Genomic DNA, 288,358 nt, shown 5'->3' with positions numbered 1-288,358 from the left:
AATTGCATGATGACATGGACATACATGGGGCATAGGTACATACATAGGGTGCATGTAGGGGACACACTGGCCATGTAAAATTTCTATTTCCTCATTCCCTCCTTGTTCCCTACTGTGCCCTTCAGGACTCGTCTATAATCATGAGACCATCTATTTGTTCATACAGCATAATTTGTTCGTCTTTTTTCATTCGTGCACGTGAACGTGGACGGGGGATACAAGCAGTGGCACACAAGCCGCAAATCGCTGGGCCACATTGCAGGCAGAGACAGCAACTGAATATGACTAGTAGTATTACTCCTAGGAATGACAGTACTTTCCATCCCCAGGCTGATATTACACTCCAGAGCCAACCGGGCCAAGTCCATGTGCCTGGATTTTGATGTATCTCGTGAGCTATCTTATGGAGTCTTGTTATTGCTGCGTATACAGATGGCGCGTTATTAGGAATAAACACACAACAACTGGAGCCGATCACTCTACAAGCCCCGCCCCTATCTGCCAGGATGACGTCAAGAACAAGGCGGTTCTGAAGAACAACAAGTCTCATAGCAGACTGCTCCTCTGTCAGGTTTCCTAGAGCAGAAGTAGTCTCATTCACTACTGCTTCCAAAGTTCTTGTTAACCTGCGTATTAATTTACTGTTTTGGACGGGACCTATGAAGAAAAAGAATCCTTTATTGAAATCTGTATATTGCTCCAGAGCTGCCTCAGTCTGATCGACAACAGGGGATTCGGTCTCCCTCTTGTGTCTGACATGTACTAATCGTGAATCTCGATGGTAATGGAATGGGGCTAGAAAAACAGGTGGCAGTAGGAACGCTATATAACACGTGAACTTTCTGTCTTGTAATGATGACATTAAAGCAAACCATGCTCCGCATGAACCATTGTGCGAAAATGGATATGGAAAGAGGGGCAGAACTCCTTTCGTTTTCTGATAGGGTGGGAGTCGGCCACATACCCAGCAATTCGTTACATTGCTGGTCTGATGAGAATGATGTAACATGCAAATAAAAGTATTGTTGCGCAGTGCTAGTCGATATGACAATTCATGGGGTGGCAGATCACTGAATGTGTGCTCTACAGTATCATTGAAGGAAGAATGTATATGTGAACCAAGAGGAGGAAAGAAAACATGTAGCGTCAAGCTTATACATATAATCGATATACTTAAAAAAAACATTATGATCAGAGTTACTATGCATCTGCTGCGTAATGATTTGCAATATTTTTCTTGTTTATCTCTCTGTCTATCTCTCTGTCTATTTGGGTCTACGATCTTATACATGTCAGGAACCTGTCTAACCGTTTCACCCGAGGGGGACTTAAACAATTAAACGCTGTCTGACTTACTAGACCGTAGTTTTAATTTGTACTCCTGCTGCGGAGTCCTTTCTAGAAAAGGGAGTTTCGAGTCACTGATATCTGGGCAGTCCTTAATTTCGTTTACTGATCCAAGTCCATGGAATCTTTTGACGTGCTGGGCATGAATCCAGCCCTTTCTTCCCTCGACCTTGACGGCGGTCCTCGTTGTTAGCAGTACCAGCTTCGGTGCGCGCCAGCGGGGCTCGAGAGGACTTGAACGATCAAAATTTCGAACTAAGACGGTTTCCCCAGGGACAATCGAGTGTTCTTTCACCTGGGTGTTGTCGGGGAAGGCAGCTGCAACCTGTGAACGACAAGAAAGGAGTGCAGACATCAAGGAAGCCAGGTAATCTGTCAGCATATTACTGTCGACATCGGTGATCTTTTTCGGCATAGGCGTACCCCACATATTCGGCGGTCTACCAAAAACCACCTCGTACGGGGACAGACCTGTTCTGGAATGAGCTACCATACGCATGTAAAAGAGGGCAACCGGCAAGGCTACCATCCAATCCACGCCTTTTTCTGCACAGACTTTCGCTAACTTTGTTTTGAGTGCCTGATTGTGTCTCTCGACGAGGCCTGCTGCCTCTGGGTGTCGTACGCAATGGAACTTCCACTGGTACCCTAACAGAAGTGATACTTGTTTCATTAATTCAGACGAGAATGGCTGACCGTTATCTGAGTACACGACACGGGGCAAGCCATACCGTGGGAAGAATTCTCGAACCAACTGCCTGGCAGTGGTGACTGCAGTGTAATCTGGGACTGGGTAAGCTTCTGTCCATCTAGATAGTGCACATACAACTACTAGGACATACTTGTATCCTCTACATCTGTCCATCTTGATATAATCCATCTGGAGGACTTCAAAAGGGTGGTCAGGAGGATGAAACCCACCTTGTTCCACGGGAATGCCTTTACCTGTATTGAACTGGCAACAGATCATGCAGGTACGCACTTTCTGTTTGGCTGCTGCACGCAGGTGCTTGTTGAACCAGATATTCTGTAAACTGTCTAACATAGCCTTTTCTCCTAAGTGTGCTGGACTATGTGCTGTATTTATGATAACTTGAACCATGGAGTCAGGAAGAAACCATGTACCTTTGCCTTTTGTCATCCACCCCTGGTCAGTCTTGACCCCTCCTTGTTCAGTCCATTTCTTTATCTCGTCTGGAGTGGCATGTGTCTGTATGTCGAGTACATCTTGCGAGGGATCCCTGACTGTCATGCAATTTGTCAGTGATGGTACTTCTATCTTTGTCGTGTCTGTTAGAACGTTGGTTGGAGTCTGGGCAGTAAGTTTAGCTGTTCGATCTGCCAGGTCGTTACCCTGGGAAATGGTGTCTGTGACTTTCGTATGTGCTTTGCATTTCATGATGGCTATGGCTGTCGGCAGGTGTATAGCTTCTAACAGAGCCTGAATAATGGGACCATGCTGAATTTTGGCCCCATGAGAGGTCAGGAAACCTCTCTCCTGCCACAGAACTCCGAAGTCGTGAATGACTCCGAAGGCATACTGTGAATCTGTGTATATGTTTACTTTCATGTTCTTGGCTCGTATGCATGCTTGCGTCAGAGCAATGAGCTCTGCTGCTTGTGCGGACAGTGTGTCAATTCGTTGTGTCTCTATGACTTCAGTATCAGTGGTCACTGCATATGCGGCCACTAACTCTCCTGTGCTTGTTCTCATGCATGAACCGTCCACATAAAGTGCCAGGTCGGGGTCTGGTAATGCAATGTCTGTCAGGTCTTGTCTTGGTTTCGTCACAGTATTAATTACTTCCACACAGTCATGTGGTGTAGTGTCTGATGTGCTTGAGGGAAAGAGCGTCGCAGGGTTCAGTATATTGCATCGTCTGATCTCTATGTGTGGCTGGAATAATGTCAGTTCATATCCTGTCAGTCTCGCTATAGTCAGATGTTGTGTCTGTGTTCTGTTCAAGAGAACTTCCACTGAATGCGGAACCTGTACTGTCAGTGGATGCCCTAACACTATGGAATCACTCTGTCGTATTGCTAGAGCTGTTGCTGCAACTGATTTCAGGCAGGCAGGCAGAGCCTGGGCCACTGGATCCAATGTACTAGAGAAATAATCACAAGGCTTGTGTTTTCCTGCTTGATCTTGTGTGAGGACAGACAATGCAGTACCTTCTCGTTCAGTGACGAAAAGCGTAAAAGGCTTGCTGTAACAAGGAGTCGCTAAAACTGGTGCTTGACATAGAGCTTTTTTCAATTCTTCAAATGCAAGTGTATGTTCTTGTGTCCAAGGGAGGACAGTCGAAGTCGCTGCCTCCTGTGTTGTTAACTGTATGAGTGGTTTGGCTAGATAAGCATACTGGGGAATCCATTGTCTGCAGTAAGAAGTGAGGCCAATGAAGGCCCGTACTTCCTTTTGTGTCTTGGGCTGTGAAAGATTGACAATTAACTGAATGCGGTCTTGTGTCAGCTGTCTACCCCTCTTGGACAGCAAGTGTCCAAGGTATACCACTTGCTGTGCACAGAATTGTAACTTCGAAGGGGACACTTTGTGCCCCTTGTCTGCCAGAAAGTATAAGACTGTCAGTGATGCACGTTCACAGTCTCGTTCTGTTCTTGCTGTGATCAGGATATCGTCCACATACTGGAGCAATGCGGTGTCGGTAGGCATGTGAATACTGTCTAGTTGTCTTTTCAAGGCCTGACTATAAATACTAGGACTTTCTGTGAATCCTTGAGGAGCTCTCGTAAATTTGAAGCTGCGTCCATTTAAACAGAATCCGAAAAGGTACTGGCTTTCTGGATGTATTGGGACACTAAAGAAGGCGTTCTTGAGATCAATTACAGTAAAGAACGTCGCTTCGGAATCAATTGCAGTCAGTAATGAAGAAATGTCTGGGACTACTGGGTACTGGGGTATTATGCATTTGTTCAGTTCTCGGAGGTCAATCACTAGTCTGTAGACCGGTGGTGCATTTGGGTCAGTTCGTTTAAGAATAGGGATGACAGGTGAATTACATATATTTGAATCACTTTCTACAACCACTCCCTGTGCAATAAGTTCGTCAACAATTTTCAGTAATGCTACTACGGCATCAGGTGGTAACTTGTATTGTCGGATTCGTGGCAGTACTACTCCTGGTTTGAGAGTGACTCTGTGTGGCGTAATGTGCATGTAACCTACATCAGTCGGACCTCGTGCCCATAAATACTGTGGTACATTCTGGAGTCTAGAATCGAAATCTTTCAACACATAATGTCCTTTAAAATCACGTAAAAACAATCGCACTCCTTCCGGAGAACAACAAATCACTGCTCCTAGCTCTTTCAATGTCTTTATACCAAGCAAATTTTCTGGACATGAATTAGTAAGCAATAAGTCTGTGGTACGGGACAATGGACCAACTCCTAGGGAAACTGGCTTTGACACTTCGTTCACAATAGGCTTTCCTGAAAATCCCAGGGAAATATTCTGTGAGCCTGAGAGGGGTGCCCCTGGAACCTCGTCATGACTGATGGTAGTCCTGCTCGCCCCTGTGTCAATCAAAAATGTTCTGTCTTTTCCCAATACACGACTATGTACATAAGGGCCTTCTTGATCTACAGGAACTTCAATAAGAGGCAAGCCAACCTCCCTCTCTAGGCTATTTCATGAGTACTGTTGGTATTCTGGATAGTCTGACTGTGCGTACTGGTACATTTGTTGCGTGACATGTTGTGTGGCAGCTATTGGTTGCGGTACAGCTACTATCTGTTGCGTGTTCTGTGGCATTTGCGTGTCCTGCGGGGTGCTATTCTGTCTGGGAATACGCGGCCTTTCTTTTGTCTTGCCTGTAGCTATATTGTGTTTCAGGACAGCACATTCATTTACATAGTGACCTGGTTGCTTGCAATAATTACAGTTCCCTTTAACAGGTGCTGTGCCCCTTTTATGGCCATCAGCTGGTACTGATTGTGCAACTAGAACTTTCATTTTCGTATCTTTCATGCGTCTCTTTTCATGTTCCTGTTCCTCTCTAATTCTGTTCTGATGGTATTGTAACATTTGTAACATTTGGGAAGGGCTATTTGCTTGCCAGGTACTCTCAACCTTCAGTACTCTATTCTTGATCGGGGTTAAGGAATTCTCCACTAATTTGCTCACAAAAAGGTGTGGGTAAGATTCACTATTTGTCTTAAGGCCACTATTAATAGTAAAACATTTTTCGAATCTAGAATAAAAATCACTAGTGTCTTCATCTGGTTTCTGTTTACATGCTGAAATAGCATCCCAATCTTCCTTTTTAGTAACCAATAATCTCGGCAGAACCTGTATCAATAGTTCAGGTAGTGCTTTAGCTTTGTCCCCAAGACCAACACCAGGGCCTCGTGTCCTATCCTCGTCTTCCAATTCTGTCCAATTTAGCTTTTTCTCTCCCACCTCCCATTCCTTCTCTTTAAGCTTTTCATAAATGCCTGCTGGTAACAGTACCTTTAACAATTTAATGATGTCAGCGTATGTGTAATCTCCTATGCGGAGAATGTCTTTTAATTCACGGTGGAACCCCCCTGGGTCTTTATCATGACAGGGCAGTAATTTCTTCATTTCCAATATTTCTATTTTCGTCAAGGGTGTATAAACATATACTCGTTGAAGCTCATTGTTTGTGTTTTTGACGGGATGTACCTCACGTAGGGGGTTCTGTCTGTCTATGTGGAAACTCTTTCTGTCGTGGTGTGGGGCAGGAATCATGTGTGTGGTCAGAAAGGTCAAGTACTTATGTCGTTGATCTAGAATGACATTAATTAATTCGGTACCTAGGCCTCTCCATCTCTCTAGGAATAAATCGTCCAGTAATTTATATAAGGGACCGGGATCAGAATGTTGACTCTCGTACAACGTGATCAGATGCTGAACCATGTAAATACCAGCTAAGCGCTGTTCTTCCGGAGGAAGACTTAAAAAGGTTTGCGCCACTACGTCATCATTATATATATTAGAATTGCACGCCCATTGAACGGCTGACCGGGCTAGTTCCTGTTCATGTATAGTATGAGGTCTATTGTATTCTACTCGTCCTTTCAGTGCGTTCTCCGTAGCTTGGAATAGGTGTTCGAGAGAATATCTCTCCGGTATGGGTGGTCCATGTTTACTGTAGTCGAGACCCTTGGGCCTGTCAAACTGTCTTGCTCTACCTACGTAATTCATTTTACTCACTTCCTCTGTTTCGGACTCAGGCTCATCTGATACTGAGTCGTCCTCTTTTCCGTCTGACTCTTTCCTGTGTATGTTTAGAATTTCTTTACGTATTTTCCTGTACATGCATTCTATTTTTGACATTTTATCATGTTTACAAGCAGCTATGTTATCGCTCCAATCCATCATACCTTTAGTCACTCCTTTATTTGGCTGGTCTTGTTCCCTGATCAGACAATTAATTAAAAAACGTAAGAGTGCGCGTTGAATCTCCACTTTTCTTTGTGCCATGGCCTCATGTATACTCTCAGGTCCCTCCCCCATTCTAATGAAATGGTATATTCTGTCTAAATAGTCCTTCATGCCTGGTAATATGATCAAATAGTCTACAACGCGTCTTAATCGTAATGAGATCATGGCCATTGGGCCCACACCTGGTACGGGATCATATATACAATGTGTAAGCGTTACATTTTGTTTAAGAGGTGTGGCTGTCTGTTTTGGCGTTCGTTGTAATGCTAATTCATGCAATGCTCGTGATGGAGGTGGTGTTCGCGGTACGTCTATAATGGGCCCCCCTCCCATTGCCCCTTGGCTTGAATCATCTTTTACTGTCCTTGTTACTACTGGTGTGAGTTGATCCTGTGATGCGGGCGGAGGGAGAAAAGGATTATTACCAGGATTATTACCAGGAGGAGGAGGAAAACCTGCATTAGCATAATCTGGAGCGGCCTCTTCTAGATAGGAGGAGAGGAAAATGTCCGCTGCTGTCTGTTTATGACTACCTACTTTAGTCGGGATCAGTGGTGGCGACAAATTACTAGGTACTTCCGGGGTCACTCTAACTGGTCCTTCTGCGAGGACAGGGTACATGCCTTTGATGAGGGCGTTTCTTTCTCTATCTGCTTGTTCTGCCTCGACCTGTTCACCTTCTTCCTTTAGCTCTTTTTCTCTAACCTTTTCTGCTGCTTCTTTACTTCTCTCTGCTTTGTGGAATTCTTTTTCTGTTCTCCTATGCGCTTCCTTACGCCATAATTCGATGGCATCTTTCTGGGACGGTCTAACTTTCCTCTTCCATGATGCTTCCTCTACTCTCATAATGCAGTCAGCGTCCCATGTTCCTGAGGCAGGCCATCTATATTTCTCTTTCAGATCCTTCGTGTAATCTACCCATAAGTCTAAAAACAGTATGGCGTCTAACCCGTGCTTTTGGTACATGAAATGGCCAGGAGTGTCTCTAGGCGGGACATGGACTGCCTCTTCAAGTATCCCTTTCCTGGTCCCTATCTGACGTAACTTCGAAAACAGTGGCATGTTGGAGCTAACTTGAAAAAACATACAATATACACAAGAATAGACTGGAAACAACCATTCACACTACATCCACACTACAACTACAACATTAAAACATTTAAAACAGATACATCCTACTAGTAAGTAGCAAAAAAAACACGATCCTGAAAAACTGTTTATTTTATGCACTGCAAAACAGTACAACCGTACCGGTCTCGTAAAGAGACACGTCTTTACCGCGTCCACCGAAATGGACACGTCTTTACCGTATCTGTGTACCCAGATACGTCTTTACCGGGCTCAAATAAATGAACCCGTCTCTATGCGTTCCCAATACAGTACTCACCGGGAAGCAGAACTGGAAGGCCTAGGAAACTCGATGCTGCGTGACCGCTACTGCTGCTGTTGCTGCTGTGCATGCGCCTCGGAACAGGTGGGCCTCGTGTTACCTCGGACCTTGCTCTCTCGACTTGGGCTCTGGTTGGGATGGTCCGCGATCCTCACCGCCTCGTGTGGATGCCTGGTCGCAGTCTCCGTCTCCTCCGTGGGCCTGAGGGAGTAGGCAGGAAGTCCCGCTGTCGTGTACACTTGAAGTCCGTCACGGCTGTAGAAGGGGGCAGGGGGCTGGACCTACATCGCCGGCGCGTGGGGAAGGGGACTGGTCCCTATTCTGGCGCCAGATTAATGTGGTAAATAATAAATTACCCTATCGGAGTTTCTATACATTAACAAGGATCATGCATATAATGAGAGGCAGAGTCTGTGGTGTCCGATTCAGAAGGGCTTTATTCAATAGCTCGAGCTATAGGAGAATCGGGTTCCATCTCTACTAGGGATCAGGAAGGATCGTCATCTAAATCTTTATTCACAGAGTACAATATATATAGTTAAAACATTAATTGAATTCAATAAAGAAGGCGGCGCACTCCAGATGGAGCACGTGAAAGAGAGAGATAAGAGCACATGGGCGTGAAAGAGGCGTGAAAGGAGGTGTACACATGGGTGTTCACTTGATGAGTCATAGGTGTGTCATAGGTGGGTGGATGCATAGAGGGGGTCTGCATGGTCAGCAGGAACCTTTACCCTACTTGTGCGTGCAAAACTGGTCATGACGTGGAATTGACGTGTAACTGAGGAGAGCTGGGGGGAGCTGACTTTTGTGCTAGTAGAAGAGTCTGGGATGTCAGAGCGACCTGCACCCCTGGCATTATCTGGTATCTTGTGTTTGGAGGATGTCTTGTCTGAAGTAAAGGTCGCTCGAGCAAAGGCTGCTCATCACTGAATGCTAGTGTGTGCATATATTTCTTCGTGCATTTGCGTGGGGGCCATGGGCCCTCTATGGAAATGGGTTCAGTAAATCACTTGGATGGAGACAGAAAGGCTGGGCTCTATCTTCTGCAGGCGGAATATGTTTACCCCTTACGTTAGACAGGAATGTGTTTCTGTGGAGCTGAACAGATAACTGTAGGCAAAATACTGTCTTGGCAGGCCATGCTGGCTGGGCACCTCACGGCTGAGCAGGGAGTATGTGAGAGGTCAGGGGTACATAACTAAACTGCAGCTTTCAGAGTATCAAGAGGCTTGGAGCCTGAATTCGGGTCCTGTCTCTGCTGAGCCATGAAAACGACTTCATCTCGATATTTAAACGTGTACCATGTAAATGCATTGGCAACATAGGCCTCAGTGCAGAATTAACGTTTCTTTCATGGAGGGCCTAATAACTGACATGCTAACATTGGACGGAAATGCAGAGGCATTATTACTACAGGCATGAGAAGGGAATTGCATGATGACATGGACATACATGGGGCATAGGTACATACATAGGGTGCATGTAGGGGACACACTGGCCATGTAAAATTTCTATTTCCTCAAGGTGCTGGTGGAGGAGGTAGTGCAGCATTACAGCCAGCTTTTTGGGAGGCAGTCCCTGCAAGTAGCAGAGTCTGTCAAAAGAAACACCTGGCTGGTGATCCAGAGCAAAGTAAATGCCCTAGGGGTCACACATCGTGAAATTGAAGACATCAAAAAAAGGTGGTATGATCTGAGGATCACCACCAAAAAGAAGATTGCAACCCAGAGGAAAGAATCCTCAGCCGCAGGTGGAGGGAAGAGCCGTGCACCAAGCCTCACTGAACTGGAGCAGCTGGTGGAATCCACTATGGAGCCTGAATACATACACAGGATTGGGGATGCTGACAGCTCAGCCAGAGCGGCACGAAAGAAAGGTAAGATGCATGGACATGAATCCCCACCCATTTTCTGGCCCCTGCCCCAATGTGGGTGACTCAATCACAATCCAGAACACATGTCAGTACTCACCAGCAATGCATCATGGTAGTCGTAGTCATAGGAACATTCATCAAAGCAGCCAACACAGAATACTGCATGCCATGCCACACTCCTCATACACAAGCAGTTGAGGCTTAGGAAATTGTGTGATAGGAATGTGTGTAATGAAGACACACAGGTGATCATTGTCCATGTCTGCCCACAGGAGAGTCATCGCACAGTGCAGCGCAGGGAGGGGAGGCGAGTGCACCAGCAACGGCTGGGAGGGAGAAGCCTTCAGACACATCAGGACCCAGCACTGTCCCTGAGGACACTTCCACAGCTCAGGCACCCACAGCAATGGAGGAAGACAACACAGCACAGCCACTGTCACCCCTGCTATTTGAGACACAGACTCCAGAAGCACCTGAAGGTGCCACAACACCAAGCTCAGGGTCCTCTGTGCATTTGAGCCCTAGGAGGCAGGACGTTCCACCACTCAGGATCCTAGACAGCTCTGATGAAGAAGAGGTGGAGGGTCACACACCTAGCACTCCAGCACTGGCTGGCAACGCAGGGCAACAGGGGTCATCAGGATCTGGGCGGCAAGTGTCCGTGGTCGTAGGGCACGCGAGCGAGACGAGGGGCATGATATGCAGGGGGTCTTTGCTGGTTTGGAAAGGACTATGGTGAGGATCCAGCGCATGCAGGCCAAAGGGATCATGGCAGTGAACAGACAGGTGCACATCCTGAACAGCAGGATGTCAAACATTTATCGGGGATATGCTCCATGGCCCTAGGAATGGAGTCCATGGCAAAAGGAATGGAGTCCATGGCAGAGGGGGTAAGGGAAATGGGTGTGCGCATGGGTTCCCTCTGTGACAGGCTGGAGAGTGACCAGACAGATAGGCGCAGGAATAGGCACAAACTTAAGCAGCTGAATAAGTCCATCAACCATCTGGCAACTGCAACCACCCTGCTATGCCGCCGGTCAGTGAACATGCAGACTGACATTGTGCACTGCTGCAGTGACTTGGCCAGGGGGGTGGGGAGAGTGACCTCTGCTATGGAGGTACTGCTGACACAGCAGACAGCCACTGCTGGTAACACGTGTTTCGGGGACACAGAGGAGTCCACAAGCAGGAGTGGATCTAGCACGCCTGTACAGGACGTTCGTCGGAGCAGCAGGCTCCATGCAGATGACCCTGGCACCTCTACGCAAGTTGACCCCCTGCCCCGTAGCTCCCACAACATAATGCGTAAGCGCAAACATTAACATATAATCCTGAACACAGGACAGGTCACAGTGAAGTGAACTTTGGCCACCCAGTGTGAAAAGTAGATTTTCTTTGGTTCATGTGGTCTGGAATATGTGAAGTGCAGTAGTGCATATTAAACTGAGTGCGTCAAGAACTAAACATGCCTGTGTTTCCTCACTCTATTAGAAATATCTGGTTGTGATTTTTGCGCGTCTCAGTCTCCCATCTGTTGCTGGTGCTGCTCCTGCTGCATTGTGATCGGTTTGTTCTGTCCCATCATCTATGTCCTCATGATATGTGAGTTCTACCTCTGTGCCCTCCTTGGTGGCAAGATTGTGCAGCATGGCGCAGGTCGCAATAATTTTGCAACAGATCATTGGCGCTTACTGCCGTGCACCTCCGCTCTTATGGAGGCACATAAATCTGCTTTTAAACAGTCCAAAAGTGCATTCCACCATGCAACATGTTGTTCTGTGTGCCACGTTGTAACGCCTTTCACTCCTGGTGGATGGATTCAGGTAGGGGGTGAGGACAAATGAACGCAGGGCATATGCACTGTCACCAGGGTGGAAAATGAAATTATGATTAGTCACATACTCATGATTGATCCTTCTGCATTGACTATCAGGGTGCCTCACACTTACTTACCTAGCAGGTATCCATCCCCAAAATCACCAGCCACAAGGCGTCTGTATATCCCACTATCCTGGAAGATATAGGAGCCGTGGCTACTCCCTGGAAATTTGGCAACAATGTCCGTAATTATGTTGGCAGCGTTGCAGATCACTTGCACATTGCTTGAATTCCGGTTTCTATGAATGTGTTCTGTTGCTGCAGGTGGGCATAGTGGGATGTGCGTCCCATTTATACAGCCTATGATGTGCAGGAACTTTGCAAGTTGGTAGAAATCGTTTTGGTCTTTGCTAGTTCAGCAGGTGTGTCAGGGAACTCAATGTAGTGTTCCATCCTCTGCATCATGGCGTCAAGGAATTTTCTGAAGAAACGCGACAGGCAGCTCTGGGACACCCCACCTACCACAGCAATCACATGCTGGTAGCTCCCAGAAGCAAGAAGGTGTAGGCAGCACAGCACCTGCACGTGGGGTGGGATGGCGTGTGCTCTTGGTGTTGGGTGTTCCAGATATGGGTGGAGGTCCCTGATCAAATCCAGAATGGTTCTGGGGTGGAGTCTGTACCTTTGCAGGATCTCAGCTTCAGTCAGTTGGAAGAGGGTGATCCTCTGCCTATACACCTGCTCCTCCCTTAGCCAGACCCTCTGTCCTGCTGCCTGTATCTGTAGCCGCCTTGTCATTATGTAGAAAGCCGCCATTGTGGTTGCACTGTTGCATTCTGGGGCCTTCTTTAATATCCTGTACCTGGCGTCCACCTGCTTTCAATCCATGGTAAATACCGATTCTTAAATACTGATTTTCATGGTATTCGGTATTTTTTGGGTTTCCTACATCTCGATATGCCATTTTTACCATTTCTTATTTACCGATTGAGTAAATAAGAATTCGGTATGTTCCGATTCGGAAAATAACAATTTCTTATTTACCGATTCGGAAAATAAGAATTTGGTATATTCCGATTCGTGAAATACCGAATCGGTATTTTACCGACTGGTTTTTACCGATTCGGACACTTTTTTTACACATACATCTCGATACTCTTATTCCGGTCAGTAAGGTCAGAAATTACCGATTTTCGGCCGTTACCGACCGGTATTTGGCTACCTACATCGGGCCCCAAATGAATTACATGTGGGAGAGGGGCTTTGAAGAGATAACAGTCACTATTGGACAGTGACAGTGAGTAATCTGGGAAAGGAGGCAGTAGAAGGGAGGCACCCAAAACTATTGTCACACTGTGTACCACCAGAGCTAAAGCCATCCCTATTGTGTCACCTCTCAGGGTGGAGAATGCTAACATGCCTCAAAATCGTCTTTCATTATAATCTTAGCTTCTTGACTGTGTTTAACAGTGAATGTGTGCATTTATATTACAGTTAAAATCATGTTTCATGCTTGACATCTTATTTTTTGTGTTTTCCATAAATGGGTTCATCTGTGGGTATGACTGGGTATCCTGGTGCACTGTAAGGTTATCATTTACTATGATATAAAAGCTAATGCAATTGAATATATAATGAAAAAAATATATGTGAAAAAGTTGTAGAATGCACACAATATGCCATTTTCTCCCAAATTTACTTTAGGGAAACCTCTCCAAACCCTCCTTATAAATACAAAAAAATAATATTACCTTGACTGCAATATATTTGTAATTTCTTTTTCATTTTTATTTTTGTTATATTTTTTAAACCATAGATTTATCCTGGGTCTTCTTTTCTTTTCAGTTCTTCAAAGTATAGGACAATAGCAGTAGTGTTTCGCTCCTTTGGACGATGTAAGATTGCTAATATTTTATAATATAATCTCATAGGTTAGGTTGGTGTATTTTAAGATGTTTTAAGTATGCTGGGTTAACCCCTTCGATGCTGATGACGGCTGGGAGCCGTCATGGCACACAGTGCTCGTGTGCTGATGACGGCTCCCAGCATCGGAATGTGCCGCACAGGAGCGGAATTCCGGCCGCGGGCAAGGGGTTAATGGTTAATGTTTAGTGTATCCGGTAAGCATTTTATTACATGCTTTAGTGCCTGTTTGTTAATTTACTGTGGCTTGTGTAAGGGGTGGTTAGTAAGGTATTTATATGGGTATTCTGTTATGTGAAGAAAGATTGTGTGGTATACAAAAAGAATGTTGCATTATACTGTAAAAAGAGTGACCCTAAACATGTTTTTGTTTTTTATTTTTACATTTTTTGGCCATTTTTCTTTTTTGGTAATATTTTAAGGAAAATGTGTTGAAAAGCTGTGTTACAACATAGTTTTACATTTTTCTTTATTTTCTCAGTTTGGAATTTGTTCTTACTCTGACTTTTTGGTTTCTAAGCAAACGGTTGAATTTGACATGGAACATTTACTGAGGTGGATTACTATTTTGAATAGAAATGTATATTTACATTAAAGGTGATTTCTCTGGATAGTCTAAAACAACTGAACTGTGAGTAAATTTTTTAAATCATTTCTATATCGGAGTAGAAATGTAGGTTTATCAATTATGATTACATTTGTATGTGTTTAATTGTGTATGTATAAGCTATTGTTACTGAAATGGCAATAATGTGTTTTAAGTTTAGCTAAAAAAATAGTAATGTTCTGTTTATGTTGATGTGAAAGAGTACTTTTTTGTAATATTTTAACTATGTTATTTTTTAATCATATTATGGTTTAGTTTTTATATTTAATAGCTATAACTTAAAAAATAGGAGTGCCAGACCGACATGAAAAATCATCAATTGGGGAACCCTTTCATTTTTCCTAAGGCAGAGGAGCAGTGATTGTTTAGCATGACTTTTAATTATCCATCATCATAATTAGTTGTGTTTTCCTACTTGTCATTTTACAAGTGATTGTTTTAGTAGTGTAGTTACTTTTAAACAGTTTTTTGCTTCTTATTTAGTAATCACTAGTTTATAATTTGAACATGTTTTAAACTTTGTTTTTGGCTTTTGAAGTATACTGGGGAGTATATCTCTGTACATTTTAGTTAGCATTTTTTAATATATGTTTATTTTGTCAATAGTTTATATTGTCCAATTGTATTTTTTGAAAATGTATAGTTATAATTTCTTTTTTTTTGTACTCCATATTATGAAATGTCCAATATTTTACTGACTATATTTTTGAATAGTTAGTTGACAAGAATGGCTTTCTTTTTGAATCACAATACTTTTCTTGTCACCATTGAACCAAAAATGCAATATGCCAAATGTGAGGGAACTTTTCACCACTGAGAGTAAAACCAAACAAGATTGTGTAATAATGGCGCTGTTAGTTGACAAAAGTGACATCAACAAATTTCTTTAGATATTATTGCTGCATACCTAGTTACACAGGAAAATAGAGAAATGTAAAATATTTGCTTTTTTTTCCTTTCTCCTCTTCATGGATTCTTTTTGTGATGGGTTATATTTCTTTTCCTTTCTAAAATTAATGAATTTTGGTGCACTTTACTCCATTCGACACACCACTTTTACTCTTGGTGCATCTAGGAGTATTGTTTCAAATGTCAAGAATTGTGCAAAAGTGCATAACATCTCACATTTAATGTAGGTGTTGTAGAACAGAAATCTTTACATGTTAATGCATTTTTATATGAAAAATAAGTACATAAAAAAGATGTAACATAATTATAATGTTGATTGTGTTCCTAATTCGAAAAATTTACCCAGATCATGATTTTGCATGGCATAATTGCTAACAATCTCTAACTATGAAACCATACCATCATGCTTACAGATAAGCATGATGGTAAAAAGATTTTGGGTCATATTACAAAACTTTACGCTAAATCAATATTTAAAAAAGAAAAGGTTGATATTTTTCTGGAATAGGATTGATAATTTGAGAGGAAGCTACCCCATGTATCTTTAAAATTCCTCTCTGGTTAGGTCAAAACACAATTCTGAAAGAATCTCTGTTCAAGCCCAGGTATCTACTCCTGATGAAATTTGAATTGTGCTTTCATAATTGGAAGAATTTGGAGAATTTTGCAATATGCTTGTTACTCGAAATGCCTGGAATTCTGCTATTATGCCTCTTCATTCAATTACACACCATAAGCAGTAGAAATTCACACCAACATATGCCATTTGTGGTATAGGTTTACCATGAATGCATGCGAACAACAGCATGGTGGCTGGCTGCTGTTCAACAGGATGTTTTTAAATGCAATATCATGCGAAATACTGATGCAGCAAGAAATGTCATGCTAAAATGTAGCACAAAATTACAGATTCAAATTTTGTGTAATTACTAGTAATTTTGTCAAACTTTTGTGTAATTAAGTGAAAGCATATTATGCGAATATCATACACCTCTTCTAGTAGCAATGGCAACAACAGCTGCCAATCCCCGTAGGAGTTTGTGCTTTGTTAAAGCAGTACCAAGATTCTTAAAGAGCAAAGCTCAAAACAATTCCTTAACCAATCTAGAATAAGGTGAGTAAGCAAAAATATTCCAAAATCATTAAGACAGAATAAGTAGACCTGGAAATGTGAATTGTACATGTTTTAGGGCATACATTGCCAAGAAAAAATTACACCAATCAAAAATCACTGTTACAGATTGGCTGTCACCTAAGTGTGATTTCAAGCTAACTTTGAAGGAACAGAGGTCAGATACACCAAACAGGTAACACTAGTCAAAGTTTCTATCTACCTAGAGGAATATTATGGATCAATCCGTTTTCCCATTTGCGAACAGGAAAAAGTGTTTTGGAATGTATCCTCAAATGCAATGTAGGAAGCACAGAAAACTTGCGATTTGGCCTTAAGGAATCGCAAATTTGCGATTTATTGAAAAATTCGCTTTTGTTCATTTTTTAAAGTACCATTTGGAGCACATACATGCCCTTAGGGCATGTATGTGCGCCACATGCGCAGACATACATATTTCAGGGGTGCAACAGGGTGTCCTTTTGGCACCCTTACAACCTTGAAATTGCATTCTCAAACTGCGATTCTCTAATTGGTCATAACAAATTGAGAATGTCTTCCAATTCATTTCTTTGGGCCTCCTAGCCCATAGGAATGCATGGGAAGGTATTCCTTATTTGCGAATCTCAATTTGCGATGCTCAAATAAGGAATATGTAGGATTTGCAAAATATTTAGCAAATTGTTCATACATTGCATTTTGCGATTCTATAATTGCAATTCTCTAAAAATCACAATTTGAGAATCGTAAAAGTGTTTTTTGATACATATGCCCCCCTAGTCTCTGAAATGGAATCCACATTTTCCTGTGGGGCAAAATCCAAAGCTGCTGTTGGTAAATGTCCCTTGAAGTTAGATACATTGTCTTTGTGCTCCCACTGAAGCCACTAAGTTGGCACCAAAAGCTCCAGGTAGGGCAAATCTGGATTTCCTGAATTCTGAGGTTGCTTTGTAGGCCACGTTAATTTGTCGCCTTGCTCTGGTACAAGAATTGACTTCAAACATAGTCACTTTTCAAGAAGTCAAAGTCCTACAGCAGGGAATGACTGGAAACCATAGCCGGGCAGTGTTCAACAATGCTGGATATCTTCGTTGCAAGGTTCCACTGAATGAGTTTTAATAAAAGGAAGAAGCTCCAAGCAGGGTGAACCTGTCTTTCTTAATACCCTTGAGTAACACCTCCCTGGGCTTGCCTCAGTACCATGTCAAGGTCCTTTGGAGGAGGAATAAAAACTAATTGATACTTTTCTCCAATTGCTGGGAAAGTACCTTCTGGAAATTCATGCAGCTGTTAGATCCTCAGAACAGGTTTCTTGGCACCAGGTGACTCTCCAGCCAGGTCTCCTGTAGTGTCCAGTCCTCCGTGGTCAGATGGTTCCCTACTAACACCAGGACTACTTCTGCTTTTTGTGTCTGAAGCTGGCAAACAGGGGAAAACCACATGACCGTGGGAGAGAAGATACAGTGTCTGTGTGCCAGCAGGACTCCTTAAATGCTTATGTCTCTAATTCGAGTGAGCCCTCTTCTTCCAGCAGGAGCCTGAGTCAGGAGTAGAACACCTTTTTCTATCAAGGCCTGCTTTTCAGATGGAGTTTTCCCAGGACCAGGAATGTTCTGAGAAGATGGTTGTTGAGGTAACATATTTATCCGGTGCAATATCCACTGATTGGAAAAAATCTGCTATCCAATCGTAACTATTTTCTTGCAGTCATTCACCACCCTTTGCAGCACTTCCTCTTTGCCTTATTGTACAATTGTCCAAAGGCCCTTGGTTCAATATGACAGATCCTATCTTTTGCTGCTTGTCTGCTCCCCTATTTAGATGAGCTCTCCTCCCACTACAAAAGATACAACCTGGTTGTCCCACCTAATGCTAATGGTGAGTGGCTATTTGGGAGGATATAAGTAAAAAATAGGAGTATCCCTTCCTGGCAACTGCAGGTCAAAAAAGGGAGTGCTAAGCTATCCTTTGTTGTGACAGCTGTTCTTGTTCACTGCCAGATTTTTACCATTAAATGAGATTTTGAAAATTAAGCAGAAACTAACTTAGATGCATTTTCTAGCATATTCAGAAGTAGACACTGGAAACGTAGATGTTAGTCCCATCTAGGTCTTTTCAGGGAAATGTTTAGCAAAGTCTACACAATGAAATAGCATTTGTTTTATTTATTTCTAATGTAAGAGCAAACATACCCAATATATAGTGTACCCTCATTCTGAATAATAATACCCTGTCCAGTGGGCTTACAAGGCACCTGTTAGTGGTGGCTTATGAATATATAAAAATAGGCTTTTTCTACAAGGCAACAGTGCTTTCTCCTTCACTTTGTCACTGCAGTGCATTAAAACTTCAGCCCAGAAAAGACAGATTGGTTCTTTCACTTTCCCCAATCGTTTGTCTTGGGTACACAGCGCATACCTCGCAGGGGACTCCACTTCCTGAGGTGCAGAGTATGTGGACACGCTTGAAAAGGAGAGGCCGGCCGGCAACGCAGTGTACCTGCTTCCCTGCTGCTTTGACTTCGGCACGCGCTGCATACCTCGCTGGGGGCTCCACTTCCCGAGGTGCACAGCATGCGGACGAGCTTGAAAAGGAGACGGCGGCGCAGTGAAGCCACTTCCCTACTGGTTTGACTCTGGCACATGCCATATACCTCTCCAGGGACTCCACTTCCTGAGTTGCACAGTGCGTGGATGCGCTAGAAAAGGAGACTCCGGTCCACGGCATGAGTCATACATGGGGATGTTCATGGGCTGCTCCTGGGCAAAGCCTGGGCCAACGGGCAGGCCCATCCATGCCAGTCAGAGCCCGGAGGAGGCTGGGCTGGGCCCCCTCCCTAACATCTGGACTTTGGGACTTCTGCACACCCCACCATAAGGTACTCAAGGTACTGTGCCCTTAATACTCATTTACTAATACTCTAACCTGAACTAGCATTAACAATGGGCAAACGCAAGGATATTAGTTAACAACCAGGGAGTGGACTAGCAGGGACTTTGGACGCCTTTTTAATGAGGTCTGAGTCTGTCCTTACACATGAGATAGAACTAACAGAATGGCGCCTTTCCCTGGAGTCTTTGATTTCCAGAAGTGCTCCTCCCTTGGTAGTCACCTCAGGAATGGCATAATCCCAATCCCCCCCCCAAATCTTCCCCATGGCTCCTTTGTAACCTACATCTGATGTCCCGATTTCCCCCCCACTGGAAGTAGGAACGGGGACCAACATGGTCACCAGGGGCCAGGCTGCAAAATCCCAGCATGACAGCAACAGTGAGCCACCAGTTAAAAGCAGAAGAGGTGGTGGACTCCAAAAACAAAACGCCCTGAAAGCCGCTCAAGTTGTCAAGTTAGGAGGTAATGGAGAAACTGGGTCTGCACAAAGCTCTACTTTAAGTGCAAGTCTTACATCGACATTGGCACCTAAGATGACTGATGACAGCGCCTGGAAAAGACTAGAGACCTTGGGCACCGACCTCCTGATCCCCCTGTTACTCAGGCTAACTCAAATTGAAGAGAGACTTAAATTCATTGAGGGCTCGAGTATAAGTAATTCTTCCACTACCCATCTTCATGGGTTGGCCGGGGCTGTATATCGCTGACTGAGACAGGGGTAGGGGCGGGGTTTCTTCTGGAACCTACTATTATGGAGAGCCACCTGTCTCATTTAAATAATAATGCAAGGAAACTGATCTTATCCATTAACAAATCCCTTAGCCTCTAATAAATGTCCATCCTACTAACTTGGGGTCAGGCACATCTACGCAATTACATCTTACAAATATCCCAACTAGGACTGCTACCATCAAACAGATACATTCATTAGGGGCTAAAGGGAAAGCTGACTCCATAAGGAAGCAAAGGTCTAATTTGAGGATTAATATGGGTTTGTCTGCTCCTAATTGCCAGGCGTTGCTTCTCCCTCCGGCATCCTCCCCCCTTGTACTAGTTCTGGATAAAGTTCCAACTTTGTGGGCAGGACAGTATGAAACTACTGTACAACTGATGGACAAATCCCCTCACTGTTTGCCCAGTTACACACTTACTACGGGCAAAAGGAGTCCTTCACTTCCCAGACAAATCATCATGGCCAGAAGGGTAGCTGGCTGGGTTCATCTAGGAAATCTTTGGAGGGTGACTGTGTAGAAATACATATTAATAACTACCTTGCATTTAGATCTATCTTAGTCCAACTACATAGAAACCCTCTGAAGGGCACAGAGACTATAGGACATTGTTTGAACCATTTTATAGACCCCCCAAGCCTCTGCCCCAGGACCCTAGAGCGCACCTAATAGGTGGCCCGTTGAGGTCCACATTTGAAGGTAATTTGGATGCTGTGTGACTGCCCATTGAGAACAGATTTGCACCACTTTCTGAACTAGATCACTGTGACTGACTACATTCTCCTACAATTGAGGGGTTCCTTACAGATAATGTTTCATTCCCTGATATGGCAGTAACCACCAAATCCAATGAAATTACAAAAAGGCAAAATAGCTTATTCAAAATAACATCTTGGAATGTGACAGGCATCACTAGCAAATTGGGCAATGCATATTGGCAAACACTCTGGCAGGACAATGATATCTCCGGTTTCCAGGAGACATGGACTATGGAATCTGTTTTCATCAAAGGTTTCCGTTCATTCCAAACAAAGGCAACCCCGTCAGCTGCAGGGAGAGCCAAGGGGGTCCCTTACGCTAATCCCAAACACATTGGCACTAAAGGTTAAGATGGCAGGAGCCCCTTCTTTCATCTCCTTACCCTTGAGCTCTCCAATGAGGGTATCTGACAACAATTTCAGACCAAGTACACACATAGTTGTAGATGAGGTAAATAATACGGCAATTGATGAGGCACTACATTTTAAAAAGAAAGGTGAGACCCAAACCATAATTTGGATGGGAGATTTTAATATTCACCCTTGTAAATATAATCTGGTTGATTTGGTGGGAAATTCCGTCTTCCACTTTTCCCATCGTAATTATGGAAATAGTCCTAATAAGACCTTATTCACTAGGTATATGGTGATTGTTAGCTTCTGGAATAATCTAGCAGACTCCCCTTTGAAAACTTTTTGCCACTAAGCCCAGGAGTCAACGATTGATTATGATTGTTTTAGACACACTGATGCCCAATTCACGACTTTTAGTGATCACCCTATTTTAACTTGCGAAATAACCCTGACTCCCAGGGAAAAGAGTTTGCACCAGAATATAGGCCTCTCACTATTAGCTAGGAAATATGGATATCAACTGAAATGGGCCCAAATTGACAAGCTCAAGTTGATACCTGCAATAATAATATCCACTCAGACTAGCATACATAGATGCCTTTTTCTAGTTACAACTACAACTGCTCTAGTCTGTTCCTTTATGGATCTGTTAAAACACATAAAGGTGGCACTCACTCGCTAGAAAACAGATAAGAATACTAAGACCAAAGGTTGGTTTGACTCCCCTTGTTCAAAGACCAGGAAGGCCCTTTTCACAGCCCTAAGAGCTCAACCGAGAAACCAAGCTCAGATTGCTCTACTTCATACTCAATAGAAATTGGTCTGAAGGGAAAGGGAGAGGTCTGTGAGGTAAGAGATTTGGAAAAAGCTTAGGCAAGCAACGCCGGGTAACAGTAGAGAGTTTTGGGGAATAATCAACTCACGTTATTTTAAGACTCATAGGGATCCTACGTTAGATACCAATGTAGGGGAGAGGAATGGGTGGATACATTTGTAAACATCTTTTCCCCCAGCTCTTCCCTTGCCCAACCCTCTCTCTTCCCAACCACCTGTACTCGGGACAACTTATCATTCTCACTTGCTGAAGCAAGGAAAGGGCTAGTGGCTTGTAATGCAGGGAAGGCCCCCGGTCCTGATGGGGTCCAGATAGATTTTTTCCAGGACAACTTTGATATGTGGGTTCCTCTACTGACCAATGTATTTAACAACGTATGCCTGCCTCCCTCATGGAAAATTAGCGTAATTGTCCCAATCCACAAAAAAAGAGCTAAGGGAAGTCCTATGAACTAAAGGTCTATTTCATTTTTATACACAACAGTGAAACTTATGGGCCGACTTCTCATAGCCAGGTTGGAGGCCTGTGCACTAGACAAGGAAATATGAATGCAGCCCCAGTATGGGTTCCAATGGGGAAAAGGCACAGTACATCAGTGCCTGAACTTTTCATTGATTATGGACAAATATACCTAAGCTAAGGGTGGGAAAATCTATCTCGCCTTCATGGAGATTTCAGCAGCATTTGATTGCGTTTCCCACTCCAAGCTCTGGTATATAATGGAAGGGATGGTGATTGATCTCCCAATAAGGGTGATTGATCTCCCAATAATCAACTTTATCCGGCAATTATATACAGACGCTTCTGCATCTGTCAGATGAGGGAAAAAAGGGGGAATACACCTGCCCTTTTAAGATCTCAAGGGTTGTAAGGCAGGGCTGTGTTCTTGCACCGTTCCTTTTTTCCATTTGCACAAACGTTGTTGAGAAAGCTCATGTAGGCGCAATCCGGGACCTCCCCGTGTTTTACTCCTTCCAGCTGCCCATTTTGGCCTATGCTGATGATGCAGTCCTGATCGCCAGAACGGGATTAGGGCTCTATCATCTCATCACGGGCTATGTGGCCTTTATGGACTCTCTGGACCTGAAAGTTAATCAGACCAAGTAATTTGTAATTAATGCAAAGAGTGGCATTTGAGGCAAAACCCCATATCTCCATACGGGATCAGGGAAAATTAAGGTGGTTGAGCCCTTTCCCTACCTAGGGGTAGTCTATGACATTAAACAAACCGGGTCACCATTGGATGAGGGAAGGGCTATGGGAATGGAGAGGAGCCTAACAGCGCTAAAAGCATTCATGACTAGGATGGGTACGAAACCACTGATATAAAAAATATCTACCACCGTAAAGCCAAGTCTACCTCTGGGGCCGTTATCTGTGGATGGCTCATGTTGACCAACTCCAATCTATTGAGAATACTTTTTTTCAATCACTGGTCTATCTTCTGCAATCTTCCACAAACTATATACTCCATAGAGAATTGGGCTTATCCTACATTACGGACGTGATCAGACTAGCCCAGATTTGATTTTGGCTTTCAATATGGCAAAGGGACACAGTGATTGTAACCCAAATTCTGATAAGAGACTGCCTAAAACTAGAAAACTACAAAAGGGTCAGATGGTTAAACTACGTTGAACTAGAACTGACTGCGATGGGGCAGAAAGATTTTTTTAAGGACCCAACGGCCTGCAGATTGATGTCAAGGCAAAGGCTGATGGACATATTTATGCTGAAGGCCCAATATACCCGCAGGGAGAAGAACTTCAGTAAAAAGTCGGTCCTCGTTTATCAATTATCTCCACCCTCGCTAGAGGAATATATACTTCTATCTAGAGGACGTCTCACTACCGCAACATAAATGTATATATTATTGAGATTCAGCATAAATTTGATATCTCTAATGCTGGGGTTCCCAATGAAAAGGTTTAACCATTCATAATCATCAAAGAAACTTTATTTGGCATTTGAAAACACCATAAAAGTACAATTCAAAACAATATCATATATACATAAATTTTTCCCTTCAAGGGGATTTCACAGACTGATCTATTTACAATCCATTCGATTCTGATCCCCTCCCCACATTTTGCTCATATATTCCTTAGGGATTCCTTTCAACAGACCTAAAAACTCGTAATAGAGAGTAGAGTTAGGGGGTCTTGTGCCATTTGCAAATATAAAAGGGCCTCCTTAGCCTGTTTGAATGTATTCTTCTTTAGCAAATGTACTAAAAAACGGCGCCTTGGTAATGATTAAAAAGGGCACAATAATACAAAATGAAGGGTATCCTGCGGAGATCGTTTATCGCAGCCGCAGGGACCCTTTGGCTCAGTAAAACTACTAAAGCCTGCCGGATCGGCTAATAAATAATGCAAAAGATTGAGCCTAAAATGTTAGTAAAAATCTATCCTGAGAGTTATATATGAGGGCCAGCTATGGTTCTATTCCTTCACTTGACCTCACCAGCCCATAGGCTTTGACCGACTTTTTGTTCCAGTCTCTCTCTTCTCTAGAAGAGGCTTTGTACATAAAAAACCCCTTCTTTACACTGACTTTATCCCCGCCTGTTATTCCACCCGGGTTTGAGAAGGGATCTTTCGACCGATCGCTTCAAAAGCGGCCTTCAGATAGTTTAGCTATTCAGAACTGACCCTCTGTCCCTGTGATATGAACTCTTCCCAAACTGACCTTCACTTATTATTTTCTTTGGATTTTACCATATGGAGACAAAAGAGTATATCGCACCGATCCAAAAGGGCATAATTTTAAACAATGTAGCGTCACATTGTATTTCTTAAAATTGCTGCCTGACCCCCTAGTTTGCTTTTCAGTAGCATCGTTTTTATGGGCCTGCATTAAAAAAAGGAAGTCACTGGGCTCATAACTGGCCTTGGTATCAACTGTTTTAGCTCCTAAAATGTAATATCATACAGAATGTATTTATCTTATATTTTAACTCAGCATCTGTCTATGCATATAGTGAATCTTATAATGAATTTTGTACTTTTTTGTAAATGTGTCTTTCTGGAACTTATGACCTGTCACTGTATGTTGTTCATGGTAGTAATATACAGCTTATGATGTTTTATGCACTTTTATGATCTTACTCGATAATGATCGAATAAAGTTTCTAAAGTTTCAAAGATTGGTCCTTCTTGCACACATATTTATGTATTTTGCTACACACAAAGAAAGAGAAATATGCCTCTAAGGATTGTTTATATACAGGAACGGTTTCTTTCTGCATAAAACCAATCCTGCACATAATGCAAGGGCCCTTGCATGTGCAAGGGTGCCTCAGTTGGCGTTAGGACGCACACAGTGTGCAGGCGCAGGGAGAGAGCAGAAATGCCCAATAGCTTTCACCTCTCTCTTTCACCCAACGCAGCACAGCAGGTTCCCTTGCTAATCTGTAATGCATGAAATAATAGTAAATCAGCCCCTTTTTTTTCTAAGGGACTTTGTTCTTGCTTTATATGGATTGCTTTCATTTCCACACTTCTTTTTTGTACAAATAACAGGTGTGGCAGCTTGCAGTTACATAGACACAGCTCTGGTGGAAAATGCAAAAATTCGTCCTTACTACAGCTAGAAAATGTGCATAGTGAGTGAATCATTATGAGACGATTTGAGGGGCCCTCTTCTCGACACTTGGGTCACGTATAGTACTTTTTCTCCAATTTTTTTTCTCCAAAAAGTTGTAGGGGCATATTACCAACAAGTAGCGATATTTATCGCTAGATAAGCTTAGGGACCACTTTTTTATCGCTGGATATGTTAGCGGAGAAAACATGCTATTAGTAGGGTTTTTCTCCATTGTGCTAAAATATCCAGTGATAGCGGCGAATTGCATGAATATCGCTGAGAATACAGCGATATTCACGCATTAGCGACAAAATGCTCTTAGCCATGTTATCCACCTCACATTGGATAACATGGCTAAGAACTGGTCAGGGTAGGTGTTAGTATTTGGAGATATTCGCGCTTAGTGCCAATATTTCCAAGGCTACGCCTGCCTTGCTGATAGGCGATAGCAACGTTAGCGACTGCTTTCAGTCGCTAACTGGTTGGGTATGCCCACTTTGCATGTCATTAGTGATAAATATCGCTGACATGCAAAGCGGGCCCCAAACCGCTCGCTATCACCTACAAGCTGTCGCTAACATCAGTTAGCGACAGCTTGCTAATAGGGCAATAGAATTATCGCCGCTTAGCGGCTGAAAACGGCCGCTAAATTGGCGATAATTGCCTATCGCCCACCTTGGTAATATGCCCCATGATGGTTCTTAGAAACCATCCAGAATGAACTCATGGCATGTTCCATCCTCCACGGAACCTATTGTAACCAAAAACATCACATCTCATTTTGTGAGCTTGGAACACCGGAGTCATCAATTTATGCCATAGGGGAAACATTGATTCTTACATTGAGCCTCAGTGGACAAAATGCCACAATAGATCCTGTGCTAACGGATTAAACATCACATTGAAATGATGTGCAGGGAAATATAATGTCCATCCCAATCCCCAGGACAGCGAAGACAGAATGAGCATCCAAATGCCATCGAAATAAATCACGATTTGAACTGCCACCTGCATAAGCCAGGGGTTTGACTGTGTGGAGCGAAGGCATAATGACATATTCCAAAAGGCTGTAGCAGGGAAGAAGAAAGCTGTCGCTGGTCTGCTCAAATATGCTAAAATGTCCTATTGGTGCGTCTTAAATACGCCAATGGACATACGTAACCATACGCGCTTCCCATTTATGGCAGAGGTTTCTCCAAATTATACGATCCCAGTGGTGCTTCTGAATTACGTAAGGGCTGCTGTTCAGTCTGTTTTTTTAGTAATGCTTATTTGTGGCAAGTTAATGCGGATCTACGCAGGTGAGGAAGAGGACTAGCCTATTTTTTTTGGACACCTGGAAGTACAATAAAAGAGACAAACTGATTTTTATGTATTTGTGTCTCAGTAAATATATGCAAACATTTGCAGGATCATCGGTTTGTGGCAGTCCTTGGTGGTCATGGCGCTTCATAATATCATGTGGGGGTGTGAATCGTGAAAAATCTCCGAACGCTGCAATCTTTCTCCCAGCAGAACTTATTCGAAAACCTATGGTTAATATGATCAAGGACAGAAGATTTTCACTTTTGAGCCTTTCGAGTTCCATCTGTAATTGTGCCAGAAGTATGCTGTTGTATTGTTTTAAACTATGCCATTGAGGCTTTTTATGAATCGAAATTTCCTAGAAATGAGGTCTATCTTTGGTGCTTGCTAGTAGAGTTGGTAATTCGTGATGCTCAAGAGTCTGGGTCGTCGCGTTTGAAGTTGTGAGGCTTTTCATTATTAATATGCGTGAACCTTCATTGTGCGAGGGGTTGTACTCAGCTGTATCACTATTGTTGCTTAGTTTTTGATAGCAGCACTGATGAAAAATATATATAAATGTACAATGTAAATATTCCAGAGGTGCATCTCAGCTATACAAGATTTGCAGCGTATCCGGTATTTTGGAATTGCAAAGCTCTAACGCTTCTGCTGTTCATTTGTGCTCGTGGTGGTTAATATTTTTTCAAATGTGTACTTATCAAGTGTTTCTAATGTATTTCAATTGTACCTTCGGTGCCACAGTTAACTGTTTTCATTAAGAATTTCCCTTGTGGTTATTGAGTTTTTGTGACGGTGGTACTACTGGGCTGCAAAAGTGGTGCTTATCAGTTGTGACCGTGTTGGCCAGTTTCCCTGCTCATACTGCAACGGTTAGATTTCTAATGGGTTTTCGTTTCATAAACTTAAGTCATGTCTCATTTGCACATCGAACAGTTGCCTACTGGCCAGCGCTGCCAAATTTGAAACCGGAGATCCAAGTTTGAGTCCTGGCAATAGGCTCAACATTGTTTAATTCGGGGCAAATCGTTTAATCCCCCTGTGCCTTTAAAGAAATCTGACCTTGTGTAATGCAAGGTAATCTCGTGCTCATGTACAAAAATGTGATGCTTCAGGACCATGTTCGCAATTTATAAAACTGTAACAAACAAACAAACTATGGGCCTCATTTACAATTTTTTGGTGCAGGACTGCACAGCCAGCCACTTTGCTGCACTGCCCTGTGTCGAAAGAAAAGGGCAGTAATGTGACATATTTATGATATGTGTCGCATTCCTGTATGGCCGGGATGCCCGCCACCCCCTCCCAACACAATCCCCAAGGATGGGAGAAGTCGGACACAGGTTTGAACTTTTGGAAGGCGGGAGTGAGTCACCCTCCCGGCCGTATTTATTAAAATATGAAACAAAATTTAAAACATTAAATAAAAGTTTCATCATTATGTACAATTTTACATTTATTACATTTCGATGAAGACATGTTCTTTGGCTAACCTTAACAGATCTCTAATACAAAGGTTTCCTAGCCGAGTCTAACATCCTGCAAATGCATCCATTCTAAATTAAAATTGTACATCCTAGCATTAAGGGCCAACGGCAAGGTCTTAACCGGTGTCAGATCCCTACTACCAAAACTCTCGCCCTCACAGTGTGAGTGGCGCATGCGCAGAGGACTCTACCCTCGTTGCCAACTGTAACTTCCCTTGTCGTGGTGGGGGCCCCCTTTCCACTCGACGCCATCTTAAAGGTCGTCCGAGTTCCCGTGTGAGGTATCTGTAGGAAGGACAGCGTGGACTCCCCCCCATCCCCACACTCTCTATCCGCCGTCGCGGATATACGGCCCCCGGGAAATTAGTAGGAGGGGCATCTAGCCGCCTCCCCCCTGGGAGGGGCCTATGGCCGTCTCCCCCTAGGCGACCCATCCTTAGTGGGTGCCGCCTCCCTGTGGGAGGGGCCAATGGCCGCCTCCCCCCGGGCGCTCCCATCCATTCTGGGTGGCGCCCCCCTCTAGGGACCTTGAAATTACTGCTCACCGATCATGACCTTACCGCCCGACCAAAATAAATACGACAGTTGTTTACCTACTAAGGAAGGAAAAAATTCTGACATCGCCTCGATGTGTCATCGACTGCTCACTCCTACCAAGAAAAACGTTATCCTACAGGCAGAAGTCACATCCTTATATTAAACATTCCTTTACTTTTCTACAAAGGAAAAAAGGCCTATCTCAGCAAAACTTTATTCAACACAAACATTGCCATAAGGGGCTGGTGGGTGAGTCAAAATTGCTGCTTGTTCCGTCGAGGGCTCACGAGCAACGAGTGGGTGCAGCCTTCAGAGCACAGGAACAAGAGGACGCTTCTTCGGATTCCCGCTCTATTTATTCTTCTGCGGGAGGGCGTGTACCCTCCTCCGGTACGCCTACTGGGCGTGGTCTTCGGTGTAGGTGTCTAGGACAACCCCTCTTGGGCGGGAAAAGGCGCGCCCGGCTACGCCGCTTCGGGCATACCAGCCGAGCCACGCCCCCCGCCCAAAATGGTTTCCCGGGGGGATCGGGGCACCCAACCATACGTTCGGGGGGACCGAGTGGTCGCCCCTTTCCATATGGCCGGGATGTCCGCCACCCCCTCCCAACACAATCCCCAAGGATGGGAGAAGTCGGACACAGGTTTGAACTTTTGGAAGGCGGGAGGGAGTCACCCTCCCGGCCGTATTTATTAAAATATGAAACAAAATTTAAAACATTAAATAAAAGTTTCATCATTATGTACAATTTTACATTTATTACATTTCGATGAAGACATGTTCTTTGGCTAACCTTAACAGATCTCTAATACAAAGGTTTCCTAGCCGAGTCTAACATTCTGCAAATGCATCCATTTTAAATTAAAATTGTACATCCTAGCATTAAGGGCCAACGGCAAGGTCTTAACCGGTGTAAGATCCCTACTACCAAAACTCTCGCCCTCACGGTGTGAGTGGCGCATGCGCAGAGGACTCTACCCTCGTTGCCAACTGTAACTTCCCTTGTCGTGGTGGGGGCCCCCTTTCCACTCGACGCCATCTTAAAGGTCGTCCGAGTTCCTGTGTGAGGTATCTGTAGGAAGGACAGCGTGGACTCCCCCCCATCCCCACACTCTCTATCCGCCGTCGCGGATATCCGGCCCCCGGGAAATTAGTAGGAGGGGCATCTAGCCGCCTCCCCCCTGGGAGGGGCCTATGGCCGTCTCCCCCTAGGCGACCCATCCTTAGTGGGTGCCGCCTCCCCGTGGGAGGGGCCAATGGCCGCCTCCCCCCGGGCGCTCCCATCCATTCTGGGTGGCGCCCCCCTCTAGGGACCTTGAAATTACTGCTCACCGATCATGACCTTACCGCCACAGGCCCGGATAGTTGACCGACTATCCAGCCCCCCCTACTCCTCCTAAAGGTTGTTCCTCAAACCCCTTAGCCATGCTATGAAGTCTCCTATGATTAAATCATTCCCCTCCCTGGACAGGTGAACCCCATCATTCAGATACATGAGATCACCCCGAATACACCCGTGAGGAATGCTATGCAACTGCGAAGAGCGAAGCAATTTACCAATTTTATTGTTAACCCTTTTCACCGAATGGTTCAGTGCTGACACCGAAAGGCCCCCCCCGCCATACCTTCCTGGGAATCATGTGGGACCAGGCAATCGTGCACCCCGGGATTCTTTTAGCCAACCAGCTAACAGCAGACAAAATTTGTTCAAACAACACTCGTCTACCCAGTGTCACCAAGTCATTGCCCCCCAGGTGTACTATGACTACAGATGGCGGTGACCTTTGCCGCCCTAAGAGACCCTCAAAAAATGATTCGAATTGGTCAAAACAGAGCCTGCCCTTCCCATGGAAGGCCACTCTGTACCCGTAATCCCCAGCTGCGTGAGTCGCGTCACCTGCTTTGAATACGTCCCCGGCGCGCCTCACATATGAGTGGCCCACGACCCATACCACTCTCTCTCCAGACGGTGATCCTTGACCGCTGGTTTCCTGGTGCTGGGTCGACTGCAAATTCCGCCCCGCGTGACAGGCTCGCGAAACTGTAATTCAAACAAAAGACAAGAAGCGTGAGTGCATGTCAATTGATCTTTACAACATGTGCAATCGCACATACCTTTTGAAGCAATTCGAGTGTCGTAATTGGCCTGTTCGGATTAGCGATTAGCTGAACCTACACGTTGTCCTCCTTAACTTGGCTATATACGATAACGCCATTTTGAATGTTGCAGCGGCCATCTTAGACCATGAGCGGCCTCGTGGCCGACGTGCCCTTTAGTCCTTTGTCCGTTCCACTGACCACTCTTGTCTGCCCAGCAACAGTCTATTTTTAGCCCTGGTCAAGCCACACATGCGCAGTTCCCACTGACCCGTAAACCTTCAGGAATGTGCCGCTAACTGACCAGTGGGTTTGAAACCCTCCAAAGAGCTGGCAGTATTCCAAAAGATGACCATATATGTCTCTAAAACTGTGTCTTTACTTGTGCCGCCTATCTTTTATTGCCCCAAAATTGTATATAAACGGGGTCACACCGGTGATCGGTGTGATACCTCTTGCATTACCGAAGGGTGCTGTTTGAGTGTACCACCACCCCATGGGGTCTTAATAAACTTGTTCTTTGCCTTTTACAGTTTCCGTGCCAACAGTTCTTGTGTGTAAGTGGGTAATCTCTGGAGCGTGTAGGCCTTGGGAACCCCGAAATACTTCAATTGGCGACCACGAAGGGACTCATCGGCGACTCGGATGCCCGAAGGAGAGGTCGTGACGAAGGCTTGGAAACTCGCCATGGGCGCGCGCTGCCACGAGTGACCCGAGTCTTGGCTGCCACGGTGTTTTTTCCTTTCCTTCCGATCTGACCTTCCAGGTGGCGCCGGTCTCCGACTGAGTCTTTGAAGTGTCTGCATCGCTGCGAACGTGCCGTTTGGCTGATTTGGCTTATAAGACCTTGGCAGTTGGAACCTGGACATTTGAGAATTTGGTAAGCTTTGTGTTCGGTAAGGTAGTCTTCGGACGCTTACTGAAGTTCTGTGATTTGTGTTCGGTAAGGTAGTCTTCGGACGCTTACTGAAATTTTGTGATTTGTGATCGGTGAGGTAGTCTTTGGACGCTTGCCGAGTTCTAGGAACTTTGATTTGAGTTAGCTAACATTGTGAATTTGTGATCTTTGAACTTATATGTGTAGTGCACTTCACATAGGCAGGCATGTAGAGATGTTTCTCTAACTTTGTTTTTTTCCTTTGAGCGGCACAATCGTGTGGAGAACTGTAAGTGCCATTTTTGTCTGGTGTCACGCTTTCGTGATACTTTTTGAACATGCCTGTTTTCAGCACACTCCGAGGAATGTGTTGTTTTGGAGAAGGTACCTCAATTAGGTTAGCGGAATCACAGCCGGCTCCCCCAGAGGGAACACCAAATAGGGACATGTATATCAAATTCGGCCTTCCACCTATTATGTACAGTAAATTATGGCATAAGTACACCAAGGCCGATCCTGAATTGCAATGGCCCCTACACGGGTCGTACGATTTGAGTAAAATCCAATTTGTAGAGCAATGTATGTTTCAACGCAGGTCTAGACAAAACATGTTTGATTGCGTGCGAATGTGGGAGAAAGCGGCGCGTGAGCGAATGAAGCGTGAGGTTGCCTTGGCGGACAAAGAGCAGCGCAAGGCTGCTCGGGATAAGGCTTTACAGCTTGAGGAAAAGGAGGCTCAGGAGAAGAAAGAAAGGGAGGAGCGGGAACGTAATTTGCAAACGACCGGTCAATTTCCTATTCGCCGACCGCTTTATCCTGTCCTTAATAATGAAATTGATGATTTTTCTTTGTTAGATCGGTCACCGCCTCCGTACGTTACGCCGACGGCTCCAGCTGTGGATTCTGATGATGGCGGACAGGATAAGTCGGGCAAGAAGGGCGTATCTGCTCTCAGGTTTACTGCGGATAGGTCCGCTCATTTACGCAGTTGGGCTCGTAAAGTGAATAAGCGTACTGTTACTCAGGATCAATTGATATCAGAAAAAACAGGGTGGACGGATCTTGAATTGATGTATTTTCTGTCTTCCTTGGCTGACGAGGTTGTGAGCACATATCGCGACCTTTCTGATACGTTAGAGCCCAAAGTGTTGTCAGTATATCGTGAAAACTTGACTAAAGGTGATTTTGATCTTTCAGATGTTGATGACCTGTTTGCGCAATTGATCAAGCTGCGGGATGAGACAACTCGATTGCGGGAGGAGCGGAAAAGGAAACAAAAGGAGTCTGAATTGGAGCATGATGGGCAGGCTAAAGAGTGTTCTCTCCGTGGTTCAGATAAGAGTTCTGCGTTGCATGTTATGCCTATGCGTGAAGCTGCGCCTTTGTATGTTCCACCAAAAGGGGAAGGTACGGATGATGATAAGTTGTCGAAGGATGCGAAAGGGTATTTTGTGTATAATTGGGTATATACGCCATGGAATAGAGCAGATGTCATGGCATTGAAAAATTCTTTACCTGATCTTCGGAAGAATCCAGCGGCATTTTATGAAGGGGTGGAGGGGGCTATATCGTCTTGTGTGATGACTCTTGTAGATATAGATTTGTTTTTTGGGCTAATTCTACCACCCGATATGTGGAGGCAAATTCGTAAAACTAATGATGAAACGATTTTGGGGGGGACATGGAAAGAAATAAATGCTGCAGACTTAGATAGGGAACCAGCATGTAAGCCTTGTCAGCTAATACTAGATCTCCCAGCAGCTATCTTGCATAAATTAAAAACGCTTGTTCCCTCCAAAAAGATTGATTGGACCATGTTAACGTCGTGCAAACAGAAACCCGATGAAACGGTTTCAGATTTCTTTACGCGCTTCGAGGAGGCTTTTCATGATTACAGTGGTCAATCTTTGACAGACGATACGGGTCGGCATTTGTTTGTAGATAAGTATGTGGCTAATCTCCTACCAGAGATTGCAAAGCGATTGAAGTCGAGTGAAAGTTCCTGGGCCACGGCGACCCCTGCGTCCTTGTTAACTATGGCTCAGTATTATGAGCGGCAGGAAGTGGAGGCTAGAGAAAGTGTAGAGAAAAAGACGAAGGAATTGAAAACGAAGGTGATGTTGGCACAGGTTCGGGGAACACAGGGTAGAGGGAATGATAGAGGTAGACGAGGTGGAGGAAACGCATCGTATGGTCGTACGGACATTGCGGAGGATCAGTGTGCTTATTGTAAGGAGTTTGGGCATTGGGCCGAAGATTGTCCGGTACTTCGTGAACAGCGTAGTCAGCGTGGTCGGGGCAGTGGAAGGTCAAGAGGAGGTTATACTGGAACGAGAGGTGGCGGAGGTGATCGTAGACAGGTTGAGGGGAGGGGCCGTGGCCAGGACGAACGAAATACGTTTGATAGACGGAATCAATATCAGATTTTGGAAGGAGAGAATGTGGAACATCAGGATTACGTGCATGCATAGGATTGCGTAGGATGGGGTAAGGAATCAGTTGAATTGCCAGTAGATCAGCAAGGTCCATATGTAACAGCGGGTATTTTGGGTTCTACTGATCAATTTCTAGTCGACACCGGAGCTACTCGTAGCGCGCTGTCGAAAAACTTGGTTCCGAGGGCTCCCCTGTCTGGCGAAATGATTACGTGTGTAGGGTTTGATGGCACACCCTCCCCCAGCCCATTGTCCAAGCCCCTTGCACTATGCATTGACAAATACTTTAGTTTTGGGCAATTTTTGTTATCACCTCATACCCCAGACAATATTCTGGGCATTGATTTGCTTAAATATTTCCGAGCGACGATACGCTGCGCTCCAGAGGGAGTGCGGGTTATCCTGAACGACAACTACCCTGACCCTGATGATTGCCCTGACCCTGACAGATTTTATGCCATTTTCGATATTCCTGCTTTGGCCTCTCTGCCGCACACATTGTGGGCGACATCAGATACGGATGTGGGAGAGATGCACATTCCACCAATACACATTACTGTTAAGGAGGGGGCCCCTCTACCACGAGTACCACAGTATAAGATCTCGAAGGAAGGTGAAATTGCATTGACACATATTGTTCAGGATTTGATTTCTGCAGGGGTGGTGGAGGAGGTCCCTTATAATGTCTGTAACAGCCCTATTCTACCGATTCTTAAGAGAGACTCGGATGGCAAGATCTATCGGTTTATTATTGATTTGCGTGAAATAAATAAAATTGTCATTCCCCAATACCCAGTGGTGTCCGATATCACGACTTTGCTTACTTTGGTTCCACCGACGGCCACCACCTTTAGCGTTATTGACTTAAAGAATGCGTTCTTTTCCATTCCTGTTCACCCAGATAGTAGATATCTGTTTGGTTTTACGCTCAATAATAAATCGTATAGATTTTGTCGTGTTCCCCAAGGATATACTGAAAGCCCTAGCATCTACAGCCAGGCTTTGAAACGACAACTAGATTCCTTTAAATTGCAGTCTGGCGTTGCGCTCATCCAGTACGTGGATGACCTTTTGCTTGCCGCCGACTCCTATGCAGATTGTGAACAGAGTACACTTGCATTACTTTCCTTTTTGGCACAACATAATCACAAGGTTTCCAAGAAAAAGCTTCAATACTGTAGACCCCAGGTGACCTACCTCGGTCATCTGTTGTCTAAGGAGGGGCGGGCATTAACATCTGATCGAATTCAAGCAATTTTAGATACACCAGTCCCCCGCACGCAGAGAGATGTGCGTGCCTTTATAGGGTTGACATCCTTTTGTAGACAATGGATCATGGGTTTTTCACATATCATAAAACCTTTGCTAGCATTACTGTCCAAAGCTACACCGATGCCGCTTGAGTGGACAGACGAATGTCAGAAAGCTTTTGAACAGTTGAGACAGGCCCTTTGTTCCGCACCCGTGTTAGGAACACCAGACTACACGAAACTTTTCACATTATACGTGCACGAGAATGATGGGTGTGCGTTGTCAGTGCTAGTGCAGTTACACGGGGATAAGCAGAGACCATGTGCATACTTCTCTGCCATTTTGGATCCTGTAGCACGAGGGCTGCCTGGGTGTTTTCGAGCAGTAGCGGCAACAGCAGTAGCCATACGACAGAGTGAGGGCATAGTGTTATCACACAAATTGTTGGTGTTAGTTCCTCATGCAGTAGATGCCCTGTTAAACCAAACAAAGACCCAATACCTCACGAGTGCACGACTTACAGGATACGAGCTGACACTCTTAGCGCCACACATAACATTGAAAAGATGCGCTACTTTGAACCCCGCGACTTTATTGCCCTATCCGGCCGAGGAGGGTCAGGAAGAAAAACATCACGACTGTGTTTTCCTGACTGAGGAACAGACAAAGGGTCGTGTTGACTTACAGGATGTGCCACTTCCTGATGTGGATGGGGAACTGTGGGTTGATGGATCGTGTTTGAGGCTGCCAGATGGTACGACTTCCGCAGCATATGCGATCACGACTCTTAAGACGGTGGTCGAAACAGCTAGAATACCACAAAAATCGGCTCAGGCAGCAGAGCTGATAGCTTTAACAAGAGCCTGCGAATTGAGTGCTGGCCTATGTGTGAACATATACACGGACAGCCGGTATGCCTTTGGAGTGGCCCATGACTTCGGGCTTCTCTGGAGGGAACGCGGGTTCCTGACGTCACACGGGGAGCACATTATGCACGGAGAGCTAGTGCGTGATCTCCTGAATGCGTTGCTCAGTCCTAAAAAAGTAGCGATAGTGAAGTGCAGTGCCCATAAGAAGATTACGGATAAAGTGGGCCAAGGAAATGCCTTTGCAGACAGCATAGCAAGGCAGACGGCTATGTCCCGAACTAGCTCCCCTATGTACGTGGTACAATCACAGGCTGAGAGATGGAGTGACGCTAGAGCAGAGATACGGGATATTCAAAAATCAGCTACAGAATCTGAACTTGCGGCTTGGGCAGCAGATGGGGTACTAGATGACGAAGGTTGTTGGAGAAGCAAAGACATGGAGAAGTGGAAATTGCCTGCGGCTTACTTACAGGCGATGGTCCAGATGACTCATGGACTGGCCCATGTCGGAGCCCTTGCAATCACTCGTCTTTTAACACGAGTTTGGGAACATCCGGAGATTGCAAATACTGCAAAGAGAGTAGTGCAGACCTGCCTGGTGTGCTTGCAACACAATCCTGGGAAGGGGACCCATACTCCGAAAGGAGGGTTCGTTCCATTTTCTGCACCGTTTGAAGTGCTTCAAATGGACTACATCCAACTCGAGCGCTGCAATAACCTGAAGTACGTCCTAGTGGTGGTGTGTGCTTTTAGCAAATGGGTTGAGGCCTACCCCACGAAAGACAATACGGCTTTGACAACAGCTAAGGTGTTGCTTAAGGAATTCTTTCCTCGCTTTGGAATTTGCAAGTTTTTGTGGAGCGATAATGGGCCCCATTTTGTTGGAAAGATTGTGGAATATGTACTGAAGGGGTTAGGGATTCAGCAAAAGTTCCACGCTGTATTCCACCCTCAGTCAGCAGGTTTGGTCGAGCGGTACAATGCCACGTTGAAGCTTAAGCTGGCCAAAATTGTGGCGTCTACATCGTTGAAGTGGCCAGATGCGTTGCCGCTAGCACTACTATCTCTCAGATCAGTACCCCACTCACGAACCGGCCTTACGCCCTATGAGGTGGTGTTTGGCCGCCCTATGAATATCTGGGGGGTGCCCAAGCCGCGATTAATACATGATGTGCCTTGTGTTATGATGAATGATTATTTGGCACGATTAACAAATGATTTGCTCTCTATTCATCAACAGGTTCGAGAAGCGCTCCCTGATAACTCCGCTGGAGAGGGCCACGATCTTTGTCCTGGGGACCATGTAATGGTCCGTTCGTTTGAAAGAGCAAGCAGTTTGGAGCCCAGGTGGAAGGGCCCTGAGCAGGTCCTCCTGGCAACCCGCACCGCAGTACGAGTGACGAACCGGAAGCGGTGGGTGCATTCGACACATTGTCGCCGTGTCTCTCCGGATCTGGTGACTCCTGCTGTGTTGACTGATTATAAGGAGATCTTGGAGAAAGAAAAGAGCCCAGCTGTGACGTCGGCCGAAGTGGAGGGAGCCTTCCCGGACCAATCTGCTACCGGAAGAGAGCGCTACGATCTGCGTCCACGATAAGAAGATTTTTGTTCTTTTTGTTAATGACTGGTTGGTTACCGCTCCAGGTTTGTGAAACGGAAACCGGGAATTCCAAGGGGGGGGATCAGTTCTGCCAGAGTAGCGACACCCGTCTTGGCCCGGAGAAGAAAACAACGGCTACCTCGGAGTTCAGCACCGCATTTTTCCTTTTTTTTTTTTAGGTATACACGCACGTGTATCTGAGACAATCTGTGAACAATTTGTGAACAATTTGTGCCACTTGAGACTTTGCACAAACTTTCTTGAACTATGGCATCAACGGCATCCCGTGATAAGAAAATATTGGGTGCCTTTCTCTTTGTTCTAACTATTGTGGTGATAGCTGTTATGGCCTGGGTAGTCGAACTTGTGGTGCCTGTACGTGAACATTTGCTGCCGACTACCCCGGCACCGTCTGAACACTTTCATTTTACATTGCCTTTCCATGAAGAGCGCCATCGCCAAACGTACTTAAATAACAGCTTCATTCAGATTCTTCACCACACGCATAATATGACCAATACCTCTAACTGCTGGGTGTGTGGAATGTTGCCTGGGCACCAAAAGAGAGGGGGCACCCCACTTATTCCACTCCCGTTTTCACACAATGGGTCATGCAATGCCTGGTACACCCTCCTCTTTACTCTGAGATGGCCAACTAAAGGGGGGGTGCTTTTCCGTTTGAATAAAGTATGTTTTCATGACAAGGATGGGTTTCCCCGGGCTGAGGGCACACGTTTCGAATGGGAAGAATACAGGCCTGACAATGTATCTGCTCCACGTGTATATAGCAATCAGCGAAACGTGAATGTATCCAGTGCTCATGTCATAAATGTCATTGCCACAAAAGCCGATTTATGCATTAGAAACAAGGGCACGATTGCGGTGGGGAAAAGCGAATGTAATATTACTCTCACGTTTGATAGCCCGAATGGCATTTCATTTGTTGCATCTCGAAACACCTACTTTATCTGTGGAACGAAGGGGTACCATCAGCTTCCAGTGGGGTGGTTGGGCACGTGCTACGTATCGTTTGTGCTACCTCCTGTATTCATTGCCCCTCCAATGTACCACAACGATTACACGTTGTACCACGATTTCGTTTTGAACAGGGTTAAACGAACTGTTGCCCTAGAGGACATTGATCAAACGGACACTACGTTACAACAGTATGTGGATTTTAATCTGGGACTATTTTCCTTTGTGGGGGCTGCATTGAACAGCCGGAAAATAAGACGGCTGACACGCGTTGTTGAGGCTGTTGCGAATGACACCGCCGTTGCTCTGGGGAATATTACTGAGGAACTACAGATTTCTAGAATTGTTACCCTCCAAAATCGGATGGTTTTGGACGTGGTTTTGGCAGATCGTGGGGGAGCATGTAGAATTATCGGAAGCAGCTGTTGTGTTTATGTCCCGGATAATTCTCCCTCTGTGTATGATGCTATTTCCAAGCTGCATAAAATAGCTGCCGAAATACACCCGGACAATGGAACTTGGACACTTTCTGGATGGTTCTGGTCCATGATCGCAACTTGGGGCTGGAAACTGTTGACAATTCTCTGTATACTTGTGGGAGCAATGTTCTTTATATGCTTGTGTATTCAATGTGGCCCTGCCTTATGTTCAATGTGTCTATCAGCTTGCTTGCCATCGAGGCGGGCTCTTGCCCATGACAAAATAATGCTACACAAAGAGGTGACACAAATTATGTTAATAGACATCGAGGACGAACATCCAGACTATGTTCATTATGAGGTAGATTCAGCTAAACGCTAAAAGGGTTGTCTGTCGTAATTGGCCTGTTCGGATTAGCGATTAGCTGAACCTACACGTTGTCCTCCTTAACTTGGCTATATACGATAACGCCATTTTGAATGTTGCAGCGGCCATCTTAGACCATGAGCGGCCTCGTGGCCGACGTGCCCTTTAGTCCTTTGTCCGTTCCACTGACCACTCTTGTCTGCCCAGCAACAGTCTATTTTTAGCCCTGGTCAAGCCACACATGCGCAGTTCCCACTGACCCGTAAACCTTCAGGAATGTGCCGCTAACTGACCAGTGGGTTTGAAACCCTCCAATGAGCTGGCAGTATTCCAAAAGATGACCATATATGTCTCTAAAACTGTGTCTTTACTTGTGCCGCCTATCTTTTATTGCCCCAAAATTGTATATAAACGGGGTCACACCGGTGTTCGGTGTGATACCTCTTGCATTACCGAAGGGTGCTGTTTGAGTGTACCACCACCCCATGGGGTCTTAATAAACTTGTTCTTTGCCTTTTACAGTTTCCGTGCCAACAGTTCTTGTGTGTAAGTGGGTAATCTCTGGAGCGTGTAGGCCTTGGGAACCCCGAAATACTTCACGAGGACCATCGTCCCAACTGTTTCACTTCCTCCGCACTCTGACCCCTGGCTGTAGCCTCAGTAGCAGTCCCTATCCTAAAGGAGTGGGTCCCAAAATCGCACGGGTCCATGCCCGCAGCAGCGATTGTCAGTGCTAGCACCCTCTGGAACTGAAACCTCGTCAGTGGGGTGCCATCCTTGTGCCTTAGCAAAGTCCCCCCCCATGTAGCCGCCCTTAGTGCCAAGTATTCCTCTATACACTTTATCGGGCACGTGGGGGACCCTCGCGCGCGCTGCACGACAACACTATTTCCCATAGCCCCCTGGTCGGTCTTGGACCTGGCTATTGAGACCACCATCGAATCACCCCTAATTTGGACGTGATCCCTGCACAAGCCTCCCTCAACGTCTTTCTTATTTCTTGTGACCAGTTCGCTCTCTCGCATAGCCCCATGGAATGCTAATGCGAAAGCTGCCCGGAACAGAACTGCTTCAAAATGGGAGGAGCACGTCTCGTCTAGTTTCGATACGAGTAGGGACAACCTGTGTAAGCCAATCGGGCGCCTCGCATCTTGCTTGCGACCCTCGAGGCGCTGCCAGCCGCGAAGGGCCTTCTTAACCAAAAAGGAACCCGTTGGGTCTTCTATGCCATGCACCTGCGCCATGAATGAAATGGCCGCCCTATGCCTACTGGCCGTTGCCGCTGATCGGCCTTCTCTGTGCAGCGCTACCAGGAACCCCAGGAAGGATTCCTCCTGACCCCAGCTCTGACTCCCTGTGGGACCCAAAAATGTGCAATAGGAATGAAACGCTCCTTCGTATGCCTTCCTTGTCCTCGGGGCTAAGCTTGCTGCCACGAGGTCTTGTAATCCGGGGCACCGATTAGCCATAGTGCTTCGGGGAATGGTGCCGCCACTAGGTCCGCTGTAGGTAGATAACCCCTGAACGCCTGCATATGTGAACGAGAGAGTGCATCAGCTGCATGATTCAGTACGCCTGGCACATGTTTCGCCCTGAACTGTACATTCAGTCTCATGCAAAGCAGCACAACTTCTTTCAACAATCTCAGGATCCATTTGCAGCGTGCTGCCTGTTGGTTAATGCATTCGACAACAGTCATATTATCAGACCAAAACACCACTGAGCGGTCCCTGAAGTCGTCAGGCCATGCCATCAGAGCAACCCAAATGGGGAATAACTCCAAGAACCCAATGTTACCTGTGAGACCGCTGGAGTGCCACCACGTCGGCCATTTTTGCGCCGACCATCGATTACCTAAGATGGCGCCAAATCCCACGCTCCCCGCTGAGTCAGTCCACAGACCTAGTTCATCTGAAGACGCTGGTGGCTTGTTCCACATGACTCGACCGTTGAAGTCCGCCAGAAATGCCAACCAAATGCGCATATCCTGGCGAACCTCTGCCGACAGTCTCGTACGGTGGTGCCCCTCTTTGAGAGCAACCATAGCTTGTGCAATAGAGCGTGAGAAGGGGCGGGCCATTGGTATCACCCTCAAAGCAAAGTTAAGCTGACCCACTGTTTGCTGTAACTGGTGCAGGGTCACTTTCTCCTTGCCCAGGCATTGCATCAAGGAAGCCCTAAACTTGGCCACCTTTTCCATCGGTAAACGGAAACATCCCTCCACAGAATCGAGCTCAATTCCCAGAAACTCCAGTGAAGTAGATGGTCCAACCGTCTTACCTGGTGCCAATGGGACTCCAAACTCCCTCATGAGGATGCAGAAGTCGTGCAGCGCCTGCGCACATTTCGTATCGCCGGCTGCTCCCAAGAACAGGAAGTCATCAAGATAGTGCATAACATGCTTATGCCCTGTGGCCTCGGTGAATGCCCACTCTAAAAAACAGCTGAACATTTCAAAATAGGCACAAGAAATAGAGCAACCCATAGGCATGCATTTATCCATGTAATAACTCCCTTGAAATGCAAAACCTAGCAAGCGCTGATCCTGTGGGTGTACCGGGAGCAACCGGAACGCCGATTCGATATCTGATTTCGCCATCAGCGCCCCGGGGCCCAGGTGCTTTAACATGGCCACGGCATCATCGAACGATGCGTACCGCACTGAACAAACCTCTGGGTCAATGGCCTCGTTCACCGAGGAACCCCTTGGAGCAGATAGGTTATGAATAAGTCTAAACTCCCCTGGGTCTTTCTTCAGGACAACCCCCAACGGGGAACAGATGTACTCCGCCACCGGCGGGCGATGAAAAGGCCCTGCCACGCGCCCTAAGCTGACTTCTTTTGCTATTTTCTTCTCTGCCACGCTTGGGTTGTGCTGTACCGATAACTGGTTTCTACAAAAGGAGTCCCCCCGAAAATCCCCCGCCGGGATGTGGAAGCCATGTAAGAATCCCTTCCTCAACACCCCAGCGGATACATGATCAGGGTATTTGTTCAACCAAGGAGTCATAGCCATGAGATCAACGGGTGTAGGCAATCGGTCACAACGTCCTACCTCACTCCTGCTTAGACCCTCCTTTTCCTCCCGTCCCGCTATTTTTTGATCTACATGAACTTTTCGGGTGTGAGGAATTCCCACAGCCCGCACACACATGCTTGAATCTACATGTTCCCTGCGGTCTGTTACAGTTGCCTCGATTGAAGCCCCAACAGACCCCACGCTTGCCGCCATTCCCGCTGGTCTTAGGCTGGTAATCCCCACCAGCGCCCGCTCGAAAGGGCACCGCCGGCTTTTGGCGGACGACTCCTGACCCACACCCGCCTGGCGAGGACGTACCTGCCGCCCCTGGCAGGAGCTGCTTATGCCATGACACCGAGTCCAGGCAGTCCCAAGTCAAAGTAGCATCATATTCTTTCGCTTTCCGGAATTTCATGTCATAACCTTTCCATTCCTCCCCCTCATACATTGAATAAAAATCCATAATACGATTTTGATAGCAAGTCAACTCAGTCATCACCTCGGGTTTACGTTCCCCCGTAACTGCAGTAAATATAGAAAAGGCCTTAACCCAGTTCGTTACTGTCTCATCCACCCTAAATTCCGCCATCTTGGCGCGCCAGACGCTTGGGTGCCACAAATCCTTCTGGGTTTTAGCATATTCCATCTCGCGATGGTCAGTTAATAATGAAAACATGTTAACATATTTGTCTCCCCATATTAACTCTTTCGTGGCCACGGGGATGTGCTGTGCCACCTTTTCCCGCCTCGAGGGTATTGAACCCTCCCCCGCCATTGGCAATGCGAGCTTACCTGGTTCGGCCGTTGTTCCCGCCGTCTTCTCGTGACCAACTGCAGGTCCTACCGGTGCCACCTGTGGGGGAACAAGAGGAACATTCTCCTTTGCGACATCTCTCGACTGCCGCAATTGCTCGATTAGTATTCTGGCCTCTTCGGCCGGGTCTCCAGGGGCCACTGCGCCCCCTGCCTTTTTCTTGAGCCTAGCCGCCAACTGGATGGCCAATTCGGGAGGCATTTCCTCATCGTTAGCGGGAGTAATCACAACCGGGATCGGCTGACCTATATCTGGGTTTGGTACCGGGTTGTCTGCCGGCATGAGGGGGGTGACTGGGGGTACCTCTGGAACCGGGACCTCCCCCGAAACCGCCCTCTTCTTGACCCATTTCCCTCTACCCTCGGGGACGACTCCCGGCAAGGCGGGGCCTATTACCTTCTTAGGATGACCCGGGATGCTCAGTGCAGCCAGCTGTTTCTTGACCTCCGTCAAACCTCTACCGATTGATTGGACTTGTCCGAGTTTTCGGTCCATGCAAGCCATCCGGTTCGACAATAGGCGTAATATCTTATCCGTCTCGGAACCTTTTCCCGCTTTCTTGCCAGCCATGGTTTCGAGTATTCCGCTCTTAGTCGATGACGAGGTCCTGGACTCCTCGAACTCCAAATAACTGAAAGAGAAACAACAAGATTACAAGTTCTCAAAATTGCTGCTTGTTCCGTCGAGGGCTCACGAGCAACGAGTGGGTGCAGCCTTCAGAGCACAGGAACAAGAGGACGCTTCTTCGGATTCCCGCTCTATTTATTCTTCTGCGGGAGGGCGTGTACCCTCCTCCGGTACGCCTACTGGGCATGGTCTTCGGTGTAGGTGTCTAGGACAACCCCTCTTGGGCGGGTAAAGGCGCGCCCCGGCTACGCCGATTCGGGCATACCAGCCGAGCCACGCCCCCCCGCCCAAAATGGTTTCCCGGGGGGATCGGGGCACCCAACCATACGTTCGGGGGGACCGAGTGGTCGCCCCTTTCCATTCTCTCAGTCAGCGTCGGGCACAATTTGGTACCTAGAACGAACACAGGCCCTCTTGCACCGTTGTGCAAGGGTGTCTGTGTTGTTGGCAGGATTGTTTTTGTGCAAGAAGGGACACCTTCCTGCACAAAAACAATCCATGGAGGTGTTTTTCTCGTACTATGTGTGCAGCAGAATATTGGAAAAACAAGGAGAAATTAAACATTTATCCTCATTATGCCTGCTCTAGGGAGGCGGAAGGTTGTGGAGCTGCTCCAGGTTTATGTGATTTTGTAAATTTGGGGCAGCATGAACTCCATACATGTTGCATGGGAACACCCACAGCAACACCCATGGAACGCCTGCTTGAGGCACAGTAAGGCCACACAGCACTGTGTGCTACCTTGCCTTACCGCACATATATGAGGCCATGCAAAGCCACGTAGGGTGATTCTGCCTTGCCTCATTGTTATGATTGAGTGGCCTCCGCCACCAGTGCATCGCAAAGAGTGGCGCTCCACCGGCACGGGCTTCTTGAAAATGACCCCCTCTGTTTCTTTCCTGTCAATTTCAGGGTTTTTGTTAACATATGTCTCGATCTTATTAGTCAGCCCAGCTATCACATAAACGTAGCCTTTTCTGTTTTTTCAGTAAAACAAAATGGTTGATATCTATTTATATGTTTATATAAAGGAGTCAATAAGGTAGGGGTGACCACTTACACATAGGTTAACTCAGAGGACCCTATCACAAGTCTGGCAGTGGACGATCCAGCCCCCACTGCACTGGAGGGCCGACCGTCTCATTAGGAGTTGAGCAGTCGGACCACCCTAGCACTGCTGGCTCTGCCAGGGAACTGCCATTTCCTGGCATTGGAGCACTGGTCAGAGGCTGCAATATGCTTAGTAGGACCTCCCTGGTCCAGTCAAGCATGTAACGAGTTTCCTTTTCTCCATGGTATACATGGAGGTTCGTCCTCCAAGTAAACCTTGGAGTAGAGTAAACAAAAGGGACCCTAATGCGCCCCTCTGAGCCTCAACCGCATCTGGATGCAAACAGTGGGGCATAATATGAGCCCCCCCCTGTGTGCATGCACATGGGTTCCTGCACGCATAGACATTTGAGTCCATGCCTTGCAGGCACCTTGTAGTGTGATCCCAATGGGGTACCTTTTTCAAAGGTACTACCGCCTTTAAAATAGGCATCACCATGGAACCACCACGCCACCCACCTGCCAGACTACAGAAAAGCAGTAATATGGCAGGCAGGCGGTGGCAACCTTCGGTGAAGCGGATGCACATAGGTTTGCACCACCACACCACCTCTCTGCATAAGTTGTAATCGGCCCCTAGTGTTTTCGTATGCATACCTCTAAAGTTATTCTCATCTAAACAAGGTGTGTAGTGTATTTTCCAAAACTACAGAAGGTTGTCCATTGCACCTAGTCAGAGGTGGCTTATCAATGACTAAAGCAATGTTGCCACTGTGCACTCGCTTTTTCTTTGTATTCTCCACTCTTGGGAAAACATAAACTTGTGCGTCCTGTCAATACGCAACATCCATAGGCGTTGATTAGAAATTATCCAAGAGTGCTGGAAGGGAAATCCCTCCAAGCTGACTGGCGCACTTAGGGGCCGATTAGGATGGCGGACGGATCGCCACCGCCATGCAGGCGGTGACAACCCGTCCGCCATCCGTGCCCATCTGCCACCTATTTGCCCCCGCTATTGTAATATGCGGCGGACGGGAAGTCCGCTGCTTTTCCGCCGTGGTCACCTTGCGACCGCGGCGGAAAAGGCCTAATATGGTGGCGGTGTCTATAAGACACCGTCAGCCATATTAGGATGTGCTGTGGGCAATGCCTTTCCGTGGCTGTAGTGCCGCCACGAAAAGGCATACGGTCTTTGCTTCGGGGGCCCGTTGCGGGCCCCCAGGGTGAATGGGGTGTGGGGGTGCACATGGGGGGTACCTATGAAACCCCCCTGCATTTCAAAATACAACAAGGCAGGCATGTTGATATTTGAAACGCGCAACATGCATTTTTAGCATTGCGGCGGGCGGTGCTCGTGATGCACCCGCCACTGTGGCGGGTGCATCCTAATTCGAGGCACGGGACCTCCGCCCCTGTGGTGGACGGTCCCGTCCCCCGACAGGATGGGGGATGGACTTTGTCCGTCCACCATCCCAATTGACCCCATAGTCTGGAATTCCAAGTTTCCTTAACGAAAGTTCAATGATTCGATGAAATTAAAACTTCATACCATATTTTTCTCCAATGTTGGATATTTAATCATAAAAATAAAGGAGGCCCCCTTTCTAGATCAATCTGGGACCAGGGGAAACAGAAAGAATTACAAAAAATATCTCACAATCCAAATCATGGACTATCCTATGTGATCAAGGTTACAGTTCTAATTGGTGACCCGATATCATAGATTTAAGGCATATGAATCTAATATAATTACGTTTGATAGAGGGGAACAGTGCTAATATTGGTACACAGGAAAAAAAAATTGAACAATGCCAACACACTTTTTAAGATGAAATAACAAAGAATCTATTGTCGAGAGTTTGGTTAAAAAGGCATATACAAATATTTTATTATGTATTACAGCTGTATAATCCCTTTATGGGTTTTTAATACATTAATATCATGAATACACAGAAAAACACAATCATTGATAATCAATACACAATGTACAAAGATATAAAACAATATAAAACAAGTGGTAAAACAAGAATCAAGTGAACAAATGTCGACGCGGCGTTTCGGTTTTTAGGAGTACAAGCACCTTCTTCAGGACAGATTCTAAATTTAAAAACATAAAATTACCACACAATAATAGTCACAATACAGCATTATACAGCATTGTTGAAACTTTGTACAAATTTATTCCTCACTATTCATTTCACTATTCATATCACCAACACTCCTTTATCATGAAACAACGTAATTTCTATATTTAATGTAAAGAGTAATACAGCTAAACAATATTGCATCTGGTCGCTTTGTTCTCTCTCACTATCGTTCTAGGTGTCACTTTATTCTTTGGTTCTTATCCATCTACTTATTTCTACTGGGAAATCCACATGAGAAATCCCAATTCCACATTCATATAATCTTAGAGATAATATAACATACCGTGAGCTTTAAAACAAAATATCTTATACTCCGTAGTATTATGGAGTTGTTGATGCCTCTGAATTACTTTGTGGATATGCAGATCAGCAGGCGTCCGACTTATTACTTGTAGGGAAGTTTTTTGGTTGACTGTTAGACAGAAATGATTTCATCTCATTAAATTATTACTTTGATCAAAAACTAGATACTAATGTAATTTATTGATATTCCCACCATACCTTATAGTGACAATTTGTGGATGGTGTACCCACTGTCCAGGGGAGCCACCGATCTTGATAAAATACTTGTCAATTGTATTTCTGAGGGGGGAGTGATTAAATAGATTATTAGATATCTATCCCCTCTATTTTTCGCAAAGAAAACAAAATCATGGGGCTCAAAACTCACCATTGACAAAGCAAGGGAATCGCTGTAGCCATAGACCTTCTTCCACTACGTCTATAGGCATATAAATCTTGGGGGTTGACCTCCCTTATCGATGCGATCTGGGTCCCACTCTTTGAAAAATAATTGTCACTGTTACTCCCAAAACGGGAGATGGTTGGTGTAATGTATCAGTGCTGTCATAATCTCTAGTTATTTGTGTACTTTCTTTTGATAACTCCTTTATAGCTATATCATGGACTATTTACTACTGTTGTGATGTCTATGTGTCACTACAGGATCTTATCCTTATTCATGAGTGTTACATTATGACTTTAAGGTTAGAGGCGCTCTTAAATATGGAATCTTACTTTGCTTTTACCACTGTCATTAGTCTCCCATTAGCGCCAAAAAACAGTAAGGGTGCACTTCCATTTGCTGTGCGCTCCTTAGATGTAGCTGTATTTCAATCATGTCGTAATTCTAGAGCAAACTACGCTTGAGTGTCTGGCGCTTGGCTACAGAATCCTGGGGGCATGATGCATGTTGCCTTTTCTCACACGTCTAATGCTCTGTGGTTAAACAATATTACTAATGCAACCTCCAAGTATAGATAATTACAGTCTACTCCGCATTTTCAGCATGTCGGCATGTATAAGAAAGCAGACACAACTGGAGTGTGGATCAGTCTTTTATACATTCGTCAACATCAAGCAGCATGGTAACTTGCTAGCCTCCCTATTTTGAAAGGGTATCTATCACTCATTAAGACTATGAGTGTCACAAGGGCGAAGATACTGGAGCACAGCTCCCTACCCTATTCACTGGTCAAATAAACTTTAATGATATACAGACATGCTGTTTTAAGTTACATCCCCTACTCCTTTTATCTCCAAATTTTAATTAGGCATTCCTAGTCTGGTTAATATGACTAATTTGTCAGATTTTAATCGCGTTGGTTTAAACAGAAAATGGTATCTCGCATAATGTACTATACCTGACACAATAACGTACGGTGATCATACCATATTATCGCGGTGGCCGGTTTTACTATAAGCCCTGTCTTGTGCTCATTTTCATTGTGGGGGGCTGGCCAGTTTAAACCTACCTTATTTCTACAACCGATTGATCTTGCTAATGGGGGCCGTTTGGTGCTCATCACCTTATTGTGTGGCAGTAAGATTATGTGGATGCATTCCGAGTTACAAGAGTCAAACCACAGTGAACTCACAGTTGTCTATTACTAATTACATTATTTATATATTGCATGATGGATTACCTAGGTCTAATTATAGCGTGATCGATTTCTATCTAGTAGGGCAAGAATGCTATCAACGGACAAAGGGAAATAGTATATGCCCACCAGGAGCTAACTTATTATGACCTGTTATCCTGTTGTGTGCAGTGAGAAAGTTGAGATACGGCCTAAAGGGAACAATTCTTCATGTCACGATTGAACATCGTTAGATGTGGTTTAAATAGCAGAGAGGACTGGGAATGCATCCATACTTATATAATAAAGAGAGAGCCCAAACCTTTGAGGCGGGTAATCTCAGGAACCACAGCACCAATCACAACACCCAATACAGCGTTGGAAAGGGCAGTTGCAGCAGAAGGACATAGGCTATGCAGACGCCCACTATATACATTTAAAAGGTAAAAGAACCGTGACAGCAAAGTAGTCCCTGGTGGGCGTGTCTGCGTTGTGCTGTGGGCGTGACAAATGCTGGGGGCGTGTGGTACGTTCTGCCCTTCATGCCATGTCTCATATCGTGTGCTAATCCCACCCTGCTCCCTTTAAATACCCCTGCACCCCATAATCATAACCCACCCTTACTCCTTAAAAAACCCCAACACCCTTAAACACTAACCCATCTTAACCCTATAAATATACCCTGTATCTCAAAACCCAAAACTACCCCTGAACCCTAAAAATACCCCTGTACCCCAAACCTAGCCCTGAACCCTAAAAATACCACTGTACCCCAAAACCCAAACCTACCCCTGATCCCTAAAAATATCCCTGTACCCCTAAACCCAAACTTAGCCCTGAACCGTAAAAATAGCCCTGTACTCCAAAACCCAAACCTAGCCCTGAACCCTAAAAATACCCCTGCACCCAAAACCAAAACCTAGCCCTATTGGTGGAACCCCAACCAAAACTACCACAAAAGGGGCTGATTGGGGAGGGAGGTCAATATAAGGTAAGGGGGTATCATTGTATACCATAGGCAAAGGAGGCAAGTTTTGCTGTGTAGCTTCCCTACTGCCGCCATCTCCCTGGGTTAACCTATTGGTTCCTGTTGATGTCCCAGCCCCTGTCTTGTTTCGAGCCGGGGGTAAGACATTGGTTACTGTGTTGGCCTTGGAAGTTCTATTAGTCTGTGCTATACTCCCACCCCCTACCGAAACAGGAGGCCGAGGAATAGCAGGGGGCACCCCTTTACCAGACTGGATAACATTGTCCCCCCCCGCTATCACAACACCAATACTAGAATCGGTTGTGCTATGAGCTGATGGTGTTTTCGGCCGACCAGTTGTGGCACTGTGCCTTAGTCCTGCCTGTTTTTGGACTTGTGCAATTGAAAATTCAAGACACACCAGCCTATTTTCTATAGAGTCCAGCCAATCATGTATTGGGTGGCATATCTTCTTAAGAGTGCCCTCCAGTCTTTTCCAGAACAGAGGGCCCAAGTCCAGGTGTGCTTACTCCCCCACCATTTCCGGGTGGCTATCATGGCCATCTTTGTTGTAAATGTATGCGTGGTAAAAGCATATAAAATGTAATGCCATGCATTATAATGGCATTGCGGAGTCATGGTACTTTCGTAACGAAAGTATGCGGAGTGATGGTATGCGGAAAGAAAGTTGTGGAATAATAGGTGTTTACCCTCCCCTGGTAAGTACATTGGTGGCACTGCGGCCCACATCTCCAGCAACATACTCATATTTTTTCACCACCCATTTGAAAAACTGCACGGGTCTCTCTCATTGATGGCCAGCACCGACATACACTTTTAGACACACCTCCCGCCACAAGCTCTAGAATTGCGAACTTTAGAGCTTGGGTGCTACGTTCAAATCTCGGCATCAGCTCAACATCCTGTAATTCCAGGCAAATCGCTTTGTCTCCCCGTGCCTACCACAAATGAATGTGTTCTTCTGTAATGTAAATTGTGCTCATGCCATGTTGTCGAGTTAGCGCTATATAATATTGCAAGGAAAAATAAAGTAGGGAAACTCGAGTTCACACACTACTGAACGGGCACTCTTAAGTGCATCAGCAGTGTACTGTGAATCGGAGCGTTTCACAGGCCTGTCACAGATAAGAAATGCTATCAAAACGAAATCCTACAAAACAATATTCTACTGGCCAGCAGCAATTCCTACCCGGACAACGTCGGGACAGGCTACTAGTTGTACAATAAAACATCAACTAATGGCCACTTGATTTTCCCTTTAGGCCGCCCTCAGAAATACGATTGACAAGTATTTTATCAAGATCGGTGGCTCCCCTGGACAGTGGGTACACCATCCGAAAATTGTCAATGTAAGGTATAGTGGGAATATCAATAAATTACACTAGTATCTAGTTTTTGATCAAAGTAATAATTTAATGAGATGAAATCATTTCTGTCTAACAGTCAACCAAAAAACTTCCCTACAAGTAATACGTATGACGCCTGCTGATCCGCATATCCACAAAGTGATTCAGAGGCATCAACAACTCCATAAAACTACGGAGTATAAGATATTTTGTATTAAAGCTAAAGATATGTTATATTATCTCTAAGATTGTATGAATGTGGAATTGGGATTTGCCATGTAGATTTCCCATTAGAAATAAGTAGATGGATAAGAACCAAAGAATAAAGTGACACCTAGAACGATAGTGAGAGAGAACAAAGCGACCAGATGCAATATTGTTTAGCCGTATTACTCATTAAATATAGAAATGACGTTGTTTCATGATAAAGGAGTGTTGGTGATATAAATAGTAAAATGAATAGTGATGAATAAATTCGTACAAAGTTTCAACTATGCTGTATAATGATGTATTGTGACTATTATTCTGTGGTAATTTTGTGTTTTTTAATTTAGAATCTTTACTGAAGAAGCTGCTTGTATTCCTAAAAACCGAAACGCCGCGTCGACATTTGTTCACTTGATTCTTGTTTTACCACTTGTTTTATATTGTTTTATATCTTTGTACATTGTGTATTGATTATCAATGATTGTGTTTTTCTGTGTATTCATGATTTTAATGTATTAAAAATACATAAAGGGATTATACAGCTGTAATACATAATAAAATATTTGTATATGCCTTTTTAACCAAACCCTTGACAATAGCTTCTTTGTTATTTCATCGTAAAGAGTGTGTTGGCATTGTTCAAACATTTTTTCCTGTGTACCAATATTAGCATCGTTCGTCTCTCTCAAACTTAGATTAATTATATTAGGTTCATATGCCTTAAATCTATGATATCGGGACACCAATTAGAACTGTAACCTTGATCACATAGGATAGTCCATGATTTGGATTGTGGGATATTCTTTTTGGAAATGTAATCATTCCAATAACATTTATGTGTCACTGTTCATATTCACAATTCATATAGAGTGACATATCTTCATTGCGAGTGTGAAAAATGTGCTCCACATATCCTTAATTTAAATGCTATGGGCCTTATTTATCAAGGTTCCACCTTGCTGTGATGCGTGAAAGGGCAGGAATGCACTGTATTTAACTTAAATAAGGCTCATTCCTGTACTTTTCTTGCGCTGGAGCTTGGTGCAAGGGGGCCTGCATTGTAGTCAGCATTTATTTGTGCAGGAAGGAGCACCTTCATGCACAAAAACAATCCTCAGGGGTATTTTCTTCTTTCATTGTATTCTGCAGAATGCAAAACACATAGAAAGAGGAAAAAATAAGGAGAAATAAAGATAGTTCTTCTCGTTATACCTCACCCACGCAGGAATATTATTTTGACATATTCCCAGGTCTATCAGTAATGGCAAACCTGGTAATGCACCAAAATCCACGGAGGGATGTTTGGGAACAGCCATGCTCCACCCATGGAACTACTCCCCGAGGACAAGTAATGCAAAACAGTGCTTTGTACTGCATTCCGATACTCTAGGTTTATCAAGCCATGCACACTTGCCTTGCATGGCTTCATAAATCTAACGAGTAGTTGTGTCACCCTTGCACCCCACTGTCTGGCGCAAGGGCACCACAAGTATTTGATAAATCTGGCCCTACGGAAGTAGAAGAGAGTGCCCAGACATAGATATATTTTTTTAATGAACTTTTCAAACCGTTACTTTCTGTGAACCTTTATTTTTGCTTTCGAAAGGTTTTACACTCTTGTTCTTCAACATTTTTTGATTTTTTTATAATCATAATGTTGTGTGTCTACATTTCTTAATTGTGAACTATGTATTTTCAGTGAAACTATTTGATAGCACAACGTTTTTGAACCAATTTTTTTCTTTCTTAAAGGATTTGTACAAATGCTTATTTTGTTTGAAATGAGCGTCCATGGCTCTTCAAAATATGTTTCTGTTCCCTTCCCCAGAACAAACAACTTGCATACATTTTGTTTAGTATGTGGTGACATAATGCATGCTGCATTACTTCTTTTGGTGTTGTTCCTCCTCTCCTTGAGGTTATCTCTGCCCAAGCAACTTGGTTTGGATGGATTGCAGGCAGGTGTTCCCAAATTCTACTAGTGCTCATCAAATATTGGCCAGGTTGGTCTCTGTGAAGCACCTGATTGTACAAGCTGCAAGTCATATTTGGGGCATTTATTTTTTTTTGAGCTGCTAGAAGTATGAACATTTTTCTCACTATAAATTTCCTTTTGGGACTAGTGAAAAGTGGTGCTGAAGATGTCGATAGCATCAATATAAGATAGACATCTTGAGATCCTGCAACAGGTGAATGCACTGGATGCAACAGTCGATGCAGACCCACTCTGCTTTCTCTTGAAGCCATGATTGAGATGAGTGCAGCAAGAACAATCTACCTCTGGGGAAATGGCAATGGGTAATTGGAGCAGAGGAAATTGCTTTCTGAATTTTTCTGAAGCCTGTGGGGTTATTTTTTGGGTAGTGTACACCGTGTGGCCAATCAGATGGCTGCTTTTTTGTCATATTAGTGCCGCAATTTATCTAGTATCCATCGAGACAAAGGGAGACAATTGCAGGACTCTTGCAAGACATTGACATACTTTTCAGGTTCTGTGGTGCAAACAATAGTACTGCAGTAGTCAAAAGTTGTTCCTGAACATTAGTTTATTATTAAATACGTGTGTGCATAGTTGAAAAACCTGTCAACCTTTAGTTGGTCCTCCAAACGTTTTGCCATCTCCCTGCACTCTGTACACTTTACCACTGCTAAACAGTGCTAAAGTGCTTGCGCTCACTCTCTAAAGCATGGTAAAATTTGGCTTGCACCTGATTGGCATATTTATTTTCTTATAAGTCCATGGCAAAGTGGCAAACCATATACCCAGGGCCTAAAAATTAAATGAATATGATACCAGTGGGCCTGCAGCACCTATTGTGTCACCCACTTAAGTAGCTGCTAAAAAATGGTCCCAGGCCTGCCATTACAGTTTGATTGCAGTTTTAAACTGCCAATTCAATTTGGAAATATAACTCCCTTGTCAATTTTTGAAACTACCCTTTTATTGCATATAATACAAGACTAAGGTAGGCCCTAGATAGTTCATAGGAAAGACTGTACTGTAATTAAAAGGTTGGACATGCGCTTTTAAGTTTTCCATGTCCTGGTATTGAAAAACACCTACATTTGTTTTTCACTACTGTGTGGTGTACCTATCCTATAGGATAATATTGGGGTGCCTTATTATATTTCATAAGTGCTAACATTTGATTGGGAGCAGGTGAGGATTTTGTGTTTGTTCTATGAGAAATTGTACTTTTAAATCTTCTTTATTAGCAAAGTCGGATTTGAAGTTACAATTTTGTAAATGCCACTTTTAGAAAGTTGGAATTTTCCTTAACTTTTTGGTGCCTGCAGCCTGTTCCTAGGTCACAAGATCTGGGTTTAGTTGGCCGTTGCACTTTGTATATTCCTCCCTGACAGCCATACAATAGAAGGATTAGTGTGCCTGGATGGGCCATCACTGGCAGGATGGGGGACGGACCTCGGCACATCCTCACTTGCAAATCAATAGGCTATGCCCTGCCTTCACACAAAGGGCTTCATACCCCTTATTTATTCATGTAGCCGGGCTGAAGCTAGAACATGAGAGACAGAAAACTCCAAGCGCTTGAAAGGGAATTCTCCCGAAACTTCTCATACTTCAAATAAGGCAGCATATATCAAAAAAGGGCCCTAGACCCACTCTTCACTCATATTTCTGGACCTGCTGAAAGAGTCTCTGAGGATTAATTGCTGCTGCGGTCTGCTCGGTACTTCAGAAGACTGCTTTGCTGCATCTGGAAGGACTGCTCTTCTGCCTGAAGCCTGCCTGGAACTCTAGAGTCATGACCTGCTGCTTGAGCCCTGTACCACCTCTTGAACCCAGAACTACCAGAGAACCTTCGGGACAGAAAAGGCTTCTGCCATCTTCAAACTGCACCCAGCCAGAGTGAGTCCTGAGCCTCCAAGAGGTGCAACCCCAGCCCTGAACCCTTGGAAGTGTTGCTAAACGTGCTCAGGTAGCCAAAATCCAAAACCTGGGGCTTTGCAAATTGTTGGCTAAAAACTGCTCCAAGAACCAAGTGGAGACTGAGACCAACCTTTATTCAGCTAAGGTGCATTGCTGGTCAGCCTGAGTTTAAGGCAGCACCAACTACGTTCTTCTCCACAGCAGCAAATCCTTTTCAGCGGTCCTTCACAGAAGGGGTGTCTTGCTTTGTGGAACCCTCATCGGACACTGCTTACAGTCTTAGTCAGCTGAAGCTTTTCGACTTCCATGAAAGGGATTAAGGCTGAACGTGGAAACCTTCACTGTGACTTCATCCAGCAGCTCTTTGATGATGGCACATCCTCCTCGGACACCTCCTATAGCCTTACCTCACTAAACTTCACCTTTTCAGAAAATTTTGGTTGAATTTTCTTCTAAACCAGAATGCAAGCACCGACTAAGCACAGGCCACTCTTTGTAAACAACTCGCACTCCATCGGGATTGTCCATTTTTTTGTAATTTGACCGGCTCGCGAGAAACTTGAAGTCCGTAGTTGGTGCTTTGAGGCACAGGTTTTTACCTTAAACTTTAAAAATTAATTACTCTAGTTCTACTAATTGGATGTTTGTTGTTTTCGTGACAAATACTTTATTAAAATGGACTCTATTTTTCTAAATTGGTGTGGATATTTCTTGTGTTGTGTTTTCACTTTATTACTATTTGTGTGGTGCATAAATACTTTACGCATTGCCTCGAAGTTAAACTTGATTGCTTTTGCGCCAAGCTACTAGAGGGTTAAGCACAGGTTAGTTTTGTGACTTTTGTGGTTTACCTTAACGGGTTAGTGGCTGTTTCTTGGGCAGGGTTTACACTGCACACCCCCTAAAACCCAATTTCTTACAATACGGGTTTGCTAACAAAAAAAAACCTGACTCTTTGTACTAGAAATTGAAATTTCAACATTTTAAGCTTTTGTAGTACAGCAGTAAAATAAATGCTGCAATTCCAATGTCTCCACCTAAAACCACATCTCATTAGGTTCTGTCTCTGAAATAATATATCTCAATTGTTTCAATAGGGGTCTGCATTTTACTTGTGATACACCTTGTACAATGTGTGATAATTGATTTAGGAGAATTATGTTTTTTGTGGGGTTTTTCTCAAAAGTTATATGAACATGGTATCAGATGGAGACCATGTCAATAAAGTAGTTTCCACACTTCTCCAAGGCTAAGTCATGGGGTCCATCTACCATAAAAACACCCACTTTGACATCCCTGGTAGCTAAAGAAGAGATTACGTGCATTTTACAGCAGAAATGAACAAGATCATCTTACACAACAGAATTGAATGTATTTCATTGCACCTCTAAAGGGGGAGATTTACTAAGCTTTTGCGCCATGTTTGTGTCAAAAAAGTGAAGCAAAAAGGTGCAAAATCTTTTTTTTCCTAATGACCTTTCCAGCGCTAAACTTGGTTTGCGCTGGAAATTATGTAAAAGTTATGCAAAACAGCATATAGCGCTGCTTCCCATTACTTTGCGCTATGGGGGAGTACCAAGGGTGGTGTATAGGCGTTCCCAAGCAACCACCCAAGGTTGCCTAGCGCCGCGCCACCATGCACGTTAGTTACTTTCCTTTTCTCTTATTCTCCTATCTTTATCTCCTGCTTGTTTTGATTTACTCAACATAATGGTGCATCTGGCCGTAAAACAATTGGCATTATGTGAACTTTAATCTTGACCTTTCGTATGGTCATGTTTTGGTGTCTGGATGTTCCTAAATTTGCTTTACCGCTATTAATATTGGTTTTAACAATTCCTGATCACTTACTGTAGGATTTGGGTACAGTGATACGACTATATTGTTTCCTTAGGTACTTGTTGATAACTCACTCGATATGAAGTTTCGGGTGCTGATATAGGTTATATTTGTTGTGGTGTAACATCTTACATTTTGGGAGTTCCTATTCCGGCATATTTGTCCACTATGTTGCTTCTCCAATGTGTGATTTTTCCCCCCACTCACGCGCCACGTCACATCTAATTCTTGTTTGTTGGAACAGTACCATTACATTTTTCCTTATCCCACTGGATGTGTTAATTGTACCTCATCATGACTTTTTCTCCTGTCAGTATTGTTTTCATTTTAGAGTCTAGGAATCCGCACTAGGGTTTTATCCTATCCATTGTGTGATGTCACCAATACTGTGTGTTTATTATGTCGCTTTCACTTCTATAGGGTTTCCACTCACAGGAGGTGTTTTTCTGCGCTATTCGCCTCTTGATTAATAATACGTCTTGTGTATATTTTCCATACTGTACCATGTCTTTAATTCTACCCCCAGCCCTGAAGAGTCACGGGCCCAGTGCCCGCTTGACGAAACACGTGTCAACTGATTGTTACCTTTGATGTCACCCTTCCAGAAAGGAAGGGTCAATACACTTTGTTTGAAAGAAACCATTCATATGGGTCTACCTTGTTTCATTTGATTCAAATTTGCTTTTCACTATTGATGACATTTACACACACTCTACATAACGTGTGCACTGTACTTCCGTTGTAACCACCAAAGGTTTCTCATGCTAAACCCAATTTGCTAAATACAGTAGATTGGGCTTAGCATGCGAAAACTGCTCCCTTTTAAACTGCTACTTTCTTTTCTTTTCCATCTTTGCATGTGTACTGCATTGTGCAGCACGCATACAAAGTGGGAAAAGTGTTCTCTTGTGCCTAGGCATAGTATTTTGTACAGGAAGGGTACCCTTCCTGTACAAAACCTATGCTAGACTCAAACACACACCCTAGCGCTATGGCGCTAAGGTGGTGCATTACGCACGGCCAGCTGTAATCATCGCCGGTGCAAGGGAAAGGGGAGGAGAGAGCCATATCTTTGAAGATATGGAGCTCTCCTGCTCACGCCCTGTCGCACAATGCAGAGGAGCCTCACAGGAGGCTGCGCTGCATTGCGTGGAGATTTGATAAATCTCCCCCTCACTGTGCACAGCTCACTATAAAAACAGGGGCTTTTGTCAGGGCCACCCCATACTCACTATTGTGGGTCATATTTCTACAGAAAACTATTTTATTATTATTGTTTGTATCTCAGTACTATCTCAGACCCAATCAAATTTGCTTTTGCCAATAATCTCTGTAGTAGCTCTCTTACTAGATTTCTAAATTGTCCAACAAACCAACATATAGATATATATATATATATATTCAGGTCAGAAGTACTACATAAACACGCTCTCAGTGGCAGCCAAAGATACGCGAAACAAGAACAGTCCAAGGGTGTTTAATCACCTCCTACATGTTTCGCTTTCTCACAAGCCTTGATCACGCAAATGACAAAAGTGTGCACAACATTTAAATGAAGTGAAATAGAAGTGATAGAAATAGGACTGCGGGGAAATAGGGGCAGACATCTTGTATAAATCATACACGTTTAAAACATGTCAAGACCTGAAAACCAATGAACGGAAAACATAAACAAATAATATGTACACATCAACGTTCAAATTGATATTAAATTCATATCAAGATCTCGAGATACATAAATTGATGCAATTTTTCTCGAAAGCGCCAAATGTCCTCAGCAAAGTCTCAATAGACATAACATGAGAAAATACAATAAATCATGGTAAATGTTAGCAAGTGCATTTCCATGAGCAGAGGCATGAGATAAAGGCGCCGGGGACATAATGCAGTCAAAGTCTGTAAACGAGCAGAAACCCCCTGGGAGAGATGGAAAGTTGCTTATGCTGTCTCTGTCATTAAAGGAACAGCACCAAGTAAACGCTGGCAACAAAAACATGCCCAATGGGAAAGTAAAAGGGCATCACTGAACACATCTCGGACTATAATGCGGTCACTGGGCATGACGTGCAGACCTGACCTCCACTCTCTTGTTCACCTGGGACCTCAGCACTGCCCTGCAAGTATTTTACCTTTACTCTACCTCCAGTACTGGGCATTTGATTTGGCTTTCGTTAACCATGACTTTGCCTTCTGTACTTTCCTGTGACATTTGTCCAGTTATTTGCATGCTCACGTCATGCCCTTTTACTTTCCCATTGGGCATGTTTTTGTTGCCAGCATTTACTTGGTGCTGTTCCTTTAATGTCCATTTCAATCATTCTATCCCTACTCTAACCTCTACTAGACACAGAAGAAATGAAGAACATATTTCAAACAGAATTACTACACAAAGAAAGAAAGAACATTAGTAATCTACTGGCAATTAAAAAAAAAAGTTGTGTTCCGGACTAGTGTACTGCTTACCACAAAGCACCTCATTAGGGTTTGGAAGTGCTATGTAAATACCAATTAAAATTACAATTAGAATTTGAAATGCTATTTTTTGAAAAACCACTGAAAGGATGTATTTTTTTAAATTCAAAGGTAAGTTTACTGAGGTAAAGGAATACATTAATGCATAAGATATGATGCCAATGAAAATAAAAGAATTACATACAATATATCAGTTTTGGAATTAATAAACAGAAAGGGCTTGAGGTAAATACAGTCCAACATATCATGCATACGTAGAAGAACAACAGTATATGGAAAATCTATATTGTATATGATATACAAAAATTTACATTACAAAATAGAGTATAAGTTAAGCCACATAATGTCAAAATAAAGGAACTCATGGAGGTTTAGTTACTTTTTGTTGTTGAGGAATAGAAGACAGAGAGCATCTAGCACTTGTGTCAATGACAAGCGTAACAGGTGACCACAAGTCTAAGCGTTTTGTTGCCATGTGCAATAGATATACAAATGTTGTGTCCAGTCTGTGATTATAGCAGACAGCATAACACCATGCTTGATAAGATAATTTGGTGAAGTCTTTCAAGTTCTGGGTTACTTTTTGAAAGGTCACTGCTAGCAGCAAGTCTATTATCTTGACATTGGAATTACAATTTTCCCAAATAGGGAACAAACTACCTAAAAAGGTGTGTGAAGTAGAAAAAAAAGACTGGAGTTAAAGATGGATTCAATTTGAGACCACACGTGATGACGAGCAAGACCAACCAGTATCCGGAAGGTGAGAGTGTCTTGCATTGAAAGTGAGGGGACAGAGTAGGAACCTATTGCATATGAAGAAGAGTGTCTCTGTGGTATTTGCAGCCCTAAAGGATTTCCTAAGTTTAAGCCAGTTTCTATCCCAAAATTCTACAGACCAGGAATTTCCTAAATCTCTTTTCCACAATATTTCTACCTTGGTTTTGTCTCTCGGACTAGATGAAGTATGTAAAAATGTATATATAGTGGATGCCTTAGATTCGTTAATGATAAGGGTCCTTAATTTATCTACATGAACAAGCTCATGGGAAGTACTTGGCTTGGACGGTATGTATTGTGCGTGAGCAGTTTGAATAGCTTTCAATAAAAGAGGGTATTTAGAATTGGGGGCTGAAGGTAGGGCAAATAAAGTGCTGGCCTGTGCAAAAGACATACTTTGGTTTTGATCATATAGTTGATGCACTCAAATCGGGCCCCGTTGTCTCCAGGATTTCCAAATTAAAGGTTTATTATTTTCAAAATATATTTGTTATGCCATATAGGAAAGTGAAGGAAGGAAGTCAGGAAAGCAGGCGGGATTATCTTGGAAGTATGTTTGATTATAGGGGTAGAAACAGACTGCCGTTTGTGTGTGAAGGAGAGATACTCCTGAATTGAGAATGGTGATAGAAAGGATTGTTCAAGCGTATTCCGAAGAGGACAGCTACTGGAGAGTTCAGAAAGCCACTTTGACGCTTGGTGTAATAAGAAGGATTTGTGATGAGTGGGGAAATCAGGAAAGTTTGTCCCACCCTCTGACTTTGGACGAATCAATTTTGAGATGGACAAACGTGATTTCTTGTTACCCCATAAAAAAGAAGATATAATGGAATAAAGCTTCTAAAAATATTTTGAGGGAATGGACAATGGGATATTAGAAATTGTATATAAGACTATAGGTGAGAGCATCATTTTTATGGTGTCTAAACGACCCCAACAAGACAAATAAAGGGGATGCCATTTCGTTGTTAAAGATGACAGTCTTTGTATGTAATTTTTCAAACAACGAGATATCGTCCCTGATATATATGGAGTAAAATGCAAACCTATGTACTTGATGTATTGGGGGCTTCATGTGAAACCTGAGATAGAGAAGTCAGCACTGATAGTATATTTGGTGAGGAGTAAAATCTCACACTTATCCTTATTTAATTTGTATCCAGAGACAAATGCAAAGGAATCAACTTGTTCTAAAAAAGCGGGGAGAGAGACTTGAGGTTGTGATAGGAATAAAAGGACATCGTCAGCATAAGCTGCCATTTTAACAGTGGTGTCCTTAAAAGTAAAACTATGAATGTTGTTATTTTGACGAATCCTTAACAAAAAAGGCTCTAGGGCAAGATTAAAAAGAAAAAGGGAGAGTGGACAGCCCTGTCTGACGCCTCTACCGAGATGAAAGTAGGAAGAAATTTCACCATTTGCTGATACAGCTGCTCTTGGATTGGAATACAGAATAGATATTAAAGCAGTAATCTTTGGGCCAAAGCCAAACCATTGAAGTGTGCAAAAAAGATAAGGTCATTCAACTCTCTCAAATGCTTTTTCTGCATCCAAGGCCAAGGGGTGGGAGATATGTGAGGCTTTAGAAAGAATATAAAAAAATAAGCAAGTATTGTCTGTGATGAGTCGTCCTTTAACAAAACCAGATTGTTCTGTTCCTAACAGATCAGGCATCTGAGATTCCAAACGTAAAGCTAAAGCTTTTGACATTTTTTTATAGTCAATATTGACCAAAGAAATAGGTCGATAGTTTTTACAGTGTTGTGGGTATTTGCCCTCTTTAGGTATAAGGAAGATAAGAGCATCTGAGAAACAGCCAGAATATTCACGAGATTGCAAAAAGTCGAGTATAAGGGTATGTAGTTTAGGAATAAGTAAATGTGCAAAGTGAGTAAAAAAGTCCACAGTGAATCCATCTGGGCCTAGGGCTTTATCTTTTTTGAGTGTTTTTAAGGCGGCAAAGAGTTCTTTCTGCGTTAAATCAGATTCTAAGGGCAAAATGTCTGAGTGTGTATTGGGGTTACACTGGATTTTGGAGAGAAATTGGGAGATGGATTGATCAGAGGACAAAGTTTCAGTTGTATAAAATGATTTATAGAATTGGAGAAATTCATTGAGGATGTCTTCGTCTTTGAATTTTAGTTGATGATCTTGACCAAAAATAGATTCTATATTGAGTTTGTTTGTTTAAACTTTAAATAATTAGCTAATATTTTTCCGGCTTTGTTCTAACCACCATAATACCTTGCACTAGACTTTAGCAAGTAATTTGAGGCATTGTTAGTTGTGTCCTGATTAAATTGAAATGTGTCCTTTATAAGGTCAGATAAGCAATCTTTTGCTTTGGAGGACTAATAGGAGTGTTACAATGTCTTAATTTTGGTTAACAAGGTGTTATTGACTTGTTGTGCCTTTTGACGTTTTTTTTAGACAAATCTAATAATAACATATCTGGCTGAGGCCTTAAAGGCATCTCAAACCACATGAAAAGGTGTGGTACCTACTTGATTAAAAAGAAAATATTATTTAAAGAAAGAGATAAAGGATGATGTGAATATTGGATCTAAAAGCAGGGTGTTATTAAAGCACCATTTATGGGATAGTTTAGGTTTGTGCAAAACATCAAGGTGGCTAGTGACAGGAGCATGGTCCGATATTAAACTGGGGCCAGTATCTGCCATCACTAGTGACTGGGAAAGATTGTGAGATATAAAAAAATATTTTAATCGTGATTGGGTATGATGTACTGGTGAGTAAAAGTAGTACTCTCTCAATGTGGGACTGCAAAGTCTCCAGGCGTTTGTAAGCTTATGTTGTTTGATTGTTTGTGTAAATATTTTGTGGGACTTATGAGGGACGAAGGGGGTTGATGAATTTCGATCAATGAAGGGATCGAAAACTTTGTTACTATCTCCTGCAAGGATAAAGTTATAGTCGTAGCACTGTGTGATTTGTAGGGCCAGGGATTTTGAAAAAGAACTAATCGCCTGCTGTCGGTGTGTAGATATTCAATAAAGAGAGTGGAACATTATCCACCATAAATTTAACAAATATCCATCTACCTACCTTATCTGCACAATGTGATATCACCTTAGTCGAGAGGGATTTGCGAAAAAGAATAAGAACACCATTGTTTTTACCATCGCCTGGGGAGAAGAGGACTTCACCTACCCAACCTATTTTCAATTTTGCAGAAGGAATACAGTACAAAAAATAAAGACACTGAATACGACTAAGGACTAACATGTAATCCAAGACATAAAAAAGGTGGGAGGGTGCAGGGCCACACTGAACAATGACGTGTTCAGAACCCAAGCGAGAAGGCTGGAAGGAAGACAGAACCGACGGACGATGTAACATGAGTTTGACACGGAGACATAACCTGTAAGAAGATAAAGGAGATTAATTATATAATTGAAAAATAATAATGAAAACTTGCATTGTTGCTAATTGTCAGCACATAAGTAAACCATTAATAAATCGAAAACATGTAACAAGAGCAAAGGAGCTTCAGAATCCAAAATGTCTATTTGGTGCGTGGTGAAGAAGTATCCATAGAATCAGCATGTATAGGAAACTCTTCAATTTTACTGGATCTTCATAAGTATTAGTTTTGTTGTCGATAGTCACTTTAAATACTCAGGGATGAAAGAGGCAATATCGTGGACCTATTGAACGTAGCTGCGGCCCCAGTGCTAGGAAGTTCTTGCGTCGATCTGCAGTTGATTTGGTGTGGTCTTTAGAGAAAAATAAGGAGTTTCCTGACCAGGTCATACGATTCATTGACCTAGCCGCAGATAACATTTTTAGTAAGTCAGTGTACTCCAGAAAATATAAGATTACTCCTCTCGTTTTTTTTACTGTAGAAGAAGACATTAAGGGCGGTACTGGACCCAAACGATGAGCTCTCTGAATATTGAGAAGAGTATCTTCCGGCAATTTAAGGATCTTCGGAAATAAGGATTTAAAGAAGACAATTGGGTTTGTCCCCTCCGTTCCTTCAGGCAAACCATAGATGCGGAGATTTTTCCTTCTATTCCTGTTTTTCCAAATTTTCAATTTGTTTATGCAGCGCTGAGACCTGGGAGCATAAGGAATCCACCTTGGAAGTAGAAGAATTTAAAGAGTCAACATTTTATTCTAGTGCAGTAACACATTCTTCTACATTTGACCATCTATCAAGAGGAGTTGCAGCTTGGAATTGGTTTCCTCAATAAACGGACGCAAGGCTCCAATTTCTTCTAGCAGCAAATCCATTATAACTGAAGTAGGTTGTTTGGGAGGAGAAGGAGGATCTTTTTTCAACCGCTTACTCTGCGCTTTGGTAACTCCCGAGGATATCGTGGTAGTAGATGTTGACGCACCTTTAGGTGAAGTGTTTGTTGAGTCCTCCATGGAGAGACAGCTGAAACGAGAACTGGTGCGAGTGAAGAATCTACGCAATGAAGACTTAGGTTGAGAACGGTCCTTAATTAATCTTCCCATATATTGAATCCAAGTTGTAATTGGAAGAGCGGTAGTAATAAATTGTAAACCTGCAATATCAAAATATTAGGCTATTTGATAAAATTTTAATAAATATATCAGCGAAGAAATGCAGAAGATCAGGTGTATCCAGGCTCAGTAGCTACATCTTTATAAACACACCTGCTTCAATAAAAGTGAGTCACAGTTCACAGTAAGATGATTAAATATGGCTGACATGAATTATATAAGACTAGCTGTATACCATGAAGAGAGGTAAACAAAAACATAACAGCAGAGTAGCCATCAGTTGTTGTAGGATGCCACATGCAGGAAAAAGAGAGGGAAAGTCACCTCATATGTTAGCCTGCATGGCATAAATACTGCAGGATAGAAAAGCAATACAGGGAAACATTTAGTGTGCGAGAAGCAGGGTATATGAAACAATGGACCTAGCGCACTGAAGTAAATGTACTGGCAGAGCCTCTCAAAATGATGACTATTTGGTCAGCAAGTCGCACCACAGCGCAATAAGAAATCAAAAAGTGCACCTAGAAGTTTTATTTGACAATGATAGTCCACCCTCACAGTATTTTGTGGTCTTCATCCAGCGTAGGCGCTAAACATCGCAGCCGACAGTCTGAATTGGTTCTGTCAATGGAAGAGCATAAAATGGCAGCCACTACCGCACTGGAGCCTCTTGACAGGCTGCAAGTAAACTGAAAGAAAAGTGCCTGCAAGTCTTCTATCAGGACAGGAAGGCATTCCCATGGCGCCTCATTAGTTCTGATACATATTCCTCCGTTTCTGCATCGAAATTCGCAGCAAGTGTCACATTCGGTCCGCCTCCGTCCCCGTCAGCTCGGAAGCGCTACTGACCAGCTGCCATCTCCTTCAGGCGCTAGCAACCTACTGAAAGGATTTATATCCAATAAAAAAAGCAAGCTATTTCAGTAAAGTAAAGTTTTAACAATTTGCCAAATTTGGAGAAATTCAACTTAACATATTCTGTATCAGAGAGCAAACTTTTTTCTAGGAATTAAAACAGCAAATTACAATTTTGGGACACCTCAACTTTTTTTGAAAGATCACCAAAAAAAAAATCCATGAAGCAGCCAACATGACTGAACAATCTTTTTTTGAATTGGTCATGTAGATTCATCAAACGGCACCAAAGTTGTTTAGAAAACTAAAAATGTCTTACCTATGGAAAAACAAAAATATATATATTCACAGATTACAGTTATTTTAGGTAACTATGACTCACACCTTAAAACTATAACTCGACTCCCTCCCTGCAGCCCATCACAACATAAAAAGAGCTTAGTGATACCTCTGCCTCTTCTAGGGGCACCACCAAGATCCAAAAATATAATTAAAGAGTCATCTCAGGACATTATGGGTCGCTCCTTGCACATAGCAGTGAATAATAAATAAGTGGCTTCTGGTGCTCATTTATTATTTATTTTTGTTTTGCTTGTTTTGTGGTTTTTTTTGTTGCCCCTGTCCCCCTGCTGCAAGGTGAGCCTCTAGGACCCCATTGCCCCTGTGGGCTCCTCAGTCTGCACCCACCCTAGGGCAGGCGTAAGTTGGCCATTTTTATTTTAGTGTGAGGCCCCGGGACCCACCGGGGCACTTAAACCTTTTTTAAATGTTGGGGGCAACAACGGGATCTCCAAGGCTGCTGCTGTCCCTGCTAACCCCCCCAGTCAGCACCCATCTTGGGTGCAGCAACAACGAACCATGGTACTCTGCTCCTGTCCGATGGGAGCACCTTTTGTCTTTGCTCCTGCAGAGCAAAAGCAAATCAGGAATGGGGGACAAATGCTCCATCCCCTTAAATAAATATATTGCTGACAGTGGATGGGGTCTCCAGAGCTTTCTAAAGGCTTTGTAAGGGAGGGGGCATGCCTCTCCCCTAAATATAAAATAAGTCCAGGGCATTGGACCTTTGGGCTACCTAAATGCTCGAGGAGTGGGCTGTACATCTCCTACCTATGACAAATGGTATCTGCTCCTGGGGGACGGGGAACTGGGGCCTTAAATGGCTCACAGAGGGGAAACTACACATCCACTCCCCAAATTCAATACTCATGCCGACCCCCCTGGACTAGGGTCAACCCATGGGGATTATTTCCAATATTTCTTAACAGGATTGTCTATCTGCAGGTACTCTGTGGATTCAATACACCATTAAAAAAAATCACAATTTGTGCCCCGGAGATCTGTAATGTAATGCAATGTAAATTGCTCTTGTATAGCGCATACATCACCCGCAGGTTTCAGAGCGCTTGCAATGACACCAACACCAGACAAAATAAAGCCAGATAAAAATAAAGGGCAGAGAAGTGGGACAGGGCTACAACAGCCAGGTCTTCAGATTTTTTCAGAATCTGAGGTAATTGGATTGGACCCTAATTGATAGGGGCAAAGAATTCCAAAGGTAGGGAGCTGATTTACTAAAAGACCTGTCACCGTTTCTGACTTCCAGAAAGGTTTTGAAGTCTAATTGTAGGAACTTCACGTAAACCAACACCGAGCAGCATTTAATCAGACACGGACTGCTGACTTTGTCCACTCTGAACTTACCCACCTTCCTAGACAACTGCAGCAGGACACTACTCTTCAACAGCCGGACATCATTGAGCCCCACTTCCGGCCTAGCTTGCAGCTTGCCATGCTGATGACTCATCAATGGACACTTTTTATCCACAATAATAAAGTCAAAAAGTAAACTTTCAGATGGAACAAACCTGGTCCCTGTACCCAACTACTGATCCATCACAGTCTGCCTTATTGTTTGATTTTTACCTGTTGGCACTTTGTGCTTTTTGGTGCTATTTTTTTATTCAAACTTTAAAAATTCATATTCCTGATTCTACTTTTGGGGTTTTTGTCATTTTGGTGTTCTATATCTAATAAAATCTCTATTTCTCTAAATAGATTTGGAATGTTTCTAGTGTTTTCACTTGATTACTGTTTGAGAATTGCATAAATCCTTTACACATTGTCTCTATGCTAAGCCTGTCTGGTCTGTGCCACAGGTACCAGAGGGATGATTTAGTGACTTTGAGGGTTTATTCTGACAAGGATTGTGATTAATATTTGAAGTGAGTTCTCAGCCCTTCAACTAATACTCCATTTTTATATAATATTACATGTGCAGCCTTGCAGTGTGTATAACTCTGTTGAGTGCATTAGAATGATGTGGCCTACAAGTTTGAGGGAGACACTTAGCATGTGAGACTATGTTATCCGAGCCTTTTGGGAATACCTGCATTTCATGACCTTCTATTAAAGATACCGTGTTAGCAATGGTTACCCCCTCTGAATAAATTACTGCAGCCAAACAAGGATTCTTCGAGGCATGAACCTTTGTTTTGAACATATTTGTGCAGTGACAGTTGCAACATGCATTGTATCAGGCTCTTTTGATAGAATGTAGACCTTGAGAACTATTTCCCTTACATGATAGCATGGCAGAATGGCAGCATCTCTGTCATTTATGATTGTCCCAGACATAAACTACAAAGGAAGTGAGTATTTAATTTCCCACAGAGGGTGAAAGTGCTCAATTCAGCACAGTCTATCCCAACCTGTCAGTGGATAATGCATATCCTTGTAGAAGACCCCTCACTCACCAACCTGGTTGGTGACATGCTTCATCATCGGGGTCCCACCCCATAGGCCGAGTGCCTATAGGGTGTGCTGCGACTCCTGATTACAGAGGAGCGGGTTGTTTTCTTTTATGTGTTCAGGGCGAAAAATAAGTGAATTTAAAAAGGGCCAATACTACTCACTGCAAGTTTTATTCTTGAGTGCTTGAACCCTAATAAAAATGTGTAACACCTATGCCTAATTAGGTAGACTTCGGTGTGAAAAAAGAAGTGTCTTTAAAAATAGCTAAGTGTGCTATGTGAAGTGTAATTAGTGCTATAGGTTAAAAAGGTCTACATGTTTCAACCATTGTATTAAGTCAAAGGTTTTCGTCAGGACCGTGAGAATGAACTGGGTGGTCCGCACACGCTAAGGTGCGTCCTGCCCTAGTCCACGATAGAGTACACAAATTGTGAACTCGTGTGAAAAAAGGGTGCAATTTCTTTAATTCAAAGAAAAAACACTCCCTTTGCGGAATTACCGCATCATGGGCGCCAATGCTTCCAAGACGGCAAGAGTCCGTCTCTTGCAGCTTCTGCTCTTCCGACCGTAAACCTACTTGGCAAGACCGGGGCGCCGCCGGTCTTGCCAAGTAGGTTTACGGTCGGAAGAGCAGAAGCTGCAAGAGACGGACTCTTGCCGTCTTGGAAGCATTGGCGCCCATGATGCGGTAATTCCGCAAAGGGAGTGTTTTTTCTTTGAATTAAAGAAATTGCACCCTTTTTTCACACGAGTTCACAATTTGTGTACTCTATCGTGGACTAGGGCAGGACGCACCTTAGCGTGTGCGGACCACCCAGTTCATTCTCACGGTCCTGACGAAAACCTTTGACTTAATACAATGGTTGAAACATGTAGACCTTTTTAACCTATAGCACTAATTACACTTCACATAGCACACTTAGCTATTTTTAAAGACACTTCTTTTTTCACACCGAAGTCTACCTAATTAGGCATAGGTGTTACACATTTTTATTAGGGTTCAAGCACTCAAGAATAAAACTTGCAGTGAGTAGTATTGGCCCTTTTTAAATTCACTTATTTTTCGCCCTGAACACATAAAAGAAAACAACCCGCTCCTCTGTAATCAGGAGTCGCAGCACACCCTATAGGCACTCGGCCTATGGGGTGGGACCCCGATGATGAAGCATGTCACCAACCAGGTTGGTGAGTGAGGGGTCTTCTACAAGGATATGCATTATCCACTGACAGGTTGGGATAGACTGTGCTGAATTGAGCACTTTCACCCTCTGTGAGAGATTTTCTCCTTCTAATTATTTGAGGGGTAACTCCTCCATTGTTTTTGTAACTTAGTCTCGGGGACCAGGAGTTCCCAACTCACATTGATCAAGTGTAAACTCCCTGACTCTCTCTTTTGTTATTTAGTATTTAATTTCCACCATTATTATGTCCCACTTGCACTGGAGTAGTGCAATTTTCTCTAAGAGGCTTTTGTTTATGTTTTACTAAACTATATATTTCAAAAGGAGAGTGAATGCACCATGGAATAGGGCCTTAATGATGTTGTCAAGAATTGTGTGCGTCTCCGATTCCTTTAAGGCAGTGCTTGAAATGGAAAAATAGAAGTGCAGGTACTCTGTACCAGAGTACCGGCTTGTTTCTGAGAAGTGTCAGTACTCTCCAATCAAAGTTGTTTGATTTCTTCCAACAGGACCCTTCTGCCTAACTCGACTAAATCATTCCCCCCCAGGTGCAGGATGACCACCGAGGGTGGTGGGGTGTGTATTTTTAGTAAATCTGAGATGTAGCCCCTAAGCTGACTGAGGCAAAGCCCCCCTCTGCTATGGAAAGACACATTGAGGCCCCCGCACTCCGCCCTCCGTCTACCTTCTCCTGAAAGAAAAATAGGTTTAGCACGTTTCACATAAGAATGACCGACTATCCATACTACATGTGTCCTCATTTTGTCTTCCTGCCGTTGCCGAGATGTTGATGGTTGCTTTTGATGACCCTGTAGTAATTTCCGCCCTGCATCACAGGCCCGAGAAACTAAAAGATAAACATCAACAAAGCAGGGGTCAGGGGGCGTCAACTGACCCTTACAACATTTGCAGCCGCACATAACGCTTATAGGCATTGGAAGACCATCTGCCAATCCTCTTCACACTATTGACATTCAATCCCCTCGCAGTGGCCTCGGTGGCTGCCCCTATCCGGAAAGAATGTGTCCCAAATTCCTTGGGGTTTAAACCTGTTTTGGCAATAGTCATAGCTACAACTCTTTGGAACTGAAACCTGGTCAAAGGGGTACCATCCGCATGCATTAGCAATGCTCCCCTTCCCACACCCGCCCGTTGTTTGATGAACGCCTCCACATGTGCCACCGGGCAGCACGGGATATTCGGTGCCCGATGTAGTACTAAACTTTCACCCCTAGCCTCCTGATCAGTCTTGGATTTCCGGATGGTAACCCGCATTGTGTCGCCCCTAGCCTCCTGATCAGTCTTGGATTTCCGGATGGTTACCCGCATTGTGTCGCCCCGTACACTGGTATCTCTCAGCTGAAGGCCACCTATCCTGTCGAGTTTGTTGCTAGCCACTAGTTCGCCTACCCGTAAAAGGCCAGAGAAAAGGCGGCCTTGAATAGTATTACCTCTCCCGAAGAGCTGCATGTGTCCGGCAGGGTGAGGAATACTAGTGCCAACCGTTCTAGACCTATTGGCCTTCTGCTATCGGCGGTGGTTGCCTGTAAGCGCCGCCACCCCTTCAACGCCTTCTATATTAGGAAGCTGTTCGTAGGATTCCTGGCTCCCCTTGCTTGTGCAAAAAAGGAAACAGCTGCCTTATGTCTGCCAGCCGTCGTCGCTGAGCGCCCCTCCTTGTGTAATGTGTCCATGTACCCATTAAAATTAGCCTACTGAACCCATTTGGTCTCCCAATCCCGACCCAGAAATTTACAGTAAGACCTGAACGCCCCTTCATCAGCTGTCCTGGTCCTGGGAGCTAGGCTGGCTGCCACGAGGTCATGTAGTTGGGGGCACCAATCTGCCAAAGTGTTGAAGGGAGGTGAGCTGGAGGAGGCCTCTGCAGCTGGTAGGTGTTCCCTGAATACCTGCATCTTAAAGCGAGAAAGGGCGTCAGCTGCATCATTTAAGACCCCTGGAACATGTTTAGTCCTGAAATGTACATTCAACTTCATGCATGTCAGCACAATCTCCTTTATCAGGCGCAGTATGAACTTACACCGTGCTGCCTGTTGATTGATGCATTTAACTACTGTCATGTTATCTGACCAGAAAATGACCGACCAATTAGCCAATTGTTCAGGCCATACCTTTAAAGCAGCCCAGATTGGGAACAGTTCTAGGAATTCGATGTTTGCTGTCAAACCGCTCTCCTACCACCAGTTGGGCCATCTTTGGGCCACCCACTTATTGCCAAGTATGGCGCCAAACCCTACACCGCCGGCAGCGTCAGTCCATAGTCCTAACTCTGCTGAGGTCAGTGTGGGGTCACCCCACAGTACTCTGCCATTGAAATCCTCCAGGAATGCAATCCATATCCGCATGTCCTGGCGAAACTCGGCTGACGGTCGTGTGCGATGATGCGATGATGCTTGTCCCGCAAGCCCTTCATGGCTTGCGCAATTGAGCGGGAAAATGGGCGTGCCATAGGGATGACCCTCAATGCAAAATTTAGCAGGCCAACTGTCTGCTGCAACTGCTGTAATGTGACTTTCTTTTTCAGCAAACATTGTTCAAGGGTTGCCCTGAATTTCTCAATTTTTTCTTTGGGTAACCTGAAACAACCCTTCACGGAGTCCAATTCAATTCCTAAGAATTCCAGACATGTCGATGGCCCTACTGTTTTTCCCTGCCCGAGCGGGACCCCAAAAGCACGCATGAGCATGCAAAATTCCCGCGATGCCCACGCGCACTCCTGTGAGCCCGCCAGACCCAGGAAAAGAAAGTCGTCAAGGTAATGCATGACATACTGGTGGCCCTTAGATAGTCTCAGAACCCACTCCAAGAAAGAGCTGAATGTTTCAAAATATGCACATGAAATAGAGCAACCCATGGGCATACACATATCCATGTAATATTTGCCTTCGAAAGAAAAACCTAGCAAGTGTTGATCAGCTGGATGCACTGGAAATAGGCTGAACGCTGACTCAATGTCTGATTTCGCCATCAGTGCCCCAGGACCCAAAACTCTCAACATTTCAACTGCCTGGTCAAAGGACGCATATTTCACACTACAAATGGTCTCATCAATCGCATCATTCAATGATAAGCACGTGGGTGCTGACAGATTGTGTATGAGCCTATACTCGCCCTTTCTTTCTTCGGGACCACTCCCAAAGGTGAGCAGACAAAATTTGGTACAGGGATGTCAGGGAAAGGACCCGCTACTCTACCTAGGCGCAGTTCCTTCTCTATTTTGTTTGCTACCACCCCAGGATTGTTCTTAACTGACAACTGGTTCCTACACTGCGGTGCCCCAATATAACCTCAAGCTGGAATCAGGAAACCGTGTGTGAAACCTTCCTGGAGCATCCTTGCAGAAGTATGGTTTGGGTATCTATTAAGCCAAGGAATCATAGCAGCCACGATAATAGGTGAGTGCGCAATTTGGGGGTGTTCTCCGCTATTCTGGTTTCCTCCTCCCTCTGTTACCTGACGCACTACCTTTTGATCGGCATGCCGTTTCTGGGAGGGAAGGGTGGCCGCATATGTAACACGCCAGCCTGAATTTGCAAGTGCCCGGCGCCCTGTTGCAAGTTCGCCTATTGAAATCCCTGTATTACCTCTGGCCTTATTGGCCACTTCCCCGCCTTGCGCTGGCCGAAAGGGCTGCTGAAGGGCTGCTGGGGCTTGGGGGAATATCCTTTGTTCCAGCTAGTGCTAGTACCTGCAGATTGCTCCCTTTCAAACTGAGAGTGCCAGGAAATTGAGTCAACTTTGTCCCAGGCTAAAGATCTGTTAAACTCCCTCGCTTTCCTGAAAGCTATGTCATATTCTTTCCATGAGTCACCCCCATGATTCTCATTGAACATTGCAATCCTACTCTGATAGCAAGCCATCTCCGCCTGCATACCGGGAGAACGCTCGGCGGTAACCGCCATAAACACAGAAAAAGCCCTAATCCAATTGATGAGCGTCTCCTCGACCCTAAATTTGTACAACTGAGATCGCCATTCGCTAGGCCACATCATCTCCTTTTGTGATTTGGCATACTCCCACTCGCTGTTGTCAATCAGCAAAGAGAAAATATTTATATATTTATCTGCCCAAATCAATTCTTTCACACTTTGCGAGACATGCTGCGCCTAACTCTCCCCCCTGGAGGGAATCGCGCCTTCGCCCAGTACCGGCAGGGCAACCTCCTTACCACTTTCAGCGGGTTGCGTTGGTTCAACATTCTTGACTGTGCCCCCATTGCTCGCTGGACCTGTTTGGGGAGAAATCGGTGCGCTCGGCATGCTACCTTCGCCCCTAGCCACCATGATTTGTGCAACCATTCTCTGTGCCTTAGCCATGGGGTCAACTGCTGGCGGTAACATTCCCCCAATCTTCAACCATGGAAGCACTGCTGCTATCTGCGCCGCTAATTCTGGTGGTACCTGACCCGCTCCAGGCGATGGGCTTGCTGGAATTACCGGCGGGACAACTACAGGAATTGGGTTAGTGGGTGGCGTGACTGGTGCTATCGGCACACTTACTGGAATTTGCGGGGCAGGCGTGGGCAACCCAGGTGCAACAGGCGCTCTATTTGGGACTGGCCTCGGGCACCTCCCTCCTATAAGGGGTTTTGGGGGGCGACTACTACCCTTCTTAGCTCTGCTACGTTTCGGTGATGTCTCGAAATCCCCCCTTGGTCTGTATGGCATTATGTTCCGCTTAGGCCTCCCGTCGGCCCTGCCTGTGCCTCAACCCTCGCTCCCAACTCAGCGACAGTCTTACCCAATTTGCCCACTTTCCCCAATCTCTTAACCATTGCTGACATTCTGCGCATCATGATTTGAAACATTAGTTCCATGCGTGAACTCCCTGCACCCCGCCTGGCAGACATACCTACTGCTCTAGCACCTACACTGCACAATGTGTTAATTATTGGCACAATGTGCCTTGTACCCAGTGCTTTAAATGGAAGAAAAATAGTGCAGGTACTCATTTAAATGTGGCGAGGGGGCGGGGCTTGGGGGCGGGGCTTAGGAAAAGTCATGCCGATACTTCTTGACTTCTATACTACTTGCCAGCACATACCAAAACACGAGAAATGTCTTTCAATAAACAAAGAAGGTTTGTTTACTCCTTACACAACGTAGCCAAACGCGGTGATATTTTAACATTTCCTTGTTTTTTAATATTTGCAACATCTATATTGTTAATTGCTGTTGCTTGGCACAATATTACATATTCTCGAGGGACACCGAAAAAAGCAGACCTGGACACACAACCATTCAACACATTTCCTTTAAGATACCTTCCAAAATGTGTCTCTACTCTCTCCCCCTTTCTCTCGTATTTATCTCACACAAATCAATCACAGGCAAGCAGACACTTACACAAAAGAATGAGGTGTGATTAAAGCCATTTGAACTTGGTTACCTCCCACGGCTTTCTTAATAGCGCTGTCACCGGGTTGCCTCAATTTCTTTGTTTGCAACACAGCATGATGGTGAACACCCTGACGGTATGCAGATTAGCCCAAGCTGAATAGTCCAGCAGGGGCTCGGCTCAGGTTCACAGAAGTGCCTTGGCAGTCAGAGACAGGCCGCCAGCACCAGCATTTAATGAGTACCGGTACTCTGCTCGGCAGTAAGAGAAGTGCCGGTACTCAGAGAGATAAAACGTAGAAGTGCCGGTACTCAGTACCTGTGAGTACCGGCCCATTTAAAGCACTGCTTGTACCTGTTCCAAGTTGGAGACTCACAGGCTGGCCGTAAGCACCACGCAACTGTGACCGCACACACCAGCTAGTCTGGAGTGTTTGGGCGAGCGAACTCTAGCCCCGCGGCCCGCCAGAAGCAGAGAAATGCAGGCCTGCCCGTGTCCTCGGATTCCGCCGTCCACCGTGAGCTCCCCAGCTACCCGGTCTGCAGCGGCCCTTGTCTTGTAAGCCTATAATGAGAGAAAAGTTAAAACCGAATTCTTGACTATACAAATGAGGGGTGGGGGGGGTTAGGTGGTGGTGCTTAAAAGATAGCCACTGTTACTTCACCCCTATTTGACCCAGTTCCCTTACTACATTTTTACGCTCCAAACTGTGCAAAAAACTCCCAAATAATTAGCATCAATTGTTAATAAGTTAACACAGTCTGGATTCAACACACAATAACCCTCCTACTGATCACTTGATGAATAGTATGTAAGTGGCAAAACCAGCTATCTTGTAAAAAGTTTTATGTAGCGCAAACTTGACCTGAATCAGCTATCAAAGCGCTTTTCTTAGCACAAATTCGTTACTTGAGGACACCTGAATTTGTTAGGCACAGTGAGATTAAGTGATTTGCCCGGAATCACACCTTAGTCAGAACTGCCCTGCTTCCTAAAATGCCTGGTCACGCTTTCCCACAAAATGCAACAGTCTGCCCTCAACTAACGACACAGCGATCAGTTTCTCTTTGCAAACCCTGAAGTGGTCTCCCATTAAACTCCTGCCGAGGCCGACCCTGCTTTGCGCGTGATAATCCGTTCTCCCAACGTATTTTTCAAGATCGCACACGCTCCGTTGAGCCGATCCTCAGTCCGCGGGCTCCCCGAAGAGCCCGCAACGTACCTTGCGCTCGACAACCTGATTCAGCGAACCCTCGCTCTCTGTGCCCGCAACTCCCTCGTGGCCCGTCCGCAGAACACCACACTGCTGCACTCGGACCTTCGGACTCCCCAGGCTCTTAATGCAGTCTCCGATCGGCAATCCTGCTCCTTCCGTTGAGACGCCGACCGCCGCTCAAATTACCGCTTAAACCTGTAAAATAAAGAAGAAAAATTACAAGCCCCACAGTGGGGCGAGGAGCGAGCCTGGAAAGCACAGGCACAAAGAGGATGCTTCCTGCGCTCCCCAGGCTCTTAAACCCCCCCCCTTTCCAATGGTCCCGCCCCCTTGACCCGGAAGTGTACAAACTGCTCAATGACGGGACCCATTGACCAATCAGGGCGGGTGGGGGGGGGGCCGGGCCCAGCCATGTGTGCGTAGGGGCCGAGCGGCCCCCCTTTCCTATGTCATTGTTATGTAGCAGCCCTGGTTGATGCCTTTGATGATAAGTGGATGTCACGATAGTGTGGTATTCTAAAGCACGAGGCGTTGTTGCATGTTTTGAACATATCAACTTTCCCCATACCTTGTATTGACAGTTTACATGGAGGAATTGTCACCACAATTCACGTGGCGTTGCAGCATGTCTTCATACCACATACTTCTTTATACCATACTAGCAGCCCGTCCCGACATTGTCCGGGTATGAATTGCTGCCGGCCAGTAGTATATTGTTTTGTAGGATTTCGTTTTGATAGCATTTCTTATCTGTGACAGGCCTGTGAAACGCTCCGATTCACAGTGCACTGCTGATGCACTTAAGAGTGCGCGTTCAGTAGTGTGTGAACTCGAGTTTCCCTACTTTATTTTTCCTTGCAATATTATATAGCACAAACTCAACAACATGGCATCAGCACAATTTACATTACAGAAGAACACATTCATTTGTGGTAGGCACGGGGAGACAAAGCGATTTGCCTGGAATCACAGGATTTTGAGCTGATGCCGAGATTCGAATGTAGCACCCCAGCTCTAAAGTTCGCAATTCTAGAACTTGTGGCGGGAGGTGTGTCTAAAAGTGTATGTCGGTGCTGGCCACCAATGAGAGAGACCTGTGCATTTTTCAAATGGTTGGTGAAAAAATATGAGTATGTTGCTGGAGATGTGGGCCGCCATGCCACCAATGTACTTACCGGGGGAGGGTAAACACCCATTATTCCGCAACTTTCTTTCTGCATACCATCACTCCGCATACTTTCATTACTAAAGTACCATGACTCCACAATGCCATTATAAAGCATGGCATTACATTTTATATGCTTTTACCACGCATACATTTACAACGAAATTCGTTGTAAATGCATGAATGGTAAAATCAGGTTTTTTTAATGTTTGGATAAGGTAAGTATGGGTATAGGGGTATATGTTTCGGGGTGTTTGGGTATTTTAAGGGTTCAGATAAAGTTTTGGGTTATGGGGTATAGGGGTAGTTGTAGGGTTTAGGGATAGGTATGGGTTTTGGGGTACAAAGGTATTTTTAGGATTCAGGGGTAGGTTTGGGTTTTGGGGTACAGGGGTATTTTAAGGGTTCAGGGCTAGGTTTAGGATTAGGGGTACAGGGGTATTTTTAGGGTTCAGGGCTAGGTTTGGGTTTTGGGGTACAGGGGTATTTTAGGGTTCAGGGGTAGGTTTGGGTTTTGGGGTACAGGGTTATTTTAAGGGTTCAGGTCTAGGTTTGGGTTTTGGGATACAGGGCTATTTTAGGGTTCAGGGCTAGGTTTGGGTTTTGGGGTACATGGGTATTTTAGGGTTCAGGGCTAGGTTTGGGTTTTGAGGTACAGGGGTATTTTTAGGGTTTAGGGCTAGGTTTGGGTTTTGGGGTACAGGGGTAGTTTTAGGGTTTAGGGAGAGGTATGGGTTTTGGGGTACAGGGGTATTTCTAGGGTTAAGGCTAGGTTTGGGTTTTGGGGTATAGGGGTATTTTTAGGGGTCAGGGGTAGGTTTGGGTTTTGGGGTACAGGGGTATTTTAAGGGTTCAGTGCTAGGTTTGGGTTTTGGGGTACAGGGGTATTTTTAGGGTTCAGGGCTAGGTTTGGGTTTTGGGGTACAGGGGTATTTTAGGGTTCAGGGGTAGGTTTGGGTTTTGCGGTACAGGGTTCGTTTTAGGGTTCAGGTCTAGGTTTGGGTTTTGGGGTACAGGGGTACTTTTAGGGTTCAGGGGAAGGTTTGCATTTTGGGGTACAGGGGTATTTTAAGGGTTCAGGGCTAGGTTTGGGTTTTGGGGTACAGGGGTATTTTAGGGTTCAGGGGTAGGTTTGGGTTTTGGGGTACAGTGGTATTTTTAGGGTTCAGGGCTAGGTTTGGGTTTTGGGTTACAGGAGTATTTTTAGGGTTCAGGGTAGGTTTGGGTTTTGAGGTACAGGGGTATTTATAGCATTCAGGTCTAAGTTTGGGTTTTGGGGTAAAGGGTATATTTATAGGGTTAAGATGGGTTAGTGTTTAAGGGTGTTGGGGTATTTTAAGGAGTAAGGGTGGGTTATTATGATTATGGGGTGCAGGGGTATTTAAAGGGCGGAACATACCATATGCCCCCAGCGTTTTTCACACCCCCAGCACACGCCCACAGCACAACGCAGGCACGCCCACAAGGGACTACTTTGCTGGCACGGTTCTTTTACCTTTTAAATGTATATGGTGGGCGTCTGCATATCCTATGTCCTTCTGCTGCAACTGCCCTTTCCAACGCTGTATTGGGTGTTGTGATTGGTGCTGTGGTTCCTGAGATTACCCGCCTCAAAGGTTTGGGCTCTCTCTTTATTATATTAGTATGGATTGCACGGAAACGCATGTTTACTCTAAAATGGAAAAAGTGTTAGCGCATAATGGCGGTCTTATAAAATAAAAAGACTATGACTTCTGGAAATGTTGCGTTCTGCGTGAGCTTAACTTTGTTTTCCGTAACGCACTGAGCAGATATGACAGCCCTTTATTCGCTTTTTAATTAAGTCAAGCCTTTCCTTTTTTTAAGTATTTCTTTATTTAATTTAAATAGCAAAGAGAAACCATGGTCCCATCGTGATTACAATCAAAGTTGTGGAAATGGTCCATTCCGCCGCATCATCCTATTTTGTCGCTCATAGGTGAACATAGAAGACATGCAGCATGTATGTAGGTCGTCTTACTCGGTAGGACAGTCGTGGTACATTTAAAGATTATGCCCACATGGGGAACCATCCACGTATACATAGTAACCACGTTACAGTATTGCAGCGTATGCCAATGTGGTGTAAATCAGGGTGGTACAAGTAATGCAGAGGATATAGTTAGAAAGACGAAAGGCCTATGGAAGGCGCCAGTAGGAGACAGTATATGACAAAGAACTAGGGGCCAGTATCATGCATTCTTCGATTTTTGCTATTTTTGCATTTACTCTGCCTCGTTTGTGCCTGTAAGGAAATCCCCGTAGTTCATTTTAGCGTTTCTTCTATGTTCCTACTTGCACTATCTCAAATGTTAGTGTTCGTATTTACTCTGTTGCTCGTTTCGAAACTAAATTCTAGCATCGCTTCTAGCGCACAATATGATAGAAAAATACTTACGGCATACCCATTCCGGTATTGCTTTATGCTGACGACACGGTCCTACTCTCCAGAACCCCTGTCGGGCTACAGAAACTCATGGACAAATTCGTGGATTTTATCATTGGGAGAAAATTAAAAATTAACAATTCAAAAACTTTTATTATGGCCTGTGGTAGGAAAGTCAAAAATGTAAGACCTTTTACAGTTATGGATCAAATAATACAAGTGGTTGACAAATTTTGCTACTTAGGTATTACTTTTAATAGTGGAGGCATATGGGCGTCCGAAGTGACTAATGTAAGAGCTAAAATGGGCAAGTGTGCCTTTGGCATTTTCAAGTTTGCATCCAAGCTAGGCTCCAGGCGGATATCCGACATGTTGTATTTATATCGCCATAAATGTGTTGCCTTGGCCCTCTATGGTTCAGGGGTATGGGGCCACTGTAATCACAATATGCTCCAGGTGGAGGAAAATAAATTTGTTAAAAAGCTTCTTTGCTTACCACCCTCTGCCTCAACCAAACTGATCCACCAGGAGGTTGGTCTGGAACATGTTTCTGATCTGATGTCTTAGACCACTTTTGGAATGGAGATCTATTTGGGTTAAGGAGCAGACAGGGTTTACAAAAAAGATCATCCTAGATTGTCTCCACATGGACAAATGTTCCCGTATCCCCTGGCTCAATTACATTATCTGTGTATTTAAGGATGTCTTCAAATTGCATGTTTGTGATAACCCACTTAGTGTTATAGACATCCCTAAGAAAGAACTTAAATATATTTTTATGAGGGCTAGTATTCTAAAGCGTAATGCTGTCACTTCTCAGTACTCTACACATGTTTTTTATGATAAGTATAACATGCTGGAACCGGGTTTCGCAGGATACCTTAAAATGGTTACCATTCGTTCTCACCAATATGTATTGACAAGACTGCGGATGGGGACCGTTCATTTGCTTGTCGCGTGTCCGCATATTAAGAATCACACTACTGCCCCTTGCCCATGCAATGGGACTTCAAAGAAAAGCTCGGAGCATTTTTTATTGATATGCCCATTTTATCTTCATCTCCGTAAAACCTATCTGAAACCACTTTTTAAAAAATATAATGTATCCACTATTAAATCTGCTATGAGGCTTTTATTTGGACTTGATTCGCAGGACATTTGTTTCTTTACCGCTGTATTTATTTTAAAGTCGGTACACTTGAGGAAAAATATGTCCTTTGTTACATGAGTATTTATAAATCAGCCGCATTTTATATGTATTTTATTGTATCATGTATGTATGTACTTTTATGATTATTGTTAACAAATGATCGAATAAAGTTTTTGAATTGAATTGAATTGATAGAAAAATACATCATATAAAGTTGCATGCGTTTGTCCTGTACAAGATCGAATTTTTAAAAAATGTTACATGACATTCATATTTAAGTATTATATATCTTTTGGGTGGGGCATTTTGTCTGCCAAAAATGCATGTATTTGCTCTCCATCATTCATTACAAAACTAGTTGCGCGTGGAATAATACCGACTCGTCCTAGTCTAGTGCAATAAAAAGACATGTTTCACATTGCTGTACACATCGCATTTGTAAACATAAGCTGTATAGTTCCCACAGCCATGCCTTTGACAGGGTTGAGAGGACCATCAAGTTTATGAGAATTAAGTCCCCTACATTAAGCATTCCAATTATTTTTTATGTCGACAAATGTTATCTTTGTGTATTGACAAATGTGATGCAAATCCAATAAAAATCAATTACTTAATTAACCGTGCTACCAAGCATGTTTCAATGTTTGGGCCCAGTCATCAGTTGGCCCAGCTTATGTCAATTACAAGAGTTTATGCTATTTTTACATCAGTTTGGCTATCTGTTCCAGCCAAATTGCTGTCTGTTAGACTCAGCTATGCAATTAGTATATTAAATATAAGCAGCCTAATTGCTGCTTTACAGATCATTTGCAGCAGCTTGTTAAACACCTGCCTCATGTCTTGGTTAGTGGGTCATTTAACAAAGTACAATTACTCAGCAAGACAAATATGCATATGTTGATATTTACTGACTAAAGATCTTATAAACTATGCTAGCTCCGAATTACTAATTTTATGTTACATATTCTGGGCTTCAAAGCTTTATATTTACATTTGAACTGAAGGGTTGGTGTTCACTCTTTGGCTGGGGAGTCTTTTCATTTTTCATATCTTCTTCAACCTAAAGTGCTGTTTTATAAATGCCTCTCTTAGCAGGTGGGTTGTCTGACTCCCTCAAATTTGGTATACTCAAAACAATCTTAAAAAATAAAATCTGATCCAAACTACCTATCCAACTTTCGGCCTGCGTCTACCTTCCCTATCTCTGCCAAGTTTTTGAAAAATGTGCTTTCAGTCTAATTAATAAACACATTGAAGCTTAAAACCACTTCTGCAATTCACCATGCCTCCAGAGCTGGAATATACATTCTTGGCTATGAGACCTAATGACCCTGTTCCAGAACAAAAATGGCCTACCTCTGAGTCCAGGAAAGACAGGTAGGTGTTAACTGACAACCGCTTCACAGGGATTAGCCTTCTGAGAGTACACAGGAACACTTGACAGAACAAAAAAAGTCTTAACATTATTTTTTTGACTTATATTCTTTTCCAGTACCCTCCTAGATATCGAAGCACTGGTCACAGTGGGTTAAAGAACTAGTATGGGCTCAGAGTAAAGGACAGATTCCAGGAATCATGTTAGATTTTAATCATCAATAAATCTTCATGCACAGTTGTGCTGTCTATGTAATTTTAAGGTGGTATTGTTCTAACAGGAGATTAAAAGAGGACTTTATGTAAGGTGAAAATAATCGTGTACCTGTCCTTTAATACTTAGACAGTAACTTGACTCATGGTATAAATGTATTCCTGAAGGGGGCCCGGGACAAAAGCAGTCCGGAACCCGAAATGGGCAGACCGGGATTGTACGCCCCAGGGCAAGCTACAGACCCCCCAATCTAGAGGCGAGCTGTTGAGAGGCGAGGGGGATTAAAAGCACAATACTCAGACCTTCCCCCCCATGGAAGGCAGAAGTGACGCAGAGGGATGCATTCGCCGGGTGCAGCCAGGCTTCCTCAACTGAGCCCTCGCGCCGAAGGCTGCACCTGGAAGGGAGCAGGCGGCGAGTAGCCTTAAAGTGTCAGGAGCCCTGAGGCTGTACCCTACGGACCTGTGGAAAGGAAACAGGACCGTGTCTTTAACCCGTTAAAAGGAAGAAGACGAGCGCTCAAGTGGGGGTCAAAGACCGCTAGCCCGGCTTGGGGAAAGTGATTAGGGGGCACATGCAGCAACTCCGAAATCAATAAGGAGATAAGGATAAGGACCCGATAACCAGATCACTGCTGCCCGGTTATTTTGGGGGTAAGCAGGTGCTCATTGAGGAGTTGTGAACGTCGGAACTATTGACTGTTAGCATTCCAGAAGGAGGATCACAGAAGTAAGGAGAAATAAGTAAAGGGCACAACAAGATGGCCAACAGGCTGGGGCAGCCGAGAGGTTGACACGGCTCTCGGCACGCTTCAGAGAAGCACAAGGGCATCCAAGGGATCCCAGAAAGGCTAAAAAAGGCAAAGAGGAGGCTCCGATTAAGCGTTTGGGGGAAGTAAGGTGCAGGAAATCTCGTGTAGCAGGTGCTAATAAGCACTACGACCCCACCGTTTTGGAGGCTCATGGTGCCAACCATGACTTTGGCAGCAAGTTCTCAATGCAGATACCATTGAATAGACAAGGAGGCACATACTAGCCTTTTAGTTTAATATCACTTTTCTGTAAATAAACCAACATTTTCCAGGGACGTGAGTAAGGTGGGGATCTGTGTACCCGTCCTGAAGAAGCCTAGCTTCTAAACATGTTGACGCACACACAAGGTGTTGTACATTAACATACATAATACCTCAAAATCACCCTTTTAACAGTAACAGCACGGAGGCCCATTAAAGTTTTTCCAGTCCTCACGTGCCAGGTACCTTTTTTTCTTTTTCTTTTTTTATAAAACAGTTTTTCTTTTAAGGATCACAGTTGACAAAACTGTTCTTACGCCTACAACCCTGAGGCCAGCAGCTTGGTAGCACATGGTTCAGCTATAGCAACTCATACACAGCTTTTATTCTTACAACCCTTTGGGCCAGCAACGTTAAGTAGCTTCATTATTATCCGGACCAATATGTCAAACAGCAATCCAAATGGAAGTGATACATAAGCAGTTTTATTCTATTTTGAATTCCAGAACAGAATAAACCCCCCCCTGCCGTACTCCATTAATTCTCCCTACCGATCCCTTCTTGTTGAGTGTCCTACCACACCAGGGGTCAGCGAAGGCAACTACTTCCCCCATCTAGCAAACATGTTACGTGTCTAGGTCCCTCTGTAGGTCAGATCCGCCAGCTCCCATCCAGCACCGAAATGGTTCCCAAATATCTACAGGTCTAGACCTGGTTGGCATTAGCTCCCTGTAATTGGATAGCTGATCTTTGCAATAGACTACAGTATTCAACCATGCTGCCACTGTAGGAGGCTGCTGCTTTTTCCAGTGCATTGCCACTTGTCTCTTAGCCAGTAGCAACAACATGGCTGTCAGTTTCCTTGAACCCTGTGGAACTTCCGATACAAAACTCAAAAGTGCAATCAGTGGGGTGGTCGGCAACTGATTATTAGTTATCTGTCCAATTATTTCATACACCTTCTTCCAAAATTCCCCTATCAGACCACATTCCCAGGACATATGCATGAACGTGGCGTATTGCAACCTACATCGCCAACCGTTAGTGTCTGGATATATACACATTCTATGCAATTGGGCAGGTGTGCGATATGTTCTATGTAAGTAGTGAAAATGAATCAGCCGAATTTGGTGAGAGTTGTCCCAGCTGTGGGCAGCAGTATTGCCATTTTTTATCCGTTATGGTGGTGGCACTATCTCTCTCCCACTCCGCTCTAGCCGTGGGGACAGTGACCGGCGAGTTAGCTTGTGTTATACTATGAAGGCACGTTATTAGTTTTCTGGGGGAAGGGTTGGACAGGACATTCGCCAGTGCCGACAGCACAGGTGGTTCAATAGGAAAGGACTCATACCCAGCTCGGCATGCAGCTCTATTCTGATAGTAGAAAAGCAGATCTGATGCCGTGTAATGAATGTACCATCTGGGTATAAGTCTTTGCCTTTCTCCAATGCATGTGCCCTAGCTTTATTCGCAGCCACTTTGTCCATTAACGGATATATAAGCTGATTATTCTCAATAAGCATGGAAGGAGCATACATTTCTGACTGCTGTGCCCTCTTCGCAATCCCTTTCCATGCCCACCATGTGGCCTCTACAGTGTCAATTTCCATTTGTGGTCTCTTGTAAGGTAGGTATATCGCCGTGCTTAATGGAGTGGGGGCTACTCTATCAATTTCTATTGCTACGTGTGATTGATAAGGTGTCGTATGGTGCCAAAAATGTATGTATTTTGCTGGAGCACTGTATGCGTATAGTTCAAAATCTGGCGCTGTCAGACCCCCCTGATCGAAAGGCAATGTTAACAACTTCCACAAAACTCTAGGTTGTTTGCAAGCCCAGACCAGGTCTAAAATATGAGATCGCAGTGTCTTGAAAAAGTGGACATTCAGTGGCATTGGAATATTTACGAATAAATATAACAGTTAGGGCAGTATCACCATTTTTATTATTGCAATGCGACCAATCAGTGAAAGCGGGAGCGATTTCCATTTCTGGACTTTGCACACTATCCAGTCCACCACCCTTCCATAATTAGCCAGCCACAATTCTTGTATAGATCTTCCTATCCAAATTCCCAAATACTTCACCTCCCCACTGGCCCGCTGCATAGGGAACTCTGTATCAAATGGGGTAGTAGTATCTGTTAGCGGTAGTATGATGGCCTTATTCCAATGTATTTGAATGCCTGTTAATCCTCCATAGCGTATCAGTTCTCTCATAACTACCACACAATTATCTTTGGGGTTCGTTAAATATACTATCATGTCATCAGCATACATGGATATTAAGAATCCTCTGGATGTAAACCCTATGTTCCTTTGTGTGTGGTGTTGTCTAAGCCTATCCGCCAGAGGCTCTATCGCGATGGCAAATAACAGTGGTGAGAGAGGGCACCCCTGTCGCGTCCCTTTGGTAATGGGAAAAGGCTCAGACACCTGCCCATTTACTCTGACTCTCGCTAGCGGACTCATGTAAAGCAGCTGTATTTGTTGGATAAAAAGCGGGCTAAGCCCCATTCGAACAAACAACGTAAATAAGAACTTCCATTCTAAGGAGTCAAAAGCCTTGGTGGCATCTAGCAACGCGGCAGTTGCCTGCGCATGGGGGGCCAAATAGTGGAGTAGTCCAACTATTGTCCTTAAATTTTGTGCTGTCGAGCGTCCCGGTATGAAACCGGACTGGTCTGGCAAGGCTATTTGAGGGAGCATCGGTTGCAGCCTGTTTGCTATAAGTTTGGCATAAATTTTAGCATCTAAATTGATGAGGGAAAGTGGGCGATATGAATCAGGTACAGTTGGATCTTTGTTTGGTTTTAGCAATGTTATAATGATGGCTTCACAAAGCGTGGGAGGCAGGATGCCTGTTTCCAGAGCTTCCAGGTACACCTGTAAAAGGCGGGGAGTGATTATATCTGCATATTCCTTTTAAAAGGCTGCCGTAAGCCATCCGCACCCGGCGCCTTACCGGCTGGCATGCTGCCTATGACTTGTCTGATGTCTTCTACAGTCATGGGAAGTTCCATGTATTGTCGTGCCCCATCGTTAACCCAGGCCAGGGCCAATGTATCCAAGTATTCAACTATTTCCTCCTGTGAGGGGTTGGACTTTGAAGTGTATAATACTTCATAGTAGCGGGTCATTGTATTCAAAATTTCTGGAGGTGTTCTGACCAACTCACTCTCCGCTGTCTGCAGCTCGGTGACAAAGTCTACGCCCCTGGGTGGTCTAAGTAAACTAGCCAGCGTTTTCCCTGCTCGTTCACCCTCACCATAATTCCGCGCCTGGGTATGCTTATGAAGGTATTTCGTCTCCCTCTCTGCTTCCACCTGAAAGTCGGTCAATTTGGCTCTGATCCACGGCAGAAGAAGGGGACTTCAGCTGTGCTCTCTCTAAGGCACTAATTTCATGCTCAAGTCTCTGCAGCGTATTTCTGATATCCCTAAGGACTCCCGTTTTAAGCGCCATACAGTTACCCCTTAAGACCACCTTAAACGCTTCCCATAGTGTATCCTGTGACTGCACATTCCCATCGTTTAGCGAAAAGTATTCCTCTATTTTCACCCTTAATTCTTCTCGAAACACCTGTTCTAAGAGCGCCTCTGACTGAAATCTCCAGCTGAATGGTGCAATGTAAGGGTCTGGCACCCTAAACCTTAGTTGTACCGGAGCATGATCAGAAAGGGTACGCGGGTGGTGTGTAGCCTCCGTCACCCAAGTGTGTGCGTTCTTCGAGACCAGCCAATAATCAAGCCTTGACCATGCATTACGGTGATGCGTCACGCAGGTGCCCTCTCTAAGAGTTGGACAGAGCGCTCTCCAGGAGTCCACTAAATGAAGATCAGTAATGATATCTTGCAACATTGCAGCTGATTTCGGGTGATGCTCACGCTGTGCCCCCTGCCTATCAGTGATATTCGAAAGAACCACATTGAAATCACCGCCCCAAATGACCGTTATGTTATTCATGGCCTGTATCATTTGCCAGATATTTTGGAAGAAATCTGGGGAATCTGTATTCGGGCCAAATGTGTTTATTATCACTGTGGGCGTGTTATATAATGTAACTTGTAGCAGGATGTACCTTCCTTCTCTATCCACTATTGTCTTGTGTGATCGCCATTGTATGCCCTTGCGTATCAATACCGCTACTCCCCTTGAGTAAGTGGAGAAACCCGCCTCCACCACCTCCCCCCATCTGTGATGTCGAAGCAGGCCAGCAGATGACCTTGTCAAATGTGTCTCCTGCAAAAGGCAAATATCGACTCCATGTCTTGAGAGGTAAGAGTGGACTAGTCGCGACTTTCTACGGTCGTTCAGACCTCTAACATTCCATGTGAGACATGTCAAGTGTGTCATGATATTCTTTGGTAATACAGATACTTTTGTCCTCTGAGTGACACAAAGCTATGTAGGATAAATGCAAAGTGTAACGCAGATTCGGTGCGAGCCATGCTTATAATGCCTTGATGCGGACAAGCGGTTCAGTGCAAACCCATGTGTGGCAGCCACAGTCACCTCAAAATACATTTCGTACATGTTCCTGCAGGTCCCCTGAACTTTACTCACCCCCCTCCCCATCCCTCCCACACCAACCCCCCAATTAGGTTGTGAAAGATCCATCTTGTAAACTGTAAACATAAACTCCAAAGCAGTAAACTTGTGGGAATCATCCCATGGGGAACGTGGGTCCACCGGCATTCCTCCCCTGCACTCACGGCAGGGTGGCCGAGCCGTACACCAACTATCGCTTAGTGCATAGCCCATAAATTACTACAATATGAGTGGTCTTGTAAAAGGTACACAGCTCACGTTGTCCACGCTCCAAGCATTCCAGAAACATAAACTAAATTACATTTCCGATCATTAGGGACTGACACCACTGCGTGGCGTGCTGGGCTACTTATCTGTTTATCTGGCAAGAAATGGCGTAGTCTTTAGTCATTATCACTCATGTTATTCGTATCTTGGGAGTCGCCTTCAGTCCCACTTTTCTTTTGGTTCTTCACCATTTGCTTCACATAAGCTGAAGCCGCTTTGGCATCCGTGAAAAAGGTGGGTTTACTATGACCAGGAATTCTCAATTTTGCGGGATATATCAATAAATACTTTGTGTCTAGCTGTTGGAAAATCTTTTTAGCTGGTAAAAACTCCCTTCGGGCTGCCTGGACTTGCAGCGTAAAGTCCGGGTACCTTGCGATGGCGTTTCCTTTGTATTGTATGTCGCCTTTCTTTCGTGCAAGTCTAAGGATTGTGTCCCGGTCCCTATAGTTAAGTACTCTTGCTATTAAGGGGCTCGGTGGTGCTCCGGGGCGCGGGCAAGGACCTAACGATCTATGTGCCCGTTCTATCAAAAACATGGCGGAGAGGTCTGCACCAAAAAAATCAGTCATCATTGTTTCGACATATTTCTCCATATTTTGTATATCTGTTGTTTCAGAAACTCCTGTGATTCGTACGTTGTTCCTCCTCGATCTGGCTTCCAAATCCTCATTCTTCTGCTGTACTGTGTTGAATGCAGTTGTTGTCCATGTCCATTTGTCCTTCCTCGGTCTCAGCTACCCTAGTCTCCAGCACTGTAAGACGTCCTTCTTGTTTTACGACCCTGTGCGTAATCCTATCCATTCGTTCAGCTAGGGAATCCATCTTGGAATCTATACCCTGAAGACTTGACTTCAGATCTCTAAACATTGATCAGATGTCCTCTTTTGGTGGCGGAGCCGCTGCACTTTCCTCGGCTTTACTCTGGTGGTCAGAGTCTCCCTCCGCAGTCTTGTTAGATTTTTTATCGAACGTGATCCGGGACTGTCTCATGTCCATTTTACCCATGTTGGCTCGCCCAGGGCAACGCGCTGTGGTCTATGCCAATAGATCTGACTCACTTCGTATCACGTACCTATTCCGAGGACACAGCACAAACCAGGTTTTGTCCACGCGACAGTATAGCACTGCAGCACCTCTACAGCCACATCTGGACACCCTACACCTTGCTCCCAGCAAAAATGCACGCTAGGGGATGGGCACACAGCAACACTCCGGTGCCAACTGGGCAATCTCGCTGCGCCTCTTCCAAGGGATACCACTTCCAAGGGATATCACTTCGCTCCGTACCCCTGCGGCCTCCACATGGCATCCACCACCAGTCACCCGTGCCACTGTATACGCAAGCAGAACCTTCAAAGTTAGAACCCCTGGCCGCCCAGATGAGCAGAAACTGTACCTCCAATAACCCTGATTTACACTTATCTGCGGTGCCGTCCTCCTTGATAGGCAGCTGTTTCACAAGTGATGGCAGTATGCACTCAAGAGTGACACCAAGCGCCCCACAGCACCCGTGCAGCAGCTCACCTCCTCAGGCTCGCAGATACAGCCATCATGCCCAGCATGATCAGGAGCAGCAGTCCCTTACCCGAGCACAACATAAGCTTGTGTCTTCATCTCTGTCTGCACTGGGCTTTGACACACCAACACCCTGTGCAGCTCCTCACCGTAGCTATTCCCACGCTGCTTACTGCCAGATTTCTGACACACCCGCAATGCAAAAGGGATATCTGTCACTCATCACCTGCATTCCAGGCCTGCCGGCGCGCAATAGTGAATCCCGGATCTCACAGCGTGTGATTTGCGCCACTATCTGCACGGGCGCCGCCAGACTCATCCACAAAATGGCGGCCCATCAGCTCGTTTACCTTCTGTGGTGCTTCAGCACGTCTCCGCTGCTTACTCCTTGCACAGCAGCAACTCAGCGCTCACATCGTCCCGCACCCCCATACGTGTGTTGATCAGGGTGCGCTGCCAGCTGCACAATTGCAAGACTCTGCCCGCACAGTATACTGGTCCCAGTGTTTCCGAGCCTTCGCCTGCTTCCAGCTGCTCGGTACAGGCTGATCTGTGCAAATGCTGTCCGTAAAGCCCCACAGTTTACAGCCGGTTACTGGCGCTGAGGTCGGCACCGTTGTTTTTCCGTAGCTCGTGGGCAGCCGATCTTCCGACTATGTCACCTCCACTCTGTCCGTGAGCACACATGCCCCCCTACACGGCCGCTACCAGAGTCCCCGGCTCCGATCCTCGGCAACGGCCAAAGGCCGCAAGCTGCTCCCAGTCCTCCCCGCTTCTTTTGGCTTAGCTGATCAGACCCACTGGACGCTGCAAGTTAGATCAGTGAATTCCGTTTGTTGGGCATGCAATAAGTGCACCTTTGACGGTGCTTTGTCGGATTAATAAGACTCAGCCGGCGGAGCCGAACTACAAGGCAGCCATTTTGCAGCACAGCAAAGCCCCGCCCCCGTGCCAGGTACCTTTTTAACCTCACTTTGTCACTCTCCGGGAACCCACCACTCACTTTTACACACAAAAAACCTAACATGTACCACACATAGCCAATTAATAAAAGTGCTCCCACTTCGTCATCGGTTAGCAGCACGCTGCATCCCGTAGAGTGGTCTGAAGACCCCAATGATGAAGCATGACACCGAGGGTCCTTTTGGTGTGTGAGGGGTATTTAAAGAACACTGTGTGCTCCCCACCATTGTAGGGACCACTCTAATAATATTTAGATGTGGATTCTTTTTGTTTAACTAGATGACGGTCTGTAGCCAGTATGGCGGCCCCCCAGGAATCAAGCAGAGAGTGAACCAACGCGGCTGACGAGTACAATGGTAAGCAATGCACAGTGAGCATCAGGGGAGGGCCAGAACAAAGACTAGAACAAGGGGCTGCACAAAAGGGTCAACAGGCAAGGGAAAAGATAACCCCCACCTTGCAAAGCAGAGTGAGAAAGCAAGACCAGAGGAGACCGCGCAGGAGGGGGTGGCAGCCCCCAGGATTAGTAATACTGGGAAAAATGGAGCAGGAGAGGGCCCAGACCCCAAGGGTAAGCCGGCCAGTGAGTACCTGTGCCCCTCCCTGGGAGATCTCCCTAGAACCACAAAACTCCTAGGGTTGGCAATCTCATCCCACTGACAGTAAAGGAAGGAATATGGAGGAAAGAATTTCTAGACATTTTTTCCCTGATAGAAGTGCTTCAGACAGGCTTGGACCTGACGGTGCAAGACAGAAAAGACAATGACAGGAGGGAAAGATGCAAGCCCAGGGTCGAGAGGTCACTGGAGAATTGGCTGAGAGGGTTCAGGAACTGGTTTGCATTTTAATCGAAAAGTTCCCCTAGAGTACTGCAACTCTTATGTTATATGAGCAAAAGGTGCATGATGCACAGCAAAAGTATCAGGAGGATGCATGGTTGAAATACAATGAGGGCTTCAGGGAAAAGATGCAGAAATGGCCAGTGATTGAATGGGACTTTCAGGATATGGAAGGGTTTATGACACACATGGTAGCTGCCAGAGAAGGGGTCAGCTCAAGAGAGCACAATTGCTTTCCTTATGGGAGTAAAAGTAAATATGAAGGGCAGGGACAGGGGTTCAAAAGAAAGAACCAGGGCAGTAGCAAATCAGGAAAGTCATGCTGGAAGTTTGACTAAGATGATTGTAAGTGGGGGGGCCACCTGCAGGTTTGAGCACGCATGCGGGTCCTGCGGGGAAGCCACCCCCCCATGCGCTGCAAGCAGGCCCAGGGCCCAGCAAGGAGAAGGCAGGCACAAAGAAGTGAGGAGCAGGCGTGCCCAGACATAGGCAATTGGGGTGCGGGGAGAGACAGCCACTAACAATCCTCATAAAAACAAGCAGGCTATTACACTTAATAGGTCATTATCCCAATGCGGCAGACAGGCAAAGGTTAGGAAAAGGTTTCACACAAGGTTTTCCAATACCTTACAAAGGACCTAAGGGCCCCCGAGAAAGCTGGAACCTGAAATCAATAGGAGACAACCCAAGGGTGACACGACAGAAGGTGGAAAAGGAAGTTCAGCTGGGGCGGGTAGCCAGCCCTTTCACTTTCCGACCACTAGAGGACTTGGTAGTATCTCTTCTTGGTGTTGTGCCAAAGAAGGAGGCAGGCAAATTCAGGTTAATACATCATCTGTCACACCCCCACGGGGACTCCATCAATGACTGGTTGGAGCATGGGAGTTGCTCAGTAGCCTACGCATCTGTAGACAAGGCGGTTGACCTGATAAGGCAGGCAGGCTGGAGGCATGTTGGCAAAAACAGACATAGAATCAGCCTTCCTCCTCTTGCCAGTACACCCAGATAGCTGCCATTTGCTAGGTTTTCAGCTAGATGGAAAATACTACTAAGTCAAAGTCAAAAAGTACTTTATTCGGCTAAAAAGGTATAACCATAAAAGCAACAGCAATCATATTTCATTTACATTGCACAGTATTACATCAATGTAGGAGGATATTAAAAACAATACATAGTGTTTACACTATTACAGTTCATTCAAACGAAGCGACTTCCTAAATTTAAAAACCAGTTTAAAATACTCAATTAATGAAGCCACAGTAAAAACATTGACCATTTTTTGCAGTACTAAATATGCTAGGCGACATCTGTTCACATTCATTTCCTTTAAAATGGGGACAATCAGTTTTCTACGAGGCAGCGTATAGAATTTACAAAAAAAATAGAACATGTATATTCGATTGCATAGATATTTCATCACAGGGACATAAAGGGAGTTCTTTGGACCATGAATTAATTACAGGGAAAGTAAATAATCTAAAAACAATGTTAGCTCTAAAACGTGTTAAAAGTAGTCTATCAAAATTACACATATATAAACTTAAGTATGGCTGTAATTTGTCACTTATTAAAATTAATTGATGAGAAGTGACAGTATTTTTATTCGATTCATCAAGCTGTCTTCTATTTCTGAGGAATTCCATACATAGGGGCCGATTAGGATGGCGGACGGAAACGTGCTCCGTCCGCCGTGGAAGGTGTCAAGATACTCCGGACCTGGCCGCGGAAAAACCGCATTAGCGATTAGGATAAAATGTGACCGAAACGCCGTCCGCGGCGGACGGAGCACAACAATCCCCGTCCGCGGCGGACGAAGTACAGCTGATTCCGCGGCATGCGGACGGAACCCACAAAACACCGACCGCCGCGTACGCACATGACCAGGAGAACAACAACCTCCCCCGCGATACCTGCGTACATTCCGTGTCCGCAATTAGGATAACTCCGCAAGTACCCCGGTAATCACCGCGATCAACGTCCGCGGCGGTAGCAATGCAATGAGAAACGGGGCTCCACAGCGGAAGTCCAACATCCCTACAGTCATTCAAATGGCATACATACCGACAGAATCCATCACCAAACACAGCAAAATGGACGACAACCCACCTGACACAACTAAACCAAACACAAGACACAATTACCCACCCCCAAAAACTGCATAGACCACACCTGACAACACACCCGCCCATCACCTGACTGCCAATCAACATTCACACAGGGCCAACACACAGACTATAAATTGACTCCCACCCACTCCCGAAATCCTCTGCATCCCAGCATAGCTGACAGCAGGAGACAATACTTGACTTGACAAACAGCAAACTATTTGATTCAGACACATAACCCACACCCAAACACACCCTGCACACAAACACCCACCACACCACACCCAAAGACACCCTGCACACAAACACCCACCACACCACACCCAAACAGCACACACCAGCACCTCCACACTCCACACAAACACACCCCCCGAGCACCATGGCACCCAAAAAAAATCCTAAATTCTCCGACACCGAGCTCAAGGTAATGGTGGAAGAGATCCTTCGTGTGGAACCCCACATCTTCGGGTCCCTCGTGCAGCAGACGAGCATAGCTCGGAAGAACAGCCTGTGGGACCGCATCGTGACCAGGGTCAATGCCTCCGGGAGCGTTCCGCGAACCAAGGCAGACATCCAGAGGCGGTGGCACGACCTGAAGACCCGGGTGAAGTCAATAAGAGCCAAGAACTACGTCCGGGCCCACCATACCGGCGGTGGAACCCCCCCGGAGCCCCTACCATACACCGAGTGGGAGGAGAGGGTGCTGACCATCCTGCACCCTGACACCCTCGATGGACTTCCTGATGGAGAAGAGGCTGGTAAGTACCAACCAACCACCACAAACACAACAACACGGTGTGGGCCACACAACTCTGAAGACACATCCCACATACCCCAGCCTTGCATGCAGTCCACATACTCACCAACCTCCAAAGCACTCCTACAGGCCCCCATGTCCATAGAGAGGGAAGTGGTGGTGGGTGGGGTGTGTGAGGGGTCACTAGTCCTACTTCCAACAGGCCCCCATGTCCATAGAGAGGGTGGTGGTGGTGGGTGGGGTGTGTGAGGGGTCGGAACTACAACTTCCAACAGGCCCCCATGTCCATAGAGAGGGAGGTGGTGGTGGGTGGGGTGTGTGAGGGGTCGGAACTACAACTTCCAACAGGCCCCCATGTCCATAGAGAGGGAGGTGGTGGTGGGTGGGGTGTGTGAGGGGTCACTAGTCCTACTTCCAACAGGCCCCCATGTCCATAGAGAGGGTGGTGGTGGTGGGTGGGGTGTGTGAGGGGTCACTAGTCCTACTTCCAACAGGCCCCCATGTCCATAGAGAGGGAGGTGGTGGTGGGTGGGGTGTGTGAGGGGTCGGAACTACAACTTCCAACAGGCCCCCATGTCCATAGAGAGGGAGGTGGTGGTGGGTGGGGTGTGTGAGGGGTCGGAACTACAACTTCCAACAGGCCCCCATGTCCATAGAGAGGGAGGTGGTGGTGGGTGGGGTGTGTGAGGGGTCACTAGTCCTACTTCCAACAGGCCCCCATGTCCATAGAGAGGGTGGTGGTGGTGGGTGGGGTGTGTGAGGGGTCGGAACTACAACTTCCAACAGGCCCCCATGTCCATAGAGAGGGAGGTGGTGGTGGGTGGGGTGTGTGAGGGGTCGGAACTACAACTTCCAACAGGCCCCCATGTCCATAGAGAGGGAGGTGGTGGTGGGTGGGGTGTGTGAGGGGTCGGAACTACAACTTCCAACAGGCCCCCATGTCCATAGAGAGGGAGGTGGTGGTAGGTGGGGTGTGTGAGGGGTCACTAGTCCTACTTCCAACAGGCCCCCATGTCCATAGAGAGGGAGGCGGTGGTGGGTGGGGTGTGTGCCAATGCCGACTGAATTTCAACCATGAATACATGTACACGTATAGGCAACATTACTCATCATCACATTATTCTTTTGCAGGGGATCCCAATCTGAGTGCCGCCATTGACACCAGGCCTCCAGCATCCCCAAACTCCGAGCACTCATGGGACGATTGTGCAGCCAACTCCGGGGCAGAGGATGGTGCCGGATCGAGCAGCCAGCCAGGGACCTCTGGCACGCAGGTCACACCTGCAACTACAACGACTACGGGCACTGGCATCACAACAACACCGGCGACTCGGACCTGCACAGCTGCCTCCAGCACCACCTCCACCACCACCACTACTACCACCACTTCTGCCCCTGCCGCCCTGCCCAACCCCGCCGCCAACGCTGGGCCAGCGCCATCCCAGCCACGCAGGGAGACAGTCAGGCAACCCACCACTGCAAGGGCAGATCCTGCAGGCAGGAGCAGGGCGGAAAGAAGGGCTGAGGACACAACACTGATTGCAGTGCAACAGTGCCATGAAGCACTAGTCCGGGTGGAGGCGGGCTATGCACGTAGCCAGGAACATGCAGACCGGGCCCACCAGGACTTTGTGGACAACACCGCCATGTTGGGGGCCATCGAGAGGCGGCTTGGCCAACTGGTCGACATTTTCAGCGCCAGGGCATCCGCCAACACCACCCCCCCCCCCCCTCAAACACCGGCACCGGCCACAACACCGCCACCGCCGACTGCGCCCCTGGCGGCGGATGTGTTACCGAATCAGCCTGCGCCCCTAGCTGACCCCGTGCCGGCACAAAGACGGAGGGGCCGTCCGAGGCAGGAAGTGGCCGAGAGCAGTGTTGGAGCACATGACACACGCTCCAAGAGGAGCCGACAGTGACTCTTTGGAGTACCTCAGAAACCTGGAAAGTATCCGGACCCACCTGCCACAGGCCTGCTGCACTAGGCACACACCACCCTATGTGGTGTCTGCACGCCCATCTCATCTACCATTACCTTGGACTCTCACTCCCCCACCCCTTCACTCCTTTGTAAATATGCACCTACACCTATGCACAATCTGTAAATAAATACCACTTACTCACTCAATGATGTGTTGCCTCCATGTTTATTCACATGATTGCATCAGAAACAGACGTAACCAGGTTCAGGGATCCAACAGGTACAGAATAATGCCGCAACGGAGTGACCTAGGGAAACATAGAACCCGCAAACAGACGTAAGTAAACAGCATCACACTCATCCCAACTCACTGCAGTGCAACTTACAACAAACCACACACATCACTACACGAATGGCTGACACTACACACATCATGGAGAAGTGCATGTACTCATAAATGAAGACACACACACACATGCATACATCACATAACAAAACACATAGATGATCCCCAACACAATGACACCAGAGCAGCAAACCTACACAGGGCATACACAAGCAGCACAAGATGGGCACACTTACAGTCAAGGGAAGTAGCGTGCTATGAGCTGGCGCCTCTGGTCCACACCTTCCTCCTCATCACTATCCTCATCAGTCGACATGGGTGGGTCGGGAGGGCGAGGAACTTGCTGTTCATCTGGGTCCAAGATCAGTGCAATGTTATTTCGCACAGCCAGGTTGTGGAGCATGCAGCAGGCCATCACAATCTTGCATACTTTGCCAGGTGCGTAAGGCAGGGCCCCTCCAGTCTTATCTAGGCACCGAAACCTAGACTTAAGCAGGCCAAATGTTCGTTCCACCACTCGACGTGTCCTACCATGGGCATCGTTATATCGCATTTCTCCTGCTGTGGTGGGATTGCGAATTGGACTCAGAAGCCAAGGCCTGTTTGGGTAAGCCGAGTCGCCTGTGTATGTGGGAATTAGAGAGAGACATCAGTACCTGAACATGTGGCCACACCAAGCCACCCAAATATCACTCCAGTCACCACAGCATACTCACCAACAAGCCAGGCTTGTGCCGGACGCAGATTTGCCATCAGTCGTGGGACTATGCTGCTCCGCATGATGTGGGCGTCATGTGCAGAGCCAGGAAATCTTGCACACACATGTGAGATAATGTTGTCGGCCTGGCACACCACCTGCACGTTAAGGGAGTGGAAGTGCTTCCGATTCCGAAACACCTGCTCACGTGCCCGTGGCGGGATGATCGCAATATGCGTGCCATCAATTGAACCCACAACGTGTGGAATGCCACCCAGTGCATAAAAGTCTGCCTTGACCGCTGCCAACTCTGCCGCCTGTGGAAAATGTATGTACTCATGCTTGTACAGCATCATGGCTGTCAGTACATCATTGAGTACCGTGCTAAACATGGCCTGTGACATTCCCCCGGCATGTCCTATAGTGTACTGGAATGTTCCCGTAGCAAAAAAATGGAGTGCCGCCATCACCTTTTGGGTGGGTGAAATTGAGCCTGGATAAGTTCTCCGCGGCTGCAGGTGAGGAGACAACTTGTTCACAAGCTCCAGCAATCGACGTCGATCAAGCCTGAATTTCCGGACCACCTCCTCGTCCACCATGTCCTCCAGCACAGTATATGGGCGATGGACATTTTGAGCCCTCCTGTGTGGGAGTCAATGGAATGGAAGTCAATTCACATACAACGCATGTCTGTGCAACTCACTCACATGTCACCGCACTCTATCCAACATGTAATAGGCAGTGTTCGATTTGCTTATGTGTGACACCTCTGATTGTCACAACAACATGGATTGACGTAGCAATGTGCACCCACCAGCTACATGATGTGTTGCAACATGTCCAATGCACTCTGTTGCACCTCAACATCACTGCCAACAAGGCATGTGACATGACCCAAAAGTGACGGTCATTAGTGGCACACCGATGGGCATGGTATGGAAACCATGGGATAGAGCATGAAGTGTGGAGTCACGCAATCACGCACACAACCCTCAGCATGCAGCTGCAGACAATTAAACATAGTGCATCGTCAGCTGACATGCACTCATTGACGCCGCCATGGCGGTGCACTGCTTCCGCTGTTGACGTCTGGCCATACGCGGCCCGCGTTCAACATTCCAATTGTCTGCACGTGCTAGAGACCGGGACGGATGCATCATTTGCAACAAAGTTGTAAGAGTGGCGCCACCATGGCGGGGCACGTATTCGGCGGGGGAGGTGGAGGCCAATACAGCCATAAGCTGATGTGCATGCACATGCCAGTTCATGACCCCCTTACAGTGACATTGCATCAGGCAGCCTACACCGGCCGGCCCAGCTCTACCCACTACCGCCGTGCCAGGCCTAGCCCTTGACCGCCGTTGCGGCCGGGCCAACTACCGCCGCTTCAGGCCCCCTCCACTACCGCCGTGCACGGCCTAGCCCTTGACCGCCGTTGCGGCCGGGCCAACTACCGCCGCTTCAGGCCCCCTCCACTACCGCCGTGCACGGCCTAGCCCTTGACCGCCGTTGCGGCCGGGCCAACTACCGCCGCTTCAGGCCCCCTCCACTACCGCCGTGCCCTGGCGGCCCTGCCACGGCGGTCAAGGGCTAGGTCTGGCACGGCGGTAGTGGAGGGGGCCTGAAGCGGCGGTAGTTGGCCCGGCCGCAACGGCGGTCAAGGGCTAGGCCTGGCACGGCGGTAGTGGGTAGAGCTGGGCCGGCCGGTGTAGGCTGCCAGATGCAATGTCACTGTAAGGGGTCATGAACTGGCATGTGCATGCACATCAGCTTATGGCTGTATTGGCCTCCACCTCCCCCGCCGAATACGTGCCCCGCCATGGTGGCGCCACTCTTACAACTTTGTTGCAAATGATGCATCCGTCCCGGTCTCTAGCACGTGCAGTTGCCGGTGTGTGAGCGTGACGGTCTGTGCAAGTGCAGCCAATGGGAGGTGTGGACATGGGCCACGGTTGGCCAATTGCAAGTACCGTATGGTGTTCACCGCAACACCAGGGCCAATCATTGGCCAAATTCCAAACACGCTCTCACGGCGGACCAATGGCTGGCGCCGTATGCCACTGACATGGCCACTGGGCCCTATATATGTGTGATGTGCAAAAGCAAACTTTCTACGATGACCACCGACTGCTGCCTGTGACCATCACCTCCACCTGCTGCTGCGGAGCTGACCACCGACTGCTGCCTGTGACCATCACCTCCACCTGCTGCTGCGGAGCTGACCACCGACTGCCGCTCTAGTGCCATACTCCGTGACCTTGCCATGTCGAGAGTCAAAGAGGTCCGGTCTCGTCCCTTCACCGCCGCGGAGCTGGATGTCCTCGTGGACGCTGTGCTCCGCAACTACGGACGCCTGTATGGCGCACCCGGACAGGCGGTAAGTGCAGTGGGGGATAAGTTCTAGTGCATGAGGTGTCAAATGGCACCTGGGCTCTGGAAACTTGGCGGTGTGATGTGTGACCAACTAAAGAATCGATATGTGCATGGCTGCTGAGAGTAATGTGTTGCTCCTATCTGTGTGACTGGCCAACTGTCCACTGACTTCCACCCTTTTGTCTCCCATCATGGTAGGTAAAGCTGCACCTTCGCAAGGACGTGTGGAGGAGCATTGCACGTGAAGTACGAGCAGCGGGGGTGTGCAATAGACGACATACACACTGCCACAAACGCTGGGACGACATTTCCAGACTGAGCAAGAATGTAGCGGAAGTGACACTAGGGCTGATTCCACGGACGGCACGTCTGGCCCGACGCTCAATGACCCCTCTCATGCACCGTATCATAGCTGTGACGCATCCTGACCTGTCCGAGCGGTTGCGTGTGGATGAACATCAATGTGGCGGTAAGCTTACTGTCAGTGTATGTTGCTTGTGAGTGCAATGCATGTATGGTTGCGCACACACATTAGGGTCTTCCGTCTATCGTGAGTCTATTTCCAATGGCATGTTGGTGACATTGCCACAGTTAACTTTGCACTTGCACATGCGGAATGTTGAGCCGCCACCTGCTAAGCTGTTCAGTTGTCATGCACATGCTGTAGTGCTCCGTCACCCCTTGCCAACACTTGTGTGCTGATGTAGTTCCTCATGCCCAGTGTGCATGCTGTACATGTATTACGGCCAACGCCACACAATTCCTGTGAGGATGACTGCTTGGGGTGGGCTGTGTGCAGGTTGGGGGATCGATGGACAGTGTCATCAGTGGCTTTAGGGATTCCGCAGCAGTACTGTACGTGTGTGTGCCCATTACTTACACCCATTTCCTGTGCTTTTCAGCATTGGCAGAGGGCACTCAGCCACATACGGCGGAGATTACAGAAGGCAATGCATCCGGATCAGACGTCGCGCACACGCAGACTGACACCGAAGGGGCCAGCGGCGGAGAGGGGGACAGGACCGTCCCGGAGGACTCGCATGTGGAGACAACATCGTCATCATCTTCCGACAGTGTTGGTGAGTCAGCACTGTTGTCACAGACTGGGAGTGGGCAACCAACACCTTCGGTCGGGACACAGCACACAGGGCCCACCCTGCCGGCAACTGCACCATGTACTGTACGTGCACGCAGGAGTAGGGGGAGCAGAGTGGCGTTCGGTGTCGGCACCGCTGCCCCAGCCTCGGTGACCCAAAATTCTCTTTGTGCAGAGGCTGTTGATCTGCTGCGACAGCTGTGTGTGGGCCAGACAAATATGATTAATGCATTCCAAGACCACGATAGGAAGTTGGGGCAGGTGGTGGCATTCATGGAAGGTATGCATGGTGATCTGGCTGGTGTACACAGGACACTGCAGTCATTGTCTAACAGTGTGTCGTCTGCCATTGCACAGTCGCACGGACTGGGTGGTACTTCTGTTCCGCCATCTACAACTCTGGATGTGTCAGGGGGGAGTGAATTTTCTGACCAGGACTCCAATACAGGTTATTGCACTAGAAGCAGCGTCAGCCAGCACGTCAAGGCACGGAGGCCTCAGACCCCATCCCCTAGGTCAGGTAACTCTGTTCACAAGGGCAACGTCAGATATAGTGGAGTACACACACGTGAGGCAAAAGAGGGGTTGGGTGTAATGGCTACACATGCTGCACAGCCATCCCACACACAAGGTACTACCAGGCCAAGACTCACTCCCGCTTCCATTAACACTACCCTGTACGAGGACAGTGAGAAGACGAATACATCTCTTGAGGGCTCGCATACTCCCAGTACCAGGGACACTAGGAAGGAAGGTGCCACTCCCAAGGGCAGGGAAAGCAGGAAGGATGTAGGCACTCCCAAGGGCAGGGACAGCAGGAAGGATGTAGGCACTCCCAAGGGCAGGGAGACTACGAAGGAAGGTGCCACTCCCAAGGCCAGGGAAAGCAGGAAGGATGTAGGCACTCCCAAGGGCAGGGAGACTACAAAGGAAGGTGCCACTCCCAAGGCCAGGGAAAGCAGGAAGGATGTAGGCACTCCCAAGGGCAGGGAAAGCAGGAAGGATGTAGGCACTCCCAAGGGCAGGGAAAGCAGGAAGGATGTAGGCACTCCCAAGGCCAGGGAGACTACGAAGGAAGGAGCCACTCCCAAGGGCAGGGACAAGAATAGTCACAAGACAAACGCACCTAAGAGGAGCACGGACAGTCCCAGGGGCAGGGACACACACGGGCAGAAGGGGTGTCCAGCTGATATGCACACCACAGACGACAAGTCTGCTGCCTGCAAGAGGGCACCATCCAGGGAACAGGGCAAGTCCACAGAGTACAGTACTCCTACGGAAATGGAACATCCAAGGCCCAAGGACTCGCCCATGAATAGTGGCGCTGTCAGGGACAGGCATACATCACCCATAGTTGCTCTGAGACAGCTGTTTTCTGGCAAACGGAATACAGAAGACTCAGCAGTGGAGTCACCCCTTACATCCACTCCCATCATGGCCCGTCAGGGACGGATGCAGGTGGACCCTGTCGTGGCATCCCCCATGACACATGTTGCAGAGGCCACAAGGCAGCCACACAGCAAACGACAAGCAGGCTCCAGCACGTCCCCAGAGACCATTCCCCCCCCAGCACATGCACCTCCCATGGTGGGTGAAATTGCTTCTCAGTCCGGTCGACTTGTGGTTCCTGTCCTGTCCATGGTGCAGGCACATGTCCAAAAGAAGCGTAGACACACAGCATTGACACATGCCCAATCCGATATCGGCCAATTGCAACTATCCCCCGCTCCCAGAGCCACCCTGCCTCCTGGACCATACAGTCCTGTGGCTCATCATTTCAGTGGTCACAGTGGCGCTGGTGCAGTTGACTCGCATGTGTCTGTTAGTGGCAGGGTATCCGTCGAGACAAATCCTGTATCAGGTGCTGGCAGTGTATCTGGGTCTATAGGCCATGTGTCAGTAACTCGGGCTGTGTCGGTGTGTCACACTCCTGTATCAGGTGCTGGCAGTGTATCTGGGTCTATAGGCCATGTGTCAGTAACTCGGGCTGTGTCGGTGTGTCACACTCCTGTATCAGGTGCTGGCAGTGTATCTGGGTCTATAGGCCATGTGTCAGTAACTCGGGCTGTGTCGGTGTGTCACACTCCTGTATCAGGTGCTGGCAGTGTATCTGGGTCTATAGGCCATGTGTCAGTAACTCGGGCTGTGTCGGTGTGTCACACTCCTGTATCAGGTGCTGGCAGTGTATCTGGGTCTGTGGCTCACGTGTCAGTCACTACATCTGTGGCTGTGTGTCACACTCCGGTTTCTGGTGCTGCCAGTGTGTCCGATGCGGGTACTTCACGCAATCCACCTGATAGTGTGCTGTAAGTTGCTGTACTGTGCCCTGTGATGTAGCTGCTCTGGTGTCCACACTGCCCTGTTGCTGTTCTGATACTGCATTGTGCCCTCTCATGTACTGCCTCTGATGGACGTTTTCAGTGCAATGGACTGTTGGAGCACTTGGCCCCTCTCATGTACTGCCTCTGATGTACCTGCTCTGGTGTCCACACTGCCCTGTTGCTGCCCTGTTGCTATCCTCATACTGATGTACTGCCTCTGATGTACCTGCTCTGGTGTCCACACTGCCCTGTTGCTGTTCTGATACTGCATTGTGCCCTCTCATGTACTGCCTCTGATGGACGTTTTCAGTGCAATGGACTGTTGGAGCACTTGGCCCCTCTCATGTACTGCCTCTGATGTACCTGCTCTGGTGTCCACACTGCCCTGTTGCTGCCCTGTTGCTATCCTCATACTGATGTACTGCCTCTGATGTACCTGCTCTGGTGTCCACACTGCCCTGTTGCTGTTCTGATACTGCATTGTGCCCTCTCATGTACTGCCTCTGATGGACGTTTTCAGTGCAATGGACTGTTGGAGCACTTGGCCCCTCTCATGTACTGCCTCTGATGTACCTGCTCTGGTGTCCACACTGCCCTGTTGCTGTTCTGATACTGCATTGTGCCCTCTGATGTACCTGCTCTGGTGTCCACACTGCCCTGTTGCTGTTCTGATACTGATGTACTGCCTCTGATGTACCTGCTCTGGTGTCCACACTGCCCTGTTGCTGTTCTGATACTGCATTGTGCCCTCTGATGTACCTGCTCTGGTGTCCACACTGCCCTGTTGCTGTTCTGATACTGATGTACTGCCTCTGATGTACCTGCTCTGGTGTCCACACTGCCCTGTTGCTGCCCTGTTGCTATCCTCATACTGATGTACTGCATCTGATGTACCTGCTCTGGTGTCCACACTGCCCTGTTGCTGTTCTGATACTGCATTGTGCCCTCTGATGTACCTGCTCTGGTGTCCACACTGCCCTGTTGCTGTTCTGATACTGCATTGTGCCCTCTCATGTACTGCCTCTGATGGACGTTTTCAGTGCAATGGACTGTTGGAGCACTTGGCCCCTCTCATGTACTGCCTCTGATGTACCTGCTCTGGTGTCCACACTGCCCTGTTGCTGCCCTGTTGCTATCCTCATACTGATGTACTGCCTCTGATGTACCTGCTCTGGTGTCCACACTGCCCTGTTGCTGTTCTGATACTGCATTGTGCCCTCTCATGTACTGCCTCTGATGGACGTTTTCAGTGCAATGGACTGTTGGAGCACTTGGCCCCTCTCATGTACTGCCTCTGATGTACCTGCTCTGGTGTCCACACTGCCCTGTTGCTGCCCTGTTGCTATCCTCATACTGATGTACTGCCTCTGATGTACCTGCTCTGGTGTCCACACTGCCCTGTTGCTGTTCTGATACTGCATTGTGCCCTCTCATGTACTGCCTCTGATGGACGTTTTCAGTGCAATGGACTGTTGGAGCACTTGGCCCCTCTCATGTACTGCCTCTGATGTACCTGCTCTGGTGTCCACACTGCCCTGTTGCTGTTCTGATACTGCATTGTGCCCTCTGATGTACCTGCTCTGGTGTCCACACTGCCCTGTTGCTGTTCTGATACTGATGTACTGCCTCTGATGTACCTGCTCTGGTGTCCACACTGCCCTGTTGCTATCCTCATACTGATGTACTGCATCTGATGTACCTGCTCTGGTGTCCACTATGGGCATGCTCCATTCTAGACTGTGACTTTGCTCCGAATCTGCGTAAATAAAATAGCGATTCATGTGTCGTGCTTTGTCAGAGTCATTCTTGCGTGTGTGATGCTGGTGTGGATTGATATTTTCTTGGGGGCGGTGGGTTCTGCTCAGGACCCAAGTCCTGCAACAAGAAGTGGGGTGACGCTGAAATCACGACAGGAAGTGACGACACATGGGGCGGCCTCCACTCAGTTGCAGTTTATAGTTATCATGCTCCCTGTTGAATTAGTGGGGGGACGCCGTCCACCCGCGTGGTACCCCGACTTGAGCCCTGGTTGTGCTACGTGTCACTCTCCCCTACCTGGGTCACGGCCCTTGGAGGCGTTGCCGTACACAGGCATTTGTGCATTTTGGGACATGTCACTCCCCCCTCCCTACGTCACCGCCCTGGCCGGTACTCCTCTCCAGACAGCGAATGCTTAGGTGCCTACCTGCGTCGTCGTCGATGGTGGGCCAAGACGAGGACGTACTGGATCGCGTAGAGTATCGGGTAAGCCTGTAGTGCAGGGTCCATGTCGGCGTGCGGCTCGTGGTGGGTATGGTCGCTGTGGAGCATCCGCCGTGTTCAGGCAGGTTGTTTATCCGCCGCGCTTTTATGTGTGTTTTCCGCCATCTTGATTTGGAGGACGGTCCTAGTCGTCAGTCCGTACGGCGGAGTCTCTGGAAAGGTTACGTCCGCTGCGTGGTTGGGTGTGGTGGTGCGGCGGACCGTGTTCTACCGCCGCGGACGGAATTTGCCACGTATTTCGTATCCTGATTTGGCGGACGGAGTGTCCGCGACGGGCGCACGGAAAATAGGCCTGTTCCGCATACTCAGGGTATGCGGAGGCACTTCCGTCCGCCATCCTAATGACCCCCATAGTGTCTTCAGGTCTTTTCTAGAAATATTTGCCATGGAAGGCGGATCATTGTAATAGAGTGAACGGTCTATTTCATTAAGGAACGTTTTAATGTAATTTAGCCATTCAACAACTTTTGCTCTCCCCATTTTTAAGACATCCTGTATTATGGCTCGATTTAATACACATTCGTTCACTGTCCATACTCTGTGCCATAGTAAGATGGGTTGTACTCTAATTGTGTCCGTTATATAGGGAATCCCCAACTCATCATGGCATATAGAGTTCGCTGTACTCTCTGGAAGTGATAGGATGTTCTTTAAAAATTTATTTTCGACTATCTGAAGTGACTTTATATTGGTATAACCCCAGAGGCCAGCTCCATACAGTGCCACAGATACACACGTCGCATTGTAAACAGTTAAAATTTCCCTGATTGGTTTCATTCCCAATTTACGTGTAAAACTTTTTAATGCCATGATTGTCTTAGAGAACAAGAGCGTTCGTACCTTCACCGCACTTGACCAAGTACCAGTTTCGTGAAACAAAATTCCAAGATATGGGAAGGTAGATGTTCTTTCTAAGGGGGCATTATTTATGTACATTGTTTTCATTTGTTTTTTGGTGCGCGTGCCACAATTCATTGAAAAAGTCTTACTACAGTTTATTTTTAAATTAAGATCGAGCATGAACTGGTTAAAAGATGTTAAAATTTTTTGTAGGGCAATGGGAGTGCGCGCCATCAAAACGGCATCATCTGCATACAGGAGTGTGGGAATAAATCTCTTTCCGATCTTAGGCATATCCACACACTCTTGCAGCAGGCACTTTTCCAGACCATTTATATAAATAAGAAATAGGAAGGGCGCCAGTACGCACCCCTGGCGCACTCCACGGCCTATTCCGAAAGATCTGGTACATTCCCCCTTCTTGCCAAAACGTACTACAGCTGATGCTCCTGCATATAGGTCCCTTAAGAATTGGATTATCGGCTTTTCCACGCCCAATTGTGACATCACGTCCCATAATTTACTATGGGATACACAATCGAAAGCTGATGTAAGATCAACAAATGCACAATATAGGCGCTCCCTTTTTATCACAGTATGTTTCTGTTGAATCAGGAACAAATTTAATCCCTGCTCTATTGTTCCTATGCCTTTTTGAAATCCAAATTGTAAATCACTAATTACCCCCGCCTCCTCCGCCCAGTTTTGCAATCTAACTAAAATCACTCTACCAAGGATCTTTATTGACGAATCCAGAAGGGAAATTGGCCTATAACAGGCACAATCTTGTCTGTTTCCCTTCTTGTAAATGGGTACAATAATTGATGTGAACCAGGAAGGGTTCAATCCCCTTACAAGAGCTGCATTAAAGAGTTGTACAAGTATCGGGCCCCATAGTTCGATATTTGACTTGTACAAATCCGCTGGGATTCCATCTGGGCCCGCCGCTTTTCTGCCCTTGGTAGCTCCCAGGCTTTCAACAATCTCTGGTAGTGTTACTTTAAGTTCACTTTCCTCCTCAACTGATTCGCCTTCTGTGTTTACCCCAGTATTTCTTAACTCATCTACTGACGTATACAAGGTGGAAAAATGCGTGACCCAACTCTCCTCATTAATCGCAATTTCCAACCGTGCTTTGGTATTTTCGTATGGTAGGGGGGCGTTTACCACCCTCCAGAAGGCGGATGCATCCCTTGTTTGTGAGGCTGTGCAAAGTTCTTCCCATACTCCTTTTTTAATTGCTTCTCTTCTGTTTTTTAGGGCCTCATTATAAGCCTTCCTTAAGGTTCTTATCTCTACAGCATCACGCGGATCCTTATGTAATGCATGTTTAAGCTCTGTTAGAGCCTTAGTACAGGTTTTATCAAACCATCTTGTACCCTTCGTTAAACCATTTTTTGATACTAAGAGTAGGTTCTCTTTGATAGTGGAAGCAATAATATTAAAATTAACTAATATACTTTCACTATCGGAATCCTCATCTAAACAGATCTCAAAATTTTCTGGGCAGCTAATTAACAATTTTTTAAGAAAGTCTTCAGGTACCACCTTACTCCACTTGAGGGTGTACCCATTCTGTCTACCTAATGTAATGTCTGGGACAACCTGTATTTGCTCATTATAGGAGGCCAAGAAAAGGTTCTCCATCTCAATTTTTTGCAGTAGGTGGTCACTGAGTGGTGCATCCATTATTTTATAACTAACTAATTTATGACCATAACCATTAGACCAGAGGCTAAAGTCTATCGTGGTGGATGCTCCCCTCCCAATAAAAGTTGGGTGAAATGGTATTGACTGCTCAGTTAATTCATTAGCAAATCCCAGATCATGATCAAATAATAATTCGTTCAACAGATCCCCGGTCTCTGTGTGCTTAAAATGTGGTAAATTAACATCCTGCTCCAACATTATACCACAAATTCCTTTAGAGCCTTTTGTGCATAATGGACAATTAAAATCACCCCCCCACAAAATCATTACCTCCTTTCCATTGCTATCAGACTCACACTGTAGGTCGATCGCTAACATTTTCAAAATATCACGTGAAATATTAACTGGAATATTATTATAAAAATTTATAATTACAAAACGCAATCCAGTTTTGGTGTCTATTGCTAATTTGTGGTAGAATTCACACTTAGAATAAAAGCGTACCCTCTCATATACTAAGCTATTCGACAAGTACGTTATCAAGCCACCCTTTGGTCTCCCATGTCTAGCCCCAATCGCTGGTGTACAAAACGTTCTATAACCATTCAAATGTATCTGGTCAGTGGCCCATGTTTCCTGGAGGGCCATGATTTCTATGTCTTTTATCACTCCCTCCCAATCCGGATTGGTGATTTTTGTTTTAAGTCCTGCCACATTCCAGAACATTAAGGAACATGTATCTTTTTTCCGATGCGTACTTTCAACACTTCTGGTGTCCATTTCTTTGTAATTTTCAACCTCATTTCCCAAGATATTGGCCACATTTAATACATCAATTGCAGGTATTAAGTTCTTTCCAGATTCCTGCCTTGGGGTCACAGCACGCGGAAGAGTCGGCCCGGGACTATCCAATGGGTTACTTTGGGTGGGTAAAAACACAGGGGATTTTACTACCTGGATATCAAACTGTCAATCTACAGCCTCCAAGTTGCTGAATCGATTGAAACAAGGAGTTGGGAACGGAGCTTGTTGGAAGTCTCTCCATTCATTATGTCGGTATTGGTCTGAATAGTTTATTCCCCCTCTCCTTCGTTTAACTATAGACCAACCATCATTTACCTCTTCTCCCCAAGCATTACGAACTGAGTCATGTCGTGTTTTGTTTCCCCATCCTCCATGTGCAGAGTTTGAGCCCCTCATCCAGCTCCATCTATTATCCACATGCTGCACAGGCATGTAAAAGAAAGAAAGCGGCCTTGCCACAATTGTTGCCCCATTTTGACCCTTAGACCTTTCACAAATATATTCCACTGATCTCGGGTTATCAAAAGTTATCACCACACAGTCCCCTTGTAGTCTTTTTGTACTTTTCCCCACCCAGGGGACACGCTCCACCATCTTTAAGTTACTATGCAAGTTAGGTGGGAGGGGGTGGTTTGAGTTCAACCAATAAAACACTTTATTTTTGAGTGCCCAGAATGATTCTTTCATTTGAGTAGCTAGTTCAGGGACACCCGTTAGAATGACTACATATGGGCAGGCCTCTGGTGGTAAATCAATCACTCTACGTTTCTCCTGTCTTTCTTGGATGGGTTTTTCGACAGAACTAGTTGGAATAGTTGATTTATTTACCTCTACAGCTGGAGTTGGTTTAATTAATTTTTTACTAATCACTGGAGTACACGGTTTTGGTGCAGGTGCTTTTACAGCAGGATTAGTTACTTCTGCTATAGTTATTGTTGTTAATGGTAAATTATTTTGAAGAAGGGTTGGCTGTATGGGATTTTTGGTTGTAGTCGAGCACAGGGCTGTTATATCCGTGTGCATTGCTTTTAATTGTAATTCCATAGCCTGGAGCTTAATTTCCAAAGGGCACAACAGGGCTTTAATTAAGTTTTTTAGTGTTATTATGAAGGGGTCCTCCCTCTCTTTGTTGGGATCTTCCCTGTCTAGATTTGCAACAGTGCCATTAGAAGACGAACTGTTATTAAATATATCTGCCAGTGTGTCATCTAGGGTAGAGTCCATGATGGTCATAGGCATTATTAGTGGGCCAACTGCTCCCTCCCCAGCGACCTCTCCAGAAATACCACTTAATCGTTCTGTACTTTGTACAGGTCCTATTCTATGTACAGATGTCATAGTTGTCTTATTTTGATTAGGAATTTGTTGAGTATGCCTTTTTTTTGGGATTGCTCCCTCCCTTGCCCCTTGTGAGTCAACAATCGAATTTTCTGCCTGGGTATCTATTTGTGGGGAAATCAAAGTATTACCAGAAGGTGGCAATTTCTGAGAATCAGTTTGAACAGAGTCCCGAAGCTCGGGTTGAGTGATCATATTATTGTGGACCTCAACAAGAGTCAGCTCAGAAGTAGTCTGGGCCGCGGGACGTCCTGGAGTACGTGCCTGCGCAATGTGGCCCATAGAGGACCTTTTTGCTAACGCCAGATCCTGGGACACCCTCCTCTCCATTAGGACTATTCCCTGGTCTATCAACGTATGTGTACGGACAATGAAATCGTCAAGTGTGCCAATCAACTTGGCCCCGCCCGCAGCTGCCTTACTTCTAGTTTCACTAGGCATGATTGTGACAGACCAGAAGCAATAATCCAATATTCAGGCACTTGCTTAACAATCAAAGGTAGTAGAAAAAAGCAGGGTCCCTACCAGTCCGTAAGACCACGTGGGGGACAGCAAATAGACCAAAGTTTTGGGCCCAGCCCGGCCTCCTCCGACCTCGGACGGCCTCAGACGGCCCGCCCTTTGCCCGGGCTTAGCCCGGCTGCACCCGCGCGCGTCCCGCGTCGCGGGGAAAGCGCCGGTGTTAAATGCGCCTCCGGGCGCCAAAGATCGCGTTTTGGTGGGCGTGGCTAACACGCCAGTGATTCTGGGGGCTGTGGTCCTCCCACTCCGCGGCCGCTGGTGGCGTGGTTTGCGGCGGCGGCGAGGTCCAACAGAACAGCACCCTTGGTCAGCTTTCAGGCAGTCTCTGTGAGCTGTGGAGCAGCGGTCGCCTCCAGGCAACCTGCAGGTATGATAAGTAATTCCCCCCATACTACTAACAAATGCTTGCCAATGGGTTGCTCAATATCCTGCGAATACTTTGAGGCCTTTAGCGAATTTCTGGAGCTGGAACTAGGAACACGCACCCCTGAGGTAGGACGGGTCCACTACTTAGACAACTTTCTTTTTATAGGCAGGGCAGGCGCGGGGGATTGCACCAACCTCCTTCAAAGTTTCATAGACCTGGCTCGGGAAGTGGGAATCCCCTAGCTCAGGACAAGACAGCGGGCCCGACCAAGAAACTGTCCTTGCATGGAATAGAGCTGGACTCGATGTCCGGGATATGCAAATTGTCAACCGATGAGGTGGCAGAACTAAAGGAGATTATTGGTAGATTAAGGCAACAGAGGAAGGTGATGCTAGGGGAAGTGCAGCAGCGGCTGGGGAAATTGAATTTTGCCACAAGGGTAATCCCAGCGGGGCACGCCTTTGCTAGATGCTTGGCCTGAATGACCAGTATCATGACTCAGAAGCACCACAGGGTCTGCCTGACGCAAGGGGTAAAGGAGGACTTGGGACAATGGAAAACTTTCCTGACCAATTTCAATGGCACCTTCATGTGGTGTGAGCCTTGGGTGCAGGCGAACCAACTTGAGTTTTACACAGACTCGGCGTGGGGCTTCGGAGCCATCCTGGGGAAGAATGGATGGCAGGGGCTTGGCCGGCGAGCTAGCAAAAAGCGGTAGTCACCACCAACATTTCCTTACTGGAATTGTTCCTCATTATGGTGGCATTCCACATTTAGTCCCAACGGCTGGCAAACAGACAGATAAGGCTATGGTCTGACAACCACGCGGTAGTGCAGGCAATTAACACAAAGACAGCAAAATGTCAGGCAGTGCTCAATCTGCTGAGAAAACTAGTTTACTGTCAGCTGGAGGTGAACATTGAGCTTAGGGCACAACACACCCCAGGGGTAGACAACTCAATTGCTGTTTCCATTTCTTATTTTCAGTGGGCAAAATTCAGAGAGCTCGCCCCGGACGCGGATCGAGGTATGACCCCTGGTGCCAGAAGAGGCATGGGCATGGGTGGACCTGGGTTAGTGCAGATGGGTTTCGCATAGAAAGAGAAAAGGGGGAAGCAGAACAGGGGGAGCTCCCTCCGATCGTGATACTGTAGGTAGCGTGGCAGAAGAAGCCCAAGTAAGATAGACAAAAGAGATACATTTCTAGAGGTAGATGGAAGGCTCACACAGTGTCCTTTGGATGCCTCACGGCAGGGGCACTGAGGGAGCTAAGGATGGAATACAGCCACAGACAGAGTAGATGTGAAGCTCCTGCAGGGCCCTTGAGATGCCTCACAACAGGGGTACAGAGGGAGCGAGCGTTGATGCTTTACTGAATTCGATAACGGCCCATGTTCTGCAGTGTCCTCAGTGTATTCCAATGTTGATGTCTGTATTCTTAGAGCCACCAGGGGATGCTTCAGCTCCTGTCTGGAAAGATACCGGCTCCTCAACAAATATTCAGGTCTCGAATTACACTAGTACATCCCCAGGAGCAGTTGTTTTGAATAGGGAGGAACATCTGTGCTCGATTGACGTCATCTGTGAGGTATTGCAGAGACCTTCTTCTGCGATTGCAGGCAACAGTGATGTTGCATCTCCCATCCAGGACACATAAACATTTGGCTTATCGTGTGCTGAGAAAATTCTGCCTTTTTAAATAAGACACTTTTTTTAAACTGCAGGGCTTTCAGTCTCTCATTGTTCGGACTATATATGCGAACTTATTTGGTACAGACTCCTATCGCATGCACTATTTTTCCTTTTATAGCATTTTTTATTTTTATTTTACATTTCTTAAATACTATTTTCAATGGACTTAATAATAGTTGCGTAACTCGTTTAGCAGTACGTAGAATTTGTAGTATGTCGTCCAGTCGGATGAGGACTGGGTGTTATGTCCCATATAGGTACCCCAATATAGGCTCAGGTAGTCACCTAACCTTTCACCTATACTCTCCGTACCATTACACTACATAACAGTTCTTGGTACTGACCTTTTACCTAGTCACTGTTATCTCCAGAGATGACATGGGGTTTTCCCCGGAAAGCTTAAGCCTCATTCATTATGCATGAGGATTCTTGGAATCACAAATCACAGCAGGACAGCAGGCCTACCATCTCCTGCATAATAACTATGTACAAGGGTCATTCCTTTCATCATCCTTGTCCGACATGACACATCAAGGTATATCCCCAGGGGGTACCACTTTGGGTAAGGTAGTCAGAGGAGAAAAGGACTATAATGCCGACACACTGACACAAGACACTGAGGTTCCTCCACGAAGACACTCCAGCTGGCAGTGGTCTGACATCCCTTGTGGGGTGTCCATCTTGAGACTAAGACGGTGTTCCAGTCTCTCACTTCAGGTAATGGGGTTCACTTTATCCTTGAGGGATTCTTCGCTTTACACCCACATACATGCTAGGTACATTCAGCTACATCTAGTTAGGGACACATCGTAGGAGTACGCATTGTGCTGTCATGTATTTTATACACTTGTCTGTATTCATTGTTTAAGCACAATGGTAGAAATCTACCATCCTTTTACTCTCTTAGTGCTTATAATCATTAATATCTGTTACACTCTAGTGGTTGTTTCAGCACACCTATTTTACACTAGAAGGGCGCTGGTTCAAAATATACTTATTAAGAAACGTCCCCACCGTTTATTCTGTGTGTCTCTCTGAGACAAAGTGAACATGAGTGACTGAGCGACAAGTAGCACCATTTCCATGATTCTGAGGGATCAGGGTTGTCATGTTCCATAGTTGGCAAGGACTATTCTCTCCTTGGTAAGAGGGGTTTCTAGAAGCACTGTGCGCTAGCTGGTATACAGGCTAACATACCCAGTATGGGGGTCTAGAATCATCCTGACACCAATACTATAGTGTATGTTGTCCAAAGGAGCAGATCCTATGTTGGTTTATAGGAACTACATGACACAAGTAGACAGACAACCAGTAGTTGAGATACAATGGAGACAAAAATGCTTGTAAAAATATAGGGGCCGATTAGGATTGCGGTGAATCCGCATCCTCCGGGCCGGCGGAAGCCACCGCCGGGCTGAAGGATGTGGATTCACTGCCTTGGTGAGGGAAAACACCAACCGCCACATTATGATGGCGTTGGGATCAGCGGCAGACGGCAAGTCCGTCCGCCGCTGATCCGCGGTGGGTGTACGCAAATATGGTGGCGGTGTCTGCAAGACACCACCAGCAATATTACAATGCAGGCGGAAACATGCTTCAGCATGTGGTCTTTTGTTTTTGGGGGCCTGTTGTGAGCCCCCAGGGTGTTGGGGGGTGCACATGGGGGTACCTTTGGTACCCCCCTGCATTTGCATGCCCAATGCGGCAGGCACCGCGCTGTGCCTGCCGCTTTGTGCATGCAAATGCACAGCATGCATATTTGACTTTGCGGCGGGTGCTGCTTCAAGCAGCACCCGCCGCAGTGTTATATATATGGGATGTGACCGCCAGGGTGGTGGTCACATCCTAATTCCAATGGAGGGACCGCCGCTGCCCCTGCGGACTGTCCCGCCACCTCGGGGGTGGCGGACGGACGCAGGTCCGTCCGCCATCCTAATAGGCCTCATAGAGACTGTACATGTAGGTACTGGGAAGGAAGAACACAACAAATGTGTTGGACAGGCACTGTCTCAAATCATTGCTCAATGGTGGCCTCTTTATCTAATAAAAGAGCCATACATTAGAGGTGGCCTGTTATTTTTACACTCAAAACGTGGGGACCAGTGGTCAGACTCTATTCACAGAGGAAGTTTAATAGTTCACACCATTACTGCCAGATCAAACTTTTAGCAGAATGTTTCAGAGACAAATAAGTTGTGTTTTACTGGACCATGGAAAAAAGACCAGACTTCTCTCATCTTTTTCGGTCACCTCATAGATAGAGAATGTCTGGAAAGATAAATTCCATATCTTTTAATCAATTGTTTGTACAGATTAAATATTGATGTATTATTAACTTTCAACAAAGCATTTCTCTGTGGAGTGCTTTTGTTCTAACATGTGCATGTGGCATGGGAAATGGTAGATCCTGTAATTGGGCCTATAAAATGTGGTTAAAAGATTGTCGATGTAAGCTGGAAGTCACTTACGTTCATTCACGAAAGTAATGGTGCATTAAAAAATATTCTGGATGCCTCAATAAAAAACTACTACCGATGTGATTTGAGCTCTAACTATACTCACTCATCTGGTTATATTGCGGTCTGTGTTTCTGTATCTTGTAGTCTGTTGGTCTAATAAAGTGCAGATCCTGGTGCAAACAAGCAGGCAAATGGGGGCAAAACACATAGACGTCAATTCACCAAAATGCCAGTGGTAGTGGAAGTGACACTGCACGCCATTTGACCTTTACTTTGACACACACACATGCTAATGCATACTAACACATTCACACACTCTCATGCACATGAACAGACTCTCACCCGCAAGTATACATACAACATACATTTAAAAGCATGCTTTACTTCCATTACCTTCCAGATAGGGTCCTAGTCCAGCTAATGAACTCCATGTTTTATTACACTAATAGTGAATAATATTATTCACTATTTGTGCAATAAAAAAATTGACCGAAAACCAGGCAAGTGGACCCCAACCTGCGGCCATTAGGAAGAGCTACCCCTGTGTTCCAGGCACCGATCTTGCCACCTCTGAGGCCAGGGGCCACAAAAGCAGTGCCAGGGGTAGCAAGTGGCAAGCCAGGGTTCGCAGCTGCGACGTCTGGCAACTCTTAAATTATGTCCATGGCAAAACAGGTGCGAACATTTAGAATCTTTATTATCTGAATTCACCAAAATAGGAGGTAAATCCCCCAAAATGCTCTGCATCGTCTTAGCACTTGCTTTTATAACTGAACTTTAATGAGGAGGCGCTTTGCCTCCTATGCCACAATCTACCTTGCATTTCACACCAAACATCTCCTTCTTGATCTTGAAAGCAAAGAAATACATCCATTTGAATTGGCAGAGTGATGAAGAAGCCTTAGTTATACTCTGCTTGCAGAAACTCTTCCTTAGGGTCTAGGTAAAAAAATGTAATCTTCATATATCATTATTTAAAAAACAAATCAGCTGTACACTGTGAGCAATCAAAAAGTTAAGGAGGCGTAGTATAAACAAAAACTTACCTGACTATTCAGAGAACTGGAATTTACTTCTAAAATGAATGTCTTTCTGATTTTGTTGGAACTATTAAAATAAATCTGAAGTTATAGCACGCTGTAAAGAAGTCAAATTACTGTCCTTGGAGGCACATTCTTGTTGTATATGGGTTCAATATGGTGCATATGAATTATGCACAATGGCACTTTACAACAGTCTTAAACCTGTCAGATCTCTGTACTTCCCGCAAAACGCGGGAAAAGCCGATAATTCTGCCATTAACTCTATTTTCGAAAAGGAAAAGCTATTGGGCAGGTTACTGAAACACGTTTCTTTTCTTTTTAAAAGCCTCCACGTAACGGTTCGTTTTCCAGCAAATTGTGTTTGTGCTTGTTTTTTGTCGGGGTTCTCTGAAGTATAAAAAAGGAAAAAAGATATATTACGTTTAATTTGTCATGTGATGAAAAGTATTCACGATAGATCTGACACAGAACAAGTCTCTAGCGGGTTAGATTTCTTTTACATTTTAGACACAAGCATATTTTTTTAGGCAGTCAAAATCTTGCGTAAACTCTAAGTAGCGCCCCAAGTGTATCAAGTGTAATTTATGATTTTCTTACGCTTATGCAAAGCACAAAACGTTTTCTTTCTCAAGACTGGTTCGAGCAGGAGAATGTCTTGCAGGAGCTGCGAAACCAGGGTCCTCATTTATGAAAAGTGACGCATCGCTGCGTGAAAACAGCGATGCTTCACTTTTAAACTACGCCCTCCTTGCGAGACCAATGATGTGTCATATTTACAGTATGACGCATCATGGCGCAAGGAGTTACAGATACGTCAGTATTTCTGACGTATCTGTATGGCACAAAAGTGACGCATTGCGGGAGTGTGTTACAAAAGTGACGCAAATCCAGCAATGTGTCCTTTCACATGGGGTGAGCCCCATGTGAAAGGGCCTGCCTTGACGCATTTGTGTCCTAGAAGTGGCGCAGTGAAATCTTATAGATTTCACTGCCTCACTTCTATGACCCTGTCTTGCGTCAGAACGCCCCCCCTCGCATACATTATACCTGACGTAGGTATAATGTAGCGCAGGGGTTTACAAAGTGACGCATCTACCTAGATGCGTCTCTTTGTAAATATGGTGCAACAAGGCACACCTTTTACGCTGCTGGTACGACACAAAAAGTGACGCACCGGCGGCGTAAAAGTGACGCACGGCCTCATAAATGAGGCCCCAGATGTGTACAGAAGTGACATGCACTACGCCAGCAATATCTACTGTCTAACTTTTAGAACTTGGTTGACATACCTTGGAGCAGATATCACGCATATGTTTGTACAGTAGAACTTACTTCACATATGATTATTACCAGGGTCGGATTTAGCCACTGCTTAATTTTTAAAAAAGTGCCAAGGCCGTCCTCAGGAGATCACTGCTGCTTGCTCCATTCATTGCACCTGGCAGTGCTGCCAATGACAATACCAACTCAACTACTAACCATCACACTCTACAAGTGTGACAATTCATACTAGGGCCTCAAAGCTGTAAGAATGGCTTAGGTGGCAGTTATTAGTCATTGTATATTCAGTTGATAAACAGCGGTTGTTGTTCTCATCCTTAAGTAGGCAGAGAGTGCCACCATGTGGCAGACTGTCATAAGAGCTGGTGCTGACAATTAAGTGCCGGTGCTTAGCACCAGAAACCACCAGCCCAAATTACGTTCTGTTTGTAACGCTGTTGGCACCCGTGGAAAAATTATTTGTGCCCCCCCCCCGACCTCCTTCTCCACCCTCCAACTCTGCCTCTCATCTCTCCATAGCTCTCGCACACAAACATTTCATTTATTTTAGAGGGCTACTTATACCAGTGCAGAGTGTTAGAGCACTTCACAACACACAATATGCAGAGATAATGAATCTCTGCGGTGTATTTGGGTGGTGGCAGCTCCCTTTTTCCTCCGCTTTGCTTGTGGCCATATTTCCGAACAGTATATATATAAAAAAGCTATTGAATGAATTTTATCATCCAAAGATCGTTTTTTTGAAAACTTGGTGCATTTTACTCTGTTAATCTTTTTTGTTGTGCAGGACTATTGCAGGGGTATTTTAACTCCTTTACTTGCTCTCTAAAGCCTCTCCTGGCCCCTCTCACCTCGGCTGGTGCTCCAGTCGTGGCGAGGGTTGGCGGCCATCTTACAAGTAGTCCTTCTGCCCAGCAGAACTGGTGGCAGTGTTCTAGCTGGGGGAGAGAGGACTCTGCATAAATTCAGCTGAGGCTGTTAGTCTTTGCGGTGTATTTGGGTGGTGGCAGCTCCCTTTTTCCTCCCCTTTGCTTGTGGCCATAATTCCGAACAGTATATATATATAAAAAAGCTATTGAATGAATTTTATCATCCAAAGATCGTTTTTTTAAAAACTTGGTGCATTTTACTCTGTTAATCTATTTTGTTGTGCAGGACTATTGCGGGGGTATTTTAACTCCTTCACATGCTCTCTAAAGCCTCTCCTGGCCCCTCTCACCTCGGCTGGTGCTCCGGTCATGGCGAGGGTTGGCGGCCATCTTACAAGTAGTCCTTCTCCCCAGCAGAACTGGTGGCAGCGTTCTAGCTGGGGGAGAGAGGACTCTGCATAAATTTAGTATGCCTTCATCAGCGCGCAGCGGTCGCGCATGGCGGGCGCGCCTTAGGCGCGCCGAAGGTAAGCCAAAGGTCAGCCCGTCTGCGCCCGTCCATGCCTCGGACGCGGCGGACGCTGGTCGGGCTGGCAAACAGGCCCAGACCACGACTATAACTAATATTAGTTATACACGTTCGTCTTTGATATCCTTACGCCCATCATTAGATAAAGGTCTGCCATGTGCTACTATCGACCCTGTTAGGCTCAGCTCTTGCCCAGCCTGCGGTTTTGCATGTGGTATCAATAACTCTACTTCACTGAAATCCAGCTTTGATGTAGCCTCTATTTCAGCAGCCCTAATAAATGCACGATCAATGTGCAAACATGCCTTAGAAACCTTTTCTTTGTTGGAAGAAGGTACTCTGGACCTGCTATTTATTACGGAAACTTGGTTGGATGGTTCAAGTGCTCCTGACATCGAACAAGCCATTCCAAGAGAATTCAAGATCCGTAGGAAGGATAGGTATAATGGTAGAGGTGGAGGGTTAGCAATCAATTTTAGAGAGTCTTGGGAGCTTAATGTGGAAGATTTAGATGATCTCGAGGACGGCGAGATTATGAATTTCTCGTTAGTTTTGTCCCCTCATTTCACTCTGGGTGGTTCCCTCATTTACCGCCCCCCCCCCGGCCCCGCGGGACGATTCCTTAAAGCTCTCTTGGAGACTCTCGTCCCTAGAGCAGTAATTTTCTCTCGTTTCTTGCTGCTCGGTGATTTAAACATTCATGTAGATTGTCAGGAACGTCAGGAAAGTAAGCTCCTATCCGACTCCTTTGACCTGGCCTCTCTTACCCAATGGGTTTCCTCCCCTACTCATTTGGGCGGTCACATTTTGGACGTCATCTGTTCTAACTTTTCATTGAAGGTTGAAGCCCCCCAAATACTCACTTGGACTGATCACCAGCTTATTAGATTTTCTTGGTCAGCCTTGAAAGACTCACCTAAAGTCTACCTGAATACACGCCCCCCAAAAATCAACGTAGGCAATTTTTCTGCTTGGCTGGATCAGAATAGGCCCCAGTTGGGAGGAGATTTAGATTCTGCTGTGGAGATTTATGATAGGTGGATTCGAGCAGCCCTGTCTGTGTCTTCAAAGGCGACTGTCCCCGGCAGAAGCAGGATGACTCCTTCACAACCATGGTATTCGCCCCATCTTCGAGCTGGTAAATTAGTCTGTAAAAAACTGGAGCGAGCTTGGAGGGTGGCTTATTGCCCACAAGCTAAGGCAGTTTACCGCTCTGCTCAGCGGGAATATTATGCCAATATCAAGCTGGCCAAAACTGAATATTTTGCCAGAAGAATTGAGAAGGCGAATAACAATAGCCGCAAGATCTTTTCTATAGTAAAAAGTTTCCTTTCTCCATGTGCTGAACACATTTCTATCAAGCCCTCTACGGAATGGTGCGAAAGCCTTTCCTCCTTTTTCTTGACTAAAATTGCCAAAATCCAGCAAAGTCTCAGAGCTATCGGTGGGGGGAGTTGGACTGAGGATAGGGTTGAATCTAATGTCGAACCCACACACACCATGGAGAGCTTTGTCCCACCTTCGGTGGAGGACACCTTAGTGGCAATCAAATCGTTATAATCTGGTGCCCCTGGTGACACCTGCCCGGCCAGGGTGTTGGCTGAAGTGGCAGAAGCAGTGGCTCCTGAGGTTTCTCAAATAATGGGTCTATCTTTTACATCAGCCAGGGTTCCTAACAAATGGAAACAGGCTAAGTTGCTTCCTTTGTTAAAAAAGGTGGGTGCAGATCCTACTGTGCCTAGTAATTATAGACCTATATCTCTACTACCAGCTATGGCAAAAATTGGGGAGAAACTAGCTTTCGCCCAGCTTAATGCCTTTGTAGAAACCTCGGAGCTCTTACACCCTGCCCAGTCTGGCTTCCGTGCAGCTTATAGCACTGAGTCGGCGCTGGTGGAGATTACTGAGGCCATTAGGGAGTGTCTGGACAGTGGCGGCAGAGCGGCTCTGATTTTATTAGACCTCTCTGCCGCGTTCGATACTGTCCCTCATTCACTCCTTCTTACCCGCCTAGCGGAGATTGGTGTGGTGGGCTCGGCATTGAAATGGGTAGAATCCTTTTTATCGGACAGGTCTCAGCAGGTCTGGATCCCACCTTTTTCATCCTCGGTCAGGCCCCTCACTACCGGGGTTCCTCAAGGCTCCAAATTGAGTCCCCTGCTTTTTAATGTTTATCTTACCCCCCTCATTGTGCTTGCCGAACAAATGGGAGCAAAAATCATAGCGTACGCAGATGATACGCAGCTTTTATTTACCTGGAAGTATGCAGCAACTAACACAGAGGTTGTCCGTTCGTGCCTTTCCGCTGTGTTTAACTGGTTAGCAGCTACACAGCTGAAGTGCAACGAAGACAAGACAGAAATTTTGCTGTATGGCCAATTTCCATCGAACTTCAGAGACCTCTTGTGGCCGTCTGATTTTCCCCAGCCAGGCTCAGTTACTATTGCTGCCAAGAATTTGGGAGTCTGATTTGGAGAGGATCTGAGATTCGAGGCACACATAAAAAAACGTACTGCTGTGTGCTTCGGCTCTCTAAAAGCCATGAGAAAGTTCTTCCCGTATCTGCCATCATCAGCTAGAGAGTCGGTTGCTAGAGCTTTAATTTTTTCTAGGCTCGACTATGCCAACTCTCTTTTTAGCGGCACTCCAGCTTTCTTAGTTGCCCGACTGCAGATTATCCAAAATGCGACAGCACGGCTGCTGTATAACATTCCTAGCAGAGAAAGCGTGCGAGCACACCTAAAGGAACTTCATTGGCTGCCGATTGCTCAAAGGATAACTTTTAAAATTCTCACTTTAGCATTTAAGGCAGTCCATGACATGGGACCATCATATCTAAGAAAAAGATTCAGCCGCTATGTCCCCACACGGCCGCTACGTTCAGCCGGCTGTAACCTCTTGAGTGTGCCCCGCTTCCAGCGAGTACGACTAGGAGGCTACTCGCTTGCTGTTGTCGCAGCTAGGACTTGGAATGCCCTTCCCCTCTCCCTGAGATCGACTGAAAATTTTGTTTCATTTAAGAAAGCACTAAAAACTCATCTTTTTAGAATAGCCTATTAGTGTTATTTTTCCTTTAGATGGCCACTTGCTTGTTTTCCTTTTTCACGCCAGGATACTCTGGAGTAATGGAGCGCGTTATAGAACAGCAAATAATAATAATAATAATAAATAATAATGAATCATACGTCTGTAAATCAGCCATTGAAAATGTTAGATAAGACACTGAGGATTACATGGTGTAGGAGTTACATATCATCCATACTAGCAGGCAGTATATTTTAAGAGTAATTTGTCCAGAGAAACACACAATCAGGATTCAAAATTGACCACAGTTGTTAGTGTTGTCTATGCTAATAAGAGTGTATTTTTACCTTACAAACCCTTTTTTTTAGCAAGATTAGCGTAATACCATACAGTTTGCCTGCAGCTCTTTGATGACAGCTCATAGGTGACTGTGCTATATTAAGATTACAATTTATGAACTGCAAGTAACAAAATGATCTCTGTGACAAAAGCAGTAACCCATTGAGCTACCCACATATTGCACAGTTCGGTGATCTTCATTGTACTCTTCTTTGCAGGAGGTGTATTAGCCATCTGCGCTACTATATGATGAGTCAAAACTTCCACCAGTAAAAATTCTGATATCTCTCCAGAAGGAAAATTAATCCCCAGAGGTATCTTGATATTTCTTTGTTGCTTGAAAACTGCTGGACACACAAGGAGCTCTGCAGCAGGTGCTTTTACATCCACAAATTATTTCTAAACACAGCATCACCCCTCCGGTCAGCACCAGCTGCAACTGCACTGGTCGCACCACTCTAAAACTGGCCCTGATTATCAAGATAGCTTCTTGCTTTGCAGAACACACATAAAACCCAGAATACTTGTAAGAAATACATGTACTATGGGTGAAACATATATTTTAACAACCCTAGTTGGCAGCTTAAATTTGACAAGTGCAATAAAGGCATTTGCACTAGTTCGCTAGTTGCAAATGGGGATTTCCAGCAGCATCAGAAATTACAAGTGTTGTGACAATTGCAAATGTTGTGGGAGTACGTTGGTTCTTATGCTTTTCGCTTTGATATTTCACCTATCCAAATTAGGCAAGATGTCTGGAAAAAATGGCCTGCAAATGTGGGATACGATACAGAAATTGGAAATATTAACTCTGGCGTGTTATACTCCATTTGTCAGGGAAAGTATTTTAATGATCCCGTAAGTTAGGAGGGCAGAAGTACCAATATCTATGGTACCAGTGCATTCGTTTGTGGGAATAATTATGCTTTATTCTGCGCTCAACTTTTATTTGAGACTCATGCTGAAGAAAGAAAATGTGATGGTAAGGAAGAAGAAAAAACAAGATGTAGCATGGAGTAAAGAAGTTTGCTGGTACCCCAGCACCATAGGGTGGATGCGTGCACAGTGAATCCTGAAGGAATGCTGCAGTACCTCAAGGGAGGGGCACACTTTTTATGTTACTTACATAGGTATCGGGTATCAGAGCGCTTTACACGAGCACCAGTAGCATTACATGAGGACACATTCATTTTGTTCGGCACAGGTAGATAAAGTGATTTGCCCAGAATCACAGGATGTTGTGCCTCCTTGCCAAAACTCGAAACCGGTTCCCCAGATTTGACGTTGACCAGCCTAGAAGTTAGGCCAACTCCTCTCCCCATGAATCCCATGATGTACCGGGATACCATCTTGTTTACCCTTGTACACCATTGGCTGACAGGAGAAAAGGCTCCCTCAGACAATGAGATTCAAGATTTAAAAAATATTTTTGGTACAGTTGGAGTACTGCGGTACATCACTGCACAGATACCACTAATGAAAAAATGCAAATTTCTCGAACTCTACTGAACTGATTACATAAAATATTGAAAGGCATGCTTTCTGAGTAAAGTATTTAGATATCAGAGAGCAAAGATTCCTAAGGGATTTAAAATGGGATTTAAATGCTTTTTCGTCCACCGCTTGACAGATCCATGTGGAAATTTTGATAAATGACCCGAAATGAGTAAAAAATTTTTGAGGAATGTTTCTCGCAGATTTGTTGAATTGGCACTACGTTATTAAAGAACAAAAAAGATGTCTTACCTCTATCTATCTATCTATCTATCTATCTATCTATCTATCTATCTATCTATCTATCTATCTATCTATCTATCTATCTATCTATCTATCTATCTATCTATCTGAATCTTTGCAAAATTTTAAAACTAATGGTTCACTCAGGTCAGCTCCTCTCTTGAATATTTCGGCGTGATTCGTCATGCAGGGACCGAGAAAAAAAGGTTGTCACAAAATGCGTTTTCTCCATAGGAAAATTTAGGCAAAGCTACAGCCCGAACTGCTGAATGTAATTACACCAAATTTGGAAAAAAGGTAAGTCTTGGTTCGGAAAGCAACCTTTTTTTTAAATTGTGTAAATCCAACACCTCTCTTGCCTCTCTTGCCTCTTTCTGCACTTATTTTGTCTCTTTCTGCACCCCTTTTGCCTCATTTTGTACTTTCGTTGGTTCTTTCTGCACTTCTCTTGCTTTTTTCTGCACCTCTCTTGCCTCTTTCCGTACCCTTCTTTCCTCTTTTTGCACCTCTCTTGCCTTTTTCCACAGTTCTTTTGCCTCCTTCTACACCTCTGTTGCTTATTTCTGCACTTCGTTTGCCTCTTTCTGCACCTCTCTTGCTTCTTTCTGTACCCCTGTTCTCTTTCTGCACCTCTCTTGCCTCTTTCTGTACACATCTTGCCTCTTTCTGCACCTCTCTTGCTTCTTTCTGCACTTGTCTTGCCTCCTTCTGCAAATCTCTTCTGCTTCCTGCACCTCCCTTCTTTCTGTACCTCTATGGCTTCTTTCTGCATCTCACTTGCTTCTATCTTCTGCACCTCTCTTGTGTTGTTCTGCACTTCTGTTATTCTTTCTGCCCCCCTCTTGCCTCTTTCTGTACCCCTCGTCCCTCTTTCTGCACCTCCCTTGCCTCTTTCTGCCCCTCTCTTGCGTCTTTCTGCACTTTTCTTGCGTCTTTTAGCATCTTGCTTGCTTCTTTCTGCATGCCCCTTGCTTCTTTCTGCACCTCTCTTACTTATTTCTGTACCCCTTTTGCCTCTTTCTGCACAGCTGTTGCTTCTTTCTGCACTTCTCTTGCTTTTTTCAGCAACTCTCTTGTTTCTTTCTGCACCCCTCTTTCTGCACCTCTCTTGATCTTTCTGCACCCTTCCTGCCTATTTCTGCACCTCTCTTTCCTCTTTCTGCACCTCTTTTGCCTTTTTCTGCAATTCTATTTCTTCCTTCTGCACCGCTGTTGCTTCTTTTAGCATTTCTTTTCCCCCTTTTGCACCCTTCTTGCCTATTTCTGCACCCCTCTTTCCTCTTTCTGCGCTTCTTGTGCCTCTTTCTGCAATTCTATTGCCTCCTTCTGCACCTCTGTTGCTTCTTTCAGCACTTCTTAGGCCCCTTCTGCACCCTCTTGTGTCTTTCTACACCCTCTACACCCTCTTGCCTCTTTCTGCACCTCTCTTGATTCTTTCTATACCCACTTGCCTCTTTCTGCACCTGTCTATACCCACTTGCCTCTTTCTGCACCCGTCTTCCCTTTTCCTGCACGTCTCTTGATTCTTTTTGCACTGCTCTTGCCTCTTTCTGTACTCCTCTTGCCTCTTTCAGCACTTCTTTTACTTCTTTCTGTACCTCTCTTTCTTGTTTCTGCACCCCTCTTGCATCTTCTGCACCTCTGTTTGTTCTTTCTGCACTGTACTTGCTTCTTTATGCACCAATTTTGCAAATTAGTAAATTTGTGAACCCTTTTCCCTCTTTCTGCACTTCTCTTGTGTCTGTCTGTACCTGTTTCCTCTTTCTGCAAAACTCCAGCCTCTTTCTGAACCTTTCTGGCCTCTTTCTGACCCCCTGTTGCTTCATTCTGCACTTCACTTGCTTCTTTCTGCGCCTCCCCTGCTTCTTTCTGCACTACTCTTGCTTCTTTCTGCACCCTACTTCCCTCTTTGTGCATCTCTTTTGCCTCTTTCTGAACTTCTTCTGCACCCTTCTTCCCTTTTCCTGCACCTCTCTTGCTTCTTTCTGCATCGCTCTTGCCTCTATCTGCAGTTCTTTTGCCTCTTTCTGCACCGCTTTTTCTTCTTTTTGCACTTCTCTTTCCTCTTTCTGCACCCCCTTGCCTCATTCTGCAAATCTGATGGTTCTTTCTGCACTGCTCTTGCTTCTTTCTACACCATTATTGCAAATTTCAGTACCCCTCATGCCCCTTTCCGCACTTCTCTTGCTTCTGCCTTCACCCCTGTTCCCCCTTTCTGCACCTCTTTTAACTGCAACTCTCTTGCCTCTTTCTCTAGTTCTCTTTCCTCTGTTGCCTCTTTCTGCACCCCTGTTGTTTCATTTTGTACTTTGCCTGCTTCTTTCTGCACTTCTCTTGCCTCTTTCTGTACCCCACTTGTCTCTTTCTGCACCTCTCTTGCTTCTTTCTGCATCTCTCTTGCGCCTTTCTGCACTTTCTGCATTAGGCTTTACTCTCCAGCTCTCATCTTCCCAGGCCTGTACTGGTATCCTGGTCTACAGATCACCAGGATCGGTGGGGCTGTTTTTGGAAGAACTACAGGCAGCCCTATCAATACCATGCCTTAGGTCTAATCATTGCATTTTATTAGGTGACTTAAATATCCATATGGATAATAGTTCAGATCCGGACACTCTAAAACTGCTAGATATTACTTCCGTGTTTGGCCTATCTCCTTATGTGGCAGGACCGTCTCATAATAAAGGCCACACGCTTGACCAGATTTTTTTCTACCGTTCCTATCTGTGTCGACCCTCCCATGCCAGTTTTGTGGTCAGATCATTTTCTCATCACTTTCTCCATCTCTGTCATGGCTCCATCACGGTCCCAACCAGTAGGGTGGCTAAAGCCTCTCTCCAAACCTTTCCATCTTCTTACTAGAGAGATGCTATCAAATGTTCTAACTAGCTTCCCGTGTCCCACCTCTAACAATGTAGAGGAGTACATCGATCTCTTCCATAATTGGTTCACAGACCGTCTAGAGAGCTTGTTTCCAGCCAAGAAACATACTTCTGCAGACAAGAGAACATCTGCTCCTTGGTTTACCCCTCACCTAAAAAAAGCACAACAAGATCTCAAGAAAGCAGAAAGAGCATGGAGGCGATCCTATGATCTTTCTGAGAGGTTAAATTTTAAGACGCAGACTCGGGCCTACCATAAATTAATTTGGGAAGGTAAAAAATCCTATCTGGAATCCAGAATCAATGAAGCGGAGCATTCTAGCAAGGAAATTTTTAGGGTGGTTAAAGACTTCACCTCTCCCTCTGCTTACACTCCGACCCATGTTCACTCCGAAACTTGGTTGAAGGAATTAGCTGTCTATTTTGTACAGAAAATTACCTCTATTCAATCTTCCCTCCAGGCCACTTTCCAGCAGCATACGACAAGTCTGGGATGTCCCCTGCCAGATCATGGCCCCTTTCTGTCCAATTTTCCCCCATTAGATCTAGAGAGTTCTCTTGCTATTCTGACAAGTCTCAAATCCGGATCTCCACAGGATCCTTGCCCTGCCAAGTGTCTAGCAAATATGGCACCTGTTCTTAATGACTTGATAAATCCCATCTTGAATCTGTCACTCTCTTCCGGGATAGTTCCCAAAGCTTGGAAGAGTGCCATGATCTTACCACTTATAAAAAAACAGACGCTCGACCCTGCAGTTCATGCAAACTACAGACCCATCTCCTTACTCCCTGCTCTGGCGAAAGTGACAGAAAGGTTTGCCCACAGATCTATTTCCAATTTTATCGTAGAAAGGGGTCTGTTGCATGGTACTCAATCCGGCTTCCGTGCAAATTTCAGCACGGAGACCGCGCTCCTTGAAGTCACAGATGCCATCAGGGAGGAGTTGGATGCTGGTAAAAAAGTGGTACTGATTATGCTGGATCTGTCGGCGGCTTTCGACACCGTTCCCCACGCACTTCTTCTCTCCAGACTCTGGGACTTTGGTCTGCGGGGAACGGTGTGGAACTGGCTTAAGTCCTTCTTAGCCGACCGCCGGCAGACAATCTGGGCGCCACCTTTCTCTGCTGAAATGTCACCGCTTGAAGTGGGGGTCCCGCAAGGTTCCATCTTAAGCCCCCTCCTGTTTAACATCTTTATGGCCCCCCTGGCGGTGACGGCGAAGTCTTTTGGCACCCGGATTGTCAGCTATGCTGATGACACCCAGCTCCTCTTTGTAAGTAACAGGGATGGTCAGTTTGATGGTGTCCAGGTCAACGGATGTTTGAGCGCTATTTTTGAGTGGTTTGGATGCCACGGGCTGAAGTGCAACGCCGACAAGTCGGAGTTGCTCTTCTTTGGCTGTACATCTGAACCCGATTGGAAAACCTGGTGGCCGAAAGACATGTCTCCTCCCACTAGCTCGTCTGTGAAAGCCAAAAATCTGGGAGTGGTGATTGACAACAAGCTATCTTTCGGACCACATATTTCATCTCTCACTGGGAAATGTTTCGGCATCCTGCGGATGCTTCGCAAATTTCTCCCCCTAGTCTCTATCCAGCACAGAAAAATTATTGTCCAGGCACTGATCTGCTCCAGGCTGGATTATGCAAACATTCTGTTTCTGGGACTTCCCAAATATCTGGTCAGGCGTTTGCAAATCGCCCAGAATTCTGCAGCCCGAGCCATTTTTGGCCTTCCAAGGAAAGCCAGAGCCACGGATCTTCTCGCCACATTGCATTGGCTACCAGTTGCAAAAAGGATTTTATTTAAAACACTGACCACGACTTTCAACGCCTTGCATGGCATAGGCCCCAAATATATCTCCAAACGACTGTCTTGGTATACCCCTCTCAGATCTCTTAGATCCTCGTCCTTATCAAAAATGAGTGTTCCCACTATCAAACGGGCAAGAGTAGGAGGACGGTCTTTTCGGCACTTAGCCCCTCATGCATGGAATGATCTTCCAATCTCCTTAAGACAGACTTCCAGTCTTCTGTCTTTCCGCAAGGCCCTTAAGACTTGGCTCTTCCCGTAATCTTTGAGGCTGTTTTTGTCTGTATGCCCTTTTGGTGTTATGTTTTTTTTCCCCATCTTCGGTTGGGAGTCTTCGTCAAAGCGCCGGGATACTCCAGTGGAGTGGCCGTGCGCTATAGAAGTGTACAAATAACATAACATAACATAACTTTTCTTGCCTGTTTTAGCACCTCGCTTGCTTGTTTCTGCACTTCTCTTGCCCCTTTCTGTACCTCTCTTGCCTCTTTCTCTACCCCTCTAGCCTCTTTCTGCACCTCTCTTTCTTCTTTCTGCACTTGTCTTGCCTCTTTCTGCAAAGCTCTTCTGCTTTCTGCACCTCCCTTCTTTCTGCATCTCTCTGGCTTCTACCTTCCACACCTCTCTTACATTTTCCTACGCTTCTGTTATTCTTTTTGTCCCCCTCTTGCCTCTTTCGGTACCACTCTTCCCTCTTTCTGCGCCTCTCTTTGCTCTTTATGCCCCTCTCTTGTGTCATACTGCACTTTTCTTGCCTGTTTTAGCAACTCGCTTGCTTCTTTCTGCACTTCCGTTGGTTCTTTCTGTACTTCTCTTGCTATTTTCTGCACCTCTCTTGATCTTTCTGCAACCCTCTTGCCTCTGTCTGCACCCCTCTTGCCTCTTTCTGCACCCTTCTTCCCTTTTCCTGCACCTCTCTTGTTTATTTCTGCATCGCTCTTGCCTCTATCTGCAGTTCTCTTGCCTCTTTCTTCACCTCTTTTTCTTCTTTTTGTACTTCTCTTTCCTCTTTATGCACCCCTCTTGCCTCTTTCTGCACATCTGATGGTTCTTTCTGCACTGCTCTTGCTTCTTTCTACACCATTCTTGCAAATTTCTGTACCCCTCATGCCTCTTTCTGCACTTCTCTTGCTTCTGCCCTCACCCCTGTTCCCCCTTTCTGCACCTCTTTTACCTGTTTCTGCAACTCTCTTGCCTCTTTCTCTAGTTCTCTTTCCTCTGTTGCCTCTTTCTGTACATTGTACTTCGCCTGCTTCTTTCTGTACTACTCTTGCCTCTTTCTGTACCCCACTTGTCTCTTTCTGCACCTCTCTTGCTTCTTTGTGCATCTCTCTCGCTTCTATCTTCTGCACCTCTCTTTCATTTTCCTGCACCTCTGTTATTCTTTCTGCACTCCTCTTGTCTCTTTCTGTACCGCTCTTGCGTCTTTCGGCCCCTTTCTTGTGCCTTTCTGTACTTTTCTTGCCTGTTTTAGCACCTCGCTTGCTTGTTTCTGCACTTCTCTTGCCCCTTTCTGTACCTCTCTTACCTCTTTATGTACCCCTCTTTCCTCTTTCCGCACCTCTCTTGCTTCTTTCTGCACTTATCTTGCCTCTTTCTACAAAGCTCTTCTGCTTTCTGCACCTCCCTTCTTTCTGCATCTCTCTGGCGTCTTTCTGCATCTCTCTTACATTTTCCTACACTTCTGTTATTCTTTCTGCACCCCTCTTGCCTCTTTCTGTACCCCTCTTCCCCCTTTCTATGCCTCTCTTGGCTCTTTCTGCCCCTCTCTTGTGTCTTTCTGCACTTTTCTTGCCTGTTTTAGCAACTCACTTGCTTATTTCTGCACTTCCCTTGCCTCTTTCTGCACCTTTCTTATTTATTTTCTGTACCCCTTTTGCCTCTTTCTGCACCTCTGTTGCTTCTTTCTGCACTTCTCTTGCTTCTTTCTGTACCTCTGTTGCTTCTTTATGCACTTCTCTTGCTTTTTTCAGCACCTCTCTTGCTTCTTTCGGCACCCCTCTCTCTGCACCCCTCTTTCCTCTTTCTACACCTCTCTTGCCTATTTCTGTAGTTCTCTTGCCTCCTTCTGCACTTCCGTTGGTTCTTTCTGTACTTCTCTTGCTTTTTTCTGCACCTCTCCTGAACTTTCTGCAACCCTCTTGCCTCTCTTGCACCCCTCTTGCCTCTTTATGCACCGCTCTTTCCTCTTTCTGGCCCTCTGTTGCTTCATTCTGCACTTCTCTTGCTTCTTTCTGTACCTCTCCAGCTTCTTTTTAAAACCCTCTTGCTTCTTTCTTCACCCTTCTTCCCTCTTTGTGCATCTCTCTTATCTCATTCTGAACCTCTCTTGCTTCTTTCTTTACCCTTATTCCCTTTTCCTGCACCTCGCTTGCTTCTTTCTGTTTTGTTCTTGCCTCTTTTTGCAGTTCTTTTGCTTCTTTCTGCACCTCTGTTGCTTCTTTTTGCACTTATTTTTCTTTTTTTTGCATCCCTCTTGCCTCTTTCTGCACATCTGTTGGTTCTTTCTGCACTGCTCTTGCTTCTTTCTGCACCATTCTTGCAAATTTCTGCAGCCCTCATGCCTCTTTCTGTACTTCTCTTGCCTCTATCTGCACCCCTGTTACCCCTTCCTGTGCCTCTTTTGCCTGCTTCTAAAACTCTTGCCTCTTTCTGTAGTTCTCTTTCCTCTGTTGCCTCTTTCTGCACCCCTGTTGCTTCATTCTGTAGGTCTCTTTCTTCTTTCTGCGCCTCTTTTGCTTCTTTCTGCACACTTCTTGCCCCTTTGTGCACCTCTCTTGCTTCTTTGTGCACATCTTTGGCTTCTTTTTGTACTTCTGTGGCTTCTTTCTGCACCCCTCTTGCCTCTTTCTGCACCTCTTTGGCTTCTTTTTGCACTGCCCTTGCTTCTTTCTACACCTCTCTTGCAAATTTCTACATTCCTCTTGACACTTTCTGCACCCCTCTCTCCTCTTTCTGCACCCCTCTTGCCTGCCTGTACCCCTTTTCTCTCTTTCTGCACATCTTTTGCCTGTTTCCGCAACTCTCTTGCCTCTTTCTGCATTTCTGTTGCATCTTTCTGTCCCTCTTTTGCTTCTTCCTGCACTGCTTTTGCCTCTCTCTGGACTCCTCTTGCCTCTTTATGCACCTCTGTTGGTTCTTTCTACACTTCTATTGCTTTTTTCTGCATCTCTCTTGCTTTTTCTGCACCTCTCTTGTCTCTTTCTGCATCTCTGTTGCTTCTTCCTGCACTTCTCTTGCTTCTACCATTTTGTACACAAATTTACACAGTATGCTGTTTGAAACACAAGTAGTCAAGTTTTTGTATGTTTATTCAAATGTAACATCTCACTAGGTAAAAGCAGAGACACATAAATGCATACCTTCACAAACTTAGTCAGACTTACAACAGTGATATGGTTAGGATTGCTGTTTTACATTTGGTAATCCTAAAATTCTGAGCAGTCGACGAATAGTGAACCTTCAAGAGAAAAGTGAGGTTTAATACATCTTGGGAGATGGATTAGTGATTAGGCTACTTTGTATGGGTCTTTGGTAAGGTACAGTCAAAGGAAGCCTCTTTCTCCACCTCTGTTGCTCCTTTCTGTACTTCTATTGCTTCTTTCTCCACCTTTCTTCCTCTTTCTGGACTTCTGTTGCCTCTTTCTGTATTTTTCTTGCTTCTTTCTGCACCTTTCTTCCTCTTTCTGCACCGCTCTTCACTCTTTCTGCACTTCTCTTGCTTCTTTCTGCGCTGTTTCTGTACATGTTCTACCTATGTAGGCATAGTTAGAACTTAGCATTAAAAAAACCTTAGAAATTCACTGGAAAAAACACAGTTTTCAGGGATGTTGTAGTTAGGGATTAGTATTTTAAAAACCTTAGAAATTCATTGAAAGAACCGCAGGTTTCAGGGCGTTATAGTTAGGCTGACATTTTACTCATGCAAAAGCAGATAAATTCAGTCTTTATAGTTAGCTGAGCGAACTATACCTGTACCCCACAATGCACAGCTGATGATGTCACATATTACATCACTCATGACATGGTCGGTAATATCACTGATGACATCACTAATGACATCATCCACTTAATATCTCATGCACCTCCTCACACCCTCATATAATCTCACAGTCACATATAGTCATTCATATACTTTAACACTCACATATACTGCCTTTTCTTATTTGTAGTTATTTACACATATACCACTAAGACATCCAGTCACTCACCATGCGCACACAAACTCACCCAACTCCTCGCAGACGCACTCATAAATCCCTACACCTAGTGAATCACTCACTCATACATCCACGCAGGGAGTCACACACACATACCCACCCACACAGATACTCAGGTACCCCTACAGGTACTCAGACAACCAATCATTAACCCATTTAGGTGCTCATGTAGCATCTCAACAACTCATGCAGCCACTTACACACCAACTGAGAGACTGAAACAGACACCACATAGTTTAGTCATTCACCCATGGATTCACTAAGACATGTTTAATCACTCACTTATACAGTCAGTCACACACCCACTAAATGACACTCATACACCCACTCTTTCTTCAATACACCTTGACGTGTATATATATATATATATAAAATTCTTAAACTTTTTAAAAACACTCAGTCACTGGGTGATGTCATCAGTGATGTCAGTTGAGATGTCATCAGTGATGTCATTTGAGATGTCATCAGGGATGTCATCAGTGATGTCACTGACCATGTCATGAGTGATGTAATAAGTGATGTCTTCAGCAGTGCATTGCGGGATACGAGTTATAGTTAGCTCAGCTAACTTTAACGGCCAAATTTCTCTGAGTAAAATGTCCGCCTAACTATAAATCCCTGAAATCAAAGAGGGTTTATTAACTCCACAAACCCAGCGTCTGGCGGGTTTATGAAGTTAATAAACCCCCTTTGATTGAAACTTGGACTACTGGTGGTTTTTGCAAAGATCCGAGAGCGTGATTGAACTTCGTTTCTGCCCTTTGCAACAACACCAGCGCTCCTCGTCAGGGGCGGTGTGTTTTTTTTCCGGCAGGGCAGCCGGTCAATATTGTAACACAGCACCTCTAATCACAGCAAAAGCCATGCCCAATGCGTTTCGGTTCATGCCTCGAACCTTGATCATGGGAAGTTTACATCGCAAATATAAACAGGCATCTTTTATGTCTAATACACAAAGTATTTCCTGTTTTATGAGTCGCATAGCATTCTGGTCTTTGTAGTGTAGTGTATTACTTTTTTTCAAATATATATGTATATTGTCTTTTTTATGGAAAATATGACTCAGTGCTCAAGCACTATATACAGATAATGCTATCATGTGTACGACACAGTGCAGTGGTATAGAATTATTATACAGAATACTTCATGTATTAGACATAAAAGATTCCTCTTTGTATTTGCGATGTAAACTTCCCGTGATCAATATTTGAGGTGCGAACTGAAACGCGTTGGGCATGACTTTTGCTGATTGCACGGAATGAAGCAATTGAAATCCAAGGTCCCGAGTGAGTGAGTTTTTGAAAAAACCTCTGTGATCAGAGGTGCTGTGTTACAATACATATATATATATATCCTACTGGCGGTCGCCAGTAGGTAGTTATAGTTAGGATCTACTTTCCATAGGAAATCTGTAACATTCTATTGGGAATAACTTTGGCGCCGGTGGACGAATCTTAGCGAATTTCTCAAAGTTCGTGGCCCGCTCCTTCCCTAAAAAATGTGAGGGGGATTCATCAAGCGGGGGCCGAGATAAAAGGGGGGTCCCAAAACGTGTTTTCCCCATGTTAATTTCCATAGGGCGGTCGTACTCACTTTTAGCCCGAACGGCTTAATGGATTTCCACCAAACTTGGCAAAATTGTAGGGACTGGTACCCCGATGTGCCTTTGCTATGTCTCAAGATATATGCTCCAGTGGTTTTTACGAAAATTAACTTTGAAAAAATATATATTGGGCTAAATTGGGCTATATATATTTAGAGCCCAAATGTAGCCCAATGTAGCCAAATGTAGCCCAATGTAGCCCAAAGATGGCCACCAGAGACAAAAAAAAACAAATGTAGCCCAAATATCAGCCAGATGTAGCCCAACAATTTGCTATTAAAAAACCTATGAAATTCACTGAAAAAAACATAGTTTTCACACACGTTTTAGTTAGGAATTAGCATTTAAAAAACCTTTGAAATTCACTGAAAAAAACATAGGTTTCACACACGTTATAGTTAGGAATTAGCATTTAAAAAACCTTTGAAATTCACTGAAAAAAACATGGGTTTCACACTAGTTATAGTTTGGAATTAGCATTTAAAAAACCTATTAAATTCACTGAAAAAACCATAGGTTTCACACCAGTTATAGTTAGCAGGAAATTTTACTGACATAAAACCATTGAAATTCCCACGTTATAGTTAGTTGGACTCACTATAACTTGCGAGCCTGCAATGCACTGCTGATGACGTCACATATTACATCACTCATGACATGGTCAGTGACATCACTCATGATATCACTGATGACACCATCCTTGTGACCGAGTGACAGACCTCCTTTCAGTGTAATGTAACCCTTGAAACACATATTCAAAAATAGAAACTAAAATTTTCAAAAAAATAGAGATACCCATACCAGTTTCAACAACCAATTCAGTAATACCGCCATCTATATACACATCCACTCATTCACCAACAGTTCTATATAGTCACTCATACATATATTCACTCATCATATGTAGTGAAACACCTATACATCCTGTTACACACCGACAGTCATCCATACGTTACTCACACACATAATCACACATGCAAATAAACTATTGATCATCCATTTATTTGCATATACAGCTATACACACACTACCACCATACTTCTAAGGAAACTTACACATACTTACTCTCCTAAACAATCACTTATAGAAACACATACTTATTTAAACAGGAACTCTTACAATCTCTCACTCTCACATATACTCACTTATATACATCAATACTCACATATACTAGATTAAAACATATGTAGTTACTCATTAAGACACTAGTGAGACATTAATTCACTCACTAACACACACATATACACACTCATCCACCCATACAGTCCTGCACATATGCTGTCTTCAAAACACATACAAACAGTGAGTCAGTCATTGATGCATTTATGTTCTAAGTAATACCCCCACCAAACCATACAGACACTCATACTGATACTAAAAAATATAAAACAACAAAAAAGAATAAAAAAAACAGTGACACCATCCTTGTGACCGAGTGACAGACCTCCTTTCAGTGTAATGTAACCCTTGAAACACATATTCAAAAATAGAAACTAAAATATAAAACATATTGATTTTTCAGAAAGACAGATCTGGGACAAGATGGCGGTCGGGCTGTAGACCGAAGTGCAGCACAACGCCAGAGCTCCGCTTCAACTCGCAAAGCAAACTTGCTTCAAAACCGGGAAAACGCAGAGCCACGGAAACAATGGTAATCAGCATTTAAAACTAAATTGAGCAATGAGAGCAATAAGATCATCAAGATAAAGAAAAAGGTGAAATCCTTGTACACAGAGATGAGCTAGCTATGCCCTGCGCCGAACGGACTGAAATTGACTGAAACCCGTAGTCATATCGGGAAAACCAGTGAAGCATACAGGCGAACAGAGAGAAATGCTCGGAGCAGGCTATGAAACGCCAAACCAAACGAAACGCTTACCTGAGACATCGGATTTGACGGAAGGGCTGCAGGCACTGCTTGGCTGCATCGTCTGTGAGATTGTGGGTGAAACTACACGCCGGTGCTCCCAATCGACACGCCTAAGCCAGAGCCGGATTCAGCAAACTCTCAGCGACCCCTGCGCGCAGGAGTCTAAGTTGGAGTGTGAATCAGAGGCAAAGTCTGTATTCTCTGCATTTCACGAGCTACTACAGGATCAGAGGAGTTATATTACAGAAGACCTATATTTAGCACTGGGACGGGTGGTGTGTAGGCTGATACTATCGCCTCCTAATCCATCTGTGGTAACTGGGTGCTGCAGTACCAGGATAGCAACAACTAACAACATGCCTTCCAAAGCCGCTTCCGCAGCAGCAGCCCGCTCGAGATTAGCGAAGGCCGCCAGAGCTTTGCGTGAGGCTGAATTAGAAGAATTACAGCAAACTCAGGATATTTCACAGAAAATAGCAGGATCTGTATCTGAAGGTAATACAACCGTGAAACCTAGAAATAAAAAACAGCCCAATGTTTCTGCCGAGTCCACACCACAACAAGAGGTGCTAGCATCCAAACGCAAAATAAATAAACATGCCAACAATGGCTACACCAGGAAATTCTGTGATGGATTTATTGCTGCGAAAGCAAGGTGCTCCAGTAAACGCCTCTCCTAACTCTCAACACTCCAATTTGTCACCAATGCTTGATTTGGATCTGGAAGATGTCAATAAGGAGGTGGAATCACCAAAACGTACACAGCCGGCTATGACAGCTAAAACTGTGAGTACACAAGTAACTGGAGAGCCAATTGAGATAGCGCTTGAGGTTAATAACACTGTTGGTTCACCTTCTAACACTTCTAATACTTTACTCTCTAATACTGGTGCTGGCCATATAGACATGGAAAAACATAGCATGTCATTCTCTGGTGCAGGAGAGAACATCATGGGGGTAGCCGAAACTGTGGTAGGACAAACTGTTTTAATCTCCGCAGCAAATACGTTTGAAATTCCTAACAAGGAGATTAATGAGAATGGGGCTGGAGATGAGCGAATTAGAACAGAAACACCACTATCTATCCCAGCCATCATAGCTTGTGGCCAAATAGCTACAGATTCATTACCTCAGCAACCTCAGCCACCTCAGTCACTAGACACTGAAAATGAGCTTAATGTACACATTTATGACGAACAATCGATATCAAATGCTGACCCGAAAAATTCTAACCATCCAGCTTCAATTGAATGTGAAAAAGAGCCAAATGTATTCTACTCATTCTCAGACGAGACAGGAGTAGAGGTTGAGTCAGAATCTAGATCATTTGATAATGAAGGTGAAAAATATAGTGAAGAATCCGAAGATGAAACGATGAATCTCTGCTTTTTTCTAACACCTCTAACACTTTGAATGAAGGGAGTCTCGAGGAGGGTATGCAGCTCAACACAATTAGATCTAAGGCTAAAATAGTATCCAGGCTGAGCCATCGAAGGCCGGTTGAGCAACCTACTACCTCTGGAACCAACATGCAATCTACTCAAGCTGCTGAAGGGCTAGAAACAGATGGTGACATTGTCAATAATCAAGAGATCCCCCTAAATGCGGTGGAAACCATACTACAGGCTATTGCTGCTCACAGAGAACAGACAGCTATTGACAGCAAATGGTCCAGGGCAGCTATACGAAGAGTTCAAGGGGTAGTTAAAAAACTGACTAAAACATGCAATCAAATTGGGGAAAGAGTCACCAAAATAGAAGCTAGGGTTCTCTCTGCAGGTGGCGAAATGACAGCAAATTCAGGGAAAATCAAGCTGCAAGATGCAGAATTAGATGACATTAAATGGAAGCTGGAGGATTTTGAGAATCAGCAGCGTAAGAACAATCTACGCATACTGGGGTCCCCGAAAAAATGAAGGGTGCAAATATACGCTCTTTTGTTGTGGAACTGCTCAGTAAAGCAATGCCGGAACTAACAACCTGGGATTGAGACGTAGAAGTTCAGCGTGCTCATCGAATGCCTTTTAACCTACCGCCCAAACCAGGATAGTATCCCCGCTCTATATTAGTGTACTTTGGTAATTTTTTGCTAAGACAAACAGTAGCAGAAAAAGCAAGACCTGATCACAAATTAACCTTTAATGAAATTACTTTTTTTACGAGACCTGATTTTTGTCATGCTACTGTTGAGAGACGTTGGCGTTTAAGATCATTAATCAAACCCTTTCAAGAGAAAGGAGCCCAAGCATTTTTGAATAACCCAGCTAAGCTTAAGGTTGTGTGGGGTGGCATAACCACATTCTGAGATCAAAGCCAAAAACTATTTAGAGAATCTGCATTAATAATTTGAATAGAAGAGAATATGAATTGAAAGCTTGATTTCTAATTTATGCTTGAGGGTACGGCAAAAAATTAGAATAATTCTTATACTTAAAAACTGTTTTATGATTTACGATTTATAGGCTTTTTTTCTAAGTATGTTTAGATATGTTTAGGAATGTTGGAAAACGTATAGTAATATGCTTTTGTGCTTTTTGTTTTCCCTGTTATAGTTAGGGTTTGTAAAATTTTCTCTACATCATGTCATCATGTTACTGTTTGTTTATTTTTCACCTGGTTGAAGCGGAAGCTCAGGTGTTACACTGCATCCATCACTAGTCAGACTCTGGCAGAGTCTGATGGCCTACACCTTGGGGGGGAAAGGAGTGGGAGGGGTGGGAGGGGCTGCTAGGGGGTATGGGGGGCTGGGGGGGCACTCAAATAAAAAATAAAAATGAACCAGATCTGAAGACAGAACAATATGATATTTTTCTTTTTCTTGAATATACTAAAAAAGTTTTTTTGTATATAATGAGTAAGCATAATAACAAGACACCAAAAGAATCCTTCGGTCAAACTTAAGTGATAAATAATGGGTAAGTTGGTTATACAAACATGGAATGTAGAAGGGCTATTGAACAGTGAGAAACAACGCTGGTTTGCAGAAATAATTGGCCTGAACCCGGTAGATATACTTTGTCTCCAAGAGACACATGTGCCTTGGGCTCGGAGATCATTATTGAAGATAAGAGGTTATAATCTGTTAGCTGCATCAACGCAGACATCAAATATAAGAGGAGTTGCAATTTTAGCTAAATCACACCTAGGTGGGCCGGTACGTCATCTCTCTGACTCTCATGGTAGATGGGCAATTGTAAAACTTGCTATAGGTATCACGATATGTACCATCTTTGGCTCTAACCAAGATGACCCTACAACCTTCAAATTTCTTGAATCTGAACTTGCCACTTGGCAGGGCCCTCTAAATATGTGTGGGGATTTTAATATTTCTCTTAATCCTATGCTTAATAACATTAGTGGTATTCAACAGACCTATACAGGCCGGAAACCTAAAACTTATAAAGCAATTAGGAAACTGGTGAATAGCTTGGGATTGATTGATATATGGGAGGAAAAAATCAGAATACCTAGAAAGCTGGATACACATATTTCTCGCATCCACACCAAAAGCATGTTCGTATAGATTATGTATTCGCAACTAGAGATTTAGCGACGCAATCCTTTATCAATAAATACCCCAAAATTATATCAGACCATAACGCCCTGGCCTTTACAATGGAAACAGAAATGTCAACTAATAAAACTAGACAATGGACTTTTGATCGCAAACTGCTCTCTAATAAGGACTATATTAACTATATTAGTAACTGGACAGAGGAATTCTTTAACATTAATCGCTTTAGCGCCGCAAGGAATGTGGTATGGGACTGCTATAAATCTGCACTTAGGGGGGAAACTATACGTTTTCAAGCTAGGGCTAAAAAACAAAATACAATGAACTATAACTTGAAACTTGCGGCCCTAGCTAAGGCAGAAGAAAATCACACCTTGATCATATCACAAAGGTTGGACGCAAAACAATCTATGTATGAACTATCATTGTTAAAAGCCGAGCCGAACGCAAGTCTTAGTGAAAGAGCGGCCCAAACTTATAAAACATACAGGAAAGATGTGTACGAGAGTGGGGAGAGAGTTGGTAGGCAACTGGCTTTGCGCACTAGACAGAAGAATGTATCTAGCTATATCAATCAGATAACTGACAGTGGTAGAACTTATACTGACACTCTTGATATCATCTATCAATTTCAACAGTATTATCAAAAACTCTATACTGAAGAAACTAAATCCACTGATAAAGAAATATTCAGTTTTCTTGATAATCTTCTGCACAATCATGAAGCATCAAAAATCTTAGACGATACTATTAGAGATGATTTAGAGAGCGAAATCACCCTACATGAAGTGGAAAATGCTCTGTTATCACTTTCATCGGGTAAAGCAGCGGGACCTGATAAAATACCAATAGACCTATATAAGATACTTAGTCGTCAAATATCTCCTCTGCTTCTTGATCTCTTTTTGGGAATACAATGGAATGGAGTATCACCACATTCTTGGAAAGAAACGAATATAATTGTCTTCCCTAAGAAAGGTAAACCCCCGGAGCAATTACCTTCATATCGCCCTATTTCCCTGATAAATTCGGACTCTAAATTATATGCCAAAGTGATGGCCACGAGACTCAGCAGGGTTATTGAACAACTGGTCTCCCCTTGGCAGCATGGTTTCGTACCTGGTAAGGGAACCACCGATCACACATGTAGGGCCATTGCCCTCTTCGATGCCATGTCTGTCACTGGGGGTAGGATGTCAATGATCCTGCTGGATGCCGAAAAGGCTTTCGATCGTGTCTCGTGGAGCTTCCTTTGGGCAGTTATGGCACATAACAATTTCGGCCCCAAATTTATTAAAGCCATTAAATCTATGTATATATCTCCCAGAGCCAAACTTCAGATGTTAGGAACTGAGTCTGGTTACATTAACATCACAAGGGGCACCAGACAAGGGTGCCCATGCTCACCCCTAATATTTGCATTATATATAAATCCATTAATTTTAAAAATTCTTGAGAGTCAATCTATTAACCCAATTATTTGTAATCAGTATGCAACTAAAGTTCTGGCATATGCCGATGATATTGCGGTTATCACATCTGACCCGATTGAGGCTATGGAGGAAATAGTGTCCCTCACTTTCGAATATGGTATTCACTCAGAGTATTCTCTGAACCGGGGGAAGACAATTGTATTATGTACCGATAATATTAATTATATCGATCAGAGAAGAGCTGATAGAGCTACCTATTTGGGAGTTACTATTAGCCCTGATATTAAACTAATAAATGCTCTTAACTACAACCCTCTTATTGATAAAATTAAAAAAGATTTGGATCGGGTTAATGGCTTACACTTATCAATCATTGGAAGAGGTAACTTTCTCAAAATGAATGTACTGCCTAGATGCTTATATCTGTTCCGAGCAATTCCCTATGCAGTAGAATCCAAAACTTTAAAAACACTCGACTCCCTGATGAGTACATTTTTATGGCAACAAGGAAAGATCAGGAGATCCCATAAGCTATTATCATTACGGAGAGATAGAGGTGGGCTTGCCATTCCCAATACAAGTCTATACCATTGGGCAGCACTCTTTAAACTAATGTCACCCATGTTTAACTATAGTCCTGAGATAGCTATTGTGGACATCAATATAACACCATCAATTTATGATCTAGTTCTCGGAAGAAATGTTAATGGGTTATTTTTACAACAAACAGAAGCCAAACATATTAGGAAGATATGTAAATTTGAAATCGTAAATAGTGCTTGGAAGGTTTGGGCTAGGATTGTTAAACACATGAAAATTACAAAAGTCAATAGATACACTTCACTATGGCAACCGAGGACCATCCATTGTTTCTCCCATGATGTTATAGCCAGGAAATGGCAAAGACTGGGAATTTGCAGAATAAAGGATTTTTTGTTAAATAACTTTGAAACTAAGTTTATAGATTTAAAGAATAAATATCATTTATCTAATGGCGATTATATTAAATATGTACAAATTTACGCTTACCTCAAAGCAAAAGGATCAGCCATAAGTCTAACAAGAGTGGATATTATAGAAGCTGTTAATAAACCAAATATGAAAATAGGATTACTGTATGACATTTTACTAACTCATATTCAAGATGATTTGGAGAAAACTGAAGCAAACTGGGTAAGAAAAATTAGTAATCCTAATGCTGATATCTATAAAGTGTTGGAACTAAGTGATTCTTTGTTTATGGCCAGTAATCTTAAAGCTCAGACGTATAAAACTGTATTTAACCTCTACTATACCCCTGCAAAACTATTTAATTGGGGTAAAAGGGTAAATGATTTATGTCCTAGATGCTCGCAGGGCCCAGCGACACTTATACATATGTTTAGTAAATGTCCAAAGCTTGATCATATTAAAATAGCGATTAGAGATTTTTGGCTGGTGATATTTGGGCGTAAACTCCCAGAATCTGATACTTTGTTTATGTTTGGTTATGACTCTTCGTTAGTACTCTCAAAACAAGAGGAAAAGTTGCTATTTATTGGAACGGCTGTCCTTAGAATTATTTTGTCATCTCGTTGGAAAGAACTTGAACCCCCTAGCTTCCACATGTGGTTAGCCCAATTTTTTGCAGTTTTTAGCTATGAGACAGCTATTTATGCTACAAGGGGAATTAGAGCAAAGAAACGTGGTGACTCAATATGGCACCCAATAACAAATTGGAAAACTGGTGTCATAACTGTGATCTAAGATAATGTACTTGATATATACGTATTTTTGTTATGTATATTATGATTTACAACTGCATGTCGCTTCTTTTAATAGTCATAGCTGTTCAGTATTGATGTATCAATTGTATTTGTAGTATTTGTAATAAGTTATTGTACTTCATTTTTTCTGTTTATACTGTCTGTTGGAATCTGGTTCAATAAAAAAAAAAAAAGATTTTTCAGAAAGACACACATTCCCTGGATGGTGTCATCAGTGATGTCATGAGTGATGTCACTGACCATGTCATAAGTGATGTAATATGTGACGTCATCAGCAGTGCATTGCAGGCGAGCAAGTTATAGTGAGTCCAACTAACTATAACATGGGAATTTCAATGGTTTTATGTCAGTAAAATTTCCAGCTAACTATAACTGGTGTGAAACCTATGGTTTTTTCAGTGAATACATATAAATGTATATATATATATATATATATATATATATATATATATATATATATATATATATATATATATATATATATATATATATATATATATATATACCTACTGGCGGTCGCCAGTAGGTATATATAGTTAGGATTTTTTCTCTATGGGATTTTTGAAAATTCTATGTCTAATAACTTTGGCGTTTGTGTACGGAATTGGCTGAAATTTTCAGGAAAATGGAACATTTTGTTTCTGAGCAGCCCCTGACAATTTGGGGGGGTTTCATCAAGGGGGGGCCGAGAAAAAAGGGGGGTCCCAAAACGCATTTTTCCCATGTTAATTTCCATAGGGCGGTTGGCCTCACTTTTAGCTCGAACGGCTGAATGGATTTGCACGAAACTTGGCAAAATTGTAGGGACTGTTAGCCTGATGTGCCTTTGCTAGGTCTCAATATATGTGCTCCAGTGGATTTTGAGTAATTTAGGTTCAAAAAAATATATATATCTGGGCGGAGCCTAACCACACATCTGATCTGATTGGCTGTCAGCACTTCATCCAAGAAGTGTTGGCAGCCATCTTGGGACCAATATACATGATAGCACCTCATTAAAAAGCATTGTAGTTAATAGAGGGTTTTAGGACTTTAGTTACATTATAAATCATTTGTTGATGGTACCATACTCGTTTTAGGAATTGTGGTGGGTTCTAAGGTGATTTTACCATGTGAAAAAACCTTCTGCTGTGATATCATGAATATTGTTTGAAAGAAAACTAATATCTCATGATTTTCCCACAGTGGTTTGGAAGGGGATCTATAAGCTAAACTGAAAGCATATTTTCTGTAAATTCACATTATCTTTCTCAGTCATGTGAAAATGAAGTCTGACATTCTCAGTAAAACATGTACATCCAACAAGGACAGAGACTGTCAGTTGATTCCTTTGTGTTCTACTGCAGCCTCCTAGAGTGTTCTAAAGAACAACTAGAGCGCTAACAGTCCTACTTATTACAAAGGTATGGCACACCTGAAGCCATCTTGATTGGAATAAAGTGGTAACTCTTAAAACATTTAATTTAAAAAGAAACAACATGAAGGGGTATATTTTGCCATAGAAAGTATGATTAGTGCTGCAGAATGAAAAATTAGGGCACATTTTGAGTGACTTCTCAAATCCTTTTCTATTTCATTAAAACATTCTGACATGCAGTCTCCCAAAATGGCCACCAGAGACAAAAGAGCCCAAATGTAGCCCAAATATCACCCAGATGTAGCCCAAGTATAGCCCAATGACAGAATGTCCCAGAGTGTTCTAAAGAACAACTAGAGCGCTAACAGTCCTACTTATTACAAAGGTATGGCACACCTGAAGCCATCTTGATTGGAATAAAGTGGTAACTCTTAAAACATTTAATTTAAAAAGAAACAACATGAGGGGGTATATTTTGCCATAGAAAGTATGATTAGTGCTGCAGAATGAAAAATTAGGGCACATTTTGAGTGACTTCTCAAATCCTTTTCTATTTCATTAAAACATTCTGACATGCAGTCTCCCAAAATGGCCACCAGAGACAAAAGAGCCCAAATGTAGCCCAAATATCACCCAGATGTAGCCCAAGTATAGCCCAATGACAGAATGTCTCAGAGTGTTCTAAAGAACAACTAGAGCGCTAACAGTCCTACTTATTACAAAGGTATAGCACACCTGGAGCCATTGTGATGGGAATAAAGTGGTAACTCTTAAGACATTTAATTTAAAAAGGGACAAAATGAGGGGGTATATTATGCAATAGAAGGTATTATTAGTGCTGCAGAAAGAAAAATTAGGGCACATTTTGAGTGACTTTTCAAATCCTCTTCTATTTCATTAAAAAAATTCTGACATGCAGTCTCCCAAAATGGCCACCAGAGACAAAAGAGCCCAAATGTAGCCCAAATATCACCCAGATGTAGCCCAAGTATAGCCCAATGACAGAATGTCCCAGAGTGTTCTAAAGAACAACTAGAGCGCTAACAGTCCTACTTATTACAAAGGTATGGCACACCTGAAGCCATCTTGATTGGAATAAAGTGGTAACTCTTAAAACATTTAATTTAAAAAGGAACAAAATGAGGGGGTATATTTTGCCATATGAATTATGATTAGTGCTGCAGAAAGAAAAATTAGGGCACATTTTGAGTGACTTCTCAAACCCTCTTCAATTTCATTAAAAAATTCTGACATAGTCTCGCAAGATGGCCACCAGAGACAAAAGAGCCTAAATGTAGCCCAAATATCACCCAGATGTACCCCAAGTATAGCCCAATGACAGAATGTCCCAGAGTGTTCTAAAGAACAACTAGAGCGCTAACAGTCTTACTTATGACAAAAGTATGGCACACCAGAAGCCATCTTGATTGGAATGAAGTGGTAAGTCTGAAAACACTCAATTTAAAAAGGAACAACATGAGGGGGTTAATTTTGCCATAGAAAGTATGATTAGTGCTTCAGAAAGAAAAATTAGGGATCATTTTGAGTGACTTCTCAAATCCTCTTCTATTTCATTAAAAAAATTCTGACATGCAGACTGAAACATGCACTTTGAATACCAGCAGCAGACGTCCCTGGTGAGCAGTAGCTTTACTACAGTGATCTAATGTGCAACTAGAGTGCTAACATTCAGAATTTATGGCAAATGTGTGACACATCTGAATGCCTTCTTGATGGAACCAAAGTAAACAAGCATTGAAAATGCAATAGATCTCGCCCTCATTTAAGTTAAAGCCATTCTGTTTGTAATGAGGTGGCTTTTTAGCTTTGCTTTTATTAGTGTTTTTTCAACTTTCATGTAAATAACGCACCGTTTTCACCAAATCGACTTTGCCCAAGCACACCCTTCCCTTCGGCCAACAAATCCCAAAAATTCGGCACACCTGCCGATCCACTCTCCCTACAGCTCACCCAAGCCCCGTCCCTCTAGCGCAACTGGAACATCCCAAATTCACCTTCTCCATGCGCACCAAAAACTCCCATTGAATAACATGACAATTCGCTACTCCGCACAAAAATTGCTCTTTAAAGCACTTCCACTGCTCCGATCCGCTTCAAACTTGGCTGGACACTAGTTCCAGCGATTCCCTAACATCTCAACAAAAATCAACTCAATCCATCCACTGGAACGGGGACGAATTTCAACCCGAATACGCGCCCCCCGCAAACACAAAAAAAAGCCATAAAACGGCCAAATCTCGACCAAAAACCGCCAAAATCCCTCAAAACCTTGCCAACACCAATACGCACGAAACTGAACCGGCCCCTCAGCCCTAGGCTCCGGGAACCCTACTTAATTGACCCAAAAGCCCTAAAAAAGCAACATAATACACACGAAAACGCCCTAACAACCCTAAAATGCATATAAGTATATGTATGCATGCATTTATGTTTGTATTTATATGTAGATATACAGATGATATATGTTTATATATGTATGTATATATATATATTCACTGAAAAAACCATAGGCTATAGACCATATATAGTTAGGAATTAGCATTTACAAAACCTTGAAAATTCACTGAAAAAACCGTAGGTTATAGACCATATATAGTTAGGAATTAGCATTTACAAAACCTTGAAAATTCACTGAAAAAACCATAGGTTATAGACCATATATAGTTAGGAATTCGCATTTACAAAACCTTTACTCACACAAAACCATTGAAATTCCATATATAGTTAGTTGCACTAACTATATATCGCGCACCCGCAATCCACTGCTGATGATGTCATATATTACATCATTCATGACATGGTCAGTGACATCACTGATGACATCACTGATGACATCTCAAATGACATCACTGATGACATCACTGATGACAACATCCAGTGACTGTATGTTTCTGTAAAGTTAAAATATGTCTTACATATTGAAGAATGAGTGGATGTATAAGTGTCTGGATGAAGGATTTAGTAGGTGCATGACTGACTGTATGAGTGAGTGATTAAATGTGTCTCACTGAGTGCATGGGTTAGTGACTAAACTGTCTTAATTTGTGCATCATTATGTCTGTTGTTCTGTAAACTGTTGCATGTGTTGATAAGTAGCTATATGAGTAACTATATGGGTTATTGATTGGTTGCCCAAGTATTTGTATGGGATACTGAGTGTGTGTGTGGGTGGCTGGGAGGTGTATGACTCTGTGCATAGATGTGTGAGCAGTTGATTCACTAGATGTATGGTTTCAAAAGTGCATGTGGAAACAGCTGTATGGGCGGTTGACTGTGTGCATGAGTGTATTGGTGAGTGAATGGATATCTCAGTGCTACATGTCAAAGTAAGTACATATGTAAAACACAGTACATGTGAGAGTTGACATATATAAATAACTGTGCATAAGAGCCAGTGAATGTGTGAGTGGCTGTATGGATCATTGTGAACTTGTATCAGGGATTGTATAAGAGAGTTAATATGTGTTAGTATATGTTTGAATAAGTAAAGTTTGTATAACTGTATAGTTGAGGAAATGGAGGTGTGATTGATTCTTTGATTGACTGACTAGGTGTGTGAGTAACTCCATGGATGAGTGACAGTCTGTGAGTGTCTGTTTACACTGATTGTATCTAAGGTTATATTAGAGTCTGAAGAGGTTCATCGTATTATCACATGAATGATATCATCAGTGATGTGATCAGTAATGTCAAATGAGATGTCATCAGTGATGTCATCAGTGATGTCATTTGAGATGTCATCAGTGATGTCATTTGAGATGTCATCAGTGATGTCATCAGTGATGTCACTGACCATGTCATGAATGATGTAATATATGACATCATCAGCAGTGGATTGCGGGTGCGCGATATATAGTTAGTGCAACTAACTATATATGGAATTTCAATGGTTTTGTGTGAGTAAAATAAGGTTTTGTAAATGCGAATTCCTAACTATATATGGTCTATAACCTATGGTTTTTTCAGTGAATATATATATATCTACTGAAAAAACCATAGGTTTCACACCAGTTATAGTTAGCTGGAGATTTTACTGATATAAAACCATTGAAATTCCCACGTTATAGTTAGATGGACTAACTATAACTTGCGCGTGCAATGCACTGCTGATGACATCACATATTACATCACTCATGACATGGTCAGTGACATCACTCATGACATCACTGATGACACCATCCAGTGAATGTGTGTCTTTCTGAAAAATAAATATATTTTATATATGTATATGTAAAAGTTGATGGAAGAATAAATGTTTAAATAAGTGTCTAAATGGATGGTTTTTAAAAATTGATTGATTAACTGGCTTATTAAGACATCATCAGCAGTGCATTGCACGCGCAAGTTATAGTGAGTCCATCTAACTATAACGTGGGAATTTCAATGGTTTTATATCAGTAAAATTTCCAGCTAACTATAACTGGTGTGAAACCTATGGTTTTTTCAGTGAATTTAATAGGTTTTTTAAATGCTAATTCCTAACTATAACTGGTGTGAAACCTTTGGTTTTTTCAGTGAATTTCATAGGTTTTTTAAATGCTAATTCCTTTGTATATCGAGTTTCTAACCTTTTTTTTTTTTTACAATTTGCAGTTTTTTATAAAGTATTCATTTTTTTTATATAATTTTTTTCTTTTGCGCTCTGGGTGCGTGCTCCGGGAAGCTTTCAGCTAGGCTCTCCGGTAAGCTTTTCCGTGAGCTCATCTGAAAGCGCACCCAGAGCGCAACTGTCGTTCGTGAAAAAAAATATGAATGAAAAGTTAATAATAATGCAAAACATTTCGTACCATACAAATAAAATTCGTTTTTTTAATAAGGAAAATGATTATGCATTTCTGTAATAGTTTGATGACGTCACTTCGGCGCGCAACGTAAGTGCCCCCGGAAGCGCCTACGATCGCGCTGCGTAAACGCACCGGAAGTGCTCCGGAGCGCGCAGCGTAAACGCGTCGGGTCATGTGACCCTAAAATAACACTTTTCATTGGTTGCTAACAGTTTTTTTTTACAATGAATGAAATCCCCACCCATTTCCTTCACTTCTTCTTTCACTTTTGTGACTGAAAGACCTGCCTTTTTGCTCTTGCATATTTCTTGGATAATCATGGCTGCCAGACCATCCAGCAGTGAAGATGAGCCTGAATTCATTGATGAAGAGCCTCCTCAGCCGAAGGTCAAAGAGCATTTCATCTGGAATTTTTTTAAGTTTCCAGCAGACCAGAAAAAGGTGAATGCACCAAAAGTGGAGTGCAGGATCTGCAAACAGGTCCTGTCACGGGGTAACCCCCCAAAAAAGTACTCTTTTGGCAACTTTACCATGATTCGCCATGTGGAGAGGAGGCACCCCCAGAATTTTGCCCGGGAAAGTGTCAGGGCTCTGGCACAAGAGGTTCCCAGAGATGGGGCCTCTACATCAACCGGAGGAGCAACTTCTTCTGGGAGAGAGCAATCGCAGGAGCAGGTGGCAAACATACAACCTGCATTTAACCATGGGGTCGTCAAATGCAGATACTGCAATCAACTCCTCACCTATGGGGAGCAAAGTGTCCTGCTCATGGTTCGAGCATTGGAGAACCATCGCTGCCCTTCCCACCCCTAATTTTTTTGTTTTCTTTTTGCTCCTGTTGAGCAGTTTCCATTCCCTGTTTTTGTTCCTGTTCAGTTAAAAGAAGAAAACCAAAAGTTCTTTTCAGAACTACCTCCAATTCTCATCAAAGAGCTATATTCTTAAAAAAATGAAGAGTAAGGGAAATATAGTGCAATGATAATTGAAAGGAGAATGAGTAAGAAAGAACAGAAAGGTATGAGAGGTGAAAGGAAGTGAAGTAGGAGGAATGAAAGAAGGTGAGTGTTAGAAAAGAAAGTTATGACACAGTGAATAAACTGGAGGCCTCATTTCTGAAAAGTGACGCATCGCTACGTGAAAACAGCAATGCGTCACTTTTGTGGACGCACTCCTTATGACATTCCAGATATGTCATATTTAATATATGACTAATCAATTCGCAAGGAGTTACAGATATGTCAGTATTTCTGACGTATCTGTAAACACAAAAGTAACGCATTGCTGGAGTGCGTCACAAAAGTGACGCAACTCCAGTAATGTGTCCTTTCACATGGAAAAAGCACCATGTGAAAGGTTTGCTGTGAAGCAGGCGCAAGATTTTGGCGCAACAGCATCCTAAAAGTGACGCACTGCGTCATTATTACCAAGCTTTTTGCAGGGGAACACCCCCTCTGCATGCATTATACCTGACGCTATTTTTAAAAAGTGACGCATCTAGGTACATGGGTCACTTTTTAAAACTCTGCACCACATTATATCTGCATCAGGTATAATGTATGCAGAGGGGGCATTCCCCCGCAAAAAGCTTGGTAATAACGACGTACTGAAATCTATGAGATTTCTCTGCGTCACTTTTAGGATGCTGTTGCGTCAAAATCTTGCGCCTGCCTCGCGTCACTTTCATGTTTACAGATATGTCAGAAATACTGACGTATCTGTAACTCCTTGCAACATGATTCGTCATACATTAAATATGACACATCTGGAATGTCATAAGGAGTGCGCACAGAAAAGTGACGCATCACACCAGCAGTGTAATAAAATGTGCCTCGTTGCACTATATTTAAAGGACGCAACAGCATCCTAAAAGTGACGCAGTGAAATCTCAAACATTTCACTGCGTCGCTATTACAAAGCTTTTTGCGGGGGAACACCCCCTCTGCATGCATTATACCTCACGCAGATATAATGTGGCGCTTGATTTTAAAAAGTGACCCATCTACCTAGATACGTCACTTTTTAAATATAACGCAACGAGGCACATTTTTTTACACCACTGGTGCGATGCGTCACTTTTCTGTGCGCACTCCTTATGACATTCCAAGTAACGCATTGCTGGAGTGCGTCACAAAAGTGACGCAACTCCAGTAATGTGTCCTTTCACATGGAAAAAGCACCATGTGAAAGGTCTTGCGTCAGTCTAACACCTGCTGTAAAGCAGGCGCAAGATTTTGACGCAACAACATCCTAAAAGTGACGCAGTGAAATCTCAAAGATTTCACTGCGTCGCTATTACAAAGCTTTTTGCGGGAGAACACCCCCTCTGCATGCATTATACCTGACGCTATTTTTAAAAAGTGACGCATCTAGGTACATGGGTCACTTTTTAAAACTCTGCGCCACATTATATCTGCGTCAGGTATAATGTATGCAGAGGGGGCATTCCCCCGCAAAAAGCTTGGTAATAACGACGTACTGAAATCTATAAGATTTCTCTGCATCACTTTTAGGATGCTGTTGCGTCAAAATCTTGTGCCTGCCTCGCGTCACTTTTATGTTTACAGATATGTCAGAAATACTGATGTATCTGTAACTCCTTGCAACATGATTCGTCATACATTAAATATGACACATCTGGAATGTCATAAGGAGTGCGCACAGAAAAGTGACGCATCACACCAGCAGTGTAAAAAAATGTGCCTCGTTGCACTATATTTAAAAAGTGACGCATCTAGATAGATGCGTCACTTTTTAAATATTGCATAACAATGCGCATTTTTTTACACCGCTGGTGCGTCACAAAAATTGACGCACAGGAGGCGCAAAACTGGCAGCGCAAGGCCTTCATAAATATGGTCCTGGATTTTCCCCGTGCTTCGCCGGTGCGCGTACCATGCGCTTCCTCCGCGCAAAACGAAAAAAAAAAAAAAAAATGTAATGCCCCGCAAGACCCTATTTTAGCCCCTACATCAAACCTAGGGCTCAGAGGGGGTCTACTCTTCCCCCTTATGGTCATTTGCCCCTTTTTTTTTCAAACCCCTTGTGTCTCAATTTTACCGAGACACAAGATGGCGGCCGCTCCAGACTGTTTAGAATGTTTACAGACACCCAAGAGCCAATCAGCTTCCTGCGCGCAAGTCGCGTGTCGCGCCAGGAGCGCACTCCGGTGCGCGCACCGGAGAGCGCCTATAGATATATATATTTTTTTGCACCTAAATTACTCAAAATCCACTGCAGCACATATCTTGAGACATAGCAAAGGCACATCGGGCTACCAGTCCCTTCAATTTTGCCAAGTTTGGTGGAAATCCATTCAGCCGTTCGGGCTAAAAGTAAAATCGACCGCCCTATGGAAATTTACATGGGGAAAATGCGTTTTGGGACCCCCCTTTTATCTCGGCCCCCGCTTGACGTATCCCCCCCAAACTTTCAAGGAAGGACCGGAGCTTGACGAGGCCATTTTCAGGAAATTTTCAGGCAGATTCGTCAACCGGTGCCAAAGTTATTCCAAATAGAATTTTGAGATTTAACATTGAAAAAAATCCTAACTATAACTACCTACTGGCGACCGCCAGTAGGTAATATATATATATATATATATATATATATATATATATATATATATATATATATATATATATATATATATATCCTCCTCACTTCAGAATTTTAACTGCCGCCTGCCTGAACAGCGGGTGTTTCGCCGTAAAAAAGACCTCCGAAGTACAAGTTGACGAAACTGTGCTGGCCAAAGAATTTTATTTTCAGTCAGCCCTCGGACGCGTTTCGCCTGACCAGCAGGCTTGATCACCAAAGCTTCAATTAATTACAATCGCCATTTTAACCAGTGTGCAGCACATACGATCATGTGACAAGAAGTATTGGGTGAATGATAGTGAAAAAAGACTCGTAGTTTTACAAGTGAATGAGACATACATCGACTTTCGTTACACATCTGCTGGAATAACATATTATTAAATGCCAGTGCAATGAAACGAGAGGACACAAAATATTTACATTTCAAAATATTTACATTTCAAAGTATCAAGTCTCGCGAAAGCGCTACGACCTCATCACGTAATAATGTGAATGGGGCCAAAATCAACAATCGGGATCGAAGCGTTGGAGACCTTGCCTCCACTTCAATACAACTTTATTGATAATTAATTACCAGCGCTGTTACGCGACTAACATAACTACATGTTAGCTAGTAAACTCATCTTGCCCAAGTGGGCGAATAGTGCCCCTTCGCATCATACGCTAGTTTTATCCACCTTTCCAGACAGATTTATTTTGGATATTGCCCAAGTGGGCAACAGTTATCAACTCAACCAAAACTCTTCTCCCAGTAGAATAACCATAAGTTGTGTAAACATAGTGCTCAGACATACTAGTGCAAACTTAAACATAAAACAGTTAAAATTGAGGTCTCGCTGCCTCCTCTACACTTTCTATATTTTTCTCATACATGATGATATTTTATAGGTGTGCTGGGACCGACCCTTACTACTTATACTACAAATGTATATTCAGATCTTCTTCTAAGTTGAGCCCTCCCGGGGCCTTTGAATTGATCTCCAGAATGTACCTTGATTCGAGATGTCTTAATTTCTTTAATCTGTCTCCGCCTCTAACATTCTTTGGGACACAGTCAATTACGAAATAGCAGAGCCCTGCTTCATTTTTATCGTGCTTTGCTTCAAAATGGCGAGCCACCGGGTATGTTCTGTCAGCGTTGCGGATGGCTCTCATGTGCTGCAAAATTCTAACATGCACTGGATGAATCGTACTGCCCAAGTACCTCAGTCTACATGGGCACTGAAGTACGTATATGGCATAGTCTGTTTTACAGTTGAAAAATCCTCTAATTTGTTTTACTCTTTTGGAGAGGCCAACTGCATATGTTTGCATGTTAACCCCTAATTTACAGGCCTTACACTTTGTACATTTTATAAACCCTGGCTTCTTTTTTAACCAATTTGCACCACTTCCTTTTGGCTTTTGTTTTGGGGGCAGCATATTAGAGACAAGCATTTGTTTGAAAGAGCTAGCTTTCCTAAATGTAATGGCTGGTCTCTTTTGGACAAGATCTTGAAGAATGGGATCATTAGCGATCAAATGCCAGTGTCTATTTAGGATGTTTCTCACTTCTTTATGTTTTTTGTTGTAGGTGGTAATCATTCTGACCTGATTAGGCTCATTTTTCTTTTTACCATGGGGCTTAGTTTGGTTGAACAGGATGTCTTCTCTGCTACACTTTTTTGCCTTTTTGATACAACTTTTTATGTTCTCTTGGGTATAGCCTCTGGCCTTAAAACGGGCGTTTAAGGTTCTAAATTCTTGCTCCAGGTTCTCTTTGTCACTGCAATTCCGAATGGCCCTTAGGTTAAACATGAGGCTTAAAAAAATATTTAGAGAGATGCTCAAACAATTTGAATACCAAGGAGTAATCAAAAGTTGCACCTCCCTTATGAACAATCCTTTTTTTCCAGTAATGAAAACAGAGCATTCATATAATCTAGTATTAGATTACAGACACTTGAACAAAGCCACACGTACATTCACTGTACAAAACCAGCACAGAATGAACAAAATTAATGTAATGTAATGTAATGTAAGAGACATTTCTACCGCGCACTTTCACTCCAAGGAGTATCTTGGCGCTCACACAACTCAGGTGGAAGAGTTGGAGGGAAAAGGTATGTTGCACTATACACCACAGTTACACCAGAGTTCTACATGTAGCATCGGGCAGAGAAAAGATCCAGGGGCCTTATTTATGAAGGCCTTGCGCCGCCGGTGCGTCACTTTTAAAATGGGAAAAAGTGACGCACCGGTGGCGCAAGGCCTTCATAAATAAGACCCCAGGTTTTTAATGCTTTCCTAAAAGCGGCTTCTAAGGAGAATGTACGTAGAGACAGGGGAAGCTTATTCCATGCCTTGGTGCCCAATACAAAAAGGGATTTGTCTCCTTTTGTAGCCAGCTTGAACCGGGGGGGAGTGAGTAGGTTCTGACTGGCGGACCTCAGGCAGCGCGTCGGATGGTATCTTTTGAACCCATAGAGTAGGTATTTTGGTCCACGCTGGTGGAATGCTCTGAAAGTAATTAAAAGAATTTTAAACAAAATTCTTTTGCTTACCGGCAGCCAGTGGAGGATATTAAGTGCTGCTGAAGCTGACGACCTCCGTGGCCAACGTAGCACGAGGCGGGCTGCCGCATTTTGGACTATTTGTAGCCTATGGAGAACGCTTTTGTTGGCTCCAGCATATACTCCGTTACAATAGTCTAGCCTAGAACTAATTAAGGCCACTGCGACGACACAGTGCGTAAATAACATAGAACCACCTTAGACATTTCAAATGGATTTTTCTGCCAAACATAGTGCTGAAAGCAGATATTTGACCGCATTAAGTGTGCTCAATTCTCAAAGCAGTTCTGTGGTTCAAGCTCCTCACCCACGCTCACTAAGCACTCCACAACGCTGGACCAGCATACCTCAACAAACTACTCACCTTCTACACCCCGAACCGCCAACTTCGCTCCGCTGACCTCGCCCTCGCGACTGTTCCATGCATGCACCGAACGACCACCAGATGCAGATCATTCTCCCAACTCACCGCCAAGACATGGAACACCCTCTCCATCCACCTGCAACAGACCCAGGACCTGCTGACCTTCAGAAGACTTCTCAAGACCTGGCTGTTCGAGCAGTAGCAGCATTCCCCCACCTTAGCACCTTGAGACCCTCACAGATGAGTAGTGCGCTCAACAAATGATCTGATTGATTGATTGATTGTGGATCATAGCCCAGGGATTTTTTCAGCCCAGGTTGCAGAACTTTTGCAAGATTATGATAATCAGGCATTGTGCTATGTCGAAGACATATACCTGATGAATGATGTCCTTTCAGCTCACTTAGCTAGAGTAGATCGCAAAAGTTTTGGAATCTGCTCACACAGGCTACAGATTCAATTTCAAAAAATCAAATGGTCGACCTCAATGTCCTATTTTGAGGACAAGAATTGTCAATTGGAGGCATAAGTCTAGTGACAAACGTCCTTAACACACGAAAGAATGTCTACGACTTGATTTCTCCAGACACACAATGGACAACTGACCACATACAAATCCTTCATTCAGTACAAGCTGGCATGCTAGCTTTCAAACACTTACACACATGTGTAAACACCACGAACCTGGTGATCCATATAATTGCAGGTGCATCAGGGTACACCTATGTCACATTTAATGAAGGAGACACTGTACTGATTGCATATAAATCTCATTTATAAACCAATGCTAAGATGCTTTTTGCACCAAAAGAAAATATTCTGATGGTGGTACAGACTGCTGTAGTGAGCGAAAGATCATTGGCTCAGGGAAGATTCCTTATTGTCTTGACTCTGGTCCCAGCCTTAGAGGTTGCCATAAAGGTCAATACGCCAAACGTAGATTACAGATTCAACTCTACACTACAAGAACAAGCATACTTGTAAAACAAAAATGAATATTATTTGCCTAATGAAGTCATACCTCGTTATCTGTATGATTACATCATCCATACTGACTGTTCAGCACAACCTGCTGTAGGGACAAAACATGAATACTCTGCAGCATGCACTGCTGTTGATGGTAGAATGAAGGGTGGTGAATTACGCTCTAATTAAACCTACATGCAGTCACTAGGTGATTGCACTGAACAGCTGGCTGAAGTTAGAGCTCTAATTCTTGTACTTGAGAATAAAGATCCCGTGTTCCCAAAAATGATAGTGTGTAATTTGTATTATTCAGTCAAGTTTTGCAACAAGGATCTACACTATTGAAGCTATAAAGGATTCAGAGATTTCAAAGAGTACACCATGAACCACAAACTGCTTTGGGGGTAAGTGGCAAAACTCAAAGAGTGGTTGTCACAGACTCACATCCTACACTCACTCAATCAATCAATCAGAGACTTTTAAGCGCGCTACTCAACCATGAGGGTCTCAAGGCGCTGGGGGGGGGGGGGTTTCCGCAGATCTGTTTAGCCGAAGAGCCAGGTCTTGAGGGTCTTCCTGAAGGTGTTCAGGGAGGGGGCGCATCTGATGTCTGCAGGTAGCTCATTCCAGGTCTTGGCTGCAATGTCAGACAAAGATCTTTCACCTGCTCTGGCTCTGGGGATGTGCTGGGTTTTGGCAAGTGCAAGGTTGGAAGATAGGAGGTTTCCTTTGGGTACGTGGAAGTTGATTCTGTCGTTGAGGTATTTGGTTCCGTTGTTGTGTAAGCATTTGTAGGCGTGAGTGAGGATTTTGCAAGTGACTCTTCTCCATGGGTAGCCAGTGGAGACTTCGGAGGTGTTGGTTGATGTGTTCCTGTCGGTGGACACCGAGGATGAGTCTGGCAGCGGTATTATTTATTGTCCGGAGTTTGCGGAGTAGGAACTTGTTGATGCCGGTGTAAGTGCATTTCCATAGTCCAGTCTGCTGGTGATGAGTGCGTGGGTGACTGTCTTCCTTGACTCAGGGGGGATCCACTTGAAGGTCTTGCAGAGGATGCAGAGGGTGTTGAAGCAGCTGGAGGTAACGGTGTTGACAGGTCGGTTCATGGTGAGTGATGAGTCGAGTACGATGATGAGGTTCTTGGCATGGTCTGAGGGGGTTGGTGGGCTTCTGAGTGCTTGTCGGCCACCAGGTGCTATCCCATGCAGAAGAGGTGGTACCGAGGACTAGGACTTCTGTTGTCTCAGTGTTGAGCTTCAGGCAGCTGTTGGTCATCTAGACTGCAACGTCTTGCATTCCTTTCTGGAAGTTGAGTTTGGCAGTGGTGGGGTCTTTGGTGAGGGAAAGGATGAGCTGGGTATCGTCGGCATAGGATACGATGTTGTGGCTGCGAGGGGGGCCATGTAGATGTTGAAAAGGATGGGGCACAGGGATGAACCCTGTGGGACTCCGCAGGTGATTTTCGTGGCGTCGGAGAGGAAGGGTGGGAGTCTGATCCTTTGGCTTCTTACGGTGAGGAATGATCAGATCCAGTCTAGGGCTGTTCCTTGTATGCCTGCATCATGTAGTCTGGCGACTAGTGTGCGGTGGAAGACGGTGTCAAAGGCCGCTGATAGGTCGAGTAGGATGAGGGCTGCAGAGTGGCCTTGGTACAGGAGGTTAGAGATGTCAACTAGGGCAGCAAGTAGGGCGATCCCAGGGATGTGGTCAGTTCAGAATCCAAATTGGGACGGGTAGAGGACGGCGTTCTCTTCAATGAATCGTGTGAATTTCCTGTTGACTGTTTTCTCCGCAACTTTGGCTGCAAAGGGGAGGAGCGAGATGGCCCGATAATTCTTGAAGTCAGTGGGGTCAGCTGTGAGCTTCTTGAACAGGGGTCTGACGTCTGCGCACTTCCAGTATTCTGGGAGGTGTCTGTTTTAAAGGTGGTGTTGATGGTGAGTTGTAGGCCGCAGCTTTGTGGCAGGGTGATGGTGGGGGCCCCAGAGTGGATGCTTTTCATGGTTGAGGCAGTGACTTCGGCCATGATTGGTGTCCAGTTGGATATGGTGGGCTGGCTGGTGTTTATGGAGGCGGGGCCATCTCTGGGGCCTGGTGGATGGTTGATGAAGTTGTCGTAGAGGTTTTTGATCTTAAGGTAGGAAATAGGTCCAAGCTTGTTGCAGAGGTTTTGGGATGGGTTGATGTCTGTGGCTTCGCTGCGAGGGTTGGTGAATTCTTGAATGACACTGAAAAGTTCCTTGGAGTTGGTAGAGTTGGCCAGGATTTTGTTGTGGATGAAGTTCTTCTTGGTGGCACTGATCTGGTTGTGGTAGTCCATCATGGCGTCCTTGTAGGTGGTGTGGTTTTCGGTTGTCTTGGTGTTTCTCCAGTTCTTCTCCAACCGTCTGTAGGTGCGTCTGGCTTCTTGGAGAGCGGTGGTGAACCAGGCGCCTTTCCTGGGGCGTTGTATGTCGGGGTTATGTAGCGGGGGAGCTTGTCTGCGCAGTTGGAGATCCAGGTGTGGAGTTCTCTGGCTGCGTCGTTTGTGTCGGGTGCCCAGGTGTGGTTGTCTCGGGTGAGGGTGGCGTTAAGTTGCTCATCGGTAACCTTGCTCCAGTAGCTTCATGGTGGGCGTGGGGCCGGTTTGGGTGCCTTGGGTTTGTCGGTGGCAAAGTGTGCACAGTGGTGGTCGGTCCATGGCTGCAGCGCTGTGTGGCTGAATTTGACACCGTTTCCTGTCACGAAGATGGGGTCCAGGGTGTGTCCTGCTCTGTGGGTCGGTGTGTTGATGAGTTTAAGTCTGATGCTGGTGAGGTTGTCACAAAGGATAGTGGATTTGGGATCGCTGGGGTTGTTGAGATGGAAGTTTAGGTCTCCAATGAGTATGTAGTATGTTGAGGGGACGGTGTGGGGTGCAATGAAGTCGGTGATGGCGGTGGCAAAGGGTGTTCTGGTGCCAGGGGGTCTGTAGACAAGGGTTCCTCGGAGTGTGGCTTTGGGGTGGTTTGGATCTGGAAGTGCAGGTGTTCGGCAGAGGGGAAGGTTTTGCTGGAGGTGGTGAGGCACAGGGTGCTCTTGTGGGTGATGGCGAGGCCCCCTCCTGGGTGGTTGGGGCGGTCTTTCCTCTGGATCTTGTATCCGTCTGGGATGGCAGTGCTGATGTCAGGGGCAGAGGATGCGTTAGTTCAGGTCTCTGTGAAGAGGGTGAAGTTGGGTGAGACAGAGTCGAGTAGTTTCCAGATTTCCATGGCGTGTTTGTGTACGCCACGTACGTTGAGGAGGATGCATTTTAAGGTGTCGCCGGTGTTGGCGTCGGCGGTGTTGGAGGCCGGGGTGCTCGGTGAGGGTCTGGTGGCAGTGGAGGCGGGAGAACTGGCCGTGGGTTGTGTTTGGCGAGGCCTTTTGGCATTCGCTAAGTCTTTCAGGGTTGAGTGCAGGGAGGGTGGTGGTGTCGTAGTGATGGGTAGGGGGAGGTCCAGGGTTCCTAGCGCTGGCCGTGGTTGGGTCACGGAGGGGGGCAAACTGGCTTGCCTTAGGTGTACCTTCAGTGCACCGGCAGCACGCCAGCTGCGCGCGTCCGCACAGCAGCCGCCATTAAGTAGGGGAGGGGGACGGGGGAGTGAGGCGAGGTTGGGAGAAGGCAGCAGGGGAATTCCTGGGGGAATTCTGGGGGAGGGGCTGCAGGGGCAGCAGCGGTGAAAGGCGAAAGGTACAGGCAGGCACAAGAAAATATGAACAGTGGTGGAATTAGAGCAAGCCACAGATGGGCACAATAACAATGGCACCACAGGGATTAATTAAGAAAACAAAACGGCTAAGAAAGGTTACAGTGGTTGCAGGCAGTCTGGACCCAGTTGATATGGGCCGCAGGAGCAGGCAGCATCCTCAAACCTCCCAAGGAGGAGGTCGGGTCTGGAGGCAAGAGACGGCACAGCTGAGCTGCGGGGAGACAGTGGACCTAGACCAAGGGTCTAGGTCCTCAGTGTGTAGGAATATACATTGTAGGTAATTCTATAACTAATGAAGCCCCAAAACAAAAGTGCACACTGCTGCAGTCATTGCAATTACTAGTTCTAGCATGAGGATAGATGGAAACATCATGGTGGCTGTCAACCCTGAGCACAATGGCACCCACCAGTTAAGTGCAAAAATATTCAATTTGCTCAGATTCCTAGAGCAGGGGATTGAGTGATACCTAATTCAGAGCATATGTTAGGTTTGATCCTAGCAGCACATGAGTGCCTAGCATCTGCTCACCAAGGAGTGGCAGCTGCAATTTTAATATTGCAGCAACACTATTGGTGGTAAGGTCTATACAAACAGACCAGGACGTTACCATTAAATGCAACATATGTCAACAGATGATGGTATCCACCGTAGCAAGCCCACCACTGACACCTTGTGACGAACAGCTATCCCCTCAGGTTGAAACACCAGACAGGATAACATAACCGTGCCCCCCTTACCTGTCTCCCTGTCCCCTCATCTGTTTCCTTTAAGAACAGAACGCCATGGGATTCCAAACACATGACTAGGTCAGGTGACCCGGTCTCTCTATAAGAGGAAGAAGCAGTCTGGATGGTCATTCGTGTGGAAAACTGTGGACGGTGAGAAAGGAGTCAGAGGGGAGCATACAGACCTTCTTTGTCTCTCCAGGGCTTCTGATACCGACAAGGTCCGAAGACAAGGATAAAAGGACGCTGGAGCAAGAACACAAGAACGCCTTTTCCAGCCAGGAACCAGAGAGGGAGCTGGACCCTATCCGAGATCCCGCAGATGCCTGCCGCGTCCCTGGAGGAACGCGGCTCCACAATGTAAGGGGACAAGTGGAAACCATGTGAGGGAAGGGGGCTGGTACTCCCAATACAGGCGCGGGTGGAGGGAGCTGAGTACTGCAACAGGATCTTGTTGTGTGGCGTAAAGCTGCGAGTGTAACTGCTATTCAGTGCAAAAACGTCAAAAGCACTGGTGCTGGTATCGGTTGTAAACTCCCTACACTCCCTGTCTCATATCACTGTTTGAGTCCAATGGAGCCTCCTCCTTACAGGGTATCTTTCTTTTGTTTATTTTCCCTATGTTTTGGCCAATGATGATCCAGTGAGATCTTCCCCCTATGAGCCCGTGGTGAGAGAAAGTCAAAGGTTTCCCCACTGTCTGAGAGAAGATGACGTCCGCCCTCAAAAGACCCCGAAGAGAATACTTTGAACCAACAACCTGTCAATTACATACCCTGACAGTGTTGGCTTGCTAATAAAGCACTCCAAATTTGATAGTAGTGTCCCTGTCTGCTTCTCCACCGCGCCACACACCTCTATTGATCTCAGACAAGCCTCTCGCTTATGTTTACTTGGTCCACTGGTGCTTCTTACAATCTGATGGGGCTTACAAATACATATTGTTAGCAGTTGATTCCTGCTCTAGCCACAGTGATTGGTTAAATCCCAACTGTTATAAAAGAGCCACAAGTCTTCATCAGGATATACGCAGTAGCCACATTCCATTCTGGCCAGGGTCTGGCATTTGCCTTCAGGGCTTACAGTGATACCATTGGAAAGTTGGGTGTGAATGTGTTGTACTCCTACCACTACAATCCTGGGGGAAACACTGTAGTGAAAAGGAAGAATTATGACTTAAAACAGTCTTTAACAGCTAGTTTAATGGGTTTAGGATGCATTTGGGGTCCAGCGAGTCCTAAATAATCTGCCTAGAAAATCCCTGGGTGGTCGGACTCCCTATGAGATCTAGTTTGGTGTAAAGATGTGAGTTCCCCACCTCCACATTCCCAGTACAGTAGCGGCTGCAAAACCATTTGACGTCAATGAACGTTTTTTCTGTTTTACAGGAGCTGAGTGACTTTTGAGACACTCTGAGTAACACCCAGCTGAAACGTACCGCTGCTGGAGTAGTGAAGGAAGCACCAGCACCTCTTAGTTGGAATCCCAAGATTAGTGAACAAGTCTAGCAGAGGTTTGTGGACAAGAAGGAATTGAGCCATCTTACATAGGGCCTATCCTGGACATTGAAGGTATGAGAACTGTACTGCAACCGCCCCTTATTGGTTCCACAAACTATAGATTTGTGTCAATAGATCTATCAAACCCCATTATGAGGCCATTTATATACAGTAGGTCAAGAGGCCTCCTTTGCAGTTATTTGCCTCCTTTCACTACCCTACAGTAAATCCCTATGGAAGATTTTATCAGCGATGAAGCTTCTTCTCTCCTCCAGGAGACATCTAACACTAAATTACCACTTCTTTCTGTTACATCAACAAGCTCCTTACAAACATCATGTATATAAACACAGATTTCAAATCAGAAAGCAGACAAAGGTGGTGTCTACTGCTACATACCAGCATAGGAGTCTACTCCTAGTTCTAAACACCCCCAAAACTGCCAAAAAAAGATGAAACAGCCTCCGGCTACTTCACCGACAATAGTAACTCCTCTTCAGATTCATGTGACCCACTACCATTACCACCTGAGGTATATTTATATTTTATTCCTCCTTGGAAATACATTTGGATTACAATTTTGTTACTTTTCATTTAGATTGGTTTTGTGACAGTCTTTTTTTTATTCTGAATGGACACTGTCTCCCAGAACACCCTGCTGTTGAACTGGTTAATGAGGCTTTAACACCCCGTTCTTCATCTCATAAAGGACAAAGAGTACTTTCCTTGGTGAACATTTCTGCTGTTCCAGTTCCTGGTGCAATTTTCTAGGGTGAAGTATCCTTTGATATATTTGGACCCACTGTATTAATTCAAATTCCATATTTGTTGAACATTTCTCTGCATGATATTATCACTCCTAGTACTGTCTCAAATGTTTGGGACATTAAAACAGTGCATGTAATGATCTACAACACTCAACTGTTTTTAATGGAAATTAAATGTATGAGGGCACTGCACCTTGTCGGTGCGCCGGGACGCTCCTTCGCTGGAGCAGCCGTGCGCAATACAAATAGCACTAACATAACATAACATATTATGATGAAATGTTCTGTTTTCACCATTATGGGAGCCATTCCCTACAAAAAGCAATTACTCCACATGCAGTATTTAATTCCACACAATGGGAACAATGCATTAGACCACCAAGGGGTAGCTCAAAAGCATTTGCACAGAAGGTTGCAGATTGTTTAGGTCATAATCCAGATGACCCAGAGTTGTATTTCTACCGTCATTGTATAAGTAAACTATGCTTCCCAACACTAAGCTGATTTATTCTGTATCTTTTATTTCCCAGCTGTCTGTACAAGTATTTCACTTTTGGAAAGACAATGTTTATTTGAAATTCATATCAGGAATTAAAGCTTGGCTGTTCTAGGGGAATGAGACTTATTTAGATCATGCCCGATACCACAACAAATCATTTTATTTAACAAAGCTGTGCAGCAAGCATCCTGTCTTGCCTTGTCCAAGATAAAAGATTTAAACGTGCCAAGCATTCCTACATTTGCATCATTTGTGAACTGGCAACAATTCACAAGTTACACTGAGGAAACTTTAGACACTATGCTTCACGTCTCATACGATTCTTCAGGTACCAATCAAGGGGGATGGTTAATGTGGCCATTAGACAATAACAGATGTCAGGCTCATTTGTTGGGTGACACCAACAGGTTTATGATCAGCTTGCCCGACCCACGATATTCACAGACACAATATTCGGGGGTGGTAACAACTCACAGTGTCAGAAAGTTGTGCCTTAATTAGCTTAAACAAACCACACAGTCTAGGATGAAACATCACTTGCCCCTTCTTGCTGATGAAATATGATTACAGGACTTTTTACTAGGTCGGTGAAGACCATGACAAAAGTACTTTCTATATGCAATATACAATGAAGTGTGGAAGATTTCACAGCAAAAAGCTGCAAAGAGACTACACAAAATTGACAGGGCAAATTTAAAAAGGCTCTGTCAGTAGTAGATAATGACTACTCTATCCACCAGGATTTACTCACTAGGTAACATTGTGTTGTCTGCAATTGACATCATACAGAGTGACATGTCTTCTTTACAACATGGCAGTTGCAGCTTAGTGCTATATTGTTACTGTGTCGAACTCTACAGAAACTTTACGCTAGTCGCATTCCATGGAAACACCTTCATGCCACTAGTTCGTTACTGCTATATGACCCCCAAAACAACAGACCATCATGGAAAAAAGGATGCAACACCAAACAGAAACTACCTAAGTAGTGTTCCCTCCAGAACTAAATTTCTTTAAATAACGGCTTCTCAAAGCACACACATGGGTCATAAAAAAAATCATTCTCCACACAAAAGAGTTACTTATCATTGCATTGTTTTTTCAATTTTGTTAAAAAAAATTATATAGATTTGTATTTATGTTTCACATTTTAGAAAATAATTTTTGGGGAATATATATCTGTGTTTCTTTCAGTTACAGCTCAGAGACTATCATCATTTGTCCAATGATACTGTACATAAATACACAATGTTTCTATACATATATGGTCACATATAATAAAATGACAATTAAATTCAACATACCCCCACTCACATTCACACCTCTCACAACTCTACAATCATGTCTCTTGCACTCAATACATTCACACTACACATCCCAGAGCAACACTGCATGCACAGATGGAAAATCCGGGTGAAAAAATCAACCCTCAATGGCTGTGCTGGTAGCTGGGGTGTCACACTCTCTCTCCGGAGAGTTTTTCCATGCACAGTTTTACATGGAAAAGTATAAGCCATATAACAGGGAAAAGTCTCAGTGAAGAGTCCAGTCCCTCTATATACCCTACCATGCTGCACACCCATCCCATGGGTAGAGGTCTCAACTGAGAGGCCAGTCAGCCCCCACAGGGTAACGGGTGTGTGCATACTAGCACACATGTTACCCTGAGGAGAAGTGTCAACCGAGAGGCTAGTCTCTGCTGACACAGTATTATATACAAATGTCACCAAGAGAGAGGTCTCAGCAGAGATGCCAGTTTCTCCCCACACCCAACTATGCACACAATTATCCATCAGATATAGATTAGATGTACAAGCTTGCAAGACTCTCTCGGGAGTCAGACAATTATACAGATGGAGACAGGTGCTTGGGTGCTCCTGCTCTCACAAGAGTCTTGCAGATGTCAATATTCCAATAAAAAGATAGCTATAACATGGAAGAATCACATCGTGGAAAAGTAGGGTGGCTCTGAAAACAGCCTTTGCATTTATAGTGTGTAGTGTTGAGTTAAATGCAAAAGTGGATGCATTCCATTATGGTATTAAGGAAGATCCTGTTTCCTTTTACAGCGAAGTGCAAACTATCTTTCCTGCCCATGCCATGGTCACAGAGGAATGCAGAAATTATTTTATTAGCATGCTTCTGAAGGATACCCTTAGGGTGCCAGTCTGCGCTATATAAGAATCTTTTACAATTAATCTTAGGATAAAACTGACTATTGCCATTTTTGCCTCTAACATAGGTTGGAATATGCAAATCCTGTGTGAGGTGAGAGAGACATCTATTGTCAAAAAGTCCCCTTTTTTGGATTTCAAGTACACTCCCTTGACTGTGCTTAGGTCATTGCCACCACAGTGCTCAATCATGAGGTCTGGCTGGTCACAACCCAAAATGCTCTTAACCAGTTGTAACAACGGATACCATTTCATACCTCTGTATCCAATCCAAGTGATGTCCAGGTTTGGAAATCATAAGACCTCTGTCAATACTACAATTATTAGCATATTCTCTTGCTCAGTGGATGAAGTTATGTCTCAAACCTCAAAGGCAAACCAGGATGTAGTGTGGGGATGCCAGCCACAATAGGAGTGCACAGCAGAATGAGTAATATTGAGGAAGGAAAGGGAGTTACATGAGAGGGAAAAAGTAGGAGTGGGCAAAAGTAGAGATGCTATTGGTAGTTTTTTGACTGTTAAAAAAGTAAGTTAGGTTGTGAGCAACTGCTGTTTGTAGGATGTATAGTTATTTGTTAAAGAGTGTGAGTTTTTTACAGGAGCATGCTAATGGATGAGTTTGAAATTATTTTGCGATCTTGCAAGAGTCTCGCAGGAGTACACTGCAAGCCTCCGTAAGTGAAGCTTGTCGTATGAGGCTCGTACGATCCTGTGACACTCTTGTGCATGCCACATGGAAATGAACTGAGTGACCCTGCCATTAGGTGTTTTACAACCCCATGAGACTCTCTTAAGATCATTTGGAGAGAACTCGAAAAAAATGGAGATTTTTAATCTTAAGAGTTGGTCAATTCTCAAGGTAAAAGGTTTATATAGAGCATTATGGTACATATAGTAGAAGTACTGTGGAAAAGCTACATTTGGGGTGTGAAGAATGGGAGAGCCAGGTTACATTAGGGTCTACCAATAGTTGTCATTGGAACTACATGGTTAAAAAAATGATGTGATCTGGTTGGCTGCAAACCCCAAGCCTGAGGTAAGTATATCTTTTGCCTAACCACGGAAATCTGAGATGGTGCTTGGTGGGCTGGAGGTGAAGCAAATGTGATCTCTTTAACTTGTGCTCCCCAGAGGTGATTTTATTTGGAAGTAAAAGAGAGTGGTGTATTCAGCTATCTTAAAAAAACAGCTCCATTTCAGGTAAATCAAATGATACTTAATGTATGGTGCATGTGACTACAGGAATGGATGCAATACCGGCAGACCTTTTTAAAATTAATTTACACATTTGGGTTCCCTATATAACTATGCTCATTAATGCCATTGCTAAAGGGGCGAGGATCCCGGTCTCTTGGAAAGGGGCGGAAATTTTACCAATTTTTAAAAAAGGGGACCGATTGGTTCCGGGTAATTACCGCCCGATCAGTTTAATTGACACAATCCAAAAAATAGCTGCTAGGATGGTCCTTGTAAGAATCCAGGGGTGGATGGAACAGGATAACATTTTATCACCAATGCAAGCTGGATTTAGATCTGGAACTAGTACAATAGATCAGGTCTTTAGACTAACCATGTTGTACTGGAAGGTTGTCCTATTAGGAGGAGGAGCAATTTACGCCGCCTTTGTGGATCTCAAGTCGGCTTTCGACCTTGTGCCCAGGGAAAAAATGTGGAATGCTCTTAAATCTATGGGCCTGCCGCCAGAACTCCTGAACTTAGTAATTAGACTACACGAGGACAATTTTGCCAGGGTGAGATGGGGGAAACAAGGGCAGGTGACGGACAGCTTTCCAGTAACACGCGGCGTCCGTCAGGGATGTGTGCTGGCCCCTACCCTCTTCTTCTTGTTTATTAATCAGGTAGTTACGTTTTTTTGCTGACACCCCGACAGATGCTCCAACTCTGGGAGGAACTAATTATCCGATGTTCATTTTTGCGGACGATACTTTGCTCCTCTCAAAAACGAGGAGAGGGCTACAGAAAGCACTCAACAGATTTGATGAGTTCTGCAGGGTTAACGATTTGCAAATCAATATTAGCAAGACTAAATTTATGGTCTTTAGCAAAAACCGCCCCATCAAAAGCTCGGTTAGTTTAAATGGTGCCTGCATCGAACAAGTAGAGGTAATGACTTATTTGGGTGTGACACTAGACTGTCGCCTCTGCTGGAAACCCCAGGTTGAGGCATTATACCTTAAATTTGCACGCCTCACGGGTTGCTTAATTCAGGAGCATAAGAAGTCCTTTACCAAACGTATTGCTCCAGGACTTAAGATCTACAAAGCAAAAACTTAATGCAGCCACTCTGTATGGTGCTGACCTTTGGAGTTTTAAAGATCTATCCCCTCTGGTCAAAGCCCAAAATAAATTCTTGCGGAATTTGACAGGTCTCCCTCAATCTACACCTATCAAACCCCTGTTGTTAGATTCGGGCTGTAAGCCCATCAATGAGTTGGCCCGGTATCGTTTGGTGGCATTGTGGCGACGGATTTGGACTTCCCCAGATCTTAGCCTCTTTGCCAGTGAACTAGCTGAGGTAAAATCAACATGGAGCGCTTCAAATATTGTATGGCTGAGGGAAGTGAAATTGGTGCTAGAAGAGATGGGTCTCAACCAGCTCTGGGTCTCTCCGGGGACCACTTTGTTCCCTTCTAAACAGGTTCTTAAAGATCTGTATTGGGCCTCGGTTAAACACTCATCTGTAGTCCAGTCAGATGATACCACTAGCCTAACAGGCCTCATCCTGCCCCATAAAGTGACCCCCTCTCTGGAGATTTATTGGGATGTGATCACCAAGACTCTTGACCGGAAATTATATAATCAGTTCTGAGTCGGGTCTTTACCCATTAACTCCTTTACTAATAAGTGGTCCGCCAATTCAAGTGATACTTGCCCCTTCTGTTTAGTCTATCCGGAGAGTGTGGGTCACTTCTTTTTCGCCTGCCCTGCATACCATGCACCTAGATTGAAATGGATTAGGCCTGTTTGTTGTAGGCTAGGAATCAAAGGGAGCGCGGAAGCCTTGAAGATAGTCCGCACCAATACTTCTGAACTGGTAGTGGTTGGCGTTGCTAAATTTCTTGGGTGGGCATGGGTTATTCGTACCAGGAACCCTAATGTATTTTAATATTGAAATGATTTTAATATTGAAATGACTATTACTGTGTTTTTGTATTTCTAAAAAAGTCTCACTATACTGTTTAATATTTTTTTAACAAGATGATTGTAATGATGGTTTTTAAATCAAATTTTCACCTTTAGATGTCCTTGATATTTCTGTCTTTTATGATTTTATTATCGAAATAAAGACTTATGACCTGATATTATTGTATTTTTAAGTATATTTAAAGTTGTGTACTTTTTAAGGGATTGGAGACTATTTTTTACATTTAATTTGTGAATACCAAACACTTCACTTATGAAAAATTCTAAAATATTGGTAATAAATAGATTTTCAAAATATTAGAAAGATGTTGGTGTTCTAGTGCTAATTGTTTTGACTTTATAATTTCTTTTTATTGCAGTATATTTGGTGCTGGTGATAGTTCAATGTTACCAGGACATAAAGGCTGATATTTAAATGAATGATTCCTCTTTGGCCTAAACTGATTGTGTGTGGGATATTTTCTGAAATTGATAGTTGGCAAATCAGTGTTTTCACTTTTGAGGTGTAGGTGTGTTGAAGGAGCGAATGGTGTATTTTGGAAGCATTGTAGTTGCTAAATACGAATTTGAAGAGTGGTTTAAAGAAACATAAATTAAAAAACTGTTTTTTAGAGTAAAGATGCTTACAGAATGTTCAGTTTCTCAGTGAAGCTCATGACATACATGTATGGCTTATTTGACACCAGAGAGGGTTTTCTTTACAAATTAAAATTAAGACTTGGATTGATCTGGATAAGAAAACTTCCCAGAGGGGTGTCATTAATCACTACAATATTTTACATCTAGCTTTCAGTCTGTACAGAGCACTCAGCTGAAGTCCCATGATGTTAGAAAACTGACTTTATTCATCTCTGTGTCGATGTGAAAAAAAATAGGTGGTCTGTTATGAAACTGTTCTATCTATAATTTCCACTCTATTAGAAAACTATAAGGTAGGGACTAGTGTATCTGCAAATTATTGTACAAAAAGCACTATTTGTTGATATGTCACCAAAGAGGGTGCTTTTAGGAAACTAAATCATAGACCCTGTCTGGTCATTTAGAAAAAATCTGTTTGCAGAGGGGTGAGTTTGTGTCTGTTGAGAGATGTTAGTAGAGATGCTGCTGTTCAATTTGAAAACCATATATTCTATTTAATGAGAGGAAATTTATTTTTAGAGGTGACTTTGTTAGTCAACTCTTGACACCTAGTTTCCACCCTGTGTGCCCAGGATAGAATATGTTGTCAAAAAGGATATGAATTCAGAGTAAGAGAAGGAGCTAGTCTTTTGTCAAAGTGTACCACACAGAATGTGTACCTTCTTAAAATGTGTTAACACAGGGTGTACTGGTTTAGAGAATGACAAGTCTGATATAATGTGAGTGCAAAGGATCTAGTGTTAATGTAAAACTTTCTACTCAAATCTTTTACTCTGTGTACGGCTGTCAGTTTTGTTGCAGCTCTTACCAAAACCAAACATACACACAATTTTCTTGCGAAGGGTGAGTTATTTACTAGATCATCTGACAGCCACTGTTAACATTATAAAGAGGACTCAGCAGAGAGCCAGTGTGGTTACAAAACAAAGCATTATGTTTGTATTTCATGTTATTGTGGCTGAATGGTAAACCAAAGGCTGGTCAAGATAGTGAGATTCAGTGCTTTCATTTATTGAGCAGTATGTAAGCCTAAAAGTTTATTTTTTATTTTTATAGGAGGGAAATGGAAAACAGAGATCTTCTATAACAACAATAACACTTCACAAAATAGATGGGGAAAAAAACATCACATTCTGCTTTTTAAGTAGAAGGACCTGAGACGTTTGAGGAAAATTATAAAAATGGAGAAGCATTTAAGCTCTTGCCAGTTTGTCCTGAGCACTTCTGCTAAATTGTGATGAAAAAATCTTTGCTTGTAGAGGCAGCAACAACAAAGGCTTGCTTAAGTAGACTGTGTTGTTTCCCAGGAGAAAAAGATGAAGAGGATCCTGAGCTGCTCTATTTTTCAGAACATCAATGTATCTCTGCTCAAGGAAGTCTATGTGGATGTACAGATTTTAAGTGCCGCCCCATGCCACTTGTCCCCATGCAGCATTTTTTTATTGCTTTGCTGTTTTCTGCACAGTTTGCAAGTAATATTTTTTTCAGAGACTTTGTTTCCTCCATAAATCATGTAAACCAAACTACCAAACATTTGACTGGTCTGGTGGCTTTGAAAGTTGCAACTGCTTTGTGATAGTTCAAAGAAGACATGGGAATTATTCTCCTAAATAACAGGAACTGGTAACAAAAGCTTTCAGTAGATCTCTCCACATGACATTTTTTTTAAATTAGTGAATTTGGGTAGATTCTCTGTTTTGCAATGGATGATATAGATTGCTGATATAGTTAAGGCAGGTTAGTGATGTTGTTGTTATTTTATTTAAATGAAAGTTAAGGTTAGTAGTGATTTTTTTAAATGTTCTAGTAATGTTAGATTTGAATACTAGTACAACATTAGAATGTTCATTGGAACTAGCAGTTACGCTCTCTTGGACGGCATGGGTTCATTGGAGGGCTACCTCTATACATACAGTACTGCAGGCTCACAAAATACCTGACTTGATCAGAGAATAACCAGCTTATCAGATGGTAACAAACGTGTGGCCCTTTAAGGCCCCGAACAAAAGCCCTTACACACTTTGTGCTGCAGCGCCATCTAACAACAAGCAGGCAGCCTGGTACAGAGGTAGGGCTACAATAACAGGCCAATTGGCTGTAAGGATATCTGTCTTTCAATATATTTTGCTTAATCTTTTTATCATGTTTTATTTATTGCCACTAACTAAAGCACTGTCATGCTACTTATAATGTAAAAGTTTTATGTACACACTTAGTGCTAAGGTTTTAATTAACTGTGCACCGAATGATAAATAATCTTGAAACTGTCTATACAGTACTATGTACATCTCTTAAGCCTGCGAGAGATGTTAGTGGAGGAGCTATTTTTTACGTACATTCTACTACATTCACTTGACATGCAAGAGTGAGGTCTCAGTGGAGGGATCAGTCCCTGTCCACACTCTAGTACACACACACATTAAAAAAGAGAGAGGTCTTGGCAGAGAGGCTGGTTCCTCCCCACAATCTACTGTGCACAACTGTCATCTGGAGGAGATTTGGCAGTGGAAAGGGCAGTCTCTGCGCACACCGTACTATGCTTACCCTTCACTCTAGGGGGAAGTCTCAGCAGGGAGGCCAGTCTCTCGCCTCAGCCTACTTTGCACACCTGCTACTCTGGGGAGGGGCCTCAGCGGACAAGTCAGTCTTTCTGCATAACCTGCTTTGCATGCTTGTCACTATGGGGAGACTTCGCAATGGAGGGGTTTCTTCCACCTGAGTCCCTTCTACCTACTTTAGTCATCATGTAGAGAGGTGTGAATGGAGAACAAAGTGTCTCTTCACAACCTACTATGTACTTTTGTTTCCCTGGGAGTAGGTGTGATCAGAGAGGACACTCTCTCCACATACATGACTGCATACACTTGTTACCCTGAGGAGAGGTGCAAGTTGAGACCAGATTTTCTCAACACACCTTACTATGCGCACCTGTCACACTGGGTAGAGGTCTTACCAGAGAGGTCAACTGCTTGCTACACACTACTATGCATGCATCTCACACGAGGAGAAATCTTAGCAGAGAGGCCACTTTTTCTTTAAATCCGACTATGGATGCTTTTCACCATAGGAGGAGATCTCAGTAGAGTTGGCACTACTTTCTCACATCCTACTATGCACATTCATTATCTAGGAGAGCGGTATAAGCAGAGAGGCAATCTCTCCTCCTGTACTACTGCGCACAGCTGCCATGCTGAGGAAAGGTTTCAAAAGAGTGGTCAGTCTTTTCTCACACCTTATTGCATATGCTTGTCACACTAGAGATAGATCTATATGGAGAGTGTTCTCCCTCACCATACTCTAATATGTACATCTCTAACCATGGAGATAGATGTGAGTGGAGAAGGCAGGGTGTTATTACACCCTACAATTCACAGTTTTTGCCCTGGGGGAGGTGTAAGGAGAGAGGTTCCTTCTATCACACTTCCAAATATCCACAGTTATCTACCTGGGGAGAGATCTCAACATAAAGGGAATTATCTCCCCACACTCTACTACGCATAATGGTCACTTTAGGGTAGCTTTCAATAGAGAGGGTAGTGCTTCCCCACACTCTATTATGCCTGGCTGCCACCCCGGTGAGAGGTCTTAGCGGAGGGGACAGTTTCCCTGTACACCCTACTCTGGATGTTTGTCACCCTTTGGAACGTGTTAGTTCAGAGGCTAGGTTCTCCCCACACCGTACAACGCAAATGTGTTACTGTCACAATAGGTCTTAGTCGAAAGAACAATGTCTTCTTACACTCTCCTGTGCACACCCATTATGCTGGAGCGAGGTAACATTTGAGAGGCCAATCCCTGCCCACACCATACTATGTGGTCTTGTTGCCATGTGGAGAGGTGTCAGCAGAAAGGCCGGTCTCTCTCCACACCATAGTATAAATGCACATCACTGATGAGAGGTCTCAGCTGAGAGGCCATCTACTGTCAACACCCTACTACGCACATCTGTTACTATGTGGATAGGTATTAGTAGAGAAGATAGTCTCTACCCACACCATACTGCATTTGCCTATCATCCTGGAGAGAGGTCTCAGCGGAGAGGCAACTCTCTCTGTACACTCTACTATGGAAACCTGTCACCCTGGCTGAGGTGTCAGAGCAGAGATGTGTCTCTTGTCACACTGTACTAAGTAGGGCTGCCACCTTGGGAAAGGTGCTAGCAGAGAAGCCAGTCTTTCCACACACCAAGTTAAACATGTACACTGTAGGTAGGTCTCAGCAGGGAGGGCAACCTCTCCCCACAATCTATTACACACACCTGTCACTCAGGGGAGAGGTGTTATTGGAGAGGTTACCTGTCTAAACTCTACTGTGCATGAGTCTTACTCTGGGTGAACTCTCAATGGAGAGGCTAGTACCTCTCTACCCCCTACTAGAAACAAGTTTCTTACCACACCCTACTACATATAGTCATATCTGTACAATTCATATATTATTGATATAGAGTAGATGTACGAGTTTCCAATACTCTCGCGGGATCTGGATAAATGTAAGGGTGGAGGTAGCTGTCAGGATACATCTGATCTTGCAATAGTCTTGCAGGTTTTAATTTTTTCCCCAAAAAGGATTTATAAAATGAAATAATCACATAATGGGGTAGTAAAGTACACGTTATTGATAGATTTTTGATGGAAAGAAAAGTATGTTAGGTTGTGAGCAACTGCTGATTTTATGGTGTATAGTTATTGCTGAAACAATATGAGTTTTACTATTATGTGAGTTTAAAATTCTGCTACTATCCCACAACAGTCTCGTGAGACTTGTGAGCAGGCTTTTGTGGGTGAAGCTTGCTGTGTGGAGTTATGCGATCCTATTAGAGTCTCACAAGAGTCGCATGGAAATGTACTTAGTACAGTGTGAAAAGAGGCCCAATACTGTATAACTGTGGCACTTTCAAGGATACTATTTGACGGATATTTGCACGTCATACATTCGTTCAAGGCACAGACAATGAGATCTTCAACCTAACACAAAGTAATATAGATTTCCTACATTAGGAGGCCACCTTTAGTCACTAAGTAACTGGAGTTGATTGATAGTAAGGCAAGAAAATCCAATTTGTTTACCATGGTTTACACGACAAGTTAAAAAACCTGATAGCACAAATAGTAGACCCACCAGATGACATTGGAGAATTCATAGACTTAGTGGTTTAGGATGAATCGCAGACTATTAGAAAGAAAGTCAGAGAAGGAAAAAGAGTAGTGAACATAAGGCTTTAGTAGTTAGAGACAGACCCAGATTAGATGTGCTCAGAAGTAACAATGGTTCAGAACCTGTGCAAATAGGGTGGAACTCGCTAACCATAACCAAGGAGGAAAAAGAGTAAAGGCAAAACTTCGACCTATGTTCGTATTGCCTACAAAACAGCCATTTTGTGAATGAATTTCTGATTAAACTGACAAAACATAGAAAGGGTAAACCAGGTTCAACTGTCATACCAGTGGCCTGTGTAGAACTGGTGGAAAAAGAGCTAACTCAGTAGGAGTCAAGGTCGACCTGCTGGATTTGTCTTCCAATTCAACCTCACAGGATATCTCTGTGCCTCTCATCATCATGTTAGTGTAGCTGTGACACTAGTGTCACAAACTGGTGATGTCTGGCAAGTTAATGCTCTCATCAACTCGGGGGAAACTGGAAATTTTATATACACCCAACTTCTTAAAACACTAGATATGCCATGGGGGTCAAAAGACAAACCTGAAATTGTACGATTTGGAAGGAATTGATATCTGGACAAATATTTTTCAAAACAGTACCTTTGATTATGTCATGTATTAATAATCACAGAGAATATATTTTATTCAACATTATTGATGTCCCTCAGTTCGATGTGATCTTGGGTATCCCTTTACTTGCTACAAATAATCCACAGATAGATTGAGTAACAAGAGTCATTACTGTAGATTCAAATATTGCAAGGATACTTGCTATTAAGGATCTCCAGGACCACATACTGGATCAATTCAAGATTGTTCTCATTAACTATAAACGGCATAGCAACAGAGGGGACCATACCTGAAGAGTATTCAGATTTGGGTGGAGTGTTTGGCAAAAAGGGAGCCAATACCCTACCACCACATGGTAGTTTTGACTGCCGCATTGGCTTCATCCAAGGATCCAACCAAGTTTCCGAGTGTATTCTGGTTAAGACTTGTTACCCATTACCACTAATGACCAGTTTTCTAGACCAAGTAAAAAATGCCACCATCTACACAAACCTGGAATTTTGCGAGCATACCACCTAGTCAGAGTCTGAGAAGGTGATGAGTGGAAGACTGCAAAATTTGGTCTTTTCAAGTACTAAGTTATGCTCTTTGGATTCTGCACTGCCCCCACCGGCTTTCCAGTTCTTCACTGGTAAAGAGATTTCATAGATGTCTGTTGCATCATCTATATTGATGATGTCTTAATCTACACCAACTCCATGCCGGATCACGCTCAACAGGTCTGAGCCATACTCCAGCAATTGCAAAAGTATAACCTGTATATAAAACTAGAAAAACATGAGTTTCATACTACAGATGTGGAATTATTGGGATATATATTGAGCCCCACTGGGATCAGTATGGACATGAAAAAAGTAAATTCCACCCTACAATGCCTATCTCCAAAGTCAGTAAAAGAAATCCAAAGTTTTGGGGGATACGCAATTTCTTATAGGCGCTTCATTGTGAATTTCTAGGGGACTACAGCACCTTTTACCTAATTTCCCCTAAAAGTGGCAAAGTTTGTCTAGAACTGGGAAGCTGAACAGGCTTTTCTGACCTTGATGAGAAAATTCACCACAGTGCCTATTCTGGCACATCCCAACCCATAGCAACCTTATGTGGTGGAGGATGATGCCACTTAAATCACCTTGGGCAGAATATTATCTTAACCCAACATCAAGACAGGACAACTTCACCCTATTGGATACTATTGCTATAAGATGTTTCCTACAGAAAGTAATTACAGAATTGCAGATTGGGAGCTTTTGGCCACTACAACCACTTTTGAAGCGTGGTGTCACCATTTGTCAAGTGCCAAACACCCAGTGACCATATGTACTGACCACAGGAACCTACCGATTTGTATGCTAGGTTAGGGGTGGACTGTTATTTTTTAACAATTATAATTTTATAATCACATATCGCCTTGGAATGGAGAACACCAATGTTGATGTGCATTCCAGAATAGGAGAGGATAATGACACCCCTACAGCACAGAACCCAAAACTCATTCTACCAGTTCATTGTTTTTTTTAGGGGTTGGCGTAGTACACGTAGTCGCAATACGTGAAGCTACGTGAAGACGTTCTCGCACTACGTGAGCTTCGCAAGCGTGCGTAGTAGCTTGTCGGGCCCGTTCGCGAGGCGTTTTTCTTGCTCGGGAGCGCGTTGTGCGTGTTTGGGGCACTGTCTGCGTGCTCGGGGGATTGCAGCTCACGAACTTACCCATGCGGTGGGCTATGGGCATGGCCATCTTGTTTTTTCAATTGTCCCGCTAGCTCGCGTTACCTTATTTCCTGTTCCAGGTTGTGTATAACGTGTTTGTGTTGTGCAAGTCATGTTCAGGAACGCTATCTACTTGTTTGCAACGACCAGTGCGCGTTAGCGAGAAATTTCGCTGAACTTACCCACGTGTTCAAAACGGGCGCGGCCATCTTGTTTTTCACTCTATGCTATGGTTCTGGGCCTAGTTTTCTATCCAGCTTTAATCTATGCAATCTTTACTTATTTTTATTGTTTTTCTCACTTTTTTTATTTATCATCTCCGTCTCTCTGTCCCTAAGTTTATATTTAGTGATTTATTTCTACTTTCACTGTGTTTTTGTTACTTTTCTACTGTTTTATTTTACATCTTTATTCAAACTCCTGCTTTTCCCCCAACTTTTTTTTATCCTTCCTTTCTTTTCTGCCTCCACCCCAGAACCATGGGCAAGGGCAGCAGTACCGGCTCCAAGAGCAAGGCGCCTGCGCCCAAGAGCCGGCTGCCTTGCGGCAGAATGTGCCCTGCAGGGTTGCAGGCCCAACACCTGTTCGGAGAGGTGGAAGTGGCCGCCCTGGTTTTCTAAGTCCAGCGCCACCTCCCCTTGACCTTGGCTGCAGGCCAGGCTCCAGTTACCTTACCCAGGAGCGTCACTGCCGGTGGGCAAATGTGCGCTGGGCAGTCTTTCGCTGCTCGGGGATCTGGTGCACCCACCGCTGGCCCACCGGTGGTCTGACATTCTGGACCGGGAGCAGGACCTGTTGGACCTGCTAGGTGTCGAGGTCGTGGGGCTTGGTGAGTAGCTAGTAATATATAGTAGTATAAGTATTGTGCATAATTCTTGGACGAATAACACGATTACTGGTGCACTTAGTTATATTGCAGATCAATTCTGTTTCAAAATCTTCTGTGATTGTATGACACAGGTGCTGCTCAGCACTTCTCTTACTTGTTTGTAACTTTGCGCTAGCTTGGGCTGATCATTGATGTTAGAGTTTACTTTAGAAAACTGTAGTTAGTTAATGTTATTGCTAGATAGATTTTAGTCCTTCCATTGTCCTTCAGTGAAATAGTGGTGGATGGATAATAGGTTTACTTAGTATTAGTTCATATTTTTTTTACGGTCTGCGTGACGCCTCCTCTGTCACTGAATGCTTCTTACCCCAGTCCTCCAAAGAACATTTTTGTAGTTTGTTTAGTGAGTTTTAGGCTTAGCAATAGCATTGTCAGTCAGCAGCAGAACAACATATGACGCAACCAACCAACAGTTTGGTGTATGCACAAATTTATGCATGTATCCTCTATCTCATCTATGCATTTTTGCTGGCAAAAATAAAATGGAAATGCAGACTTACAGAACAATTAGCTCGTCTGGAATAGGTGGTGTAGGTCAGGTGGTACTGTCTTCGTTAGTATCCTGCAATCAGAATGATTATGGAAGATTTGATTAGTGTTCATATAAGTAGATGCTTCGTGAATCCTGCAAGCCAGTAGTCGTTCAGATAGGTCAATTTTATTTCAATTGTTGTTTCCTAAAATGTTTGAGCATTTTTTTAATGATTTATTTGTTTCACAGCACTCAATGTTTCTCTCTTTCTTTATTATTTCCCACATGATCAGCACCCAGGGGCAAGGAGACGGGGTCCAAGTCGGCGGGACAACCACCAGAGGGGCGCTCCTCTACCGAGGATCCTGCTGCTGGCCCTAGTAAGTCCTACAGTGCTTATATTATTAACAATTATATTTCCCTAACTTTTAACGCACCTTATTTTTTCCTAACTATTTATTACGCTTCCTCCTAATTCAATGTTTAACAAAAGCTTCTTTGATCTTCATTATCTGTTTTCCAAATTTTGGGTATCCCTGCCTTTCAGTTCCTTCAAACTGCCTCTGCTATGACTCTCTGTACTACTATTAGACTGTCTGTAGCTAAGCTTGCCCTGTTGGCCACTCTTTAGTTAAGGCTTTCTTTTGAATAATGCTGTGATAGAACAATAGCTGTAGCCACTGGGTCCACTCCTGTCCTTTGCGTTGTCCTCTTTAATCTCTAGGCTTTGACAATTCCCACCAACAAAATGCGCAACCAGATGTTTGTCTAGTATTTTTTGTTAGGGTAGTAGTACATACTACTACTACTGTTGTGGGTATTCTGCACAGCCATATACAGAATTATGCACAAGAAAATAGGATGTTGGTGATGGGAGGTTGGACCTTACTTACACCTCAGTCAGAGAACTCAGAACCCACAATTGACTGACCGACTAGCTATAGTGTCTCAGTCATTAGTTATTATTATGTTCCGACCCCCCACACGAAGATACCCAATGATTTTTTTACACATCCCAGAACATAACACCCTTTCCCTCACTCACTCGTGTAAGTCCACTACACCACAGACACTCCAAATATACCACAGAGTCTATGTGCAAGTTCTAAAGCTTTATTTTTTTCAAATAATAACAAGCTTTGTAAGTTGTTCCATGAAATTACATCCGGCTCCAACATGCAAAATAAAGAAGATTAAAAGTTAATATTTGTACAACTAGTGCATGATAGACATCTGTGTGAATTGTGGGAAACCCCTCACCGTTGAACGTATACCGGTTACATGCATCTTTCGTAAGCTCTGCAAATCTCTGGTCCGTAGAAGGCAATCTTCTCATCTGCCTAGCATGAGAAAAATGGGGCACGTTAGACAGTATGAAATAATACAATTATGCAAGCTTTTTGCAATCATGCCAAAAAGTGTAACATTATGGCTGAGCAATAGGGACTAACCGAACTCCATAAAAAAGTGTCTTGTTTTTCAACCTCTTCACTTGTATGCAACACTCTTGTGGCATCAAAGACGTCTTACTGCGCAACAAGCTGCGAGGTAATATTCGCAAAAGAGTAGACATGAATCTAAAATGGTTACATGGCTCAGGCTAACTTTCCAAAGACTACAGTAGGAGTAGAGATGAGATGACCCTAGGGACCATATAATAATACTACTAATGTCTGTCTACTGACATTACTGCAGTGCGCAATTTGGACTAGTGATGATTTATGTTGTACTTTAACTGTTTTTTCAATCTTCCTTCCTGGTGAAAACGAGTAAAATAGGGGAAGGTGTACAGGCATCTAAAAAGGTGTACTTGTTTTTATAGGTACACTACCAGTACCAACCACCAGTGCCGACGGCACCAGCGGCGATGCGAATGCTGCCTCCAGGAGGGGGCAGGAGATGCAGCACCTGCAGGAGCACCAGTCTGGGAGGAAACAGCAGCGGTGGGCGGTGGTAAGTTATATTCATTACTTATTGGCATTACTAGCTGGAAGGGGAACACTTCACTCACAGTACTGTGAGACTTATTAAGTGTGTATGAACTTGAAGTTGTACTGAACAATATACAACGGTTGAAAAAGAGAAGACACCCTTTATTTATCATTACCAATGCATTAGCAATAGCATTACCAGCGTTAGTTGAGTAAACAAAGGCCTCTTCTATCAGACTCCAACTCAGCTGTGAAAGTTATGGGGATGACTAAAAGTCAGATCAGATTACCTTGATGGATATGTTGAACAAAAAGGGAAAGAACTAGGGTGGAAGGAGGAAGGACAAAAGAGATGTAGTACGACTAGCAAAGAAGGATACTTTGGAAGCAGCATGCAGGTGGCTGATAGTAATCAGATGCATGGGTTGTTGAAGGATGGGTGGAAGGTGAAAGAAGATGCCTTCCTGGGTGGGCGACACAATATGGGTGGATAGTGGATTGCAAGAATCATCAGCGTTGTTTGTGTCAAACCCACAGCCAAGGCAAGGAAGGAAGGAGTGAACACATGGGTGGTTGTTGGTGAAAGAATGATAGACATTTACTTTTAATGGATGGATGGATGCCCCTGGATGGATTGTATTCATCGTAGGTGGAGACTGTCACTGAATGCAGACGAGTCTTACATTGAAGATAATGTAAAAGAAACTGCGCCAGAGTAGAAAAGCAGAGAGTCATCATATATTATGTAAAAGTAGGATTTCATTTCAGAATACAGTTGATGACTCAGTAGTTTGCAAGCACACCATATATATTATCAAGCGCCTTCCTCTGAATCCAAGGACCACTTCCTACCTATGTTACTTTTTTTCGATTTTTATTTATTTGTTTACTTACCAGTAATTGTCCACAATCCATAGTTTGCTCCCCCCTACTCTGCCCCTCTCCACGTCACCGCCCGCCAGCTCTCCCACCTCTGACCGCTACTGGACTGATATGCTGTTCCATAAAAGTAATGATCATTGGATCATAAGTACATTATATTATTATTAATCTGCCTTTTTGTAGTTAGAGGTTGGGGAAGCAGGAGGATAGATTCTTAAAGTAACCACAAATGTTATGTACTGCGCTTGCTAGTGCTACTGTGCTACTATGTGTTGAATTCATGTTGTGTTACTGTTTTGCTAAGAGTTTTGGTTACAATTTAGTTTCTTACTTTATAGATACTCCTTCCCAAAAACCAACAAGGAAGGAGTTGGCAGCCAGGGTCCGGCAATAGAAACTGCAGGCCATCGTTGATCAATACTGGCGGCTAGTGGCTCAGGCCGAGGAGGAGAACGAGGAGGCGGCTGCAGCAGCTTCTACCTCTTCCAATGCCCCGGGCCCCAGCCAGGCCCCGCCTGCAGGAGTACGGCGCCGTGGTCAGGCAGCCGCCCACCGCCCCCATTTGTCAACATCTGCCAACCCCCCACATGGATGCAAATGTAGGTGCCGTTCGTTTCGCCAGCAACTTCTCCTCCAGATGGCACACGTGGAGGACCGATTAGAGGAGCACGTCAAAATCCTGGTGGACACACACCTTAAAGCCTGCCGATTATAGATGGACCCTGTTGATTTGCCCCTTTTTTAATACTTTTGTTGGTGGGTGGGAATTGGGTGTTGGGCTTTCTCTTCTTTTTGCGACATTCGTTGGACTTGGACATTGGTTGGGGTTAGGGAGAGGGCTGGGTGAGGTGTGGGATAGGCTATTTTTGTTAAGAAAATAAATGGTATTTATTTATACTTACACATACGATGTTAACATTTTGTGGTGGGGTTACTGTTTCACAAATGAATGTACGTCACAAGGTTTACTTGCAGATGCAGGGCAGCAGCCAGTGTTTGATTTAAATAATCTGCACATTTTGTAACATGGAAACAGATAGATGCGGTACCCCTCACTGAGTTATATTTGGCCTACTAGTACTACCAGTACTACCAGTCACTCCTCCTACTCCATTATACCTCCCAGCAAACTTATTTCACCTGTCATTGATGAGGATTTAGTTCGGCACAGCAATGGCTCCATGGTTTCCCAGGAGAATGGAGAAGATGCTGTGGTTGTTGTGGTAGTAGTAGGCACTGGCACTAACATTTGCAAACAAAAAAAAAGAGACAGTCATTTGCCCGAGAGAGACTGTGGGAGTAGTAGAAACGTATAGTACATAAGAAGACTACCAAACAAACTTGCAACTGCTAAACTAAAAGAAAACAAAGGTGTTGGGGACTGCCTAGTACAAGAAGCTGAGAAGTTAAACTGTAGTTGTGTTGAAGGAGTCACCTAAACACAATCCTAATTCGTAAACTTTAATGCTGTAAATCCAATCGATGCCGGCAATTTATTAAGATGTATTTGGTGGGTCCCTTTGGAAAATTAATTGGCTTGTACATACACTGAGCATGGGTGGTCAAGCAGAAGAAGATTCTCGCCCTGCTTCGTAGACATTTAATTAGTGTTGCTTTCACCACATCTGCCCCAGCAAGCGTGTGATTAATTGTTGGTGGTGTAAATTTAATGTAGTCACATCACACCTCAATATAAAACCACACAGCCCGGGGGAAGAGGGTTAGGCTTTAATGAATGGATGGGAAGGGGGGTTTGGGGAAAGGTTTGACAAAGAAAAACAGTACGCATGGAGACAACACAAACAAAACAATTAAGACGATGATGATCCACTATCCAATAAATCTATAAACTAAAGGTAGAAAAAGGAAATGCATGCATGAGGAAAATAACTTGAAGGTTAATGAGTAGTACTTAACTACTACTACTACACAATTCAACGGTACAAGGAAGTAGTATTATATGAAATTTGCCTTGGCTGTATGCCCTCAGAGAAACCCTAAATACCTGCTGTACCGGACTGAAAGCTAGCAAAGAAAATTAAAAAATAGTTGTAGGGAGCAACTAGCAAACAAAAGTCACACAGTCGTAACATGAATGAAGAGACAAAAGGAATCAAATTATAAAAAATCTGAAAATGATACTAAAGTTACTGTATTATCCAGCTCCAAATGTGTAGTTGTTTCTCGTCATTCATCTTGGTCCTCCCTTCCATGGACACTCTGAACATCATTCTTGGGTGCCACTGGCTGGCTGATGAGGATTGGTAAGGTAAGTGTGAGTTTTTGCTCCAAGTCTAATAATAACACAGGGTAAAAGGCTGGCCTTTAAGTGTTTATGGAAAAACAAAAGGGGTATTGAAAAATAAATAAATGAAAAAAAAACATCAATTACGGTGTTGTGCAAAAAGACAAGACCTTTTGAGTGAGAAGACTTTCAGACTGAGGCGGCTTGGATACATTGTGTCTACTCTACTAGTTATACACATTAATCTACAAGAACAACAAGATAGGAGCCAGCACAGAACAGGCCCTTGGCACCGGGCTGTGACCCAAACTCCATTTACCTTAATTTATGACAGAGCCAGACAAAAGGCATATGCAGCAACCAAGCATTTTCCAAATCAAGTGACTAAATTAATGCACCACTGTCAGTCATCATCATACCACTATTTGACTCCACCACTGCACAGACATGTAGCCTAGGTCTGCTGTGGGTCTTGTTGATTGGTTGTATTTACCTTTTATTTCACTTCCTGAAACGTATTCCATCAATCCATCAGATCCAACTGACTGACTGTGTGCAAAGGTAGTATGGTCATCATCATCATCATCAGGTGTGGTATGTGTACGTGTTGTCCAACAGACCAAGAGCAACTGATTCTGTAGTGAGTGACTCCGATTAAGTAAGTCCAGACTGCACCTGCAGTATTAGGAGTACAATTGGTTAATATTAAACAACATGGAAACATTGACTATCACTTGAGTCACTTTTACTTTGTTATTATTTAAACTCCTAGTATAGTTTAACCTCATGCACATTTGGTCAGAGTCAGCAAGCATTCAATGCAATGCATGGCATCATTCATTAATCATATACCTGTCTTGCTCTTCTCTTTGGCTATCAGATCAGAGACACCGAGCCTTCTGAAAGTGATGACGAGTTTACTTTAGTTTTGGATGCCTGCTCAAGTTCTGACAGTGAAGAGTTGTGTATGCCTGTAGACAGAGACAGAGACAGAGACTTAAGACATTGATGAGTTTCGGGAAACAGAAGATGGCTATAGTCACGTACATTGCATTTGTTATGGAGGGAATGTTAGAGGCTACATTATTGTACTATTCTCCATCTCCATCCACTGCCTGGCAAGATGGAAATGTATTTAGGGCGAGTCGGGAAGATGAAGCAGGACTCTGAGGAGTGGAGTGGACAGTTAAATGCACAGACATGCAACTCCAATAGGTAAATAAAAATAAGAGACGGTGGTGATGGATTTGTTGCGGTTTGGTTTGAACCAGAAAGACAGATATATACACAAATAATGGAATGGAGTAAGAAACAATTTGAAAGCCTAGTTGTCACGGAAGAGGAGCTCGTCCTCAAACCCCGGTGGTTCGGACAGAAGAAGGTCATGTAACCCTCTACTTATGTCTTCGGAGTCGCTCTCCTCTTCCTGCTGTGTTTCTGGTATTTTGTAGCCCGGTGGTATGAAGTGCTGATTCATTTTGATCATGGTTAACCTCTCCACGCTTTTGGGCGAGAGGCTGGTCCTTTTCACAGTTACAATGGCACCCGCAGCACTGAAAACAGGCTCAGAAGAGACACTTGCAACAGGGCAAGCCAGATACTTTATCGCCAGCCTGCTGAGCACTGGCCATTGGCTTCTTTTCCCATACCAATACACCAATGGGCTTTGCTCCATGAACACCTCTGTTGTGTCATCCAGATAGGCTTGGACAATCCGCTCAATGATCAGTGGTGCTCCGATTTGCTTTTGACTTTGCACCAGCAACGGACGTACCCATCCCTTTCTGTAGAAACCAAGCAGCTATTTGTTTTGCTGTGTCTGATGAATCAGATCCTGTTGGTGCTGTTATTGATGTTATTGGTAGTGTCAGTGACTGCTGGGAAGCAAACGCACTGCTCTCTTGCTCTGAAGAATAACTTGACTCTGGAATCTGCCCTGTAGTACTTGCACTGTCCTGGGCTGGCACTGGCAGGCCTCTAATTGAGAGCTGTTTGTTTTCTAAATCAGTGTCTTCCTCAGCTATTAAAGTTTTGTACTTGGCAACATCCCCTTCGGAAAGAAGAATTACTGCATTACTGTTCAGAAATAATTTGATTCGGTGATCCAAAATTGTGTCAGTAATGTAATGTCTATGTGACACAATCTTATTTTGAATCCTTGTATTGTCAGATAAGCGGACTGCTAAGGCGTTCGCCAAATAACATGCGTCTACTTTGTCTTCCACACCTACGTATGTTTCAGACACCTCCCTCAGCTCTTGCTCTAGCATGTACAACAATGGGATAGCTTGGCCCATAGTACAGTCCTGCTTGCTGACTGCACGTGTGAAGACCTCAAAAGGAAGTAGCATCTCTGTCAGCCATTTAATGAGGTCCCATTGCCACATCTCAACGGTCATGGCTTTCACAGTAGGATCCCCTAATCTTCTTGTCATGAAATAAGCATTAAGTGGTATGTACTGCTCAAACAGACAATCAAGCATGTAATAAGTTGAGTTCCAACATGTTGGCACCTCCTGGATGAGTGCTTTGACTGGAATTTTATGCTCACGTTAAATGACCCTTAGCTGCTACCGGGCTTTAAAAGAAAGGTTGAAATGTGTGCATAGTCTTCTGCAGGTGGTCAGTAAGTTGCTGACTTTGCTTTAATTTTTCAGAAAGTCTTGAAAAACAATGTTAATGCAGTGTGCCAAACACAGGACCATGAAATAGGCACCATCTTTCATGGCCTTAACTACATTACTGCCATTGTCCGTGGCAACAAAATCAATGTTAAGCCCTCTTAGTCGGAGCCATTCAAAGACCATGCTGTTAAACTCAGCCAAAATGTTTGCAGCCGTATGAGATTTCTCCACAGCAAACATGGCTACAGTTGCATGTCTGCGAGTCTCATTAAAAATATCAACAGTGTCAACGCCTGCAGATAGCTTGTCTCTAACACCTGAAAAAGAGATCCAGTGTGCAGTGATGCACATGTAATCAGTGGCTTGGAAACTGGTCCACTTGTCTATTGTCAGGTGGATACTATGAACAGCACTCTGATGTAAGGCTTTTCCAAGCAATTTCAGCACGTCATGATGTAGTGCTGGAACAGCAACTCTGGCAAAATAGTAGCGTCTGGGAACCTTCCATTTTGGGCATATGGCTGACACAAATTCCAGAAAACCCACCCCTTCAACAAAAGAAAAAGGGAGAAGGTCCAGTGCTAACATTTTAGCAAGCTTAGCATTGTACAAACGTGCTATTGGGTGGTTGCGTTCGTACTTTCCCTCCTGCCTAGTAAACATCCTAAGAATGGTACGCTGCAAGGTATTTCTTTCGGTTCGACTCGACCCAACACTTTGCATTGCAGACTTCGCAGTACTGCTTGGTGTCTCCGGCTGACTCTTACTCTTGTGCCACTGAGATGTTGCTGATGCGGAGGATAAGGGCAGTACCACTGCAGTGCTGGGAACAGGGCTACTTTGTGTACCACTACCAGATAGAATGTCTCTCTTCTTCTTCTTCCTGTTCGACCGTGAGTGGACCTTGTACTAGTTTATCCCCATCAACATCAATGGTTCCAGTTTTTATGCTACGAAGGTGGTCCTCCCACTTGATTGTGTCGTGTTTTTTCAAATGGGTCATCTGGCCTCCGGTTCCATAGTTTGTACCAAGCTTACCACGACTAACAGAGGAATGTCAAATGGAGCATATAGTAATGTTCTCCTCCTTTACGCTAACCGTAAAGAAGTCCCACACTGGGGAGCTTAACTTTTGTCTCCTGCTAGAGGTGCCACTTCCAACGGATGAACTGGAGGTTGTGTGTTGAATTTGACTATGTGGCTGCGCAGTAGTACCACTACCTACTTCTGCTGAGGTGGTGCTTGTGCTGGATGTAGGATGCTGCCGGCCCTTTGATAATCTAAATATGCAAGCTGGAGGTTGTGTTGGTGTTGCCTGTATTGGAGGTATGCGTACTACGTTTCTACTAGTCGCAGCCATTCTAGATAGGGTAAAAATGTTGGTCTCCATGTCCTCGGGCCAGGAGTGATGCTTGTGATGACTAGGTCAGACTCATCATCATCATTATCCTGCTGTTCTACATCGACCTCCATAAGTGTAAGGCTTTCTGGAACCTTCCTTTTCCCTAGCCTGGTCTTGGGATGTGTCTCCCTCTCATGCTCAGGTTATTGTGGCTCCAAGTGAGATCTAGATTATCTTAAGTGATGCTTGGCAAAGAACTTGATGGACTAACCCTCCTTTTCCTTGGTGGGGATTTGGAAGACAATAGATCTCCTGCATGAGTGGCTTCCTCTTGTTCTTGTTCTGCATGAGGCTCAATTTCCTGAACTGCCCTTACTTCGGGAGGAATAACAACTACTATTGCGGGCGGTGGTTGCGGTTGTTGTTCACCACTTATCTGCTGTGTTCCCTCATGCGTTGATTGTGTAGTACTTTGAGATAGCGATAAGTTTAGGTCAGGCTCAGCATCACTGCTTTCCACCATTAGGTTGGCTACCTCTTCCACACTCATCTGTTTGGGCCTGGGTTGGTGGGTTTGGCCCACTGATGCGGAGGTGCTGGCTCCAGCTTGCACCCCGGACACCGCTGCTGCAGGCATACTTTTTGGTTTCCCAAAAAAGGTTTTGGGCTCAACACCAGACTTAAGTGTCACTTCCTTCTTCTGTTCTTCCTTCTTCTCAGCAACTTTCTTGGTCTTGGAGGACCTGATACCTGCTTTCTTTGGGCCCATCTTCTTCAGATGTCAGCAGCACTCAGTTGCACAAGTTGCAGAGATGTCTGGTCAGGTCACACCACACGTCACGTACAACAGAAGGACGTCCGTCTAGCAGTACAAAGGGAGATGAATGATGACAGACACCTCCTCCTCAGTCTTTTGTGCACCTACAAGCAAAGAAGGCAGAAGAACATCAGTCAAATGTGGAATTTGTTGAGCTTTAATTTTAATTACTAGTATGGTTAGTACACTCAGTGAGAGTAAGAATAGCAAAGAACTAAAATACTAATGTAGTGAAAGTGGAACTTGTTTATCCTTAATTTGTGCATCATGTCGGATGGATGCAACTTCAGGGACCTGCAGCAGATAGCAATCGGGATGGAAACAGTAAGCCAACAGGAACAATGGAAAGACACACAGGCCTATGTGGCAAAAACAAAACAGCACACTACTACTACCACCACCACGGCATCTAACCACATGAACACTCATGACAGGCACATGTGTAAAGCCCAGAAAACAATAAACTCAAGCAGGCCTATATCCCTATATGGCCAGACAAAGGAGGATGCCTGTTACACATCACAGCTTAATGCAAAAAAGAACATCCCCATGGCTAAAAAGGTTGGAAAGTTACACAACAATAACACATACAACAAAGGCATTTATTAACACACATCCAAAAAGTTAACTATACCCCAAACACCACATTTGGGAATTCAATCCAATGCCATCCATGCCCTAAATGATGTTAAATTCAGCAGACAACATAGAAACAGCTACATCGAGCACCCCCGATGATTACCTCTGGGACTCTAGGCTTACTGGCAGAATAGGCCACAAGTTTGGAGGCCTATGACAAAAGCACAGTGGAAGGTCACACAAAATGGCCACCACCACATGTTCAGCCCACCCTCAAACAACAAAGTACATACAAAGGACAATAACAGGAAGTTGAGGTCTCTGTGGAACTTCCTTCCTCTTTAAAAAAAAAAATGAACAGAAAAATGACTCCATGCTCCAAAAACTACAACCAAATGACAACCTGAGGAGTTTTTTTAGCAAAATTAACAAAATCGTCATTTTCGAGAAGGTTTTATGCAACTCGATCCATATTGCACGCAAGATTGCATATTCGGCGTGTTCGGCAGCACGAACTGTACAATTATCATTATCGCGTGCCCGAGCACACAGATTGAGTGCGCAAAGAAGACAAAAACTGTAAGGTTGCGTTGTCGCACTGTGCAAAGTTACCAAAACTACGCGAGCTGAATTCCTAGGGTTACCTGCTGGCAGAAAAAAACATATTATTTACACACACCGAAAACCTGAAATTCCACACCAAAAACCACATTTCGCAAATCCATCCAAAGCCATCCATGCCATACATGATGTTAAAACTTAAACAAACACCACAAAAACAGTTGGTTAACTTTCATGCACCCATGATGACTCGAGTAGTACCCTTGGGCCTACTGGCAGAGTAGGCCACAAACTTGGAGCCCTATGGCAAAAACACAGTGGCTGGTCCCACAAAATGGCCGCCACCACATGGTCAGGCGCTCACAAAAACATAAGAAAAGGAATAAAAAGCAGACAATGCAGGCATATGGGAAAAGCACAATGCCTGGCTTCACCAAATGGCCACCACCCACATGGTTAGCCCACCAACAAGAAAGTTTCATACAATAAACTCGAGAAGGCCTCTATCCCTATATGGACAGACAAAGGAGGATGCCTGTTATTTACACATCACAGCTTAATGCAAAAAAGAAAATCTGCATGGGTAAAAAGGTTGGAAAGTTACACAACAACAACACATGCAAAAAAGGCATTTATACATCCAAAAAGTTAACTACACCACAAACACCACATTTGAGAACTCAATCCAATGCCATCCATACCATAAATGATGTTTAAAATTCAACAGACAACATAGAAACAGCTACATCAAGCACCCCCGATGACTACCTCTGGGACTCTAGCCCTACTGGCAGAATAGGCCACAACTTTGGAGGCCTATGGCAAAAGCACAGTGGAAGGTCAAACAAAATGGCTGCCACCACATGGCCTGGCCACCCACAACAACATGAAAAGAAAGAGAAGACAGACAATACATGCCTATGGCAAAGGGACAATGCTTGGCTTCACAAAATGGTCACCACCCACATGGTCAGCCCACCCTCAAACAACACAGTACATACAAAGGACAGGTACAGGAAGTTGAGGTCTCTGGGGAAGTTCCTTCCTCTTTAAAAAAAAGAAAAGGAACAGAAAAATGACTCCATGCTCAAAACCTACTACCAAATGACAACCTGAGGCGTTTTTTTAGCAAAATGAACAGAATCATCATTTTCGAGAAGGTTTCATGCAACTCGAGACATATTGCTCGAGAGATTGCAAATTCGGCGTGTTCAGCAGCGCGAACTGTACAAAAAGTCATTATCGCGTGCCTGAGCACGCAGGATGAGCGCACGAAGAAGACAAAAACTGTAAGGTCGCGTTATCGCACTGTGCAAAGTTACCAAAACTAAGCGAGCTGAATTCCAAGGGTTATCTACTGGCAGAAAAAGCTGTATTATTTACACACACCCAAAACCTGAAATTCCACACCAGAAACCATATTTTGCAAAGCCATCCATGCCATACATGATGTTACAAATTAAACAAACACCACAAAAACAGTTGATTAACTTTCATGCACCCATGATGACTTGAGTAGTACCTCTGGACCTACTGCCAGAGTAGGCACAAGCTTGGAGGCCTATGGCAAAAGCACAGAGGCTGGTCACACAAAATGGCCGCCACCACATGGCCAGGCCACCCACAGAAAGTGCATACAATGAACTCAAGCAGGCCTACACTAACTATATGAACTCTTTGGGTTACCTATTGGCTGAAAAGCCAATATCTGATTAACAAACACATTAAAACTGAAATTCCACTCTAAAAAACACAGTTTGCCATTGAATGCAATCCTATCCATGATGTTTAAAAACTTGATATTCAACAGACACCACAGAAACATGGTTAGACCCATAGGTACGTCTAGGCCTTCTGAATGAAATTTCAAAGAAATACAACTTGGCCCCTCATGAAAGTACAGGCCTCCCTCAACAATAATTTTGAACAAGGATTGAAAAGCCCAGAAAGCTGTAGGTAAAAAAAAAGCCCAAATCAACAAACATGTGCACCAATTCTCAAACTTACTTGTAAAAGAAAATTTCAAATCCAAAAGACCTCAATAAATCAAATCGAATGCTATGATGCAGCAGACATACACAAAAAGTGATCCTTCCAGCTCCAAAATCCAAATGAAAGTGAACAGCACATGGACAAAGCACTGGGAGGAGCCTGCTGGACAGGAACAGGAAGTTGGAGACACAGGGGCACTTCCTTGCTCTTGAAAAAAAAGAGTAGAAAAAAAAGAGGACACTGCGCCGGAAGAAATATCGCGCGTCCTAATGACGTGATTGCACGTCCAAATGACGTGATCGCATTCGCACAGTCTCGCAGGATTATGCAGCCGGATTCCAAACCTCGTGGCACACGCGACCGGGGGAGAAAATCGAGAAGGTGAACTCAGAACCACGGTAAGTTGTTACCACGCACGCGAGAACGCTATGAGCGCGCGAGGAAGAAAACAACTATGCTACGCTGTAGATTGCGAAGTATTCAACAACTTTGCGTTCACTGCGAAGCGCGAAGTTGCCGCTACTTCGCGAACTCCGCGAGCGGAGCGGAGTTCACTGCCCAGGGTTAGTTTTTTTTGGTTTGGTATTAACCTCTACTTTTTTGCCTGACCTATGAAAACGTATAAGCAATAAGACACAAGATAAATGGGCATTATCAATCCCGACTTTAACTTTCAAGATAGACTGTTGTTTAAGGACAAAAAGTGGTATCTTCCCTTCTATGGAACACCAATGTCAGGCATTATATCTTTGTCTCAATCAACTCATGACCAATTATCCTTGGTTCCATTAACCCGTGGAACATTTACAAAGACACTCTGGTGGCCATCCATGTCCAAAGTTACAGAAGATTTCATAATGCAGTGCTCGATCTGTGCTCAAGGCAAATCCTTGCAAATACCCCCCAAGTGAGTTACTGCATCCAATACCAGTACCCCCATGACCATGGCACACTGTGTCCCTCAATTTTGTGGTTGAAGTGTCACAAACTAAAAAAGAGGTTCACTGCCATACTCACCATTGTTGATCATCTGCCAAAAAGGACGCATTTAGTGCTGTTGAAAAGTTACTCTCTGTGGCAGAACTTGCTCCCATCTTTATGTCTCATGTGGTACAACTACACTGGATGCCCTCCATCTTGATAATAGATTAGGGCTCACAGTTTATATTTCATTTTGGAATGAACTCTGTAAATCATTGTATGTGGATGTACATCTCTCTTCAGCTAAAGCCCCCCAGATGGGTGGGCAAGCAAAACGTACTAATCAAAACATGGACCAGTAGCTTAGATGTTTGTTACTAACCATAGAAAAGGAGTGGTCTGATGTCTCACAGGTGATTTAGTCTGCTTACAATAATACTGACTTTTATCTATAGGTATTGTGAGGAAGATCAGGGTCAGGGACATGTGACGCCACCACCTATAGCAATACCCAGTTACATTATGTGCCGCTTGTCTCCCTACTGTCTTTATGACGACGACGACGGTACCAGCAATCCAATAATCAGGACTCTTTTCCCTGCCCCACATTATGACATGTATGACCTGGAAGCCATTCCCGGAAGCAGCAAGACTCAGCAAGTCAACCAATGGACGGACGTGAACAAAGGTCAGCACCAACAGAAAAGGCCGAAAGTTAATCGCATGGGGCACCAGCTGAGCCGGAGAAGACAGAGAAAGCAGCAGACACCGAGAGAGCAAAGGAATCCACATCGGGATGAGGAATCACCGGAGGAATCAGTAACAAGGATCCGCAAGACCCTGAAGCCTGGTCCGAGGAGTGGTGGAGCCCGGAGGACACGCATGAGCAAACACAGTACGTGACGGGCATTGGGTGGGGGGGGGGGGCAGAACTCTGTGAGTGGGACACGGGCTGGGAGACGCTGGGGTAGCAATAACTTTTTCTCCGACGGCTTTATGTACGCGCCAGGTGCACTGAATAAAATGCTGAAATTCTTGCACCCTGGGTTTTGAGTATAGAAACAAGCTGATGTTCTTACTCTGGTTAATAAGAATGTCGATACCCTCGCACCCTGTGTTTTGAATAGGAAGCACGCTGATGTTCTTGCGCCCATTCCTGTAATAAGCCTAGAAGCCTCTTCACGGATTTCCTTTCCCCCCCTCACTGAAAAGCCCAACCTCGCACTTGGTGTGGTGACGGATTATATCAAGGATAATGTCCTAAACAGGGTCAGTGACCGCTATTTTCTTTTCCTTCTTTTTGAGTGCCTCCAGTACTCCGGGAAAGACTCTACCCCATTGAAGTACCAGGAATCTGCCGTTCCTTGAACACCTGACGATCTCCCTAAGAGTGGACCCTAGTGTTCAATCTCAAAACTGATTCTTGAAACATTGGACTATTCTTATTTGTTTTTATTACTTATCCCATCCACCGCTATTTTGGGCTACTCCCTCATCCTAATAAACCCTGCAATATTCAACCCATACGGCCTCCTCGCTTCTGTTTCCGACCTTCCCTCCGATAGGTATGTTGCACCCGGACACCTCTTTCCAACATAATTTCCACAGTTCAAGAATTCCATATCACCTCATGTACCCTGTGGCAGCAGGCTCATTTTGACTTTGCCAAGGCCAAAGACACATTAAAACGAGCAGCCGATGGACCCCGCCAAGCGGAATCCACATTTGCTGTAGAGGACAAAGTGTGGTTATCCATAAAAAATGTAACCCTTCATGTCACTTAGAAACTATTACCATGATGCATAGGTCCTTACACCATTAGTAAGGTTGTCAACAAAGTGGCAATGAAATTAGGCTTGCCCAACATGAAGATACATCCATTCCAGTGTACCACGTGTCCCTCCTAAAAAAGATAGGGACATCCAGACATACATCTAACAACACCACCACCACTCCTTATGGTGACTGATTATTGAGATTACGAATTCCTTCCCATTCTACACTCCCATAGAACTAGGGGGAAGTTGTATTATCTTGAGGATTAGAAAGGTTATGGGCCCGAAGAACGTTCAGGAAAGCCCTTTTCCCATGATCTCCATGCTCCAGGTTGGTTCAAGCCTTTCACGTCTAAGATCCCTTAAAACCATGCCCAGCCTCGCCTATTTTGTGATCTCCCCCAGGGGGTACTGCCAAGGATCCAGGTCTTGTTCCTCCCAATCCTCCACCCAAACATGCATAAAGACACTGGTCACATACATCAAGCATGATCCCTGCTGTAGCATCCTGCTTATGTACATATTTTAAGCCCCGTAGTATCTCAGCCCCCAAGCACTGCGTTAATGAAGGACTATCTCCTCCCCCAAGCATAATCACACATGTGCGGTACTATAACTGTGCTTACATACATATATGCTTCATCTGACCTGGCCTGCACCCCAAGGTGCTGGAGGCCTTGGCTGGTGTGGGATTTCATCTCACAGCCTTTTGTTGTTTGTTAGAAAGTCCCTAAGACTGTTGTCATGCGGACACACTACATGAGCAGGCTTCCCTACTTGCTTTACCATCCATGCACAGCCTGTTGCTGGAGGCACTGGCAGGGGTGGAACTTCATCCCCGGCCTTCCCCTGTTGTTAGGAGGGCCCGAATACTGTTCTTGCACTTCAAAAGCACTGTCGTCCCACAGCCCAGGATGCTTCATCCAAGCAGGTTTCCCTTCCTGCGTCTACTTGCCTGCACCGCCTATTGCTGGATGGGCTGGCTGGGGTAGGAATTAGTCCCCCAGTCTTAGGGGCGAATTCACAAAGGTAATCTGAGGTAAAAGTCTAACTTTGTGACTTTTGGTTTTCACAGAGATCATTTACGAGTCGTATCTTTACATCTGCATTCTGGCCAGAATCTCTGCCCCCGGGCCGTACTCTTCGGCTCGGGCCGGATGAAGTGTAATCCATAGACCAGAATGCAATTTTTACAACAGAGAGCAATAAGAATGTGTGATAAATGGTAGAAGAGGTCATGAAAAACTGTTTGGTGGGGAAAAGGATGTGGCCAGACAATACAATATAGTCCAGAAAAGTTTGCTCCCTTGCATCATGGTACACGTGGCGCACAATTTGCATTCCCCTCAGTGCTGACTGCAGTGTCAACATTACAGTCAACACTAATTCCCCTCAGTGTTGACTGTAGTGTTGCGTTCCCCTCAGTGTTGACTGTAGTGTCAGCACTACAGTGAACACTAAGGGGCCTGAGTGTTGACTGTAGTGTTGACACCACAGGGAATGCAAATTGTGCACTGTGTGTACCATGATGCAAAGGAGCAAACTTTTCCAGGATATAATGTAGTGTACGGCCACACCCTTTTCCCCACCCAAACCATTTTTTATGACCTCCTCTACAATTTATCACATGTTCCTAATGCTCCCTGTTGTAAAAATTGCATTCTGGCCCAGTGATTACACTTCATCGTACTCTAGCCGGAGAGTATGGCCCGAGCCGGAGAGTACAGCCTGTGTGCGGAGAGTATGGCCTGGGTGCGGAGATGTCGGCCCGACTACAGATGTAAAGATACGACTCGTAAATGATCTCTGTGAATACCAAATGTCTCCCACCAAACAAAAGCAAACAGCTATGTCCTGTCGGTGGGTATTCCTGAAAAATACAGCAGCCGACCCTGGGGGGTCTCTGTCACCAGGGCCATGTAAGTCTCCAGGAAGGGGCCCACATAGCCCCCTCTTTTACTGGTCAGGGATAGCTCTAGGAGGGTGGTGCTCCTCAGGGCCCTATATTGCCCAGGAGAGAGCAGCATGGCCCCTTTTCCATTTTTTAATACATATTTGGCTCCGATGAGGAGGTGGTCTTCGGGGCCCAGGGTGGGGTCTATGGGGCCCCCATTAGGTGTTTTTTGCCCCAGGAAATGGGGTCCATGGGGGTCCACGGGGCTTGGGGATCCACGTGGCTACTCCACCAATGTTTAATTAGCCCCAGGTGGTTGTCCCTGGGGCTTAGAGAGCCCATAGATGGTGGCCTTGTTTGCCCTCTACCTTTTTAACCAATAAAGCCAGGGTAGGAGGAGGTATCTGGGGCTCAGTGAGCCTCAGGATGGGAGCCTCATGCTCCCCCTCCCTTTTAACAGAGCCCACGCTTGTTTTCAAAAAAAGATATTCCACAGATTAGCGGTTCCATTGCATTTACACTGCAAATTTATTTTTATTAAGTGCTTTTTGGCCCTTTGAACAGAAAACATTTTTTGTGGGACGCGGCTGAAACCAAGTCCCAAGATGGCTGCAAACACTTCCTGGTTGACATGTTGGTCCTAGGATGCTTGTTTCCAGTCTAGGGAGGACCTGGCCTGGCAGTTCGGGCTGGACTGTTCCCATTGGGCGCAGGGTCAAGACAGATTTGCATATGGCTGGGTCCAAATTGGAATAGCATGGTGAGCAAAGAAACGATGGATTTAGGCTCAGATCTCTGTTCTGGGGTGAATGTATGACATTGTTCTGCATTCTGTCCATCAATAGTTCTTTTTTGCAATTGTCACACGAGTTTGACTGGTATGCTCAGACGTGAGTCCCGTGCTCTCCATGCCACTGGAATCAAGCTATCCTGGCTGAAGAGGGATGACACTCCGAAACCGGTCCTAGGATGCTTGTTTCCTGTCCAGGGAGGCCCTGGGCTGGCAGTTCGACCTGGACTGTTCCCATTGGGCCAGGTTCAAGACTGATTTGCATATGGCTGGGTCTAAACTGGAATGGCATGGTGAGCAAAAAAACATTGGATGTAGGCCCAGAACTCTGTACTGGGGTGAATGTATGACATTGTTCTGCATTCTGTCCAGCAATAGTTTTTTTCGACATTCAGATTTCAGCACAGGACTGTCGGATCCTCAGAGGAGCCATGTCCCTATGTTTACAATTTTTTTTTATATCTCAAAAACTACTGAATGATGTACACAAAATAACAAAAATGGGTCTTTCTGTACCAAGTGCTACCTTTCTCAAAATTTAGTGTAATTCCGTCCTGCGGTTCGGGCTATAGTTGCGACTACAACTTAAGGAAATTAACATTGTAAAAAGAGTTTTTTTCAACCGACCTTTATTCGGTGCCCGCTTGATGGATCGCTCTAAACTATCCATGCACAACAAGAATTACCGGGGTGCTTTTTTGGGAAAATTTCAAAAGGATTCATCAACCAGCACCAAAGATATAGGCAAGTCGAAAAACTCTATTCCTATGGAAACTTGACCCTAACTATAACTATCTACTGGCTTGTATATATATATATATATATACATGGGTTTCACTTACCTTACCATAGACGTACCTTGCATTGTAAAGGCATGTGTGGTAAAGGTATTGCAGTATAATGTCATGGCGTGCTAAATGGTAAATGATGCATGGTAAAGGCAGGACTTGTATTGTCTTACATCTCTTTCAAAATGATGCATATGAATTCATAGAATTGGAAGGGCGTGGGAATTAAAATATGTAATGTTGGTAGATTCTAAAACCATGGGACTTAAATGTTCATGCGGATTCCTAACTCACTAAGAAGCATTCAAGTTTATGTAACACTAGAACATATTGTTTTGCTTAGCAGTATTTTTACTGCAGTATTCTTTTCTCCTTTTCTGCTGCCTCATATCACGCTTCTTGTAGCGTCACCTTGCTTTTCTCAAGGTCTATGATGATCCATGCGTGGGCAGCGTTTAATGATACTGAGTTAATCTAAGTCCAATGCTCACTAACTTTACTTTTAAATCTTCCTTGCCACAACTTCCTTGATAACACTTCCGATTAGCACATTTTCTTTTGTAAAAAATGCGACTCTATAAACGATGTAAAAACGCTTTAAATAAACCTTTGCTCATAGGTCAAAACTGCTGTAAGATAAAAAAAAAACAAGCCTTACATGGCACCACCTTCCAATAATGCTAAAATGCACTCCATTTTCCAGAATAGTTAGCAATTCATCATAAAAATTACTTGTAGGTCATAGCAACAAAGCTTACCACCAGGATAACCGCTGTATATGTAAATGAGATCTAGTTAGGTCTACCATATGTAAATGTGTCTTATGGGGTTATCCTGAAAATCAGACATTATCCATCCCTCGTCATCTTCGTTGGTGGCGTGAGAAGGTTGTGGCATTGTGGTAAAGATTCAAGTAAAGTCAAAGGGTGTTCGCACGATCACTTGATTTTACTCCAGGCTGCACACCAGGCTAATCCACTTAAATTGTAAATCTCATTAATCAAAAGAGAAAACAAATTCTACTCTGAAGGATTATAGAGCCACAACTAGAGTTACAAAAATAGCGAAGGTCCTGAACAATAAAGTGGACCACACATAAACAAGAAAATATTCATTCAGCCTGAGCCTATCTGTACTGAAAGGAACACGCAATCATTTTAAAGATGTAGATCCAAACAGAATATCAATGTAGTCGCTGCACATCCAAGCTTCGGCTTCTCTCCAGCAAGAATATAATTAGTATATCATGTGGAAAGCTTTTCCATAGAGCAGCGCAAACAGGCTGACTCACAGAGTTCTTCTTGTGGCAAGCGAAACCTTTGCCCTTTCTAATGCGCACGTGTGCCTCATTCACAAAAGCTAAATTAGCACTCGGCTCTCAACCTAGCTTACTTTTCATATTGCACTCAGTCTATGTTTTATATTCTGTTCGTGCAGTGCAATCAAAAGTACAGATTGTGAGTGAGATGGAAAAAGATGCATTGAAGCAACTGAAAATTAGCCTCATGTTGTATAAGCAAAATGTGTGTTTATTAATTTCACAAAAACGTGTCTCACACCTACATTGAACATAATAGTACATTAGTGAGCAATGTAGGATGAACAACTGTTGAACGTCCTGTAACTTGAATATTAGTGGGTATTCGCTTATCACTTGCAGGTAGATTGTGATTCTAAAAATATAATAAAATGTACTCCTTTTAAGGTTAGGAGTGTTTGTGTTTTCAGAATGTGGAGCGAATACACCCATATTTAATGAAGAAGAGGAGCCTATGCAATGGTAAACCAATTTTCCTAGTGAATTATCATTGAAAAAAGTTCAATATTTTAATGTATATATTTTGCATTCTTCAGCAAGAGGAATTTTCAGCTTGCTGAAAAGTATGCATGCACATGTATTGGTAATGTGAGTTCTCTGGAAATCTAGGACAGGAACATATTTTAGGAGTATTCCTGTGATCTTTGCTGCGTCCAATAAAAGGGCAATATTTGCCCCAAATAAGGAATACAACAAACTGGTGATGGGTCCCTAAGGTGGCACAATTCATCCTCTTCAGTCCCAATGCTCTAGGTACCAGGGGTACCATTTACTAGGGACTTACACGGGTTGCGGAAGTTGTGCCAATCGTGGTACAGTTTTGGAGAACTGGTTAGCAGGGACTCAGTGCACTTTCAGGTGAAATCACATCATGTTCCAGGCAAAACATGGGGGCTAACCATGTCAAAAGATGCACTTTCCAATAGGAAAAATTTCGAATTTCCAAGTAATACACTTGCAAGCACATCACAAGGGGGGTGCAGTGGAGCTTCATGAACCAGGCCCTAAGCTTTTCAGAGTGCCGAAATCTTGTGAATCTTGGTTGCCTGCCTTTTTGAATAATGTATGTGTGTGTGTGTGTGTGTGTGTGTTTGTGTACGTTTTATTGTAAAGCATGAAACCAGACAAACGGCAGCAGTGCCCTGTGGGGAGTCAAAGGCAAGCATCATCATCATCATCAGCTTCATTCCAATATATAAAAATAACCCTTAATGCGCCTTATAAAAGAATATCATAATAAAAATACAATACAAAACAGTTTAAACAATTAAAAAGGATTTCAGACATTCATCAGTTTTTGCTTGCATAAAGTAGATTTCAGAAATATCCAACATAAGAAGAAACAAGTTTATTAGGAAGCACATGCAAGCAAAAAATACAAAGCTGGCTTGTATTGATGAAGTCAATATAATTTAAGAACATGTTTTAAGAATTTCCTGCTTGAAAATCCATAATATTTACAAAAAAAGATAAAATGATACAGGGATTGTAGAGGGGCCTCATTACATGGACATTTTCAAATTGATGCAGCATCGTATTGGCAAAGTGGAAACAAAGGTGGGATCTTATGGTCCACAATCGGAATTTTGATGAGTAGTCTTTCCCAAGGGTTCTTTACCCATGTCAGATATGGTTCAATGTTCTGTCAGGTTTGAACAATAGCGTAGTCCCACATCAGTGGTTTCTCTATTTCCTATTTCCACCTTCTTCCTAGTCCTCTCACAATATTTCATTAATAACTTTTTAATGAGGGGAATATCTGCCTTTGTTAACAGGTAGGGAGATTTGAATAGATAATGTCTACATTTTGCTTTAGCAGTGGTCTTGACATACTTTAGCCAAGGACTTGTAGTACCCTTATCACAGAACAAACAGTCTAGAATGATTGCCCGATTTAAGGCATTGTGTGTATTAGCCCAGTCTGACAAACAAAGCAGCAATGGGGCAACCTTAATCTAATCAGCCACATATGATATACCCAAATACTCATGCAAAAGAAATGAGGGGTTGATGGTGGAAGACTGAGTAACCACTGGCAAAATAAAAACATTTCTTGACACACAAGTTGGAAATGTTGCAATAAAATTTTCAATAAACATTCCAATAAACTTCGATTCTGACAGAAAACAGAGCATCTATGTTAGACCTGTCAGCCTTAGGGTGGTCTTCCCCCAAATGTTTTGCCTGCTTGTCTCCAGTTTTGCTGATCTTGTTTTTGTTGGCCTAAGGACTCTGTGCACTTTACCACTGCTGACCAGTGCTAAGGTGCTTGTGCTCCCGCCCCCAAAACATGGTTTGATTGGATTATCCATAATTGGCATATTTAAATTACTTATACTTTCTTAGTTAACTTCATTATATTTGCCCTGGGCCTGTAAAGTAAATGATACTACTAGGCCTTTTTTTAATTTTAAAGGAAAAAAGGCCCCTTAAAAGTGGAATAAACTGAATCAAATGTACATATATGTACACTGAAGTTTTTTTATCTTATCTAAATGGACACTTATTTACATTTGTTGAATTGAGAATAAAAAGACAAACATTGCTGTGGGAGAAACAAACACAAAGAAAGTCATATTCAGTTTCCAAACTCAGGCATATTGCTGTGACAGAAATGACAGTACAATAGGGGTCACAATCTGTAAGTACCCATGCTCTCTTACACAAATGAACTATTTAAGCAGTTGAGTCACGGAAATATGGTTGACTGTGTTTCTGTCCCTGAACTAGATATAGGGATCCTGATCAGGACATCAAGGGCTATGCCTGAGACAAAATAAGGATTACCACAATAGTAACCCACTTCCTGGAAAAGAAACCAAGGTAGACCTTTCAGGAGGGAAAACCGGCACGGTATTCCTGGCGCGGCAGAGGGTGGCACAGTAGTAGCCCAGGTGGCACTAATGCGCGCAATGCAGGAGGCTCCAATCAGCACAATAGTCTTAGCTAAAATTGTAAGTGAAGTGATTGGTGTATAACTCTAGCATACATGGGCCATGCAGAACTGTGAAACAAGTAGTTAACCTTAATGAGTTATGCAAAACAAGTGGCACTGTTGCGAGAAATGAAGGAGGCTCCAATCAGCAAGATACTCAAATATTATTGAGAAAGAAGCGATTGGTGGGCCATGTGGAACAGAATTACGAGGCAAGTGGTTAAACTTGAGCTTTCCTCGAAGTCATAATCAAGGGGGTCTTAGTAAAGGAGGTGAATTGAATCCAATGTGGAGGCAAATACGGGTGTACGGTGGTCTGCACATGTCTGAAAGACAAATGGGCCTTTAGCACTGATTGTGCCATCCCCTTAAGTAGCCCTTTAATGTCCCAGGACTGCCACTGCAGAGCCTGTGTTTGCAGTTTGCACTGCCATGCTGACTTGGTATTTAAAACCGCTTGCCAATCCTTAACCTCCCCTTTTATTACATATAATTCACCCCTAGGGTAGGTGTTAGGTAGTCCGTAGAGCAGGGTGCTGTGTAATTAAAAGGTAGGACATGTAATCTCAAGTTGTACATGTCCAGGCAGGGAAAACTCCCAAATTAATTGTTCACCTCTGTGAGGCCTGCCTCTCTAATTGGTTAACATTGGGGATTCCTTATTACACTTAATAAGAAGTAATTCCCAATTGATAGAAGGTAGAACTGACGTGTTTAGTTCTTATGGAATTGTAATGATAAATTGTTTTTAATGGTAAGATTGAATTTACCAGTACAATTTTAAAATGTTACTTTGAGAAAGATGGTTTTTGCTCTCAGCCCTGTGTGCCGGCAACCTGTCTCTAATACATGTCTGGGGAGGGTGACAGCTGGGCTTTGTGCGTTTCATCTAACCAGCCAGATGAAATGTGAACTTACGTGTGACTAAATGAGCCATCCTGGGTGGATGGGATGGAGAAGCTGGGAACAGCCTCACATTTACAGCTGACTAGCCTGTGTCTTGTCCCAACACAAAGGGCTGCATACTACCCTGTAGTGAGTCTGGAGCCGGGAAGGAAGAAAGGACCTCTGTGCACTTGAAAGCCCTTCTTTGAAGTCTCCCCCACTTCAAAGTCACCACTGTATATAAGAACTTGACTTCTTACCCTACCACTTCAGTACACTAGACCTGTGAAGACTCTGCCAGGAACAAGGACTGCTGTGCTTCTGACCAACAGCCTCTCTGCTGGGCTGCTACTCTGGAAGAACTGCTTTCTTACTGTGCTGACCTGCTGCCCCTATGGCCTGCCTGAGAAGGACTGGACCTACATCACTTGAACCTAGAGTGATTTCAATGACAGGACCGGACCTTAAGGTTAATTTTAGTAAATCTTTTATTATGGTCTGTGGTCCAAACAAAACGAAAACTCGCAAATATAGTAAATGATACTGCTATTGACAAAGTGCAAATGTTACATATTTGGGGAATGTTTTTAATAACAAACTAAGCTGGGACCCCTTTATTATGATAAGGCTAGAACAAACTAGTAGAAACTATAGAGGGGCTTTTCCGTTTTGCCAGCAAACTTGGTCATAAGCCGATAGCTGAATTGAAAACATTGTATAAATCCAAATGCCTGTCAGTGGCCACCTATGGAACAGGAGTATGGGGATCTTATAAATGCTCGCAGATTCAAATATTAGAGAACACATTTTTAAAAAGACTCTTACTTATCCCCAGTAGTTCCTCTACTTTATTCTGTCATTCTGAGGTGGGTTTAGACTACATAAAAGATATAATTCATATTGCCCCCTTGCTTTTATGGGGAAAAATTTGGACCTCAGAGGACTTGTTATTTTCAAGAGGTATTTTAAGAGACTGCATGAATCTTGACAATGCAATGGTGGTCCCCTGGTTACTCTATGTCAAGGAAACCTTTTATAAGATAGGCCTTGAAGATTTTTATTATAATCCGGAGTCTATGCAACCCAATATGAAAATGGTCATTAAGACTTATTACACTGTTTTAAGCTTGCCTAACCAGGTCAGTGATACAGTGGATTATGCACTTTTAAATCAGCAACAATTGTATTTGTCTTGTACCACGCAGGTTCATTAGTGTTTTCTAATGACTAGATTTCGTTTAAACACACTGAACTTTCTTGTGGCTTTTCTGCAATAGGTGGGTTGGTGTGAGAGACTTCCCCCCCGTCCATGTAACAATGTAGCCCATCAGAGCACAATGCATCTTGTGCTTTTTTGTACACTCTATAAAGATCCAAGAGACCATTTTATTAAGCCTATTTTAAGGGATATTCACCCCTGTTCTTACAAAGAAGATTTTAATTATTTGAGGTCAATATTAACTGTCACTATCAGCAGTTCTGTGCTTAGTTTTATCAAAACTGTCTTTTTAATTAGGAAATGTTACAAACTGTAAATTGCTTTTACTAAATCTACTTAACCTGGTAATAACTGTTCTGTATTGCTTTCTAAACCTAGTGTAGAAATTTTATTTTTGAATGAATGTATGATTTTTGGATAAAAGTTTATGATTCATTTGAATCGAATAAAGTTATTTGACTGACTGACTGACTTCAAGGATGAGCTGGCTTGCCTCCTGATTGAAATCTCAGAGACATAAAATACTTCCAACTCACCTGCTTCAGCACCTGGCATCTGTAATCTGTGAGTCTGCAGTGGCAAGTGATGCCAACTCAGTCCTGGGCCCTTAGATGTGGGTCTAAGTAATCCTTTAGCTGAATCCATGTATCCCCTTTGACTAAGGATCGGAACCGGCAAATCTCCTCCACGAGGATGATCCACCACCATTGTGAGGTTCTGTATTCTCATATAGGGGTTTTCCCAAATGATCCTACAATACCGGGGTGAGGAACAATGTAAACAAACAAAATGTGTATATTGTATAGAATTATTTCTTACAAATGTAATTTACACCATGAAAATTTAAATTAATCACTAGTTATGCATTTGATTATACAAAATATAATTTATTCTGATTTTTTTTTGGCCATCAAATTATTATTCACTCCAGGTACGGGTACCTGAGGTGTGCATAGTTATGGAATCTTGACAATAAAATTGTACATATATAACAAAAGAAGAAGAAGAAGAAAAAGAACAATGAAAAATAGTAGCCAATTCTGTGAAAATGAAAAACGAGTTACAATTCATGTAACAACTAGAAACATTCTTCAGTCTTCCAGTTGTTCTTGCTTAATATGGCTGTGCTCCTTACTTATTGCACAGTCCATAATGTAGGTCGTCTGTAACAGGTGAACACAGAGGACAATTTTGCCCTCTGTTTCCTAGTGTGTGTCCAAAGTTATATTTTAGAAAGTTTCGAGGTTGAAAAAATACTCCTCCAACTGGTGTTGTTGACACGTTTCGGCGCTTTGTGATTCAGAGCCTCTTAAGGACAGTGAATGAATGAACAACCTAAAGAATATAATGCATACTTCAACATAAAATAGGTCCTGCTAATAAGAGATGTAGGAGGACATGCAAAGCTTAAAATATTATGTACATTATTATAAAAGAGGGGAAGCAAAATAGTAGTTGTCTATAAGCCGATTGCACCATGCGTTTCAATATGGCATGCAACTTATGTGAAAGTGACATTATACTCATGCCTGGGGAAGAGACTAAGACTATATGCTTATCAGATGGAGCATGCTGGATTATTGCTCATACATGCAGAGTGAAGAATTGAACAACACCGAGGTAGAGAACCATGTCTATGAGATAACACCCCAGGAGCGATGCACAAAGTGTCCGCAGGCATATTGGTGGGTGTGCTAAGGTGTAATGTAGGCACTTACCATAGTGCACAAACAGAGTGCAGCCGGGACGAGCTGGTGGGAAAACGTAGATGCGTCCCCAGACCAGGGGGTAGTTAAAGAAGGTATCAACTGCCAGAAATAATAGCTTCCTGGATGCTGCATTAGTCCTAGGAGGGACACTGATTGCCTTGTAGTAAGAGAGTAAAAGAATGCTAGAAGTATTGAGTGTATATAAAAGCGGGCTCAGAGGATGTTCCAAAACAGGAGGAAACAAAATTTTAATTTAAAACTTATGCCCAAATTGTTGCTAAGGACGCCTAGAGAGAGTGAGACTCGGGCATCTTTGGGAAAGACGAGGGTCAAAAGCAATGTGCCAGGCATAGTGCCTAGAGGCTTTGTTGAATTAAGTATGAAGGGGAGGAGATGCCACTGTGTGTTGATTGGGGCAGACAATCGTACTGGCAATACCGTTCTTCCACTCATTAACTAGGAAGAGATGGCCCTCTCTGGGTATGGGGCATTTCTCAACAAGGAAGGACTGTCAAACAGCTGTAGGGTATACCAGTTGCCACAGGGTGCAGGAGCAAGAAACAGTCCTGCAGGGGCGGCGGAGAACGATGCACTGTGTATCGCTAACCACCAACCGTGTGCTACTTATGTGGTCATCAATAGCGCATCAACCAATGATGCAGGGAACGCATCAGTATTGGTGTGGTGCCTTTTGTCAGACCCTGAGTCTGGAAAGGGAAAAACATGGTTGTGATAAAATCCAGGGGGATGCTTCAAAAATCTCGACTTACAAATCCTACGGTGTCTCGACTGGGAAAGCCGGCTAGTTCGGCGATGTGTAGTTCTGCAAGTGTTCTCAGAGGATGTAGAAGCGGGCTTGGAAGACATCTTAAAGATGCATGTGATGGTTATGTCACGTGATGTGACAGGTGATCATGGTGGCCATCTTAGAACATGCAGTCAATAAAGAAGAGCATTAGGTATGCAATACATTACATTAGTATGCATCATGCCATTGTGGGGAAACAATAATGCCATTATTGGCAACACACCCCATCAACACAACAGCAGAGCATGCATCAATAAATAAATACACAACATAACTTTTGTTTGGGAAAAATATTGCTGCAGGTTTATTCCTTATAAAAGTATGCAATATATGGTGGGTTATCTTACGGGTGATCCAAGGGCAGGCAGCTGGTACCCACCTATGCTGCCCTGCCCGCCTGATGAGCCAAACACTGTGGAGAACCCAATCAATGCTACACCTGATTAGGTGATCGTCTTTCCAGATCCCTTATTACTCATGCCCCTTTCAGGACAGAGCGAAGCAAGGCAAGCCCCCAGTTGTTCAGGCCCACAACCCCCCGAGGACTAACGGGGCACCAATGTAAATCTTCCTGGACCCTTCCATAAGGCACCTGTGCTTTGGCTTTGGCACCCCTATTGTGCTCTTGCAGAGGTACCCTTCTATACCCATATGCTTCCAGATCATCCTGTAACTCCGCCACAGCTCTGGAGGCGGCCCCCGTTGCCGGCAGAACCCCCCCCCACCAATACAGCTCCTTTCTCATGTGCAACCTGCCATTTCAAGACCTCCTGCAAATCCAAGGGGCACAGGACCATTCCCATGGGTGACAAGTGGACCCCATCTTTATCCAAGTAGCCTTTAACATTGGCCTGAATCAGGTTGTGTACTTACACCTTGAACTGTTCACTCTCTTTGGGGAATGCTCAATGCCCTTCTCTGACTTAGCCCTGTGCCACACTCTGTGGGGGATAATCTCAGACCACCAGAGATAACATTGACCCATGTATTTGAAATTATATTAAATGAAATGATTACGCACTTGTATAGCGCACGACTACCCGTAGGCATCTTGGCGCTTGTATGAATACCGCCGAGGAACCCTTCCTGGCATTTCCCTGTGAGGAGCCCACTCCTGGGCACACCCAAGGTGAAGTCAGGCATCCTCAGCGTTGTTGGGGCCGTTGTAGAGATTAAGCATGCTATTGCCCAGAGGTGCAGAGTGGGACTCATGATTAGAATAGGCACCGAACCGAGAATTATCAGGTCAGAGGAAATTGAGCCCGAGACCCGCCGAGGCGGGAATTGAACCCAGGTCCGGGCCAGACTACTGCATCAGGGTCTGCCGCTCTAACCATTGAGCCACACTTCTCTACATTTGCTGATCGCACTTAAGTCAGCCTACATTGTTTGCCACCATACCCCCCTACCCATGGCAATGAGGTCAGTGCCTCCTAAGTGGATCACCAAGATGTTAGGGAAACCTCCCCCCCCCCAGCCAGTCTCTGCTCTAATCTGTTCGGAGCTGCTCTATCTCATTCCAGGGAAACCCATCCAGACAAACTGCATCTGGGAAACCGCATGGAGCTATTTATCCTTCTCCAAGAGGTACAACTGCCTCACGTTATTTGTAGAAATTTGATGGCCTCTCAGGGTGGAGCTTTACTCTTGTCATAGCTATCTTATGGGGCAGCAATACCCTTGTTAGATGACTGCTTCCCCAACCAGCCTATCTACTGAGAGATCAGGGCAAGGAATATTGTGCTTAACTGAAGCAACCCAAAACATGCCCATAGAGCTGGCACATACTGTGTTGCAGTTGATCAGATATTTGCACCATACCTTTTTGATTGTTAAACCATGGTGACCAGGAATGCTTGTATTGCGTACCCCAATGCAGTCACAGCACCCTGTTTGGAGTGACAACTTCTTCTGTCTGCCAGGCTTGCTTTACTAAAGCTCGATCATTGGACCCTTGGAGCTCAATCCAGCTAGAGACCTAGTTCACTCTGTTATACCTGGAATGATTGCCCTCCACAAATTCAACTCCACATTCAGCTTAGCTTCTAGTCACCCTAAAATTCAGGGTGGAACATACCTACCCTACATGACCAGGGAGTCATGTGTATATTACCAATGATACTATTAGAATCTAAGGTTCCCAGTGTCAATTGGTGACTATTCCGCCATAGAATATTTGACATTAAGCAAGAGAGCCTTCGTGTACTTGCCCTTTATCCCTCCTTTCGTACAGTAATTTTGCCTTTACAGTTTAATCTGTGGTATTCACCCCCAGACTTCCCTGGCTGCATACTGCTGGCCATGGCGCAGCTGCTGAAGTAATGCAGGATTCTCCCGGTTGCAACTTGCAATACAACGCCTGCCTGAAAGTGCTACATTGTAAGCAATTAAGTGCCTAACTTAATCTCTTCCCCTTGAAAAGATACCACAAACTGCATTGTTCATTAGAACCTTAAGAAGCACACAATGTTCACCTGGGCGTACCCCTAAATGAGAATGGCTCTACACTGCCTTAAGGCCAGAGACACATATATCTTAAACATATTTACTGGTTTTGCCACTGGGCACCCTCCTGGTTGGTGATACGGAACTTCCTACCCAGCATAAGCTGACAGTCTAGCGTTGCCGTCACACCACGTGTGTCCCTTGAATCACCCTCCATCCTCCTGTGCAATAGTCATACTGCTAAGTGGGCAATCAATTCAACATCCCTCCCTTCCCGCCAGAAAGTTGCCTGTTCAATTTGATCTGTTGTGACTGCACCCAGACTTCCCAGGCAGCTTTATTGCTGACAATGTGAGCAGTTGCTGACGTTGAGGAAATGTTACACTTGCAACTTGCAACTACAGCGATTATTTAAATTAATATGATAATGTGTATCTGAATTAACTATGCTATGGTAAATGACACTCTCCCACGTGCAGTTTCTGTGAAACATTTTGGACTAGTCCATCAAATTCAGCCAGCCACCCCCTTAGGTGGAGTCTTGCACTCCCACACTTCTGCTAGTGTAAACCACGGTCACGCCTCCTGTTCAGTTGAATTTGGTAATTCACGACACTGACAACTGCAGGGGCCTACTACTGGGCTGTGTACATGCGGCCCAGGATGCCCTTAAACAATCGGCTAGGTTGGATGGGTGTTACCATTCCCCAGCTGAAGTGCAATACCTTTACAAATCACTCCTGACAAGTTGTGCTAATGCAGGTAGAAGACAAGGGATGTCCGACCTACCTTACTTTCACTCTTACAATTCGCTGTGCATAGTGCTTGATGGACCATAACCCTAATTGTGTTTTTGTGAAGCACGCGTGCCCCGGGGCATGACGCTGCTGAATAACTGGTGTATGTTACCCCTACGCTGATACTTCTGTATCACTAACCGCCCTTACTTGGGTTGAATGAATGCTAAATGCTTCCTAAAGACTGTAGACTTAGTGCTCCAACCCAGTTTGACTCTAAAACTTTGGAACAACCTAAGTAGTAACCATGCCCTTCATTGTACGTCTACCCCAGCGTTGACTACCAACCTATTTGAGACACAGGTTACAGAAGATGCCCCTTCCAGTCTCTGGGTCTACCCCATAGAAGGATAACCCAGGGGGCAGGCAAGTCTGTGGGAACCGGAGGGGAAAAATATGTGTGAATATCTGCCCTTTCCTGAATACTGGGAATGCCAAATCGTCTATAATACTGTGCTGACATGGTTTTTGGCTCTATTTCTGAGTGATGGTCACTTTAAGCTTGCTACCATCTTGAATCTCTATTCTTGCTTTGTGTTGGTCCTTTTAAGGCCCTTTTCCAGACCTAGAAGCATAAACTAGAGGATAGCTGCTTAATATGATGATAGATCCCTTATTCTTGACTCTAATCCATCTATTGCCTATTGGCTTTGACATAATTATGTGTCCTTTCATCATCCTACCTATAGTAGAGGGTGGATCCTGTAGTCCTGACTTTATATTACATAGTGGTATGGTTTGTGTATGTACTCTGACAGAGCTAAGTGTTATTTCATCCTTCTTAGGCCTACAAGGCCCAGAACTAGAGAGACTCCATTTTGCTTTCTGTCCCTGCAGAACTGAGATGCTTGCAGGGTAAAGGTAATGTTTTAGTTATAAGGTGTTGTTCGCTAGGGGAAAACCAGCCGAGACTGGTTCTTATCGGAAGAATGTGTTTGTCTCCTGGGCACAGACGTAACATGCAGATGCGCACTGCGGTTGCGCGGGGAGCTCTGGAGCTAGCACAGGAATTCGGTGGGAGGCAGCCCTCTGTTGGAAATTTCCATGAGGGGAGGGGATTCCATATTAGCGAAGTGCAGGAGAGGAGGTGTGTCAGTTTGGTTCTTGGAGAGAGAGAAGTAAGATGGTTTTTTGGAGCTGAAGAGAACAGCTCAGTTCAATTGGTTTTCTAGAATGGAGAGAGAAGCCAGATAATTGCTGAAGCTGGAGAGAGCAGTCAGATGAACGAAGTTGGAACTGTCAGCTGGAGCTGCCAGTTTATCAGGATGCATTAAAGCAGTTACCAGTCAGATGGAGGAGTTGAAGCTGCCAGCTGGAGCAGTTGAGCCAGAGGAGTGAAGCTGTGGTGAAGGAGGGAGAGAGAGAGCCCTGATTCCACCAGAGAGAGAGAGAAACATTCCTTCTAATAGGGTGAGGTATTCTAAACTAGTTTGCTTTACACTTACACCTTAATCTTGTCTTTTATTTCCTAGGCTAAAGTCCCTATTGTATTGCTAATCCTTTTTCTTTCAGCGGTGTGCAGTCTATTTACAGTCCCTGTTAGTTACATGTGGATGTGGTCAGTCTATTTACAGTCCCTGTTAGTCACATGTGGATGTAGTATTGTAATAAAGCTTTACAGAGACCCCGCAGATCTGTGTATGTGTCTATTCCCATTTTACCTTTCAGGCTATGTGTTATAGTATAGTGTTATATTGTAATAAAGATACCCCAGTTCTTAGTGAACCAGTGTGCATGTGTTGTTCTTATGATAGAGCTAACCTTCCTTCTAACCAGATGCTGTATAGTAACTGATGGATCAAAAGGAAATAGGAGCGCTTAAATCAGGGAATAACTTTTGCATACAGTGTGTGCCTCTTGTTCTTATAGTGCAGGTAACCTTTTCTTCTAGTCAGGTGTTACAGCAGGTAAGTAGCAACTGAATAATTAGGGAGAGAGGAGCCCTTGAGATAGGAGAATAAGTTATACACTAAGTAATTCGGCCATTCCATAATATTATTGAAGTAGTGAACCTCTAGTGAATAGTGAGAGAAACTTCCCAACATAGAGAGAGAGAGAGAGCTGAAGGTATTCATAGGAAAGTGATCGTCGTTAGGATGCTGCGTTATACCCACCGGATTGTGGCTTGTAAGTAAGTGAGCACCAGGGTGGATACTGGTGTGTAATGAGATCGTCTCTAGAGAAAGAGGCGTTAATGACAGCACTGACTGAGGTTAGTGTGTATACCCACAGGATTGTGGCTTGTGTTTGTATGAAATAGTGAGAGCACTGGGGGGATACAGTGCCTATCTTGAGCGAGCACTGGGTGTAACCAGTGTGTAATGGTAAATAATCAGAACTGCCCCAGGGTAGATTAGTCTGGGCCCATGTGGTCGCGAGACTATGAGGTATGAGTGTGGTGTAGGGCATGGACGTCCTTAGTAATCAGTGAGTATTCCTAGTAATCCCTATAGATTTAGTGGTGTTTCTGATGATATGAGCTTGTATATTGCGAGTTCCCTATCCTCAGGTAGGTACCCAGGTGCCTGGATAGATGGGTCCTGAGGAGGGAGGTGGTTACGTTTTGGCCGGGTTGGTGGTGCTCTGGTGAGCTGGTCCTATCTGGTCTGAGAATCCGGTCATAACAAATACCTTGTCGCCATTTGTTCTCTAACGCAGTGTTTACCAACATTTTTGCACCGCAGCACATTTGTTAGATGACAACTACCACAACCCGCCTTCTGCCCTGGCTAAAGCGTGGGTGAATATGTCTTAACTGAAGCAACCTGCAACCTGCCCTTTTTGCAGAGGGCACATTTTAGCTGCATCGACCAGACATAGCAAGACGAGACAAGATTGCGAGCCCCACTCCCACACAACTACAATTAAGCATAGTCCATCAGTCCATCAGGGGCCGAGGCATTGACTTTGCAGGGCGTCATGAGGTCACACTTGTTCCTCTTGTGCTACACCCGCTGGGGGATTAGTATGCTCCAAGCCTGCTTGCTCGGAACTAGTGATGGTCCCTCGAGGAGTGAAAGGTCAGGTCCTTATCCCTGAAGCTTGTCCATCCAGAATTCTGCAGAAAATCTACAGCATTGCTTTGTAAAGCTGTTCCTGGTTCCACTATTAATTATGGTCGATATGCTCTACCAGGTTTGAACAAACATCTTAGCTAATCGTATGCCTGCCTAATTCAAAGGGCTGACTGGTTTAAGGATTTACAAATGAAATTGCCCAACCAAATGAGGCCTTGCACTGAAACTCTACTGGGTTGTCTCAATTTTATTTCAAAGCCAGAAATGCCCAACAAGTCTACATGGCACCTGTTTCTATATGGTGCCATCAGATGTTTCTCAATAAGGCTCTTGTAACCAATTGCACAATGCAGTCTCAACAACATTTCGCAGCACCTCTCTTTGCGTTGTAATTTCCCAGAGTAAGTGTAAAATTGTACTTTCCCACCATTGTACTGGCAACCGATGGCAAAGAAAGACAGAACCTTGGCATAAGATCCCAGTTTCCTAGAGTAAAACAATAATTATTCTGCACCATTATCAAATGTGCCACATGCACCCATGCCCTATCCACCTGTTGATATGTAGATGTCATCCAATTCAATGACATAGGTGACATATCAGCCAGTTCTCGCCTTTGTGGTCAACAAAATTCCATATGCCGGGATTTCTCTACCAATATGTATGATGCTGAACCTGGATTTGTAAGGCGCGCGTACAGTTCGGCGATTGTCCCTAAGCTAGTCACCATGTTTCCAACTTATCAATATTGTCCGACTTAGTGAGGGCACTACGAGGACTCGTGGGACAGAATAGAGGTCTAAAGCATTAGTGCCAATTAAGAAACCGCCAGGAAACATCAACATCATGCAGGAACTGGCCAATGGGGCAGTTTCCCCAAAAACGGCCATCATCCAGTAACCCCCACAACACCGCAACCCAGACATACATCCGGGGGTTCAAACAGGCAACTCTGGTATACGTGAAAGAACGTGCAAATTCCATCCCTGCAACTCAGCAATAATACTAATTAGAATCGCACATCAATATAGGTAAAACAAAAGGAAAGCACAGCCATGCCACATCCAAGAACCATCTATAGTTTAACCTCATGCGCGCTAGCGGAATTCTGCTCGCACGCTGAGATTTTTAAAAACGCACTTTACGTGACGAGCTGGGCTTGTCATCAGAGTGCGAGGAGGCTACGCCATGACGAGCCCAGCTTGTCATCAGCGTGGAAGGGGTTAAAGCCCACTGAGTGGAGAAGTACAGTTCACGCGTACTTCTAAACCAACAACACTACAGAGAAGGTGGACCTTTCTGGAGTGTTCCACTTTAGACCCCAGACATGCACGAGTGCCAGGTGGGTGGGAGCAGAAAAACAATGACCAACGTATGCGTGCATCCTAAATCGCGGCGGGAGCGCACACGGCGTCCCTGGGAGAACCTGGCTCTACATATCAATCACAAACCATGCCCATCGCGCCTTCCTGATACACACACGCCACATGAGCCCCACAGACCCAAGCATCGAGGTGTGTGCATACCCTGTGCTCCTGTAAAGGCAATTGGCAGCAGACTAGCTGCTGCTGTGTTACAGTATTGAAAGCAAGTCACTGTCCCCGCATATTGGATGTAAACATTCAGAATTTGGACGAGTGTGTCTGTGCACTGTCAGTAAACTTCCTCAAAGTGGGCATGAAAGAACTGAAATGTATCAATTAAAAGCCGGTGACCCAATAATTTTGACCCAGGGTGGCTTATAGTACTACAGCATGTGCTGTTGATTACAGGTAAATGCACTCCTGCACTCAAACCTTCAGGATGCCTTGTTTTTAACACGTCAGAAACCCACACGCATGCGGAAGAATGCTGTGCCTCTCCCTTGCCTGGTGTTTTTGCCGTTATCATGTCATTGCATCCCTATATTTACTTCAAAATAAGCACTGCACCTACGACAAGCCCATCTATTGGCTTAGTCAATGCTTAGTTGCATAAGATAAATATGCCACAATTATAGCTTTGTTGCATAACCAACCGAGAGCTAACCGCCCCCCTCCATAGCTGCCAAGGTTTCAGATTGCTGTGTGACATTTTCATCTTTCAGTGCAACTTTCAGTGACATTTAAAAGACTATGAATGAAACTTTCTTGCTAGCAAAATCAAACAATGAAGATGAGGGAGACATATCGATATCTGTAATTACACCCATTTGACCAACGAGAAACCCTCAGAAGACAAAGGTTTAAGGCTGCTTTTGTGAGACATTTCCGAGCTTGAAGTGTGCATATGGGTAAAAGTCTACTCTGTATATTTTGAAGTCTTGGTAGCAATGGGAGGCAAGCAGCTATGTTGTCAAATCAGACCTAGGAATGGTAAAATTGCATTCCTTTTTCCAGGGGTAGCACAGCTAAGATAAAGAGTGACTGGAGGCTGAATCAGAAACAGTTGGATCTGTTTATTTTACGTCATTTATTGGGGTGAATCCTCTTACCAATGTAACCTGGAATATAGTATTGTGGGGAGTGCATAGTGACAGGCCAGTGCACTGTGCTGCTTTTTTTCGTTTATTCATTGTACAGGTGCAGTACTGGTACAACTTCCAGTTGTAAATAATGCCTTTTATAATAAATAAGGCTTATTATAATAAAAGTATTTAACAACACAACCTGTCTTGTTTTCCATCAATCCTCCATGTCTCAATTTTCAGCCCTCTGCCTCTTTACCACTCAAGGAGCATCAACGTCATGCATCCCCACCTTCAATCGCTCTGGAGAGGTAGCGTGTCGGTACTTCAGCAACAACCAGAAAAGAATTTGGACAGAAGGTTCAAAAGACTGCCCATTCCCCCAAACCTGTGGGTAGATGTTCAAAGCAATTTGCAGGCTAAGTTGCAGGAGGCGTGCCCATGGCGGGAGTTGTCATGCCTGTCTGAATTAGCACCTTGCCCCCCCTCCCCCCTCCCCTCCCTCGGAAATGCAGGGTGCCTCCCTCTGGACTTGTAAAAGTATGCGTCAGCGGCGTAATGTAAAAACAGTGCCCACACAACTACCAACCGTGACACTCCTATAAGTGCGACAATTCAGACCGCTCGGGCCCCCACAGCTCTAAGAATGGCTTTGGAGTAGGCAATAGATATTTTCAATGTACACTGTAATAATAACAACTGTTGTGCTACATCTCCAAATCACACAAATAGCACCACCATGTGGCAACAGTCATAAGCGCTGGTGACTGTGCCAAGCGCTAGAAACCATCGCCTCAAATTAAGAGCTGCGAAAATACTGGCAAGGCAAATGTGGACCTTTATCTATCTGATGGCGACATGTGACCAAGCACGCAGCTTTCCCCAGGCCAGACCGGAGATAAGCACAAGATTATACCAGGGCAGCCCAACAACCCTTGCATGGGCAGCAGATGGAAGAACACTAGTGCACAAGCACAGCACCCTATGGAAACCTCAGCAAATGAGCCGTATACCTTTAAAAACTGCCGGTGCTCAGACCCGGTGAGACCCAGCCCACTTAATACCCTGCCCACGGCCTTTCCTTTCACTCACCCTGTACCACAGCACCAATGGGAATGTACTACCGCAAAACAGCAGCACCCTGGCGCCGGTGAGCTTCCATCCTCAGCACTCGATAACTGACGAAAATTGAACTGCATGCGAAGACTGATTTGCATATGGCTGGGTCCAAACTGGGGTGGCGTAGTGGTCAAAAGAACAATGGATTTAACCCAGATCTTTTGACTGGGGGAGAAAGTTTGCATTGTCAGAATTACGTCCATCATTTGTTTGCTGTAACACTTTTCACCCTAAGTGGGATGGGTATGCCCAGACATGGGTCCCTTGCTCACTGTGACACTGGATTCAATCTAGCCTGGCTGAAGAAGGGTGACATACCCTGAAACCTGTCCCTGGATGCTTGTTTCCGGTAAAGGGAGTACCTAGCCTGCCAGTTCGGTCTAGACTGTTCCCATGGGGCACAGGGTCAAGACTGATTTGCATATATTTGGGTTCAAACTGGGGTGGCACAATGGGCACAGGAACCATGGATTTAACCCAGATCTTTTGACTGGGGGAGAATTTTTGCATTGTCAACATCAACAAACAGCAGGTTTCCCTTTTCCTCACTTTATTAAGGATAATGATCCTCACGGGTCACTAGATCTTAGTGCGCCCTTCCCACCCAACATGAGTATGGTCAATGCAAGAGTTACCAAATGTACAAAACTATTTTGGGACAATTCTTCAACAAGAGCACATTCTCACACATGAGTTTAAAATTTCAATGATTTATTGAAAAAATTGTTAAAATATCAGTATTCTATTTGGGTCATGGTGTACATTATTTCCAAATCAGTAATCACAATTAAAAAAACATTTCCATTAAAATCATAAACAAACACAATTTATTGCAAACAATTCTTTTGGTCACTTTATAGTTAAAAATATAACAAACAAATTGTCGACGCGGCGTTTCGGTGACATACACAATCTTGCACCTTCTTCAGGACTTTGTTCAACATGTTGGCATAATGCTTATGCAAAAAAAGCTGCAACAACTTTCTCCAACAAAACATTGTGTGGTGTCTGTTATTATTGGAAATTGTTGTAAGCGGGCTGGGGTATGGGCCGATGTTGGCACTAAGACGAGGGAAGCTGTTCGGCCCATGCATTTGCCCCTCCCGGCCCGCACGCACTGCAACACCATTCCAACGCCCACAAATTAGATCAAATTTGAACACCCACAAGGTGGCAACCGAGTAGCCCGTCTCAACTTCAACTACACACAGGGCCTCGGGCCAACCATCACGGCGCTCGACTGTCCCCACACTCAAACTTGAGTGACAGCGGTGCTGACCATACCCCTGCACTCACTGGGACACAGCCAACACCAAGGAGACACAGCAGAAAGTCTCGAATCCGGTTCACCAAACCCAAAGTCTGCAGCTTTGTAGGTTATGCCACACTCTCTCAGATGGAACAGACGTCAGACCAGGTACACAACAGTGTGTCCAGCAGGGGGACAAAGATGGTGTTAGCACCGATGCCTCGGATAATTAAGGCCGAAGCGTGGGGGGTTGGATGAGGAGGTTCCTGACCCAACGGCTCACCTTTGGATTCGAAGCGGGCAAAGATGTGAGACGGGACGACCTCTCAATCGGGCCCACTGCCCGCCTGCTGCCCTGTGCCGGATGGCCTCTATGGCCCTGCGGGTGCCGGGAGGAGCCGTACATATATGGAAGCAAGAGGAGCACAAACTCCTTAGTTTGGGACATGGCTGCATGGCGTGAGGCCATGTAGCATGAACCTGACCCTCTACCCTGCTCCCGTCCCGATCCCTCTCCACAACCCTGCCCGTGGGCACAGCCGGCGGGCCTCTTGCGGGGTCAGGGTAGCTAAACTGCTACTGGGCCGGGGTCCCACATGGGCCATGGCCGGCATGCTGGGACCCAAAGGGGGGAGGCTATGAGTAGGGTGGGTATTCAATAGCAGTGTCATCACTTCCAAAATGCCGAAGCTCAGCCTAAGGGCACCAAGGCAGCAGCAGCAACCCGCCGCACGACCAACAGACTGTGTGTCCAGCGCAAAGAGGAAGCCAGGATGGCCGGGGGGGCATAAAAAAAACTCCCCACCTCCTCGGCGCGCCGTAAGTGATGCTCCTAGCGTGCCTAGGCAAGGGGGACTCCCCCTGAGTCCTGGCATTAGAGGGGGTGGGTTAGTGCCCAAATGGCACTAAAGGGCAGCCCTTTTAGGATAGCAACCTGCGTTGGCCGCGGGCAGCCGCCTAGTTACATTTAAAGATAGTGCAAATCAGCAGGCAATGAACAGATTATTTGGTTAGCAATAGTTTAACAAAAGTGTCAACAGTTTGCATTAAGATTTGGAACACAAACAAAACTATAGGGATAGTAGATATTGTTTTCCTTTTATGTTTAGCCACTGTGCTGCAGATCTGCTACCTCTGCTGACACAGTTGTTTTGGACACGGATCGGGGTGTTAGATTTTAAGTCCACATTAATTCTGCTATCCACTGCCCCCCACTGCTCAACTGAGCAGATATACTGATAAGGCAAATCTCCAATGTCCAAAGAAGACTCCTTTCTGCCAGGTCCATTTTCTTACTAATGACTCCAACGGTCCTCGGCAAAAATGTGTCTACGGTGAAACTATTGGTTTCCATGGCAGCTTTACTACTAGGCACTTTCTGCTTCCCCATGCTCATAATCAAAGGATCCCCAGAAAGTAGTTATAGAAAAGGTATGGAAATCATAAAATAGAGATAGGCAAAAGAACACAAAATGGGTTGACCAGCTAAAAAGATGCTTGCAACGGCCTTCACCCCACTAACAATACAAAGCAGATCGGAGAGGTATCTTTAGACTGCCAGGACTGCCAGGACATCTTGGTGGGATCGTCACAGTGGAGCCAAGGGGCTTGGCCCAGACCAGCCTTGGTCAGCCGCAGACAGACAAAGACAGGCCCAACCTTGGCCTGCTATTCACTCTGCCAGCTACCAGTTGTTAAGTTAAGGTCTCATTGATTTGAGCCACACCAACGTCAGACATGCAGGAGTATGGACGATGTATTCCTGCCCTCCAAACAGCATGGGCACTACTGCAACAATCTGGCATCCCATGCCATGGGCTTCCCAGCATTAATTTAAGGCCCCACTAATGCCAGCCCCATCTTCTCCAGGGATGTATGACGTCACATCGCAAACTTTTACAACGCACACCGTTACAACACATTTTTTACAACGCAGATGCATTTACAACAAATGCCTTTACAACGCATGACATTACATAGCAGATGCTATTACAACGCATGCCATTACAACGTAAGTATAGGTAAGTATATTATTTTTTTAAATATTGTAGTTAATTAAAACTAAATTAATTTAATAATTTTTTTTTTTTAATTTCGTTATTAGATAGAGACCACAGGTACAAAAATAACCAAACATTCAATTTTAGTGGGTTATACAATGCAGGATCGGATCATAGAGATTACAGATATATACAAGAAGTTTGAGACTGGAGGACAACTTATGCTGCTAAAAAATAAACCATTCCCTTATATCATTCATTGCTTGCATTGACAAGATCAAGTCAAAATACCAGCGTAAAGTCACCTACATAAAATCCTACCAAGTCACAAGCAAATATATGACTAATCAAGTTATATAAAATTGACCTTCGATGATAATAAAGGCAAAAGAAAAAAACAGAAAAAAAAAAAATGACCAAAAGCAGTATAGGTACACTAGATAGCTTGACCTCACAATCTTATATGCCCATATATGCCCTAACAGCGCCCCATATAGCCTGCCCCAGTGCCGTTTTCCGCCTCCCCTTCAAAATATACAAATTGTATTCCATATTGTACATAAAGAGAAAACGAGTCCTCCACACATCAAATGAAGGGGCCTCAGTTTGTAGCCACGCTGAGGCAATGCACAACCTTAGCACTGCGGATGCAATGAATATCAAATAACAAACTTCATTACCGTTATCTGTACGCAATCCACCTGTATCTATACCCAACAAAATCTGACTTGTTGAAAGTTGTATAGGAACACCCAGAATCTCAGATAGAAACCCGTTTGTGTGTCTGAACAATTCTAATAATTTCGTGCAAGTACAAAAGATATGCACTACATCAGCATGTAAAGTATTACATCTAAAACACTTTCCATCTGGGTCTCCCCCCCACTTTGCAATTTTATCAGGCGTACGATAAAGATAAAACAAAGTTTTATAATGTTGTGTCTTCAGGTTGGCGGACATAAATAAGCGGCCAGCCAGTTCAATCGAAAGCTCCAACTGTATTTCAGGGTTCCTTAATCTTTCTTCCCATTTTATTCGGTGTGATTCCAAATCATTAGGCATTGCCTCTATAATTATTTTATACAATGCCCCAATGCGTGCGCATTTTTTATTTGCCTCAATAAGAGGATTAGCCACATTCACTATATTCAATTAAGTAAGATATTCACGCAGCTGCAGATACTTAAAAAAGTGCGGTGTAGACAACTGATATTGTTCCTTCAATTGGGAAAAAGATTTTAGCCCATCTGTATTATAGAGATCTTTCAATAATTATTTTGTACATATATATATATTAAAAAATAGATTAGGTTTTTAAAAAACCCTAAAAATACCCCTGTACCCCAAAAACCAAACCCAGCCCTGAAACCTAAAAATATCCCTGTACCCCAAAACCCAAACCCAACCCTGAACCCTAAAAATACCCCTGTACCCCAAAACCCAAACCCAACCCTGAAACCTAAAAATACCCCTGTACCCCAAAACCCAAACCCAGCCCTGAACCCTAAAAATACCCCTGTACCCCAAAACCCAAACCCAGCCCTGAAACCTAAAAATACCCCTGTACCCCAAAACCCAAACCCAGTCCTGAAACCTAAAAATACCCCTATACCCCAAAACCGAAACCGAACCCTGAAACCTAAAAATACCCCTGTACCCCAAATCCCAAACCCAACCCTGAAACCTAAAAATACCCCTGTACCCCCAAACCCAGCCCTGAACCCTAAAAATACCCCTGTACCCCAAAACCCAAACCCAACCCTGAAACCTAAAAATACCCCTGTACCCCAAAACCCAAACTCAACCCTGAAACCTAAAAATACCCCTGTACCCCAAAACCCAAACCCAGCCCTGAACCCTAAAAATACCCCTGTACCCCAAAACCCAAACCCAGCCCTGAACCCTAAAAAGTACCCCTGTACCCCAAAACCCAAACCCAGCTCTGAACCCTAAAAATACCCCTGTACCCCAAAACCCAAATTATATATATATATATATATATATATAAAAATAACTTTAATTTATTTTAATTATTTTTAATATTTTTGAAATTAAAAAAAGGTTAAATAAAATGATATACTTACCTATACTTACGTTGTAAAGGCATGCGTTGTAAAAGCATCTGCTATGTAATATCATGCGCTGTAAAGGCATGCGTTGTAAAGGATCCTGCGTTGTAATGGAGTGCGTTGTAACGGCGTGCGTTGTAATAGTTGCGTTGTAACGGCTGTTTCCCTTCTCCAGACATTCAGGAGTATGGACAGCATAGTCCTGCCCTCCAAACAGCATGGGCACTAGTGCATTAATCTGGCTTCCTGAGCAGACTGTGGCGTCTTAATTAAAGGCCTTACTGGTGTGAACCCCGTCTCCTCCACATGTGCGGGAGTATGAGCATTGTAGTCCTGCCATCCTAACCTGACAGGCACTGCTGCAGCAATATGGCACCCAGTGAGCTTCTCAGCATTAATTTATGGCCCAACTAATGTGAGCCCTGCTTCCTCCAGGCATGCATGAGTATGGGCAATGTAGTCCTGCCTTCCAAGCAGCACGGGCACAGCTGCAGCAATCTGGTGTCTGGTACTGTGGGCTTCCTAGTGTTAATTTAAGGCAGCGGTGATGTGCGCCCCACCTCCTCCAGGGATGCAGGAATATGGTCAACATAGTCCTGCCCTACAAACAGTACTGGCACTACTGCAGCTATCTGGCGCCCCAAACCACAAGCTTCCAAGCATTAATTTAAGGCCCCACTGTTGCAAGCCATGCATCCCCAGGCATGCAGTTGTATGGGCAACGTATTCCTGCCCTCCAAATAGCACAGACACTACTGCATCAATCTGGTGTCTCACACCACAGGATTCCCAGGGTTTATTTAATGCCCCAATGATGTGAGCCTTCCTCCGCCAGACATGCAGGATTGTGGGCAATATAGTCCCGCCCTCCAAATAGCACAGGCACCACTGCATTAATCTGGCTTCCAAGCAGACATTCAACAACTGATAGGAGAGGTAGCTGGATTGTGGGAGCAGAAGTATACTGTTATGCGTTGTGATAGAGCATTGTTTGAAGAACTGGAGCGGTTTTGGAGCCGTCCAGGCGGGTACAAAAATGTTGTTCTGAGTCCTGGGTGCATATAGAGAAAAAAAACAGCTGCCTTGCTTTTTTTTACACTTCCACTTCAGTCTGATGGTGTCCTGATGGCATGTTCACATAGAGCCAGAAAAGGGGAGGTGATGGTCCTAATGGCTTTTTGCAAATGATGCAGCTGTTGTAGTGATCATATTTCTTCACGTCTTTGTAAAATGTATTAAGAACATGTAGGACACCCTTAAGGAGATACTAATGTTGAGCCATGGAGGCCAGCAATCAGGGCGCTGCAACCATCTACACTGCTAGTGCTTGAGCACCAGTCCTGAAGGCTCTGTCTAGAAAAAGTGGTTCACTTTCTGTAGTAGAAAAAGCTGGCACCTGGCCGTCTCTGTTTTTTTTGGCAATGTGGTCTTTGAAGTTGAGGTTGCTGTTCAGGGTGAATCCAGGTTCGATGACATTCAGTGAAAGCTGGGTTCGAAGCTATCAAGATTCATGTCTTTAAGTCAGGTTTGCACTATTTCCTGCTCGTTCTTGTTAAATAAAAGGATCTCTATCTTGGTGGATATGAGCTTCAGAAAGACACTAAAATACAAATCTGGATGAGATGCAGGCAATGTTTGAGGCATTAGATGTCGGGAGCAGAAGACACTTCAAGTACAGTATCATCAGCATAATGGTTCATTTTGATGTTGTTATCTGTGTTTAGAGCCTCCATGCATAGGAATTTTAATTTTTTTTATTTTACAGAGTTTTATATAGCGCAAACTTGACCCGAAGGTATCGGGTATCAGAGTGCTTTACATAGCACAAGTTGCGTTACATGAGGACACATTCATTTGTGTTAGGCATGAGGAGATTAAGCGATTTGCCCTGAATCACAGGATGTTCAGCGTGATTGTCGAAACTCACCAGTTCCCCAGATTCGAGGTCGACCGCCCTAGACGTTAGGCCAACTCCTCTCCCCAAAGGTTAAAGATGATGGGGACGGTACGGCACCCTGGGTGACTTTATGGGCGACAGAAATCCTAAGGGATACAGAAGTGCCCATGTGAGTTGGTTGAAAAGGTGGAATCAGAACCAATGAAAGCATTGTCAGCGACTCCCATTTCAGAGTCCATGGTACAAATGAGTTTGGATTGGTCCACTGTGTCACAACCAAGTGAAAGTTCCAGCAATATCAGAGGGCAGCAGTCGTCTTCATCTGTGGTCAGTAGGGCGTGATCTAGAATGTGTAAGGTAGTGGCTGTCCTACTGCAGTGTGATCTGAAGAAAGAATGGTAGCTGTGCAGGGGATGGTTAGCACTGACGCAATTTTGGAGAGCTTAGCTTGCACTGCTTCTTCCATAATCTTGCCGATGATGGGTAGGTGAGAAATGTCCCAGTAGTTGTTGAGGTCATCAACATAAATTATTCAAACAAAAACAGAAAATGATATGCAACTATTTTGCTCTTTTCTTTAGCTGATTGGGCATTCCATCACCAAAAGAAAAGGGAGGAGCTCCGACACTCTCTGTGAATCAGTGGCTGCAAGAACATAGGCTGAGGGAGTATTAAGGGTGGATGGAGTAATTAATTTGTTTCAGCCAAAGATTCAGGTTAAAGGCTGCTCATGCCCTGCAAGCACTCCGAAGAGGTTGGGGACAGACTTATACCATTACTGCCCTCACTTGCAGAGGATATAGCTCAGTCCATATTTACAGGGAGGATAATTACTAGTTGTTATTTACCAAAGGTGCAGACAATAGCACCTAATTAGGGAGAGATACAGGCATGAGCAAGGAACAGGGTATTTGTTTTATGATTTAAATGTTTCAGTATATTTCTTGAGTATTGTTTGATTATTATTTCTGATTTTTATTTACTGTTTTTTATTTGCCTTTGATATCAAATAGAACTAGCTTTTTAATTTCTTTATTAGATAGAGACCACAGGTACAAAAATAACCAAACATTCAATTTTAGTGGGTTATACAATGCAGGATCGGATCATAGAGATTACAGATATATACAAGAAGTTTGAGACTGGAGCACAACTTATGCTGCTAAAAAATAAACCATTCCCTTATATCATTCATTGCTTGCATTGACAAGATCAAGTCAAAATACCAGCGTAAAGTCACCTACATAAAATCCTACCAAGTCACAAGCAAATATATGACTAATCAAGTTATATAAAATTGACCTACGATGATAATAAAGGCAAAAGAAAAAAACAGAAAACAAAAAAAATAAAAATTGACCAAAAGCCGTATAGGTACACTAGATAGCTTGACCTCACAATCTTATATGCCCATATATGCCCTAACAGCGCCCCATATAGCCTGCCCCAGTGCCTTTTTCTGCCTCCCCTTCAAAATATACAAATTGTATTTCATATTGTACATAAAGAGAAAACGAGTCCTCCACACATCAAATGAAGGGGCCTCAGTTTGTAGCCACGCTGAGGCAATGCACAACCTTAGCACTGCTGGTGCAATGAATATCAAATAACAAACTTCATTACCGTTATCTGTACGCAATCCACCTGTATCTATACCCAACAAAATCTGACTTGTTGAAAGTTGTATAGGAACACCCAGAATCTCAGATAGAAACCCGTTTGTGTGTCTGAACAATTCTAATAATTTCGTGCAAGTACAAAAGATATGCACTACATCAGCATGTAAAGTATTACATCTAAAACACTTTCTATCTGGGTCTGCCCCCCACTTTGCAATTTTATCAGGCGTACGATAAAGATAAAACAAAGTTTTATAATGTTGTGTCTTCAGGTTGGCGGACATAAATAAGCGGCCAGCCAGTTCAATCGAAAGCTCCAACTGTATTTCAGGGTTCCTTAATCTTTCTTCCCATTTTATTCGGTGTGATTCCAAATCATTAGGCATTGCCTCTATAATTATTTTATACAATGCCCCGATGCGTGCGCATTTTTTATTTGCCTCAATAAGAGGATTAGCCACATTCACTATATTAAATTTAGTAAGATATTCACGCAGCTGCAGATACTTAAAAAAGTGCGGTGTGGACAACTGATATTGTTCCTTCAATTGGGAGAAAGATTTTAGCCCATCTGTATTATAGAGATCTTTCAATAATTATTTTGTACATATATATATATTAAAAAATAGATTAGGTTTTTAAAAAACCCTAAAAATACCCCTGTACCCCAAAAACCAAACCCAGCCCTGAAACCTAAAAATATCCCTGTACCCAAAAACCCAAACCCAACCCTGAACCCTAAAAATACCCCTGTACCCCAAAACCCAAACCCAACCCTGAAACCTAAAAATACCCCTGTACCCCAAAACCCAAACCCAGCCCTGAACCCTAAAAATACCCCTGTACCCCAAAACCCAAACCCAGCCCTGAAACCTAAAAATACCCCTATACCCCAAAACCCAAACCGAACCCTGAAACCTAAAAATACCCCTGTAACCCAAATCCCAAACCCAACCCTGAAACCTAAAAATACCCCTGTACCCCAAAACCCAAACCCAGCCCTGAACCCTAAAAATACCCCTGTACCCCAAAACCCAAACCCAACCCTGAAACCTAAAAATACCCCTGTACCCCAAAACCCAAACCCAACCCTGAAACCTAGAAAATACCCCTGTACCCCAAAACCCAAACCCAGCCCTGAACCCTAAAAATACCCCGGTACCCCAAAACCCAAACCCAGCCCTGAACCCTAAAAATACCCCTGTACCCCAAAACCCAAACCCAGCTCTGAAACCTAAAAATACCCCTGTACCCCAAAACCCCAAACCCAACCCTGAAACCTAAAAATACCCCTGTACCCCAAAACCCAAACCCAACCCTGAAACCTAAAAATACCCCTGTACCCCAAAACCCAAACCTAACCCTGAACCCTAAAAATACCCCTGTACCCCAAAACCCAAACTATATATATATATATATATATATAAAAATAACTTTAATTAATTTATTTTAATAATTTTTAATATTTTTGAAATTAAAAAAAGGTTAAATAAAATGATATACTTACCTATACTTACGTTGTAAAGGCATGCGTTGTAAAAGCATCTGCTATGTAATATCATGCGCTGTAAAGGCATGCGTTGTAAAGGATCCTGCGTTGTAATGGTGTGCGTTGTAACGGCGTGCATTGTAATAGTTGCGTTGTAACGGCTGTTTCCCTTCTCCAGACATTCAGGAGTATGGACAGCATAGTCCTGCCCTCCAAACAGCATGGGCACTAGTGCATTAATCTGGCTTCCTGAGCAGACTGTGGCGTCTTAATTAAAGGCCTTACTGGTGTGAACCCCGTCTCCTCCACATGTGCGGGAGTATGAGCATTGTAGTCCTGCCATCCTAACCTGACAGGCACTGCTGCAGAAATATGGCACCCAGTGAGCTTCTCAGCCTTAATTTATGGCCCAACTAATGTGAGCCCTGCTTCCTCCAGGCATGCATGAGTATGGGCAATGTAGTCCTGCCTTCCAAGCAGCACGGGCACAGCTGCAGCAATCTGGTGTCTGGTACTGTGGGCTTCCTAGTGTTAATTTAAGGCAGCGGTGATGTGCGCCCCACCTCCTCCAGGGATGCAGGAATATGGTCAACATAGTCCTGCCCTACAAACAGTACTGGCACTACTGCAGCTATCTGGCGCCCCAAACCACAAGCTTCCAAGCATTAATTTAAGGCCCCACTGTTGCAAGCCATGCATCCCCAGGCATGCAGTTGTATGGGCAACGTATTCCTGCCCTCCAAATAGCACAGACACTACTGCATCAATCTGGTGTCTCACACCACAGGATTCCCAGGGTTTATTTAATGCCCCAATGATGTGAGCCTGCCTCCGCCGGACATGCAGGATTGTGGGCAATATAGTCCCGCCCTCCAAATAGCACAGGCACCACTGCATTAATCTGGCTTCCAAGCAGACATTCAACAACTGATAGGAGAGGTAGCTGGATTGTGGGAGCAGAAGTATACTGTTATGCGTTGTGATAGAGCATTGTTTGAAGAACTGGAGCGGTTTTGGAGCCGTCCAGGCGGGTACAAAAATGTTGTTCTGAGTCCTGGGTGCATATGGAGAAAAAAAACAGCTGCCTTGCTTTTTTTTACACTTCCACTTCAGTCTGATGGTGTCCTGATGGCATGTTTACATAGAGCCAGAAAAGGGGAGGTGATGGTCCTAATGGCTTTTTGCAAATGATGCAGCTGTTGTAGTGATCATATTTCTTCACGTCTTTGTAAAATGTATTAAGAACATGTAGGACACCCTTAAGGAGATACTAATGTTGAGCCATGGAGGCCAGCAATCAGGGCGCTGCAACCATCTACACTGCTAGTGCTTGAGCACGAGTCCTGAAGTCTCTGTCTAGAAAAAGTGGTTCACTTTCTGTAGTAGAAAAAGCTGGCACCTGGCTGTCTCTGTTTTTTTGGCAATGTGGTCTTTGAAGTTGAGGTTGCTGTTCAGGGTGAATCCAGGTTCCATGACATTCAGTGAAAGCTGGGTTCGAAGCTATCAAGATTCATGTCTTTAAGTCAGGTTTGCACTATTTCCTGCTCGTTCTTGTTAAATAAAAGGATCTCTATCTTGGTGGATATGAGCTTCAGAAAGACACTAAAATACAAATCTGGATGAGATGCAGGCAATGTTTGAGGCATTAGATGTCGGGAGCAGAAGACACTTCAAGTACAGTATCATCAGCATAATGGTTCATTTTGATGTTTACACAGCTGTGCTCTTGCAACTACATTAGGGTATCACAACTTAGTACAATGACAAACGTAATACAATGAATAGAAGCAGATTCTTTGGTGTGTTTCTTGTCACAGCAAGATGACGATTTAATGTATCCAGACTTGAAGAACAGTCACAGTAAGCCGACACGTGCTTCGTCGTGTACAGGTGAGTCAACACGACTCTTCAGGGCTTTGAACTCAACTCCGAGCAAGGCTGAGGCACTTGAGGAAAACGGGTGCGTTTTCTTAATCGTGGTAAGCGATAGTGCGGTATCCCTCCTCTGTAGTTTCCCGGTCACCGTCTTTCGTCCGTTCACGAAAGACGGCGACCGGGAAACTACAGAGGAGGGATACCGCACTATCGCTTACCACGATTAAGAAAACGCACCCGTTTTCCTCAAGTGCCTCAGCAGATGGATCCCCTCCCGGTACTGCCTCATACACACCCGTATTAAGTGCTAAATTCTGGAAAACTTGACCCACCCTACTGGGCGGAACATATCAGCGAGATCAATCTCTTGCACTTTAACCACTGGATGTACCACTCCCTGCCTTTTAATTAACATGAACATACACACTCAGTGAATATCACTACGAGTACCAGACTATTCTCAACTCACTTGCTCGGAGTTGAGATCAAAGCCCTGAAGAGTCGTGTTGACTCACCTGTACACGACGAAACACGTGTCGGCTTACTGTGACTGTTCTTCAAGTCTGGATACATTAAATCGTCATCTTGCTGTGACAAGAAACACACCAAAGAACCTGCTTCTATTCATTGTATTACGTTTGTCATTGTACTAAGTTGTGATACCCTAATGTAGTTGCGAGAGCACAGCTGTGTAATTATTGCTAAGTCATTGACTGTATTAGACGGTTAAGGGTGTTTTCCGTCTGCTCTTCACGCACTACCTTTTACTGACTTACACTACACAATGTAACGTAGTAATTGAGGCAGAGCGCCCTTAGTATCTGAATTCTTCCAAAAACCCCAACCGCTAATTTCATTTTGATGTTGTTATCTGTGTTTAGAGTCTCCATGCATAGGAATTTTTATTTTTTTTATTTTACGGAGTTTTATATAGCGCAAACTTGACCCGAAGGTATCGGGTATCAGAGTGCTTTACATAGCACAAGTTGCGTTACATGAGGACACATTCATTTTTGTTAGGCATGAGGAGATTAAGCGATTTGCCCTGAATCACAGGATGTTCAGCGTGATTGTCGAAACTCACCAGTTCCCCAGATTCGAGGTCGACCGCCCTAGACGTTAGGCCAACTCCTCTCCCCAAAGGTTAAAGATGATGGGGACGGTACGGCACCCTGGGTGACTTTATGGGTGACAGAAATCCTAAGGGATTCAGAAGTGCCCATGTGAGTTGGTTGAAAAGGTGGAATTAGAACCAATGAAAGCATTGTCAGCAACTCCCATTTCAGAGTCCAATGAGTTTGGATTGGTCCACTGTGTCACAACCAAGTGAAAGTTCCAGCAATATCAGAGGGCAGCAGTCGTCTTCATCTGTGGTCAGTAGGGCGTGATCTAGAATGTGTAAGGTAGTGGCTGTCCTACTGCAGTGTGATCTGAAGAAAGAATGGTAGCTGTGCAGGGGATGGTTAGCACTGATGCAATTTTGGAGAGCTTAGCTTGGACTGCTTCTTGCATAATCTTGCCGATGATGGGTAGGTGAGAAATGTCCCAGTAGTTGTTGAGGTCATCAACATAAATTATTCAAACAAAAACAGAAAATGATATGCAACTATTTTGCTCTTTTCTTTAGCTGATTGGGCATTCCATCACCAAAAGAAAAGGGAGGAGCTCCGACACTCTCTGTGAATCAGTGGCTGCAAGAACATAGGCTGAGGGAGTATTAAGGGTGGATGGAGTAATTAATTTGTTTCAGCCAAAGATTCAGGTTAAAGGCTGCTCATGCCCTGCAAGCACTCCGAAGAGGTTGGGGACGGACTTATACCATTACTGCCCTCACTTGCAGAGGATATAGCCCAGTCCATATTTACAGGGAGGATAATTACTAGTTGTTATTTCCCAAAGGTGCAGACAATAGCACTTAATTAGGGAGATATACAGGCATGAGCAAGGAACAGGGTATTTGTTTTATGATTTAAATGTTTCAGTATATTTCTTGAGTATTGTTTGATTATTATTTCTGATTTTTATTTACTGCTTTTTATTTGCCTTTGATATCAAATAGAACTAGCTGAGGATAACAGGGCATTCATAGCAGCAAGTGATGTGTTTTAGTATCATTTTAGTATCATTAGGACTCTTCTGAAGGGAGCATGGCTATGCACCAATGGACTGAGGCACAGAAATCGGAGCTCCCGGCTGGCGGGCCCCATCCAGCAGTAGCCTGAGCTGATAGTGAGGTTAGGGGGCACCCCTAAGGTAGTGGGAGCCCCCATGCGCCTCAGGAGTGAGGCAGCAACTACTTAGCAGCCCCTGACAACCCGTGTTGGCACTCTGAAGTCGGGGTCAAAGGACACGCAGCTGCAGTGACAAAATGGTGGCTGAGCGGTCAGGCTGAAGGGGGCCAGACAGAGGAGGGGGTAGCACCTCGGAGCAGCGGAATACCAAGGAAAGCAGAAGTGGGACCCAGATAGCCCCATAACATGACAGGACTATTGCAGTGAGTCTCAGGGGCACGGCAAATGACCCAGGGGAACACTGTTTGCACCAGAGAGTCCCCTCCATGCGAGCAGACACAAGCGTGAGGGTGCACAGATATAATATTGAGTCCAAAATATCGTTTGGACATAATATCGAGTAAATAATATGGACTGGACAAAATATCGACTGGACAGAATATCGACTACAAAAATATCGTTTTTAAGGTAAGTGAAGTAATATCCACTGTATAAAATATAGATAGCAAAAATATCGAATTTCTAATAATATATAATATTTTATAGTGTATTTTTATGTAATAATATGTGTGAAAAGTGTGTATTAATGTTATAAATAATGTTATTAAATGAATTTTGTTCTTATAATAATTGCGTAATGTAATTCTGTAGCGGGTTGTGGGTTTATAGGGGAATAGGGTGGGAAGTAATTTAATTATAATTAATTAAATATGTAAATTAAATAATTGATGTTAATTTAAAATTAATTGTAAATTAATTTATATGTGTTAATTAATTTAATAGTAATTGCAAATTAATTAATAATAATTGATTAATTGGTAAATATGTAAATTTTACTAATTTAATGCAGTAGCGGGTTGTGGGATTATAGGGGAATAGGGTGGGAAGTAATTTAATTAATAATAATTAAATATGTTAATACATTTATTGATAGTAGTTAGTAAATAATTGATTATTAATTTATATGTGTTAATTAATTAAATAGTAATTGTTAATAATTTTATATTAATTGATTAATTGGTTAATATGTGATTTTTACAAATTTAATTATTACAACTACGCTTTCCAACGCTTTCCCTACTGTTGCACCCACTGGAGTGGGAATAGTAATTTTAACCCCTATGCTATCCAACACTTTCCCTACTGTTGCCCCACTGGAGTGGGAATAGTAATTTTAACCCCTACGCTATCCAACGCTTTCCCTACTGTTGCACCCACTGGAGTTGGAATAGTAATTTTAACCCCTACGCTATCCAACGCTTTCCCTACTGTTGCACCCACTGGAGTGGGAATAGTAATTTTAACCCCTACGCTATCCAACGCTTTCCCTACTGTTGCACCCACTGGAGTTGGAATAGTAATTTTAACCCCTACGCTATCCAACGCTTTCCCTACTGTTGCACCCACTGGAGTGGGAATAGTAATTTTAACCCCTACGCTATCCAACACTTTCCCTACTGTTGCACCCACTGGAGTGGGAATAGTAATTTTAACCCCTACGCTATCCAACGGTTTCCCTACTGTTGCACCCACTGGAGTTGGAATAGTAATTTTAACCCCTACGCTATCCAACGCTTTCCCTACTGTTGCACCCACTGGAGTGGGAATAGTAATTTTAACCCCTACGCTATCCAACGCTTTCCCTACTGTTGCACCCACTGGAGTGGGAATAGTAATTTTAACCCCTACGCTATCCAACGCTTTCCCTACTGTTGCACCCACTGGAGTTGGAATAGTAATTTTAACCCCTACGCTATCCAACGCTTTCCCTACTGTTGCACCCACTGGAGTGGGAATAGTAATTTTTACTCTATTGTTATTGTACATTAATAATATTGGCTATTATTTAATTATATTTTGTAACTATATATATATGTTTTAAGAAATATGATTAAAAAAAACATTCTTTTGTACTTTCAATAATTATTTAATTATCATTAGTTAATTTAAGTATTCTTAAGTATATTTTAGTACTTAGTTTTTAATATTAATTTAATTTAATAGTGTTTTTAGTAAAGTCGATATTTTTTACAACTATATTTTTGTAAACGATATTTTAAACTCGATATTTTTGTACTTACCTGTTTGTAGATAGAAACTCGATATTTTGTCAGTCGATATTTTTGACACGATATTCTTGCAGGTCGATATTTTGGAATTCGATATTATTTCAGTGATCCAAGCGTGAGGCCAAGAAATCTCATGATACATCGGTGAGTGGGGTGCTGCTAATGAGTGCGGTTCTCCGCCCACACACAAGACCCTGATAGCTTGGCTAGGAGACGGTGGCCCCCTGAGCAAGCGGTGGGAGTGGCAACTCTGGGCTGTGAAAACTCATAAAAGGGTGGCAAGGAGAGGCGGATGGCCTGAAAATGGAGAGGAACACCAGTGATGAGCCATAGAGGCAGCGAGAGGGATTGGGGCCTCAGGAATCTTACCTGCCCGAGGAGACCCCCTGCAGGTGGACATGTATGCGCAGTCCAGAACCCTCACGAGATACCTATGAGTATGGTGCTGCTGGCAAGTGGGGGTGTGAGGCTGATCTCCAGCATTTGGGGCATAGTCAGGCCCCTGACCATCTGCACTACCCGGTGAAAGCAACCATGGGTAAAGTCACCAGTCAGTCAGTCAGTCATAAATACTTTTATTTAAATTCATTAAAAAAATCATAAAAGGGTGGGGAACCACCACAAGTAAAAATACATTTTAAATGTAAAAACAGGAGAGTGTGAAACATTAAGACGATGCCGTTGATGGGTATGCTGGAACTTATTAAATTTGTAAATGATTTCCTTTTATTCCAGTTCTTCTGCTGACATTTTGAGAAATGTTATTGCTGTACAGGACAGTGGAATTGATAGCCCCCGAGGCATTGGATGACGGCTGCTCTGCATTTCCGTATTTGTTCCTTCCTGAAGGCTTCCCGGAGGACCATTCTTCGGGTCACTACCAGGGAAGGGCATATGCATAGTAAGTGTAAGAGAGACTCGTCCCATCCTCCGCATAAGCGACATTCCTTGGATTGCCAGGGGTATTTCCATTTTGGTGTCAGATCTTTTGATGGGAAAGACCCCAGCCGCACTAACGTTAAGTAGTGTTTTCTCTCCTGGGAGAAGTGATCAAGTAAATATGGTTGAGGTTTCAGCTGCTGATAGCCTTGAATCACGGCCCAGGCATGCTTTTTTTTTTAGACAGCTGTTTTGTCCATTAATAGGGAGGTCCTTTTGATTGCCATATTCACTACGGTTTTGAAACTGGAATAGGTGGGGAGGGTGAGCCAGGCCTCCTCGACCTGCAATGCCGCGAGGGAGTCTTTCAGAACACTGATCATTGAGTTACTTAGACTGGATTGGGTTTCAATTTCCTTCCAGCAGTAGTGTGCTAGGGTGTTGTCATCTGCATCCCTCATTCTCCAGTAGTATTTAGCTAATGCCCCTTGTCTGTCGGGAGTCTGGTTTCTCAGGCCGTACTCCAGACGAATTTAGGATGGTGAAATATGTCGGGGGATTGAGAACAGGACCTTAAAGAGGGTTGATTGTGCTGAGTTTAGGGACATCTTTCATATTTAGGATTTCCGAGCCGTATGAAATCGAGGGTAAAGATTTTGCTGAAATAGCTTTAAGCAAATGGCCTGTAGAGCACCCTGTGAGTTTTTTCTTTAAGACTCTGAAGGCGAACTGCAGTTGTTTAGCTCTGGTACGGCCTTGCCCCAGTTGTAATTTGAAGTTGAGGTTAGGGTCTATTAGGAAACCTAGATATTTATATGAGTCTACCGGGGACAGAGGTTACCCATCCAAGTACCAGGTGAATTTGCGGTGGGCCTTGATTTTAACTCGTCTGGCAAAACACATCACTTTTGTTTTTTGGTGGTTGATGGTTAATTGGGCATTGGTGGTGTAAGCTCCTAGTTTGGTGAGGAGTCATTGCAGACCTACAGGTGTTTGAGCGAGGAGCACAATATCGTCCGCCTATTGAAGACTGGGTGTAGGGACGTTACCCAGTTTTGGGGGGTCGGATGGAATTGACTGTAGTTGATTATCTAGGTCGGCGATATAGATATTAAAGAGGCAGGGTGCCAGCACGCACCCTTGTTTTAACCCGTTAATGGTTTGGAACTTTTTGGTTATGCTGTGCCCGTCACCTTTCCTGACTTGAACCCACGTCTGGGAGTACAAGTTGATAATGGCGTCCAGGAGTTTGATTGGAACACCCCAGTTGTGCATTTTAACCCATAGCTTGGCTCTTGGGACTTTTTTGAAGGCTGCTTTCAGGTCTATGAAGCATCCATACAAAGGCCTGGACTTTTCGAGAAGTTGGTTGGCTAGCAGGGTGACCGCAGAGATGTTCGTGAGTGTGCCCATCCCTGCCCTGAATCCTGTTTGGGTGTAGAGGATGGTACACAGTCAAAATATCGAAATTTAAATTTCGACCTACCAAAATATTGTGTTTGAAATTTCGAAGGTGCAGAACATCGATGTCAAGAATATCCTTGGACAGAATATCGACCCTAAGGTTAGTAATATCGAAATTGTTTATATTGATGTAAGTAATATTGAAGTTAGTAATATCGATAGCATATATATCGATGTAACTAATTTCGATGACACTAATATCGATATTTGTAATAATTTTTTGTTTTTTATTATGTATGTGTTATATGTTTTAGTTAAGTATTTAAAAAATAAATTATATTATATGTGTATTAATTTTATATATTAATAAATGTATTTATAAGTAAATTATATGTTTTAGTACCGGAGCGGGTTGTGGATTTATGGGGGAATAGGGTGGGAAGTAATTTAATTGTAATTGATAAAATATTTTTTTATGTATCATTTATTTTGTAATTAATTAATAATTGGCAATTAATTATTTTATTATTTTTTTAAAATATTTTTATTAAGTTTTCTCCCCCCTACATTTTTCCAATAAATCCAATGCATTTTTACAGTACAGATATTGCGTACACAAAAAGTTCGACAGTCATCACAACAAAAGAAAGAACCTAAAAAAAATAAAAAAATAAAAAAACAAAAGAAGAGACATCTTTTTACTTCTATTTCCCCCTATTCTTCCATTGCTCAATAGGTAACCATATCCTACCCCCCAATGCCCTTTCCCTTCTGCCTTTCCTATCATAAATGGCTTTCTCCAAGTTGTATGTGGAAAGAAGCCTTGCTATCCATGACTGGAATGTAGGTGCCGACTTATCAATCCAGGCCCTTGCAATAATAATCCTAAAAACTGCCATAACCATAAACATAAATTCTGGATATTCACTATTATCTCCTATAATGACCCCTAGCATTATCAACCCATCCGTTAATTTTATCTTCATCCCCAGAGATCCCTCCAGAAATTCTTCGATTGCCAATTTCAGTGATAAAGTTGTGGGCATTGTGCGAACGTATGTGTGATATTAGCACTAGTTGAGTTACATCGTGGGCAAGTTATTCCAGTGCTCCCCCCCCCACTGGGCAATCCTAGCAGGTGTATGATACAGCAAATAGACTGTCTTATAGTGCTGAGTTTGTAGCGTTGCTGAGCACAAGACAGACCAACCTTAGTCTAATGAGGCTTGTAGAGCCTCGGGATGCGCCCCTACTTGTTCCACCCACTTATTGGCAAATTTCTCTCTATCATCTGTTTTTAATTCATATAGTTCTGCATACAATTGTCTGATCGTACCACGTGAGCTACTCTCCAAATAGTCCATTTTCCTGCAGTGTGTCAACCCTGCTGTTCCACCCTGTTTCTTATGGAAGTAGCTCCTCACTTGTAAGTATTAAAAAAAATTGTTTCCTAATATCTTAAATTTGTTTTGAATATCCTGGAACAGTAGGAACACCCCTTTTACATCCAACAAGTCCCCTAATTTCTTAATCCCCTTACCATCCCAATCCTTCATAACTGCATCCCTGAAGATCTCTGCAGGAAGGTCGTTATTTGTATACAGCCTCAGATATCTGTTATATCTCCCAATTCCTAGCTTTGTCCTAATGGCCCTCCAGATTTTATATATAGCACTTAGTGTCTTGAACCTCGTGTGTTTAAAATAGGCATAATCCACTGTATTTACTAAGGCATTCTCGGCCTCCTTGCCCATAACCGCTTCATAGACGTTCGCTCGACCCAATCTCTCACCATGCTGGCTACTGCCTCCTAATAGCCCTTGAGAGTATTGGAGAGCTACCGCCCAGTAATACATTCTAAAATCAGGTGCCCCCCATTCCCCCTTCTCCCTTGGTAGTGTCAAAAATCGATATGCTCTACGTGCCTTCCCCTGTGCCCATATTAGTCTATTCACTGTTGCTTCTATTCTATTAAACCATGTGCCATCAAAGTATAAGGGAATCGCTCTAAAAATATATAAAAATTTTGGAAAAGTAACCATTTTAATCAAATTAATACGCCCCATTAGTGTCAAGTGTAAGTTATTAATTCTCTCCATATTTCTTTTGACCTTCCCTAAAAGTGGTTCCATATTAATCTCTATTAAGTTCTCCAAATCCGCTGTCACCCTGATTCCCAGATACATTGCTTCTGAAACTACCCTCGTATCCTGGAATGTTGTGAACCTATTCTGCACTACCTGTGTCTTTCCCCTGTTTATAAGATACCCTGAAATCACCCCAAAATTCCTTGCCTTTTGTTCTATTTCGATCAACCCCCCCCACCCCCCGGTGATGGTGTTGTAATGGCTACATCGTCCGCATAAGCAAATAATTTATATTCCTGCTCATGTAGCCTAACTGGGGGTATCCTATTGTTATGGGTCAGCCTTCTTAACAACGGATCCAGGTATATGGCAAACATTAAAGGCGAGGCTGGGCATCCCTGCCTGGTCCCTCGTCTGATCTGTACTGCCTTCGTATAAGATTTATTGATTCTTTTCCCAGCTGGCGGGTGTTTGTATAGTGCCTGGATTGCCTTTATATAGCCGTTGCCTATACCAGCCCATTCCATGGCTTTCCACAAGTAGTCCCAGGAGACCCTGTCAAAGGCCTTCTCAGCATCCAGAAAAATAGCCGCAACAGGGTCTCCTGCAACCTCAGCTGCGTCTAAGATGGTAATCTGTCTTGTATGTAGGGTGGTCCCTTTACCCGGGATAAAGCCATGCTGTGTGGGGGATATCACCCCCTCGATAACCTTACTCAACCTATTTGCCAGTGATTTAGAAAATGTTTTTGCATCTGCATTCAGCAGCGTTATTGGCCTGTATGAACCTGGTTCTATTGGAGGTTTATCCTTTTTTAGTATCACTATTATATCAGCCCCAGCCCAAGACTTTGGGACTACCCTGCCCCCCTGTGCCATGCAGCAAATTGCCCACATGTCCATTCCTAGCACGCCCCAAAAGGTCTTATAGAATTCTGCTGGTATCTGATCTTGACCTGTTGCTTTACCAGAGGGGAGACTGAATATCGCCTCCCTTACCTCCTGAATTGTTAACAGCAGGTCTAGCTTATCCCTCTCTTCTATACTTAGCCCTACCTGCGGTACCTGTGACAAATATTCTATAATCCCTGTCTCTACATTATTTGTACCCTGCTCGTATAGTGTTTCGTAGAACCTCCTGAACACTTCCTGTACCTCCTCCACCTTATTGACAATAGTCCCTGTACTATCCTTAATTTCTCTTATTTCCCCTGCTGCTAGTGTTTGCCTAGTCCTAATTGCCAGCAGATGTCCCACCCTCTCATTAAATTCATAGCATTTTTCTTTTTTTGCTAGGTAGTTCCCTGCTGCCTTTTGCGCCAGAGTAACCCCTGCCTCTGCCTTTTGTACCTCCAGGTCCAACAGGATCTGTTCAATAGGTTCTTGCCTACTTATTGCTGCCACTAGACCCTCTTCTAAGTGAACCAGACTTCTAATCCTCTCTTCCATCCTCTCCTTTTCCTTCTTGCTTCTTAGCATAGTATAACTTAGTGTCTTTCCCCTCACTCCAGCTTTAAAAGCATCCCATACTGTCATATGGATACTTCGTTACATATATTGCGTTAAGTTAGCATGAGTGTATTACATGTCTAAACAGCCATTTTTCCTTCGGCTTCAGTTTTGCACACGACACCTACTTGTTGTTGTCGCTTTCACCCTAGAAGCGGTGATGTGATTTATTTGAGAATAATATGTTATTACTATGCTATCAGTTTTGCTTGGTACACTTGGTACAACTGTCTGCACACTGAGAGCTGCACACTCTAAGAATAACCTAACACAAGGTTGCTGGGAGGCCTGATCCTCGCACCACATTAGACATAACACAAATAATGTTGATGCCAACATTTGGGCTCTACGCGGGTTTAAGAAAGAGTTACAGGGAATGAACGCACACACTTGGTGCTGCGCATGAAGAGAGCTGGTAGCTGTTGATGTGATCTACTCCTACTGACATTTAGAGGTATGGGTCCGCCCTGCTAAAACCCGGATGAGACCTTCTTAGATATAAAATAATATGCTAAATAGGGTGCGCGAAATATAGGTGATATAGATTTCTATAGATTTTGCATTGTAACATGCTATCACCTTTTGCTTACTATGGATTAGTGACTATGCTGCTAACTCTGATTTTTATAATATGCATTTTGGTATTATACAAGATACTGCGTTTGAGAACCTTGCATTGAATAATAAATATTTCAAACTTGCACGTGTGTTCTTTGACTCTCAGTTTTGGTTTGAAATGATTATATAACGAAAGAGTGTTCATGTGTTCCACGATTCCTGAGGTATTCTAAAGATCATGTTCTGGTTTGTCTAAGACATGGATCATTTCATAATGATCCATGAGACACTGTAGCTAGCTAGGTAAGGGGATTTCTTATACTGAGATGAGTTTTGGATCATCCTAACTCACTGAGGTTCTAGATCTCTATGCACAGTTCTGTGGGAGAACGGAAACCCTGCTACATGGCGCCCGTACGTTGTTGGCCTTATATCATGACACTCGAGTAGTATATCATTCAAACCTTGACACCTTCATTCCCGTTTCCGGTAAACGGTGGTGTCAGAAAAACCTACCTGTTTTTTAAAATAGGTCTTTTCAAGCTTGAATTCTTCTAAAAACGGTTTCTTTGAATTACTACCCAGTTGTGCTACAAAGTGTTCTTTGTCTTTTTTCTCTTCCTGTGCTAACATGGCCGTGGACATACCGCAGCATAGCCGCATCGCGGTTCGTGACCACTTGCGGGCATATAATGTCCCTGTGGATGGCTTAGCTGTGGTTCTAGTGGTGAGTGCGGAACATGCGTACCCGTACGAATTGTTTTATTCATGGGTGACATTTCCGGCAGTGGACGCTAATTCTGGTGTGTTCCATTCATACACTGCCTCGGCTGTACCGGCGGCTTATGCTCCGTACAGGGCACTGGAAGTACCTATAGATGTTTCGCAGCACGGAGTTTGGTTTGGTGGCGCACTACCCCATTCTTTAACCACTCCGAGGTTAGGTCCTTTGTCCATTCCGGGCACAAATTGGCCCGCTTTGGGTGGATTTACTCCTCACCCTAATCGCGCTACTTGTAATGTGGCTGACCTGCGGCGTCTTCATGAAGTCGCGGTTGGAGTGATTAGGGCGCTTGTTCATTACATTGGTCGTAATGTTCATGGCGCAGCCCCTGCAGGTGCGCAGCTTCGAGCGGAACAGTCTGGTTTGAAAATCAGTCCTGTCATGGTGAATTCCGTTATGGGCAAGAAGCCCCAGGATAAGGATGATTTTCCTTTCTGGCTTGCCGAGAAATTCGACCAGCTGGAGGCTGTGTTTCCTAATACGACTCCTGGTGAAAAACACCGGATTCTTACGCTCAGTTTACCGAAAGATTTAGCCCCTGAACTTGTTGACTGTGAAACATGGGGTAAGACTTTTGCAGCGGTTTATTCGAGGTGCTATGGCACCCCGACTGTGTCCAACCTGTCTGCGGTCCTTAAACGTGTTCAAGATGATCACGGACCGGAGTCGGCGGTTGAATTGGGTATGCGTCTGAGTGGCTCCTTTGATGTGGTTTGCGAACTCATCCTTGCGAATGTCAAGGGGGATGCAGTGAACTTTCAGGTGGCCAATGCTCTGGCGTTAGTTCCCGATGCCGATAAACCCCGTCAGTTAGCAAGGATTATTGTGGCGGCTTATAAAATGGTTGGCCGCACTTCTAAGGGTGTAAAGGCTTTTTCTGAAAAGGAGAAGAAACAGCCCCAGGGACAGTCTTCGGAAACGGGTGGACAACCCAAGTCCAAAAAACAAAATTGGCCAAAAAAGCAGAATCAGGGTAAACAGCAACAACAACAACAGCAGACACAGGTTTCTAGTCCTGCGCCTTCGCTGCCTGCGCAGTCGGATAGAGTTTATGATTTGCGCGATCGCGCGACGATTAAATCGCCTGAAAGATTTCAGGCTTCTGACCAACGCTCTCCTCGTTCCTTTCAGGAATCATCGGCTCCGTCAACCGGTGGTGGAGGGGGCGGCAGGGGCAGGGGTGGCCAGCAAGGACGTGGTCAGCCCCGCCCGCGAAGTGAAGGGGATCAGCGGGACGACTCTACGCCCAAGAGACCGCAGTTTGCCAAGAAGAAAGTCGCAGCCTTAACGGCGCATCGATATGCCCCAGATAGTGAGAACGCGGCTTCGGAATCCGACGTGGGCTCTGACCTTGCTGGACAGCGCGGCGGAGATTACCATAGTGAGAGAGGCCCTCCGTCCACTGTTGAAGGTGACAGCGACTGACACTTATGTTGTGATTGAAACGGCTGATACACATGTTGCTCCCCCTGAACGACTTTTTGAAATTGTCCTGTTAATAGAAGGTGACATGCAGCGAACTGTAAAAGGGGTATTTTAGGAAAATCTTTCGTCTACGTATGACATTTTACTTTCGGAGGCTGACTGGCCCCCACCTTTTGTTCTCGCAGCTCCGCGAGGAGAGGAGGTAATCCTCCCCAGTTTCGCGCACACTGTATCGAGAGTGGAAGCGCTGCATTTTGCAGAAGAGTGGGCTCTGGCGCTTGCGCCGGCTGTGTACCGCAATCAGTGTGGCTGGGATAAATTGTCTCCTAGCCATGAGATTCCTTTACGGTCACAGCCTCAGCCACAACCTCAGTATCCCATACGGCGTGAAGCTAAAGCTTCTGTCGCGGCTATCCTTGAACAATTGGAATATCAAGGTGTAATTGAAACGTGTGTGTCACCTATGAATAATCCCCTTTTTACTGTGAACAAGCCGGACGGCTCACATCGTCTGGTTTTGGATTACCGGCATTTGAACTCGCATTGCCGTAACTGTGCAGTACAGAATACTCACGGCTCTGCCCTAGTGAATAGTCTTGAGCGTAAACGGTTCAAAACCACGCTTGACATTTCCAATGGTTTTTATGCACACAGATTAGATGGTCTAAGTTCCCAATGGACCAGTTTTACGTGCGGTGGTGTACAAAAAATGTTTAAACGACTCCCAATGGGCTATAAGAATAGTCCTGGAGTATTTTCCGCCCGCATTGTCTCTCTTTTAGAGAGCTTCGATCCAGTTGCTTGTTCTTATGTGGATGACATTTATCTCACAGACGACGAACTTTGGGAGCATCTGTGTCGAGTGAACAGCATAATTTGTAACTTTGCAGACATGGGTTACAAGTTTAACTTTGCAAAATCACACATTGCGGAGTACACAGTGTTGTTTCTGGGTTATGAACTTAACCACGAAGGAAAGGGGTTGGCTCCTCACTTCCTGGAGAAGTGCGCGCAGTTGCGCTCTCCGACAACGCTGAAAAAATTACAGTCTTTGCTGGGTTTTTTAAATTTCGGGAGGACATACATTCCGGAATATGCCCAGCGTATCAAGCCTTTGTATGCCTTGATACAACCCTCTTTTTCCAAATCATGCTGGCTGCCTGAGCATTCAGCCATTCTGCAGTCTTTGCAGGCTGATTTGCTCGCTTCTGACTACTTACAGACTCGTGATAACCAAACCAACCTGGTGATAAGAATTATCCCTGGGGCGGTGGGTTTCACGTACCTGACTTTTAATGAAGGAGATACTGTACCTATTGCTTACAAGTCACACTTGTACACTTCGGCTGAACTGCGTTTTTCCACTGTAGAGAAAGTTTTAACGGCTGTGCAGATGGCAATTCTTAAGGAACGTGCCCTGTCGCAGGGAAAGCGCATGTTGGTTGTTACCCCGTGCCCTGCCTTGGAGGCAGTCATGAAAGCCAGTGTACCAAATTCTAAAGCTTTGCACCCTCGGTGGATTCAGTGGGCTACATCCTTGACATCCCAGGATGTCACGTTTATTTTTGACGCCGCTTTACGGTCGCAGGAGTATTTACAGTATGAATTTGTTCATCCGGCTCCTTTAGCGATGCGGCCGTTGGAGGATTTCCATTGTATCATTTACACTGATGGTTCGGCGCAGGTTGCGCATGGCTCTAAACATGCCTACGTTTCCGCTTGCGCCATTGTGGTCGGTGCCATGGTGAACGATGAGTTCAAGTCCAGTGTCGTGCACACGCAAACACTAGGGGACTGCACCGCACAATTAGCAGAGCTTCGTGCTCTAATGCTCGCATTGGAGTACGCTGATCCAAGTGTGACGACTTTAATCGTAAGTGACTCTTACTACTGTGTCCAGTCTTACAATGAGAACTTGTTCTTTTGGATTCAGAATGATTTTCGTGATTCCAAAGGTAGCACAATAAAACATAAAATGATCTGGGTCCGAGTGGCGGAACTTAAAGAGAAACTGCCGCTCGTGTTTGTGATTCATACTCTCGGCCATCAGCGCGTGGGGGTCCACGCTGTTGGAAATTCGCTTGCTGATGAGGCAGCGAAGTCTGCGGTATCAAAATACTTAGTTGCAGCAGTCACGAGGTCCAAAAGCAAAATAGATGATGACATCTTGGCGGCTGTTGCTGCCACGGAGAAGGGAGGTAAATATTCTGCGGGGTTCCCTTCGAAGTACACATACCACTTAAGTCCCGATAAGGTTCCTTATGTGAAAATTCCTGAAGTTGGCGAACGTCTAGTTCCCAACTCGGATCGCAGGGCTTCTCTGATTACAGCGGCTCATGAAGGTGTGGCATCTGCGCATGCGGGCATCTCAGCCACTGTAACTCAGCTACAACAAAGGTTCTGGTGGCGGGGACTGTACAAACGGACGCGCGATTATGTCCTTATGTGTGACATTTGCCAGCAGATTAAGCCTTCTACTGCTGCGCGTCCGCCTCAGACACAGTTGTACATCTCTAATAAACCGCTTGGTTGCGTTTATTTGGATCACTGCGGTCCTTTTTCTTCTGATACTGCATTTAAATACATCTTAGTAGCAGTTGACTCATGCACACGCTTTGTATGGGTATGGCCACATCGAAGCGCTGATTCGCGGACTGTCATTAAGGATTTGCGTGTCTTTGTGGGAATTTTTGCCTGTGGTGCTTTCCATTCGGACCAGGGTCCGGCTTTCGCCTCTAAGGCGTACAAGGATGCTATGGTTTCGTTGGGAGTCCAAGTCAAGTTTTCAAGTCCCTACAGGCCCGAGGGCAATAGTGTAGTAGAACGAATGAACCGCGACTTAAAGCAATCTTTGACAGCCCGAGTTATAGGCACTGGTAGAAACTGGCTGGCCCACCTCAATGACGTGCAGCGTGCGCTTAATAATCTCCCTAGAAGGTCTCTGGGTGGGCGGACCCCATACGAAATGCTCTTTGGTATCAAGATGTACGTCCCTGACCTCGATGGTTTAGACTGCCAGGCCCAGGCCGCGGCCTTTGACGTAGATGAACATTGCAATGTTTTACAGGATCTACAAAAGACCAGAGACAGTCTTGCTAAGGAACACTTGCCCTCCACGTCGGATGATGCATTGCAGATCCCGGTAGTTGGCTGGCTACCCCAAGTTGGAGAACTGGTTCGAGAGAAGATCGATAACAAGAAAGAGTTTGGTCCCTCATATCGAGCACCGGTTCGGGTTCTCGGAGTGAAGGGCACGAGAACAGTCATTTTACCACCACTTCCAGGTCGTAAAGAAAACAGATTTATTTCTATTGACAATGTCAAGGCACACAGGGTGGCCGATTCTTCATAGCATGACACCGGCTGTATCCTGTCCTTCCATGGTGAGGCACTCTGTGCTGGCTATTCAATCTGGTGCAGAACAGGAGGTGTCCCTCGAGATGCCTGCTATATCCAGTCCTTTATTAAATACTATTCCTGTTACTAACATTGATGAGCTGACCTATGCAGATCCTGCTGATTTATCTATGTCCGATTTACAAGCTCGTTTGGCTAACCAGTCCAGATTCTCTTTTGACTCTGATTCGGAACTTTCAAAGAAACCATCGACTATGGCAAAATATACCACGTTATTTAAAAAACATTTTCTAATTCCACCTTGGACATACGTTTGGCTGATACTATTTTCATTTTATCTTTTTATGTCAATTGGTTTTGTGTTTTATTTTTTCCGCCTGATCGATGGCCATTATGTGAAAGAAAGAACAGGAATTCGGTACCTTAATGGAACATTGGCCCCTCTTTCCTCCTCACATTCAGCACACAGACTAAAAAGAGACTTAAATACAGTAGAGATTACTGCTTGGCCTGTCCTTGATGGGATTGTGTGGGATGCGGTTAGGTTTCAAATACATGGCCCCACAGAAGTTATTAATGTTCCTAATGTGCTTAGAGTAAACATGGGAGATGTGATTAAACAAAATATTCGTTCTGATGATTGGGATCTTCAGGCCGTGGAAGCATTGTTCTCTGATTTAAAATATTATGCGGCCTTTGATGCTGAGGATTTGTACTTAGATTCTGTCAATTATGGTGATTTGTTTTGTTTTCAACATTATGGGAATCATTTCTTACATAAAACAAATTCCAGGAGGTTTCCTGTGAATTACACACAGTGGGAACATTGCCCTGCTCCTGTACAAGGGAGCTCTAGTACATTTCTGGGTAAATACTCTTATTTTACAGACTTTAATCAATCACATCCTGAGTCATTTTATTTTAAAGTGACACAGAAATTCATGTCCAAAGTTAGACTTACCGATACAAAATTATTGTATTCGAAGTCCTTTCTAGACAGGTTAGCTATAGATGGCTATGAGTTATGGAAGGAGGCTATTGACCTTAAATCGGTTTGGGGTACCAAAGATTGGCAGGTACAAGGCACTGAGGCTTTGCATTGTGCATGTCTCATCCCGAATCACATGTTGTTTTTAAATTCTACCATTTCCCAAACAACATGCTTTGGATTGGCTACATCTAAAAAATTGAATACACCTACTATCCCTGATTTGGAAGAATATTCAGGTTGGAGTAATTTCACTACATTGTCCATCAGTGGGATACAAGCACTTTTGCACAATTCCTCCTTTAATATTTCCAGTTTTGATCCGGAGGGGTGGCTTTTGTGGCAAAGAAGCTCTGATTCTTGCCAACGACGTTTTTTGGGGTTGTCTGAAGGTTTTACACACATCAGGCCAGATCCCCGTTTTGAAACAGATCACACTGTTACTACTTATTCAGTGGGCAAATTGTGTCAGAACTGGTTACAACATTCCACTTTGGCTGCAGTTAAACTACATCTATCCCAGTTAAATGAGAATATAGAGCTGAATGATTTTATAAAAGGCCCGGCTAAGGGTAGGTCTAAACGCTGGCTTTATGCTGTTTACAATGAAATTTGGAAATTTTCACAGATTGAGGCAGCTAAACGCCTGAGAGCTATCGATCAAGCAAATTTGGAAAAAGTGCTTGCAGTGGTCGATAACAGTATTAACATGCTTTCTTCCAGAATTTACACGTTGGATAATATTGTTTCTTCTGTTGTTGATATTGTGCATGATGAAGTGTCCACGTTATACCATGGTCAAAATCAATTACGTTCTGTAATGCAGTTTGCATGGACCCTACAGACGCTTAAGTCTGGTCGAGTTCCCTGGAACTCATTGAACATTTCGTCCCTTTTTGCCCCTTTTAACCTGACTTAAAAGCAACGCATGCTTTCAATGCGTGATGCATCATTTTCTATGTTACATATTGAAAAGCTAGAATCCTTACCTTTCTCTGTTGCTGAAACCAATACTGCCACGTGGCTTATTCATGGATTAATTACATTACCATTTCCCTTATACAAATTTACTAATTGTATGCGGTATATTGCTATAGGACGTTATGAACCACTAGGCAATGCATTCCTCCATGAGGCATGGTCGTTACCATACACATACAGATGTCTGAAGGATGAAAAAGAGGTAAATCTTAATGGTGAGGAATGCACACAGTCACCTGACCATTCATTAATATGCAGACACATTCAGTTACACGGTTCTTGTAATCAGGACCGGCCGAATTTAGCATGCGTTTTAAAAGGCACACCAGTTCCAGCTGTGGTTCCCACATTTACATTATTGACTAATGGTAGTTATTTGCTTTTGAACAACGAAGTATGTTGTGGGTTATTAATTGGTGTGGCTTATGTGGTAACTGTATCAGAGCGTGTGGTGTGTTGCAAAAACTTTCTATACCCACCCACGCATGGGTCTTCAGATGTCTCCATCTGGCCACGGATACCAACCTTGAAGGCGAAGTTCAATGGTTTAAGCAGAATAAGGGCCCTTTTGTCTCAAAAACAAGTGACCCTGAGTTCGGCCCGGGAAAATTATGTCCTTCACATAGCTAACACACGCACAGAGGTGCAGGCGCTTTTAAATACTGACTTGCCGTTTCATTTCTGTGAGCTGGTGCACCAGATCTTTAATGCATCTTCCACGACTGGGCTCGCACATTTTTTTAAATTGGTTAGCAGTGGCCTCGTGACTACATTTGAGAAAATCTTTGGTATCATTCCCACGTTTTTCCATTCTATTTTTTCAAGTTTGTTTGGTGGACTACCTGTTTTACTGGCTGTGGCTGTGGGCTTTTTGTTATTGTTTTTCTTTATAAAACATGGATGCCCATCCTGCGCAAGAAGCCGTTCAACGCCTCCTGACACTGTGCCGTAATCGGATGCTCAATTACTATGGAACATTGCCACTTGCAGCATTAAGCACGGCTTATAGATTGTCATTTCGGTTCACTGACTTCACGTGTGTCCAACCTGTGTTTCACTGCCTGAGCTGCGAGTTCGATTGGGCCATTGATTTGTGTCTATGCTTGAGGACTTCTCCTGACGTCGATTTTGATCAGCTAATGCGTCCCGTAGTGGCTCACGAGCTGATTTGTTCTGGCGAGAGAGTTATGGCCTTGGCAGCGATAAATGGAGTACTGGGTCAATGGGAGATCTCTGCAGCGGCGCATGCCTTTCTGACACACAGCGTTCTGGTGAACCCACTGAGTTGTCCTCTGACGTTACAGGAGGATCCGATGCTGGAGGAGCACTATGTTCTTTCCCATTGCTGAATTGGATTGCTGAACTATTTTCGGATGATGGCAGTGATTTCATACTGGAGGCTGTTGCAACTTACTTTGCATGTACTGTCCAATCGTGAGATGCCTGGGAGGATTGCTTTGTTATGGAATATGACTTTCCCCTTGCTGAATTGGAGGGATGAACTGTGTTCAGATGATGGAGAGTTCAATCATGTGATGTCGCTGAGAATAACGTTAATGTGGCACATGACTTTGGATATCGGATAAGTGCCTTGGTTTTTTCTTACAGACATTTGAATTAATGCGACCTGGTCCTACATTTCATATTTTGGAGACCTGGCGGATAACTTTTGATTCGAAAGTTTGGTTTTTCTTTTTATATTTGAGGCCACTGTAGGCATTCATACATATTCATTCATACATATTTTTTTAGCTTATTTTAGCTCAAGATTATTGAACTTTGCTTTCATTTTATGTATCTGATTTAGTATTGCCTTTCCCTTATGTTTGACGGTGCTCGGATCATTGGGGGGGTGTCATATGGATACTTCGTTACATATATTGCGTTAAGTTAGCATGAGTGTATTACATGTCTAAACAGCCATTTTTCCTTCGGCTTCAGTTTTGCACACGACACCTACTTGTTGTTGTCGCTTTCACCCTAGAAGCGGTGATGTGATTTATTTGAGAATAATATGTTATTACTATGCTATCAGTTTTGCTTGGTACACTTGGTACAACTGTCTGCACACTGAGAGCTGCACACTCTAAGAATAACCTAACACAAGGTTGCTGGGAGGCCTGATCCTCGCACCACATTAGACATAACACAAATAATGTTGATGCCAACATTTGGGCTCTACGCGGGTTTAAGATAGAGTTACAGGGAATGAACGCACACACTTGGTGCTGCGCATGAAGAGAGCTGGTAGCTGTTGATGTGATCTACTCCTACTGACATTTAGAGGTATGGGTCCGCCCTGCTAAAACCCGGATGAGACCTTCTTAGATATAAAATAATATGCTAAATAGGGTGCGCGAAATATAGGTGATATAGATTTCTATAGATTTTGCATTGTAACATGCTATCACCTTTTGCTTACTATGGATTAGTGACTATGCTGCTAACTCTGATTTTTATAATATGCATTTTGGTATTATACAAGATACTGCGTTTGAGAACCTTGCATTGAATAATAAATATTTCAAACTTGCACGTGTGTTCTTTGACTCTCAGTTTTGGTTTGAAATGATTATATAACGAAAGAGTGTTCATGTGTTCCACGATTCCTGAGGTATTCTAAAGATCATGTTCTGGTTTGTCTAAGACATGGATCATTTCATAATGATCCATGAGACACTGTAGCTAGCTAGGTAAGGGGATTTCTTATACTGAGATGAGTTTTGGATCATCCTAACTCACTGAGGTTCTAGATCTCTATGCACAGTTCTGTGGGAGAACGGAAACCCTGCTACAATACCATATCCGCTGAAGCCGAGTACCTGTTCATATCCCAAAATTGTGTTATCCATTCCTGCATCCTTATAACATACGCCTTCTCCTTCAACAGCCCCCGTTCAAATGTCCATGCATTAGTCATCCTATCCCTATTTTTAGCCACTGTCATACTTAAAACCAACGGATTATGATCCGACACTATCCTGGGAAGCCGTTCTATTGTGGCCCCGCACACCAGTGAGCTAGAGATGAAGAAATAGTCCAGTCTGGCAATCGTTTTATGCGGAGCTGAATAATAAGCACTTCCTGTGCCTATTGGATTTTTCTCTGCCCACATATCCACCAGAGCGTTGTGTCGGACCAGGTTCTGTACTGCTTTGTATGTCTTTCTCTTCCTCCCCCGATATCTACCCCCACCCCTGTCAATTAGGCCATCCAAACTGTTAATATTAAAATCCCCACAACATACTACAGGTTCTGGCCACAGTGCTAATTCCCCATCCAGAAATTATATCAACTCAGGTTCATCTTCAGTTGACCCATATAGTGAGGTAAGTGTAAACCTTCCAGTCATGGTTTCCATATCCAACAAAACCCATCTCCCATCTTGATCCTCCTTTTTCTTTTTAATTTTTGCTGCACCTTTCCTGGCTAATATCGCCACCCCCTTGTTCCTTGTTTCTACCTTCCTGTCCTGTATAGGCGAGCACATCGAATCCCATTTGATCCAACATAAACTTATCTTTGCTGGCCACATGCGTCTCTTGTAAGCAGACTATATCAATTCTCCAGAATCGAAGCAGCGCAGCTAGCTTTTGCCTTTTCTCTCCTTTATTTAGCCCGCAAATGTTAATCATAACTATCCTAACTGCCATTTCTTCATGCTTAAATTTACCATCTTTCCAATTGCTCCTTTGAAATTGTCCAGCCGCTGTCTCTCTCCCTTATATACTTTAGAAATCTGTACTGTATATCTCCAACCACCATCACCTGTACCAACACCATCCCCACCTCCGCCCCCTTTGCTCCCCCTCCTCCACCCCCCTCCCCCTCCGCTGCCTCACCCCCCCTGCCACAGGCAAATAGGTCACAACTGACCTATGCGTGACCACTGAGCTTTGTAGTGTCGCCCCCCTCTCCTTCCCTCAACTCTAATCCACCCACCATTTCTTCCCAGACCCAGGCTCAGAAATTCAGTCAGTTCCCCCCTATCAGCCTTCCTCTTTTTCCCTGTGCATTCCCTTTTACTTATTCCTAGCTCCTCCTTGTTCTGTTAATTCTGCCAGGAATTCCCCGGCCTTTATCTCAGAAAAGAACATTCTTGTGCGACCTGCAGAGATAACTTTTAGCTTTGCCGGGAACATTAGATAAGCCTCTGCCCCTTGTCTCTGAAATGCAGCAATCAATTGTCTAAGACGCCAGCGCCTCTCCACTGTTACGTGGCAAAAGTCAGGTCTAGTGAAAAATGTTACTCCTTCGAAAGATTTCCTAGAATCTGGTCTGGCTTTCTCCATCAGTTCTTGTCTTGCTAGAAAGTTTCCAAAAAACACCAACATGGCCCTTGGGAGCATATCTGCGCCCCCATCCCGCCTTTTCTTTATTGACAGTGGAAACCTATTGGCTCTCTGAACTTCTAGCTCCCATTGCCATGGCGCCTCTGGAAAGGCCCCCTTTAGCAGCTTAATGACGAAACCTCTAGGATCTTGCCCCTCCACACCTTCCTCAAGGCCGAGGAGTCTAACGTTATTTCGCCTCTGGCGGTTTTCCAAGTCTTCAACCTTCCATTGTAAGTCCTCCACGGTCTTTGTCTGCTCCACCCTAAATGCCTGCCAGTCCGTGACTTCATCTTCCAGCCTTCCAGTTCTCTCTTCAACTCCTACAACTCTCTCCTCGACCTCTTCAAATTTTTTATTTACTTTCCTGATTGAGGCTTGAATTTTTTTGTGTCATGCTTAGCTCTCCGGCTTTCCGCTCTAGCTTCTGCTTGAATCTGTTTTAATGTAGCAAACATAATGTCCAATTTCCCCCCTTCGCCTTGCCCGTCTTGACCATCCTCTCTATACACACTGGACGTAGCTGAGTAGTCCCATAATAGCTTCTTATGGATGCTCAAGGGAGAGCCTGCCCGTCTTGATGCCACCTTACGCCTTTTCTGAGTACATCTCCCCCTGGAGCCTCCACTTTCCCCAGAGCTCAAACTCAGATCTGAAGTATCTTTTTCCTCATCACTGCTGGCTATTGTTGATTCAGACTCTTCAGGGACCGAGAAGAACCTGTCTCCCTCAGCCCCCTCGGTGAATTCCGCCTCTGTCTGTCCCTTCTGTGACCCGAGACTCACCAGGCTTCCCCACATTGCTCCCTTGTCTCCTCGATACTGAGCCTGTTCCTCGAGCATCTCTGCCTCCACCTCTTTAAGTGCATTTAGCATTTGTGTAGTGTTATGGACCTCTGCCCCACCCTCATTTCAGCGTGTTCCAATTCTCCTCGGCTCCTGCTCCTTCTCAGAGCCGTCCATTATCGCTGTCGAGATTACCGCGGGAAGCGTGAGGTCTGTGCGCACCGGCTGCCTAGCAACACTGCCGCTTGCGTCCTCGAGGACGTTACTGCTTGCTCCTCCGTTCCGCAGACTTGCCGTGGATGTTCCTGGCATCCCCGCTGCTGCTTTCGCCCCAAATGCTTCTGATACGGACGGGTGCCTGTAGGTAGGGTCTTTCTCTCTCTTCTTCTCTGACAAATCCCGTGACGATTTTTCCAGATTCCCCTCGCTTCGAGTGTCCTTGGCCGGCTTGCTATCCTTCTCGATAGCTTTGTCTATCTTACGCTGCTGGGCTTTGGTCGCTGTTGAAATAGCCGGTGTAGAGCGTTTGGCCGGCAGCGGCATTTTAACCTTCGGGATGGTGCCCGATTTCCCTGCATCTTTCAGGCTCGTCTCCTTACTCAGGCTGCTGGGCATTGGCTGCTGTTTCTCCTTTCCTCGATATGCCATCTCCTCCTCCAATACGTTAGTGCAGAGTGCTTTGACCAGGGAAACAGCCAATATCCTTGCTTTTCCCCAAAAACGTGCAGCTCTGCAAAATGCACCGTTGCACCACCGCCACAGCGTACTGCTGCCTCCCCCTTGTTGAACCTCTGCCCAGCGTAAAATAAGCTGCATGCTACTGTTTTAGGGCCATCTGACGCCTAGATCTGGTCTTGGGTCGGAGAGGGGTTGTGATGCGACTTTCCTCTACAGAGCTACGGCGGCCATCTTGCCTCGGCAATTAATTATTTTAAATGATAAATTAATTATTTAATTGGTAATTAATGTTAATTTTAATTAAATGTTATGTTTTAGTACAGGAGCGGGTTGTGGGTTTATAGGGGAATAGGGTGGGAAGTAATTTAATTGTAATTAATAAAATATTTATTTATGTATAATTTTTTGTAATTAATTATTAATTGGCAATTTATTTAATTATTTTAATTGATTAAGTAAATATTTAATTGGTAATTAATGTTAATTTTAATAAATGTTATGTTTTAATACCGGAGCGGGTTGTGGGTTTATAGGGGAATAGGGTGGGAAGTAATTTAATTGTAATTAATACAATATTTATTTATGTATAATGTATTTTGTAATTAATTATTAATTGGCAATTAATTATTTTAATTGATAAATTAATTATGGTTGGTTGGTTGATAGCTTTATTTCGATATTAGTATATCTTAAAAGCGTTTACATAACAAAATTTAAAACAATACATCGATAAGACAAAAAGACTGGACATTAAAATCATCAGGTAAAAAAAAAAATGGCATTTTGATCATAATAAATTAGTTAAAAAGGGATTAAATTGAAATAAACAGTCTTTTTAAGCGAATCAACCAAGCCCATTTTAAAAATTTAGAAACTGCACAAACAATGGGAGGGGCAGTGTCCGTTTGTAAAATCCGTCGAGCCACCAAGCACTCTCGAATGCCCAATTCTCTGCAAATTGGTTTGAGCCAACGAGATCTAGGTCGCACATAATCCGGGCATTCGAAGAGGAAGTGTGCCACAGTTTCGCGTCTGTCAATACATAAGGCACAGTGGCGCGAAGTCTGCTTAGATGCATTCCATCTAGAGAGGAGATCGGCAAGGGGTAGGGTCCCTAGTCTAAATTTAATGTAAAGGGCCCGATCCATGGGAATGGTAATAGTGTCTAGGTATGGCTCAAAGGCAACAACGTCTTTGATTTCCAGAAAGGCTGCGGTGGATTTGCAGTGTCGCTGGTTGCTGATGAGCCTGGCTGAGACCCATTCCCAATAAAGTTTTGTCAGGGTCTCCTTAGGGGGTGATGAATGTGAAGACCTACAGGAACCCAAGCCCAGGTGTCCCCAAGCAAATGTTTGATGTCCTTAAGCCATTTAATCTTTTGCCAACCATCTGAATGCATCACCTCTGCCAATCCGTCTGCGTAAGATTTTAGTTCAGGGACCCTCCACAGGCGGGCCCAAAGCAGGAGTGGTCGGAGGCGGGCTTGATCCTTGATTGACTTACAACCTGCGTCCAGGAGCACCGGAACTGTCGGTGTGCTTATCGGGATAGACAACAAGTCCTTGATAAATTTATTTTCTGCCTTGGTCAGGGGATCCATGTTGCCCAGGCCCCATAACTCGGCTCCATAGAGTGATGCAGATACTGCGCGGGCTTTGTAAATATCTATTATCGGAGCTACACAATGTTTCGATGAGTTGTTGTACTCCTTTAACAGTGCTCCCCCCACCCTTTTATGGCCCACAGTCAATTTGTTGATGTGGGGGGTCCAGCTCAGTGCATCGCTCAAACGGATTCCCAGATAGTCAAATTCTGACACTCTTTCAAGGGCGATTGAGTTCAGGATAGGCGGGCGGCCAAGTTTGCGTGGCGGGTGCATGATTAAATACTTCGTTTTGTCCACATTGATAACAAGTCCTCTTTTTACACAAAAATCCTGGAAGCGGTCTAGAAGCTTTTGTAAACCTTGAGGGGTTTTCGAGATGAGAAGGGTGTCGTCGGCAAACAACAGGGTTGGGATCTTTACGCCACCCAATGTGGGGGCGTCTGCTGGTTCTTCAAGCAAGTGCTCAACCACCCCATTTACATAGAGAGAAAATAGGGTGGGAGCTAAAACACAGCCCTGCCGAACACCCCTCTCAACAGGGATTTTGTCGGTCTTTTCCCCGTTCTATCCCCACCTGACCTGGGCATAGTTGGCGTTGTGGAGTTTGATGAGGAGATTTAGAATGTAAGGAGGCATTCCGAGACCATACAACACCCTCCAGAGTTCCTCCCTAGGAACCAGGTCAAAGGCAGTCTTCAAGTCTATAAAGGCCAGGTAGAGACTGCCCTTGCCCAGTTCCACCACCTTCCAGTATAATAACAAAAGTCTAAAGACTTGTTCGATTGTTCCTGTGCCTGAGCGGAATCCAGCTTGCATCTCAGACAGTATGTGGTTATCATCCACCCATTGGAGGATCCTTCCTAGAATAGCTTTCCCCGCCAGCTTCTGTGTGGAATCTATGAGGCTTATTGCCCTGTAGTTCCCTGGTAGGTCCCGACTGCCCTTTTTAAAAATCGGGACTACCTCTGCCCCTTTCCAGGACTCTGGTACTGTTCCTCCCTCAATAATGGCATTCAAAAGTGCAGAGATCAATACCCCCCATTCGCCTGGATATGCTCGAAGGAGATACCCTGGTAACCCATCCGGGCCAGCAGCTTTTAGTGGTATAAGGGTTTTTATCAAGTTCGTAACCTCCCGTGCAGAAAAGTGATCCGAGTCTCTGTCCAAGGTATAGGGGGGAAGAATAAAAGGGTCATTTAGCGTTCCTTCTACGGCGGAATAAAGAGCCATAAAGTGATTGAACCACGACTGGGCAGTAATTGTGCACGTCCTCAAGGTGTCATCAGGACGGTTCCTACTGCCCACCAGGTCCCAAAACCCTTTCGCATCTCTCCCTCGACTAGCAGCCAAGAGGTCCTGCCAAAAATTGTCCTCCCACTCCTTCTTGGCATTTTTTTGACAGTGGGAGTATAACCTTCTGGCCTCTCTGGTTCTAGTTGGGGATTTGGATTTGAAAGCTTGAACAAGTAATTTCTTCGCTTCCCTACACTTGGAATTAAACCACCCTTGTCTGGCCCTGAGGCAAGGTTTCTTTCTACTAGCGCTTCCTTGGACAATAAAAAGATCACTAAGAGCCTGTGTCAGGTTGCAAAACCCGGCAGGCACATCCACCAACCCATCCTCAGAAGAGGCAAGGTTTTCTAGAGCTGTAGCTAATAGCTGTGTTATGGAAGATATCTTTTCCACTGAAAGTGATAGCTTAGACCACTTTAGCCATCGACCACAGTTAGAGACCACTGACATATCTGGGGCAGGGGGACAAGCAGTTCTGCTCCCTAAGTCATCTATCCATCTATGGTTCAGGGTGAGTGAGAGGAGGTTGTGGTCGCTCTCAACAGAGGGTATAATCACCATGTCCTTTACCAAACTCCAAAGATGGACGTCAAGGAGGAAATAATCGATTCTTGACGTGTGCTCGGGCCTATTGTAGGTATGGGCTCCCTCTTTATCAGAACTAGTCCTGCCATTAAGAGCCCTCAGATCAAATTCCATTGTTAGGGAAATGACCTGGAGCACCACTTCCGTCCATTTTTTAATTGGTCTGAGCTCTAGGGCTGGGATCCCCCATCTATTGTCGTCTTCCTCTTGGTCCTGAGTGACTTCAGGGCCAAGAGGCTCGAAGGTACAATTAAGATCACCCGCAACCAGGGTACAATTCTTGTATGGAGAGGATCGAAGCGAGGCCTCCAGACAAGCTATGGTAGGGGATTCTCTACCCCCTTTCATACCGCGGGCATATATGTTGAAGATGTTAAGAACAACATGCCCCTTGGCATTTTTAAGTGTGATATTAAGAAGATCCTGGCAATGAGTGTCATGCTCTTCCACCCTGCAATTGAGTGCGGAGGCTACCCAGACAAGAAGGCCTCCGGATGGGCGACCCCTGCCTGTCTCGGAATGGACAGCTGGTAGAAAATGGGTAGAGTATCCTGCCTTATGTAGGGGCTCTTTACTCCAGGTTTCCTGGAACAGACAGATGGAGTTTTGCTCCACCAGTGCGTTCCAATCAGGCAGGGCCAGCTTCCTGTCCAGACCGGCCACATTCCAGCTGAGAACCCTAATGGATGGGTCCGCCACAGCCGAAATGCCGCAGGGCTCGACAGGGCCCAATTGGCCTGTCTCGCACGCAGTGGGGCAGACAATCACACGTTCCAGTGGAATTCTCCCCACCCTAGTCTCCCCTGAGTATGCTGGTGCCACCTGGTCATCTAAGGAAGTCAGGGGTTCTTGGGGTTTAGCAATTGACAAGGGGTGGGCGTCAGAGGGCCAAGACGTCCCAGCTTCCTCTGGGGGGTCTTAAAGTCAGCAACCCATGGCACCCCAGTTTGGCAATGGCGGAGCTGCATGCGAATGCACAACGTTTGTTGTTGAGTGCCAATGACCGTAAGCATAGTTTGGGGTTGGAATCACAGGGAAGCAGTTTATAGGGTTCAGGGCCAGCCGCGGGTAAAACATTTTTAAATCTACTACTTCAACTCCGGGACCGGTCATGGCCTGTCCTTGACTAAATATTGAGTGGGCAGCTCTTATATCTTGGAAGTTGACCACCACACAATCCCCCTCAAATAATTTCTTCCTCTGGCCAATCCAGCCCACCCTGCGCACACCAAGAATCAGGGCGTCCACACCCACAGGAAGGGGTCTGTTGACTTGCAACCAGTGGATGACCTTATTCTTTAGGGCCTGGTGGGTTTCCTGTTGGTTGTCCTTCAGGGCAGGGACCTTAATAAGAACAACTACATATGGGTGGCACTCGGGGGGAGATTGACTGGGGGACACTTGCCTACCACCTTTTGGGGTATAGCCACTGGATTTGGGTTTTTAGATGGGTTTGTAATTGCTTTTGCCTTTGGAACCTGGACTGCTCCTTTGGCAACAGTGGATGGAGCGGGAGGTGGTTTAGAAATGGGACCTGCCCCTCAATCTTGCTGCTTCTTGGGAGCGGGGTTAGTTTTAACTGTTCTCGCTGCTGGGGCATTACTAGCGTGGACCTGAACGACATGGGTGGTAGTGGACTGTTTGACCGGTTTTGCAGTTGCCATTGGTGCTGGTGTTGGAGCTGTTCCACTAGCTTGTGCAAAGCGGGTGAGGCCGGTATGTGTCCATGTGGAGGGCCTGCTGAATTTACTTTCCCCTCGCTCCCAATTGCAGTATCATCTCTGAGCCTTGACTGCAGTTTAATTAGGGACTTCAGGGAGAAGAAATTATCCCGGGTGGTCTGTTCAAATCTATCTAGCCTATCCCCCAGACTCTTAACTTGGTCAATCAGCGGTACCAACAGAGCCTTAACCAGATTCTCAAAGTGCTCTAGGGAAAACCCCTCTTTTGAAGATGTAGGTGGTACCGTAGCCAAATGCTGGGGCGATGGCATTTCTATTACTGGCACCGGAGGGGTAATGTTCCCTGAAGTTGCTATTCCTCCTGCTTCTAGGTGCATAAGACTTTTGTTAGTCTGTGTCCTTGGGCGCTTATAGAGCGATGAATGGCTTCCTTTCCTGGTGCTGATAACCCTTTTCCTTTTCTTGAGGGCCCGAGAAACTCGTGCCGGAGGCGACAATTTAGGGCTTAAAGTAGGCGCCTCGTTGGCAGGTTGGGAGTTGTAGCTTGGGGTGATATCCGTAGGTGATGTAAGCCTAGATCCCACGGCAGCTGGACTATGACTCAGGTTAGGTGAATTAGAGATTAGGCTCTCTATCCTGTCAATGCCTGCCTCTATAGCTACAATCCGTGGCTCAACGGACACAATCTCTGGCAAAGGGGAGATAGGGTAGTTGGAGGTTGGGGACAGGGCGTGTGCAACTGCTCCCAGGGAGGAGCGTTTGGAAGAAAAGGAGTCTAGTGAGAGGCGACGTTCCGTCATCACAATCTCCTTTTCGATAACCGCAGCCACCCTGGTGATGAATTTATCCATTGTGCCGATTATGGTGTTCCCTGTGGCACTCTCTCCCCCACCCCTCGGAGCTTTACCTGAGCGGGTTGACATGATGGCCTGGGGACCCACAGGTGGACTCCGAGATTTTGGACCAAAGGCGATGGATGTAAAAGGGGTGGCCCAGCCCAGTCTTGACAGCCCCTGACTGCCACAGACTGCCCGCCCTTTGCTCGGGCTTCGCTCGGCGTCCTGCTCGCGTCCCGCTGAGCGGTTATCCGTTGGTTTTAAAACGAGCGTTGCGGCCGGGGGGCGTGTCTTGCTGGGGGCGCGGCCGTGCACACCTGTGCAGCGCAGGGACTCCTGGTCTTGAGAGTCCCTGCAGCTTGCGCCCTCAGTTTTCTCCGGTGTTCCCTCCTCCTTTCCGCAGCTGACAGCACTCCAGCAGCCTAGACCCCACGCCTCACGCCGCGCAGTGGCACCCGCGAAGCGGGTGCTGCAAGCTGTTACCACGCGGCGGGGCGGTCAATCCCTCCAGGGATACGGGGAGGCAAGCAGGATAGCAAGGGCAGAATGGCGTTGTGGACAGCAGCCGGTGAGTTCCTCAGCACAAGGGGTCCCGCTTTCCATTGCAAGACTTCCCTCTTTTGTTTCCTGGTCGGCCGGGGGGCGTGTCTTGCTGGGGGCGCGGCCGTGCACACCTGTGCAGCGCAGGGACTCCTGGTCTTGAGAGTCCCTGCAGCTCGCGCCCTCAGTTTTCTCCGGTGTTCCCTCCTCCTTTCCGCAGCTGACAGCACTCCAGCAGACTCGACCCCACGCCTCACGCCGCGCAGCGGCACCCGCGAAGCGGGTGCTGCAAGCTGTTACCACGCGGCGGGGCGGTCAATCCCTCCAGGGATACGGGGAGGCAAGCAGGATAGCAAGGGCAGAATCGCGTTGTGGACAGCAGCCGGTGAGTTCCTCAGCACAAGGGGTCCCGCTTTCCGTTGCAAGACTTCCCTCTTTTGTTTCCTGGTCGGCCGGGGGGAGTGTCTTGCTGGGGGCGCAGCCGTGCACACCTGTGCAGCGCAGGGACTCCTGGTCTTGAGAGTCCCTGCAGCTCGCGCCCTCAGTTTGCTCCGGTGTTCCCTCCTTCTTTCCGCAGCTGACAGCATTCCAGCAGCCTCGACCCCACGCCTCACACCGCGCAGCGGCACCCGCAAAGCGGGTGCTGCAAGCTGTTACCACGCGGCGGGCGGTCAATCCCTCCAGGGATACGGGGAGGCAAGCAGGATAGCAAGGGCAGAATGGCGTTGTGGACAGCAGCCGGTGAGTTCCTCAGCACAAGGGGTCCCGCTTTCCGTTGCGAGTCTTCCCTCTTTTGTTTCCTGGTCGGCGGGGGGCGTGTCTTGCTGGGGGCGCGGCCGTGCACACCTGTGCAGCGCAGGGACTCCTGGTCTTGAGAGTCCCTGCAGCTCGCGCCCTCAGTTTGCTCCGGTGTTCCCTCCTCCTTTCCGCAGCTGACAGCACTCCAGCAGCCTCGACCCCACGCCTCACGCCGCGCAGCGGCACCCGCGAAGAGGGTGCTGCAAGCTGTTACCACGCGGCGGGGCGGTCAATCCCTCCAGGGATACGGGGAGGCAAGCAGGATAGCAAGGGCAGAATGGCGTTGTGGACAGCAGCCGGTGAGTTTAATTAAATGTTATGTTTTAGTACCGGAGCGGGTTGTGGGTTTATAGGGGAATAGGGTGGGAAGTAATTTATTTGTAATTAATAAAATATTTATTTATATATAATTTTTTGTAATTAATTATTAATTGCCAATTAAAATTTTAATTGATAAATTAAATATTTAATTGGTAATTCATTTTAAATAAATGTTATGTTTTAGTACCGGAGCGAGTTGTGGGTATATAGGGGAATAGGGTGGGAAGTAATTTAATTGTAATTAATAAAATATTTATATATGTATAATTTATTTTGTAATTAATTATTAATTGGCAATTCATTATTTTAATTGATAAATTAATTATTTATTTGATAATTAATGTTAATTTTAATTAAATGTTATGTTTAGTACTGGAGCAGGTTGTGGGTTTATAGGGGAATAGGGTGGGAAGTAATTTAATTGTAATTAATAAAATATTTATATATGTATAATTTATTTTGTAATTAATTATTAATCGGCAAATAATTATTTTAATTGATAAATTAATTATTTAATTGGTAATTAATGTTAATTTTAATTAAATGTTATGTTTTAGTACCTGAGCGTGTTGTGGGTTTATAGGGGTATTGGGTGGAAAGTAATTTTATTGTAAATATTTATTTTTTATACATTTTTAGTTATGGATAATTAATGTATTAAATAATTATTATTTGGTAATAAATTATTTTAATAGATAATTATTTATGAAATTGTCAATTAATATTTGTAATTTTTGAATATTTTTTTATAAATAGAAAAAATAATTAATTCATTGTTAAACATGTAAAAAAAATATTATGTTGTATAATGTATTTTAATTTTTAATATTGATTTACATTTAAATATTATTTTATTGTTATGATAAATAATGTATTCTTTAATATTTATTATTCAAATGTAATTGGTTTAATTAATTATTAATTGTGCCCTATTGATGTTGATGTATTTGAAAAAATAATTATACATTATTTCAAATATAAACATTATTTAGAAGTATGTTAAAATAAAAATCTATGTTATTCAACGCTTTCCCTACTGTTGCACACTTTGGAGTTGGAATAGTAATGTTTTCCCCCTACGTTATCCAAAGCTTTCCCTACTGTTGCACCCTTTGGAGTTGGAATATAATTTTCCCCCTACGCTATCCAAAGCTTTCCCTACTGTTGCCCTCTCTGGAATGGGAATAGTAATTTTACCCCCTACACTATCCAACGCATTCCCTACAGTTGCACTAATTGGAGTGAGAATAGTCATTTTTACCTACCCGCTATCCAACGCTTTCCCTATTGTTGCACCCACAGGAGTGGGAATAGTAATTTTTACCCATATGCTATCCAACGCTTTCCCTACTGTTGCACTCACTGGAGTGGGAATAGTAATTTTTACTCACCCGCTATCCAACGCTTTCCCTACTGTTGCACTCTCTGGAGTGGGAATAGTAATTGTAACCCCTACACTATCCAACGCTTTCCCTACTGTTGCACCCTTTGGATTTGGAATAGTAATGTTTACCCTTACGCTATCCAACGCTTTCCCTACTGTTACACTCACTGGAGTTGGAATAGTAATTTATACTCTTACGCTATCCAACGCTTTCCCTACTGTTGCACTCACTGGAGTGGGAATAGTAGATTTTACAAAGCTGCTATCCAACGATTTCCCTACTGTTGCACTCTCTGGAGTGGGAATAGTTATTTTTACCCATCCGCTATCCAATGTTTTCTCTACTGTTGGACTCTCTGGAGTGTGAATAGTAATTATTCTCCCTACACTATCCAATGCTTTCCCTACTGTTGTATCCTTTGGAGTTGGAATAGTAATTTTTACCCGTACGCTATCCAACGCTTTCCCTAATGTTGCACTCATTGGCGTGGGAATAGTCATTTTTACCTACCCGCTATCCAACACTTTCCCTACTGTTGCACCCACTGGAGAGGGAATAGTATTTTTTACCCCTACGCTATCCAACGCTTTCCCTACTATTGCACTCACTGGAGTGGGAATAGTAATTTTTACCCACCCGCTATCCAACGCTTTCCCTACTGTTGTACTCTCTGGAGTGGGAATAGTAATTGTAACCCCTACACTATCCAACACTTTTCCTACTGTTGCACCAACTGGAGTGGGAATAGTAATTTTTACCCGTACGCTATCCAACGCTTTCCCTACTGTTGCACTCACTGGAGTGGGAAAAGTAATTTTTACCCACCCGCTATCCAACGCTTTCCCTACTGTTGCACTCTCTGGTGTGGGAATAGTAATTTTACTCCCTACACTATCCAACGCTTTCCCTACTGTTGCACCCTTTGGAGTTGGAATAGTATTTTTTACCCTTACGCTATCCAACGCTTTCCCTACTGTTGCACTCACTGGAGTGGGAATAGTAAATTTTACTCAGCTGCTATCCAACGCTTTCCCTACTGTTGCACTCTCTGGAGTGGGAATAGTTATTTTTACCCACCCGCTATCCAATGTTTTCTCTACTGTTGCACTCTCTGGAGTGTGAATAGTAATTATTCTCCCTACACTATCCAATGCTTTCCCTACTGTTGCACCCTTTGGAGTTGGAATAGTAATTTTTACCCTTACTCTATTCAAAGCTTTCCCTAATATTGCACTCATTGGAGTGGGAATAGTCATTTTTACCTACCCGCTATCCACCACTTTCCCTACTGTTGCACCCACTGGAGTGGGAATAGTAATTTTTACCCGTACGCTATCCAACGCTTTCCCTACTGTTGCCCTCTCTGGAATGGGAATAGTAATTTTACCCCCTACACTATCCAACGCATTCCCTACAGTTGCACTAATTGGAGTGGGAATAGTCATTTTTACCTACCCGCTATCCAACGCTTTCCCTACTGTTGCACCCACTGGAGTGGGAATAGTAATTTTTACCTGTATGCTATCCAACGCTTTCCCTACTGTTGCACTCACTGGAGTGGGAATAGTAATTTTTACCCACCCGCTATCCAACGCTTTCCCTACTGTTGCACTCTCTGGAGTGGGAATAGTAATTGTAACCCCTACACTATCCAACACTTTACCTACTGTTGCACCCAGTGGAGTGGGAATAGCAATTTTTACTCACCTGCTATCCAACGCTTTCCCTACTGTTGCACTCTCTGGAGTGGGAATAGTAATTTTACTCCCTACACTATCCAACGCTTTCCCTACTGTTGCACCCTTTGGATTTGGAATAGTAATGTTTACCCTTACGCTATCCAACGCTTTCCCTACTGTTGCACTCACTGGAGTTGGAATAGTAATGTATACTCTTACGCTATCCAACGCTTTCCCTACTGTTGCACTCACTGGAGTGGGAATAGTAGATTTTACAAAGCTGCTATCCAACCATTTCCCTACTGTTGCACTCTCTGGAGTGGGAATAGTTATTTTTACCCATCCGCTATCCAATGTTTTCTCTACTGTTGGACTCTCTGGAGTGTGAATAGTAATTATTCTCCCTACACTATCCAATGCTTTCCCTACTGTTGTATCCTTTGGAGTTGGAATAGTAATTTTTACCCGTACGATATCCAACGCTTTCCCTAATGTTGCACTCACTGGAGTGGGAAAAGTAATTTTTACCCACCCGCTATCCAACGCTTTCCCTACTGTTGCACTCTCTGGTGTGGGAATAGTAATTTTACTCCCTACACTATCCAACGCTTTCCCTACTGTTGCACCCTTTGGAGTTGGAATAGTATTTTTTACCCTTACGCTATCCAACGCTTTCCCTACTGTTGCACTCACTGGAGTGGGAATAGTAAATTTTACTCAGCTGCTATCCAACGCTTTCCCTACTGTTGCACTCTCTGGAGTGGGAATAGTTATTTTTACCCACCCGCTATCCAATGTTTTCTCTACTGTTGCACTCTCTGGAGTGTGAATAGTAATTATTCTCCCTACACTATCCAATGCTTTCCCTACTGTTGCACCCTTTGGAGTTGGAATAGTAATTTTTACCCTTACTCTATTCAAAGCTTTCCCTAATGTTGCACTCATTGGAGTGGGAATAGTCATTTTTACCTACCCGCTATCCACCACTTTCCCTACTGTTGCACCCACTGGAGTGGGAATAGTAATTTTTACCCGTACGCTATCCAACGCTTTCTCTACTGTTGCACTCACTGGAGTGGGAATAGTAATTTTTACCCACCCGCTATCCAACGCTTTCCCTACTGTTGCACTCTCTGGAGTGGGAATAGTAATTTTACCCCCTACACTATCCAACGCTTTCCCTACTGTTGCACCTTTTGGAGTTGGAATAGTAATTTTTACCCTTACGCTATCCAACGCTTTCCCTAATGTTGCACTCATTGGAGTGGGAATAGTAATTTTTACCTATCAGCTATCCAACACTTTCCCTACTGTTGCACCCTATGGAGTTTGAATAGTAATTTTTAGCCTTACGCTATCCAATATAATTTATATTTATTTATTATTTATGCATTTTATAATATTTTTATTATGTTACATAATGTTGTGTTTAATTATTTTTTTAAATATTGAAAGTATATTTTATTGTTTTTATGTAGTAAATATAAATATTTATTATTATTTATCTTATTATTTTATGAGTGTTGATGTATTTGTAATTTATAGTATTACTTAATATTTTTAAATTAATTAAAAAAATAATAAATACCATAATTAATTAAATATATTTTACATATTGTATGTTTAATTTTAATTAAATGTTTAACATTAAATAAGTATTATTTATTCATTTTAAACATTCTAAAATATTTTTACATAAGTTTAAATTATATAAAAGTATGATTTACTTTATATTTATTTTTTTAATAACCAAAACAAAAAACGATATATTTAATTACGATATTTTTAACATCGATATTTTAGTTTCGATATGTTTGTACTTACCATGTTGTAGATAGGGTGTCGATATACTTGCCTTCGATATTCCAGCCTCGATATTGTGTCTGTCGATATCCTGTATCTCGATATTCTGTCTGAGATTCCCAGGCGATGAGGTTACTGCTTCCGGCCCAGTCCTCCAAATCAGCCAGCAAGTTTGATGCATACATTTTAGCCTCCACATCAATTAAGGCTATCAGACGGTAGTTGGAGGGGTCGGAGCGGGCAACGACTTGTATATTGGATTTAAAATACTGCCCCTCCAGGAGTCTGGAATGGTAGAAGAAGGTAGAATTGAAGAAAAAAGTGGCGTGAGGAGTACAGACCAGAATAGGGGATTGTGCTGGAACAAGGCGTTTGGCAACCCGTTGGGTCCTGGGGCTCCCTCGGGTCTCAGTTTTTTCATGATTTTTAGTACTTGCTCCTTCCGGATTTGCTGAGAATATTCGAATGCTTCAGAGTTGGGGGTGATTTTGATATGGCCTGTTACAATTGGCTTCTCGCCTGGTTCTGGGCCATGAGGTACCGAACGAACCCATGACATAATCGTTGTATAGGTAATCAATGTGGGCACTCCAGGAGTCCTCCATGATGTCAGAGTTGTGATGCCGGTTCTTGCCATTTGCTAACTGATTCATTATTGCTCAGAACTGCCTAGAGTCCCTTTGTTTGTTGGAATGGTGGAGTTTGGCCAAGAGTTGTTCGTGGAACGCTTTTTTTGCTGCCTTAATATCTTTTTTTAGGTCTTTTCTGGCTTTGGTATTTAGTTGCACGAGGTCCTGGGAGGGGGCGGAGCACGGGGTGCGTAATCTCCTGAGATGTTTGTTCAATTGTTTTTTTTGCATCCTCAGGTTTTTTGTGAACCATTCAGCCCCTTGGTGTCTTTTTACTTTTTTTCCTATGGCCTGCTTGCAAAATGTTTAATTTAATTCTAGGGTAAAGTGCTCCCATGCCTGAGTGTTTATGGGTTCGGTTTGAGGTCTTTCTAAGAGGTTAGTGCATGTCCCCATGATGTCGTTAATCGAATCTGATTTCCATGCCAGACGTTTTAGATTGAAGCATTGCGTTTGGTGTGATAATACTCTGGATGGCACTAAGTTGTCTGTGTTAATTAGTAACGTAAATGTTTGCGGCTTGTGGTCGCTTTCGGTCCTATCCAATATTTGGAAATTCGTGATAAAGGGGAAGAACTTGTGATCCGTGAAAGTGTAGTCTATTGTTGAAGCTGATTTGTGAGTAATGCTGGTGTGTGCCACTGGACAGTCTGTCGGGCTGCTACCATTTAGCATTCTCATTGAAAGCTCCGCCAGACTGGCTGCACATCTCTTGCTGAGCGTATCTCGTTGTTTTGGTGCGTGTGTACGCTCGTTCATGGCTTGCAGTAAGTTCATATTAAAGTCCCCTGACAGGATGATATTTTCATCCTGGTAGGCGAGTTTTAGAGTTGTCATTGTTGCTTATAAGTGGTCTACACATACCTTTTTCCGGCTGAACACTGGATGAAAATAGATGGTAAGTATCAGCAGACAAGTGAGAGGCGTGGCTTAGAGTTTGACACATTGCAGCCAAGAGAACTCAAGGTCTATTATTGAAGCTTGCCATGGATTATCGGCTGAGACAAACATTGAAAGACCTCCTTTGGCTCTCCCTAGTTTTCTTGCCTTTTCGGCGGGCCTCTGAAATTCCTTGTTTCCGGTTATGGGAGTAGGATTAATCATCCGTTTCCTGGAAGAGAAGAATTTTATACTTTGAAATAAATTCCATGAAGCCTGGATCTTCAAGTTTTGTGCTAAGCCCGAACACATTCCAGGAGCAGATGTTACACCCTTGGAGTTGATTGAGATGCAAAGGTAAAGTCACCAAAGAAATGGAAGTTGACCCAAGGGTGCCACCTAAGTTGGGAGCCAGTGAAACTGAGGGTGGCAAGGAACTGTGAGCCACCAATCAGGGTCTATCAAAGAAGCTACCGTAAATCACATACTGCTGGCAATTGCTGACTCCTGGGAATAGTCAGTTAGCGCTGGAGTAAAAATAGACACATTAGTGTTGGACATGGGAATAGTTAGAATTGGCTTTTAAAAAAGGTTTATCCCCAAGTTTTCTTTACATTTTGGCCTCCTGTTTTGGACCCTGTTTGTGTTGGTTTAATGATTCTGGGCACTTTACCACTGCTGATCAGTGCTAAAGTGAATATTCCTTAACTGTAAATTGTGTTATGGATTAGTGTTTCCATAATTGGCTATTTGGTTTACTGTAAAATCCCTGGTACAGTGCACTGTGTGTGCCAAGGGCCTGTAAATCATATACTGCGAGTGGGCTTGCAGCACTGATTGTGCCACCCACACAAGCAGCCTTGCAAAAGGGCCTCAGGCCTGCCATTACAGTGTCTGTGTGCAGTCGCGTCTGCCATGACTCACAGATGGGGGGTCGTGCAGAGGGTTGCGCAGAGGGTCACGGAGGTTCATGAGGTTTCACGGGGGGGGGTGTTTAGTTAAATATTTTTTAAACTTACCTTCCCGGGTCCCGTGACATCACGGCTCCTGGCCGGGTCCCGTTTTCCTGCTATCCTGCTAAACAGGAAGCAGGCAGCCTCCCTCCCCTCCCCAAAGCCATTCACAACGCTGCAAAGACAGCATTGTAATTGGTGGGGACGGCGCCCAGCCGGGCGCCTATCGGGAGGCCATTTTCTCTATGCAGGCTGCATGCAGCCTACATAGAGAAAAGTCAGAGTGCTCATGACTGGTTTGGTCGGCCCCAGATGTCCGACCAAACAGTCAGGGTTCACAGCATTAGGCAAGCCACTACTCCCCGACCCGCCCACCCCAAACAGGCATACCCTTCTGCTTTCACGCAGAGCGAGAAACAGAAACATAAAATGGTTTTTGAAATATAATTTTATGGTTTTGCTTATCGCACTGCAAGAAAGCAGTGGGGCGATGCTCCACCACCCTAATGGAGGAGCCGTCCCGGTCTGTGTGCAGTCTGGTACTGCCATGTCGACCTGGCAAGTGCACCCATTTGCCAGGCCCTAACCTTCCCTTTTCTTGCATGTCAGTCACCCCTAATGTAGGCCCAAGGTAACCCGGTGGGCTGGGTGCAATGTGTGTGAGAGGAAGGATATGCCCTGATGTGTGTGACTTGTCCTGATGATGAAATACTTCCAATTTTGTTTTTCACTATTGAAAGGCTATCTGTCCCATTGGATAGATTGGAGAGTTTATTTATAACATCTTATAAGTATAACTGCCCATGGGAACAAGATGGGAAAGTGGAATTTGGTATACCTGAACTCAGAATATAAAGATGCACCTTTTAGTAAGGATGATATTTATATGCTGAGTTTGAAAATACCACTTTTAGAAAGTGGGTATTTTCTTGCTTAGAAATACTGTGTGCCACTGCTGGTTTGTGTAATGACTGTATGGCTTTTGAGTGACAGGGTGTGAATTTGCTGTAGACAGCCAATCGGGGGGTTGAGGTGTGTCCTACCTTTCCTGGATGAGTCAGGGCTGGGTTGAATAGACCTGGGCTGCATTTAGGGTGGGGGGGGAGATTTCCTTTCGCCTGAATGGGCTTGGTATGCCTTACACAATGCTGTCTCCAACTCCTGTAGGGAGGTGCACCAGAGACGACAAAACTGGTTTGGACTGAGCACAGTGCCTCTCTGACACCAGAGAACAAAGGGAAATTGACTATAACTGTTGGGGCCCACACCCCTGAACATTAGATTACTGCTGGAATTCAAGAGGAACCATTGCCAAGGAGAAGACCTGGAAAAACTGAAGGAGAAGTACTACCCCTTTGCTGTGTGCTGTTGGGGTTGGTCTGCAGTAGCTGTTTCTACCAAGGAGACAATAAAGACTTTGCTGTGTGCAGCGCCCCCTGCTTGAGGAAGATCTCCAAGGGCTGGAAGTAGAGGTTTTCTCCTGTTTTGGAATCTTAAAAATACAAAGACTCAGCTCCCCAGGACTTCTTTGCTAGGAGTTCTGGCCTGCCAAGAGGTGCCTGTGACTGAGTTAGGCCTCTGGAGGTTGTTCTTGCTGTTGGGGGCAGGAAAAGTATTTCAACTACAATAAGTGAGCTGCATCAGAATCTGTTTCTGATGCATCACCAAAGAAACCAATGCATCTTGGTACCGGGGTAGACGAAACCAATGTAGCAATGCTGCCACCACTGCATCGAGAACCTTTGCATCACTGATCCTCACGCGTCGGACCAGGGTGCCAAGTCTACAAGAACGTCTGGGCCGCAGTAAGAAATCAACACATCACCCCCCGCACAGTAAGAAACTGACTGTTAGAACCGGGGTCTCTAGTTGACAGGGGTATGTACCCTAGTCCAAGTTGGGACCACCGCCTCCGACAGGGTAGCTTGGCGCAGAGCAGGAAGGCTTAACTTCAGAGGCAATGTGTGAAGTATTTGTGCAACATACACACCAATAGTAACACAGTAAATCACGCACAAAAGGGACACCACACCTGTTTTATGTAAAAACAAAAATACCTATATCTAAATTCTATGCAAGGTCCGAGAAAAGGGTAAGACTCCACATATACAATCCGCAAGGTATCAGTAGGTGTGTCCTTGGAAAGGGAACCCAGTACTCTATATCCAGGGTAAACAGTTCCTCAAATATAGTAGGTTGTTCAGTGTTCGCAATATGGACCAGTATAGGGCCGCCTGGGGGAATAGTTCCTTATATTACAGGCAAAAGGATGCTGAAAACTGTCTCGGCTTTCATTAGGGGACATACAGTAATGTTTTGAGAGGTTGAATCAATTTTCCGATCATGAACAGCCGTCTGGCCGGCCCGCAATGGAATTCAGGCAGTTCCCTGCAGGCCCGCTATTTACTGTGAGGCAGTCAGTCAGCCCCTCTTTCACTGGAGGGGTGCGCAAGCCATACCGGGCAGTCTACTCAGGTTCCAATAGGCGGGGAGTTGCAAACGTTTCCCTGGCAGGCCGACACCCCCGCCCCAGATGGAAATGCCACCAGCCTTCGGGAGTGCCCCCACTCAGAACCAACAAGCAAGTATTTGGTACAGTCCTTGGCGGCCCGCTAGCAAGCGACACCACCCCCGCACATTAAAAGAGGAGGCCCCTTCAGCAAACCGAGTTCACGATCCTTCTCGGCCCACAACCCGCCTACGCACAGCAAACTGACATGTGGAAGGGTTACCTGCAGCGAGGATTGTAGGCGTTGCTGCGAGGCTCCGTTGATCTCCAGGGTGTTGGATCTCTGCAGGCGCTGCCCGGGTGAGGAGCGGAGCAGCCCCTCCAGCCCGGCGTTGAAGAGTCCACCGTTGCAAGCCAACCCTGCGCAGCCGCCAATCCCAGCGCGGCCCACTTGCTGACGTCAGTGGTGACGCGGACGGGATTCCCAAGTATCCCGGGCCGGTAGTGGTGACTTCAGGGTGTTTCCAAAGGGCGCCTCAGATGCACTTTCGCTCAGGGTCACGGCAGTGATTTTGGGCGCCAGTTTCACTGTGCCTAAGTCCGAGTACGCAGCAGTGACTTCGGGGATAATTACGGTTCACTCTCTGGCCCACGGCGGTGATATTTTACCACACAGCGCTTTCCCCAGCAGTGCTCTCGGCAGCACACAGCGCGTCCCGGTGCCTGCGGCGGTGGTCACGGAGTCCCAACAGGGCTTGACCTCACAGTGCTTCTTGCCACAGGGCTTTCGCAGCGCGACCAGGTCTCGGGCCGCGGCGATGATTTTGCTTTTTCAGCGATTCCAGCGCTTACAGCTCACAAAGCTTTTCCATGCCTCAGGGGGTGATTTAAATACTGCGCCCCGCTCGGGCTGGCGGCGGTGGCTTCAGAGGGGGGCTTACAGTTCTTTTACACCCCAGTGCTGCAGAGGCAGTAGTTGAAGATTCCTGGGCCAGTGATGTTGATTGCAAGCACAGAGGTGCAGAGCCAAGTCCTCAGAAGAGTTGCTGTCCCCCAAAAAGGCAGTCCTTAAAAAGATGTTGTTCCAAGAGAGGTAGTTTCTTAGGTGGATGGTGGAGACACTCTGGGGGTGTTATTTTCAGTCCTTCCTAGCAGGACGGGATCAGCAGGCAGTGGGCAGCTCTACAAGGAGGGGCAGCAGTTCTTGGGAGCAGTTAGCCTCCTCACAAGTGGCAATCCTCCTGGCGCAGCAGTTCTTACTCCAGAAGAGATTCCCCGTAGTCCAGCAGTGTAACAAAGAAGTGAGGCCAGGACCCTCTCTCATATATCTTTCAGTCTATGTGCTAGAAAGTGGTGGAAGTCTCTGGAAGGGTCTGGGGGCAGGGGCTTCTGGAAGATTCCAGGGAGTTCTGGGGTGTTCCCTGCCTTCCCTGACCCAGCTGTCACCGTGACGAGAGACAAGCCGTTAAGGCTACAGTGGGGAGCCCATCACAGCCCATCCCAGGGGAGAAGGTGTGAATCACCACTCCCACCTCCTAACCCAGGCAGCTATCAGTATGCAGAGAGGAGGGGGAGTCTACAGTGCCTAATCTAAGTGTAGGCAGGAAAAGGTCCACTTTCTGAAAGTGGGATCCCTAGCGTAGTAGTGCCCAAACTCCATATATCATTGGAAAGGGTTCCACGCCGGGGTCCAACAAGACCAAACATGACAGACGTATTAGGTCCCTGTCAGAATTTATCCCATAAGGGGGGTTCCCAATGCTAGCCTATGGAGAGTTAAGCCTTACTGCAGTAGCAGGGGCTTGTGGCAGATATGTCAGTGTCAAAAGGTTTTAGGGAAGAGCACCTGCACCTCAGCACTGTTTAGCAGTGGTGAGGCACCCAGAGTCCTAGGTCCAACAAAAAGGTACAGTGAAAATGGGAGGCGCAAGGGCAAAAAGGTAGAGGAAGACCACCCCAAGGCTGACAGGTCCAACACTGACGCATCACCTCCCCTTCAGTAAGGAATTAACACATCACCACCTCTGCATGGCAGTAAGGAAACGACACACCACCTCCCCTGAAGTATGGAACTGACACATCACCTGCTGTGGGCATAAGGAACCAACGCATCACCTTCCTTGCAGCTGTTTTTTGTTTGTGATTGTGATGCATCCAAGGTACTAAGCTGAATAAATAAAGAAAATAATAAAATAATACTACATCCATCTTTGTACGAGCACCCCCACCCACTCCCCACATTAAGAGGATGACATTCTGGATCCACTTGATCAGCCCAAGCTCATGTATGAAGAAGCTGAGGCCTTGGGAAGTGATATAACACTACTGGAAATTAGAGTAGCTCTGAAGGAGATAGTGTGGGAGAAAACACATGGGGCTGATGGGCTTCCATTTGAATTTTACATAACATGCACAGAGATATTGGCACCCAAGCTGGTGGAGGTATATAAGTCAGTGTGAACTTTGGGACAGCTACTGGCCTCCACTCACACAGCATGACTGGTACCGCTGCTGAAACCGGGCAGGCCCCACCCCCACGATAGTAAGGTTTTTAGTCTATTAGCAATGCTTAATATGGATTTTAAAATATAGACCCGGGTCTTGACAACAAGGCTTTTACCCCACATGACTAAATTAGTACATGCTGACCAAGCTGGTTTTCTTCAAAGCCATAACACAGCGCCTAATATCTGGCAGACACTGATGGTTATGATACCTACAATCAACGACCAGCTGTAATATTTTTTGTGGACACAGAGAAGGCCATCGATAGTTTGTAGTGGGGATTTGTCTACAGAGTGCTGAAGAAGTTGAAACTAGAGAGAGGCTTTATAGACTGGACCAGATTATTATACACTAGCCCAACGGCCCAGTGAACACAGAGTGATATCGGGGGAGTATATCTTTGGATATGGCATCTGGATCAGAGGTCTATTGGATTAAAACACTGAATACCATGCAGCCAAATGGAATGAACGATCGAACAGAACTTACATGTTTTTTATAATTATCAATGTATACAGCATTACTTGTATATATTTTGGCATATCATTTTTTGTGCATACTTTAATGGCTATAGGTAATTGTATGTAGCTCAGGCAATCATTATAGCTTTATCCAGAAGCTCATTGAACACAACGTCGGACGACTTGATACTGATAAGTCAAACTCCTGTTGGTCTTCAACACCTCATTGATACAACAATTAATTTCTCAGACAAAAACGGACTAAGCATAAATCAAGGGAAATCAAAGGTGATGATATTAAACCAAAAAATGAAAAAGCAACACCCACAGTGGTTTCTGCTAGACCAGAAGATGGAAACTGTCAAAGAATATAAATATCTGGGCGTAATTTTTGACTCAAAAGGCTCTTTTAAACAAAAAAAAAAGGCAATTAAGAACAGAGGGGTATCGCTGGCCATTGCACTAAAGAGCATCAAGAGCAAAATAGCTGGTCCAAATTTAATCCCCCTGCTAGATGTTCTACAAGCAAGATTACTGCCATCGATAACCTACGGTAGCGAATGTATGAGAGGGAGAGATGAGTCCACCTTTGATAAAGTAGTAGCAAAATCAATGTGAATATTAATCAGTCTACCACCACTCACCTCTGTTGATCTGGCAGGGATACACATTATCACTGCTGCTCTATGTGCTTGTGATGGATCCCCTGAGATGCAGTGCAAGGACTTGAATCCCCTACCAGGGACTGGAAGTCAGAGGCTTGACTTACTACATAGCTCTTTATTCTGATGACTTCCTGTTATTCATGCATGACGCTGAAATGGAGTTGGCAGGGGTGACGGGCTACCCCGTAGATTTGTAATACTCTGTGGATTGGGGGTAAACTGGTGGAAGTTGAGGTTGTTCCCGGTGAGGTGTTGATATGGGAGCCAACCTGACAGCAATACTTAACGATATTCCTTGACAGTGGAGACCTGTTGTACTGGAACATGGGGCTGGACTTGTCGATCCCTCCGGGCTAGTGTTGTTTTTTGCAAAATGTTTTCAGTGTCGATTGACATATGAGTGGCGATCATTAAGATGTGGACACTTCTCAGACTGTTATAATTATTTGATGTTTGACCTATATTGATTCCTCGCTCTATATTTCAGGAACTAGACTCACTCCTCATCGCCTTTATTTGGAGTACGAGTTGCCAGAGAGTGTCCCTGGCTAAGTTGCAATGCCCTGCTATGGAAGGGGTGCTAATAATCCCAGCCATTGAGTCTTACTACCTGGTGGCACATATGCACCCATTGGCCCACAATAGAATGAATCTGGGGCGGGAGGTGGAGCCATATGTGTGTCGGCTCCAGCAGAAATTCAGCTTAAAGGGGGCTCTTGGAAGCACCAGATAGTGAAACACTGTTGGTTAAGGTGCTTACAAAAATATGTACACAGTTCATGTACTCACCTGATATTCCCTTACACATACTAGAGCAACTACCTCATGGGGGAGACTGGCCGGGGTGGTCCGAGTCAACAGCTACTGATAATGTTAGAAAAAGGAATTTATGTAGGGCAGAAAAGTTACTCTTATTCAAGCACTTGAGGATAAAATTTGGCCTCCTGCAGGGGTACTTCTTTGTCCATAGAGCGGTGTCAGTGGTGATGAGGAAACACTGGGAGGTGGGAGTGGCAGAGTCTACCACAAATTAAACTTCCCAACTAATGTGTACGACCTCTGGCACCTTTAAGAGTGGTCTCCTGCTTTTATACAATGAACAGGGCAGATATGTTGAAACCCCTGGATGGTCTCTGGGAGTGATGGGAGGGGACCTGGGAGTATAAATCCCTGAGGGAGACTGGGCAAAAATAAACGTCTATGTCCTACACAGGGCATACCTTACCCTATCAATGTGAACAGGTTCTTTAGGCAGTGAGAGTCACATGTCCTAGGTGTTGAACAGTGGGGAAAGAGATGTACCATATGTTGTGGTCCTGATCAGACCTAACAGAATACTGGGAGAAGGTCATGACTACAGTGGCTAATATACAGAGGGAGATCCCTTCCTCACAGGATCTCTGCTTGTTGAATTGGCTCCCACACACAGCTAAAACTAAAGCTACGAGTAGGTTTCTAGACCTGGCTGAAATACTGGCAAATAGGAAAATTATCTGGAACTGGTAGGCAACTAGGGGGATCAGGGTTGGGTCCCTGGCACAGCAAAGTTGAGAGATGGGCAGGATATGAAAGTGGAGTGCTATTCTCAGAAGTCAAACAAGGCTGTGGCTCCCTCAAGGTGGCACAAGCATGGGAGGCTTTGATTGACTGTGTAGAAGAACTATACCCTCCAACAACAGAGTCATCTCCTGGTGTGCTTCATCATCGGGCCACACCGAAGGCACTGAGTGTGCCTTGGATGCGCTGCAGCCTCTCCTCTGTAAACAGACATTGCAGCACACCAAGGCACACTCCATGCCCTGGGTGGGGCCCGAGGATGAAGCATGCCACCAGCTAGGTTGGTGGGTGAGGGCCTTCATAAAAAAACTAATATTTTTTCCTCGCACACACATTTTGAGTTTCTAACCAAGAGCTAGCTCTTTTTGACTCCTGCCAGTACTGCCACTTCACCTGCAACACCAAAGTAACAAACAATGCTAGAGACACTGCAAACACCACTGCGTCCACTACACCGACCGAAAACGCCACAGCACAACTCTAGTGCATTCTGCTAAGTTATCAATCAGTCATGGCGATCTGGGACACACTCTCATCCATCACCTCAATGTCATCCTCCTCAAAGAGACCTGGCTGAAACCTGTCCCTGCGCCAGACATTTCCATCGCAACCCCCAGCTACAATATATCACACTAAGACAGAACCAACAAACACAGATGTGGATTACCATCATGTACAAGGACACAATCTACTGCATGACCTCCTCAGATGACTCAACTTCGATAATGAGAACCTCAACTTCCAACTCCACACAGACTGAAAAAGTGCCATCAGAGGCAGCCTTTACCTACAGAGCACCAGGACCACGCCCCAGTTTCTGCAAAGCCATCCTTTGCCTCATCGCCCCAATCAACATTGACTCAGAGCACTACATCTTCCTAAGGGATCTTAACTTCCACCATCTAAAACCCCTGCGACACTGACACAACCAACCTGCTGGAAAGTATGAGCAACATTGGCCTCAAGTAACTTGTCACCAACCCTACCCACATTGCAGGACACACACTCAACCCATATTCACATCCAGTGATAGAGTGAAGTACAACCATGTATCACAGTTCACCTGGACTGACCACTTAAGTGTCCACTTCACCATCTCAGGATCTACCAGCACGGGCACCATACCCCCAGCTACATGTACAGGAATTAAATAAAGATATCAGAAGACCTGTGAACAACACCCTCAACTCCGACCTCCCAGTCTATACATCCAACCAAGAACAGGCTGTAAAGAACTTCTCCCAGTGGAGCACTGAATGCGACAACACAATCGCCCCTGCCAAGCCTGCCAAATCCAAAGGACCTGCCAGAAGAGCTATCTGGTTCACCACGAAGCTGAATTCCATCAAGTGCACTGCAGGCAACTAGAAAGGATGTGGCGCACCAGCAAAGAAACAAGAGCCAATATCACCTTGAAAACAGCTCTCAACCAGTACAACCGCCTCCTGAAAGAAACAAAGAACACCTTAGTAGACTGCATAGAATCCAGCACAAAATTCAGCAAGTAGTTCTTCACGATTGGGAAGGACTTCTAAAACCCGGGAGCCACCAAAACAACATTACCCCCTGCCAAAAACTGTGTGACACCCTGGCACACTTCTTCCATGACAATATCTCAGCCATCTACGAAAACTTCAAACCACAACCCACTGCCCCCGACAGCATCAGTCAACTCACACTCATGCATACAGACATACAGACCCCTAACACCTGCTCACCCATTAGGACTAGGGGTGGGTGGAAATTGCATAATCGCGTTATGCAACTCTTTGCGAAAATGTAAAAAATCTCTGCTAACATGCGGAATTATCGCGGAGACGCGGAAGTGCTTTTCCCGCCTGCTCGTAATATTTTCTGCATGATCGCGTTGGAAATGTCTCGGCAACATGCCCGTGTGGTCGCTTATGGGCACGGCCATCTTTTTTACACTTGTCCCGCCCGCTCGCGATGCTTATTTTCTGTCCCGGGACGCGCAATGCATGCTCGCGCCCGTTTGCGATACGTATTTCCTGTTCGGGAACGCTATTGCAGGTTCACGACGCTTTTTGCGTGCTTGAGGGGAAAATACCGTGCAAACTTGCCCACGCGGTCGCAATAGGCGCAGCCATCTTGTTTTTCACTCTATTGCTATGGTTCTGGGGCCTGCTTTTCAATCCTCTCTGTATCTTTTCAATCCTAGTTTTGTGGAAACTTTTTTATGATTTTTTTTTATTATCTCTAAGACTATTTTCCTGATTTTATATTTTTTGTTTTTGTCTACTTTTTTGTGTGTTTTTAACTACTTTTTCACTCCTTTTCTATTGCCTGCTTTTTCATTTATTTTACTTACTTTTTTAATTTTTACCTTTTCTTACCGCCCCCGCCTCCCCGGAACCATGTCAAAAGGCCACAGGGCTCGACGCTGTAGCTAGAGCCGCGACCGCCTTCCTTGCGGAAGGCTGCGCTTACAAGGGGTGCAGGCATGGGCCTTATTTGGGGAGATGGAGTTGGCTACACTGGTTTTCTTTGTGCAGCGCCACCTCCCCTTAACCCTGGCAGCAGGTGGCAGGCCTGGGTCCAGGTGCAGGCTCCGGGAGCATCGGCAGCGGTGGGGAAAGGTGCGCCAGGCAGTGTTTCGCTGCTCTGGTGTCCATAGCACACACAACCAGCTGACGCACCGGTGGTCCAATATCCTGGCCCGGGAGCAGGACCTGCTGGACCTGCTAAGAGTGGAGGTCCCGGGTCTTGGTGAGTATCTATTTAATTATTACTACTTTGTGTCTGTTCTTCTGCTCTGTGTTATATATTGTGAATATCTTTTTTTCCCAACCAGCTAGAATGCTGCTCCTTACATTACAGGTAAATTATGTTTAAAAGTCTTCTGTGATTGTTATGATATAGGTGCTCTTCTGCGCTACTAATCTTACTTGTTTGCAACTTTGCCTTTGCACTCTCTTAGCGTGATTATGTAAGAGTTTATTTTAGAGAACTTAAGTTACGTAATGCTATAGTGACTCTAGTCCTTACTTTGTCCTGTCACTAAGAGATAGGGGTGGATTGATACTTAGGTTTAGTTACTTATTAGCATGAGTTTGTAATTTTTTAGTGGTATGCGTGATGCCCCCTCTGTTACGTCACGTACTGCTAGTGCTTACCCCAGTCCTTAGTAGAACCTTTCGTAGTTTGTTCAATGAGTGGTAATAGGCTTAGCACTAGCAAAACATCAGCATCAATCAATCAACCAACAATTTGGTGTATGCAAAAATGTAGTCATGTGTCCTCCATTTATGCATTTTTGAGGACTAAAAGATGTGGAAATGCATACTTAATGTACAGTTGACACGCCTGGAATAGGTGGGCTAGGTCAGGTGGTACATACTACCTAGGCTTAGTTAGTATTCTGGAATCAGAATGGATGACTGGATTAGTGTTGATAAATAATAAGTAGTCGATCCACGAATCTCCGATACTACTTGTTGACCAGATAAGATAGGTCAATTTTATTGCAATTGTTGTTTACATAAATGTTTGTTTGACCGTCCTTTAAAAATATTTTATTTGTTTCACACCAATCATCAATGTTTGTCTCCTTCTTATATCTTTCATGATCAGCACCCAAGTGCAAGAAGACAGCGTCTGAGTCGGCGGGAGCACAAGAACAACACCAGGGACAGGAGGACCATGATGAGGGCTCTACTGCTGGCCCTAGTAAGTCTTCTTGTTTTTAATATTAGTCATTCTTATTCCCTAACTTTTACTGCACCATATTTTTTCCGAACTATTGTTTCCGTTTTCTAATGCTATTTTCTACCAACAATTATCCTTCGATCTGGACTATCTGTTTCTAAATTCTTGTTATCCCTGCATATAGCTGCCTCTGCTATGATGACTCTCCGTACTACTACTGTTAGTCTGTCTGTAGCTAAGCTTGCCCAATTGGCCACTCTTTATTTAAAATGTTTTAAGTAAAACTCTGATTCACCAGTAGCTCTAGCCATTGAGTCCAGTCTTTTGGGTTGTCCTCATGTACTACTTTTAGTCTTATTGATATTGAGTCTTTGTTAATCTTGAGGCTTTTCGACAATTCCCACCAACAAATGCCAAACCAGATTTTACTATTGTGATAGGATAGGACATACTACAACTGTTGTAGGGATTTTACACATACAGAACTTTGCACAAGAAAATAGGATGTTGGTGAAGGGAGGTTGGACGTTCTTCACACCTCAATCAGAAGTTCAGGATCCACCTCAATCCCCTGCCCCACTAGTTATAGTAGTGTCTCGTCATAACTATTAGCTCTCTGAACCCCCCCAAGATACCCAACAAGTAGACAACCCAAAAAATAACACTCCCGACCTCTCAGTCGTGAAAGCAATGCACATAAACACCCTTCCTTTCGCTCGCTCACTCGTGTAAGTCCACCCCAAATACCACCGAGTCTATGTAAGTTCAAAAGTTGTATTTTCAATTGACAAGCTCTGTACGTTGCTCTATAATGCAGCACCAACAGGAAAATGCATAACATTAAAACAATTAACATTGTTACACTCAGTTACAGAAACAATAATTACAAGTCCATCCCCTTGGTAGGAATATAGTTTTATGAAAATTATAAATGAAGATCTCTGAGCGAACTCTGGGGACCCCTCACCTTAGAAGAACCTAGTACTGGTAGTTGTTGCATCATAAGCTCTGCAAAGCTCTGGTTCGTAGAAGGTAATCTTCCGTCTGTAATGAGAAAAATGGTGCGCGTTAGTATATTGCAAGCATTTCTCAGCCGTGCCAAAAAGTGCAGTATTTTTATGGATAAGCAATATGGACTAACACCAGAACTCCATAAAAAAGTGGCTTGTTAATTGTTTTGGTTGACCTTGTATGCAGCGCTTAGACAGTAGCAGTATGAGGTCATGTGGGTTCAAAGGTGTCTTATACAACAAGCTGCGAGGTAACGTCACATGTGCAAAAATAAAAGACACAAAGGTAAAATGGTTGCATGGCTCGGGCTAATTAAGCAAAGACTAGAATGGCCCTAGGGACCATATATAACTACTAGTGTCTACTCTACTACTATCTGATTTGTACTAGTGATGTATGTTGTATATGTATTTATACTATTAACTCATTTTTCAATCTTGTTACAGAAAAATAGAGGAGGTGTATATGACACCTAAAAAATGTGTAATGTTTTTTCTAGGTGCACTACCGACCACCAGTGCCGGGGCCAGCGGCGAAGGCGACGCGGCTGGAGAGGATGCAGCAGTTGCAGATGGATCTGCAGGGGGTGAGCCAGCACCAGTGGCGGGCAGTGGTGAGTTAGATTCCTAATCCTTACTTATTGACATTACACTCACTGTATACTGTACTGTAAGGGAAGGACGGGTGGAATGAAGAAGGACGGGCGAGTTTCAATATTTATGACTGACAGAGAAGGATACGTGTGAAGCATGCATGCATGCATGCTTAGGTGGCTGATTGGACTCAGATGCATGGTTGGTTGAATGCCTGAAAAACTCCCACAAATGTTAAAGCCCAAGTCGGAGGATAGATACATACCACAAATGTTATGTACTGTGCTTGATAGTGCTACCATGCCACTATGTGTATAATTAACTTGTCTTACTGCTTTTCTAAGAGTATATTTCACAATAGTCTTGTTTTTTCTTTTTGATATATAGCTACTCCTTCCATGGGGAAACCTGATTGGAAGGATTTGGCCTTTAAGGCCCGGTGCCGGAAGCTGGAGGCCATCCAGCGTGAATATCGTCGGCTGGGGGTCCTGGAAGAGGAGGAGCAGGAGGTGGCAGCAGCTGCAGCCTCCTCCAATGCCCCGGGCCCCAGCCATCGCCCTCCAGTGGTACGGTGCCACCGTCTGGCAGCTGCCCGCCGCTGGCCTTCCTTTAGCATAACTGGTGCCCCTCCCCCACTGTGGCTGCAACTGCCGCACTTTGAAGCGCCGTGCCGCCCTTCTTGAGGAGCAAGTGCGTGTCCTCCAAAGTCGATCACATCGAACCTAAAGAGACCCTGTTCATTGCCCCTTTTTTATTTATTCTTTTGGTGGTTGGGAATCAGGCTTTGGGGTTTCGTGTTTTGGACAATTAGGTTGGACTTTTTCTTTATGGACATTGGTTGGAGTTAGGGAGAGGGGTGGGTCAGGTTCTTTTTTTTTACATAGTTTATTTTTCAAGTCAAGTCAAAAAGGCTTTATTTCGACATATAACATACCTTAAAAAGCATACATACAAGTAAAATTCATTTCAAAGCATTTAAAGATAAAAACGTATTTTAAAAAGAAACCCCTTGCATGATCTAAGTCTGCAATTTTTACTATTATTATTTTTTTTAGGGGTAAAATATTTAAATTACCTAAAATAGGCATGGTTAAGGAACAGGCCGTAAAAGTAAAAACATAATTAAACAATTTGTCTGAGTCTTTTTGACCGAATCCGCCATGCCCACCCAAGATACTTCGAGGTGGCGCATGCATAAAAAGTGCGAGTGTCTGAAACAAGAATCCTTAGTGCCTCATTACAATGCCTAGTTCCCAGTGTACGACACAGGGGTTTTAACCATTTCATCCTTGGGACTTTATAGGCAGGACACTCAAATAAAAAGTGAGGGACAGATTCATGACGCTGTGGGCAGAAGGGGCACCATGGAGCAGTCTGGTAGGGAATTTTCCAGTGGCTAGTAAGTTCCATTACAGGGAGAAGACCAATTCTAAATTTAAAATACAGGGATCTTTCCCAAGGGGCTGAGATAATGTCCAGATACAGTTCTCTAATGGGGACATCTTTGGACTCCATAAAATTTCTAGTCGACTTACAGATCGAGGCAGAAGAGTTCCTTCTACTTGCCACCCAATTCCAATAAAGCTGTTTTATCGTTGATTTGGGCGGGGCTGTCTGTTGGTGCCATACTTCTTCCAGCCCCAGATTGGTGAGTAGTGCTTTGATATCCGTTAGCCACTTTATTTTCGCCCAACCTGTCGATCTCATTATCTCCCGCAGGCCATCCGCATAGCTTGAGAGCTCAGGGACTCTCCAGATGCGGGCCCACAAAAGCAAAGGGCGTAGCTTTGCTAGATCTTCAATCGCCCGACAGCCCATGTCCAATTGCAGTGGCAAGATGGGGACAGAAGGACCAAGGGACATCAAGCTTCTCAAGAAGGTGTTCTCAGCTCGAGTAAGATCTTTCAAGTTTGACATTCCCCAAAGTTCCGCCCCATACAGAGCGGCGCTTACTCCTCTGGCCGAGTAAATGTCCAAAACTGCAGCTATAGGTTTAGTTGAGGCAGCTCTCTGCTCTTTCAGCAGGGTCCCGGTTACTCTTTTCAAATTTAGCAGCATTTTGGTCAGGTGCTGGTCCCATTTCATAGAATCCACCAGCCGGATACCCAGATAATCGAAAGTCTTGGTCCTATCCAGAGCAACCGAGCCCAGTGTTGGTGGAGGGCCAAGTTTTTGCGGGGGATTCAAGATAAGATACTTTGTCTTGTCTGTATTTATACAAAGTCCTCTTTGTTTACAAAAGTCATCAAAGCCAGAAAGAAGCTGTTGTAGGCCCATTGGCGATTTTGACAGAAGCAAAGTATCGTCCGCAAAAAGCAGGGTGGGAATTAAGCGACCTGCCAAGCGAGGTGCATCTGCTGATATCCTTGACAAGTGGTCCACCACCCCGTTAACGTAGAGCGAAAAGAGTGTTGGGGCAAGAACGCACCCTTGCCGCACGCCTCTATTCACATCTATTCTTGAGGTCTTTTGACCATTCGGACCCCAGCGAATTTGGGCATAGTTTTTTTCGTGGAACTTCATGATCAAGTGGAGCAGGTAAGGTGGCAGGCCAAGATCACTAAGAACCTTCCATAAGTTATTTCTGGGGACCAAGTCGAAGGCCGTCCGGAGGTCGATGAAGGCAAGATATAAAGTGCCCTTCCCAATCGTGACGACCTTCCAGTGAATCATGAATAGCCTTAACGATTGTTCGATTGTTCCTGTACCAGTTCGGAACCCTGCCTGGAGATCCGAAAGTATCCTGTTTTCATCTGCCCACTGCTGTACTCTGGTTAGGAGGACCTTGCCTGCTACTTTTTGCGAACAATCTATCAGGCTAATCGGCCTGTAGTTCGCAGGGTCTTCTCTTGAGCCTTTTTTGTGCAGAGGGACCACTTCGGCGGCCATCCAAGAGGCGGGCAGTGGAGCACCCGCCATGGCAGCGTTCAATACTGATGAGATTAACATACTCCAATCGCCTAAGTCTGCACGGAGCAGGTCGCCCGGAAGCCCATCGGGACCAGCCGCTTTGCGCGGGGCGAGAGATTTTATAGCACCTTCCGCTTCTTTCTTGGTAAACAGACTTTCCTCATAACTCTCATCACCTCGAGAGATCTGTGGTAATGCGAAATCCATCGCTTCAGCTACTGGTGCTGTATACAGTTTCGAAAAATGTGAATACCAGAGATCCTCAGTTATGTTACAGGTGATGACAGTATCTAGGGGTCTGTTTTTCTTGCGTATTAAGTCCCAGAAACCTTTTGCGTTTTTTCCACCACTGGCGATACGGAGTTCCTGCCAAAAGTCATCTTCCCAGTCTCTCCTTGATGTTTTAAGCTCCGCTTTATAACTCTTGCGTTTGGTGGCTATTAAGGTTGCATCTCCACTTTTTACAGCCAATATCAGTGCTCTCTTTCTAGCACGACACTCCTTCGAATACCAACCAGGTTTGCCCTGCCGCTTATCCCGGTTGGTGTTTCCCTTTTTTACTTTGGTCTTCAATAGGTCCCCAATTAACAGCGAGATCTCGCTAAACATTGCTGTAATCCGATTTGGGCTGACAGGCTCATTTTCAAAGGTGGCACAGGCTGTAGAAGTAACAGCTCTGATGCATGAAAGTTTCTCTTCATCTATTGCCACTTTGTCCCATTTCAAGCGTCTTAGGCAGTTTGATGGCACCACCCCTCCCAATGGCCCAGACGCTGGTATATCGTGGTTTCCACAAGCTGGGTGAATCTCCCTCCACCAGTATGATAGGGACAAGGAGAGTGCGTTATGGTCACTATCCAAGGATGGTAAAACTATCATATCTTTAATGTGAGCCCACAAAGAGAAGTTTAAAAGGATATAATCTATCCTGGATGAATGACCAACCCTATTATATGTGTGTGCCCCCGCTAAATCTGAGCGTGTCCTCCCGTTGGCTGCTCTCAGGCCGTGCTCAAGTGTGAGAGAATTTAGCTGGATAATTCTGGGAGTCCAACTATTTATGATTGGAAGATCAAGTGACGGGACACCTCTCCTTGAATCTTCATCATATAAGTCCAGGGATTCGTCGGGCAACAGGGGCTCGAATGTACAATTAAAGTCCCCCATGACCATAATTAACGAATCGCTACTGCACTCACCCAAGACTACCTCCAAGTCCGAGAGAGTTGGTGACAACGCTCTCCCAGAGGCCCCTCGTGTATAGATGTTAATAATCTCCAGTTTTTCAGCTTTCCTCGGGCATGTTACAGTGAGGCGCATCAAGTCTGGAGATTTTTGGGGATGATGGTGTACCCTCCAACCCAGGGAAATATCTACCCAAACTAAGAGACCTCCATAGGGGCGACCTCTTCCCGATGCTGGAATATCTGCCGGGACAAAGAAGGTGGCATGGCCCACTCTGTGCCTTGGTTCTACGCACCACGTCTCTTGGAATGCGCAGACTGAATGGGGTTCAATGAGCGCCACCCAGTCCGGGACATCTATCTTACTGTTTAGGCCTGCCACATTCAAACTAATGACTTTCAGGGATGCATGATGCAGGGGCTCAGCGCATCCTGCATTCCCACCCTGTGTACCGGGAGTCTGTGCGCCATCCACTAACTCAATATTCTCAGACCCATCGCCTGAGAGAGGGGGCATAATTGGGTTAGGCGGGGATTGGGGCACAGAAATATTGGACAAGGGTGTCCGCCCAACTGTGCGTGGTGTATTAACCCTAGGAAGGGGGGCTTTTGTTGCCACTAAATTACCAAGTCACCAACCCCAACCCTGTGGGGGGGCTGCTTGAGTAGGTGTCCATGCCCTTGCTCTGGGGTCCAATATTGGATAATGAGGGAACCATGCTCCTCTGCCCTCATCTTGTAAAGATTTTCTGGGCCCCATTAGAGGAGGGGGGTGATAGAAGTACCCCAGATCCCTAGTTTGAATGTCGCAGAAATTGTGATGCGACTGCTGACTACAGATCATACCTGCTGCTCTGGGGTCGTTGAAATTGATCAACACGCAGTCCCCGGTAAGATCCTTACGTCTGTTACCAATCCAACCCACACGTCGAACAAAGGCTATTCTACCATCGATATGCCCTGGGAGGGGTCTATTAGCTTTGAGCCAGGAGAGCGTCTTGTGTTTAAGGTCAGTATATAACTCACAGGAACCCTCTTCGAGCTCAGGGACCCCCGTTAAAATTACCACATAAGGCTTACAACCAGGGGGAAGGCTAGCATTTGGCGTGTGCCTTCTTCCCCTGTCTTTAGCCGGGGATTTTACCGTGGTTTTCACTGGAGGTTTGGGCACAGCCTGTTTGGCGGGAGTTGGGAGGGATGGGGTTGTATCACCCTTCTTTGCGTTCACTGAACTTCCTGGTACCTTGGTGTTTGGCACTATAGGCTTGGAATTTGCGGCAAAATTAACCTTGAGTGCCTTGGGTGCCTGGGTACTAGCTTTGTTCCTTGGTCGGGCCAAACTAGACTCAGGAGTAGGAGTTAGTAGTGAGGGTGTGGATCCGCTTTTGGGATGCTGCGGTTGGGGTGCCTTTCCCAGGCCGGGCATCTTTAGGCAGGGTGTGGGCTCAGGGTGGGCTATGGTGACAGAGGGAACTAAGGGAACAGCACCACTCATTAGCCCACCGTTTTCTTCAACCTGGGCCTTGGCGTGAAATTTGACTAATGATTTCACCGCGTAAAAGTTGTCCAGCATTGACTGTTCAAGTGAGGCTAGTTTGCGTGTGAGGCCATCGATCTTATCTACGAGGGGCATCACCACAGACTTAATTATGCTCTCAACTTGAGGGAAAATGCTGGTATCTATAGGAGCCATTTGACCGGGAATGCCTTCCAATGGTAAATCTCCGGTGAGGGTCGCGTATGGTTTTGGGTAAGGAACCTGATTCGAACTGGTGCTCCCTTTGGATACAATGTTCCTACTTACTTTGCTGTGGGGCTTTAGAGAGCCTCCCCTTCGGGGGCTAGCGGGTCGCTTTCTCTTCTTTTGTGGGACTGGGCCTAAAACTAGATTCCCTGCGGGTATGGTTTGGTGAGCTACTACTCTGGGAGAACTGGCTTCGGAGTGTACTACAGTGGGTGAGGAGTTCATGGCTTCCCTAGATAGCACCTGGGGACTAGAGGCTACATGGGTTTCAGGATTGCACTCCAAAGTTTGCCCCCCCGGCGAAGGGTTAGTTTGGACGGAGGAGTTGGAGTGTGTCGGGTCAAGTACAATGCTTGGTGCGGTGGTAGTTACCCTTTCTAAACTAGCCCTAATCCGGCTCACTCTCTCATCAATTGTTGGGGAATCTATTATCACCAATGGAGTTAGGGAAATATGTCCAGGGCTAGCAGCTAGGGCAATGGCGCCCAGAGATGAGCGCTTGTTGGACATACTCATAGAATCCCGGGATAATCTTCGTTCGGCCAGGATTATCTCCTTTTCGACTATGGAAACTGCTCGAGTTATGAATTGGTCCATAGTACCTAAAACAACGTCTCCTGCAGATTTCTTCGTTTTACAGGATCGAGTACCTGAAGCCATTGCCCCGTTGACTGGGTGCCCACTTTACAGAGCCAAGGGATGTGGCCCGGCCCGGCCTCGTCTGGCCCCTGATGGCCTGAGATGGTCCCGCCCTTGTCCCGGGCTTCTCCCGTGATGCTCCCGCGTGCTCCCGCACAGCGGGGAAGGGGCGTTCCTTTATGGGGCGTGATTCGATTGGTGGGAGGGGCAATCGGTCTGCTGGTGTGCCGTGGCGCAGGGACTCCTGGTTAGTTGAGTCCCTGCAGCGGCACCGGCGGCGCTGGTGGATGGAGCGCGACCCTGCTCCCAGATGACCTTCCTAGGGGCTGTGAGCAAACGTGCTCCCAACAGCCTTGCTCAGCCAAACTGCGACGCGGCACCCGCGCAGCGGGTGCGGCTAGCTGTTGCTTGAACAGAAGGCGGCTACAGCAACACTTGACTGCAAACGTGGGAAGACGCCGGTAAGCCCTCGGCGTTTCTGTGTAGTTTATTTTTGTTAGGGTTATTAAATCAATATTTCTTCTTATTTACATACAATGGTGTTAATGTTTTGTGGGTGCGGTTACTTTTTTACATCACACTGTTTCCTTGCTGGTGCAGGGCCGCCCATAGCCAGTGTTTCATTTAAATAATTGGCTGACTTTGTAAGACACAAACAG

The sequence above is a fragment of the Lissotriton vulgaris genome, chromosome 5 (genome assembly GCF_964263255.1).
Source record: "Lissotriton vulgaris chromosome 5, aLisVul1.2, whole genome shotgun sequence".
In the NCBI taxonomy this organism is placed as follows: domain Eukaryota; kingdom Metazoa; phylum Chordata; class Amphibia; order Caudata; family Salamandridae; genus Lissotriton; species Lissotriton vulgaris.
Note: the sequence above shows the minus strand (reverse complement) of the source record.